Source organism: Nomascus leucogenys, chromosome 1a (genome assembly GCF_006542625.1).
Source record: "Nomascus leucogenys isolate Asia chromosome 1a, Asia_NLE_v1, whole genome shotgun sequence".
Taxonomy (NCBI): Eukaryota; Metazoa; Chordata; class Mammalia; order Primates; family Hylobatidae; genus Nomascus; species Nomascus leucogenys.
The window spans coordinates 103044163-103287955 of record NC_044381.1 but is presented as its reverse complement, the minus strand read 5'-3'; the positions used below and the strand labels follow the sequence as shown (position 1 = coordinate 103287955).

Here is a 243793-nt window from a genome sequence, read left to right as displayed (position 1 = left end):
CCAAAGCGCTGGGATTACAGGCGTGAGCCACTGTGCCCCGCCCTACAAATGCTTTCTTATACATAATCCCTTTTAAATTTTGGACTTCACAATAATCCCAGGATGTATGTAAGTTTTAGCAGGTAATTATAAAACTAGGTTCCCAAATTCATGCTTTCTGAATCAAAGTCTTATGCTCTTTATCTGAATAATACTTGCCTCCCTCGGTCATCTCCCTTTGAGTCACATCACTGTGTACCTCCCTTAGCACTTTTGTGATGTTCACTGCTCTCTTCATTGCTATATATTTTTTCCTCTCCAAATTACTTTTCAGATCCTCTTCAGATTCTCTTCACTTATTGGAATTTAAATTTTACTATAAGCAATATGTCTTGTTCATTTCTGAAAAAATAGAAATTACAGAAGGGTACATTGAAAAAAATTAAAATAACTTCACTGCTCACAGATTACCACCATTAAGATGTTGGTATATATATATACTACTACTTCTGTTTTCTATGTGCGCATACACTGATGGAGATACTGTACTTATTTTGTAGTCACATTTTTCCTTTAACATGTATTTGGCATCATTTTTAATGACTATATGATATGCATTCCATTGGGTAAATACATCATTTAACAGTTTTTGTTGTTGCATTGCTGGGTGATGTTAGACTTTTATAATTATCATTGCTAGTAAACAACATTCCTTTATTCCAAGTAAATGTGTTTGTTTATTCGGGACTTCAGCTTTTCTTTAGTTATTTCGATCAGTGATCAGTCTCTGTTTCTTTGTTGACTTCTGGGTTGATAACGGTTCTTGATAAGAGTGCTAGACTTCTGAGTGCTCAATTATCAAGAAGTTAATAAAATACAGAAACTCTTTAGGCTTGAGACTCTTTTGTTACATTAATGGCTATTTTCTTTATAATAAAAGGTAGCTCACATATTATGTAAAATAAAGCTGCCACATTATTAATGATTATATTTACTGTACTTTTTTTCTCCCTAGACTGATCAGAATATTGTGCTTTTTTTAATGCAAAATTCAAACTAAGGAATTACGCTTATATATGAAGTAATGGTCTTCTTTATCCTTTAAAATGTAAAATCTACCTTCAATATATCTAACAATCTATTGATGCAAATTTAGCTAGCACAAGTGCAATGATACAAAGGCAGAAGTCACAATTAATAAAACTTAAAATCTGTAACTTGTATCAATGATGCATATCAAGTAGGGTTGAAGCAAAATGTAATAATGATTTCAGAGTTTACAATTGAGATCAAACGAGTCTGACACAGGCCTGTTTTTCTATGACCTGAGCTAAGAATATTTTTTTACATTTTTTAGGTGTAAAAAATAGGCCGGGCACATTGGCTCAGGCCTGTAATCCCAGCACTTTGGGAGGCTGAGGCGGGCAGATCACCTGAGGTCAGGAGTTTGAGACCAGCCTGGACAACATGGCGAAACCTTGTCTCTACTAAAAGTACAAAAATTAGCTGGGCATGATGACGGGCGCCTGTAATCCCAGCTACTCAGGAGGCTGAGGCAGAATTGCCTGAACCTGGGAGGGGGAGGTTAAAGTGAGCCGAGATCGTGCTATTGCAGTCCAGCCTGGATGTCAAGAGCAAGACTCCATCTCAAAATAGATAAATAAATAAAATAAGGGCTTACAAATCCGAAAATATTTACTCTATGGCCCTATACATAAAGTACACCAAACTAGAGGACTGTAATAAAATACACTTAGAAGAAAATATAAGGTATTTTAAAAGTATATAATTGTATAGAAGTTTATATAAAAAGTAGCCAATTCTTTACTCTTATTTTAGCTTAGCTTGAAATAGAAGCAACCCCCTCACCCTTTTTTTTTTTTTTTTTGAGAAGGAGTCTCGCTGTCACCCAGGCTAGAGTGTGGTGGCGCAATCTCGGCTTACTGCAGGCTCCGCCTCCCGGGATTCACGCCATTCTCCTGCCTCAGCCTCCCAAGCAGCTGGGACTACAGGCGCCCGCCACCACGCCCGGCTAATTTTTTGTAATTTTAGTAGACACGGGGTTTCACCGTGTTAGCCAGGATGGTCTTGACCTCCTGACCTCATGATCCGGCCGCCTCGGCCTCCCAAAGTGCTGGGATTACAGGCGTGAGCCACTGCGCCTGGCCCACCCTTTTTTTTTTCTGAGAAGCTAAGGATAAATTTTTTTTTTTTTTTTTTTTTTTTTTTAGAGATGGAGTTTTGCTCTTGTCTCCCAGGCTGGAGTGCAATGGTGCAGTCTCAGCTCACCACAACCTCCGCCTCCCGGTTTCAAGCGATTCTCCTGCCTCAGCCTCCGAGTAGCTGGGCTACCCGCCTTGGCCTCCCAAAGTGCTGGGATTACATGCGCGAGCCACCACGCCTGGCTTTTTTTTTTTTGAGTCAGAGTCTCACTCTGTCGCCCAGGTTGGAGTGCAATGGTGCGATCTCTGGCTCAATGCAACCTCCGCCTCCTGGGTTCAAGCAATTCTCCTGCCTCAGCCTCCCAAGTAGCTGGGATTATAGGCGCCCACCACCATGCCTGGCTATTTTTGTGTTTTTAGCAGAGCAGGGTTTCACCATATTGGCCAGGCTGGTCTCAAACTCCTGACTTCGTGATCTGCCCACCTCGGCCTCCCAAAGTGCTGGGATTACAGGCTTGAGCCACCGCGCCTGGCCAGGATAAATTTTTTAAAATCACAATTTTAAAAACAGCCAAATACATTAGAAAACTGGTCAGTGACTCAGAAGTAAAATAGAATGAACATAGAATCATAGAATTTTAGAACAGGATAGGACCTTTAAAATCATCTAGTCTAGCTCTTACATTTTAGACATGAGGAAACTGAGGCCCAGACCTGGTCAGTGACTTGTCCGAGGTCAGACAGCTAACTTCCTGCAAAGTTAGAATGATAACCCAGGTCTATTTGTAGGTCAATAGTGATAGGTCAATATCATAATAAGTAGATCAAGTGAAAGTGATAGGTCCATACTACTATATATATATATATATTTTTTTTTTTTTCCATTTTAACATGTATGGAAGTTGGAAAAATAGAACACCTCTCACACATCTAAAGAAATAAATCCTTTTATTTTATAACATTCCTTTTCTTTTTAAAGATGCATACAGTACTTGTAAGCCCATCAATTCTGAAAAAAGCTATAGAAGACCTGGCACTATTTTTGAGAATTACACAACTGGGCACCTTTATAAAGGTCAAAACATAAAGAAATAAAATTTAGTGTTTGCACACAAAAATAGGGGGGTTACATTCAACACGTTTTTTAAACGTGCATTTAAAATGTTTAATGTTTTCTAAAACTTTGGTTGTCATGCTTTATTATAACTTGTTAAATTTCACAATTATGTAGATAATTAAACCCAAAAGGTAAGCAAATACATGACATTAACACAGCAGCAAAAGCAAGCTAATACTGCACAATCATATTAGCGGACTGATTCAGAAATACATGTTTTTCACAAATAATACACAAACTTAGTTTCTGATAACATAGTTCAATGACTTCCACGTTATAAAATAAGGCTGAGAAATGAGACATACCAGAACATGATTACATAATAAAAAGTATATTTTTAATTACAATTCTAATTGTACATATAGAGCAACAAATTGTAGTTTCTATAGAATAGTGCAAATGAGCAGGACTTTTCTCAAAAATATTAAAATTGAATTCATCCCATGTGACTCAGATTTCATGAATTATTCACGAATGATATATTTTAGGTTTTTGTGTGATGGATATAAGTGGTAAGGTTGATATAGGACAGATGTGTACTCATAGGCTGCAAATAAAAATAGCCATTGATTTAATTTGCTGGATGTGAAGTGCAGGCACTGATAACGTAACTTTTAGAAAGTTCCATTTGTCATCATGTAAACACTTTTGTTCATCATACAGTATTTTATCAAAGATTCATAATTCATTTAAAATTGTCATATCGAGTAATTCCTCCAAACTCTTTTTGATATGTGGTGGCTGAGATGCAGCCTGATTTAACAGATTCTGACCCATCTGTGCAAAGAGTGCTTTTGATAATTTAGCTGTGGCTGTTCGTATATTTCCTCCAGCTCCAGGCAGAGAGCCACTATTTGTCATATTTCCTAAGAGATGCCATAAAACAACCAACACTTTCTGCTCTGTGGCATGCGGCTTCCTTTGATAAAGTTCCATAACAATATCTGAAATACAAAAATATAAAAAACAGTGAGGGTTTTTTCTTAATAAATAAGCCCAAGCTCTGCTAAATAAAAAGCAACTAAAATATACTAAGCTTCTTCCTTATGTAATTTGTCCTAAAAAGTTAGGCTTCTTAAAAGAACTAATGTAAGAAACATTTCTCTCAAAGATTGGGATCTTCAAGTATGGTATTAGAATCCCATATACAACAATTAGTTCATGCAAAAGTGGTAAGGAGAGAAAATGAACCCAAATTCATCTCGATGTTTTCCAAATGTAGTGAAACAAAAATGTACACAGTTTTAACCCATGGACTTTTATCAAACATGATTTTGAAATAGCAGTTTTCTATAAGAACCAAAATTTGATTTTAATGTCTTTTTATTTTTTCCGTATTATTTCTACTAATGTAACCAAGTACCCTATTTTTAAGGGCTTTTTTTCTTCTCCTTTTGTGGCCCTTTGTATTCACGTTTTAGTAATGAAATAATAAATTTTGCTTTCCTTCTTTCTACTAGATACTCCTTTGCATTGCTAGCCTATCTAATTATGTTTGCTTAGAAGTTCCAGAGACTGGGCTGGGTGCAGGGGCTCACGCCTGAAATTCTAGCACTTTGAGAGGCCGAGGTGCGTGGATCACTTGAGGTCAGAAGTTCAAGACCAGCCTGGCCAACATGGTGAAGCCCCATCTCTACTAAAAATAAAAAAACTAGCCAGCCTTGGCGGCAGGCACCTGTAGTCCCAGCTACTCAGGAGGCTGAGGCAGGAGAATCACTTGAACCCAGGAGGCGGAGGTTGCAGTTAGCCAATATTGTGCCACTGCACTCCAGCCTAGGCAACAGAGCGAGACTGTCTCAAACATTAAAAAAAAAAAAAAAAAAAAAAAAGTTCCAGAGACTCTGTCTTGAGACAATTCAGGTATCTATGGAATTCTCTCTAACCAGGAGATTACTTCAAGGCTGTGGTGCTAATTTACAACCCAGTCCGGCCTGAGATAGCACTGGCCCATTCACCATATGGGGCAATAACTCAAGATAAGTCATAGGAACAAATCATGTAGAACTGTACTGCCTGACCCACTGCATGCCCTCTCTGCAAACCTATTCCTTCTTAAACCCTAGCATTTTGCCTGAGAATTTTGAAGCAGTTTTGCTAAGGCAGGAGCCTGAACCACCTGACAACTGCTAACTTTGGAAAATAAAGTCACTTTCCGTCCACTGCACCTCATCCTTGTTATTCAATTTCCCAAGTGGTGACTGGCTGAACCTGCATTTGGCTACACTAATAGGAAGACTGAACATGTACTGGAAAAAAAAGGATAAAATTCTTTTGACAAAAATGTATGGGGTAAAAGTCTTAAAAGGTTCTCTTGTGGATCATTACACAATTTGTTTCCACTTTGTGGGTAGTTATATTAAGTTGGTAGCTATCCTAAAATTAAATTGAAATAGTTTATCAGTTTATCCTCAGTTAATAAAATATTTCTTTAGAAATTACAAAGTATTTACCAGCAAGCTTTTCCGTTATATCCTGTTTTGCTTTTCCATTTAAAAACTGAGCTTTTGTGCAAAATGGCTGTAGAAGTAAGTAATTGTCTAAACAAAAAGAACACAGAGACATATGTTTAAAGAGTAATGAGCTCTTAGTTACTTTCCATTACACAGCATTGAAAAGAAAAAAAAATCACTTCTAGGATGCAAATGTGTAACACTTTAAAAATCTACATAATCACTACTTAAAGTTTCCTATAAAACCTTGCATGGTGGCTAGCACCTGTAATTCCAGCTACTTGGGAGGCTGAGGTAAGAGGATCACTTGAGCCCAGGAGTCTGGGGCTGCAGTGAGCTATGATTCTGCCACTGCACCCCAACCTAGGTGAGGGTGACACTCTGTCTCTAAAAACCAACAAACCAAACAAAATCTTAATAAAGTAATATTCTTGAAGCAAATGAGAACTAAAAATACCTCACACAGTTTTAAAGGAGCTATCGTGGTATTTTAAAAAAAAAACAATAAAAACTGCCTGAATCTCCTAGGCATCTTATTTCAAATGATAACATGGTTTTATCAAAAAACAGAAAAAGCAGCCAGGTGTGGTGGCTCATGCCTGTAATCCCGGCACTTTGGGAGGACGAGGTAGGCAGATCATGAGGTCAGGAGTTTGAAACCATCCTGGCCAACACAGTCAAATCCCGTCTCTACTAAAAATACAAAAATTAGCTGGGCATGGTGGTGCGTGCCTGTAATCCCAGCTACTTGGGAGGCTGAGGCAGGAGAATCGCTTGAACCAGGGAGTCGGAAGTTGCAGTGAGCCGAGATCGTGCCACTGCACTCCAGCCTGGTGACAGAGTGAGACTCCGTCTCAAAACAACAACAACAACAACAACAAGGAACAGAAAAAGGGAAGCAGTTTTTACATTTACTGAATTTTTTTCTTAAGTTTTAATTTTGAAAAAATAATAAAAACACAGAAATTTACAAAGATTATACAGAGGTCCTGTGTACCTTCCACCCAAAGGTTTCATCTTAAATAACTTACAATTAGGCCGGGCGCAGTGGCTCACGCTTGTAATCCCAGCACTTTGGGAGGCCGAGGCGGGTGGATCACAAGGTCAGGAGATCAAGACCACGGTGAAACCCCGTCTCTACTAGAAATACAAAAAATTAGCCGGGCGTGGTGGCGGGCGCCTGTAGTCCCAGCTACTCCGAGAGGCTGAGGCAGGAGAATGGCGTGAACCCGGGAGGCGGAGCTTGCAGTGAGCCGAGACTGCACCACTGCACTCCAGCCTGGGTGACAGAGCGAGACTCCGACTCAAAAAAAAAAAAAAAAAAAAAAAAACTTAAAATTGACCCTTGGACAACACAGGGGTTAGGGGAGCCAACCTCTGTACAATTGTAAATCCGTGTTTAACTTTTCACATTCCCCAAACTTAACTACTAATAAATTACTGTTGATCAGAAACCTTACCAATAACATAAACTGTCAATGAACACATATTTTGGATGTTATATGTATTATATACTGTATTCTTACAAAAAAGTAAGCTAGAGAAAATATTAGGAGAGAAGAAAAATACATTTACAGTATTTTGTCAATAATGCAAATTTATGTCATCTGTTTACAAGATTAGTCATCTGTCTGAAATGGTGGGCAACCACAGCTGCAGTCCTCAAGCTACTCAGATATCAAGCAATTCAAATTTATCATGTCATGACTTTCCCCTGCTTATTGGCAGCACTTCCAGCATCCCTAGTGGCACTTCATATAGGTCTGATGGTGTCACTCAAGGTTTATAGTATTATAGTAAACCTGGTGAAAAATACTTAAGAACTGGTCGGGCGCGGTGGCTCACGCCTGTAATCCCAGCACTTTGGGAGGCCGAGGCGGGCGGATCACGAGGTCAGGAGATCGAGACCATCCTGGTTAACACGGTGAAACCCCATCTCTACTAAAAATACAAAAAATTAGCCGGGCGCAGTGGCGGGCGCCTGTAGTCCCAGCTACTTGGGGGGCTGAGGCAGGAGAATGGCGTGAACCCGGGAGGCGGAGCTTGCAGTGAGCCGAGATTGCGCCACTACACTCCGGGCTGGGCGAAAGAGCGAGACTCCGTCTCAAAAAAAAAAAAAAAAAAAAAAAAGAAAAATACTTAAGAACCATCAATTTGCATATACTGAACCATCCTTGCATCCCTGGGATAAATTCCACATGGACATGACGAATAATCTTTTTTTCTTTTTTTTGAGATGGAGTCTCGCTCTGTCGCCCAGGCTGAAGTGCAGTGGCATGATCTCGGCTCACTACAAGCTCCACCTCCCGGGTTCACGCCATTCTCCTGCTTCAGCCTCCCGAGTAGCTGGGACTACAGGCACCTGCCACCATGCCCGGCTAATTTTTTGTATTTTTAGTAGAAATGGGGTTTCACCATGTTAGCCAGGATGGTCTCGATCTCCTGACCTCGGGATCTGCCCGCCTTGGCCTCCCAAAGTGCTGCGATTACAGGTGTGAGCCACCATGCCTGGCCAAATAATCTTTTTATACAAATTTGTTTCATGTTCCTAATATTTTCTTCTTTTTTATTAAGTAGTATTCCACGGTATATTCAGATTTTAAAGAAACTGCCAAACCTAGAGCGGCTGTACCATTTTATTTACATTCTCACCAGCTGTGTATGAGATGTAGTTTCTCTGTAATCTTGTCAGCATTTTCTATTGTCACTATTTTTTATTTTGGATGTTCTAATACTTGTGTGGTGATCATGGCCTTAACTTGCATATGCATTTCCCGGATGGCTAGTGATGCTGAACATCTTTTCACTTGCTTATTTGGCCAGTCACACATCCTCCCTTATTTACCATCCGTATAGCCTCATGGTTTCAATATTTCTTCAGGTCTTTTGTCTATTTTTTTGAGTTTTTTATTTTTTTTTATGTTGAGCTTTGAGATTTCTTTACATACTCTAGATATGACTTCTTTGTCAAATATGTGGTTTGAAAATATTTTTCCCAGTCTGTAGCTTGTCTCTTTATCTATTTAAAAAAAATTTTTTTTAATTTTTTTGATACAGAGTCTCACTCTGTTGCCCAGGCTGCAGTGCAGTGGTACAATCTTGGCTCACTGCAACCTCCACCTCCTGGGTTCAAGCGATTCTCCTGCCTCAGCTTCCAGAGTAGCTGGGATTACAGGTGCACACCACCACACCCAGCTAATTTTTGTATTTTTAGTAGAGATGGGGTTTCACTATATTAGCCAGGATGGTCTTGAACTCCCAACCTCAGGTGATCTGCCCACCTTGGCCTCCCAAAGGGCTGAGATTATAGGATCATGCTTTTAGTGCCATATGTACAACTTTTCACCAAATCCTAAGATTTTCTCATGTTATCTTCTAAAAGTTTTACATTTAAGTTGTACATTTAACTCTACGATCCATTTTGAGTTAGTTTATTATTATTTTCTTATTTTCATATTTTTTTCTTTATTTTATTTCTGGATCATCTCCTGCCGAAGCACTGGGACTACAATACTTAGTTTTGATAGCAGATGTGAGGTTGAGGCAGAAAAAGAAATAAAAGTCAAAGATAAGGGAAAAGAAAGTCAATTTAATGGAACAGAATTTAATCACCAAAAATAATTTTAAAACCATTGAGAAAATGAAAGTTTTATGATAATATTAAGTATAAAAAACTGAATAACTAGGATTTCAGCATTACAAAAAAAGTATGGATGGAATGAGAAAACATGAAAAGAAAGTCAAAATAATTTGAGTACCAAAGTAAGATTTCTTACCTACATGCTGACTCAGTGCCTGAACAACATTCGTAGCAGCCGCGTAGATGCCTGGATTCTTGGAATTCAGATTGTTATCCACTATTGCTGGAATTAGCATGTTGATTATAGGAGATAAGTGGTCTCTAAGTAGAGGAATCATTTTGTGCATTGTTTCCAGAGCCACCAGATTCACTTTACTATTAGAATCATGAAGTCGAGATTTAAAAGCATCAAAAATCTGAAAATAAATTGGTAAATTATTTAAAGTAAAATAATGTTTATAGCTATTGTATTTATAATTCTCTTGGCATGTCATAATATTTCTCCTACTTTACTCAGTTTAAATATATACACAACATCCTATTTTGCCTGAACTTCGATAACAGGAACTTTATAAAAATTTGGGTATTAAATCTAAGTGTCAAATCTTCTTGTAACAAAAAGAGAAGGCCTCAAAAATCACCCCAAAAGACATCCTAATAAAGGCTGAAAAATGTGACTCGGTAGGCAGATGACTGACTGACTGTAAATATGATAAACATCTTGTTTTCTGGAAGGTGTAGGTTAGCTTAGCTAACTAAGAACTTAGAAAAGTTTCTGTTTTTATCTCTTTTCACACTAGAAGTAGACTTGTAAGTTTTACTGTGGAGATTTAACCTAGTTTCAGTTTAGGTTTATTATGAAAATTTTAGACACAATTTCAGAGTTAAATTTGTATTATTATCTCTTTTTTTTTTTTTTTTGCCTTAAGTGGGATTTATTCCTCGAATGCATTGATGGGTCAACATTAAAAAAAATCAATCAATATAATACACCACATTAACAGCATGAAGAGGAAAACCACATGACCATCTCAAGTTACATAGAAAGAGCATTATACAAAATTCAACACCCTTTTGTGATTTTTTTTATAGAGATTTTTATTATTATTATTATTATTATTATACTTTAAGTTTTAGGGTACATGTGCACAATATGCAGGTTTGTTACATATGTATCCATGTGCCATGTTGGTGTGCTGCACCCATTAACTCATCATTTACCATTAGGTATATCTCCTAATGCTGTCCCTCCCCCCTCCCCCCACCCCACAACAGTCCCCGGAGTGTGATGTTCCCCTTCCTGTGTCCATGAGTTCTCATTGTTCAATTCCTACCTATGAGTGAGAACATGTGGTGTTTGGTTTTTTGTCCTTGCGATAGTTTACTGAGAATGATGTTTTCCAATTTCATCCATGTCCCTACAAAGGACATGAACTCATCATTTTTTATGGCTGCATAGTATTCCATGGTGTATATGTGCCATATTTTCTTAATCCAGTCTATCGTTGTTAGATATTTGGGTTGGTTCCAAGTCTTTACTATTGTGAATAGTGCCGCAATAAACATATGTGTGCATGTGTCTTTATAGCAGCATGATTTATAGTCCTTTGGGTATATACCTAGTAATGGGCTGGCTGGGTCTAATGGTATTTCTAGTTCTAGATCCCTGAGGAATCGCCACACTGACTTCCACAATGGTTGAACTAGTTTACAGTCCCACCAACAGTGTAAAAGTGTTCCTATTTCTCCACATCCTCTCCAGCACCTGCTGTTTCCTGACTTTTTAATGATGGCCATTCTAACTGGTGTGAGATGGTATCTCATTGTGGTTTTGATTTGCATTTCTCTGATGGCCAGTGATGATGAGCATTTTTTCATGTGTCTTTTGGCTGCATAAATGTCTTCTTTTGAGAAGTGTCTGTTCATGTCCTTTGCCCACTTTTTGATGGGGTTGTTTTTTTCTTGTAAATTTGTTTGAGTTCATTGTTGATTCTGGATATTAGCCCTTTGTCAGATGAGTAGGTTGCGAAAATTCTCTCCCATTTTGTAGGTGGCCTGTTCACTCTGATGGTAGTTTCTTTTGCTGTGCAGAAGCTCTTTAGTTTAATTAGATCCCATTTGTCAATTTTGGCTTTTGTTGCCATTGCTTTTGGTGTTTTAGACATGAAGTCCTTGCCCACGCCTATGTCCTGAATGGTATTGCCTAGGTTTTCTTCTAGGGTTTTTATGGTTTTAGGTCTAACATGTAAGTCTTTAATCCATCTTGAATTAATTTTTGTATAAGGTGTAAGGAAGGGATCCAGTTTCAGCTTTCTACATATGGCTAGCCAGTTTTCCCAGCACCATTTATTAAATAGGGAATCCTTTTCCCATTGCTTGTTTTTGTCAGGTTTGTCAAAGATCAGATAGTTGTAGATAAGCGGCATTATTTCTGAGGGCTCTGTTCTGATCCATTGATCTATGTCTCTGTTGTGGTACCAGTACCATGCTGTTTTGGTTACTGTAGCCTTGTAGTATAGTTTGAAGTCAGGTAGGGTGATGCCTCCAGCTTTGTTCTTTTGGCTTAGGATTGACTTGGTGATGCGGGCTCTTTTTTGGTTCCATATGAACTTTAAAGTAGTTTTTTCCAATTCTGTGAAGAAAGTCATTGGTAGCTTGATGGGGATGGCATTGAATCTATAAATTACCTTGGGCAGTATGGCCATTTTCACAATACTGATTCTTTCAACCCATGAGCATGGAATGTTCTTCCATTTGTTTGTATCCTCTTTTATTTCATTGAGCAGTGGTTTGTAGTTCTCCTTGAAGAGGTCCTTCCCATCCCTTGTAAGTTGGATTCCTAGGTATTTTATTCTCTTTGAAGCAATTGTGAATGGGAGTTCACTCATGATTTGGCTCTCTGTTTGTCTGTGTTTACTGTACAAGAATGCTTGTGATTTTTGTCATTGATTTTGTATCCTGGGACTTTGCTGAAGTTGCTTATCAGCTTAAGGAGATTTTGGGCTGAGACAATGGGGTTTTCTAGATATACAATCATGTCATCTGCAAACAGGGACAATTTGACTTCCTCTTTTCCTAATTGAATACCCTTTATTTCCTTCTCCTGCCTGATTGCCCTGGCCAGAACTTCCAGCACTATGTTGAATAGGAGTGGTGAGAGAGGGCATCCCTGTCTTGTGCCAGTTTTCAAAGGGAATGCTTCCAGTTTTTGCCCATTCAGTATGATATTGGCTGTGGGTTTGTCATAGATAGCTCTTATTATTTTGAGATACGTCCCATCAATACCTAATTTATTGAGAGTTTTTAGCATGAAGGGTTGTTGAATTTTGTCAAAGGCCTTTTCTGCATCTATTGAGATAATCATGTGGTTTTTGTCTTTGGTTCTGTTTATATGCTGGATTACATTTATTGATTTGTGTATGTTGAACCAGCCTTGCATCCCAGGGATGAAGCCCACTTGATCATGGTGGATAAGCTTTTTGATGTGCTGCTGGATTCGGTTTCCCAGTATTTTATTGAGGATTTTTGCATCAATGTTCATCAGGGATATTGGTCTGAAATTCTCTTTTTTGGTTGTGTCTCTGCCGGGCTTTGCTATCAGGATGAGGCTGGCCTCATAAAATGTGTTAGGGAGGATTCCCTCTTTTTCTATTGATTGGAATAGTTTCAGAAGGAATGGTACCAGTTCCTCCTTGTACCTCTGGTAGAATTCGGCTGTGAATCCATCAGGTCCTGGACTGTATTATGATCTCTTAACCTGAAAACTTTTAACAATAATTCCTTGCTCTTCAGAATCCTTAACATTCATAAACTCAAGATATAATAAAGTGAATGCTAAACAATCCTTTAATCATGTCAGGTGAGTGAAGAGCTACTCTATGAGCTGAGACTATTCACTAATAATTTCTAATACTTATTATTTTTCAGGTTAAGAATAATCTTCCCAAGAGATTTATTTTTATGCAATAGATATCAGAAAATATAACTTTCTGGCTGCCATGAGATGGTAATATGGTTCTGTTCTTCTGAAAACTGAGACAACACCATGAGAAGTAAAGAGTACTTATGGTATGTTTGCCAAGTATAATGCACATTACACAAATTTAAAATGAAATTTAATTAATAAATTACTAATAGAATTAACTGAACTAAATTCTGATAAAGCAAAGATAATCTATGCTCTGATATGATGAATATTTCTTTTGCTTATTGTCTTCCTAAAGATAGGTACGTAGAAGTCAGTATATAGAGATTTCTAACCCACATATGGAAAATTTTCATATCTGTTCTATAGCAGTATCAAGTCTCTTATCTGTCTTTGCTTTTTAAAAATTTGTATTGATTAATGCAACATATATTTACTAGATTCCAGGTTCTGAGAGCTCTGAGAATATAGCAGTTTCAAGGAGCTTATCATCTTGTGGCAGGATTCAGACTAATAAATAGCTATCTTCTTACTTTGTTTCAGTGACTTTGAGTTGTTCTAGTATGCTTTTAACCTAGCAAAACCTAGACAATCCATTCTTTTCACTAAGCTTATTTTAACACTTTAGAATTATATATACATATATGATATATATAATTTATTAGTTACATTCTATTTTAAATTTGTGTAATTTGTATATATATATACAGAGAGAGGGTATATAAAACAGTAAGATTTAAGGCAATGTTTTAAACTGATAAACTTCATTTGACATAGATTTCAAATGAAAATAAATTTTTATTTTCTTTTTTGTAGAGACAGGGTCTTGCTATGTTGCCCAGGCTGGGCTTGAACTTTGAACTCCTAGCCTCAAGAGATCCTTCTACCTTGGCTTCCCAAAGTGCTTGGATCACAGGCGTGGGCCACCATACCCACCTTAAAATTAATTTTGACAAGTCCTTACCTTCACAATGTTTCCAACAACAAGGTCTTGATTATTTTCAGTATCTGATAAAAGCTGCTTAATCCCATTAATACGATCACGAAAGTCTTTTGCATTTAATAAACCAGTTATGAGTTTAAGGTACTCAGCACTTTCTAAGGAATTACGAGGGACTGATTTTCTGGTGACTTCACGAACTTCAGTTACAGCTCTAAAGGGAAAGAAAGGTGAATGTAATTTCATTTGTACTTTCCTATAAAAACTATTATACAAACATAATTTAAAAATCTCATTATGCATTCATTTTCCAAAATGCATAAAATAGAAAAAACTGTGGCTAACCCATAGCCACAGCATCTGTCTTTGGGGTCCCCGGATCTCCCCTGGATTTGGATATTTGCTAGGAAGACTCGTAAGAGTTAGCCTATAGTTTTACTCATGGCTAAAATGTATTACAGCAGAAGGATACCAAACAAAATCAGCCGAGGGAACAGGTGCACAAGTCATAAGACCAGAGGAACCCAGATCTAAGCTTTTAAGAGTCCTTTCCCAGTAGAGTCACACAGAACACAATTCCTTCAGCAATGAGTTATGACAACATATGTGAAATGTTGTCTATCAAGTAAGCTTATTAGAGGCCTCATGTCCAGAGTTTTCACTGGGAGCTGGTAATGTAGGGACTGTCTGCCTAGGACATACCAAAATTCCAGATTCCCAGTACGAAACCAGGCCTCCAGCATAAACCACATTGTCTGCCCAAACAATTTAGGCACAGTAAACTATCTTATCAGTTAGGGCATAGTGGGAATCCTCTTGAAATCCTAGTTTCCCATGTCAGCGAAGAGCTAACCTTGAAAGCAGCCTTTTTTAGGGATAGCAGTCTCAAGACTGCAATGTTAACTTTTTTCTGAACAGCTTCCTTGCCCGTTGAGATCTAGATAAATTACCTTGAACCTCTTTCAAAAAACCCATCCTCCACAGAAGATTAAGTGAACCACTCTTATGAGGAATAGTTGAAATCTTTCCAAAACCTAAGTTCCCAGATGTCAACCAATGGCCAATCTCTCTAAGAAGGCCTTTCTAAGAATAGCAGTCTTGGGCCCTGTTATGTTAACTCTTTCCTGCAAAGTATCCGTGAGAACACGCATGGGACAATGAGAAACTAGAGACCAGCAGGAATTACTATGGCAATGACAGTATTCATAGCATAATATTTTTCATGGCTATAAAGGGGTAACTCAATGTGGTAGATCCAGCTTGTCCATCCCATGGTCTGCAGGTCGCATGTGGCCCAGGACACCTTTGAATGCAGCCTAACACAAATTCATAAATTTTCTTTAAACATGAGATTTTTGTGTATATGTGAATGGTTTTTCTTTTGTTGTTGTTGTTGTTGTTTTTAGCTCATCAGCTATCATTAGTGCTGGTGTATTTTATGTGTGGCCACGACAATTCTTTTTCTTCCAATGTGGTAAGGGAAGCAAAAGATTGCACACCCCTGTTAAGATGATCATCCTTTTGAAACTAAAGAGTCATGCAAAGTGACAGGTAGGTTCATTGGTCAATCTGTCTGTCTATCTATTTTAGATGCAGAGTCTCACTCTATCTTTCTATCTATCTATTTTATTTTTTTAATTTTTAATTTATTTTTGAGAAAGAGTCTCACTTTGTCACCCAGGCTGGAGTGCAGTGGCATGATCTTGGCAACTGCAAGTAAGCTCAGTGTAAGTATATTGTAAGGTTCTTACATTATACATAAAGTGGTCTAATACTATTTGAAAGTATACTGTGAGACAGTAAAGATGCACATTATAATATTATAAAGTCTAGATCAACCACTTTAAAAAAGGAACAAAAAGATACAGCTAATGAAGGAAATACATGAAATACCAAAATGCACGCACACACACTCACACCCCCTACCTCTCAATCAATCTTATACCAAGCACAAAAAGAAGAAAAAGAAACAGAAAATTTAAGACAAATAGAAAAACACTATCACAATGAGAGGCTTAAACTCAACCATGTGAATAACTACTTTAAAACTAAATGGTCAAATACCTTGATTAAAAAGCAGAGACTGGGGCCGGGCACAGTGGCTCACGCCTATAATCCCAGCACTTTGGGAGGCTGAGGCGGGCGGATCACCAGGTCAGGATATTGAGACCATCCTGGCTAACACGGTGAAACCCTGTCTCTACTAAAAATACAAAAAGTAGGCCGGGCGCGGTGGCTCACGCTTGTAATCCCAGCACTTTGGGAGGCCGAGGCGGGCGGATCATGAGGTCAGGAGATCGAGACCACGGTGATACCCCGTCTCTACTAAAAATACAAAAAATTAGCCGGGCGTGGTGGCGGGTGCCTGTAGTCCCAGCTACTCGGAGAGGCTGAGGCAGGAGAATGGCGTGAACCCAGGAGGCGGAGCTTGCAGTGAGCCGAGATTGCGCCACTGCACTCCAGCCTGGGCGACAGAGTGAGACTCCGTCTCAAAAAAAAAAAAAAAAACAAAAAAAAAAAAGTTAGCTGGGCGTGGTGGCGGGCGCCTGTAGTCCCAGCTACTTGGGAGGCTCAGGCAGGAGAATGGCATGAACCCGGGAGGCGGAGCTTGGAGTGAGCCGAGATCGCGCCCCTGCGTTCCAGCATGGGCAACAGAGCAAGACTCCGCCTCAAAAAAAAAAAAAAAACCAAACAAACAAACAAAAAAGCAGAGACTGTTACATTGGTAATAAGACAAGACTCCAACCTGGGCAACAAATTGAGACCTCATCTGAACAAAAAATACAAAAAACTAGCTGAGTGGCAGGGTAGGGGTGGCATGGGCTTGTAGTCCCAGGTACTCGGGAGGCTAAGGTGGGAGGACACTTGAGCCCTGGGAGGTCGAGGCTGTAGTGAGCCATGATCACGTCACTGCACTCCAGCCTGGATGACAGAGCAAGACCCTGCCTCAAAAAAGACAAGACTGAGTCACGTACTGCCTAGAAAAATGCTCTTTAAAAAGACATAAGCTGGGCATGGTGGCTTACACCTATAATCCCAGCACTTTGGAAGACTGCGGCTGGAGGATTACTTGAGCCCAGGAGTCGACACCAGCCTGGGCAACATAGCAAGACCCCATCTCTTTTTATTAAAAATTAATAAAATATATATTTTTTAATTAAGAAGACATACCAGGAAATACAAGCAAAAACCACAATGCATTAAAGAAAAATTATTTTCACACTTGTTAAAATTGTAAGAAAGACTTTATTCAAGAGGGATCATGACTACTACAATAAGGGAGAACAACTGTCCTCAACTCTGACCACAGGAAAGACAGATAGGGATTTATGGCCCACAACCAGAGTTGGGGGTGGGGGTCAGTGGATAGAAAATTACTAAGAGGAGACATTAAAAAATAGGAAGTTTCTTGCAAAACTGGCCTAATAAGATGCATGCTAAAGGAAGGCCAAAGACTTATACATCAAAGGTGGGGGGGTGAGGAACTTGATCAGATATCAAGGGTGATAACATATCAAAGGAAGGAGAGATGAGCTAGCAGGATACCTTGCTAAGACTGGGTTAGGCAGGCCAAGGACAGAGCCGAAGGTCAAGGCCGAATTGAAAATAGGGCTCAGAGAAGCATGTCTACAGTTTGGTCAAGAAGAATCTTTGTCGAGCCAGGAGCCAGTGGCTCACACCTGTAATCCCAGCACTTTGGGAGGCCAAGGCGGGCGGATCACAAGGTCAAGAGATGGAGACCATCCTGGCCAACATCGTGAAACCCTGTCTCTACTAAAAATACAAAAATTAGCTGGGCGTGGTGGCACATGCCTATAGTCCCAGCTACTCGGGAGGCTGAGGCAGGAGAACTGCTTGAACCTGGGAGGCAGAGGTTGCAGTGAGATCACGCCACCGTACTCCAGCTTGGGCGACAGTGCGAGACTCTGTCTCCAAAAAAAAAAAAAAAAACTTTGTCAAATGAGATACTAGTTTATAGCCACTGAAATAATCACAAGGTGAGAATGTGAAAAAATTGGAACCCTTTTACACTACTGGTGAGATGTAAAATGGTAGCACTTTGGAAAAACTTTCTGCTGGGTTCTTCAAAAGATTAAACATAGAGTTACCATATGATCCAGCAATTCCATTCCTACACATCCAAGAGAGCTGAAAACATATGTCCACAACAAAACCAAACTGATGAACGGATAAACAATGTGTGCTATATGCATATATGGATGAGTGGAATAGTATTTGCCCAGAAAAATGAAGTATTGATAAATGCTATAACATGGAAGAGCCCTTGACATTTTGATTAAAAAAAAAAAAGGATAAGCCTTAACATAAACGTTAAGTATAAGAAGCCAGTCACAAAAGACCACATATCATATGATTCCCTTTATATGAAATGTCCAGAATAAGCAAATCCATAGAAACAGAAGACAGACTGCCTAGGGCTGGGGAAGGGAAGATTGTTGAGAAATGGGGAATGACTGCTAATAAGTATGAGATTTCTTTTAAGGTGACAAAAATATTCTAAAATTATGATAACAGTTACACAACTCATTGAATATACTCATGCTCCTCGATTTGCAATGGAGTTACATCCTGATAAACCCACTGTATGTTGAAAATATCTTAAGTCAAAAATGCATTCAATACATCTAACCTACTGAACATCATAGCTTAGTGTAGCCTACCTTAAACGTGTTCAGAACACTTACGTTATCCTATACTGGGGCAAATAATCTACCACAAAGCCTATTTTATAATGAATAATTTATTAAATATTATACTGAAAGTGAAAAACAGAATGATTGTATGAATACTCAAAGTATAGTTTCTACTGTACTAAATGCATACTGCTTTTGCACCATTGTAAAGTTGAAAAATCGTAAGTTGAATCATCCTAGGTTGGACACCATGTGTAGTAAAAAACATTGAATTGCATGTCTTAAATAGATGAATTATATAGTAGGAGAATTACATCTCCGTAACACTGTAATTTAAAGAAAGACATACCATGCAAATCTTCTATCAAAATAAAACTAAAATAGTCTACTAACATAGACTTCGGGACAAAGAATATTACCAGCGATAAAGGTACTTCATAATGACAAAAGGACCAATTTGTCAGAAAGTCACAACTATCCTCAATGTATTTAAACGTAATCACAGTGTATCAAAATACATGAAGCAAAAAGTGATACAACAGAAAGTATAAATAAATCCACAAATACGTTGGGGATGTCAATACTCCTATCTCAGCAAGTGATAGAACAAGTAGAAAAAAATCAGTAAGATTATAGAACACTTGAATAACAACCGACTTAACATAACTGACATTTTATAGAATGCTACATTCAACAAGAGCAGAATGCACATTCTTTCAAGTAGATATAAAATAGTCAGTAATATAGAACACATGCTGGGCCATAAAACAAGTCTCAAGAAGTTTAAAAGAACTAGAATCCTATGGAGCATGTTCAATGACAGAGCAGAATGAAATTTAAAATCATTAACAAAACGATATTTAGAAAATCTCCGAATATTTGAAAATTAAACACACTTCTAAATAGCACCTGTACTGAAGAAGAAACCACAAGGGATTATTCAGCATTATCCCAATACCAAATCCAAAGACATTCTAAGACAAGGAAACTAAAGACCTCATGATTATAGACACAAAAATACTTAAATAATTTTAGTAAATAAAACCCAGTAATATATTAAAAAATATGACACATCATCATCACCAAGTGGGGCTAATCCAAGGAATACAAGTTATCATTTTTAACATTTAACACAAGTCACAATAGTAACAAAATAAACAAAAAATATAATTATCTTAATAGATGCTGGAAGGGCATTTGAGAAAAATTCAACGCCCATTCATGATTAAAACCTCACAAACTAGAAGGAAACTTCATTAATTTGATAAAGAGCTTGCTATGAAACCTACAGCTAATATCATACACAATGGTGAAATGCTGAACATTTTGTCCCAAAGATCAGGAATAAGGTAAAGATGTCTGTTATTACTTCTATTTAACATTATATTTGATATTCTAACCAGTATAGTATTAAGGTAGGAAAAATAAATTAGAAGCACACAGATTTGAAAGGAGGAAATGAAATACAAGAAGATCCTGGAGAATCATTTGCTGACAGAAAGTAAATGGATGGGGCATGTTGTAAAAGCACAGCAGCCAACCTGAGGGAGCTCCTAAAGCTAGACCCATTTGAAGAGGGAAATAATGCCAGTATTCGATTATACCCCACAGAATAAAACAGAAATCCATTGGTCTTCACGAATATAAATGAATATTTCCATAAATAAACATACGAAGGAAATGGAACAGTTTTTCTGTAAAGAAAAAAATAAACCAATGAATGTAGAAGAAATCAAGAAAATAGATCATTATTAGGCAAAAAACCATGTACTAACTGCTGTAGGCAAAATTTCTCAGAGGTGGATAAAATTAGTGGGCATATGTATGCTGAGAAATAGGATATTTACACAGTCTCAAAGTTTCCAAAGATATCTATTAACTAAAAAGGGAAAAATAGTACAGTGCCTAGCAGAAACCACCATAAGCTAATGATCAAAGTTATCAGTAGTAAGACATAACAACATCATGTACCTTGTGATGTAATACAGTGAGAAGGGTACAACATCACTTCTGTGGTGTTCTTGCATAACTTCTTCTAATTGTGAGAAAATATCAGATAAACCCAACTTGAGAAATATCTATGAAACAACTTCAGTGTTAGGAAAAGGCCCCCCACACAGTATGCTCTGAATGGATGTTAAGAAAGCGTTTTTTAATGGGTTCCAAAAAGCATTTTTTGACGAAGATATCTGATCCAGGATCTTATGAGATTATATAATATCAAGGTAGAAAAATTGCCAATTCTTATTTAGTAGGTCTGGAAGGAGAATAGCATTTTGCATTTCTGGCTGGGTGTGGTGGCTCATGTCTGTAATCGTAGCACTTCTGGAGGCCGAGGTGGGTGGATCACCTGAGGTCAGGGGTTCAAGACCAGTCTGGCCAACATGGTGAAATCCTGTCACTACAAAAAATACAAAAATTAGTGGGGTGTGGTGGCACACGCCTGTAGTCCCGGCTACTTAGGAGGCCGAGGCAGGAGAATCACTGGAACCCAACAGGCGGAGGTTGCAGTGAGCTGAGATCCTGCTACTGCACTCCAGCCTGGGTGACAGAGTAAGACTCCATCTCAAAAAAAAAAAAAAAAGGCCGGGCACGGTGTCTCACGCCTGCAATCCCAGCACTTTGGGAGGCCGAGATGGGCAGATCACGAGGTCAGGAGATCGAGACCATCCTGGCTAACACGGTGAAACCCTGTCTCTACTAAAAATACAAAAAAAAAAAAAAAAAAAAAAAAAAAAAAAAAAATTAGCCAGGCGTGGTGGAAGGTGCCTGTAGTCCCAGGTATTTGGGAGGCTGGGGCAGGAGAATGGCATGAACCCGAGAGGCGGGGATTGCAGTGAGCTGAGATCATGCCACTGCACTCCAGCCTGGGCGACAGAGCGAGACTCCATCTCAAAAAAAAAAAAAATTGCGTTTCTAAAAAGCTCCTAGGTGATGCCAATGTGGCTGTTTTGTGGGCTGTACTTAAAATATCAAGGTCCCAAAGCGTATATTTTCACATACATCTTTATTTTTTATGTCATTTTAGTTTATGAAATATTTCAAAGATATACAAATACAGAAAATATGAGAGATACCCATGTATACTATGAATATGATGTATTCGTATAATTTTTCAATAGTGTTTTTCTTTTTTTTGTTTTCTTGTTTTGTTTTGTTTTGTTTTTTTGAGACAGAGTCTCACTCTGTCACCCAGGCTGGAGTGCAATGGAGCAATCTCAGCTCACTGCAACCTCTGCCTCTCCGTCCTGGGTTCAAAGGATTCTCCTGCCTCAGCCTCCCGAGTAGCTGGGATTACAGGCATGCGCCATCACGCCCAGCTAATATTTTGTATTTTTAGTAGAAACAGGGTTTCTCCATGTTGCCTAGGCTGGTCTTGAACTTCTGAGCTCAGGCAATCCATCCACCTCAGCCTCCCAAAGTGCTACGATTACAGGTGCATATCACTGCACCCAGCCAATAGTGTTTAAAATATATTTAAAGGCAGATGTGGTGGCTCATGCCTGTAATCTCAGCAGTTTGGAAAGCTAATGTGGGAGGATCCGTGAAGCCCAGGAGTTTGAGACCATCCTGGGCAACATATTAGCCAGGCATGGTGGTATGCACCTGTGGTCCCAGCTACTCCAGTGGCTGAAACAGGATTGCTTGAACCCAGGAGGTCGAGGCTGTGGTGAGATGTGATCACACCACTGCACTCCAGACCTTGTCTCAAATAAAGTAAAATAAAATAAAATAAAATAAAAATAAAATAAAATATATTTAAAAACAGAACAAAGAGGTCATAGTAATAATTTTGAAATAAGCAAATGTTAATACACTTTGTCATCACTAGACTGGCCCTATAAGAAATACCCAAATGGGTCCTAAACATGGAAACAAAGGTCGATATTTGCTATCATAAGAACATAAGAAAGTATAAAACTCATAGGTCAAATAAAGCAATCATATAAAGGAGGAAGAGAAAGGAATCAAAAGGCAACATGACAGAATTCCACCAAACCACAAAAACAAACAGAGAAAAAGAAAAAAACAAATAATTTATAAAACAGGGAGATAACACTTAACAATATGACAGGAACAAATTCTCACATATCAATATTAACCTTGAATGCAAATGGATTAAATGCTCTACTTAAAAGTTACAGATTGGCAAACTGGATAAAAAACATGATCCAACCATATGCTGCTTATAAAAAACTCACTCTAGCTGAAAAGACACATAGACTAAAATTAAAAGGGTAGAAAAAGATATTCTAGGCTGGGCACGGTGGCTCACACCTGTAATCCAAGCACTTTGGGAGGCCAACGCGGATGGATCATGAGGTCAGGAGTTTAAGACCAGCCTGGCCAACATAGTGAAACCCCGTTTCTACTAAAACTACAAAAATTAGCCGGGCATGATGGTGCGTGCCTATAGTCCCAGCTACTAGGGACGGTGAGGCAGGAGAATCCCTTGAACCTGGGAGGTGGAGGCTGCAGTGAACTGAGATCGTGCCACTGCACTCCAGCTTGGGCAATTGTGTGAGACATCGTCTCAAAAAAAAAAAAAAAAAAAAAAAAAGATACTCTACATAAATGGAAGCCAAAAGTGATCAGGTGTAGCTATGCTTACATCAGATAACACAACCTTCAAATCAAAAACAGTTAAAAAAAAAAAAGACAAAGAAGGGATGATAATGATAAGGGATGAATTCAGCAAGAAGCTATAACAATCCCAAATATATATGCACCTAACACTGGATCACCTAGATTCATAAAACAAATATTTACTAGACTTAAAGAAAGAGACAGCAAAACAATCCTGTTTTGAGTGTGGACTTGAACATTCCACTCACAGTACTAGGCAGATTATTGAGACAGAAAATTAACAAAGAAACACTGAATTTAAATTGGACTTTAGACCAAATGTACTTAACAAACATTTACAGAACATTTGACCTCAAAACTGCAGAATATACATCTTTCTCATCAGCACATGGAACATTCTTCAACACAGACCATATGTTAGGTCTCATAATAAGTCCCAACAAATTTTTAAAAACTGAAATCAAATCAAGTATCTTCTTAGACCACAACGGAATAAAACTAGAAATCAATATCAAGAGGAAATTTAGAAACTATACAAATACATGGAAATTAAACAACATACTCCGGAACGACCATAGAGTCAATGACAAAAATTTAAAACATTTTTTGAAGTAAATTAAAAGGGAAACACAACATACCAAAACCTGTGGGGTACAGCAAAAGCAGTGTTAAGAGGGAAATTTATAGCATTAAATGCCTACATGAAAAAAGTAGAAAGCAGTTTGTGAGGCTGAGGCAGGAGGATTGCTTGAGCCTAAGAATTTGAGGCTGCAGTGGGCTATGATGATGCCACTACACTTCACCCTAGGCAACAGAGTGAGACCCTGTCTCCATAAAACAAAAAAAAAAGTAAAAAGATCACAACTTAACATCACACTTCAAGAAACTAGAAAAACCATAATAAAACAAACCCCCAAGGTTAGCCAAACAAAATAAGTAACAAAGATCAGACAAGAACTAAATGGAATAACCTCCATACACCCCAGAATTCATCAATGAATTGAAAAACTGGTTCTTCAAAAAGATAAAATTAATAAATCACTAGCTAGCTTAAGACAGAAGATCCAAATAAACAAAATCAGAAACGAGACATTACGACTGATACAACAGAATAAACAAGGGATCATCAGAGACTATTATGAGCAACTACATTTCAATTCCTGGAAACATACACCCCCCCAAGATTGAACCAGGAAGAAACAGAAATCCTGAACAGACCAGTGAGTAGTGAGAATGAATCAGTAAGCAAAAAAAGCCCACAGGACAAGATGGGTTCACAGTTCAATTCTACCAAATGTACAATAAACAAACAAATAAATAAATAAATAAAACAAAAACTTATACCAATCATCCTGAAACTTTCCAAAAATTGCAGAGGCGGAATCTGCCCTAAATTATTCTATGAGGCCAATATCACCCTGATATCAAAACAAGGCAAAGACACAACAAGAGACGAAAGCTACAGACTAACATCCCTTAAAAATATAGATGTAAAAATCCTCAACAAAATACTAGCAACAACAGCACGTCAAAAAGATAAAATATCAGGATCAATTGGGTTTTACGCCAGGGATGCAAGGATGGCTCAACACACGGAATTAAAAAAATATGATACATCACACAAACATAGCTAAGGACAAAAACCATATGATTATCTCAAAGGAAGCAGAAAAAGCATTTGATAAAATTCATCATCACTTCATGATAAAAATCCTCAACAAAATAGGCACAGAAGGAACATACCTCAACATAATAAAGGCCATATACAATAAATCCACAGCCAACATCATACTAAACAGGAAAAAGTTGAAAGCATTCCAAGAACTGGAACAAGTCAAAGATACCCACTTTCACCACTTCTATTCAACACAGTACTTTAAGTCCTAGATAAAGTAATCATGCAAGAGAAAAAAATAAAAGGCACCCAACTGCAAAAGTAAAATTATCCCTGTTTGCTGATGATATGATCTTATATCTAGAAAACCCCAAAGACTCCACCAAAAGACTCTTAGATTTGATAAGCGAATTCAGTAAAGTGTCAAGATACAAAATCAACTTAAAAAAATCAATAGCATTTCTATATACCAATAAGGAATAAGCTGAGAAACAAATCAAGAAGGCAATCCCACTTATAATAGCTAAAAAATAAATAAAATACCTAGGAGTATATTTTTAACCAAGGAGGTAAAAGATCTCTACAAGGAAAACTAAAAAACGCTGACAAAAGAAGTTGTAGATGACACAAACAAATGGAAAAACATCCCAGGTTCATGGATCAGAATAATTAAAATGACCATACTGCCAAAAGCAGTCTACAGTTTGAATGCAATCCCTATCAAAATACCAATATCATTTATCACAGACTTAGAAAAAACAATCCTAAAATTCATGGCTCACTGAACCTTTTTTTGGAACAAAAAAAGAGCCCAAGTAGCCAAAGCAATCTTTTTTTTTTTTTTTTTTTTGAGATGGAGTCTCACTCTGCCCAGGCTGGAATCCAATGGCGCAATCTCAGCTCACTGCAACCTCCGCCTCCCGGATTCAAGCAATTCTCCTCCTCAGCCTCCCAAGTAGCTGGGATTACAGGCACCCTCCACCAAGCCCGGCTAATTTTTTTGTAGTTTTACTAGAGATGGGGTTTCACTATGTTGGCCAGGCTGGTCTCGAACTCCTGACCTCATCATCCGCCCGCCTCAGCATCCCAAAGTGCTGGGATTACAGGTGTGAGCCACGGCACCCAGCCAGCCAAAGCAACCCTAAGCAAAACCAACAATGCTGAGGCATCACATTACCTGGCTTCAAATCACACTATAAGGCTATAAAACCCAAACAACATGGTACTGGTCTAAAAACAGATACATACATTAATGGAACAGAATAGAGAACCCAGAAATAAAGCCACATATCTACAACAATCTGATCTTTGACAAAGCTGACAAGAACATACACGGAGGAAAGAGCACTCTTTTTAATAAATGATGCTGAAAAAATTAGATTGCCATATGCAGAATGAAACAGTATCTCTCACCTTATATAAAGATCAACTAAATGGATTAAAGACTTAAATTTGGGACCTACATTTATAAAAATACAAGAAGAAAATCTAGGCAGTACTCTTCTGGACATTGGTCTAGGTAAATAATTGATGACTAAGACCTCAAAAGCACAGGTAACAAAAACCACCAGGCCGGGCTAATTTTTGTATTTTTTTGGTAGAGACAGGGTTTGCCATGTTGCCCAGGCTGATCTTGAACTCCTGAGCTCAAACAATTCTGCCTGCCTCAGCCTCCCAAAGTGCTTGGATTACAGGTGTAAGCCACCGTTTCTGGCCTTCCGAATCCTTGTAATGCTTTCATTTTGTAAAGGTTTTTTTTCCCCTTTAACCATAATTATGTATTATTTTACAATCGGGGGAAAAATAACGGCTATAAATGTTTTAAAAATTAATCAGGGTTGTCCAAAATAGGCCTAACATCGACAAGTTCAATAACACTAAAGCACTGCTAATGTCTAGTGCAAATAAAAGCAAGTTGCTGTAAATATATAATTTTCTTATTAAATCTAATTACCTCACACTTTCTGGATACTAACCAAACTTTTAAAACTCCATTAAATTGTGGCAAGTACCCCTGGGGTAGTTTATGAAAACATCCAAATGAGACTACTATCACAAGGGAGTAATTTCTCTGATGAGGACTATTACATCATCTTACCTTTCAGCTGAACTGAAAGCATCTCTAGAAACAGATGATGATCTTGTATTTCCAACACTGCCAGTATGAGATCGTCTTCCTTTTGCTGAAGGCGTATCTAATGGTATCTCCCCCAAACCCTGCAAGTAAATATAAAATTAGTGTAATACAAATTTTAAAACTAGTAGTGAAATAACTTACACAAAGTAATTTTCAAAGTAGGCATCACTGATTTTTTAAGATGGAAAGTATTTTAATAATCTGGTATGCTTTAAAGAGTGTGAGATACATAAAACACCTTGTAGTTAGCAGTAAATTAACAAAATACGTGACTAATGGGAAAATATATATTGACTTGTAAAAACGAGTTAAAAACTAAAAATTAGTATGCTGTATTTTGGGCTGGGTGCAGTGTCTCACACCTGCAATCCCAGCACTTTGGGAGGCTGAGGCAGGTGGATCATCTGAGGTCAGGAGTTCGATACCAGCTGGGCCAACATGGGGAAACCCTGTCTTGACTAAAAGCACAAAAAGTAGCTGGGCGTGGTGGTGTAATCCTAGCTATTCGGGAGGCTGAGGCAGGAGAATCCCTTGAACCCAGCGGCAGAGGTTGCAGTGAGCTAAGATCGTGCCACTGCACTCCAGCCTGAGCAATAGAGCATGACTCTGTTTAAAAAAACAATAATAATAATAATAATATGCTGTATTTTGTAACTACTCTTCTTAAAGCTTAAAATCTATGTAGAATATATGAACACAGTCCATAAACACTGAACACTGTTGTTCCTATGCAACATTATGAGTGTGAGAATAAACATTTTGATGAGAACTATTTAAAACCTTTCCTGTATTGGAAAGACTCACAGATGCAATCTGCTTCATTTTAGTCAGATTATGGTTTTTTTGCATGGTTATATTAATAAGTTCTAATATGAACTAAGCTGAAACCTTCAAGATCAATGGGCAGAAAAAAATGCTCTAAAAGGTCTATTGCTACATTATCTTTGTAATATTATTCCTTCATAAGTGAGTCCTTATCCCAAGGTCATCAGAGAGAAATGACATAAATTACAATAGAAAAATTTTACTTTATTAAATTAAACATATTTTTAAAATAATATAAAAATAGATTACTTCTCATATTTTATTTCACTTGGTATTCTCTCAGTCACTCATTTCACAGACATTACTGAATTCCCATTATCTACCAGGACAAATAAGACATGGCATGGCTGGGCGCACTGGATCACACCTGTAATCCCAGCACTTTGGGAGGCCGAGGCAGGCAGATCACCTGAGGTCAGGAGTTCAAGACAAGCCTGGCCAACATGGTGAAACCCCGTTTCTACTAAAAAATACAAAAAATTAGCTGAGCGTGGTGGCGGGTGCCTGTAATCCCAGCTACTCGAGAGGCTGAGGCAGGAAAATCGCTTGAACCTGAGAGGTGGAGGTTGCAGTGAGCCAAGATCATGCCACTGCACTCTAGCCTGGTGACAGAGCAAGATTCTGTCTCAAAAAAAAAAGACATTGCACTTACCCTCACGGAGCTCCCTATAAATGTTCTGCAGTGTGGTAATAGCTCTAATAGTGGAACATACAGGGTAAATAAAGCAGGGACTAAACATGGTAAACATTATTAACCTCATTTTATAAAGTGAGAATTCTAGTTAGAGAAAGGAAGAGGCATGTGTAAGTTACACAATTGCTAACTGTTAGAGCTGCAATTCAAACCCATGTCTTGTTAACTCCAATAAGCCCAACTATATTCTACCAAACATCAAGCTTCTGTGCGATAAACATTTACTTCCAAGACTCGACAATATGTATGTCTACTTAGTACTGTAACTGTTGAAATGCTATTGCAGATATAGTCCAAATGATTAAAAGAGAAATAATCAAATAAATAACTATTCCTATCCTTTACCTGGATGTAAAAACAAGCTTTGCTTATAAAGTTGTTTATAAAACAAACTTTTTCCACATACCTTTTGCTGTAAGTTTCTAACAGTGTCCTTAATATATGGCAAATCTTTAGATGGGACATACTTTTCAAGCATTTTTTCAAAGTTAGGATGACACATCATGAAGAACAGCATCTTTCGACCATAATACCTATGAGTATTTGAAAAATAGGTATATTACTTTTTAGACATTAATAAGGTCAGTTTCTGACCTTAGATGCATTGTTTCAATAGAAAAAAAACACCTATCAAACATCAAGATTACCATCCCTATTTTAAATAACCACCAAAATATAGATATCCTAACTGTATAGGATACCCTACAGGGTATAGATGGTCCCCGACTTACAACGTTTCGACTTACAATTTTTCAACTTTATAATAGTGTGAAAGAGATACAACTCTGTGGAAACCATACTTTGAATTTTGATTTTTTCCATGGCTAGTCATATGCAGTATGACACTCTTTTAAGATGCTGGGCAGGAGCAGCGAGCCACAGCTCCCAGTCAGCCATATGATCACCATACTCTACAACGTACTGTGTTGCCAGATGATTCTGTCCAAGGGTAGGCTAATGTAAGTGTTCTCAGCATGTTTAAGGTAAGGCTTGGCTATGTTATGATGTTTGGTAGGTTAGGTGTATTAAATGCACTTTTGGTTTATGATGAATTCCTATTCATGATGGGTTTATTGGGATATAACCTCATTGTAAGTTAAGAAGCATCTGTGGCCCGGTACAGTGGCTTACGCCTGTAATCCCAGCACTTTGGGAGGCCAAGGCAGGAGGATCACAAGGTCAGGAGTTAGAGATCAGCCTGGCCAACATGATGAAACCCCGTCTCTCCTAAAAAAATACAAAAATTAGCCGGATGTTTTGGCGCACTCAGGTAATCCCAGCTATTCAGGAGGCTGAGGCAGGAAAATCATTTGAATCCAGGAGGTGGAGGTTGCAGTGAACCGAGATCACGCCATTGCACTCCAGCCTGGGCAATAGAGTTAGACTGCGTCTCAAAAAAAAAAAGCATCTGTTGGGATGCTCCCATAATCCCCCTTTAAAGTCACTGTCTTCAAATCCTTCTGCCATGTGCCAGATGGAGAGACAAAAGCTTTGATTCTATTTTTCAGGTGCCCCAAGGTCCATATCAACGCCGGCATTTGGAAAAATTGTGAAGTTTTCCTCCGTCCTGGGCTCCTTGCCCATTGACCATTTGCTGTCCACCTACTGGCCGGATGTTCTGGCCTAAGTAAACCCTCCCTAGGTCCTGTATTTCTCACTCTCTGTTTTTCCCTAGCCAAAACTTACCAGGGTTCTGATTCTTCAAAATCCTATTCTTTACTAACTAAAATACACCCAAGGTTAGCTGATAAAATTGTGTCTGATATGTTAATAAAGGTAATAATCTCAAAAACTAGGTTTTTTTATTTATATGAATTTTATTTTTTTATTTTTATTTATTTATTTTTTTTTTGAGACGGAGTCTTGCTCTGTCGCCCAGGCTGGAGTGCAGTGGCACGATCTCGGCTCACTGCAAGCTCCACCTCCCGGGTTCACGCCATTCTCCTGCCTCAGCCTCTCCGAGTAGCTGGGACTACAGGCGCCCACCACCACGCCCAGCTAATTTTTTGTATTTTTAGTAGAGACGGGGTTTCACTGTGGTCTCGATCTCCTGACCTTGTGATCCGCCCGCCTCGGCCTCCCAAAGCGCTGGGATTACAAGCATGAGCCACCACGCCCGGCCTTATATGAATTTTAAAATAATCATCTTAGCATAATACTTTAAGCCCAGTGATTCTAAGGGTGGAAATTCAGATATCATGAAAGTGCATACTGGAGATATTTTAGCACACAGATGTCTTATACTACTTCAGAACAGTACCACACTATTCATCTTCAAGGAGGCCGGGCCCTAAAATAAATCACAGTTACACTTTTACTCACAACTTGGAATATATGGCACAGAAAGAACCAGAGAAGAGGCTGGGCGTGGTGGCTCACACCTGTAATCCCAGCACTTTGGGAGGCCAAGGCAGGCGGATCACTTGAGGCCAGGAGTTAGAGACCAGCCTGGCCAACATGGCGAAACCCCGTGTCTACTAAAAATACAAACATTAGCCAGGCATGGTGGCACATGCCTATAATCCCAGCTACTCAGGAGGCTGAGGCAGGAGAATCACTTGAACCTGGGAGGTGGAGGTTGCAGTGAACCGAGATCGCACCACTGCACTGTAGCCTGGGTGACAGAGTCTTGGGAAAAAAAAAAAAAAAGGAACGAGAAAAAGGCAGGCTTTTGTGTGGTTTTGTGGATGGGGTGGATACAGGATGATCTTAAGACCACCCATCTTGACCAGGCGCAGTGGCTTACACCTACAATCCCAGCACTTTGAGAGGACAAGGTAGGTGGACTGCTTGAGCCCAAGAGTTCAAGACCAGCTTCAGCAACATGGCAAAACCCCATCTCTACAAAAAATACAAAACTTAGCTAGGTGTGGTGACACACGCCTGTAGTCCCAGCTACTCGGGAGGCTGAGGTGGGAAGATCACTTGAGCTCAGGAGGCGGAGGTAGCAGTGAGCCGAGATTATACCACTGTACTCCAGCCTGGGCTAAAGAGCAAGACCCTGTCTCCAAAAAGAAAAAGATCACATATCTCAACCTGACCCCTTCAAATGTAATGAAATTGCAGAAAGAGAAGTGATGTCAGAGAATAAATATTACCTTTCTCCACAACCAGAATAAAGTCTATATCCAGATAAGTAGCTCCTAACCAGTTATATTTTCAAGGGCAATTCTAATGTTTAGCCTGGAATGTTAAGGACTCTAGGTCTATTATAGGGGGCCCAATGATATGAGAAAGGCTAAAACAAGTCAGCAGAGACCAGGGACACAAAATGTGAGAAATATAAAACTCCAAAATTAATTGTAACCATTTTATAATTTTATAATTTTAAATAAGAATCCAAGAAATGACAAAATGGGCTAGAAAGAATTACTATGCCATCAAGGAAAGGTTAAGTAAAGAAGCACATGAGATTGCCATTAAGAAATCTTTTTTTTTTTTTTTAACAAGGTGATAGGGAGAAAAGAACATCCTTTATTCCTAACTAGCCTATCGTGATCTAACTCTCTTGAATTTTTTTGAACATTAACATGATATGCAGAACTTTAAAATGGTTCCCCAAAGATGTCCTGCTCCAATCCCTAAAATGTGTGAATATAATAAGATATCACTCCCAAGATTATTTCATATAGTACAGTTAACCTTAAAGTAATGACATGATCTGGTGGAATTAATCTAATCAAACGAGCCTTTAAAAGCAGAGAGCTTTCTGGCGGGGTGCGGTGGCTCACGCCTATAATCCCAGCACTTTGGGAGGCCGAGGAAGGCAGATCACAAGGTCAGGAGGTCGAGGCCATCCTGGCTAACACAGTGAAACCTCATCTCTACCAAAAATATAAAAAATTAGCCAGGTGTGGTGGCAGGCGCCTGTAGTCCCAGCTACTTGGGAGGCTGAGGCAGAATCGCTTGAACCTGTAAGGCGGAGCTTGCAGTGAGCCGAGATCGCGCCACTGCACTCCAACCTGGGCGACAGAGCAAGACTCTGTCTCCAAAAAAAAAAAAAAAAAAAAAAAAAAAAAAAAAGGGAGAGCGTTTTCTGTGACTGGTACAAAAAGAGGAAGTCTGAAAAATCCTATGAAGGGGAGCTCAACATGTTATTGCTGGCTTAAAAACAGAGGAGGGTTGCATGCAAAGAAATGTGAGTTGAGTGGTGTTAAGGAGCTGAGCAAGGACCCTCACTGACAGCCAGCAAGGAAATGCAGACCTCAGTCTTTTTAATTTTTTATTTTTGAGAAGTTTGTCTCTGTCCTGGGCTCCTTGCCCATTGACCACTTGCTGTCCATCTACTGGCCGGATGTTCTGGCCTGAGTCAACCCTCTGTCTCACTCTGTCACCCAGGTTGGAATGCAATAGTGTGATCTCGACTCACTGCAACCTCCACTTCCTAGGTTCAAGCGATTCTCCTGCTTCAGCCTCCTGAGTAGCTGGGATTACAGGCACATGCCACCATGCCCAGCTAATTTTTGTATTTTTAATAGAGATGGGTTTCATCGTGTTGTTTAGGCTGGCCTTGAACTCCTGACCTCAGGTGATCCGCCTGTCTCCAACTCCCAAAGTGCTGGGATTATAGGTGTGAGCCACCACGCCCAGCTGACCTCAGTCTTATAACCATAAGGAATTGAATTTGGCAAAGCCCAGCACTGCTATCACCTTGATTTTGGCCTTCTGAAACCATAGGCAGTGAACTGAGGTGAGCCATGCCAGACTTCTGACCTAAAGAACTCTAAGCCAAAAACTGTGGTTGCCTTAAGCTCCTACATTTGTGTTAAAGTTTACACAGCAATGGAAAACTAATATATTTACTTTCTGTATTATCATTAGGTATAATGAGTTCCATAATATTAACTCCAGATACCTAAAGTAATGAGAATCTTTGTCTTAAAATGATGAACATTTTATATACTTCTTTAATCTTTATGACTCAGATTCTGTTAAAAAATTATCCTTTTTTTTTTTTTGAGATGGAATCTCGCTCTGTCTCTAGGCTGGAGTGCAGTGGCTGAAGAGATTCTCCTGCCTCAGCCTCCCAAGTAGCTGGAACTACAGGCGCATGACGCCATGCCCGGCTAATTTTTGTATTTTTAGTAGAGATGGGGTTTCACCGTGTTGGCCAGAATGGTCTCAATCTCTTGACCTCGTGAGCCGCCCGCCTCAGCCTCCCAGAGTGCTGGGATTACAGGTGTGAGCCACCACAACCAGCCTTTTTTTTTTTTTTTTTTTTTTTTTTTTTGAAATGGAGTCTCACTCTGTTTCTCAGGCTGGAGTGCAGTGGCACAATCTCAGCTCACTGCAACCTCCGCCTCCCAGGTTCATGTGATTCTCCTGCGTCAGCCTCCTAGGTAGCTGGGATTACAGGCATGTGCCACCATGCCTGGCTAATTTTTATATTTTGAGTAGATGCAGGGTTTTAACCATGTTTGCGGGCTGGTCTCAAACTCCTGACCTCAGGTGATCTACCTGCCTCCACCTCCCAAAGTGCTGGGATTACAGGCGTGAGCCACCACACCCAGCCATATATCATTACTATAAAAATTTTAGATTTTATATGGGACATTAGTGGTCACCTAGTCCACCCTTTCTAATTTTATAGACAAGGAAACAGAGACTAACAGAAATTAAGTAACTTGCTTAAGGACAAACAATGATGGGGACTAGAAATTTAACATAAGCATCTGACTACATCCAAAATTTCTGTCACCACCACAGCCATTATACCATCCACATCTTAATTATTGTGTTGTCTTTCTCTGACTGTTCTTAAACTTCATAAAATTGTTTTTCCAATACAACCATCAGAAATTTGTGTAGTTTTCAGACTGTAGATATCTCATGTTTTGTGGGATAATATATTGTTATGCATTATTCCTGTATTTTTCTTTTCTTTCTTTATTTATTTTCTTTGAGACAGCGTCTCGCTCTGTCACCCAGGCTGGAGTGCAATGGCACAATCTCTGCTCACTGCAGCCTCCGCCTCCCGGGTTCAAGCGATTCTCCTGCCTCAGCCTCCAGAGTAGCGAGATTACAGGCGCCTGCCACCACGCCTGACTAATTTTATTGTATTTTTAGTAGAGACAGGGTTTCACCATGTTGGCCAGGCTTGTTTTGAACTCCTGATCTCGTGATCCACCCGCCTCAGCCTCCCAAAGTGCTGGGATTACAGGGGTGAGCCACCACGACCAGCCTTATTCCTGTATTTTTCATGTGTACCTATTTCCGTATTTTACCTGATTGCTTGGAAAATATATCATTTTCCCCTAAATGCATTACCTTACATTTGCCCATAATGAAGTTCTTCTGCCACTTTTCTGCCCACTCATACAGTCTTGTGCTGTTTTCATGAAGTTCATCCCTGTGACTTGGCATCTCACTACCCAGAAGTATGTAATGTCATCTGTAAATTTGGAGAATTCACTGTGCACTCCCTCAAGAATATTTACAAACTGGTTAAATAAGACCATCCCCCAGCACCAATCCCTGGGACCCCACTTCTCCATTTAGAAAATGTTCATTCTTCTTTAAACTTTCTTTCTTTTCCTGCTTTTAAGCCCTTATTAATAATAGATTTAGCAAACATTAGCAGATATTCACCTGGTTTCTTGTGAACTGTCTTGAGCAAACTTAGCAGCAGCTGGTAGTATACGTTCAGCCATATCCTTTGTTGCAGATAAAATACGTTCTGGTTCCATAAATTCCAATACTTCTGATAAATGCTGGGCTGTACACCTTCTTACAGCAATGTGTAAATGGCTACAAGGAGACATGATCAATTAAAACAGAGTTGTTATATAAACTATTCTCCAAAGATCTATGGATCTATGGGTTGTTTTTGTTTGTTTGCATTTTCGTTTTGTTTTTCGGGACAGGGTCTTGCTCTGTCACTGAGGCTGGAATGCAGTGATGCAATCATGGCTTACTGCAGCTTTGACCTCCTGGGTTCAAGAGATCCTCCTGCCTCAGCCTCCCAAGTAGCTGAGGCCACAGGCATGTGCCACCACACCCAGGTAATTTGATTTTATTTTTAGTACAGATGAGGTCTCACTACGTTGCCCAGGCTGGTCTCGAACTCCTGGACTCAAGAGATCTTCTCACCTTGGCTCCCCAAAGTGCTGGGATTACAGGTGTGAGCCACCACGCGAGGCTAAAGATCTATCTTAAAGTTAAATGATTTAACAGCTCCTCAACAATCATCCTGTGAGTCTAAAATGTCAAATTAGTTGCATTACTTATCCCTTCCCCACAAGTTAAAAGCAAAACAAAAACATTTTGTTATAGATCTATGAATGTAAATAACATTATTGGAATAACAATAGGGTAACGTTATTACAATAACTTTTATTGAGCTAAAAGTAGATCTACCATTTGATCTAGCAATCCTACTACTTGGAATCTACCCAAATGAAAAGTCATTATGTGAAAAAGATACTTGCACATGTATGTTTATAGCAACAAAATTCAAAATTACAAAGATGTGGAACCAACCTAAGTGCCCATTGACTAATCAGTGGATAAAGAAAATGTTTTTCATATGTATGTGTGTATATATATATATATATATACACACACACACACACACCATGGAATACTACTCTGCCATTAAAAAGAATTAAATAGTGTCTTTTGCAGCAACTTGGATGAAGCTGGAGGCCATTATTCTAATAACGGAGTGAAACACCAAAAACCATATGTTCTCAACTGTAAGTGGCAGCTAAGTTATGAGTATGCAAAGTCATACAGGGTGATACATATAATGAACTTTATATAATGAACTTTAGAGAAAGCAGGAGAGCAGGAGGGGGGCGAGGGATAAAAACTACACATTAGGTACAACGTACACTACTCAAGTGATGGGTGCACAAAAATCTCAGAATTCACTATTATACAATTCACCCATTTAACAAAAAACCACTTATACCCCAAAAGCTATTGAAATAAAAATTAATAAAAAAATAATAATTGTAAGGCTCCTAAAGCCAAATTGCCTAGATGATTTTGTGTGGCAGACATTTTCCTAGGTGACCAAGGGACAAAAGAAGTATACATATTCTATGAGAAAAATAATAAAAACATTATTCTTTTCACATTCAGCATGTAGTATGTTTATCTCATAGGAAGTTTTTAATAAATGTTTTTTGACTGATATACTACTAAGATTTGCTTGTTTCTTTTCTACACTCCCGATTGCAACATTTCATTTTTAGTTTAAAGACATTTCAAGGTTATTTTGAACATTACCTTTGTCCACCATTGATAAGAGAAACGACTGCACGTGCAGGAGTTACATTATTAACCATAGCTCTCAATGCTTTGTCAACATCTTCTCTTATAAATGTATTTGATTCACCAGCCTTGTGCAACAAAACTTTTACTGTGGTATCTAGCTCTTGATCCATGCTCTTTTTCAAATAAGTGAAAAGATCACTTAAACAGACCACAGCAGCACGAGAAACTCCAGAACGTAAATTTTTCACCTAAAAAAAATTCAAAATGTACATTTCGCTGATATTCTGCAAGAAAATCAGTAATAATAACTTGGAAAGGAATTTTACAATTTTTTTTTTTTTTTTTTGAGTTAGGGTCTCCCTCTGTCGACCAGGCTGGAGTGCAGTAGCGTGATTTCGGCTCACTGCAAACTCTGCCTCCCAGGTCCAAGCAATTCTCGTGCCTCAGCCACCTGAGTAGCTGGGATTACAGGTGCACACCACCGTGCCTGGCTAATTTTTGTATTTTTAGTCAAAATGGGGTTTTGCCATGTTGGGCCGGCTGGTCTCAAACTCCTAGCTTCAAGTAACATATCTTAAACCGGGCGTGGTGGCTTACACCTATAATCCCAGCACTTTGGGAGGCCGAGGTGGGTGGATCACCTGAGCTCAGGAGTTTAAGACCAGCCTGGCCAATATGGGTCAAACCCTGTCTCTACTCAAAATACAAAAATTAGCCAGGCGTGGTGGTGTGTACCTGTAATCCCAGCTACTTCGGACACTGAGGCAGGAGAGTCTCTTGAACCTAGGAGGAGAAGGTTGCAGTGACCCGAGATCCCACCACTGCACTCCAGCCTGGGCAACAGAGCAAGACTCCGTTTCAAAAACAAACAAAACCCCACATCTTAATATATATTATCTTTTGTCCTAAGAATCAACATCTATTAAGTTTCTCTTAATGTTGCAAATTAAGACATGGACTACTTTAATTAAATACAAGCCTTTTATAGCATATGGTACAGAGTTGTTTAAAAATTTTAAAGGTCAAATAAATATAGCACATTTATCCTTTGTTATTCTAACAATCCTTAACTCATCTGAAAAATGTTTACCTCTTGAACAACTGCAAAATTTGTTTCATGCAACTTTGTGTTCAGTATCTCAGAATGAAAAGCAGCTAAGCATCTAATAAAATTCAGTCCCTCAATTTTCTTCTCCCTATGGGAAAAAGAAATGACAAGATCATTTGTTAAATGGGACTCAACTGGAACAGGATCACAAATGTCTTATTTTCTGTGTATGGAATATTGCCAAGGAAGAGGTTCAGAAAGGTGAGAAAGCTTCAGAAGAAAAGTTTGAGTTTAGCAGAGGTTGGTTCATGAAGTTGAGGGAAAGAAGCCATCTCCATAACATAAAAGTGCAATGTGGGCTGGGTGCGGTAGCTCATGCCTGTAATACCAGCACTTTGGGAGGCTGAGGCAGGCGGATCAAGAGGTCAGAAGTTCAATACCAGCCAGGCCAACATGGTGAAACGCTGTCTCTACTAAAAACACAAAAATTAGCTGGGTGTGGTGGTGGACACCTGTAATTCCGGCTACTCAGGAGGCTGAGGCAGGAGAATCACTTGAACCAGGGAGGTGGAGGTTGCAGTGAGCCAAGATCACACCACTGCACTCCAGCCTGGATGACAAAGCAACACTCCGTCTCAAAGAGAAAAAAAAATAAAAGTGCAATGTGAAGCAGTAGGTGCTAATGTAGAAGCTGCAGCAAGTTATCCAGAAGATCTAGGTAAGGTAATAGATACAAGTGGCTACACGAAACAGCAGATATTCAATGTAAATGAAACAGCCTCCTATTAGAAGATGCCATCTAGGACTTTCAAAACCAGTATGATTCTTAGGTGCTAAATTTTCAGAATTGAAGTTATGTTAGCATGCATGAAAACAACATTAATCTCCTTGTACATCTCCATCAGAGCTCATGAGTGACCAGGTACACTGTCAATGAGCAGTAATATTTGCTGTGATTGCTAAAATTACCACAGCCAGCCACTACCACCCTGATCAGTCAGCAGCCATCAACATCAAAGTAAGATCCTCCACTAGCAAAAAGATTACGACTCACTGAGGGTTCAGGTGATCAGTAGTATTTTTTAGCAATTAAGTATTTTTTAATTAAGGCACATTGATTTTTTAGACATAATACTACTGTGCACTTTTATTAGATTACATTATAAACAAAACTTTTATATCTTTTAGATTTAAAAGATTATAATTATATTAACTTGCACAATCTATAATTGTGTACCTTATACAATTATAATATAGATATAATTGTAGATTTGTGTATTTCTCCTTAAATTTCTATTAGTTGTTTTCTTCATGTATTCTGAAGCATTCATGCATGCTCTCTCTATATATATTTAAGTGTGTGTGTGTGTGTGTGTGTGTGTGTGTGTGTGTTAGGACTGATATGTCTTCTTGATGAATAGACCCTTTTATGATTTAACAATAGGCCTGGTTAGCTGATCCCTCATTATCTGTCCCTTGGTAATAAAGAGTTACAATTTTTGGTAAGAATTTAAAATTTTTTCCCTAGTGTGCTAGAGAGCTACCAAAGTGCTTTCTGTGAGGAAGTCCCACGGTCTGGTTTATATCTTAACAGTATCAACGGCTGTTATATGAGATGGAGTAATAATACAAGCATGGAAACCAGTGATGAAACTACGATAGCCATGTGGGAGATAATTACGGCATGAACTGGAGGGATGGCAGCAGAGATTGCAGTAGGTAATTGGTTTCAGGATATATTCTGAAAATATAAGAATTGATGGAATGTAAAGAAATGAGAGGCCAGGTGCAGTGGCTCACGCCTATAATCCTAACACTTTGGGAGGCTGAGGTGGGTGGATTGCTTTAGCCCAGTATTTCAAGACCAGCTTGGGTGAAACTCTGTCTCTACAAACAATACAAAAATTAGCCAAGCATGGTAGTGTGCACCTGTAGTCACAGCTACTTGTGTGGCTGAAGTGGGAGGATCACCTGAACCCACAGAGGTCGAGGTTGCAGTAAGCTGTGATCGTGCCACTGCACTTCAGCCTGGGTGACACAGCGAGACTCTGTCTCAAACAAAGACAAAAAGAAGTCAACCCTTACTTGGAATGAACAACCAAATGTGTAAGGCAGGGCTATTAACTAAGACAGTGAACATTGAGGGAGAAGTATATTTCAGATTACGAAGAGGGGAAATAAGAAGTTCTGTGTTAAGAATTTTTATGTCTTTGTTCTTTTGCTATATTAAGAATCAGTCTGTAGTTTTCCTGTCTTTGTATGGTTTTAGTATCAGAGTAATGGTGGCCTCAATCAATGAGATGAGAAGAACTCCATCTTATTCAATGTTGTAGAAGTATACGTAGAATTGGTATCTTCATAAAAATTTTGGGATAAACTATCAGAAACGGAAGGTTTCTTTGTGGAAACTTTTGTTTTGTTTTGAGAGGGAGTCTTGCTCTGTTGCCCAGGCTGGAGTGCAGTGGCACGATCTCAGCTCACTGCAACCACCGCCTCCTGGGTTCATGTGATTCTCCTGCCTCAGCCTCCAGAGTAGCTGGGATTACAGGTGTGTGCCACCATGGCCGGCTAATTTTTGTATTTTTAGTAGAGATGAGGTTTCACGTTGGCCAGGTGGTCTCGAACTCCTGACCTCAAGTGATCTGCCCGCCTTGGCCTCCCAAAGTGCAAAGATTACAGGCGTGAGCCACCACTCCTGGCCTCTTTGTGGGAAAATTTAAATAAAAATTCAATTTCATGAATAGATGCTGGGTTATACAAGTTATTATTATTATTATTACTTTTTTGAGACAGAGTCTCACTCTGTTGCCCAGGCTGGAGTGCAGTGGCACAATCTCAGCTCACTGCAACCTTCTCCTCCGGGTTCAAGCGATTCTTGTGCCTTAGCCTCCTGAATAACTGGGATTACAGGCATGGGCCGCCACATCTGGCCAATTTTTGTATTTTTACTAGAGATGGAGTTTCACCATGTTAGCCATGCTGGTCTTCACCTCCTGGCCTCAAGTGATCTGCCTGCCTTGGCCTCCCAAAGTGCTAGAATTACAGGCACGAGCCACCGTGCCCGGTCACAAGTTATCTATTTCTTTACGAATGAGTTTTGGTAGTTCGTGTCTTTCAAATAATTTGTCCATTTCATCTAAGTTGTTGAATTTTGGGGCATCATGCTGTTTATCATATTTCTATATTATCTGTTTAACAGCTGTATGATCAGTAGTGATATTTCTTCTCTCATTCTTGATGTTTGTAATTTTTCTCTTCTTTTTCTTGGTCAATCTGACTAGAGGCTTATCCATTTTATTGATCTTCTCCAAGAATCTGCTTTCGCTTTCATTGATTTTCTCTATTGTTTTCCACTGCAATGATTTCCACACAGATCTTTATTATTCCCTTTCTTTGCTTACTTTGGGCTTCATGTGCTCTTCTGTTTCTAGTTTCTTAAGGTGAGAGCTGATTTCCTTGATATAGAACTTTTCTTCTTTTCTAATATAGGTGTTATACTGTGACATATTCCTCTTTAATTTGGCTACATCCCACAAATTTTGATGTTTCATTCTAAATTTCATCAAATTCAAAATAGTTTGTAATTTTCCTTTTGATTTCTTATTTCTTCTTAGATCCATAGGTTACATGTATGTGTGTTACTTAGTTTCTAAATATTTGAGCATTTTCCAAATACCTGTCATTAATTTCCAATTTAATTCCAGAGAACAAAAGTTATAAAATCTGATTCCTTTTAAATTACTTGTTTTATAGCCCAGAATAAGGTCTTTCTTGGTAAATATATCTTGTAGACTTGAACAGAATGTGAATTCTGCTGCTGTAGGTGGAATGTGTTATAAATGTTAATTGGGTCACACTGATGGCAGTGGCAGCCCCTCTGGAGTGGCCGCTGTGAAGACACCAGCTGTGGCAGGGGAGGTGTGCTGGGACTGTGTGCTCCCTACAGCCAGCGGGAGCAAGGAACAGGTGGGAGCCATTCCCCTGTCTGAGTAGAAGGGGTAGGAGCCCTGACCTCCTGGGTGCAGCTGCAGCCACTCAGCCACAGCTGCAGACCTGGGCATTCCTGTGTTCTCAGGGGCCCTGGAAACCCCCCTGCCCCAACAGGCTCAGAAGTGCCTTCTCCCACTGCCTGCTTCTCCCCACTCCCAGCACAACCTCCAATTTTGGAGCAAAGTTGTGGCTGATCCTGGGTGCAGTCAGGACCTAGCCGGGTGTGCACACACTTGGGGTAGTGCTGACATGGTCCCCTCTGGACTTTGGGCACCAACAAGCATGGGAAGGAAGCCAGGAGGGTGCTGAGGGCAGCTTGGTGTGGGCCTGCAGGCACCCCTCAGCACAAACAGCCTGGGCACTATGGACATCAGGTTGATGGTGGCAGGGGGCAGACAGGCCCCTGGGCAGAAAGGGGCAGGTGAAGCTGCACCTTCAAGCCAGGGACAGACTGAAGCTTGTGGGACTGGGCTGCTAGTTCCACAGACTGGAGTGAGAACTTATGGTGCTTTTTCCAGGCCTGTCCACGGACCAATCAACATGCACTTCTTCCCCTCTGAAGCCCATAAAAATCCTGGACTCGGCCAGAGTCTGGAAGATGGGATGACCTGCCTGTGGAGAAAAGCTACACACTGTGGGTCTCCTCTCTGCTGAGAGCTGTACACTCATCAGCACAACCTGCCTGCAGATACAAGCTACTCACTCTGGGTCTCTTCTCTGCTGAGGGCTGCAGAGACACCAAAATGATCTGCCTGTGGATAGGAGCTACCCACTCCGGGTCTCCTCTCCACTTAGAGCTGCACAGACATCAGCATGACCTGCCTGTGGATAGGAGCTACCTACTCTGGGTCTCCCCTCCACTGAAGGTTGCACAGATGTCAGGACAACTTGCCTGCAGAAAGGAGCTACCCACTTCAGGTCTTCTGAGGTATACTGTTGCTCAATAAAGCATCTCTTCACCTTGCTCCACAACTGGAGGTATGCTCCAGTTGTCCACATACCTAATTCTTCTTGGATTCAGGACAAGAATTCGGGACTGAAACATCTGTAACACAAACATGGATGAAACCTCCCCCAACCCCAATCACATTGCCACTGCTCATGACATTGTGGGCAACGAGAAGGTGAGAAGAAAGAAGGAGAAAAGAGCTGTGGCCCTATGGGGAACCCAGATTTGGGAACCCAGATTTAGGAGCTTCCCAAGCAAGGGCTGTGATACTCTCTTTGGGGTTCTGCAGTTGCTGGCATCTCCAAGCTTCTAGGTGCCACTACATTCCCTGGTGCCCGCAGTGGAAGCTGCTTGTGGTACATCTGGTCCAGCTGTAGCAGGGAGCCAGCAGCTGTGCCAGTGCATGGAGTTGCCTATCCTGCCACAGCCAGCATATGCCTGGCTGTGTGCAGTGGCCAGACCCCATGCTCATGCACCCCTTGCTGCTCTGTGCCTGGCTCACCCTTTGTAGGCATGGGATCTAGGCTGGTAGCAAAAGCCAAGCACAGCCTGGGAGGCCAAGTGGGCGGAATGAGCCCAAGTGGGCCTGAGCAAAACTTGGCCAAAGGCGGCACTGGCCACAGAGGTTTCTGGCTGGCAAAGTAACACCTTAAGGATCCCATGACAAAATTACTCAATACTGTTGTTCAGGCCAGGTGCAGTGACCTAAGCCTATAATCCCAACACTTTGGAAGGCTGAGGTGGACGGATTGCTTGAGCTCAGATATTTGAGACCAGCCTAAGTAACATAGAAAAACCCCATCTCTAATAAAAATACACACAAAGAAGTGTTGTCCAAATCTTCTACATCTTTACTTTTTTCTTTTTTCTTTTTTTTTTGAGATGGAGTCTCACTCTGTCATCCAGGCTGGGGTGCAGTGGCCTGATCTCAGCTCACTATAACCTCTGACTCCCAGGTTCAAGCGATTCTCCCATCTCAGCCTCCCCAGTAGCTGGGACTACAGGCATGCCCGGCTCTTTTTTTTTTTTGTATTTTACAGGCATGAGCCACCGCACCTGGCCATCTGTACTGATTTTCCTTCAACTTGTTCTATTAATTAATGAGAGAGGATTATTGAAGTTCCAATTATAATTAGAGATTTATTTCTCCTTGCAGTTCTATTAGTTTTTGCTTAACGTATTTTCAAGCAATATTATATGGTAAATAAACATCAGGACTGCCATGTCCTCTGGATGAATTAACTCCTTTATAACTATAAAATGACCCTCTTTATTCTAGATGTGGTAGACAGAATCCTAAGATGGCATCCATAATTCCTACCCCTGATTTACACAGCCTGTATTACACTCTCTCCATGAATGTGTTGCGATATCACTTCCTGTGATTGATATGTGAATGTGTTGGGATATCACACCCTGTGATCATATTAAGTGTGATGGCCAAAGAGATTTTCAGATTTAATTATGGTCCCTAATCAGTTGACTTCAAGTTAATCAAAAGGGAGATTATCCTGGGGAGGCTTTACCTCCCCTAAAAGAGATAAGCAGCAGCAGCAGAGATTCTCCTCCTGGCTTTGAAGAAGTAAGCTACATGTTGAGAGGATCTATGTCTGTGTGTGTGGCACATCATAAGGACACAAGGTTGACCTCTAGAAGATGAGAGCGTCCCTGGCTGACAGCTAGCAAGATAATTGATAGGGTTTGGCTATGTCCCAGGATTCAGGAGGGAACCACAGGGAGGTAACTGAATCATAGGGCCGGTCTTTCCCGTGCTATTCTCATGATAGTGAATAAGTCTCACGAGATCTGATGGGTCTATAAGGGGTTTCTGCTTTTTTTCATTTTCTCTTGCTGCCATCATGTAAGAAGTGCCTTTTGCCTCCCGCCATGATTCTCAGGCCTCCCCAGTCATGTGAACTGTTAAATCCAATTAAACCTCTTTTTCTTTTCCTCTTGGATATGTCTTTATCAGCAGCATGAAAACGGACTAATACAAAAATGAAAACCACAGCTGCACATCTACAAAGAAGACAATTCTTCCAAACAATGAGCTTCTAAGAAAATTGAAAGATGAGATCACATCCCTGGCTGATACTTTGATTTCAGCCTAGTGGTATTTTGAGCAAAGAGTTGAGTTAACTTATATCTGATCTCTTGACCCAGAAAACTGAGAGTTAATCAATTTGAATCCATTGAGTTTGTGGCAATTTGTTACATAACAATATAAAATAAATACTCTCATTAATATTCTTTGCTTTGAAATATACTTTGATATTAATATAGCCATGTAATCTATCTTTTGATTAGTGTTAGCATGGTATACATCTTTTTGCATCTCTACTTTTAACTTATTTATACCTATATATTTAAACGGAATTTCTTATAGGTAGCATATAGTTGGGTCTTGCTTTTTAATCTAATCTCACTAGAGTGTTTAGTTCATCTAGATTTAATGTGATTAGATGATTAGGTTTAAGTCCATCATCTTGCTGTTTGTTTCCTATTTGTCCCATCTTTTGTTTATAATTATTTTTATAGTTACATTTTATCTCCTTTGCTGCCTTGGTAAAGCAATACTCCCATGTCTTCCCTTTGGGCCTTTGTATCAAAATGTCAGACATTTTGCTTCTTTCAAACCTTTTTTTTTTTTTAAGAGACAAGGTCTTGCTCTGTTGCTCAGGCTGGAGTGTAGTGGCACAATCACAGCTCACTGCAGCCTCGAACCCCTGGATTCAGGTGATCCTTCTGCCTCAGCCTCCTGAATGCCTGGGACTACAGAAACACATCACTGCATCCAGATTTTAAATTTTTTTCTTATTTATTTATTTTTTTTCTAGAGATGAGGTCTTGCTATATTGCAAAGCCTGGTCTTGAACTTCTGGGCTCAAGCAATCCTCCTGGCTCGGCCTCATAAAGTGCTGGGATTACAAGTGTGAGCCACCATGCCCGGCCCACTACTTTTATTTTTGAAAGATATTTTCATTGGATATAGAATTCTAGATTGACAGTTTGTTTTTCCTTTCAGTACTCTAAAGATCTCACTGAACTGTTTTTTTGGTTTGCAGTGTATTTGATGAGTAGTCTGATCTTTGTGTCTTGCCCCTAGCTATTTTTAAGATTTTCTCCATCCCTAATTTTAGGCCTTTTGATTATACCTCCTTTGAAATATTTCTTTTCATGTTTCTTGTGTTTGGTGTTTATTGAACTTCTTACATCTTTGGATTTATAGTTTTCATCCAATTTGAACAAATTTTGTCCATTTTTTTCTGCAAATATTCTTTTCTGTCTCCTTCTCTGTCTGGTAACTCCAATTACACATAACTTGAAGTTGTCCCACAAATGACAGATTTTTTGGACTTTTTTTTCAGTCTTGTTTCTCTCATTGTTTCATTTTGATTTTTTTTTTTTACTTGAGACAGAGTCTCACCCGGTTGCCCAGGCTGGGGTGCAGTGGTATGATCTCAGCTCACTGCAACCTCCGCCTTCTGGGTTTAAGCGATTCTCCTGCCCTAGTCGCCCCAGTAGCTGGGACTACAGGTGTGCATCACCAGACCCAGCTAATTTTTGCATTTTTGGTAGACACAGGATTTTGCCTTATTGGCCAGGCTTTATTGTTTCATTTTGAATAGTTACAATGGTTACGTCTTCAACTTCACTAATCTATTCTTCTGGAATGTCTAACCTATTAATCTCATCCAGTGTATTTCCTATCTTAGACATTATAGCTTTCATCTGTAGACATTAGTTTTGGGTTTCTTATATATATTATATCTCTTTACTTGCTCAACCTTTCCTCCAGCCTCTTTAATGCATGCAGTAGTTACAGTTGCAATGTCTTTGTCTACTAATTCTATCACCTGTGTCATTTTTGCATTGGTTTCACTTGTTGGTTTTTTCTCTTCTCACTATTGGTTATATTTTCCTGCTTCTCTGCATGCCTGGTAATTTCACCTTAGCTATTTTTGTATTCCTATAAATATTCTTCAGCTTTGTTCTGGGATATAGTTATTTGAAAATGTATTTCAAATAAGGATCAAATGTTTGATCCTCTTAGGCCTTGCTTTTAAACTTCATTAGTTGGGAACCAAACTAACATTCAGTCTATGGTTTATTTTACTACACTATGAAGCAAAACTCTGAGTATTCTACCCAATGCCCTGTGAATTATGAACTTTTCCAGTCTGCTGGTGGGAACAGGAAGTATTATTAACATTGTATATGCTCCTGACATTGTTCCTTGTAACTTTTTTGAGTGATTCTTGTTCTGGCCTCAGGAAATGTATTTACATGCATGCCCCGACCAGCTGTCTGCTAAACATTTGAGTAAAATCCTCTTACGATCTCTGGAGCTCTCTGTGGAGCTCTATCTGGCATTCTGTCCTGCAAAGTCTAGTCACCATGGCCTCCTCAAACTCAGTACCATGTCCATCTCTGATGCTATCTGCCTGTTTTCCCTTCCTTTAGCTGCAACCGGAAACTCTCTCCGGAAAGCAAGCTGGGTAACTGTAGGGCTCACCTGGTTTGTTTCCTGTCTCTCAGAGATCAACATATTTCCATAGGCTGGTGAACAGTATCTTGAAAACTATTGTTTTTTTTTTGTTGTTGTTTCTTTGTTTTTGAGATGGAGTCTCACTCCGTCACCCAGGTTGGAGTGCAGTGACATGATCTCGGTTCACTGCAACCTCTGCCTCCCAGGTTCAAGCGATTCTTGTGCCTCAGCCTCCCAAGTGGCTGGTACTACAGACGTGCGCCACCATGCACCAGCTGATTTTTTGCATTTTTTAGTACAGACAAGGTTTTACCACGTTGGCCAGGCTGGTCTCGAACTCATGACCTCAAGTCATCTGCCCTCCCAAAGTGCTGAGATTACAGGTGTGAGCCACTGTGCCCGGCCCTTGAAAACTATTGTTTCATATATTTTGTGTAATTTTCTTAGATCTTTCACGTTATGAGGGCAAATACAGTCCTCTTAATCCATGTTGGCAGGAAGAAGTTCAGGATTTCTTTTCTGGATATGTTAAATTTAAGATGTCTCCTGGCATCTAAGTAAAAGGGCCAAGTTGGGCTGTTGGATTACTTCTTTTTGAGTCTAGAGCTCAAAATGATACCAGGGATACAGATATACATTTTTGAAAAATCAGAGTTTAGATGGAATTTAAAGCTGTGAGACTGAATGAAATAATTTAAGAAGGGATTGGCAAACTATGGCTCATGGGCCAAATGTGGGTCCATCAGATTTTTTTAATGAGTAAAGTTTTCATATAATGTTTTATAAGTAAAGTTTTATAGAAACACAGCTATGCCCATTTGTTTAGATACTGTTTTAAGGCTGCTTTTGCACAACGAGTTCAGTATTTGCAACAGAGGCATATACCCTGCAAAGTCTAAAACACCTATTACCTGGATATTTACAGAAAAAGATTGCCAGAAAGACTGCCCTTGAGCTACAAAATGAATGTAGAAAGAGAATGCCACTGGATTAAATTCTGCAGAACTTCTATTTTTTTTTTTTTTTTTTTTTTGAGACAGAGTTTCACTCTGTTGCCCAGGCTGGAGTGCAGTTGCCCAATCTCGGCTCACTGCAACCTCCACCTCCCGGGTTCAAACAATTCTCCTGCCTCAGTCTCCCAAGTAGCTGGGACTGCAGGCGCCCGCCACCACGCCTGGCTAATTTTTTTTGTATTTTTAGTAGAGATGGGGTTTCACTATGTTGGCCAGGCTAGTCTTGAACTCCTGACCTTGTGATCTGCCCACCTCAGCCTCCCAAAGTGCTGGGATTACAGGTGTGAGCCACTGCGCCCAGCCTGGAGGTTTTTAAAAAATAAGAGACATTATGGCATATTTTAAAGTTGATGAATATGCTCTAGAACAGAGGCAAAACTGATGAAGAGGTATAAGATGGGTACAATGAGAGATAGTGAAGGAACAAGGGAGGAAATGGGACAAAGGCAGTAAGTGGACACTCCCACTGAAACACGTGAGATGCACATTGCCACTGTCTTTTGTCTCCCTTGAGTTATTGGCTGGGCTGGGTGGGTGGCTGCTATCACTAAAATAAGAGCAGGTAAGTATTTCCAGGACTATTAATAATTATATTTCACAGAGAAATACTTTGAGAAATGGTGAAATTTGCATCCCATTATCAAAGGGTTTACATAATCTATTATAAAGCTAAATTATATGTTTATGGCATGTAAGTTATAATACAACTGGTAATAAAGTACTATTAGGGCCAGAGTTCAGCTACATTAATAAGCTGAAAAGACTCTGATGCCTAAGAACTAAATAATCGTTTCTAAGATTATTTTAATAGAAAATGTGTTTCAAGATTTTTAATTAAATATTTACAGAAAGCTTTTGAACTCTGCTTAGTTTTAAGTTAAGGATGGTGAACTTACCAATCCTCATCAGCCAAAAGCCTCAGGGCTTCTGTCAGTGCTATTTCTGGTTTAGAGAATGGCCGTAGTTCTGATAGATCCATTATTTCTGGACTATGAGTGACAGAAGGCATCCTTTCTTTATACTGTGAAATGGCTCCAGTAGATGTTTCACCTAAAACAAAATATATTAAATAAACTATGAGAGAATCTTTTTTTAAACATTTTTATCTTTTTGAGACGGACTCTTGCTCTGTTTCCCAGGCTAGGGTGCAGTAGTACGATCTCAGCTCACTGCAACCTCCACTTCCTGGTTCAAGCAATTCTCCTGCCTCAACCTCGCAAGTAGCTGGGACTATAGGTGCGCGCCACAACGCCCGACTAATTTTTGTATTTATAGTAGAGACACGGTTTTACCATATTGGTCAAGCTGGTTTTGAACTCCTGACCTCAAGCAATCCATCCGCCTCAGCCTCCCAAAGTGCTGGGATTACAAGCGTGAGCCACCGTGCCTGGCCAAGAGTACTTCATACAAAGGATACAAACATTATTCTGACTACAGTTGTGAGGAATATTTATTATGGAAAGTTAGTACTATTAGTTTAGTCTTGAGGAAAATTACAGTACCCAGAAACCAAAACTATTGAAAACTTTACTTTTTATATGCAAAACTATTGAAAACTTTACTTTCTATATGCAAAATTATTAACAAGTTATATTTAATAAAAATACAAGGAATTTTTCAGTCATGAGTCGTAACAAAGTCTAGCTTTATTTTAACGGCTAAAAGCAAAAGAAGCAGTACGATCCCATTTTGTAAAAATGTGGATATATACCTGTCTTATAACTGAGAAGTGAAGATGAAGGCTCATGGCACCTGTATGTAGAATTCTAGTTGATTTTCTCTATTGATATAGAATTAGTGGCCTATTACAAATTCTAAGACCATGTGTAGTAATAAGAATGATGTTTCTTCTATAATAAGACATTGACCAAGCATTTTCCAGATGTAAGGCACTGTACTATAAGTTGAGAAAATAAATCATCCTCTTTGAGTGCTCAGGATAATATCCTTGAGAGCACTGTATAATGCGAGACATATGCAGTGGAGATATTAAAAAGAAAAGGGTCAAATAGAATGGGTTTTTATAAGTAGGTAAAGATTTACTTAATATTTTTTCATATTAAGAGATATTTTTAGAAAGGAAATATTAGTCACTAGAAACTATCATCAAAAATTATTTATTAACCATGTTATCTGTGAGAAAATGTTACCTGAAATCACAAATATAAGAAATTTCACTTGACGTTGCATACTAATTACATATTCAGAGTTGGTCATTTAAAATCCAAAGGCAACAAGGTGTTAATGATATTAGCTAGCATTTATTAAATACTATACACCAGACCTTGGGATAAATGCTTTGCAAACTTTACTGCATTTAATTATCTCAATAAAGCTGAGGTAGGCATTCTAACTATCTTTATTTTGCAGCTGCGAAAATAATTGTGTTTTACAGACACCAAGAAATTTAATTAAGGTTCCATTGCTAATGAGTGGGAGAGGCAGGACTTAGATCTACGGCCACCATTACCTATGATCTTATATAAAGAGACATAAGACAGAATCTCTGCTTCCAAAAAATTCATCACATATCTAACAAAAAATGTAAAAAGGTAAAATATGATGCCTTAAATTACTACAGTGATAAATCAGTACCAGTTTTTGTTATGTGAGGAAGATGATATACCAATTAAAGAATATAATAGACCCCTTTCACTTTTTTTTTTGATGGTTCAGATGGACCCTCATTAGGCTTCATATCTAAGACTAACATGTATACATAAAATCCTCCAGCTTTGGAATATCCCAATCCTGAAAGAACAGCAAATAAAAAAATAGCACTATTATCATTTATTATCTTCCCTGGTATTGTGCTAAGTCTGTCATTTATACTATCTAATTTAATTCATTCAACAACCCTATGTGGTAATTATTAGCAGTACATTACAGATGAAGAAACCGATGTGGAAGTTTTAAGTATTCCCTTAATATATCTAATCCATTCCCACGCTCATGAAACAGTAACTCATTAGAAAGAGATACAGAAAAGCACCAAATTTTCAACCTTGAGATTATAACAATATGAAGTACTATCACCTACCTTTATTTTGCTTTCACCTAAAGAATGTTATTTTGAAAAAGGAGGTATATAGAATATCAATTGAAAGTAGTAATGCTCAAATGATGTTTTTTTTTTTTTTTTAATTCCACTGTTGGCTGGGCATGGTGGCTCACACCTGTAATCCCAGCATTCTGGGAGGCCGAGGTGAGCAGATCACGAGGTCAGGAGTTCGAGACCAGCCTGTCCAACATGGTGAAACCCCGTCTCTACTAAAAATACAAAAATTAGCCTGGCATGGTGGTGCACACCTGTAGTCCCAGCTACTCGGGAAGCTGAGGCAGAAGAATCACTTGAACCCAAGAGGTGGAGGTTGCAGTGAGCCAAGATCACACTGCTGCACTCCAGCCTGGGCGACAGAGCAAGACTCCATCTCAAAAAAAAAAAACCCAACAAAAAACAACAACAAAAAACTGCCCCTATGTTGCAGACTGATATTTTTATAAAGTACAATAAAAGTGTTATGGCACTGTCAAATTGCTAAAACAGTTTCTAGAAGCTAAATATTGTCTGTATGTATGTTATCATAGATGAGTAATAAACAGTTCACACAGTCTATGAAACAGACTTTGAGTAGCAGTGATCTAACTGATAAAAAGTTTCTTAACTGGAGACATATCTAATTAGAATTTAGCTATTAAAAATTATTTCTGCTAGTATGTTCATAACCCTAAACAGAGCTAGACAACTATACTTTGAGCTGATCAACATAATAATTGTGTAAGCATATTCTTATTTTCAAATAATATAAGGGGGACTTCAAAGCCGTACTCTCCTTATACTTCTCAGAAACCTAATCTTTAAAGCCTACATTGTAGGCAAAAATCACAGTATTAGTTGATCCCTCAAGAATTAATGCCCACAAATGTATGATTTATTACTATTTGTAATATTTGTACTTCTATTTCTACTCTTCACAATGGCTAAGTTAGGCAGGAAATTTCGTGGGTTTTTCTCTCCCTGAATTTTATGACAATAACAAATAGTGAATTCTCTGAGAATGCTAAGAGGCTTAAATTTCACAAACATCTACATTTAATGGGTTTTAGGGACATCTTCATCCACAATTGTACAGGCTAACACCTCTCATCAGGCATACTCTCAACAGTGATTAGCTTTGAAAATACAGTTTTCTCCACTTGTTGCATTATAAGGGAAATAAAAGCTGGGAAAAACCTCAGACATTAATTTAGGTTAAATCTTTTTTATTTTTACCTTCAAGAGAAGTATATTATCTATTAAATTTAGAGTATTTTTTGTAACCTTCTTGAGTATTTTGTTGCTATCTAGACTTCAGATACAACATAAATTTAATAGTGTTTATTATATTTCAGTTTATTTCTTAATATTTAACAAAACAGTAATTAAGCAATAATACTTAATGTTTATTATAGTTCACATTATTTTTCATTTCAACCTCTGATTTTTCCTGGTTGCTACTATACCTAACATGTATTGAATATTTTATTTTATTTATTTATTTATTTTTTTTGAGACGGAGTCTTGCTCTGTGCCCCAGGCTGGAGTGCAGTGGCGCGATCTCGGCTCACTGCAAGCTCCGCCTCCCGGGTTCACGCCATTCTCCTGCCTCAGCCTCCCGAGTAGCTGGGACTACAGGCACCTGCCAACACACCCGGCTAATTTTTTGTATTTTTAGTAGAGACGGGGTTTCACTGTGTTAGCCAGGATGGTCTCGATCTCCTGACCTCGTGATCTGCCCGCCTCGGCCTCCCAAAGTGCTGGGATTACAGGCTTGAGCCACCGCACCTGGCTGTATTCAATATTTTAAAAAACAACACCAGGAAACATAGAGCCTACTCTTGACCAAGCACAAAACATAGTAGGTACTCAAGGATAGACTGAATAAATGACAAATGCAATGGCCTTTTTGGATCATGATGTAATATAAACCAGTTTCACCATCTCAGTTATCTGCTATAAAATGGGATATCACTCCTCAGCAAAACAGGAGTATTTCCAGGGAGTATAGAAGAGATCCTTGAGATAATCTGGACCTTTGAGATAATTAAGATATTCACAGGGGCAGAAAACTGAGGCCTGCTTCCAGCTCACAAAGCTAATTAAAGGCAGAACTTGCAAATTTCGGTGTTATATAAGATACTTCATTCTTCGTCGTATATTACCCTCAGTGAAACCTCATTTCACCAGCTTTAGGCTATTACTAGAAAAAAAAATACCAAAACTTAAATTCCACTTACTTTCAGATGCCATTTTCTCAGTTCCTGTATGTCTCATTCGTTCCCAGGAATTCTTTTCCTTCTTTTCACAATCTTTATTGTGAAACAGTTCTTTCTCTTCTTTTCTCTTTTGTCTCATCTTGTTATAAGTAGATTTAGAGATAGAAACTTTAGCCTGCATGAAAAAGTTGAAAATCTGAAAATATTCAGGGAGTTTGATATTTAAAATATCTTCGTCTCAGATAACTAATTTGTGTCTAAGGATATTAGTCTGTCACTACTTAAGTGTATCCTAGAAAACAGAATATATGTATACATATATATTTATATATAGTACATGTAAAATATGAAGTACACGGAAAATACAAAGTATATTACATACTTTATCCCCAGGATAAGAATGCCTTTATTAAGTGGGAAGGACGAATAATCTATTATTTAAATGATTAAGAATCAAAATTTCTTTTTTTTCTTTGAGACAGTTTCACTGTATTGCCCAGGCTGGAGTACAGTGGCGCAATCATGGCTTACTGCAGCTCAAGTCCGACCGTCCGAGCTCAAGTGATCCTCCTACCTCAGCCTCCCAAGTAGCTGGGCCCAAAGGCACGCATGGCTGTAGCTACATTTTTGTATTTTTCTTAGAGAAAATAGGCTCTCTACTTTCTCTGGCTAATTTTTGTATTTTTCCAGGCTAATTTTTCTATTTTTCCTAGAGACAGGACTTTGCCACATTGCCAAGGCTCAAAATTTCAACTGTACTAAGATTTTTTAAATTTTAATTGAAATACTTTCACCACCCCACATCTGATATACACAAAACAATGACATACTGTAAGCTTAAATTTATTCTAATAATTAGCAAATAACCTTACATCTTTTTCATTCTCAACATCAAGATATGATGAAATATTTTGCTGGACTGATCTTCCATAAATCCCTGATGGTGGTTCAATACTTTGTTTAATTGAAAATGTATCCCCATTTTCCACAGAAGATATCACTGATTGGCTGCAGGTTGCTGGTGCTGAACTTAAACTTCCAAATACGCCTGAAATCAACCAACCACCAAAATAGTCATTAACTAATTATGTGATGGTACTCTAAATAACAAAGTTTAAGGCAAGGCTCTTGCCTTCAGGAATCAAACAACACAGTTAGTAAGAAAAACATGCTTAATAATTATAAAACATAAAAACAAATACCCTAATAGGGCATTAATATAAGAGGTGGCAGAAGGCAGTTCATTATAATAAGTGAGAGCTGCATATTATAAGTCGTAAGCACACATAAAGAAAAGGTTGCTGTGAGCTGTTTTTTGTTTGTTTGTTTGCTTGTTTTGAGATAGTCTCTCTCTGTCACCCAGGCTGGAGTGCAATGGCACAATCTCGGCTCATTGCAACCTCCACCTCCCAAGCTGAAGCAATTTTCCCACCTCAGCCTCCTGAGTAGCTAGGACTACAAACGCACAGCAACAGGCCTGCCTAATTTTTTGTATTTTTTTTTTTTTTTTTGGTAGAGATGGGGTTTTGCCATGTTGTCCAGGCTGGTCTTGAACTCTTGAGTTCAAGTGATCTGTCCGCCTGGGCCTCCCAAAGTATGGGATTACAGGAGTGAGCCACTGCGCCTGGCAGAGCTGGGTGTTTAAGATGGTTTCAAGGAGCAAGGATTTGAGCTGGGATTTGAAGACAGGAAGGATCTGTATAAAGTAAAGAAGGAGAGGGGGAAATCTATGAGATGGGGATGTTTACATGCAGAGTTGAACGTTTCTAAAGCATTTATGTGGAGCGAATAAATGAGCTTGGATGGGCAAATAAAGGAATAACAGAAAATAAGTTTACAAGAGTAAGCTGTAGCCAATCTGAGGAGGGTTTTAAAATAACCTAATGAGACTATCAAGCAAAGAAGTTAGGACAAATTTTTCAAAACTTTTATTCTATTTCATTATATTGAACAAAAATAAGATGCATACCCTCAATGTATATTACCACATTCTAGTTTTCAATTAAAATAGAAAATAGCTTTAAAGGATACTTGCAATAATTTTGTTCAAGGTCCCTTAGCCCCCTTAAAATATATAACAGGAGTTTAATTTTCACTTGTCTAGATCTTGTATGGGAGATAATTAACTTATATTGATTATTAAGCTGATAAATAAGGGCTATTTGAATTTAAACTATGCTAAAACTAAGTAAGCTATCCTAAAACTGTCTTAGAAGTACCTAAACTGCAGCTGTCACATAATACATCTCTCTGAAAATTAATGAAATCAATTTACTATAGTTTCATTAGAAGATAGAAATGTGAAGGTAAGTATTCACTTCTAATTATTTTAATGAAGATAATGTAATACATTTTTAAAAAGAAGTTCCACTCAACACTTGAATCACATTCTTTACTATTCCTTATTGATAGGCTTTGCTTCTATATGATGAATACATATAATTAAGAAGCAAAATAACTTTGAAATACCTTTTCCAACAACTACTACTGAGTCTTCTGATAAAGTCTTTGTGGTTGTGAAGTCAAAACTGGAAATTTGCTGTGGATTTGATGATGACCCTGTAAATCCCCAAAAAAAAAACAAAACAAATACTTAAAAATATTTGCTTATTATGTAGTATCTTAGGATATTGTAACACGGTCTTGTAAAACTAAAAATTTATTTCATACAAAGAATTTACAATTTATTCACACATGTTAAGTCATTATAAATGTTTGTAACTGCAATACTAGAATGGACTAGGCACTTAAACCTTCCTTTCCTTTTTTTTTTTTTCTGAGATGGAGTCTGACTCTGTCGCCCAGGCTGGAGTTCAGTGGTGTGATCTTGGCTCACTGCTACCTCCACCTCCTGGGTTCAAGAGATTCTCCTGCTTCAGCCTCCTGAGTAGCTGGGATTACAGGTACGCACCACCACGCTCAGCTAATTTTTGTATTTTTAGTAGAGACGGGGTTTCACCATTTTGGTCAGGCTGGTCTTGAACTCCTGACCTCATGATCCGCCCACCTTGGCCTCCCAAAGTGCTGGTATTACAGGCGTGAGCCACCAAACCCGGCCCCTTCCTTTCCTTAAGGAGTTTACATGTCAGGGTGAAGCGTGAGAGGCATACAAGCGACTTATCACAGCATGTTAATCAGGCAACAAAAGGGTCATCAAAAAGGAAATCCTCTGACATCAGAAAACAGACCAGGTCAATGTCACAGTAATCTGTACTTTTCTAGGTTAACTTTTATCTTAGTTTCTGATTCTTTATTTACAATCCTACTAGACTGTAAGTTCCATGGGGATAGGATCTGTGTCTAGTTTTGATGATTATTCTTTCCCAGAGCCTAATATAGTGTTTGGCACATACCAGGCATTCCATAAATATATGTTAAATGAATGTATCAAGGCAAAAAATGAAAAGAGAAATATGTATTGCTTAAGGTTTTATGAAAGAAAAGCAGTTAAACAGTGGTAAAGTCAATCAATTAATTGATTTTTAAAAATTAAGCAGCAGATAGATTGTTTTGTCAACTGCTAATGCTAATAGTAACCTGGCTTTATGTGAAAATGGCAAAGATTAAAGAAAGAAATCCATGTAAGTGACCATTTTTCATGTATTTCTTCTTTAGTACGGAATCAAAATTAGTACACACATCAACTAACAGAAACACGGGTTAGCCCAAAAATGTGTTCCGTGACAAAGAGAAAAAATCTCAGTAAATGGAATAATTTGCTCAATAGTCCACATAAACATAAAATCTATACATAAACTATCAAGAGACGAATGATTAGACAAATCTCATCAGCAAAAAGTATAAAAGACATGTTATCTCCAATGAGTTTAACTTCATTTATAAGAGAAGCTGTCATTAATCATTTTTAATATATTTTTATGTTTTACACTATATAAATAGAAATGTTGAAAGAAATATTGTTCATTAAGTCTCAATTCTAAAATATATAGAAAATATGTTTAAAGGCTTCTTCACACACAAATATCATTATATATTTTTTCTTTGTTATAATACTTCCATCTAATTCAAATACAGAAAGAGTAAATAGTAAATCATGGAATCTAGTTTGCTAATACTTCAAGCACCCTCCACTTTCTCAAGTTATTAATTGAGACAGCAGACATGATATGGACCATTACATCTAGGAAAGGGCACCTAGGTCCTTCACATACAAACTAAGAAAACTAGTATTAAAAGTGAGAGAGCAGAGTGCATGAAGAGAAAAATAGTAAGAGGTAATATAAAAAGAAATTAAGCTGATGCAAGATTATTAAGCGTCTTAAAAGTTATGCTATGGGGCCAGGCATGGTGGCTCATGCCTGTAATCCCAGCACTTTGGGGAGCCGAGGTGGGCAGATCACCTGAGGTCAGGAGTTCAAGACCAGCCTGGCCAACATGGTGAAACCCCTTCTCTACTAAAAATACAAAAATTAGCCGGGCGTGGTGGCGCATGCCTGCATTCCCAGCTACTCATGAGGCTGAGGCAGGAGAATCACTTGAACCTGAAAGGCGGAGGTTGCAGTCAGCCGAGATTGTACCACTGCACTCCAGCCTGGACGACAAGAGTGAGACTCTGTCTTAAAAAAAAGTTATGCCACGGAATAGGAACTTTGTTCTGCAGAAAACAGAGAACCACTCGTGTTAAGCTTGCCAACGGGGCAAGACTCTTCTTTATGTGTCACAGAAAAAAGAGGAATAGCTCTAGGGGTCCTTACACAGGTCCGAGGGACGAGCTTGCAACCCCTAGCATACCTGAGTAAGGAAACTGATGTAGTGGCAAAGGGTTGGCCTCATTGTTTACGGCTAGTGGTGGCAGTAGCAGTCTTAGTATCCGAAACATTAATACAGGGAAGAGATCTTACTGTGTGGACATTTCATGATGTGAACAGCATTCTCACTGCTAAAGGAGACTTGTGGCTGTCGGACAACAATATCAGGTATCAATATCAATATCAGATATCAATATAAATATCAGGCTCTATTACTTGAAGGGCCAGTGCTGCAACTGCGTACTTGTGCAACTCTTAACCCAGCCACATTTCTCCCAGACAATGAAGAAAATATAGAACATAACTGTCAACAAGTAATTGCTCAAACCTATGCCGCTCGAGGGGACCTTCTAGAGGTTCCCTTGACTGATCCCAGCCTCAATTTGTATACTGATGGAAGTTCCTTTGTAGAAAAGGACTTCGAAAAGTGGGGTATGCAGTGGTCAGTGATAATGGAATACTTGAAAGCAATCCCTTCACTCCAGGAACTAGTGCTCAGCTGGCAGAACTAACAGCCCTCACTTGAGCACTAGAATTAGGAGAAGGAAAAGGGTAAATATATATATACAGACTCTAAGTATGCTTACCTAGTCCTCCATGCCCATGCAGCAATATGGAGAGAAAGGGAATTCCTAACTTCTGAGGGAACACCTATCAAACATCAGGAAGCCATTAGGAGATTATTACTGGTGGTACAGAAACCTAAAGAGGTGGCAGTCTTACACTGCTGGGGTCATCAGAAAGGAAAGGAAAGGGAAATAGAAGGGAATCACCAAGCGGATATTGAAGCAAAAAGAGCTGCAAGACAGGACCCTCCATTAGAAATGCTTACAGGAGGACCCTGAGTATGGGGTAATCCCCTCCAGGAAACCAGGCCCCAGTACTCAGAAGAAGAAATGAATGGGGAACCTCATGAGGACATAGTTTCCTTCCCTCAGGATGGCTAGCCACCGAAGAAGGAAAAATACATTTGCCTGCAGCTAACCAATGGAAATTACTTAAAACCCTTCACCAAACCTTTCACTCAGGCATTGATAGCACCCATCAGATGGCCAAATCATTATTTGCCGGACCAGGCCTTTTCAAAACTATCAAGCAGATAGTCAGGGCCTGTGAAGTGTGCCAAAGAAATAATCCCCTGCCTTATCGCCAAGCTCCTTCAGGAGAACAAAGAACAGGCCATTACCCAGGAGAAGACTGGCAACTAGATTTTACCCACATGCCCAAATCTCAGGGATTTCAGTATCTACTAGTTTGGGGAGATACTTTCACTGGTTGGGCAGAGGCCTTCCTCTGTAGGACAGAAAAGGCCCAAATGGTAATAAAGGCACTAGTTCATGAAATAATTCCCAGATTCAGACTTCCCCGAGGCTTACAGAGTGACAATGGCCCTGCTTTCAAGGCTACAGTAACCCAGGGAGTATCCCAGACGACAAGTATACAATATCACTTACACTGCGCCTGGAGGCCACAATCCCCAGGGAAGGTCGAGAAAATGAACGAAACACTCAAACGACATCTAAAAAAGCTAACCCAGGAAACCCACCTCGCATGGCCTGCTCTGTTACCTACGGCCTTACTAAGAATCCAAAACTCCCCCAAAAAGCAGGACTTAGCCCATACGAAATGCTGTATGGACAGCACTTCCTAACCAATGACCTTGGGCTTGACCGAGAGATGGCCAACTTAGTTGCAGACATCACCTCCTTAGCCAAATATCAACAAGTTCTTAAAACATGACAAGGAGCCTGTCCCTGAGAAGAGGGAAAGGAATTATTCCACCCTGGTGACACAGTATTAGTCAAGTCCCTTCCCTCTAATTCCCCATCCCTAGATACATCCTGGGAAGGACCCTACCCAGTCATTTTATCTACCCCAACCGCAGTTAAAGTGGCTGGAGTGGCGTCTTGGATACATCACACTCGAGTCAAACCCTGGATACTGCCAAAAGAACCCGAAAATCCAGGAGACAACACTAGCTACTCCTGTGAACCTCTAGAGGATCTGCGCCTGCCCTTCAAGCAACAACCGTGAGGAAAGTAACTAAAATCGTAAATCCCCATGGCCCTCCCTTATCATATTTTTCTCTTTACTGTTCTCTTACCCCCTTTCACTCTCACTGCACCCCCTCCATGCTGCTGCATGACCAGAAGCTCCCGTTACCAAGAGTTTCTATGGAGAATGCGGCTTCCCGGAAATATTGATGCCCCATCGTATAGGAGTTTATCTAAGGGAAACTCCAGCTTCACCACCCACACACATATGCCCCGCAACTGCTGTGACTCTGCCACTCTTTGCATGCATGCAAATACTCATTATTGGACAGGGAAAATGATTAATCCTAGCTGTCCTGGAGGACTTGGAGCCACTGTCTGTTGGACTTACTTCACCCATACCGGTATGTCTGATGGGCGTGGAGTTCAAGATCAGGCAAGAGAAAAACATGTAAAGGAAGTAATCTCCCAACTGACCCGGGTACATAGCACCCCTAACCCCTACAAAGGACTAGATCTCTCAAAACTACATGAAACCCTCCGTACCCATACTCACCAGGTAAACCTATTTTATACCACCCTCACTGGGCTCCATGAGGCCTCGGCCCAAAACCCTACTAACTGTTGAATGTGCCTCCCCCTGCATTTCAGGCCATACATTTCAATCCCTGTACCTGAACAATGGAACAACTTCAGCACAGAAATAAACACCGCTTCCGTTTTAGTAGGACCTCTTGTTTCCAATCTGGAAATAACCCATACCTCAAACCTCACCTGTGTAAAATTTAGCATTACTATAGACACAACCTACTCCCAGTGCATCAGGTGGGTAACTCCTCCCACACAAATAGTCTGCCTACCCTCAGGAATATTTTTTGTCTGTGGTACCTCAGCCTATCATTGTTTGAATGGCTCTTTGGAATCTATGTGCTTCCTCTCATTCTTACTGCACCCTATGACCATCTACACTGAACAAGATTTATACAATTATGTCGTACCTAAGCCCCACAACAAAAGAGTACCCATTCTTCCTTTTGTTATCCGAGCAGGAGTGCTAGGCAGATTAGGTACTGGCATGGGCGGTATCACAACCTCTACTCAATTCTACTACAAACTATCTCAAGAACTAAATGGTGACATGGAACGGGTCGCCGACTCCCTGGTCACCTTGCAAGATCAACTTAACTCCCTAGCAGCAGTAGTCCTTCAAAATTGAAGAGCTTTTGACTTGCTAACTGCAGAAAGAGAGGGAACCTCTTTATTTTTAGGGGAAGAATGCTGTTATTTGTTAATCAATCTGGAATCATCACTGAGAAAGTTAAAGAAATTCGAGATGGAATACAACGTAGAGCAGAGGAGCTTCAAAACACCAGACCCTGGGGCCTCCTCAGCCAATGGATGCCCTGGATTCTCCCCTTCTTAGGACCTCCAACAGCTATAATATTGTTACTCTTCTTTGGACCCTGTATCTTTAACCTCCTTGTTCAGTTTGTCTCTTCCAGAATCAAAGCTGTAAAGCCAAAAAGTGTTCTTCAAATGGAGCCCCAGATGCAGTCCATGACTAAGATCTACCGCGGACCCCTGGACCGGCCTGCTAGCCCATGCTCCGATGTTGATGACATTGAAGTCACCCCTCCCGAGGAAATCTCAACTGCATGACCCCTACTATGCCCCAATTCAGCAGGAAGCAGTTAGAGCGGTCATCAACCAACCACCCCAACAGCACTTGAGTTTTCCTGTTGAGAGGGGGGACTGAGAGAAAGGACTAGCTGGATTTCCTAGGCTGACTACGAGTCCCTAAGCCTAACTGGGAAGGTGACTGCATCCACCTTTAAACACGGGGCTTGCAACTTAGCTCACACTCGACCAATCAGGTAGTAAAGAGAGCTCACTAAAATGCTAATTAGGCAAAAACCGGAGGTAAAGAAATAGCCAATCATCTATTGCCTGAGAGCACAGCAGGAGGGGACATTGATCAGGATATAAACCCAGGCATTTGAGCCGGCAACGGCTACCCTACTTGGGTCCCCTCCCTTTGTATGGGAGCTCTATTTTCACTCTATTAAATCTTGCAACTGAAAAAAAAAAAAAAAAAAAAAGAGAACCACTCAAGGTTTTTTGTTTTTTGTTTTTTTCCAGGGGTTAGTTTTATGTGTCAATCAAGGTTCTGAATATGGAAGAGATAATGACTGTATTTTAGAAACATAATTCTGGAAGACTATGCAGCCTGGATTTAGGAGGAATGAAAACAAGAGGGAAGCCTTACCAGAAAGATTTGTAATTACCCAGGGAACTGGTAAAGACAGCCCAAATTACAACTATGGCAGCAGATACATTAAGTTAGACTGAGAGTAAATGATAGGATAAGCCACCTCCTAAACTTGGAAGGTAAAGAGACAAAAATGACTGTAAAGCTTTAAGCCTCCATAACTGGGAAAATGGTAATGCTACCAATAAAAATGGACAACAAAGGAAGAGAAATGGCTATGGGAAGAAAGCTAAATTTGGTTTTCAATGTGTTTGTTCTTGTTGCCAAGACAGATTTAGTAAATATCTGGTTCAGAGTTGGATGTGCGAATGATATAATTTTATGGAGTAGAATTAACTTCTGCCTAAAAGATGTAAATATGTTTATGAGTCTGCCGTCTAAAAAAGGAACCCACTAGCAGTGAATGAACATATCCAACAGTTATTTCAAAGCAATTAAAAAAAAAGAAATAAAAAATTATATGAGGGTATGAGTTACTTTTAAGAAGAAAAGCGTTTTTTGTCCTTGATTTTCTTTACACGGGAAATAACACAGGTAAATAAATATGGAAAACTCGTATTCTCTTTTGTAAAACAATAACAACTTATTACTGCCAAATAGAACAGTACTAAATTATATCATAGACTAAATTTTAAGAAATTTACCAAAAAAAGTTTCTAATCAAGTTCCATCTTACTCAATTTGAGTTACGTCCACAAAAAATATTCATGTCCTAAAATGCCTGATTGTGTGCGCAGAAATAATTTAAGATAATCAGAAATGGCAGGCTAGGTGTGGTGGCTCACACCTGTAGTCCCAGTACTTTGGGAGGCCAAGGCAGGTAGATCACTTGAGGCCAGGAGTTGGAGACCAGTGTGGCTAACATGGTGAAACCCTGTCTCTATTGAAAAATACAAAAGAAATTAGCCAGGTGTGGTGGCATGCACCTGTAATCCCAGTTGCCAGGGTGGCTGAGGCACGGGAATCACTTGAACCCATGAGGTGGAGGTTGCAGTGAGCCAAGACTGCACCACTGCATTCTAGCCTGAGCAATAGACAAGACTGTCTCAAAAAAGAAAAAAAAAATCAGAAATAACACAGTACAGAAGTTGACCTTATAATGACCATAGCTGCTAAGCACATAAAAATAACAGCTTTTTATTTACTTACATATTTTAGATTACAGGTGCATCTTCTAATTATTAGGTTGGTGCAAAAGGAGTATGCAATTAAAAATGGCAAAAGCCACAATTACTTTTGTACCAACCTAATATTTATTTAAATATTTATACCCTTCAAAACCACTTTTTTTTATTGTAAGGGTAATTTTTAAAATGCAGCTGTAATAGGATCTCTTAAGCAACGGACAGAGTAGTCACAGAGGTACTACTTGCTACTAAGTTTAAAAAAAAAATTCTTTTTTTCTTCTTTTATTATTATACTTTAGGTTTTAGGGTACATGTGCACAAGGTGCAGGTTTGTTACATATGTATCCTTAACAATGGTTCTGGCCGGGCGCGGTGGCTCACGCTTGTAATCCCAGCACTTTGGGAGGCCGAGGCAGGCGGATCACGAGGTCAGGAGATCGAGACTACGGTGAAACCCTGTCTCTACTAAAAATACAAAAAATTAGCCGGGCGTGGTGGCGGGCGCCTGTAGTCCCAGCTACTCGGGAGGCTGAGGCAGGAGAATGGCGTGAACCCGGGAGGCGGAGCTTGCAGTGAGCCGAGATTGTGCCACTGCACTCCAGCCTGGTCGACAGAGCAAGCCTCCGTCTCAAAAAAAAAAAAAAAAAAAAAAACCAATGGTTCTTTTTTTCCTTTTTTTTGAGACGGAGTTTCACTTTTGTCACCCAGGAGTGCAGTGGCGCCATCTCAGCTCACTGCAACCTCCGCATCCCTGGTTCAAGCAGTTCTCCTGCCTCAGCCTCCTCAGCAGCTGGGATTACAGGTGTCCACCACCATGCCCAGCTAAGTTTCTGTATTTTTAGTAGAGATGGCGTTTCGCCATGTTGGGCAGGCTGGTCTCGAACTCCTGACCTCAGGTGATCCACCCACCTCAGCTTCCCAAAGTGCTAGGATTACAGGCATGAGCCACCACGCCTGGCCAACTATGGTTAATTATAACAGCAAAGCTTTCTCAGGTTCTACCACAGGAAAATTATATTCCTGTTGCCCCAACTTTACTCTAGGGTTACAACCTAACTGGGCCTCTGGGAGTCATTAATCCACATGATCTTCTATTCCATTTTAGTGGCAAAATGTCTTCTAAGAACATGTGTGTGTGTGTGTGTTTTGTGTGCATGTATCTGGTGCATTTCCTGGGGGCAGAAGTCAGCAGAAATTCTCTAGTGTTTAACCTCATGAGCAGTTGCTTCCTTGCAGTGGATCCTCAGGGAAGCCCAAAAATCATATATGAAGCCTTGAGTTCTCCTATTTGGCAAAATTATTTGAGCAACAACAGATCAGCAGCAGAGTAAGATGAAAAACCTCAAAACTGAGAATTCTCACTAATTTTTCTTGATCGGTATGCTTAGGGAGGATTCTGATTTAGACATTCAATCTTAAAAATTAACTTGTCATGAAATTTACTAACCTTTTGTATGCTTACAATATCTTGGGTATTGTTTATTTTGTATTTCTAACACGCTAGATGAAATATCAAGTGACCTATCGTCTTCAAAATCACCACGTCCAAACCTATGGTTCATGTGTTGACCAATTATGCTTACACTGGATGTTGTAAACCCTATAAAATATCTGAATGATTCAAGTAATATTATACATAAGGTATATATCTCTCCTCTAAACCTATCTCAACTTCCAACCTTTTAAAAAGATAAGTAACATAGTATTAGGAACTATAACATTATAGTACTTTTTGAAGTTTTATCCTATTTTAAATTATGTAATACTTTTCCCTTTCCTTGTTCTTAGCAGCTAAGAACATTTACTATACGCTATACTACAACATTTCATAAAATAGGCTTTAAAATTACAATGAGGCCAGGTATGGTGAATCACATCTGTAATCCCAGCATTTCAGGAGGCCGAGGCAGGAGAATTCTTTGGGCCCAGGAGTTCAAGGTCAACCTGGGCAATAAAGCAAGCCCCCGCCTCCACCAAAAATCAAAATTAAAAAATTCACTGGGCGTGGGCTGGGTGCTCACTCCTGTAATCGAGCATGGTGTTTCACCATGTTGGTCAAGTTGGTCTCGAACTTCTGACCTCACGATCTGCCCGCCTTGGCCTCCCAAAGTGCCAGGATTACAGGCGTGAGCCACTGCACACGGCTTCTTTTTTCTTTTAAGACAGAGTCTCCCCAGGCTGGAGTGCAGTGGCACGATCCCAGATCACTGCAACCTCTGTCTCTCAGGCTCAAGCAATCCTCCCACTTCTGCCTCCCTAGTAGCTGGGACCAAAGGTGCACACCACCATCTCCAGCTTATTTTTGCATTTTTTGTAGACATACAGTCTTGCCATGTTGCTCAGGCTGCTCTCAAACCCCTGAGCTCAAGTGATCCGCCCACCTCAGCCTACTAAAGTCCTGGGATTACAGGTGTCAGCCACTGTGCCTGGCCTGACAAGTATTTTTTAAATTGACACCTTTAACTTTACACTAAAAAAAAATTTTTTTTAAATCCAGAATTTAAAAACTGTGACCTAAGAAATAGCTATTTCCCCATTTCTCTCTTTTCTCCTATTCCCATGAAAAATGAAAAAACTGAATACTGAGAATACTCAGTAATTTTTCTTTATTGGTATGCTTAGGGAAGATTCTGATTTTGAGATATTCAGTCGTAAAAATTAACTCACCATGAAATTTAACCTTCTGTACTGGCTTCACTGATGAGGCAGGAAACTACATAGGGATAAAGAGCTCAGTAACTGGAATCATGCTTCCTGTCTTTAAATTATAGCACTGCCACTCAAACTGCTGAGAAGACCTGGACAAGTCACTTAACCTTATTTGTAAAATAGAGATAATAGTACCTCTTCTACAACTGTTGTTAGGATTAAATGAAGAAAATACACATAAAGGGCTCTGCACAGTGCCTAACACATTTGAAGTACCCAAATGTTATTATATCCGTAATTAAAAAAAAAAAAAAAGCAAAACCCTAATGTAGATCTCCTTCTAATGAATAACAAAAATTTTAATTTACATTTGAATGTTTAAAGTCATCACTCTTTACGAATACTCTGCAGCTATTACAACCATAAAACATATACTAGATGCAAAATCTAGGCATTATATATTTTAGTAATTGTCCATTTTTATATATACCTCCAATGTAAACTATTAAGCAATAATGATGTGTGTATATATGTATAGATAAATATATTTATTTATTTATTTATTTTTTGAGACAGGCTCTTGCTCTGTCATCCAGGCTGGAGTACATTGGTGCAATCTTGGCTCTCTGCAGCCTCAAGCTCCTGGGCTCTCGTGATTCTCCTGCCTCAGCCTCCTGAATAGCTCAGACTACAGGTGCACGCCACCATTCCCAGCTATTTTTTAATTTTTTTGATAGAGATGAGGTTTTGCTACGTAGCTCAGGCTGGTCCCAAACTCTCAGGCTCAAGTGATTCACCTGCCTCAGTCTCCCAAAGTGCTGGGATTAGAGGTGTGAGCAACTGTGCCCAGTGAAATAGACTGTTAAAAAATAATGTTGTATTTGAATAAAAACAGGAAGGTAGGAAGAGGAGCTAGCTGGGGCAACAAGCTAGAAAGGACTGTAGAATAAAGGGCACTAAGTAAGTTCATAGGGAAAAGTTTCAAGAATATCCAATATTAAATCATAAAGAATTTGTAGAAGTAATACAGATATCTTTATAAATTCTTAGTCTTGATAGTTAATTCATAAAATAAGACTCATAAACAAACTGGCTTTGGGTGGAAACGTTTTCTATTAATAGGCAACACTAATCTAATACACTAGAAGAAGTTTACTATAATATCATTCAGAAAACTTAGCACAATTTGCTTTAATAGGTAGTGGCAGAATATAGGTGGAATTTTAAAATAATTGTTATTTTTGTGTTTACCATCCAACAGTCTTTATTCTGAGCATTATCATTTTTATGTTTTACCAATTAAACTACAATAAATTTGTAGGAATCACTTGTTTACTGAAAACAAAGCAAACCCAAATATAGAAAATCCAAAACATTAGCAACTTATTTTGAGAAAAGGTTAAATTTAATATAGTGAATTCAATAATAGTAGTATTTCTAAAACTTGATCCTAGAAATACCTAATTTACTTGTTAAAAATACAAATTTCTTTTTTTTATTTTTTATTTTTTATTTTTATTATTATACTTTAGGTTTTAGGGTACATGTGCACAATGTGCAGGGTTGTTACAATACGTATCCATGTGCCATGTTGATTTCCTGCACCCATTAATTCCTCATTTAGCATTAGGTATATCTCCTAATGCTGTCCCTCCCCCCTCCCCCAACCCCACAACAGTCCCCGGAGTCTGATGTTCCCCTTCCTGTGTCCATGAGTTCTCATTGTTCAATTCCCACCTATGAGTGAGAACATGCGGTGTTTGGTTTTTTGTCCTTGCGATAGTTTACTGAGAATGATGTTTTCCAATTTCATCCATGTCCCTACAAAGGACATGAACTCATCATTTTTTATGGCTGCATAGTATTCCATGGTGTATATGTGTAAAGAGACATGCACACGTATGTTTATTGCGGCACTATTGACGATAGCAAAGAGTTGGAACCAACCCAAATGTCCAACAATGATAGACTGGATTAAGAAAATGTGGCACAAAAATACAGATTTCTAACCAGAAAGATGAATTCATGAGGCATGAGATGAGTTCCCAGAATCAATAGATGTTACATGCACTCACGGGTGATTCCTAAGATTAGGCAACTTTGTTGGGAGGCCGAGGTGGGTGGATCATGACCATCCTGGCTAACATGGTGAAACCCTGTCTCTACTAAAAATACAAAAAATTAGCCGGGCGTGGTGGCAGGTGCCTGTAGTCCCAGCTACTTGGGAGGCTGAGGAAGGAAAATGGCATGAACCCAGGAGGCAGAGCTTGCAGTGAGCCGAGATCACACCACTGCACTCTAGCCTCGGCGACAGAGTGAGACTCTTGTCTCAAAAAAAAAGAAAAAAAAAAAGATTAGGCAACTTTGGAAAACACTAAATATTGCATATATAAGTATGTATTATACTATTATGAGATCACTCTGCTAAAACTTAAATGACTCCTAAGGTCACATTACTAGGGTCACAAGGGAACTCAAATCCAGGTTTTTAAAATCTATTATTTTCCATTTCCAAAGATATTCTTCCAAAAGTTGGTTCCATTTTTACAAACTAGACACAACCTAGTAATCAGATGTCTCTTGAATTTTATAGAAATACTTGAAAAATTATAGATTAGGATGATCAGCCTGAAAAAGGATTAAGGATAAGTTTATCTATTTCTTTGGGTCACTCTCTCCCCTTAGAGGACAAATACATATTGAATGCCTAGTATGCACCACCTGCTATATATATGTCATGAACTTAGATTTTCACTACCCTTCTCAAGGTTTATGTTGTCGGATGAGGGAACTAAGTTCCAAAGCAGTTAAGTAAGTTGTGTAGGGTATGAATACTATTATTAAACATCAAACTGGTGTCAGCTCATCTTTTGGACTCCAAAGCACTTATATACTGTCTTTGTATGCCTACGAGTGCAGCTATCTCTTTGTTAACACTAGTTTTATGCAAGCCAGTATACTAGACACACCTAGTTAAGTCACACATTCCTGATTATGATAATCCTTGGTAGGTAATCAGCGGGAAATAATCTTTGGGGATCAAGAATCTGAGAGTTAAAGAAAAGTAAAGCAATTGTAGTATCATTATAAAAGGTGTCAGTGCAAGATGTAATGGTATAACAAAAGAGGTAATAATCTTGTTTGTGAATTAGGGAAGGCTTCCCAGAGAAAGCAACTGAACTGTTTTCACAGCTAAATAGAGTGTGGTATGGATTCTAGATTTCATCCAGAAAAAACAGTATGTGCAACTGCAAAGAGATAGGAAATGGTACTGCCAGTGGTCTGATTTAACTGGATACAAACAGGGAAAATCTAAGATACAAAGAGGGCAGTGAAAAATGAGGCTGGAGAGGGAGGCAGGGACCAGATCATCAGAGGATGTGCAGAATAAATTCAGGCTGGCCAGTATAGTCAGACTTGCACTGTGGGGAACAGCTTCAAAGTGTGTGAGATTGAAGCAGGGAGAAAACTTAGGTGGCTAAGTAGGTAATAAACAAGGAAAAGTGTGAACCAAAGCCATGGTCATGGGGATTACAAAGAGGGGTTGAGATTAAGACACATTTAAGAGCAAGAAATTTAAAATCTTAGCAAATAATCAAATACATATACAGTTTTTTAGGAAGGTAATTATAATATAAAGCAGACTTAAAGTTGTTAGGACTTTTACATTAGATCATGTGAAACTAAACATCATATCCCAATTTGTTACAGTTTATTCACAATTCAGGGTAGTTTTACTAATCATAATGAAGAATCACATGCAGTTCTCATAGTGCAAATCTTTTTCTAATTGACTACTAATTACTAAATCTATTTTCTGAGAAGTGATGTTATAAAACTAAAGAGTTACAGGTTAGTTCACAAAAATTGTTAACACAAGATACACATGAATTTAACTACTATTAACATTTAAATATTGTTTTTAAAGAAAATTGTCTTTCGGGATGTCCAGTGGTTCCCAAACTGTGCTGCACATTAGAATCATCTGAGGAGTTTTCAAAACTCTTTTCACAGCCAACACCAACTAAATAACACTCCACACCAACTACATAAAAAATCTAGGTGTAGGAGCCAGCCATAGGTATGCCAATTGAGCTTTAAAAGAGATCGATGATTCAGGTAAATAAATATTTTTTTCTTGCAAAACAATGTCATATTCTTGTCAAAAGGACCTTTTAAAGAGCAAAAAAATGATTAGTCTTAACCAGTATCCACAACAACGTGAAATTTGAAATGCACTTGCTATCATTTTTTACATCATTTGAAAATCATAGTTTATAAATTATTTTTATAAACAGACATAGAATACCTGCACTGGGGCTTTGTTCAGCAATATGAGAAATTTTTTTCTTCACAGAAGAAAGTCTTGTTGGACAAGGTTTTGACCCAAATGTTGGAAATATGTCTGACCTACAATGAAACAAAGTAATTTCAATAAACATTAAGATTTAGTGCTGTTCAATACTCACATCACATATTGTCTATTCTCCTTATTAACTCACAGAACTTTTAGATAATAAGGAAGCATTAAGTACGACACTTGAAAAAATATGGCTAACAGTGTGTGTATATATATATATATATATATATATATATTATTTTTTTTTTTTTTGCCATTCTTAATTCACCTTTTGGACTGCCAACCTTTTTAACATATGGCCAATTCTTAATTACTCATGAGAGGATTGCCACAGAAAATGACTCTCTGACTTATACTGTATAATCCCTAAGAAAAAAAAAAAAAAAACTGATCCAAGAATCCATTCTAAAACCAAATCAAGGCCAAGTGTGGTGGCTCATGCCTGTAATCCTAGCATTTTGGGAGGCCAAGGCAGGAGGATCACTTGAGCCCAGGAAGTTCAAGGCTAGCCTGGGCACCATCGCAAAACTCCATCTCTACAAAAAAACTAAAAAATTAACCAGGCATGGTGATGCACACCTGTAGTCCCAGCTACTACAGAGGCCGCGGTGGGAGGATCACCTGAGCCCAGGAGGCAGGGGTTGCAGTGAGCTGAGATTGAACTACTACACTCCAGCCTGAGTGACACAGTGAGACCTTGTCTCAAAAAAATAAAAATAAATATAACAAATCAAATCATTCTTAATTATCTAACTACTACCTATCCTTATATATGATAACACAAAAATAGAGACTTGGCTATATTATAAGTAAGAGATCAGCAATGAGTAAGTTTGGCAAATGCCACTTTCTGCTTAGACTATTCTTTCCTGTACTTTCCTGACATTATAAAGACCGATAGCCCTTGTTTCATTAAGAAAGCCAACTGAAGAAGGTTAAATCTGAGTTTAAGGGAAATGTTTTAAATCAGTAAGCGTTACAATGTCAATAAGTTAGTAATGAATATTAAAAAGAATAGATTTTACAAAGTAGTACAATTCTCAGTAAATGGACAGAAATATATTTGTCAGTGGACCTAGTGAGAAATCATTGTTAAATATTTTGAAAAAGCAATTTCTCTATAATAGATTACTATGAATCTACATTTATACTAAGTGCAGTTGACTTGGATGAAAGAAGAAATTTCAGTCTCTAGGAGGGTGGTTTTCAACAATTTTTCCTCCCCAACCCACCTAAGGACAAAATCTTTAAATCAGGTAGTAGTGGCTTTCTTTGGCCATGAATCTTAAGGCAGTATGCAAGCTGGATAAGAATAATTGTTCTAAAGCCACTAATCTTAAATGTGGAAATCTTAAATTCATTAAAGGCATTTCAGCCCATAAATGAGGGTGTGCTGAACTACCTTCTGACAGAATTCAGTATCTGAAGAGAATAACTCAGTGAGAAAATATAGAACATCATGTATCCAAATCATATAAAATGAACTTTTCTTGTTAAGTAGGTTTCAAATTATTTATACAACCTTGCAACTGTAGGATCATAGAATATAAATTTTCATCTTCCCCGGGCGCAGTGGCTCACGCCTGTAATCCCAGCACTTTGGGAGGCCGAGGCGGGCGGATCACAAGGTCAGGAGATCAAGACCATCCTGGCTAACATGGTGAAACCCTGTCTCTACTAAAAATATAAGAAATTAGCCAGGCATGGTGGCGGGTGCCTGTAGTCCCAGCTACTCAGGAGGCTGAGGCAGGAGAATGGCGTGAAGCCGGGGGGCAGAGGTTGCAGTGGGCCGAGATTGTGCCACTGCACTCCAGCCTGGGGGACAGAACAAGACTCCGTCTCAAAATAAATAAATAAATAAATAAAATAAAAAATAAAAAAATAAAAAATAAATTTCCATCTTCATGGAAGATGATAAAAGGACTTTAGCTCTAAAAGCTAAAAATATATTTTGTGTCTTATAACATTATGTAAACACCAGACCATGCTGTCATTCCAAATTCATTTTGTCAATATACATATTATTCTACCGAGGTAATTACAACAAAGGAACTGTTAGAAGATAAAACTTTCAATCACAAAACAAGCTGCTAAAAATGTATAGGAAAAAATAATGGGCTGAAACAAACTTCTAAGAATGGAACACAAAAATTCAGTTTAATTCGATGAACTGCTGGAATAAAACATTATGACCTATTTAGAATACTATCTCTCCTTTGATTATGCAATCTCTATTTACCTATATTTCTTAGAAGTTCCAATTCACTAAAGTGAAATTAATTTTAATTTTAAATATTTACTTCTGGTTCAGGATGAAATCAAAGGAAAAAAAATTTAAGACTGACACCACCAAATGTTAGCAAGAATGTGAAACAAGTGTAACTCTCACACATAGCTGGCAGGAGTGTAAAGTTACATAATCATTTTGGAAAACTGTTTAGCAGTTACTCAAAAAGTTAAATATACAGCTATTCTATGTCCTATCAATTCCATTACTAGGTTTTTGTCCAAAATAAAAGAGGAAGGGATTCCCCAAAATCCTACAGTAGGGTCACAGAGCTGTCCAGAAAGCAGTTTGAGATCACTTGTCAGTTAAGTGAGGCTAAGGTTTAAGACTCAGAGGTTACAGAAGTAATCTGAAAAAGTTAGTCCAACTGCTATGCTGAAAAATAATTTTCTGTTGATGTGGGGTGGCCAGGATTTTAGGTCCAGCACTACTGCTGTAGGGAGACTCCTAACAAGGCTATAAGAGCTATGGCATGAAGTCCTGAGCTTCTGCAAGATAATGGAAATAAGATATAAGAAAATAACAGCTGAGTGAAACTTATTAATAAATTAGAGGAAACTGGAGCTGAGCTTAAAATGAAAGCAGTAATATTAGCTATGGATCAACTGTCAAAAGAGTCAATAATCCAGAAAAGAGCTAAAGGACTAAAAGCATTAGGACAAATCTTAGACAGAAAGAACAACTAGGGCTTTAGGACCAGGGTTTATACTAATTTAGGTGCTCTGGCTTACAGTTGGGGTTGTGTTCTCTTTCCACTCACGCCAGAAACCAAAGCCAAGCAAGGTAATATCTGTAAACATTTCCAATGTCTTTTAAATATATTTTAACATTTTAAAAGCTAAAATGTAAATGGTTTTAACTTTTTACAAATATATTAGGGTTCTAAATCGCTAATTACAGAGGACATTCATTTATCACATCAAAAAATAAAATACATTATTCTCTTCCCCTGGGGAGTCGTAGACAGTGAAGAAGTCAATGATTCTTGGCTGTAAACTCCACTTTCACTGTAAGAACTGATGTTTGGTGAGGAAGACGGAGACAGGGAGTCCATCGTCAACTCGAGCTTCATTGCAGAATCAGGGCTTTCAAGATCTGAAGTACTGCCACTCAGTTTTGCTCTTTTCTTAGCTGCACTATTACGAAGGGACCTAAGAGAGCTATGCATCTAAGAAAAAATGAAAACAATAAACTTTATAACATAAATTCCTTATATTGGTAAAAGTTATCCTTAAATTTTAAACTCCATTAGCTATACCTAGCTAACCATTTCCCAATCCTGTACTAAAACAAGATGAATGCTAATATATATGTAAGTATAAATACACAGATTTTATCACTTGGGTATTTATAAACAACCTACTGGGTTGAAAGCTTCTTGAGAGGAAGAATCTCAGCTATTGTTCATCATGGTATCTTCAGCACTGGGCACAATGACTAAATATAATGCATTAATTCAATTATTTAATAAATGAATCATTGAATCAGATGGTAGATATCAGATTTGACGTCACAGAGGTACACCTGCTGTGCTGATGTGGCTTAGAAGCTAGCTCTGGGAGGTGATTCATGAAAATCAGTTTTCAAAAGTTTGATGTTTACATCAAGCTTGCAAGTATTAAAATTATAGATCACTGTATGCAACTTCTGAGCCAAATATTTTTAGAAATGCAGCTGGGCGTGGTGGTGCAGCTATTTGTGAGGCTGAGGTACAAGAATCGCTTGAACCCGGGAGGCAGAGGTTGCAATGAGCCGACATTGCACCATTGCACTCCAGTCTAGGCAACAGAGCGAGACTCTGTCTCAAAAACAAAAAAAAAAAAAAAAAAAGGAAATCCAGAGTACAAATTGTTATGGCAAAATATATTAAGGCTAGCAACAAAACTATGAACAAATTAAGGAACATAGAAACATACATAAACTGTTTTGTTTACATTTGATTCATAAGATTAATCACTTAATGAAAGTATCTGTTTTCAATTAAAGCAAACATCCATAAATTTCTTAAGTCTTCATAGCGGGAAGGCAAATTAAAAAAAAAAAAAAACCCCTTTAATGGATTTAGGGCAGTGTAGTACAGTGAAAAACATAATGAACATAAAGTTAGGTGAACATTGCTTGAATCCTAGTCCTACTACATAATTTCTGACCCTGAGCAAGACACATAACATCACTGAGCCCCTTCTGTAAAAACAAACACACACACAAACAAAAAACATAATAGATGTTGACTTGCTTCTTAACTCAGGGAGTTACTGTAAAGATTAAATGAACTAATGAAAATGAAAGTGTTTGATACATTATTAAGCACATTAAGCACATGAAAACTTATGCCTTTGTTAAAAGTCAACTCACACCAAAGAATATAAACAGTGACCCATTCAAAATAATAAATAAGAAGTGTCATATTAGCAACTGTAAGGGAGGATAAGTAATTTTCAACAACTATACTAGTTGATTCAATAGTAGGGCCACTTCTCTATTAAAAGCGTGAAAAGTTGAATATCTAAAAGCAATGGTATCCTCCTGTATTTACTAATAATTATATAACAGAAACTCACCTTTCAATTACCCACTAAAAAAAGAACTATTTTTAAGTCATTATAAAAACAAAGCAAAATTATGTAGGATCAGGTGAAATTTATAAGTTACGTAGGAAAATGTCTTTTCTGCATGTTTCTTCCCTTCAAATGAATTCCCTTCCTAGCACTACTGAAATACAAATGAGTTGGGAAAAAAAAAAGGAAAGATTTCACAAGCAGAAGTTGGGGTGATTACTTTAAATCATTAACAACCAACTTTGGTACTTTATAGGTTAGTTTTACATGTGTTTAACATAAAGACATACTTTAAACATGAATATACAGTAACATTAACTCAATTTTATTGAGCAAATTATCATTACATGATTGATGCTTATACCTTAAAAACAGACTAAGACAAGACCATAAAATATCATCATTATTTGCATTTATATATTTAATATAAAATTTTTTTTTTAACCTGACATGAAGCAAACTGAAATGATAAAAAGGAGGCATCTACGGAAATAGTACTCTGAAACCAAAGTCATACAGCAACCACATTCCTTGTCTGACATAATTATTATGTACAGTTATCATATTGGTAACATTTTTATAGCACAAAGTGATCTAGGATTCAAAGATGAGTGTACAATATGATCTCAATTTCATAAAGATAAGTAAGCTTGCACAGAAGCACAAAGGACAGGTTCAAATATGTTCATTGCAGTTCACTGTTTGCAATTGCAAAAGACTGATCATAAGCCAAAATCAATGGTATAAATACACCGTAAGTAAAATAATACACAAAAATAATATTAATATAAAAAGTACAAAAATACATAAGACATAAATAAATGGTAATAGTGATTGCCTCTGGTGAAGAAGGAAGAGATGTTGAACTGGGGAGAGAACTATGCTATGTTTCATTTAAATATAGGAAACAAATATGACAAATTGTTCACTGGAAGGGTCAGTACATGAGTGTATTGCTATATGATTATTCATACTTTTAATTTAAAAAGGAATAATGTATGCATAGAAAAAACACTTGAAGAAAATACAGTAGAGTGTTAACAGTAAATTATTCTGGTAGTGGGAACTGGCGTGATAAATTCCCTTCCTACCAATTCGTAGTATTTTCCACATTTTCTATAATGAACATATTTTTAGAAATAAGATATTATAGGATAAAAAGGACTTGATTTTTACTTAAATAGCAACTATATTATAGAAAATTGCAAATATTTTTAAGTCATTAAAAATATTTAGTTCTAACCTCTTCTTGATCCAAATCTTTATCCTTGAAATTTAATTCTGAAAGATCAATTGGAAGACTATCTTTTTCACACTTCCAAATATCATCAGGCTCTTTCTTTTTGTGTCCCACTGTGCTTAAATCAGCTTTATCAGGCAAAAGGCTTATTCCCCTTGGTATGGGAGGAACAGGCTTTGTCCCATTTAGACCTCGTCGGGAAGATGGCGATCTCACCAAGGCAGGTGTAAGCTGAACTGGAGGTTTTTCTTGAGAATTTTCTCCTGCATGAAAAATAGATATTTTACTTTTTCTTTTTCTTTTTTTAATTTTAGAGAAGAGGGAGTTATAGTCACAAGTGTTTAAAATACAATGTTTTAAAATAAAAAAAGCACATTATAGCTGGCCACTGGGGAGAACAAGCTGAATAAAGCCTCGGCTTTCGATACAATATTTGATCTTGTACAATAAACAAATACAGAAAGGAATTAATAGAAGAGAATCAAAGTACAGTGCTAACAGAAAGTAATAAAATTGACCGAATATGCCATAAATTGAACACTGGACTTGCAGGGTAGTTTAAAGGTGAAACATCTTACATCAACGGCTGGGGAAAGAAAATCATGTGGGACGCAGGGGATTCCTTCAACATACTTTTCATTTTTATTTATTTATTTATTTTTTGAGATGGAGTCTCACTCTTGTAGCCCAGGCTGGAGTGCAGTGGCGCCATCTCAGCTCACTGCAACCTCCGCTTCCCGGGTTCAAGAGAGTCTCCCGCCTCAGCCTCCCAAGTAGCTGGGATTACAGGCACGTGCCACCAGCCCGGCTAATTTTTCTATTTTTGGTAGAGACGGTGTTTCACCATACTGGCCAGGCTGGTCTCAAACTCCTGACCTCAAGGGATCCGACCACCTCGGCCTCCCAAAGTGCTGGGATTACAGGCGTGATCCACTATGCTCAGTCGACTTTTTATTTTAAGACTGAATTTGTCCTGAATGAACTTATATATGCAAATTTCATGATTTTTGGAGTGGGTTATTAAGAATATTTTAGTTTATAACAAATAATAAAAAATGTTTCAGCCAGGCGCAGTAGCTCACACCTGTAATCCCAGCACTTTGGAGGCCAAGGCAGGTGGATCACCTGAGGTCGGTAGTTCGAGACCAGCCTCACCAACATGGAGAAACACCATCTCTACTAAAAATACAAAATTAGCCGGGCATGGTAGCTGGGCATGCCTGTAATCCCAGCTACTCAAGAGGCTGAGGCAGGAGAATCGCTTGGAGGTGGAGGATGCCGTGAGCCAAGATCGCACCACTGCACTCCAGTCTGGGCAACAAGAGCGAAACTCCGTCTCAAAAAAAAAAAAAGTTTCAAATTAATTTTAACACACAATAAAAATTCAATAAATATTGAATAAATGAATACTAGACATTAATTGCAATAAGCATATGAATGACATTTTATATTTGTAAAGCTAAAATTTGTTAGTAGGCTCTCAAACAACATATGCTGTTCATGTTCATTATAAAACATTATTATTTTCTGGCCCAGCACAGTAGCTCAAGCCTGTAATCCCAGCACTTTGGGAGGACGGGATGGGAGAATCACTTGAGACCAGGAGTTTGAGAACAGCCTGGTCAACAAAGTAGGACCCTACACAAACAAACAAACAAACAAAGAAAAGCATCATTATTTTCCTGGTTCCGAAAAGGATTTTGAAGTGGCAATGTAAGAAATGAGAATTTCAATTGAATTTTATACATTTGATCTATTTAACACACTATTAAATATTTTCCTAAATATTTACTAAATTCAGACATAAAATGTAGTTTACTAACTTTTAAAGATCTAACAGCCTTATGCATTAACTTCAAAGTACTAATTCAAACACAAATAAATTTGAACAAAGTATTGACTTTTACCATGATTTCTACCCGTAGGATCAGACGATTTTTGGCTGACAAGCTTCTTCTGTGGACTTGGCTTTGATAGTCCTTCGAAGCTTTTAAGAGGCCAGGAATTTGAGAAATTAACAGAATTATCCTGAGACTTCTTTGGAGATATAATAAGAGGAGTCGTATGCTTTGGACTAGTTCGAGGTGATGAGACAGGATAGGATGGAAGGATGTAAGCTCCCGGACTTAGATTTTGACCGTTTGAGGAAGTACACTCTGTTTGACTACCAAATGTTTGCTGTGTCTTACTGCCAAAATTGAGGCTAGCATACACTGTAATAAAACAAAAGATAATATATTATTTATGTATACACAGCTCTAAAAGTTAAAAGCTTTTTTGCTTTTTGCTTTTCCCATTCAGGTTTTCATCCGAATTGGCATGTATATTTTTGTATGGTATGAGGTAAAGGACTAATTTAATTTGTGTTATTAAAATATTCTGCATCTTCTAATTCAAAACTTCTTTATCCCATTAAAATATTGTACTAACAATTATAAATTAACTTTCTCCTTGTAATTTTATCAATTACATACATACATACATACGTATACATATACATACATGTCAGAGAAGTCTTGTTTCTTCAGTGAATTATTCTTTTTCTCATTACAATGATCCTCTTTAGAACTAAAAATGTTTTTAGTTTTGGTGTGCATATTTTCCCTATCATCAACATGTTTCTATTTGCTTTTCTCTGAACATTTGCCTAGTGTATCTTTTCCATGCTTTACTTTCTCTCAACCTATCTTGATGTATTTTAGGTAATGCTCTTAAAAAGATCACTTCAATGAAAAACTAAAAAAATAAGATCTGATCACCTCTGTCATTTAAGTTGTAAGTTCTGCCAATTTATACTTAGAGAAACTATTCATACATTTGATTTTAATTCTACCATCTTATTTTGCACTATTTATTATTTTTTTCTTTATTACTTCTTCCTTGCCTTTTATTGATCTTTTTAGTCTTCAACGAATATAAAAAGTCTATTTGTAATCTTTTAGGGGTTCCCTTCAATTTTCCTTTAATATTTTTAAAAAGGTTTTCCATGACAAAATACCTAGCTTATGTATATTAATAAAGCAAACATTCTTCTGAGGACTTAAACAACTGTATATATTATATATCCTTTATTTTTAATTCATATCTGACATGGTTAAAACCTCTACTTTTACCAAAATCTTATCTAGGTAGAGAGATATAGGAGTTTTAGTCACAGATTTACATACAGAATTAAAACTTTCAGTTTCCTCATTTCAACTACAGTGCTCTATTAACAGGTTCTGATGCTTTTATGACAATGTCTCACATATTCCTAGAGATTAAAAAATATTTCTTTTCTTTTTTTTTGAGATGGAGTCTTGCTCTGTCACCCAGGCTGGAGTGCAGTAGCACGATCTCGGCTCACTGCAAGCTCCGCCTCCTGGGTTCACACCATTCTCCTGCTTCAGCCTCCCAAGTAGCTGGGACAACAGGCGCCCACCACCATGTCTGGCTAGTTTTTTAATAATTTTTAGTAGAGACGGGGTTTCACCATGTTAGCCAGGATGGTCTCAATCTCCTGACCTCGTGATCCACCCGCCTTGGCCTCCCAAAGCACTAGGATAACAGGCGTGAGCCACTGCGCCCAGCCAAGATTTAAAAATATTTCTTGAAGAAATCAAACATCCTATCATATTATGCATATACATAAAAACAATGTAATGCAACATACACCAAAATTTCCAACACCTGGTGTGGATCACTACAGCATGTAAATTGGGATGCAAACATCTATATTGTTTGGCATCCATACCACAGGTCCTTCAAAGATCACAAGGGGAATATTAATTGAGATGGTAGTGGTTTTAATGTATAACCAAGTATTAGGTTAAATTCTATTAGGTTTAGAAAAACATGGTATCCCTTTATACCAGCTTCTCTAATAACTATTCCAATAGAAAACCAGAGCCACTATGCAGTATGATTAAACACCAAGAGTGGATAGTCCGCAAAGGCAATGTAATCATTCAGGGAACAGCTTAAGTGGCACAGCAAGCTCTCTCTGATTATATCAATTATGAGCCCCAAAGATATTCAGGAGTCAAAATTTAGGAAATACCCACATTATTAAGAAAGATGGATTATTTTGTGATGTAGATAATACCACAAAGGATAACTTTAAGGAGTTATGTGGGTCTTTGGGGTGAGTGCAGAAAAGGGTAGTTAAATTATTAGTGCTAAATATGTGAAATCTTCTCTACTAATTTCAAATCATTATTTTTTCATAACAAATAAGTATATCCCTATCACTCAAAAAAATTTTAGTAAAGGACATGCAATAAAATTTAAAATACCTAAAGAAATATTTAATTTGATCCTACCTCTATCTAATAATTGTTAAAGCTATTAATTAGCATGGACATTTAAGAATACCTTCAACCCCCAAATTCCTGACTGATAACCCACCTCCAATCTTTCCTCTTCTTCTGTATCTTATGTCTTATCTGAAAGCATAGCTTTTAGGAAGTTATGGTTCCTAACAAGAGACATAATACATTCTAAATTGTCTTAAAATTTAAAACTGTTATGGAAAATAATTGTCATCTGCTAACACAACACTCTTTAATGGATAATGTTATTTTCAATGACTTGGTATTAAAATGCTCATCTTTCTGATGATTAGTGATGTTGAGCATCTTTTTCATATACCTATTAGACATGTGTATGTCTTCTTTGAGAAATGCCTATTCAGATCTTTTGCCCATTTCCACATTGTATTTTTGGTTTTTTGCTATTGAATTGTTTGACTTCCTTATATATTCTGGTTATTGATTCCTCAACAGTGGAATCGTTTGCAAATATTTTCTCCCATTCTGCAAGCTGTATCTTCACTTTGTTGACTGTTTCCTTGGCCATGCAGAAGCTTTTTAGCTTAATGTGATCCCATTTGTTCATTTTTGCTTTGGTCGCCTGTGCTTCTGAGGTCTTACTCAAGAAATCTTTGCCCAGACCAATGTCCTGAAGTATTTCGCTAACGTTTTCTTCTAGTAGTTTTTAACTTCAGCTTACATTTAAGTCTTCAATACATTTTGATTCTATTTTTGCATACGGTGAAAGGTAGAGGTCTAGTGCAAATCAAAACCACGATAAGATATCATGTCACTCCAGTTAAACAGCTTTTATCAAAAAGACAAAAAATAACAAATGGTGGCAAGGATGGCAACAAAAAGGAATGCTTGTACACTGCTGGTGGGAAGCTAAATTAGTACAGGCACTATAGAAAATAGCAAAGAAATTCCTCAAAACACTAAAAATGTGCTGGGCATGGTGGCTCGCACCTGTAATCCTAGCACTCTGGGAGGCTGAGGCAGGATTGCTTGTGCCCAGGAGATTGAGACTAGTCTGGGCAACATAGTGGAACCCCATCTCTGCAAAAAATTTAAAAATTAACCAGACATAGTAGTGCATGCCTGTAGTCCCAGCTACTTGGGAGGCTGAGGTAGGAAGATCACTTGATCCCGGGAGGCTGCAGTGAGCCATTGCACTCCAGCCTGGGCCACAGAGTGAGACCCTGCCTCAAAAAACTAAAAATACAACTACCATATGATCCAGCAATCCCACTGCTGGGCATATATCGAAAGAAGGAAATCAGTATTTCAAAGAAGTATTGCACTTTCATGTTTATTGCAGCACTATTCACAATAGCTAAGATATGGAATCAACCTAAATGTCCATCGGCAGAAGAACAGATAAAGAAAATGTGGTACATATACAAAACGGAGTACTATTGTGCCACATAAAGAATGAAATCCTGTGATTTGCAACAACCTAGATAGAAATGGAGGACATTATCTTAAGTGAAATAAGTCAGGCACAGAAAGACAAATATTGCATGTTCTCACTCCTATGTGGGAGATAGAAAAGAAAAAAAATTAATCCCATGGAGGTAGAGAGCAGAATGATGGTTTCCAGAGGCTGGCAAGGGCAGTGAGAAGTGGGTAATAAAGAGAAGGTAGTTAATGCGTACAAAAATAAAATGAGAGGCCGGGCACAGTGGCTCATGCCTATAATCCCATGCTTTGGGAGGCAGAGGTGGGTGGATCACCTGAGGTCAGGAGTTTGAGACCACCCTGATCAATACGGTGAAACCCTATCTCTACTAAAAATACAAAAATTACCTGGGTGTGGTGGCGTGCACCTGTAGTCCCAGCTACTCAGGAGGCTGAGACAGGAGAACTGCTCAAAACCCGGGGGCGAGGGCGGAGGTTGCAGTGAGCCAAGATCCTGTCATTACACTCCAGCCTGGGCGACAGAGCAAGACTCTGTCTAAAAATAAATAAATAAATAAATAAAATAAAATAAGAAGGAATAAGCTCTAGTGCTCAGTATAGCACAATAAGGTGACTAGAGTTAACAACACTTTATTATGTATTTCAAAATAACCACAGGAGTAGATTTGTAATGTTCCCAACACAAAGAAATGACAAATGTTTCAGGTGATGCATATCCTAAATACCCTAATTTGATCATTACACATTGTATATCAAAATGTCACATGTACCCCACAAATATGTACCACTATTATGTGTATATCAAAGCAAATGCAATACTCATCTCCACCATGAGTATCTAAACTCTAATTTTAATCAGTTGTATTTATATAAAGATCATGAAAACTAATACTTTAGGGTAACTATTATGAAAAAAGTTATTAAAAAATATAATAAAATCCTTTTATTTTTTGTGATGAGTATGATTACACAAAATATCATATAAGTTAGTGTCGGAATCCCCACATAATATTTATAAGTCATTTTTTCCAAGTAAATTTGGAACTTATACCTTTATCTTGATGACCGCTAGTTGTCCCTAGGAATTGTAAGTCAGAACCCACACTGCCAGTTTTACCACATATTTGTGAAAATCCAAGTTGTGCACATTTCCCAGAAAGATTTGTTTGATGAGTCCCAGCAGTACCTTTTGAAGAAAGGAGGGGAGAAAAAATAAAAGCAAAAGTTAACTTTATTTGATGCATACATCTTATTTCATAAATGTTGGTGTAATTTAGGTGGAAATAAAGTGTGTTTAAGTACAGTGAGGTAGGCAGGCAAGAAAGTGATAAAGCTTTTGATACTAGAAAATCAGATTAGTGGCAGGGGTTAAAGGACAGAAGACAGACTAGTAAAGAACAGGGAAAAGACAGGTATGTTGAAGAATATCTGCAAAAGCAGTTTCTTCCTACACTCTTTCTCTCAGCATGGAACGTTTCTTCAGACCTGGCTTTCCTTCTTCCCAGTATTTGTAGTATATGCATTACCCAAAAAGCTCTATTACCAAACTCTTTTCTTTTCTACTTTACTTTCTTTGTGCAGTGGTGTGATCTTGGCTCACTGCAACCGCTGCAACCTCTTTTATTTTCTTTTCTAATATACTTCACAGTATTCACGTAGATTCTAAGCATATCCAGACATGTTTCCTGTTTCCCCTCCTGTGTCTGGTTAAGGTTATTCCTGGGAAGGTGAGTAAGTCTAAAGAAAAAAAGGTGGTAATGACTACTCTGGCGTTTAGTTTATCCATCTATTAAATGAGCCCATCCTTTGTAGTTCTGAAACTGTATAATTTAAAAAAAAAAATTCTCTCCCTATCATATCAAGCCTCTTTAACTTTCATGTCCTGGATGTCTTTTTCTTTTCTTTTCTTTTTTTAAGACAGGGTCTCACTCTTATTGCCCAGGCTGGAATGCAGTGGCACAAACTTGGCTCACTGCAGCCTCGACCTCCCTGAGCTCAGGTGATCTTCCTGCCTCAGCTATTTAACGCTGGTCTTGAACTCCTGATCTCAGGGGATCCGCCTGCCTCGGCCTCCCAAAGTGCTGGGATTACAGGCGTGACCACAGCGCCCAGCCTCTCCCTCCTTTAAAGTCAAGCTCAATCTCTTCCCTGCAGTTTTCTGAAACCACTTCAATACCTATGTTTTCCTTTCTTGAATCCTTACAGTATTTGTAACTCATTGCATCCAATCAAGCATTAGCTTACATATTGTCTTATTTTCCAGTTGTTTAAAATCTGTACAATTAGGAAATGAGCTTCTCAATGGTACAGAGAAATCAAAATCAAAATCAAAACTGCTACAAACATAACTGGACATATTCTTGCATTTCTCCTTCTCTATTAAACAATAAAATAAATTAAACTATGCAGTCATTATGCCACTTCATTTTTGTATGAAAATACTATAGAATTCACTGCATAAAGGTCTATAAATTCTCCTAGGGAACAATGTTTGCTGAATAATATATCTGAACTCAAACTCAGCAAATTTTGGAAACTGTTATCATTTAGATGTTAAATACATTTTTAAATCTATAACATAGTCAGATCTTTACCTTCTAAACCATTTTCCCTTCTAATACATATCACTTTGTCAACACACTACAGTTTTTCTAATTACCTGGGTGCTATATCTTGAAATCCTAAACCATCATTTAGAACTCAAGCTCAACCTACTCAACCTCTTTCTTCTTTTTTTTTTTTTTTTTTGAGATGGAGTCTCAGTCTTGTAGCCCAGCCTGGAGTGTACTGGTGTGATTTCGGCATGAGGCACAGCGCCCAGCCTCAACCTCTTTCTAAATGATATGGTCATTTATAAAGACGGGTATGTTGAAGAATATCCACAAAGGCAGTTTCTTCCTATGCTCTCCTTTTTCTTCTAAATGTTATGGTCAATGACAATGACCATTTCCTCTGAAGTACCGTAATATTTACTTTTGTAACACTTAGTCCATGTTCTCAGTTGCTCTGGCCAAAAATCCTTACAGCATTATTGACACTTCTTTCTCACATTCTATACCCAATCTACCAGCAAACTATATCAACTTTACCTCTGACATATAATCAGAATCCAATCACCTTTTTTTTTTTTTTTTGAGATGGAATCTTGCTCTGTTGCCAGGCTGGAATGCAGTGGTGCGACGTTGACTCTCTGCAACCTCTGCCTCCCCGGTTGAAGAGATTCTCCTGCCTCAGACTCTCGAGTAGCTGGGATTACAGGCATGCACCAACACGTCCAGCTAATTTTTGTATTTTTAGTAGAGACAGGGTTTCACCATGTTGGCAAGGATGGTCTCGCTCTCTTGACCGCGTGATCTGCCTGTGTTGGCCCCCCAAAGTGCTGGGATTACAGGCGTGAGCCACCTCGCCAGGCTAGAATCCAATCACTTTTTACCACATTTTTGCTATCCTGGTTAAAGCCTCTATCAACTCTAGCCAGGATTACTACAACAGATTCTTAATCACTCTTCCTGTTTTTGACCTTGCTCTCTGATACAGTTTCGCTTTGTGTCCCCACCCAAATCTCATGTTGAATTGGTAATCCCCAATGTTGGAGGTAGGTGGGGCCTGGTGGGAGGTGACTGGATCATGTGGCAGATTTCTCTTTTTGGAGCTGTTCTCATGATAGAGTTTTCACAAGATCTGGTCGTTAAAAGTGTGTAGTACTTCCCTCTTCACTCTCTTCCTCTTGCTCCCACCATGTAAGACATGCTTGCTTCCCCTTTGCCTTACACCAGGATTGTAAATTTCTTGAGGTTTCCCCAGAAGCAGAAGCCTGTACAGCCCATAGAACCATGGGCCAATTAAACCTCTTTTCTTCATAAATTACCCAGTCTCAGGTATGTCTTTATGGCAGTGTGAAAATAGACTAATACATTTTCCTTTCATCTATTTTAAAAATAAAATCCAAAACGAGCCTGGAAACAAGGTAAGTGATGTCAATTATTTCTTCAAAATGCTCCTCATTCAGAGTAAAACGTAAAGTTCACTTATAAGTCCACTAGGCCTTAAATAAGGACCCCTATTATGTCTTTAATTTTCTACTTACTTTGCCCTTTCTTATTTCATTCCAGACATACTGGTCTCTGTGGTATTTCTCAAACATGTTCCCCACACACTTCTCTCTTAGTTACTCTGTGCTGACTGTTCCCTCTTCCTGAAACTATTTATTCTCTTCTCCTGATATATAGTGGTTTGCTACAAATATTCTTTCCTGAATATGGCCTTCTTTCTGCTTTGTTTTCCTTCATAGCATTTATCACCAGCTAACTTACCATGTCTTGTATTTATTTAATGCCTGTTCTCGTTCCTAAGTAGAATGCAAGCTCTATTAGGCCGACCTCCAGGACTTAGAAAAGCACCTTAATAAATATGGGCGATGTATTACGCAAATATTGCCCTATATTAATTCTTAAACAATTTCAATGAGAAACCCTCCAGGGTTTTATGAGATAATAATGTCTAAGTGTCCATTCTTATCAGATCTTCAATAAATACCTTATTCAATCTGAACTGCCTACTAGATTAAAGTCCTATGAGTCACTGAATGCACTATGAAGTTCAGAGAAGTCTCTAACTTAGTTCAACATGACCATCATCAGCAACTTGTACTTACCAGCAGCACATAAAGGAAGAGAATCTGGGTTAAAATCCCGACTATTCTGAAATAAGTTTCTTGATACTCTTTTTCTGCTAAAACATAAATCATCATTGACTGGCATTCCTTGAGAAGGCTTTAATTTTGCAGATGGCATGAAATCATATGTTGAAAACTATAAGAACAGAATCATAAATTAGCAAATTAGGGTTAATTCTTCCTGGTAATAAATATGACAAAATAACTTAGATCCAATTATGAAATTCAGGTTAGAATTTTAATTTATCAAATATATAATGATACAGATAAACATCCATATTTAGTATGGTACAACAACAGTACTTTTCATTCCAGAACAGAAATGCTAATTTTTTTTTCTTACTACTTCACCCCAACCCTTAACTGTTCCTTACCATCCTACAGCAGACTCTGGCAACAAGGAAGGAGAGAATACAAATGACAAAAAGGATGATCTGACTGAGCAGCATAACCCATCAAACTATGCTACCTTTGTTTGAGTACTAGACGATAAGTGCCAGTTGAAGGTCACTGAACAAGCAAGCATTCTACTACACTGTTCTTACTGAGGCAAATCTATTATCCATATTCTGCAGCCTAAAAGTCAATGTAAATAACACGGCAACCTATGTCATAATTCCCTTAGGGTATTTTCTTACACTAGGTCTCTTAGTTAAAACCAGTAAATAATACTTTATATATGTCTAGTACTTCCTAGTTTCCAAGTCCTTTCTCATAAACCCCATATGATAGTTAACAAAGGTGCCAGGATACAATTTTGAAGTTACACATAATCAGTTAAAGAACTAAATGAGAGCATGATTCAAGTGTTCAAAATTCTTCACCAATGATGACCTCAATTGTCCGGGATCACTTCACATTCAACGTGACTATAAAACTTTAAAAAAACTGAATGAATTGACAGGAAATTATGCTTCCTATATATTTATTTGGAGCTCATCGACACAATCAAATCTAGATGTGGTGAACTATAAACCTTGTCAGTATGTTTCTTTGTAAACTTTGCCAAGTATCAAATGGCAAAATAAAATTAAAGATATGTCTATTATGCCTCAGGTACAAATGTTATTATCAAATTTTGTGAAAAACCTATTGCCTTCTTCAAAAACTAACCCAGAAATGATAAGTAACAAAATTAAGAATGCCCAGATGAGGCCACGTGCAGTAGCTCACACATGTAATCACAGCACTTTGGAAGGCAGAGGCAGGTGGATCACTTGGGCCCAGGAATTCAAGATCAGCCTTGGCAACATAGTGAAATCCCATCTCTACAAAAAATACAAAAATTAGCCAGGCATGGTGGCATGTGCCTGTGGTCCCAACTAATCAGGAGGCTAAGGTAGGAGGATTACTTGAACCTGAAAGGTAGAGGCTGCAGGGAGCTGATACTGTGCCACTGCACTCCAGCCTGAGTGACTGACTGAGACCCTGTCTCAAAAAAAAGAATGCCCTCGGCTGGGCATGATGGCTCATGCCTGTAATGCCAGCACTTTGAGAGGCCAAGGTGGGTGGGTCACTTGAGGTCAAGAGTTCAAGACCAGCCTGGCTAACATGGTGAAACCCCATCCATAGTAAAAATACAAAAATTAGCCAGGCATGGTAGCCCACACCTGTAGTCCTAGCTACTTGGGAGGCTGAGACAGAGGCTGAGGCAGGAGAACTGCTTAAACCTGGGAGACGGAGGTTGCGGTGAGCCGAGATCATGCCACTGCACCCTAGGCTGGGCAACAGAGTGAGACTCTGCCTCAAAAAAAACAGAAGAATGCCGGAATAAAAAAGCATTGACTTTACTGTCTCAAAACCCAGTTAACATCTATGATTGATTATACAGTAGTCAGTATTAAAAGGATATAATGGAATAAAAACAAAACCAATTATAGTCAACTTCTGATTAGATATATTAAAAGATGATGTATTAACACAGCTAACATAGTGAGGAATCCAGAAATAATTCTACAGTATGGAATACATTTTATGTTAGATTTACTTTGTAATTACTTTCTGTTTAGCAAACAGATATTAGTATATAGGCCAGATACATACAACAACTGGTGAAGGTGGTAATGTTGATGAGGGTGGTGGTGTGTGCGTATGTGAATGCGGCATTTTCAGAAATCTTGAGAAGTCAGGCAGAGATTAAGTTTTGCTATAGAAGATTGTGCATCAAAAAGCAGACTATAGGACATACCAATTAACATGAAAGTTCCGTTTAGGTCTCTCTTAAAAGTAAATGATTTTCATTAGGGTAAGTTTTGATGGGACGAAACAATTAATGCAGAAAAAGTGGTTTAGAGTAAAAGAAAATAGAATTCATAAATTTTGAAAGAGTTGTGAGTTAACGTTACAAAATATGAAGCAGTCTATTTAAAGCACCTGATTGATGACTCTCAGGAACACGGAACTGAATTTTCAATCTTTCAGTTAATACCTAAAAATTTATTTAATTCCTTAGAGTTATAGTAAATTAAAACATTATAAAAAAGCAAGTTTCACATTTAATATTAATAATGGTTGGAAATTTACATAGTGTTTTTACTGTTTCAATCTTTTTTGTTTGTTTGTTTTTTGAGACAGGGTCTCACTCTGTTGCTCAGGCTGGAATGCAGTGGCATGATCATGGCTCACTGCAGCCGACGTTCCCCATCTCAGGTGATCTTCCCACCTTAGCCTCCCAAGTAGCTGGGACTACAGGCGCGTGTCACCACACCCAGCTAATTTTATTTTTATTTTATTTATCTTTATTTTATTTTACTTTATATTTTTATTTTTTGCCATGTTGCCCAGGCTGATCTCGAACTGTCAAGCTCAAGTGATCTGCCCACCTTGGCCTCTCAAAGTGCTGAGATTACAGGCTGAGCCACTACACACAGCCTATTAACTCTTAGCCTTTCCATTTGAATCCCTGCCTATTTTTCTTTTTCTTTTTTTTTTTTTTTTTTTGACACGGAGTCTTGCTCTGTAGCCCAGGCTGGAGTGCAGTGGCGCGACCTCGGTTCACTGCAAGCTCCGCCTCCCGGGTTCATGCCATTCTCCTGCCTCAGCCTCCCGAGTAGCTGGGACTACAGGCACCTGCCACCGCGCCCGGCTAATTTTTTGTATTTTTAGTAGAGACGGAGGTTCACCATGTTAGCCAGGATGGTCTCGATCTCCTGACCTCGTGATCCGCCCATCTCGGCCTCCCAAAGTGCTGGGATTACAGGCGTGAGCCACCGCACCCGGTCATCCCTGCCTATTTTTCATAAAAAGATTGCAAAAATTAGGCCAGGCACAGTGGCTCACGCCTGTAATCCCAGCACTTTGGGAGGCCCAGGTGGGCGGATCACGAGGTCAGGAGATTGAGACCATCCTGACTAACATGGTGAAAACCCATCTCTACTAAAAATACAAAAATTAGGCGGGCGTGGTGGCAGGCGCCTGTAGTCCCAGCTACTTGGGAGGTTGAGGCAGGAGAATGGCGTGAACCCCGGAGGCGGAGCGTGCAGTGAACCAGGATCATGCCACTGCACTCCAGCCTGGGAGACAGAAGCAGACTCCATCTCAAAAAAAGAAAAAGATTACAAAAATTTACTCTTGTTTAATCCTCTGACCTAATGCATCTTATTTCAGCTTTTGGCAGGGAGTATTAAAGCATCTCAAAAATAGTTTTAATTCTATTTTGGTAGCAAAAAATTACCAGAAAAAGACCTTTTAATATCTAATTCTCTCAGAAATCACCTATACTCCTGGCTTTACTGAACTTGTACTAAACTTTATCTTGACCTCCAGTTTTTGAACCTTTCACCTTTTACCAGTTCTTTCTGGTTTCACCCAGACTCCACCCTTGCCCCTTAATGGTGGGCATTAAACAAGTTTATTCCCATTAACTACAGTTCCCTTCTGTAAACATCACTGTATTTGTCTTTCAAATTATTTTCCTATGTACGCTTTAGAAAAAATAGCTGTGATACTATATGTAAACTTCATATCCTGATTTTTACACTTCACATGATAATAAAAGTACTTCCCATGCTGTTAAAACCCCTTATAAGTGCTACACTTTTTAGGTTTTTTTTTTTTTTTTTTAAGAGACAGGGTCTCACTATGTTCTGTTGGCTGGCCTAGAACTCATGGGTTCAAGTGTTTTGCCACTTCAGCTACCGAAGTATCTGGGACTATAGGATCACACCACCATGCCGGGCTATAAACTTCAATTACAAAAATAATAATTGCTTATTGTAAAAAATATAAAAAATACCAAAGTTATCAAAAGAAAAATTAAATTAAAAAATGCAAACTATAGAAATAAGATATAAACTTAAATTATTCTTTGGGACCGCTCTCACTGGAATCCTACTGATAAATCCTGTTAACAGGTCTTTTTCTATATGTAAACATTCTTTAATAAGCTATTGTTTAAAAAAAACAAAAATAGATCACATGATACTCTGGCACACAGTAAATATGTAGACATCCTTCCATGTAAGACCATACATATCTGTTTATTTTAGACTCATAGTTCCTTACTGATGGACATTTTCTTTGCCACAACTTTTCACTATTACAGTCTTGCAGTGAACATTGTTACACACATATCTTTGTGTATTATATTCCTATAGTATAAAAGTCCTAAAAATGGAACTATTGAGTCCAAGGACATAAATTATCTTTAATGGCTGCCTAATATTCCATTGACTAGATGTGCCACTCTCCTTTGATGGAACATTCAGATTGCTCCCCAGGCTTTTCTCAGATTGATAAGGAAAAAATTCCAATGAGGGAAATCGTACCTACATGGCTTAAGGTAGCAGTGCTGACAGAAGGAGACTGGGAGACTTTAGAAAGACTGTCACATACGCTACATAGCTAAAATTTTAAAAAAAACAAAAAACCTAAGGCTAAGTGCAGTGGCTCATGCTTTTAATCTCAGCACTTTGAGAGGTGGAGGTGGGAGGATTATTTGAGCTCAGGAGTTTGAGACCAGCCTGGGCAACATGGCAAGACCCCATCTCTACAAAAAATAAAAAATTAACCAGGCCTGGTGTTGCATTCCGGTAGTCCCAGTAACTTAGGAAGCTGAGGTGGGAGGATCGCTTGAGCCTGGGAGGTCGAGGCTGCAGTGACCCATAAATGTGCCACAGCACTCTAGCTTGGAAGACAGAGTGAGAACTTGTCTCAAAAAAAAAAAGCCTCAGCTGGGTGTAGTGGCTCACACCTGTAATCCCAGCATTTTGGGAGGCTGAGGTGGCAGGGTCACTTGAGCCTGAGTTCAAGACCAACCTCGGCAACATAGCAAGACCCCATCTCAAAAACAAAAGAAAAAACCCAAAGTGTTTTTTTTTAAGTATCTGTAAACTGCCTAAACAAAGGTAGAATACCCACACTGAACTCTCTGTAGCTGTCAGCTAACCACACCCATAAAATGTGCAAACAAGATATAGACTATTTAGTTATTTTGTGTGCAGTTTGTTTTCATACATGTTAGAAGTAAGGTAATCAGCTGAATCAAGGAAGAACCAGGACTGATCAAAGAGAGGAAAAAATATTGCAAACTGCACGCAAAATAACTAGTGTGTGAAATAACCAACTAAATGTCTCTGATTCTTTGTTAGACATCTATTTCTGTAGGTTTCACTAAAATATTGTCCCTCGGAGTCCAAACAGGAGAGTTAAACACGTGGCCTGAAAGTGCATCCTTTCTGAGATGTAGAGTCTTGAGTTCTCAGTTAAACTTTCCTCATAGAAGTGACTCAGCAATGTGGCTCATGTGCCACAATATAATACACAAAGATATGTGTGCAACTGTACTCTTGGCAAAGGCTGATTCTGATTGAGCACATGGACAACTGTGTTCACACAGATGGCAGCAGTGGGTGAAACTGGGTTTTGATTTTACAGTCTATTTGGTGATTTCTGCTGGATGATAGTATAGTCAGGTGGCACCTGGCAGGGAATCTAGAATCTGCTTTCCTTACTGTCTTTTATGTTTATGATATGGTTAAACTTTGTGTCCCCACCCAAATCTCATCTTGAATTGTAATCCTCATAATCCTCATGTCACGGGACAGACTTGGTGGGAGGTGACTGGATCATGGGCACCGTGTCCCCCATGCTGTTCTCATGATAGTGAATTCTCAGGAGGCCTGATGGTCTTACAAGTGTCTGACAATTCCTCCTTCACATATTCGCTCTCTCTCACCTGCTGCCATGTAAGATGTGCCTCTTCTCCTTCCACTATGATTGTAAGTTTCCTGAGGCCTCCCCAGCCATGCAAAACTGTGAGTCAATTAAACCTCTTTTCTTTATAAACTACCCAGTCTTGGGCAGTTCTTTATAGCAGTGTAAGAACGGACTATTAGAGTTTGTTGGTACTGAGGTAGTGAGGTACCTGCTGTAAAGACACTTGAAAATGTGGAAGTGACTTTGGAACTGGGTAACAGGCAGAGGCTAGAACAGTCTGGAGGGCTCAGAAGAAAACAGGAAGATGTGGAAAAGCTTGGAACTTCCTAGAGACTTGTTGGTTTTGAACAAAATGCTGATTCTTTATAGCAGTATGAGAATGGACTAATACAGTTTTTTTTTTTTTTTTTAATGTACTGATACAGACTGCTCCTTTACTCTTCTCCATCCAAAACTCAAGGCTTTTTCATGTTTGCTTATTATGGACCCTACCTGTCACTATCTACAAAAATGGAATTCTATACCACAGAAGAAAGGAAACAAAATTTATAACATTCAATGATCAGTTTTCTTTGATTTCTACAAATAATTGAATAACTGCAAATTAACATTACTTCGGAACTCTAAAGCTAAAGAACGGACGGTGAAAACATTTATTTAATTATAAATTCAATGAAGTGAGTCAGAAAAATGTCTTCCAAAAGCCAAATAAAATGATATTTAACAGTTTTCCAAATCTTAGGCAAGTTTAGCATTTAAAAAAAAAAAAGAAAATTCAATGTCATTGTATAAGATACGGATATTGAAAAAAAAGTGTCTTATCAAATTTTTGGGAATTACAATTATCATTATGTATTGCTGTTTAATGTGTTACCCCTAAACAGTAGATTAAAACAACGAACGCTTGTTATCTCTTTCTCAGTGGAACAGGAATTTGGAAGCAGCTTAGCTGGATGATTCTGGCTAAGTGGCTTAGCTGGACAGTTCAGGTTACTCTAAGGCTGCAATCAAAATGTTAGCTAGCCTGTTGTCAACTGAAGGACTCACTGATACTTGAAAATCACTGAAGTTCACTCACGTGCTTACTGTCAGGAAGCCTCTGTTCCTTGCCATTTGGGCCTCCCAAGGGACTACTCAAGACATAGCAGCTGGCTTCCTTCAGAGCAAGTCAAGTGAGCGAGAGCAACTGACATGGAAGCTGCAGTGCCTTTTTATGACCTAGTTTCTGAAATCACACACTATTACTTCTACTTTATTTGTTAGAAATGAGCTATATTAAATCCAAACACACTCAGAGGGGAATTAGACTCCAACTCTTCAAAGGAAGAATCTCAAAGAATTTGTGAAAACATATTTGAAACTACCACTCAACAATAATACTTCTGCTACAAGGAATATATGTTTTTGTTTTTTAACTGATCAACATTCTTAATAGTTTGGTACCTGCTTCCATCTTAAATTCTGCTGGTTAATCAAAATTAGATTATCTATGTTATAAAAAAGAGAAAAATTTGTCATTTCATGAGTATGAAATATTTTTTGAGCACACAAATTGATATATACTGCCTACCCTATGGGCAGTATTAATAAATCAGGATAAAACAGCTGGAACAAGCTGTTTCAATTGGCTCATAAACATCATATTAATATGTTAAGTGCTTATATCATATTGGACTAAATAATACTCAAAAGTTTTTAAGGTTTTTTTTTATACTTTAAGTTCTAGGGTACATGTACACAACGTGCAGGTTTGTTACATATGTGTACATGTGCCATGTTGGTGTGCTGCACCCATTAACTCATCATTTATATTAGGTGTATCTCCTAATGCTATCCCTCCCCCCTCCCCCCACCCCACCATAGGCCCCGGTGTGTGATGTCCCCCTTCCTGTGTCCAAGTGTTCTCATTGTTCCATTCCCGCCTATGAGTGAGAACATGCGATGTTTGGTTGTTTGTCCTTGCGATAGTTTGCTAAGAATGATGGTTTCCAGCTTCATCCATGTCCCTACAAAGGACAAGAACTCATGCTTTTTTATGGCTGCATAGTATTCCATGGTGCATATCTGCCACATTTTCTTAATCCAGTCTATCATTGTTGGACATTTGGGTTTGTTCCAGGTCTTTGCTATTGTGAATAGTGCCGCAATAAACATATGTGTGCATGTGTCTTTATAGCAGCATGATTTATAATCCTTTGGGTATATACCCAGTAATGGGATTGCTGGGTCAAATGGTATTTCTAGTTCTAGATCCCTGAGGAATCACCACACTGTCTTCCACAGTGGTTAAACCAGTTTACAGTCCCACCAACAGTGTAAAAGTGTTCCTATTTCTCCACATCCTCTCCAGCATCTGTTGTTTCCTGACTTTTTAATGATTGCCATTCTAACTGGTGTGAGACGGTATCTCATTGTGGTTTTGATTTGCATTTCTCTGATGGCCAGTGATGACAGCATTTTTTCATGTGTCTGTGGGCTGCATAAATGTCTTCTTTTGAGAAGTGTCTGTTCATATCCTTCGCCCACTTTTTGATGGAGTTGTTTTTTTCTTGTAAATTTGTTTAAGTTCTTTGTAGATTCTGGATATTAGCCCTTTGTCAGATGAGTAGATTGCAAAAATTTTCTCCCATTCTGTAGGTTGTCTGTTCACTCTGATGGTAGTTTCTTTTACTTTTTATGTATTTTAAATATATTGTCTCTTTAAGAAAAAAAAAATGTTATGGCCGGGCGTGGTGGCTCACGCTTGTAATCCCAGCACTTTGGGAGGCCGAGGCGGGCAGGTCATGAGGTCAGGAGATCGAGACCATCCTGGCCAACATGGTGAAACCCCATCTCTACTAAAAATACAAAAAATTAGCCGGGAGTGGTGGCGGGCTAAAACTAAACTGTGTTTTCACCTCAATTTACATTTTGGCAACAACTTTTTTTTTTTTTTTTTTTTTTTGAGACGGAGTCTTGCTCTGTCGCCCAGGCTGGAGTGCAGTGGCGCAATCTCAGCTCACTGCAAGCTCCGCCTCCCGTGTTCACGCCATTCTCCTGCCTCAGCCTCCCGAGTAGCTGGGACTACAGGCGCCCGCCACCGCGCCCAGCTAATTTTTTGTATTTTTAGTAGAGATGGGGTTTCACCATGGTCTCAATCTCCTGACCTCGTGATCCACCCGCCTCGGCCTCCCAAAGTGCTGGGATTACAGGCGTGAGCCACTGCGCCCGGCTTACAACTTTTTTTTTTCTTTTTTCTTTCTTTTTTTTTTTTTGAGACGGAGTCTTGCTCTGTTGCCCAGGCTGGAGTGCAGCCGCGTGATTTTGGTTCACTGCAAGCTCACCTCCTGGCTTCATGCCATTCTTCTGCCTCAGCCTCCCGAGGAGCTGGGACTACAGGCACCTGCCACCACGCCTGGCTAATTTTTTGTATTTTTAATAGAGATGGGGTTTCACTGTGTTAGCCAGGATGGTCTCGATCTCCTGACCTCGTGATCTGCCAGCCTGGGCCTCCCAAAGTGCTGAGATTAAAGGCATGATCCACCGCGCCCGGCCAACACAGGTTAGTTTTGAGTTTAAATACCTCAGTCACTTGGTTAAAGAACAAGAAAAAAAAAATTCTTAATCAACTTGAAAGTTTTAGTATCTGTAGTATCTGGTATATAACTGCTTAGAAAAGTTGGGCCAGGAGTGGTGGCTCATGCCTGTAATCCCAGCACTTTGGAAGGCCAAGGAAGAAGGATCACTTGAGGCCAGCAGTTCAACACTAGCCTAGGCAACAGGCAACAGAGCAAGATCTTGTCTCTACGAAAAATTAAAAAATTAGCTGGGTGTGTTGGCCCCAGCCTGTAGTCCTAGCTACTCGGGAGACTGAGGTAGGAGGATCGCTCAAACTCAGGAGTTTGAGGTTGTAGTGAGCTATGATTATGCCACTACACTCCAGCCTGGGCAACAGAACAAGGCTCTGTCTCTAACAACAACAAAAAAGTTCACATAATAAGTCTAATTAAGATAGCTCTTTGGACAAATTATACTTGCTTAAAAACAGTTATTTGTCTAGATTTTACCACCATGTAAGAATAATAATACTATGATACAGTTGTGCAAGCTGTGTCATAGGTTTTTCTCAGAAAAACCTGATTAACTTAAATTTCTTAAATTTCCTCTAATGGTTTCACAGATTCTATACATTAACATCACTACTTTCAAAATATAAAATTGTAAAATCATGTGTTCAACTAAGTTTTATAAGACAATACCTTTATAAGAAGAGGTCAATTCTTATAATGCCATAAATCTTGTAATGCTCAATATATCAGCTGCTATTGTAATTTTCAGACCCTTAGCTAACTTTAAGATTTTAGACTAAAATTGAATTAATGAAAACTCTTTAGATCCTGAACAATTTCTAATTAAGATAAAAATGCAAACCACTGATCATCAAACTTGTTTTTATAATTTACCCCGTGTCTTATATTTATAAATCATAGAATAACCAATGAATAGGTTAAAGCAGAGCTTCCCAACTCCTGGGCCATGGACTGCTACTGGTCCTGGCCTGTTAGGAACCCAGCCACACAGCAGGAGGTGAGCAGTGGGCAAGGGTGCAAAGCTTCAAATGTATTTACAGCAGCTCCCCATCATTGGGATTACTGCCTGAGCTCTGCCTCCTGTCAGATCAGCGGTGGTATTAGATTCTCATAGGAGCACAAACCCTATTGTGAACTGCATATGCAAGGAATCTAGGATGCACACTCCTTCTAAGAATCTAATGTCTGATGATTTGAGGTGGAACAGGTTCATCCTGAAACCATCCCCCACCCCCCATCTATGGAAAAATTATCTTCCATGAAACTGGTCCCTGGTTCCAAAAGGATTGGGGACTGCTGGGTTAAAGGATATATATATGCTTTGGGATGATGTTAACACACATGCTTATTTTTGCCACTTAAAAAGGATCTGAAAGCCAGGCGCAGTGGCTCACGCCTGTTAATCACAGGACTTTGGGAGGCCGAGACGGGCGGATCACAAAGTCAGGAGTTCGAGACCAACTTGACCCACGTTGTGAAATCTCGTCTCTACTAAAAATACAAAAATTACTTGGGCGTGGTGGTGCACCCCTGTAATCCCAGCTACTCAGGAGGCTGAGGCAGGACAATCACTTGAACCTGGGAGGCGGAGGTTGCAGTGAGCCAAGATTGCGCCACTGCACTCCAGCCTGGGTGACAGAGAGAGACTCCATCTCAAAAAAAAAAAAAAAAAAGATAGTTTTGGTTACATGACTTTTGGTTTTCTCTGTGCCTGAGAGGAAATAAAAGTTGGTTTATTTGGGTAAGGTTGTATTTAATATATAAAGCTGACATTGTCCTAGGTACAAAAGTTACAGAGAAATAGAAATATGTATACAAGGTAATCGATATGCTTTGCCCATTATTAAGGGAACTGGTATAGCTTTTTTTTCAATTTTCTTTTTCTTTTTTTAATTATCATTTTTAATTATTTTTATTTTTTTTAGAGATGAAGTCTCACTTTGTCACCCAGGCTGGAGTGCAGTGGCACGATCATAGCTCACTGCACACCTGAACTCCTGGGCTCTATCGATCCTTCTACCTCAGCTTCCCAAGCAGCTGGGACTGCAGGCACTCACTACCACGCCCAGCTAATTTATTTGTATTTTTTTTTTTTTTTTAGAGACAGGGTCTCGTATATTGCCCAGACCTCAAGTGATCCTCCAGCCTCAGCCTCACAGATTGCTGGGATTCCAGGCACAAGCCACTGCATCCAGCTGTTACAGCTTTTTTAAGATGATAAGAATAAATATATACATTGTCTTATGTAATATACTTTTAAGGTTAATTATGTTTAAATTTATTTAAAATTGTTGAAATTTTAAATGTTATCTAATTCCATGTTTGTATGTGTCTAAAGACATATTAACAATCACAGAAATGATGAGTTCACAAAAATGGATATATTTTTAGTATTATTATTATGTACCATTAAAATATTTTCCATGTCTTTAGCCTGTTTTAAATCATTTTAACTGCTTTATTTCTTCTAAAACATATGGATATTCTCACTTTCTTACTTTGCTTTAAATACTGTTACTCTTAATAAACATTGTAACATTTATCTGTAGACACATATCTCATCATCATATGTTAAGGTAATAACAAGTTTTGTCCTATAAACTCTTTCTTAAATTCAATCTCCACATGAAAAATAAAATAGCAATTAATATTCTTATTGCTCTCCAAATTTTAGTTTACCCAACTATTCATGCAAGGTAACTAAAACAAATGCCTCAAAAGACTTACATAGCGGTAGTAGCTTCTACATTTTCTGCTGTAAAACATCCTGTTACCAACAGTTCATTCTACATAGCTCTGACATAAGCAACATTTACACTAAGAGTAGATATGCTTTTGTGTTGTTTATGATTTTCACAAGCATAAAAAATAAAAGTTTCTAAAATTCTTCATGCATCACAATATAATTTTAAAAAGAAAATTAAATCTTTTCAGAAACAATCCAACATCCAAGGAAAATCTCAAGTTTTAGGATTAACCCATACCAAACACATTAGTACAATTTAATAATTTTAGTTTGTCTAATTTCTTATCAAATTTGTTATATTAACTGTTCTAAATCCCACATTCTTAAAATCTCTAACGTTCTATTTTTCATTTTTAATTGCCCCTTAATTTAACAGAATCTGGAAGCCTTGTTCTCACAAAGTGGTTCACAGACCACCAGCATCAGCAATACGTAGGAGCTTATTCGACATGTAAGCTCAGGCCCCAGTTTAGAAAAACTAAATCAGAATCTATATTTTAACAAGATCCTAAGGCAATTCATTTGCATATTAAAATTTGATAAACACTGCACTAAACTCATATCTTCCTTTCTTTTGACTTAAAACACACACCCTTTCCTGCTACCTCAAAAGTTTTTAATAGTTTAAGTCATCTTCTCTTTGTTTTCCTTTAATTTCAGAGAAAAAGACTTCCTCCTCTATCCCAAAGCTAACCTCTCTCTACACTTGTGTTCTTGACCCATTTAATCTTTACTTAGGAACATATCTCCTTTCCTTTCCCTCTCCAGTATGACTGCAGGGACTGAATCTCCTGCATTTTGCCTGTCTAACACCTACCATAATAAAGACACAGAGTAGGCATGTTTAATTCACATATGGCTCCTTTCCCTGACTCTTCCAAATCAGGTGTTCCTTACTTAAAAATAAAGCACAGTAATAATTTATCCTGTTATATCCTTGTGCTGTTATCTTGCTTGGTCTTTTCTCTCACTGTCAAACCCTTAAATGTTTTCTTATTTAACAGGTATTTGTTGATACTTGTGGGAAGAGCATTGTAGCTAGTGCTGTTACAAAAACAAAAACTAATTAAACAAAAAAATAAAACAGCCCCTACCATCATACTGTTTACCATCATTGAGGAGAAGGAATAAATGACTCACATGTGCTAAATACTAAATGAGGCAAAAAACCTAGGGCAGTGCTATAAAGAGTAGTTTATAAACTCCCACTCGGTTTTGCACAAATTAGATGATTAAAAAGACAGATGCTGAATAACTTCTTACTGCCTGTTTCCTCATCAATTCACCTCATAAACTTTTAAATTTGGTCTCCGCCTGTAACAGTCTCCTAAAACTGCCCTTTTATATGTCCCAGTGACCTTCCAATAATCAATTCCTCTACCTTGAAAAAACTACAGACCTACTGCCCACATATACATGAAGCAAGTATACTCCTTGCTTTTTAGTCTAGGTTACTGACTACTATGATTCCTACCACATTGTAGTGAAATCTGTTAGGAAAAATAAAGCTAAATGGTAGCCAGCTAATGATGTCTGATTTACTTGACTCCACTAACCCATTAAAATACTCCTAAATACATAGAAAGAGATGCAAACTTGAAATATCACAGTAATCTGGTTATCAATCTGTAATATGTCAGAGCAGAAAAAGAATCCACTAAATAGCAGAAATGAAAACAGAATTAAAAGTCTAAATATTCCAAAGTAAGAGATAAGTTAAACACACACGATATTATATAATATTAAATAGCTATCAAAAATCCCATTACAGATTATTTGATGGAAAATGCAAAAATTAGCTAGGCATGGTGGCGTGCCTCTGTAATTCCAGCTATTCAGGAGGCTGAGGTAGGAGAATCACTTGAACCCGAGGGGTGGAGTTTGCAGTGAGCCAAGATGAGGCCGCTGCACTCCAGCCTGGGCAACAGAGGCGGACTCCATCTCAAAAAAAAAAGTAAGTGAAAAAGGGGAAACTTTCACTGATGGATAGAAGAATCTATACCTGTATTCATAAACTGAAATTATACTGAAAGCATAGGCAACAAATTATTAATTGTAGACCTCCAGGAGTGAGATTAATTTTTTGAAATACAAAAAAGCACAAACTTTTCCTCTGTGCTTTCCCATATTTTTACAAATTTTCTATAATAAGCATGTATAACTTTTTTACAATCAGAAAACTTTTTTTTTTTTTTTTTGTATTTTTAGTAGACATGGGGTTTCACCGTGGTCTCGAACTCCGGACCTCGTGATCCGCCCGCCTCGGCCTCCCAAAGTGCTGGGATTACAAGCGTGAGCCACCGCGCCCGGCTACAATCAGAAAACTTAAGAGGACATTAAGAAAGATAAAATTAAGAGAAAAGTACCTTCAAAAATCACTTTACAAGTAGTAGGCTGTAATATATAAGAACAAACGGTGCTTTCCAATTTTCATTCTCCCCAAGCTCTGTGCCGCACTTAACACTGATGACTCCTTGAAACTCCCTCACCACTTTGATTATAAAACCTATTTTTTTCTTGGCTCTCTTCCAACTCGTGGGCACACTTCTCTTTGCTTTATTTGGTTATATCTCCTACTGCTATTCTCTAAACGGGTTTGTATAACAAGATTTTATCTTACTCTCTCTCTCTCGTTCTGTATGTCATTCACTAGAGAGCCCATCCATTCTCACAGTTTCAGCAATTACTTTAGCACATGACTTCCAGAATCTACATCTGCAGCTATATTCATGTCTCTTAAATAACAGTCTTCTAATTCAAGTGAATATTCTATCTTCCTTTACCAAAAATTCACATTTCCCCCCAAATTAATTTCCTATTTCTAGGCTTTCTTATCTCTTCATGGACCTATGATGAATTTAGTTACTTTGTTCAAATTTTAGTTATTCCTCCCTCTCCTCTCCTCCAACACTTAGTCACTAAATCCTTTGAAATATCTCTTGCATCTATCCCTTTTTTCGTAATCCTGATACCCTGCTAATCCTCATAAAACTGAACAACTCCCATCTAAATCAGTATAATAAGTATCTAATTGGTTTAAACTACACATTGCTGCTTCTGTGATTAATTTTTCTAAACATTGTTTTAGAAAGAAAAGACCTCCTCCCCCAAAAGAGAAACAAAAACCCTCCAGCAATCTCAAATTACTGTCAAAATAACAGGTTAAATTCCTTAGCATGGTATTCAAGAGTCTCCAATCTAGCCCCTGCCTCTCTCTTGTAATCATATTTCCCACCACTACTTTTGGCAGGGTGGGGACCGACTCTCGCTCAGTTGCCGTGGCTGGAGTGCAGTGGCACCATCTGGGTTCACTCCAACCTCTGCCTCCTGGGTTCAAGTGATTCTCTTGCCTCAGCCTCCTGGGTAGCGGGATTACAGGTGTGTGCCACCAAGCCCAACTAATTTTTGTATTGTTACTAGAGACAAGGTTTCACCATGTTGGCCAGGCTGGTCTCAAACTCCTGACCTCAAGTGATCTGCTCCGCTCCCCGCCCACGCCAGCCACACTGACCTCTCAAAGTGGTGCAATTACAAGTGTAAAGCCACCCACCCGGCCTGACACCACTACATTTAAAAAATCATCCTTCCAAACAAACTGGTCTATTTGCCTGCAAAATGAGCTACAGGAGTATGTAATTGAAATATTCATGATTTTTTTTTTCTGGAAATTTTGTATTTAATGTCACTAACCAATCCTACATGTGGACAAGACAGAAATAACAGATTAACAGTGGACTGTAAATGTTAAAGCAGAGAGCCTGGCCAAGAGCCAGTACAAATCAGGCCAGGAGCCAGACCTGTAACTGAGGATGGAGGACACGTGAATATGTGACATACGTAAAAGGAAGTACTAAGACCTGCTATGGGGAGTCTTAAGACTACAGAGGAGGCCAGCTTCAGCTACTAAATAAGGTTGTCCATAGTCTAGATTTCTTTTCAATATTATAACACTAACATATTTTGCTCTGAGGCTCAGTGGTTCATTAGGAGCTGAGGATTCCAAAGGAATCCCATACTATGCACATTCTTGATTCACGCCTTATGCCATCTCTTCAAGTCATCTCCCTTGCCAGGAATGCATTTTACCTTCCTGACCATTTGAAGCCTTAGCTCCTGTCAAGGAGCAGGTGACATTCACCTTTTTCAGGAACTCTCTGCTAATTTCCCAAGGTGCTCAAATGAAAAAATCTGTACAGAGAAAAGAGGTTAGGTATAGACCATTTGATAGTGAAATGGCTAAGGCACCAACTCTGGAGTCATTTTGCCTACGTTCAAATCAGCTCTGCTACTCACTAGCTAAGAGACCTTAAGGAAGTTATTTAACCTTTGTGTCTAGAATAATTCCTGGCATAGAGTAAGCACTATTTAAGAGTTAGCTGCTGCAACAGTCTGAGTAAGTGTCCTCTTAAAAATCACATTGAAATCTAATCCCCAACGTGATGGTAGTAAGAGGTAGGGCCTTTGGGAGGTGATTAGGTCATGACAGCTCCACCCTCAAGTATGGGATTAGTGCCCTTATAAAACAGGCCTGTGGGGGCTTGTTTGTCCCTTCCACCCCATAAGGACACAGCAAGAAGGTGCCATCTATGAAGCAGACAGCCCTCACTGGATGCTGAATTTGCCAATGCCTTGATCTTGGATTTTCCAGTCCCCAGAAATGGGAGCAATAAATTTCTATTGTTTATAAATTACCCAGTCTAAGACATCTTGTTACAGCAGCAGGAAGAAGAATAGCTGCCTTTGAAAATATTATTATTATTATTATTAATGGTGACTTATAGGTAAGCAAATTAGGGATACAAAATTTATGTCAAGTCCACAATCACAAAGCTAAACTGGTACTAGAACCCAGTATTTTGACTCCTAATCGTTATATCAAAATTCATCTTACTCTAACCATTTTTTTAATCTGTTATTTCTTTCTTGTCCACATGTAGGACTGGTTAGTGACATTAAAAAAAAAAAAAGAGAGAGAGAGAGAGAGAGAGAGATGGGATCTTGCAATGTTGACTAGTCTGGCCTTGAACTCCTGAACTCAAATGATCCTCCTGTCTCAGCCTCCTGAGGAGTTGAGACTACAGGCCTATAGGTATATGCCACCATGCCTGGCTCTTGATCATCTTCTTTTTTTTTTTCTTTTTTTTTATTTTTGAGACAAGGTCTCACTTTGTCTCCCAGGCTAGTGTGCAGTGACACTATGATCTCAGCTCACTACAGCTTCGACCTCCCAGGCTCAAGTGATCCTCCACCTGAGTCTCCCAAGTAGCTGGGACTACAGACATGTGCCACCATGCCTGGCTAATTTTTGTATTTTTTTAGAGTCTTACTATATTGTCCAGGCTGCTCTCAAACTCCTGGGCTCAAGCAATCCTCCTGCCTTGGCCTCCCAAAGTCCTGGGATTACAGGAGTGAACCACTGCTCCTGGCTTTGATCTTCTTTTAGTAACTACTGCTTCTATCAATAATTTGATGTTTAAATCTCCAATTTGCTATATTATCTTTAAATCTTCACATTTTTGTCTAAGTAAATTGGAAACATTTAGGCACAAAAATCTCATTTTTATATCTACGTCATACATATACGGTTAGGATTCACTGAGAAAGGCTAAATGATAATATCAGCTAAACATTTTTTTTTTTCTTTTTCCAAACAGCCAACTGTCCTTTGTAATCTGCTCCACCTTTTTTGGAGGGCACAGTGGAATTTGGGAGGAGAGGAGAAAACTAACTTTACCTTGTATTTTGCTCCAATGAGGTAAGTTAACTCTTCATGATTCTCAAACTACTTTTATCAGTGCCCTCTTTTCCAGAAAGCACATGCCCATACACACATCTTTAAAAACTTATAACAATTTTGTGAATGTTGCCATTACAGTTTTCAAGCACACAAATCACAAATTATCCTCAAATTCTCATGTTACTAATTATAAAAACAGAAACCATTTATATTTCCCTTAAATCAGCTCATGTGGTGCTGCCCATTTCTTTTCAAAAAGAAGGCTAGGCCGGGCACAGTGGCTTACGCCTGTAATCCCAGCACTTTCAGAGGCAGTGGAGGGAGGATTGCTTGAGCTCAGGAGTTCGAGACCAGCCTGGCCAACATGGTGAAACCCTGTCTCTACCAAAAAAATACAAAAAAAATTAGCCAGGCATGGTGGCGCATGCCTGTAGTCCCAGCTACTTGGGAGGCTGAGGCAGGAGAATCGCTTGAGCCTGGGAGGTGAATGTTGCAGTGAGCTGAGATCGTGCCACTGAACTCCAGCCTGGGTGACAGAGTGAGACTCTGTTTCAAAAAAAGAAGGCTAAAGCATGTCATATATTTAACACTTTTTAACACTTCTAAGAAGGCCAACATATTTAAAATTTCTCTGTGTGGGGTCTCATAGGAAGAACTATGAATTGCAATTCTCTGCAATTACTTTCAGAATCCAGAAGCAGGGAGAATACTTTCTGACTCATTCTACAAGGCCAGCACTACCCTAATACCAAACCCAGCAAAGACCTTATAAGAAAAAATACAAAAAGAAAACAAAACAAAAACCCCACAGACCAATATCACCCATGAACAAACATGTGAAAATCCTCAACAAAGTATTAGTAAATTGAATCCTACAATATACAAAACGAATAATACACCACAATCAAGTGGGATTTATCCCAGGTATGCAAGGCTGGCTCAACATTTGAAAATCAATATAAGCCATCACATCATCAGGTTTAAGAAGAAAAATAACATAATTATATCAATAGATGCAAAAAAGCATTAGACAAAATCTAATATCCATATATGATGAAAACTCTCAGCAAACTAGGAATACAGGGGGAACTTTCTCAACTTTATAACGAACACTACAAAAAAGCATACAGATAACATATTTATGAGAAACTCACAACTTTCCCGCTAAGATTAGAAACAAGGCAAGGATGTCCTCTCTCATCACTGCTTTTCAATATCATACTGGAAGTCCAAACTAATGCAATAAGACAAGAAAAGGAATAAAAAGTATACAGATTGGGAAGAAATAAAATTGTCTTTGTTCACAGATGACATGATTGTCTGCATAGAAACTCTCAAAGAATTAACAAAAAAAAAGCCTCCTGCAAATAATACATGATTATATTATAGCAAGCTTGCAGGACACAAAGTTAATGTGCAAAAGTCAAGCATTTTCCTGTACACCAGCAATGAACAAGTGGAATTTGAAATTTTAAAAAAATTACCATTTACATTAACATACAAAAGTAGGATACTTCAATATAAATTTAGCAAAATATGTACAATATCTATATGAGGAAAGTATAGAACTCGGATGTAAGATATCAAAGAAGAGCTAAATAAATGAAGAGATAATCCATGTTTGTGGATAGGAAGACTCAATATTGTCAAGCTGTTAGTTTTTCTCAACTTGATCTATAGATTCAACGCAATCCCAACTAAACTCTAAGCAAGTTATTTTTTGGACGTCAACAAACTGATCCTAAAGTTTATACAGAGAGGCAAAAAACCCAGAAGGGTGAACTCAACATGGAAGGAAAACAACAAAGTCGGAAGAGTGACACTACGGAACTTCAAGATTTACCATAAAGCTACAGTAATCAAGACAATGTGTTATGGGCAAAAACAGACACACTAATGGAGCAGAGTAAAGAGCCCAGAAAAAGACCCACATGAATACAGTCAGCTGATCTTTGACAAAGAAGTAAAGGCAATGGGGTAAAGACAGTGTTTTCAACAAATGGTGCTGCAACAACTGAACATGCACATGTAAAAAAAATGAATCTAGAAACAGACCTTACACCCTTCATAAAAATTAACTCCAAATGGATCATAGACTTAAATGTAAATTGTAAAACTATAAAATGCCTAGAAGATAACATAGGAGAAAACCTAGATGACCTTGGGTACGGTGATGACTTTTTAGATATGATACCAAAGGCATGATCCATGAAAGAAAAAACTGATTAACTGGACTTTATTAAAACTTTAAAACTTCTGCTCTGAGAAAGTTAATGTCAAGAGAATGAGAAGACAAGACACAAACTGGGAGAAAATATTTTCAAAAGATACATCTGATAGGCCAGGCGCGGTAGCTTGCGCCTGTAATCCCAGCACTTGAGGAGGCCAGGGTGGGCAATCGCTTGATTCCAGGACTTGAAGATCAGCCTGGCCAACATGGTGAAATCCCGTCTCTACTAAAAATACAAAAAATTAGCCAGGCATGATGGTGCGGGCCTGTAGTCTCAGCTACTTGGGAGCCTGAGGCAGGAGAATTACTTGATCCTGGGAGGCAGAGGTTGCAGTGAGCCGAGATCGCACTGCACTCCAGCCTGAGCAACAGAGGCAGACTCTGTCTCACAAAAAAAAAAAAAAAAAGAAAGAAAGAAATGAGGTATCAAACCATGAAAAGACATAAAGGAAACTTAAATGCGTATTACTAAGTGAAAGAAACCAATCTGAAAATGCAAGATACTGTATAGTTCCAAGTATGTGACATTCTGGAAATGACAAAACTATGGAGACAGAAAAAAAGACCACTGGTTGCTAAGGGTTGGGAATGGGGTGAGAGAGGGAAGAAAGTACATGTTGAGAACAGAGAATTTAGGGCACTGAAACTATTGTTATGGTACTACAATGGTGGATACAAGACATGGATACATTTGTCAAAACCCCATAGAATGTACAACACAAGAGTGAACCTTAAGGTAAACTATGGGCTTTGGGTGATAATTATATGTTAATATGGGTTCACTGATTATAACAAATGTACCTCTAAAGTACAGGATGAGGTGGGTCAGGTTGTTCTTGTGTGGACAGGGGTATATGGGAACTATCTGTACTCTCTGCTCAAATTTGCTGAGAACCTAAAACTGCTTTAAAAATTAAAGTCCAGGCCGGACGCGGTGGCTCACGCCTATAATCCCAGCACTTGGGGAGGCCCAGGCTGGCAGATCACGAGATCAGGAGATCGAGACCATCCTGGCTAACACGGTGAAACCTCGTCTCTATTAAAAATACCGGGCATGGTGGTGGGTGCCTGTAGTCCCAGCTACTCTGAGGGCCGAGGCAGGAGAATGGCGTGAACCCGGAAGGCGCAGCTTGCAGTGAGCCAAGATCGCGCCACTGCACTCCAGCCTGGGCGACAGAGTGAAACTCCATCTCAAAATAAACAAATAAATAAATAAATAATACAGTCCAATAATTTAAAATATGTATGTACATACACTTTTTTAAAAACTGCACATAGGCCGGGCGCGGTGGCTCACGCCTGTAATCCCAGCACTTTGGGAGGCCGAGGCGGGCGGATCACGAGGTCAGGAGATCGAGACCATCCTGACTAACACAGCGAAACCCCCATCTCTACTAAAAATACAAAAAAATTAGCCGGGCGTGATGGCGGGCGCCTGTAGTCCCAGCTACTCGGGAGGCTGAGGCAGGAGAATGGCGTGAACCCGGGAGGCGAAGCTTGCAGTGAGCCGAGATGGCGCCACTGCACTCCAGCCTGGGTGACAGAGTGAGACTCCGTCTCAAAAAAAAAAAGCAAACAAAAAAAACTGCACACATAAAACTGTTTAGATATTTATTCCCTGTCCTCTATTGAAATAGTTCCTCTAAGACCTTTTTTGAACAAGTAATTACAACTTGATTTCTGGGTTAAGTTTTAATTTCACCACAGCATCTTTGAAAAGCAAAATATGTCTATGCTGGCATTTCAGAAATGCACTTATCTTCAGATTCTTTTTGCTTTGGCTGGCACTAGAATCTTTTTAATAATATATACACTGACATCTCAGACTTGACACATGACAAGGAGTCTTAAGAGTAATGCTTAAAAAAAATCATCACTGCCAGATAATGCTTATAGTACAAGGAAATAACAGATAACCAGATTATATAAATCTGAAAATTATTTCCAAAAAATCTACGAGTTTTGGGATTGAAAGGAACCACAGAGAACACTCAATTCACCTCCTCCCATCTGAGGTCTACTGCAGAAGGTTCAAACTCATTATTTGCAAGATATTATCTCCATACTTAACCCCATCTACATCTCCAGTATCATCTGCTACTTCCCACTAGGCCCCTTGTGTTTGCTGTGCAAAAATTCCCCATTCTCTTATTAATTTGCTAAGTTCTTTCATATAATCAGTGTCTCTAAACACGCTATTCCTTTAGTCTGAAATTCACTGGGACCTATCCACACTTAGCAAGCTCCTATTCATCTTTCATCACGCTGTTTGAATAATAATTACGTAGACAAAAAACTTAAGAAAAGTTGACCACAAAATTCTGACTGTGGAATAATTCTAAATACAAAAAGAACTGTAACGAAATCTTAAACTTTATTTAGTAGGTAGTTGGTTGCTGTTGCTGGTCTAGCAATTTTTGTGGAGGGTGGGAGGTTACTGCAGGATACAGCATATGAATAAATATTACTGATGTTGGGAAGCAGGGATTTTACTGTGAACGAAGGGAGATTTAAACACGGAATAAAGGAAGATGAGAAAGAACCCTGCAGTACTAGTTTTGAACTGGAGGTATTAATATAAATGCATTAAAAAACAAACAAACAAAAAACAGGTACTCCTTGGTTCTGTCCACTGAAAGGGTCAAACCACAATGGCAAGAAATAGCAATGAGCAAATCTATACTCAGACTTTTGTTTTCAAATACCACTGCCCAATAAAAAGGCAGTACTAGGACTTCTGAAAAAATGGCTGATTCCAGGTCTGAAGCAAGAGAAAAAAACCAAAGTAAGGCTAGGCATCATGTTACTGTTGTTTTGTTTCATTTTGTTTTTGAGTCTGGGTCTCCCTCTGTTGAGCAGGCTGGAGCGCAGTGGCACAATCATGGCTCACTGCTGCAGCCTGGAACTCCTGGGCTCAAGCAATCCTCCCACTTCAGCCTCCAAAGTAGCTGGGACTATAGGCATGCAACACCATGCCTGGCTAAGTTTTTTTATTTTTGTAGAGATGGGGATCTCACTATGTTGCCCAGGCTGGTCTCGAACTCCGGGCCTCAAGCAATCGTCCAAATGTTATGTTAAGGAAATGCTCAAAGACTAAAGAACAGTCATGTTAAAAGGACGCAGGAGTCAGCCACTAGTCAAATTTGGGACAATTTTATCATGAAAAAGTTTAAAAAAATTTAGTAAGAAAAAAAACATGTAATTATTACACATACAAGAAAAAAAGAACTAATTACTAATTACTAAAAAAAGAATTAATTACAAAAAGTAATTTTAAAGAATTGAGAAGAAATGTTACAATTCTTTAAAATTAGTTTTTGTAATTAATTATTTTATTATTGTTATTATTTTTGAGACGGAATCTCACTCCGTTGCCTAGGCTGAGGTACAGTGGTGCGATCTCAGCTCACTGCAACCTCTGCTTCCTGGGTTCAAGTGATTCTTTTGCCTCAGCCTCCCGAGTAGCTGAGATTACAGGTGTGTGCCACCACATCCAGCTAATTTTTCTATTTTTAGTAGAGACGGGGGTTTCACCATGTTGGCCAGGCTGGTCTCGAACTCCTGACCTCAGGTGATCTGCCTGCCTCAGCCTCCCAAAGTGCTGGCATTAGAGGTGTGAGCCACCCTGCCCGGCCTTTGTAATTTAAAAATTACAATTTGGGCTGGGTGTGGTGGCTCCTGCCTGTAATCCAAGCACTTTGGGAGGCTGACGCGGGTGGATCACGAGGTCAGGAGTTTGAGACAGGCCTGGCCAACATGGTGAAACCCTGTCTCTACTAAAAACACAAAAATTAGCTGGGCGTGGTGGTGGGCGCCTGTAATCTCAGCTACTCAGGACGCTGAGGTGGGAGAATCATTTGACCCTGGGAGACAGAGGTTGCAGTGAGCTGACATTGCGCCGTTGCACTCCAGCCTGGGCAACAGGGCGAGACTCCATCTCAAAAAAAAAAATTACTATTTGTAAGCCCCCAGTATAACAAATGATACAGGTAAAGAGCATTGGTGGATGCTAAACACAGTGGGTGAAAAGTTGTTGGGGTACTCTTAGGGTCTCAAAGTATCATTTACTGATTATATGCTAATTCTAAAGAGGAAAATATACCTTTACAATGGAGAGATGTGGCTATTACCACCTTATCCAAACAGTAAAATTAAGCATCACCAGTGACATGACAGCCTTATATCATTTGCCTCATAATGTAATGTACTGTGAAGTTCACACTACTTATCATCTACTTAATATATACGTATCTCCTATGTAACATTTTCCTAAAAATATTTATTTTGAACCTAATCAAGTAAACATATAAATTTAAAACTTGGGACATTCTACAAAACTACCCCAAACCCTTTTTATAAAAGGCCAGTGCCATGAAAAAACAAAGAAACAAACAAGTAGGATATTATTCTAGATAAAATTACAAGGGACGTTAACCACGTGAACCCTGACTAGATCCTGGATGATAAAAGTAAAACAAGAAATATAAAACTTTTGGAGACAATTGGGGAAATTTAAATACAGCCTGTCTGTTACATATTATTGAATTACCACTAATAGTCTGAGGTGCAATAATGATTTATGGTTATAAAGAAGAATGTCATTCTTAGGAGACATATGACGAGATATTTTGGAGTGAAATCTCAAGATATCCACAATTTACTTTCAAATGGTTCAGCAAATATGGAGGAAATATGTCAAGATGTTACAAATGGTAAATATAGATGAAGTATATGGGTATTCATTGTACTCTTACCTATATATTTGGAATTTTTTAAATAAAATCTTTGGGGGGAAAATCTCAGTTCAAATGTCGTATCTTCTGTAGAGGTCTTTTTTTTTTTTTTTACTTTTCTAGTGGAATTATTTTTTCTATCTTCAGTATTCCTGCAGGACTCTTTATATTTCTACTTTAGCACTTAACGAATTTATTAATCGCTAATTCCTAGGTCTGACCTTTTTCCTATACTGTGTGAAACTGGCCTCACCTTCATTCCCAGAATTTAGCTCTTTATCTGGCACCTACTAGGTATTCAATGTTTGTTGTATGAATGAGATAAACTGACACGCTACAGTAACAAACTAAAACTGAATCTAGGTATTGTCTATATCACATGTGTCTCAAATTTAATTAAATCTATCAAGCAGGAAGCCTATTAGATGGTCCTTTGTGATCTGTACCATTATCATGAGTACCAACATTCAAATGGATTTAAAATCGATTTAAAACAAAGCATAACATGTTTCCCTCAAGCAGGCTGACCCTTAAGTCATCACAGGCATATTTTCATTTAAAGTCTTCACACTTTCAACTCAAGAAAATTAGAGAAGCATACCTGCTCTATATCCTTGGAAGTGGAGGTCTGGTTTTCTCCCATGATTCCAGGCTGCTCATTTTCCCATGGCAATTTATTTTTTCCTTTTCCTGCACTTAATACCCTTCGGGTACAGATAGTTGGGCTGTAAGATCCATAAATTTGCATGCTGTCCCTCACATGGTCACCACAGTGACAGTGTGAACTCTGAGTTCTGTTACCAGCCAAAAGCCAGTCCGTATCTGCTCCATGTGCCAAATGGTTTGACCTACCCCCGGCAGAAGATGGCATCAGTACTGCATATTCCACAAATCCCTGCTCTGTCAGCCTCGGTAAGGTTTTCCTAGCCAATCTGGCCTGCACAGCATTCATCACTCCGTCTCCATTATCTTGCAGTTCAACAGTATCCACAGCTTTAAAAAGGATGCTGGTTTTACCTGAGCCCATTGATGATGCCAATACGGCAAAAGCTTCTAAAGCTGCTTGGCGTACCCTGCGTTTGCTATCTACAAGAGCTGGGGCAAGATCAAAGGACAGTTTGGGCAAGTCAAAATCCTCACTAGGATAGGTCAGCAGGCAGCAGATGCAAATGTTCACCACCTCCTCTCTCACTCTGGAATGCTTATGTTTGAGATGTTCTAAGAGTAAATAAAGCACCTGCTGAGGTCCTACTTCCTTCGTTAGCTTGAGGAAGATTTTCATGTATTCTTGTTTGATCACCAACTTGTTGTCTGCCAGCACTTTGACAGAAGTTGCTATAACTGGTCCCAAGAACTGCTGTACCTGCTCTCCAAGGCGAATAACCAGTAAATGCAGGACTTGAAGTGTGCCATGGACCACTTTGAAGTTAGAATCGTCTAACAAGTTATATAGCAAACTAATGAAGCCAACAAGACTAGAATGAGGAGTAGAACTAGGGTTAAATTTTCCCAGCACCTGCTTTAGTTCTTCGACGGCCTGGGTCCGGTTCTTATAGTCTTCCTGATCCAATAATCGTGAATGCAGCTCCTGAGGAATAATCCCAAATTTAAGATTGCTGTTGGAAAGAGTCACTGCACAGGGAAGGGGATCTTGAGGAAATCTAGAGGCTTCGAGTTCCAAATAATAAGGAACCTGACTTCCGAACTGGGACTCCAGGCGGCGATTGTAGTGTCTCCTCAGGGCAGAGGGCAGACGAGAAATATAAGATTGAAACCTGTCTTGGCCAAGTCGCTCCCCAATTTGTTGAAGTGCGGAGAAAGCTGTCTCAGATTCTTCTTCTTTCTCCTGATCACCAAGCTTTCGAGCTAGGGATATTATCACCTCGGTGAGATCCAGACCAAGCAACAAGTCCTCAGTAGTAAGCAAGATAGGAAGCAGTAGTGCTGTGGAAGCTCTAAGTCGGGCATCGGTACTTTCCAGTCCTTGTTGTATAAGCGTTCTCAGCACCTCTCCAGAACCACGTTTCAGACATATATGAAGGATCTGCAGCGCATCTTTCCGCAGGGCTGGATTCTCTTCCCGTAACGACACAACTAGTTGAGGCAAAAGTGCTAAGCTAAAGGCCTCTTCAAGCTGGCCTGCCTCCCCCTGACCCCGGAGAACGTCCGAGAGAAGTTGCAAGCAGAGCCGCTTCTCATCACTACCTCCTTCCACAAGCACTCGGCCCAGTGCCCAATACAAAGCTTCCTTGCGTCGGGGGAAGCCAAGTCGACCGCCCCGCCGCGGCAAAACAGCTTGCAAAGCCTGAAAGGCCTCAGAAGGATCCGGGGCAGTGCGGAGAAGTTGAAGGAGCCGAGTCTCCTCTTCATCTCCCCCTGACAAACCGCCTCCAGACTCAGACCAGCTGCTTGAGACTGCCTCCGAGGGCATCAAGAGGGCCGAGGCCAGAGGCGAAGTTGTAGTGGGGCAGGAACCGTGGTCCCCCGCAGCTCCACGGCAGTAGTAGTTTTTCTCTCCTCTCATAATGCCCCCAACTCGACTATCAGCAGTCTCTGGGGCGGAAGGACGACTGCGGCTCTGGAGCCGATAGGTAGAGAGGACTGGAAAGGGCGGCAGCAGAAGCCGCGCGGAGGGGGCAGCCGCCATGCAGGGTTGTCAGCTGGCGATGGTTGGAAGAAACCATTGCCGTCTCCGAAGGGCTTGGTGGAGCCCACACTTCCAGATCCTCTCCAAGCCCCAAGCTGCAGAAGAGAAAAAAGAACAGCTTCAGCCTGCCGCCCGGCCGCCCCCAACTCCGGGAGGCAGCCTCTGGCAAAATGGCCCCCGTCTGAGCCCTAGACCCTACAGCTGCCACCGGGCGTAACCAAGGGCACCACGTGACCAAACCGATTGCTTCCATGGTGATGCACCCAGCGCGCACCTCTTGACCCGGAAATCCACTTGCCGTCATGAATGCTGGGTTATGTAGTCCACGTCAGGTGTTGAGACTAGGCCAAAGTCTCCTGAAGAGGAAGTCAGAACGTTGTAAACGTAGCTACAGCGGAGAAGGGAGGAGGGGTGAAGACATTTGACGGATGTGACGCTTTCCTTGCTCTGGGCGGAAGTTGCCCGCCCCACCCGTAAGAGTTAGGGTTTGACCGGAGCTAGTGAGGGTCCATCCCAGGCTTCAATTGTCCGCGGCTCCTCCTCCTGTCGCTGCCCGTGTGATTACTGGGACTCAGGTATTTTCCTTTTGCTGTCCTCCAGCAGTGCAGGCTTTGGCAGTGTTTTGCCCGAATGCCGCTGGTGCTAGAGTAAGAGGCAAAGGACTGAGCGGAGCAGGTGGAAAGAGAGGCGACATCTTCTTGTGCAGGGCTCGTTACCCTTGTAAACGCGTTACCGTCTACCACCCTGAGGAACTGCGATCCTTTCCTCTTGCCATCTGCTTATCAGGACAGAAGATCTGGACCACGGCCAAGCTCACAAATCGGGTATTTTTTTTTCAATTCCTGGTCTTTGGGGCCTTTATTCGCCTCCCCCTTCTCCGTTGTCGATTTCTCTTAACCCTCCGGCCGTAGAGGATTAATTTTTTTGTTTGTTTGCTTGTTTGTTTTGGGCCACGTTTCCTTGCCCTCATCACTTTGCGTTTTCTTTACAACGTACATAATCTGGAAATAGGTCTGGTTTTTTTTCCCCTGTAGCTAACCGCCTCTCCCTTAGACGTTATCAAAATCTTTCCTTCTAATGCAGTTCCTCTGTGGGACTCTCCCCTAACCTCCGCCCCCTCCGTCTGCCGCCCTAGCCTCCCTGCTGGATCCTCAAGCGTCTCTGCAGCCTTTCAGTCTCCTAGAGACCGAGATTGCGAAGACAATTTCACTTGCGGTGGAAGTTCTTGGCATCATGGTTCTAAGAGAATTCTGCCTTGTGGATTTAGGAATTATAGTAGACATTATTTTAGGCGAACTGAGAATTTTGTGTGCATTTTCTCCTTCTCATAAATGATACTTAAACGGACACAGTGAAAGAGCTGGAGTGTCTAGTGTGAGCCTGAATGCTTTGGAGTGGGGAAGAGAGATTTTTTTTTTTTTTTGTGAAGGAATAATACAATTACTTTTGAATGACTCGTGCGAAAAGTCTAAGTTATCATTTGAAGACCCAAATTTATGCACTTCAAATGCAAGTATTCCTACCCTGCTCTGTACCAGGTGGGATTTCTCTCAAATACTTTTTAAAGTCTTGGAATAATTGAGTCCGTATGCCAAACAGCTTTATAAATAATGCTCCCAGCTGATGCAAGTGCAAAAATAATTTCTGGATTTTTGCCTTAAAGTACGATTTGAATATCAGTTTTGTTTTGTTTTGTTTTATGGGGGTGGGGTGGGGAATAGATTATTAATGTAAATGAGGCTGTGTAAATATACATCCTATGTTTTGGTTTAAATTCTAGGCTGTTACTTTGGTTTTAGTGAGCCATCTTCGTGTTTAAATGAATCCGCCTAAATTAGGTTTAGCTAGCATGTTTCATTTTAGGGACAGGTTAAAGACAGGGAGATGAAAAACACGAAATGATTGTAGCAGTTGTCAATGAGAAAGTGTCTGGTTCTCATAGTTCCGACCTAAGAAGCTCAAATGTGTAGACTTCTACGCATGTATTGCCCAGACTTGAGGAACCCAGTTCAAACTAACCTAGAGAATGATGTACACATTACAGTGTCCGTTTATGTTGGATCAGAATTTTCAAGTTGAAAATCCAGTGCACTCTTTCTTGTATCCAAGAACTTGGGAAGCCAAGTTAATAACTAGAGGTTGTGTGGTAATCATGGAATCACAGAAAAGGAACTTCGAAAGTCTTAAATGAGAGACGTGGATACTTAAGCAGTTATCATGCCCTGTTCCTGGGAACAAAGCAAGATGAATCTTCCTTTTGACTCTTGTTTTTTTAGGTCCCTGTGGGTCACTCTACATTACAGATTGCAATTTATTTTTTATCTGTTACATTTTGTCTCTTTGATTGAAGACTTAGAAGATGCATTAGTGTCCATAGTGGATATTTAGGAAGTGGGACTTCATCAGCATCATGTCTTACTGATGATCTTTTAGAGTTATTTTGTGGAACATAAATCTCATTCATTGAGTGTGTATTCTGTTTGTTCCGAAGCAGATTTTTTTTTAATCTTTGGAAATCTAGGAATTCCTCGTATATTGACTTAAAAAGCCTTTTGTATTTAATCATATATAGAGAGAGTACAAATTTATAATCGATTTTTAGAATAGTAGAATGCACTCTTAGGTGTTTTATTAATAGTACACCTCAGAAAGTTAAAAGGAAGTGGTTAAGGATACATTGAAAATTGCAAATTCAGCTAAAACAAGTTTAAAATTTCAATAATTTCAAGAATGTAGTTAAATTAGTGAATTATAGGAATGTGTGTGCTACATATGTTAATTTTTTTTAGCTGAACTTAAGGGTAAACACAATTGCCCTAAAAACTTACTTTATTTCCAGAATCAGAGATAATACATTAGTTCCCTGGGCGAATCACTATGATTTTTCTGTGTTCTTACTCAAATTTTACAGACATCCAGGAATATTGAACGTCAGTGTGAATTCTGTAAACTATTAAGAATTTTGTATAGTTTGAGAAGTTATTGTGAAGAAATGCTACGCAAATGAAAGTTGCTATTAATATTAACAAACAATTATAATAATACCATGTTTTGAGTATTTGCTATGTGCCATGCACCATGCTAGGTACTTAGTAAATATTAACTCATTTAATCCTTACAATAATTTTTTGAGGTTACATCTTCTACATTTGAACTATGGAACATTTTATGGGTGTTTCTACAAAAGAGTAATTGGACCGAGGAAGAAAGTAAAACTCACATTTGCTTAGAGCTTGGAGAAGGTTTTGGTGGAGGTCAGTGTAGAAACTTTAGGATAAAATTAGATTTTTTCCATTATTATTCATATATTTTATTATATATCTTTTGATTATATATTTTTTAATTTATTATTTTTTCTTTCAATCCTTGGTTGAACATTATATATATTTTAATCTATCCTTTTTGGATTTCTATTCAAAATCTTTTTAGCTTCTTGTTTGAGGTAACACTTCAATAAGTTAAGAAATTATGAGCTTATTTTATACAGGATTGAATCGGTTTTCTTGATGTATATGAGTGATATACTTTCATCTACTTAGGTTTATCTTCCAAAGCCATTACGTATTTCTGTCTTCAGTCAAAACTATAATTTTAAACAAAAATCCAACTTGTATTACACATTAATTACTGTGTATAAGTTAACAGAATTTCACATCTGTTGCAGTTTTTCAGTGGACAGGGATTAATTATGTAACTTAGACGCCTGTCATAACATGGATTCAGAAATAACACAGAAGAAAGCAAGTTCAAAGTCATTACCACATCCAGTAAGAGCTCTTGACAGGCTTCTAATTTTACTTTTGTTTGTCAAGGAATAATAAAAGTCAAATCTCAGATAAAAGGAAAATATCCTAACTTGTTCCATAGGCTCACTGATAAAATTATATACCATTATTAGTTGAATTATCCTATGAGGAAAGTTGAACTGTGGGAAAGAAATTTAAGAAAAGAGCAGATGTGATAAAATATTCTCCTAGTTTCATAAATCATTTCTTATTTTCTCCTTTTAAAGAAAACTGTCTGTTTGAATTTTTTTTTAAGAGTAATCTTGATTTCTCTTCACCATTTATTTACTCTGGGTGTGATCTATATTTATATAGTGGCAGATAATTGCCTCCCAACTGATTTCAGCACCACTGTTTTGTGGCTTAGGTGTCAATTAAGTAGATAGGTACAAAACTCGCAACTTGACCTTCATTAACTTGGTTTCACAACCTAAAGTTAAGTTACTGTAGACTATGGAAAGTTTGATTTTAATTTTAATTTCAAATAGATACTTTTTATTCGATATTGACTAATGCAGTTACCAAGATTCAGAATACTATTGTTTGTTTTATCATTAAAAAAAAAAAAACTACGGCAGAGATATGGAGGAACCTGATATACCAAATCTGCTTTTAGACAAATACTGAAAGGCAATGATTGTTCCATGGATCCTTCTTTATTTCATTTTAAAGCCCTGTGTATTTTTGTATCTAATGTGTGTTTATAAAGATTTTATATGAATGATCTATCCTCTTTGGATTTCTATTCTGCACATTTTTAATTTGTTGTTTGAGTTAAAATTTTAATAAGATTAAGAAATTATGAGCTTTTTTAATAAATGAGGCAGTGTAATAGAATATTTAAGAATTACATAGACAGAGTGCTAAGGTTTAAATCTTGCCTTGGACTTAATTTCTCTGTGCCTCAAATTTCTTTATCTGTAAAACGGTAGTAATAATAACAGTTCCGATTATATTGTTGCTCTGAGGATGAAAGGAATTAATATATGTTAAAAGCTTAGACGGTTAACTGGTACATTATGACAGTCAAAGGTATTCTAGATGCTCTTTTGTAGAATAATTTCATTTTATGAGAAGTAATAACAATTATAAATTGATTCAGTAAATATTTTAAGCAGCTCAACATTGTTTGGCATTTAATTTTTTGTATGTAATGTGTAGAGAGCATTGTTCTAAGATTAAGAAAACATTCTAGTCCCAGTAATGTTTTTTACTAATTATGTGATTTTGCTAATTCATTTAAACTCCCTGAACTTAGGATTCTAAATCTGTCTTATTCAAAATTTAGTGCCTTATATTTTCTGTTTTTTAAGAAAAAACTCTCTTACTGTGCAAAATTTCAAAAACATTTAAAAGCAGAACTATATGATGAACATCTATTTACCTGTCACGCATCTTCAATAGTTATCAACTCATGACGGCATCTATATCCCCTTCCACTCCCTCATCCCCTATTATTTTGCAGTAAATCCTAACAACATATTATTTCATCTACAAATATTTCAATACAGCTGGTCATGGGGGCTGACACTTGTAATCGCAGCTGTTTGGGAGGCCAATGCAGGAGGATTGCTTGAGGCCAAAAGTTCAAGACCAGCCTGGACAAATAGTGAGATCCCATCTCTACAAAAAATAAAAACAAAAAATATTAGCCAGGCATGGTAGCATGCGCCTGTAGTTCTAGCTACTCAGGAGGCTGAGGATGGAGAATCCCTTGAGCCCAGGAATTCAAGGTTACAGTAAGCTATAATTGCACCATTGCACACCAATTTCAGTATATATTTGTAAAAGAAAAAAGCTCTTAAAAACACAACCACAATACCACTATTTAGCAACAAAAAATAGCAGTGATTAATTAATATATTAATAATCCAGTCAGTGTGTAAATTTCCAACTGTTTTCTAAATATGTGGGTGCACACACAAGTCTATGGTTCACAGGTTGTATTTGATTGATATGGCTTTTAGATTTATAGATTCGTTCTCTTTATTTCTTGCAGTTTATTTGTTGAAGAATTTAGTTTATTTTACAAGACTTTTCACAGTTGGTGTGTTTTTGCTAATTGCATCTTTCTGGTGTTGTTTAACATGATTTTTCTATTTTCTATATTTTATGTAAATTAATAGTTGGAGCTAGAGAATTGACTGTAGTTTAATTTGCTTGACTTTGGTGTGTGTTGGGGGTGGGATGTAAGAATACTCATGGGTGTTATGTTTTTCCATCAGAAGGTCCAATTATCTAGCTATCTCTCTTTTTGTGGTATAAACAGCCCTTCACAATCAATGCCCATTATTTATTAAGGATGCAAAATGGTAATATTCCATTATTCCTTCTTTATTTATTAACAGGGATACTTTTAAAAAGAGAAATTTGGCCAGGTGTAGGGGCTCATGCCTGTAACCCCAGTACTTTGGGAGGCCAAGGTGGGAGGATCGCTTAAGACCAGCAGATGAAGACTAGTTCCGGCAAGGTAGTAAGACCCTATCTCTTAAAAAACAAAAAACTCATCTATTTGGAAACCCAGTAGTACTGTTAGTGTAGGAAAGACATAATAAATGTTTGATTATTTCTTTTTGTTTACTAGGTTTCAAATAATGAGTTGCTACATTAGCATCCTCCAGTGGTGATCGTTAGGACTTTTTTGAAGTATCATTATTAACTCATGCATTTAAAATATCTGATATCATTTAATCAATTGCAGTTATTATTATTGATGATCAGTTTGTCCTGTCTTTGACTAGTGAAAGCCTATTCAGTTTGGCCCCTGAATATTTATTATATGACTCTTGTAGTATTTGATACCTTTCTTGCTACCTAGGATTTATTTATTTATTATTATTATTATTATTTTTTTTTTTTTGAGACGGAGTCTCGCTCTGTCGCCCAGGCTGGAGTGCAGTGGCGCAATCTCGGCTCACTGCAAGCTCCGCCTCCCGGGTTCACGCCATTCTCCTGCCTCAGCCTCTCCGATTAGCTGGGACTACAGGCGCCCGCCACCACGCCCGGGTAATTTTTTGTATTTTTAGTAGAGACGGGGTTGCACCGTGGTGTTGATCTCCTGACCTCGTGATCCGCCTGCTTCGGCCTCCCAAAGTGCTGGGATTACAAGCGTGAGCCACCGCGCCCGGCCGGATTTATTTATTTTGAGACAGGGCCTCACTGTGTCTCCCAGGCTGGAGTGCAGTTGTGCAATCACTGCACACTGCAGCCTCGACCTCCTGGGCACAAACAGTTCTCCTAGCTCAGCCCCCCAAGTAGCTGAGACTACAGGCATGTGCCACCACATCCAGCTAATTTTTTTGTTTGTTTTTTTTCTTTGTAGAGACGGAGTTTCACCGTGTTGCCCAGGCTGATCTCAAAACTCCTGGGCTCAAGCTATCCTCCCACCTTAGCCTCCCAAAGTGCTGGGATTACACTACCTAGGATTTAGATTCCAAATTTGTCTTGACATCTTCTGCCCCAGACATGGTATCAGCTGTTTGCCCAAGGAGTTCTGTTCTCTTTGAGGGAAACGGTATTTAGAGAGTACATCTGAATGCTAGAAATGTTCTTTGCTACTGTGATGGTCAGTTTCTAGACCTTTTCAGTAGACAGAGCTAGGAAATATAATTTATTTTTTTCCTTAAAATAATATTACATATATTTAATATGTATGTATAGCTCACATGTATTTTATGTATTATATATAAATTATGTATTAGTATATATGAATATTTATTGTTATTTATATACATATATTTATTCTTACACTTTTTATTCAAATACAGACTATGAGGTTTGTAATTAACATCTTAGTGTTATATCTTTATCTTCTTTTTCCCATACCCAGAATCCTAGATCACAGTGACCCTAAGGTTGATAGAATATCATATCATTACTCATTTGCTTTATAGCACAATGCACACATTAACAGTGTCACAATACAAATAAACAGTGTCTTCATCAACAATGCGATTACTGAAAACAGCATAAGATATGTTTTTTAGGGCATATCACAATAGAGACTGTCAGATTACTGTTTTAAAGTTATTTGTCATGGTATGGTAAGGCCACTAACTAGATATTTTCTTCCTTTGTGTTTTCAATTTTCAAATTTCTTATGGATCATGTTTTTAAGATTTAATTGTGCTTTATAATTACGTAAAATACTTTTCTGATTCCACAGTCAAATCTATGAAACAGAGTATATTCAAAGATATCTCCTTCTATTTCTATCATGTAGTCTTTAGTTCCATACCTCCTCTTGTAGGTAACCTTTAAAAGTATATATTGTGTAAAATTTCCTTTTTTTAATAGAAATGATTATGTATATTTGTGATCTTTCCTATTATAGATAAATGGTGACACACTAAACACACTTTGTTTAGATCAGGGAGATCACTGCAGAGTATTCTATACAGAGATTCCCCATTCCTTTTCATCACTGTGTAGTACTCCATTGTGTGGATGCTCTGTAGTTTTCACAACCATTCTTTTGTTGCTGGACATGAGAGTTGTTTTAAAAATCTTGGTCAGTTGCCTTTTGGTCTCTCAAATATGAGGAATAAGAAACATGAGTATATTATTTTGTTTTTATAAATCTGCAGTTATTATTAGCCTTATGGATTTGTCTTTATACATTTTTGCCAGTGTAATTTTTGGAGAGATTCTTAGAAGCAGGGTTGTTGGGTCAAAGGATAAATCCAAATGTAATTTTGCTAGATTTTGACAGATTTACCTCTGGAGGTTTTGTATCATTTTCTATTGCCACAGCAACGAGTGAGATTTCCTGTTTCTCATATCCTCGCCAACAGACTATACTGTCAAGAGAGAATTGTTGGCCGGGCGCGGTGGCTCACGCTTGTAATCCCAGCACTTTGGGAGGCCGAGGCAGGCGGATCACGAGGTCAGGAGATCGAGACCACGGTGAAACCCTGTCTCTACTAAAAACACAAAAAATTAGCCGGGCGTGGTGGCGGGCGCCTGTAGTCCCAGCTACTCGGAGAGGCTGAGGCAGGAGAATGGCGTGAACCCGGGAGGCGGAGCTTGCAGTGAGCCAAGATCGCGCCATGGCACTCCAGCCTGGGTGACAGAGCGAGACTCCGTCTCAAAAAAAAAAAAAAAGAGAGAATTGTTAACTCCATGTATTAATTTATTTGATTTTAAGTGAAGTTGAGCAATTTTTGTATGGTTGAAATCAGTTATGTTTTTAACAAACATCTGTTTGTTTCTTTAACCAATTTTTCCTATAGGGCTAGAGAATTTTAGAAATATTTTATATATTGCTGATATATATTTTATATATGCTACAAATATTTTTCTCAGTCTCATTTATATTTTTACTTACGATTTCTTTATTCCACGTTTTTAAAATGTAATCAGTTTTACCTGTTTTTTCACTGATGTCTTCTGGATTTTGTTTCAAAGTTAGGCAACTGTTCCCTAGTCTCAGGTTGTCTGTTTGTTTTCCATTACTTATAAGAAAATATCTGAAACTGGATAATTTATAAATAAAAGGAATTTATTTCTTACAGTTATGGAGGCTGAGAACTCTAAGGTCAAGGGGGCCACATCTGGTGTGAGCTTTCTTGGGGCTGCATCTGGTGGGAGCCTTCTTGCTGGTAGGACCTCTGCAGAGTCCTAAGGCAGCACAAGGCCTCACATGGTGAGGGGGCTGTGAGTATGCTAGCTCAGCTCTCTCTTCCTCTTCTTATAAAGCCACTGGTCCCACTCCTGTGATAACCCTTTAAGTTGCTAACACGTTAATTCATTAATGCATAAGTGGATCAATCCATTCATAAGGATTCTGCCAATCACCTCTTGAAAGCCCTACCTCTCAATACTACTGCACTGGGGACTAAATTTCAACATAAGTTTTTACCCCTATTTTATTCTAATATTTATATAATTACATTTTTCATATATATATACCTCTGATTCATTTGGAATTTATCCTGTTGCTGTAGGTATGTAGCAGAAATCTAGTTTTACCTGTTTCCAAATGGCTATTCCGTTATCTCAACACATTTATTTAAATGTTTCTCTTTTCCCTCGCTGAGATGCGACCTTTATCATATACTGAACCTGCATATCTAAATGATCTACTTTTATATTTTCCGTTCTCCATTGATCTATTTTTCCTTACATACTTCTCATTTAATCCTAATCCACAACAAATTTTACAAATGAGAATGTTTAAGCTTAGAATAAGTAATTTGCCCAAGTATCAAATAGCCCAGCTATTAAGTCGCAAAATGTAGACTTAAATCCAAATCTCTCCGACTCTAAAATCAATGCTTTTACTCACTGTTCTTTCCTGTTTTTTTACGGTACTTACCCTCCTTTTACGCAAAGTGGTTACTCAGGTAAATGAAACTGCCAGTGTAAAACTGTTTGACAAATGTGGGGCTTTGAGGATTGGAAAGTATTACTTCTTTGAATTACTTTTTTTAGCCATTTGTGGGTAGATAGCTGAGAACCAAATATAGTCACAGTTGTCATGTATAATTTTGAAGGCATTATAGTTTTTGAGCCAAACGGAGTGGTGGACACCTGTAGTCCCAGCTACTGATGAGGCTGAGGCAAGTAGATCGCTTGAACCTAGGAGTCTGAGGTTGCATTGCGCCATGATCATGCCTTTGAATAGCCACTGCACCCCAGCCTGGGCAAGACAGTGAGATCCTGTCTCTAAAAGACTTTCATTTTAAATATTTCTTAAAAATGATTTTCAGTAATTTTTAAGCTGTTAAACTTGAGCTATAGATATTTTAACTGGTTCTGGAACTTTTGGCTAAGAATAACCTGGAGGACTTAAAACAGTTTGTCCATTTCCTGCAACCCCACTGCCCTATGTAGTTTCTGATTGCTTACAACTGTGATGGGGCTCAAGAATTTACATTTCTAGCAGGTTCCCAAATGTTGCTAATGCTGTTGGTACAGGGATCATATTTGAAAACCACTGTTTTAAAAACTGTATATTTGAGGCTGGGCGCGGTGGCTCACGCTTGTAATCCCAGCACATTGGGAGGCCGAGGCGGGCGGATCACGAGGTCAGGAGATCGAGACCATGGTGAAACCCCGTCTCTACTAAAAAAAATCCAAAAAATCAGCCGGGCGTGGTGGCGGGCGCCTGTAGTCCCAGCTACTGGGAGAGGCTGAGGCAGAAGAATGGCGTGAACCCGGGAGGCGGAGCTTGCAGTGAGCCGAGATTGCGCCACTGCACTCCAGCCTGGGCGACAGAGCGAGACTCCGTCTCAAAAAAAAAAAAAAAAAAAAAAAAACTCTGTATTTGAAAATGTTAGTAATCTGTGCATTTTTCTAAAGTCATATTTTTTGAGAGAGGAAAGGGGCCAAATTAAAAATTTTAAGATTTAATTTGGTCACGCTCAGTGGCTCACACCTGTAATCCCAGCACTTTAGAAGGCCAGGGTGGGTGATTGTTTGAGTCCAGGAGTTCGAGACTAGCCTAGGCAACGTGGTGCAACTCCTTCTCTACAAAAACAATACAAAAACTAGCTGGGTGTGGTGGTGTGTGCCTGTAGCCCCAGCTACTTGGGAGGCTGCAGTGGGAGAATCACCTGAGCCCAGGAGGTCAAGGCTGCAGTGAGTAAGCTAAGATCTCGCCACCGCACCCCAGCCAGGGCAACAGGAATGAGACCCTGTCTGAAAAACAAAAACAAAAACAAAAACAAAACAAAACAAACAAAAAAAAATTATGTTATGGAAAACTGCTAGTGTAATTCATTTTAAGTTCCCTATTTTTACCTTGCCTTGTTGAAGTTGCTTGTTTTGATTAAGCATTAAACTGTAATTTTTAAAATTAAACTTTATTCTCAGTAGTTCTTACAAGGAATGAAAGTATATCATTTGCATCTAATACAATTATAAAAATATGCATAGGCTTTCTTTTATGAAGTTACTTTTACCAGTGCCTTTTCTTTGGCCCATTTTAAACACTTTGATAATTTCTATTATTATAGAATAAAATGAACCATGCTGGTTCAAATGAATAGAATGTTTTACTCACTAGTTGGAATGGCCGGAAAATATTTAAAAGGTTTTAACAACATAGATCTAGGAAAGTGAGATAAAGCAGTGTTATAGGGGCATAAGTGTAGGGGAACAACTTTGTCGTGGTACTCTGGTCACCTTGCGTGTATCCATGTAGGCAAAGACTTGGACCTCAGGACTGCAGCTTATCCGTGGCTTGACACACCTTGTGATTCTCCTGGAATATGAGAGGGTGAGAGGCCTCTAAGGAACTGCTATGAGGTCATCTCCCAATTTCCCACTCACCCCTCTATTTCCTCTACAAGTGTGTCATGAGACAGTTTCTCTTCACTTCCCTGGTTGTGATTAGGTATTAGACTTTTGACCGCACCCCACACCCTTAGAATAGAGCTACAGAATAGAAAACTGCTTAGCCATAGTTTTTACTGGGCCAGCTCCTTTTTTGTGTTACCATTTTTGATGTGCGGGACAAGCATCCAGGCAGTTTACTCTTTGGCTAATCTTCTTTTCACTTTGTAAGTAATAAACTATGTAAATCTAATAAGCCATCTAAATTTTAAAATGGCGCATATGTCTCTTTACTGATAGAATTAGTGAGGCTTTGGCCTGGCTTTGGTAGGTATTTGTTCCCTGGACAGTAAGCAAACTTCCTTCCTTTTTTGGTATGCATGGAAAGGCATTTCATGGATATAGTTGGTAATAACCAAGCTTTTTTAAGGTTGATGAACAATAAAAATAAATAACGTCTACCAATTATTGAGTGCTTACGTACCAGCACATAGAAAGGCATATTTACAACTGCTTTTTATACAATTTTGTCTGTTTTTTTACAAATGAGAAAACTGAAACTTTTGGCTGAATTTCCCAAGGTCACATAATACAGACCATTGTACTGTAACCTGGGAAGCCTGATACCAAAGCCCAGTCACTTAAAGCTATACTGCATATCATACAAATATATGCATGTGTGTATATTTATGTGTTGTGTGTGTACATACATGTATGTTTGTATTTACAGACCTATATTGTGTCATGAATGCATGCATGTCATATGTTGATGGTAATTTACCAGTTTTGAATTGGGTACACAAAAATTAGGTTAACAATATAGGATCTATCACTATGTGATTCCTAATTATATTAAAAATGAATCTAGTCAATAATTCATAACCTTGATTTGAGAATCAACAATTCTGTGATACTTGTGTTGCCCAGGGTATCAGAGAAGACAGTGTGGATTTCTTATCTAATAGTGAGAGGTAGTGCAACATAGAAAGTTGACTACCTCTTAAGGGACAACTCGAAGAATTTACTAGTAATAACTCAAGTTTATTAAGAGCCTACTAAGTGATAGGCCCTATTCTGAGCCCTTTTTATGTATAAACTCATTTAATCCTCAAAACAACCCTATATTATAATTGTTATTCCTGCTGTTGTTGAGTAACTTTCATTCCTTGGTTTTTCATGTGATAATTCAGACCTCCTGTTTTCCCAGACTCAGTACCTCGGTTCCATTACCTGTAAGACATGATTTGAATTTCTGCTCTTCATCAGGTGTTACAGTCTGTTTAGATCCCTTTCAAAGGATGATACCCAAAATCTGTAGTACAGATATGAACTGACATTTGCAGAGCAAAGCAAAAATTTCTCCTCTGTTGTTCTGTGTATTATAGTTCTGTTACTGCAGCTTAAACCCATATAAGTTTATGGTGTTAAAATAGTACTGCAATTAAAATCCCTAAACCTGTTAAACACGTTCTACAGATGCGTCTTTTCTCTCTTATTCTATACTTGGGTAGTTGGTTTGGAATCTGCTATAGAATTTTTACATTTATCCCTTTTAAATTTCTTCTTGTTAGATATCAAGTCTTTCGGGATCCTTATTGTGTTAGTCAATGCTTTTGCTGTCCTTTGCAGCTTCATGTCATCTTCAAAGTTCAGGACATAAAATACCTTCATCTTGGCCTTACAGAATACCACTAGAAACATCCCTCTAGGCCTCATTCCATTAAGTGGTATACTCTGGGGGGTATTTGTTCCACTAATTTAGCTAACTGAACTGGCTTATATTTTTTTTAGTTTTGTTCTTTGAAAAATCATGAAGGGCATCATAAAATTATTTACTAGTATCTCGTTAAGTATCAAGTCTACTTTTCTGATCTACAAGTCTTCTAAATACATTTTTAAAAAGAAACAAACCTAGTCTATAACATGTCTTATTATTTTTAGCTCATATATCCTAATCCTAAAGATCTCTACATCTCCTTGTTGGTATTCACAAGTCAAATCTTTAATAATTTGTTTTAGAATGTTATCTGAAATTAACAGAAATCTTACCATATTGTAGAATTTACTGTCTTATTTTTGAAAATAGTCTTCAGTCCTGTGGCACTGGTAATGATTCAAGAATCTCATTTGCAGGCTGTTTTAAATATCTTGAAACGTAATTGTTTAGTCTGAGAGAGAGATGAATTTACGAAGTGACTAGGTCTCCTTTTTCAATCCCTTCTCTTATTTTTCGCATACATTTTCCTTTTCTGTTGTTCATCCTTCACTTTTTAGTCTACCATTCTCCTTGTTAAATCAGAAAATGAGAGTTGAAGGGGGTATGTTTTACAGAGCAACACATATAATTGAATTAATTGCATGTAAAGGAATATGGTAAATAAATGCTTATAGACGTCCAGGTAAAGTTAATTTTTGATCTTGAGTTTTGACAATTTGAATTGGAGGAAAGGAAGATCAGAGAAGAAAGGTTATAGACAAAATCTAACGTGTGGTAAGAAAATATTTGGGAGATAGCAAGTTTTATATAGAGCTATAGTCATTACATGAGCATCATAAGAGTAAAAGGTCATTGTGGGAAAGAATGGGAATTAGTGAAAGTGGGGATATTGGGAAGCGGCAATTTAGTACAGTGAGACGTAAGTACTATATTCTTAACACCTCAAGCTGTATATTGTGTAGAACTTTATACTTTGGAGAATCACTTTCAGGTAAACTTCTGAGATAAGTGGGGTATTCTTATTTTATGAATGAAACAATTAATATTTAGATTAAGAAAGGCTGGTACCTATTATTCCACCTAGTAATATAATTTAAGATCCAGATGGGACTAAAACTCATTACCTTATATTTCCAAAGTCTGTTCTTCACTGATATGTTTTATCTCTATCGCCTCACTACTACCATAGTACTACTGTAGTACAGTATCACTTATAGTTTATCGTGTTTTTATGTACATTGTCTGATTTGATTCTCAAAAACCTCAGCTACAATAATACCTGAATAATAAAGTACAGGTATTATTATGATCTCATTCTGCAAATAAGGAAAACAAAGGTTGAGAAGGTAAAGTTAACGAGGACTGCTTTCTTAACCCCGTTACCTATTTTTTCTATCTACTTGCCTTTCCTGTTATTCATTCTTCACTTTTAAGTCTGGATTTTAACTTTTTCATAAAACTGAGGCTAAAAGAAGTTACATAGGTTAAAAAGGTCAACAGTGGAATAACTAACAGAATGTGTACAGATCTAAACTTATGCCTTCTGATTGCCATCTACTTACTAGTATGTATTATGTTCTGGAAAAAAAGTACCTACTGGAAGACCCAGAAGCTTCTTGGGCCTTGGTTATTCCATGACTGCAATAACATTTGAGAATTCTTCTAGTAGATAGGTGTGAGATTATTTGCAGAGATCAGCAATGGAGGCTGTTATCAGCTGGAAAGTGGCCATATTAACATAATTTATTAACTGACTTAAAATTCATTGTGAAATAAGTATGAAACAATTATGTACGTGACAAAGATAAAAATTTCAAGAGTTGGACTTTTTCCACTTAAAATGTGTAAGAATGAAGTGCTATACTCTCTCAATAGCATTCAAAATGTTTGAATTGATGGAATTGATGGTTTTAAGATGGAAACCAAATGTATTTTTTCATTATTGCTATAATTTGTGATTGAAATATGAGTGAGACAGGAAGGAAATAGCTTATATTGTATACATGTCCTGTATTCCTTTTGTCTAGTCTAAGCAGCTGCTACAGTCCATTCTGAAATATCCATGTATTAATTCTTAAGGTTACTGTAACGAATTACACAAACTCAGTTGCTTCAAACAAAACAAATGTATTCTCTGACAGTTTTGAAGGCCAGAAGTCTGAAATTTGTGTCAGTGGGCTAAAATTAAGGTGGCAGGACCATGCTCCTTCCAGAAGCTCTACGGGAGAATCTCTTCTTGGCTCTTCTAGCTTCTGGTGACTGCCAGCATTCCTTGGTTTGTGGCTGGAGCACTCTAGTCTCTGACTCTTTAGTCACGTGACCTCCTGTCTGTGTCACGTCTCCTGCCTTCTTATAAGGTACATGTTGATTGCATTTTGGGCCCACTTGGATAATCCAGGATCATGTCCCCATCTCAAAATTTTTAATCCTTTCCAAACTCTCTTTTGCCATTTAAAGTAATATTCACAGATTCCAGGGATAGGGATGTGAATGTCATTTGGGGAGTCATTATTCTGCCTACCATAGTCTTTATTGTCTCTCCGCTTTCTTTTCTTTTTCATCCCTTTTCTTCCCTGCTATTTTTATTCTTTTTCATCTTCGAGAAGCACAAAGTGGCAAGTAGATTGAGTGGGCATGATCTGAATCAGTGATCAAGAGTTGAGGCTGGGTGCGGTGGCTCATGCCTGTAATCCCAGCACTTTGAGAAGCGAAGCGAGTGGATCACTTGAGGTTGGGAGTTTGAGACCAGCCTGGCCAACATGGTGAAACCTTGTCTCTACTAAAAATATAAAAATTAGCCAGGCGTGTTAACAGGTGCCTGTAATCCCAGCCACTTGGGAGGCTAAGGCAGGAGAATCACTTGAACCTGGGAGGCAGAGGTTGCAGTGAGCCAAGATCATGCCCCTGGATTCCAGCCTGGGCAACAGAGTGAGATTCCATCTAAAAAAAAAAAAAAAGAGTTGAGTGGTTATGGTATATATAGATCAGTAAGTGAGCCTTATTGCCTTCATTATGGAACTTTGGATTCTGTTCATAATTAATTAATTAATTGGTGGTAGTGGTACCTTCATTAAGTGCAGCACTCTCTATCAAAGCAGTTATTGAAATTTTGGGTAAAGTGTGTTAACATGAAATTTCTGCCCAATTAAAACATCTGTTGGTTGGCAAATAGTGTTGTTTGTTCTACGTATAATTTTACTTTAAGCAAGTTTTTCCCCTCATATTTTCATTTTATTTCAGTGATAGCTCAGACTTGAATTTAATGCAAGGGAAACAAAATGAAAAAGTTGGTAGAGTTTTGATCCAAAAGTCCGTTATCAGAGATTTTTTTGGTTCGGGGCATCTCATGTAACCTTTTGGGCTTCCATTTCCTAATATCTATAATAAACAAGTTGAATGATGTGATTGTTAAATCCCTTCTAACTTTGAAAGCCTCTAGTTCTAGTATTTACTATGAAGTATTTAAAAACCAATGAACAGGCAAATAAATTACAAATCTGATTATTCTGTACTATTTGAAAAGCAGTGTTATTGACAAGATTACTTTGAAATAACTATCTATGCTTTTTTATTTTTCTGTAGATGGACCACACATCCCCGACCTACATGCTTGCTAACTTAACCCACTTGCATTCTGAACAACTTCTGCAGGGCTTGAATCTTCTTCGCCAACATCACGAACTCTGTGACATCATTCTTCGAGTAGGTGATGTTAAAATTCATGCTCACAAAGTGGTACTTGCCAGTGTCAGCCCATATTTCAAAGCTATGTTCACTGGAAACCTTTCTGAAAAAGAGAACAGTGAGGTTGAGTTTCAATGCATTGATGAAACTGCTCTCCAGGCCATTGTGGAGTATGCCTATACAGGGACTGTTTTTATTTCTCAGGACACAGTTGAATCTCTCCTGCCAGCAGCAAACCTACTCCAGATAAAACTTGTCCTGAAAGAATGTTGTGCATTTCTTGAAAGCCAACTAGATCCTGGTAATTGTATTGGAATTTCTCGTTTTGCAGAAACATATGGTTGCCGTGACCTTTATTTGGCAGCCACTAAATACATATGCCAGAATTTTGAAGCTGTTTGCCAGACTGAAGAGTTTTTTGAGCTTACACATGCTGACTTAGATGAAATTGTTTCCAATGACTGTTTGAATGTAGCTACCGAAGAGACTGTTTTTTATGCATTAGAGTCTTGGATCAAGTATGATGTACAAGAACGCCAGAAATACTTAGCACAGTTACTAAACAGTGTACGATTACCATTGTTGAGTGTGAAGTTTCTCACTAGACTATATGAAGCAAATCATCTTATTCGTGATGATCGCACTTGTAAACATCTTCTGAATGAAGCCCTAAAGTACCACTTTATGCCTGAACATAGACTCTCTCATCAGACAGTCTTGATGACACGACCTCGCTGTGCTCCCAAAGTACTTTGTGCAGTAGGAGGGAAATCTGGACTCTTTGCCTGTTTGGATAGGTAAATAGAAGGCTTTCCTAAATGAATGATGCTAATTGATTTTATGCTTTTTAAATGTGCAGATTTTCTATATTTTAAAAATAGTTTGATTTCCCTTTTTACTTTTCTTTTCTTCTTTTTAGTTTTTCTTCTTCCTAAAATACTTACATGATTGTTTTTATTATATTGTCATTCATTCTGTACAATACTCTCAATTATTAACCACCTCCCCGAGTGCACACTTTATCCACCTGGTTACTCACAAACTTTTATTCCATTTTATGTCTTTTTTTTTTTCTTTCTGGAACCATTTACATGTTTATTTGAGTCAGACCACATCAGAAGAGATTTATTATTGTCAATTATATCAGAAGATACCAAAGAAGAGAACTAGGAACCTGTGGTGAGGGAAATGGGGACAGGAATGGGTTTGAATGAAAACAGTTCATTAGAAGTGCTACCAAAGAAATGAGAAAAAATAGGATACTGATATAAATTGTGTACTTTGAGTGTAATTTGTTTTCTTCAGTGTAAGTATTTTTAAAAGATAGCATTAAGAAGTATGTTTTTTTCCCCCTAATAACTTAGATTAGGAATTGTCAGACTTTTTCTATAAAAGACCAAACAGTAAATATTTTAGACTTTGTGAGCCATGTAATGTTTGTGGCATCTGCTTAACTCTGCCATTGTAGTGTGAGAGCAGCCATAGATAACACATAAGTGAACGAACATGGATGTGTTCCAATAAAACTTTATTTATAAAAATAGCTAGTGGGCTAAAATTGACCCATGGTGATAGCTTGCCAACCCTTAATTTGGTGCATTATACTAGTAACGTTTATACCTTGAAAATATAGCTTGAAGTTATTTTTGCTTTTTCTTAGATAAGATTGCTTCATGAAAACTTTTGTGTTTAATAATATTTTTTACTACTGTGGATTTCTGACCATTTCCAAAAATTTGGTAGATTGCTTTTCCCTTTCCAATGTTAGGAAACTTGATGTTTCATCAATGGCAACTGATAAATTCTGCATCTTTAAAAAAGTCTCAAAATACCTGTAATCTCAGCACTTTGGGAGGCCAACACAGGAGGATCACTTGAGGCAGAAGTTTGAGACAAGCCTGGGCAATATAACGAGATCCTGTCCCTACAAAAAATTTAAAATATTATCTGGGCATGGTGTTGCATTCCTGTAGTCCCAGCTACTCAGGAGGCTGAGGCAGGAGGATTGCTTAGGCCCAGGAGTTTGAAGTTGCAGTGAGCTATGAATGCACCATTGCACACTAACCTGGGTGACAGAATGAGACCCTGTCCTGAAAAAAAAAAAAGTCTGATAATACATTTTTTTATTTATTTATTTTATTTATTTTTTATTTTTTAATTTTGAGACAGAGTTTGGCTTTTGTTGCCTAGACTGGAGTGCAGTGGTGCAATCTCAGCTCACTGCAACCTCTGCCTCAAGTGATTTTCCTGCCTCAGCCTCCCAAGTAGCTGGGATTACAGGCATGTGCCACCATGCCCAGCTAATTTTGTATTTTTAGTAGAAACAGGGTTTCACCATGTTGGTCAGGCCAGTCTCGAACTCCTGACCTCAGGTGATCCACCCGCCTTGGCCTCCCAAAGTGCTGGGATTACAGGCAAGAGCCACTGTGCCCAGCCTCATAATACATTTTAACTGTAACCTAAAACTAGTATTGTTGAGACTGGGCTACACATAGAACATTAGTTATGTTAGCTACACAAATTGATTGTTTAACTCTTATTCTGAAACGCACTGGTTACTGGCATAAAGTAAATTATATTAGTAAATATTATGACAAAAATTTTCAAATATGTATTTATAGTGTAAAAATTTTTGAGCAGTTGCCTTATTTTCTCAACTATTAAAAATAACAAATTACTGAAGAATAATAAGACTTGTTCATATCTTTAGACACAGTAATCTTTTGTCATAGAATCTATCATAATAAAATTTTAAAAATTAAAAGTATTATTTGCATAGAGCTGTTTATTGCAGCATTATTATAACTCTGGAAAAATTAAAACCAACCTGAGTGCTCATTCAGTTTAACTCTACAAAAGATATTAAACACCTGTGCATCAGATATATTGCTAGATAATTGACCTTCAGCAAGTTCACAATTTAGTAAAGGAGACATATAGAAAATAATACATAATGTTTATGCAACGATCAAGATAATTTCATAGAAACATTAAAGAGAGCCATTTATCCCATCTGGGGGATTTAGGGAAGAGAAATTGTAGAGAACTTCATGTACAAGTTGAGTGTTGAATGCTAAGCAAGAATCAAGCAGAGAAAGAAGAAAGGTCACGAGGAATGTACAAAGACACAATGGCATGATACATTATGGGATATTCAGGAAACTAAAAGCTGATTGGTATTCAGAAGTAAAGGGTTCTAACCAAGAAGTGTCAAGCAGTGGTCTTTGAACCAAGTCAAAGAAGTTATTGTATGCCGTGATTTAAAAAAAAAAAAAAAAAAAAGACTTTTATGTGGGTTGCAAAACCATTCTAAGGAGGTTCGTGAAATTATCAGATTTGTATATTAGAGCATTATGGCTGTATTATGGGAAAAATTGAGAGGCCAGGATTAATATCAGATTGATTAAATAAGATGTTATTGTAGAACCTCTTATCTAATATAGGCAAGAGATGATGAGATCCTAAATTAGGGTACAAGTAGTAAAGATAGAGAATGGGGCATTCGTTTTAAAAAATGTTTTAAGAGAGTAAATTGACAGGATTTGATGTTTGAATGGATATGAGGGAGGGATGATGAGGAAGAGGGAGGAATCCAAGATGAATGAGTTCTTTTGATTAGATGATTACATGGGTGGTTCATATATGCAGAGAGAGAGAGAGAATATGGGAGGAGAAGCCACTTTCAGGGGAAAAGTTTTGGACACATTGAGTTTGAAGTGCCCATGAAATATCCAGGTAAAGAATATTCTATGGTAGCTGGATATGAGTGCACAGCTCAAAGAAGAGCTCAGGGCTGGAAATTTGAAAGTCATCAGCATATAGTATAGTTTAGAGGTATGAATTAAAACTATGAAGTCTTTGATGGAGTTATTGACAGTTTAAATGTTCCTCCTTTTGCCTGGTGAGAAAATATAGAGAGGAAAAAGGATTGATTGTGAATGAAAATCTGGGGAACATTAATGTTTAAGATGAGGGCAGCAGGAACAATTTTTGGGGTAGGAGAACCAGGTGAATAGTGTCATAAAAGCCAAGGAATTTGTGTGTCAAGAAGGAAGGAATGTGATCAGCTATGTAAAATGCCCTGGAAAGATCCAGAAAGATAAAAATGGAAAGGTGGCTCTTAAACTTGGCATTATGGAGAACATAATGACTTTTGGTGGGTAATTTCTTTTTTTTTTTTTTTTTTTTTTGAGACAGTTTTGCTCTTGTTGCCCAGGCTGGAGTGCAGTGGTGCAATCTCGGCTCACCGCAACCTCCGCCTCCCAGATTCAAGCAATTCTCTTGCCTCAGCCTCCCGAGTAGCTGGGATTACAGGCATGCACCACCATGCCCAGCTAATTTTGTATTTTTAGTGGCGACAGGGTTTCTCCATGCTGAGGCTGGTCTCGAACTGCTGACCTCAGGTGATCCGCCCTCCTCGGCCTTCCAAAGTGCTGGGATTACAGGTGTGAGCGACCATGCCCAGCCTTGGTGGGTAATTTCAAGCAGAGTTGTAGAAATGCTGTAGATACATTATAGTGGGCTGAGAAGTGAATACAAAGTAAGGAAATAAACTGAATGAAGACTTTTCTTTTAAGAATCTTGCTAGAGATAGGAAGGAGAGAGTTAAGGCAGTAACTGATAACCTCAGGGGAAGTTTTATTTGGTTTTATTTTGTTCTTGAAGAGAGAGACATGAGTTTTTTTTGTTTGTTTGTTTGTTTGGAGACGGCGTCTTGCTCTGTCGCCCAGGTGTCTCACTCTTGCCGAGGCTGGAGTGTAGTGGCATGATCTCAACTCACTGCAACCTCTGCCTCCTGAGTTCAAGCAATTCTCCTGCCTCAGCCTCCTGGGTACCTGGGATTACAGGCATATGCCACCACACCCAGCTAATTTTTGTATTTTTAGTAGAAACAGGGTTTCACCATTTTGGTCAGGCTGGTCTTGAACTCCAGACCTTGTGATCCACCCGCCTCAGCCTCCCAAGTATTTTTATAATTAGATGAATAAAGAGATAAGTAAAGAGGGATAGGGTAAAGATATAAGATAGATGAATGCTCATTGATGAAGCAAGATCTTAGAGGAAATAGAAGAGATTGATATCAAAAGCAATCATAGAAAGTTGTGAATAGGAGAAAGAGAGACTCTTTATGCCTCAAGAAAAATGAGGTTTACTGGCTGGGGGAGGGGTGAAAGCAAGGGTTTAAAACAGCACTTGTGCAATGGCTTTAGTTTTTTTCTTTAATTAAGAGAGGAGGCCTGCTAGAGAAGAAAGTGGGGATTGTGTAGGTAACTTAAGAAAATTGGGGAAGCTCTGAGAACTGTATTGTTTCTACTTGTACATAAGGAGTCATAAGGATGGCAATACATTGAAAGCGTTTTTTGAATAGTTGTGCAAATATGTTAAATGTTGAACGGACATTCAGCCACGTCACTCCTCTCAACACTATAAACCACAGGTCTAATTCAAGAATGAAACTCTTATTAGAACTGATTATTATTGCCCTCTGCTATAGTTTAAATGTGTCCTTCCAAAATTCATATGTTGGAAACTTAATTGCTGTTGGAAAAAAAAAAAAAAAATACTTTGGAACAATGTATATATTACAAAAACGAAAAAATATAGCTGAAAAAATTAAGATCAAAGAATTTCAATAATAAGGATTAAAAAAAAAAAAAAAAAAAAAAAAAAAAAAAAAAAAAAAAAAAAAAAAAAAAATATTAGCAAAGACGCTTGCTGAATTGCATCAGTTTCCTAGGACTTTATGGAATGCAGAACTTCAGAGCGATGAACATCCAGGCTGCTTTGTGGCTGCTTTTAACTGCATATAGTAAGGTGCGAGAGGGAAGGAATGACTTAAAAATGGAATGTATAATTAAATGGTAAGCGGAACAGAAAGACTTGGAAAATTAGCAGCTTGACCATGTAAAAAGTGAAAAGGTATCTTTTAGGAAAGTAAACCAAGGATGTGTGCTAAAGAGATGAGTGTGGTTACAAGGGGGCCAAGTGCTAGTCAGGACAATGAGAGAAAGGCCCTGAAGGCATTTTAAGATCTTCGAGGCTGTGCCTCCCGTTGTAGTCTCAGAACACTAGGAAGGCAGAACGGTTTGGGGGGATCAGCCTGGGACACCCTCCACATGCTCACTGCCCATGGCCACCTTGGGAATCTGCTCTGCACATTCTACTGTAGCTTCCCCAGCTGTGGCTCAAATAGGCCCAGACATGGCTCAGGCTGCTAATCTAGATGGCACAAGTAGTAAGCTCTGGTGTTGGCCATGTGATGTTAACGCAGGCTTGCAGACTACAAGAGTTATGGGGGCATGGCTACCTTCTTCTCCTACTGTAAGAGTGTTGCAGATAGCACAGGGGGCAAGCAGAAACCTGTCCTGAGGCAGAAGCACTACAGAGCACCCTCACTAGGGCAATGGCTAGGGGAGTCATGGGAATGGGGCCACCCCCAAAAACCACAGAACTGTGGTGCAAGTAGTGTGCAAAGTCAGCCTGTCAGAACTGTAGGCACAAGATTCCAACCAGTGAGAGCTGCATGGGCTAAGCCCAGCAAAGTCATGGGGGCAGGGCTGCCAGAGGTCTTGGGGGCCCAACTCCTGCCCCAGTGTATCCAGGAAGTAGGACATGGGGTTGAAGGAGATTATTCACCAGCTTTAAGACTTAATGTTTTCAGCTGGGTGCGGTGGCTCACGCCTGTAATCCCAGCACTTTGGGAGGCCAAGGCGGGCGGATCACGAGGTCAGGAGATCAAGACCATCCTGGCTAACGCAGTGAAACCCCGTCTCTACTAAAACAAAAAATTAGCCAGGCGTGGTGGCGGGCGCCTGTAGTCCCAGCTACTCGGGAGGCTGAGGCAGGAGAATGGTGTGAACCCAGGAGGCGGAGCTTGCAGTGAGCCGAGATCGCACCACTGCACTCCAGCCTGGGCGATAGAGCGAGACTCCGTCTCAAAAAAAAAAAAAAAAAAAAAAAAAAAAGAGACTTAATGTTTTCCTTGTTGGGTTTTGGACTTACTTGGGGCCTCTTACTCTTTGCATTTCCTGTTTCTCTGGGTTTGGGACTTACTTGGGGCCTCTTACTCTTTGTATTTCCTATTTCTCCCTTTTGGAAGGAGAATATCTATTCTCTGCCTTTCTCAACACTGTGTTTTGTAAGTAAATAACTTGTTTTGATTTCATAGGCTCACAGCAGGAAGGGAATTTGCCTGAGGATGTATCATGCCTTGACTCTCGTTCATATATGATTCAGATAGACTCTGGACTTTGGACTTTTGAGTTGATGCTGGAATGAGTTAAGACTTTTGGGGCTATTGGGATGGAATGAATATATTTTGCATGTGAGAAGGACACGAATTTTGAGGGCCATGGGCAAAATTCTATGGTTTGAAAGTGTTCCCCAAAAGTTCATATGTTGGAAACGTAATTGCCATTGAACAGTATTAGGAAGTGGGGCCTTTAATAGGTAACTAGACCCTGAAGGATCCGCCCTCTTGAAGGGGTTAATACCATTACTGTGGGAGTGAGTGAGTTATTTCGAGAGCGGGCTCTTGATAAAAGGATAAGTCCGGCTGCCATTTTCTCTGTCGTGTGCGCACGCTTACTAGCTATCCATGTGGTGTCTTCCACCATGAGATGACTCTTCCCAGATGCTAGCACCATATTCTTGGACTTCCCAGACTCCAGTACCTTGAGCCAAATAAACTCCTGTTCTTTATAAATTACCCGGTCTGTAGTATTCTGTTTTATCAGCAGAAAATGAACTAAGACACCATCAAAAGACCATAAGGACTAATGACATTATATGTTGTATGTATTTAGCTAAATCATCTCTAGAAATCCATAACTTCTAGATAATCCATCATCATAACCTTTAGTCTTACTACCACTGAGAAGTCTTACTATCATACCAACCAATTTTCCAATTCTCTGACATCAACTAGGTATTTAACAATTCAATTCTGTGCCGGGCGCAGTGGATCATGCCTGTAATCCCAGCACTTTGGGAGGCCTAGGCAGGCGGATCACAAGTTCAGGAGTTCGAGACCAGCCTGGCCAATATAGTGAAACCCTGTCTCTACTAAAAATACAAAAAAAAGTTAGCTGAGTGTGGTGGTGCATGCCTGTAATCCCAGCTACTCAGGAGGCTGAGGCAGGAGAATTACTTGAACCTGGGAGGCAGAGGTTGTGGTGAGCCAAGATCGTGCCATTGCACTCCAGCCTGGGCGACAGAGTGAGACTCCGTCTCAGAAAAAACAAACAAACAAACAAAAAAAACCAATTCAATTCTGACACTAAGTCTTAAGAGTTAACCATATCCTACAGGTTAAGGGCTCAGTCCTAGACTGTTCCTACTTCAGATGCCAGCCTTTGTTATTACTGGTGACTTCAACACATTCAAAAATCTTGGTTCACACATTCCACTCTCTGACAGTGGTTTTTTCTTGCAAGCTTATTTCTTTCAGTGCACACCCTCCAATGAGTCTTTGTCCCTTTCAGGATTCTTCATCCACTGGCCCCATAACCAGTTAGGAGAACTGATTGCTCTTGAACCACCACATGTTCTTATCTTCCCAGCTTACCTAGCTTAGATTGGAGAAACATCACAGTCATCATTCCTTTAAATACTCCATGGCCCCTTTGCCTTTCTGTTCCTCCATCATACTCATCTAGTTAAATTCAATTCTCCACTTATGCCATGGCTACATCTGAGCAGCAGAATATAACTAGAGAAATCTACATACCCATTTTAACTTGTCTCACATGGGGCCTTCAGCACTCCCCAGTAACTGCTCTACATTTCCTTAATCAGTTTATTTTTTGACTCCCTCATGTCTCAACCCTTCTGCTCTCTTAAAAACATCCACAACCGCTTCTCCTTACCTCTTATTCTACTGAAAAGATGGAAGCAACCAGAAGAGAAGTACCTCATCTTCCCAACACCAAATCTGCCAAGTTATTTCTAAGACCAACCCTTCCACCTCTCTACTTATTCACTAGATTTCATTCACTCTCCATTACACAAAGACTTTGCTTTTCCGTTTGTCCTATCTCTCTCCTACATCATCATCTTCTCCCTCTGTACTATATGTATCATTACCATCAGCATGCAAACACATTTTCGTTTAAGCTTCCAGGTTAAATTAATCCCCTCTGGTCCCATGGTCTTTCTCTGCCCCACTTCATAGCTGTCTGCTCATATTTATTTTACTCATTATAGTAAAAATCATTGGAAAATTATACCCCCTGTTTTCACTTCCTTATCTCCCATTCTCTTTTAAACCTTGTTAGGGTCAAACTACTCCATAATATATCATTGCATCAAATTCATATTTTTAAAACAAGTATTATGACAAAAACTGACTTTAAATAGGAATTCCTTAACTATTGAGTGAATGAATATAGCTTGATTATACTGGATGGAGGACTTTTTTTATGCTGTTACGTTATTGAGTTTGGGGACATTAGCTACCTTTTCCCAACTTTTGGGGGGGGTAAAATTATATATATATTTATATACAAACCAGTTCAAGAAATATATATTTATATACAAACCAGTTCAAGAAACAGAGTATGACCAACACTCAAAAGCCACCCTTGAGCTCACTTCTTGTCCTCCCCAAAGGTGACCAGTATCCTCATTCCTAATCCAGAGATTCGTTTTACCTGTTTTTGGACTTAATTGATATCCTTTTGAATTTGACTTTTTTATCTCAACATTATGTGTGTGAGATTCCCCCAGCGACATGTAGCTATAGTTTGTTCCTTTCATTGCCATATAGTATTCTCTTTTATGATATGGCACAATTTATCCATTTTATAGTGGATGAACATTTGGATTGTTTCCACTTTGGAGTTGTTGCATATAATACTGTAGTAAACACTCTTGGACATATATGTATGCATGCATTTCTCATCAACAGAGCTGCTCAGGCAGGGCACATAAAGTACACTTTAACCATTCTCCTTTTGGTGGATGATTGTGTTGTGCTTCTGTGAACATTTGTGTATATTTGTCTAGATGCAAAATTATAACAGACATTCAGAAGAGTAGATACATGGGAATGTAATTACTGAGTCAGGACACATGTATCTTCAACTTTTTTAGATAAAGTAAAATTGTTTTCCAGAGTAATTTATACAAGTTTACACTCTCACCAACAGAGTATGCATTTCTTGCTACACATTCTTGCCAACAATTATTATCTGACTTTACATTGTTTGCCACTTTGGAAGGTGTGTCATGGTTTATTGTGGTTTTAATTTTTGTGTCCCTGATTACTAATAAGATTAAACATATTTGTCTTTATGGGCCACTTTGGTTTTTAAATTTTATATTTTTTCTGCTTATTCTTTAGTGTGGAGATGTACTTTCCTCAGAATGACTCTTGGATTGGTTTGGCACCCCTAAACATTCCTCGCTATGAATTTGGAATATGCGTTTTAGACCAAAAAGTATATGTTATAGGTGGTATTGAAACCAATGTGCGTCCTGGCCTCACTATCAGAAAACATGAAAATTCAGTAGAATGCTGGAATCCTGATACAAATACTTGGACTTCTCTAGAGAGAATGAATGAAAGCCGAAGTACTCTTGGAGTAGTAGTACTTGCAGGAGAACTTTATGCCTTAGGTGGTTATGATGGACAATCTTATTTACAATCTGTAGAGAAGTACATGCCCAAAATAAGAAAATGGCAACCTGTGGCACCAATGACGACAACAAGAAGTTGTTTTGCTGCAGCGGTATTGGATGGAATGATATATGCCATTGGTGGGTATGGTCCTGCCCACATGAACAGGTATTTAACTTAATAATTAAACTGCATATGTTTGTGGATTTTTAAAAGTCTCATTAGCAATGATTTCTGAGTTTTAAACAATTTGTGTGTGTGAATGAACTTCCAGCATTTGGGAAACTTAATCTGATCCATGGATATAATTGTAATTGTTTTACATGGGAATTTAATACAAACCTAACAATCAGATCCTCTCATTAAATTTTATGCTCATTCACTATAAATGGACTAGATTTTAAAACTCAGAAACCTAAAAATAAGATGAAGTTAGACAACTTTAGATTTTGTGTGATGTGTACATCTATGTGTACAGTATGTAAATTGTCTTTTATTGTATTGCTTAAAATAAAGAAGTAGAAATTTAATTCCTGTATATCTGTACAGTGTTATAGCACATCATAAACTTAAAACCTTATTTAAATATTCCTTTCTGAATTCTTTCCTGTAATCATACATGTATCATCAGGTATTTGACTTGCGCTGGAGTTTGAATTTGTGATATCTGTATTCTGTAGTGTTATCTGAATAAAGGAGAAATATATATGAGAAAATAAAAGTATAAAGTAACTAGTTATATGAGAAATTAATCATAATTCTGAACCTTTATTGAAAATTGATGTTCCAGAGGTTTTATCTTTGGCCAGGTGTGGTGGTTCACGCCTGCAATCCCAATACTTTGGGAGGCTGACGTGGGAGGATTGCTTGAGCCCAGGAGGTTGAGGATGCAGTGAGCCTTGAATGCACTACTACCCTCCAGCCTGAGCAACAGAGTGAGACCCTGTCTCAAAAAAAAAAAAAAAGAAAGAAAGAAAAGATTGTATCTTTAGTAGTAATTAGAGTGGTTTGTGTTATTTTGATTGTGAGTATTTTAATGAGAGGGCATACAGTCAGCCCTCCATATCCACGGGTTCTACATCCACAGATCCAACCAACTGTGGATCAAAAATATTTGAAAAAATTTACAATAATAAAAAGCAAAATAATACAGTATAACAGCTATTTGCATAGTATTATAAGTAACCTAGAGATGATTTAAAGTGTAAAAGAGGGTATGTGTAGCTTATATGCAAATATTATACTGTTTTATGTAAAGACCTTGAGCATCTGCAAATTTTGGTATCCTTGGGATGGGGTGGATCCTGGAACCAGTCCTCTACAAATACCAAGGTTTGTTGACTGAGAAAGTGATGGCACAACAGCATTTCATCTGTAAATTTTCACTTCTGTTGAAGCCAAAGTATTCCTCCTTTTATTTATTTATTTTTTTTACCCTTAGTTGTAGGAAAAATATTTGGGACATAGACATGCATTTCTATTCTTTGAAAAGCTTCTGGCCAAAATTTGTAAGATAAAAGGTTAAGTATTTTAAATTTGATTATCTTGAAAATCTTGCTGCAGTGCATCAACTCTTCTTCAATGATTTTGGTCTAATGGATTCTATCTTGGAGTTCTTTCAGAAACATTATTACCCAGTCTCTATTATGAACTCCAGAATGGTGTCACAGCCTGTTAAATGCTTATGGTTTTTTCAGGAAATTAGGTTAGGGCCAGAACAAGCCCAACAATCTTACCTCTGTGCCTTTGTGCCCCTTCAGAGGAAACCATAGTCTTAAACAGCTGCTAGAATTTTCTAGGGAAGGCTTTTTGAAAATTCTGATTTAATTTGGATTCCATAATGCACCTAGAAATGCCACAGGTTCTCCGAAACACAGTCTTGACTCAAATTCCTGAGTACTCCTAAATCACCTTGAGATAATTATGATTAGCCAGTTTGTACTACGCAATCTACGATGATTACTTTGCAGTAAGCCACATGAATTCTCCTGTGAGGAAAAAAAATAAAGGTTTTTCTTTTCCCCCCGTTCTCTTCCTCTTCTCTTTCCCTTAACTGTGTAGAAGATCCTAAAAACCTCTGTATTCAAGCCAGGCATGGGGGCATGTACCTTTAGTCCTAGCTACTCAGGAGGGTGAGGCAGAAAGATCACCTTAGCCCCGGAATTTGAGGCTGCAGTGAGCTATGATTGTGCCACTGCACTCCAGCCTAGGTGACAGAGTGGGACCTGCCTCAAAAATAAATAAGTAAAATTTAGGAACAAAAAAAATCTGTATTCAATTAGTGGTTTTCAAAGTCACGTGCATACTCATTTGAGTTTATTCTTACATGAATCCCTTGAGGTTGCACTATCCTCATTTTTGCAAGTGAGAGGAAATGGCTTATTCAGGATTACACAAATCCACAGCAGTAGGGCTAAGGTTCATTCACCCTAGGTATACAGAATTAGCACTTGAACCCAGGTCTTCTGACTCCAAGTTCTATGCTCTTAATGTACTTTGCTGCTTGTACAATATAATGGAATAGCATATGGAATTGCACCTTGTTTACAAGGTAAGCTTTTATCCTTGCAATCTTATCAGCAAAACCTAAGCATTTGTGGCAGACTACTCTTGTTTAATATATCTCTATTATGTGAACGTTTAAAGCTGTAGTGGGTTTCAGTTTTGCTTTGACAGGAAGAATGACACAAAAGATCTGTAAATTAAATTTTTTTTAAATATTTGCAGTGTGGAGCGTTATGATCCAAGTAAGGACTCCTGGGAGATGGTTGCATCCATGGCAGATAAGAGGATTCACTTTGGCGTGGGTGTCATGCTAGGCTTTATTTTTGTGGTGGGTGGACATAATGGAGTCTCACATTTGTCCAGCATTGAAAGATACGATCCTCATCAAAATCAGTGGACTGTGTGTAGACCAATGAAAGAACCTAGAACAGGTAATAAGAATTTATTAATTTCTAAACATATAAGGCAATGTTTTCTATAATGATGTGATTGCAATAATAGTTCCTTGGAATATAGCAGTAGGAATATTACTTGTCCAGAAAAAAAAAAAAGACTTGTATGTGGTAAACTTGAAAGACAGTTAGCTAGACAAAAGTATATAGATTTCTTTATTGTGACTTTTATATGCCAACATGTATATTATTGTTTCTCAAACTTGCTGAATACATTTTGGGAAATGCTTATACTAGAGTGTATATTTATAGAAGCTCTTTTTGTCCATTTAACAAATGTCATCTTTTCATATGTTACATACGTGCAATCCTCGGATTGTTTTGTTTTGTTTTCTATTGTACATCAGTAATCTGTATGTTCACTTTCAAATGTTCTTTCTTCCCCAAGGGGTATAGTTGATCAAAAAGGGCTGTATTTCAGAGTTCGTAGAAAAAAAACAAATCCACTTTTGTGGTTTAGGATAAATTGTTATCTTTGAACTCAAACTCATCACATCATTTTAAGGGAAAGGTTTTAAGATACTGATGGAAATGCTTTAGGGAGCACTCCTCATACAGGTTGAATATTTCCTATCCAAAATGCTTAGGACCAGGAAGTGTTTCAGGTTTTGGATTTGGGATTCTGGAATATTTGCATTATGCGTACCAGGTTGAGCATGCCAAGTTCAAAAATCTAAAGTGTGAAATGCTTAAGTGAACACTTTCTTTGAGCATCATATGGTGCTCAAAAAGTTTCAGATGTTGGGCCAGGCACGGTGTGGCTCACGCCTGTAATCCTAGCACTTTGGGAAGCCGAAGTGGGAGGATCACTTGAGGTCAGGAGTTCAAGACCAGCCTGGGCAACATGGTGAAACCCCATCTCTACTAAAAATGCAAAATTAACCTGGCGCAGTGGCACATGCCTGTAGTGTCAGCTACTCGGGAGGCTGAGGCACGAGAATCGCTAGAACCAAGATCGCGCCACTGCACTGTAGCCTGGGAGACAGAACAAGACTCCATCTCAAAAATAAAGTTTCAGATGTTGGAGCACTTTGGATTTCATATTTTTGGGTATTGGATGTTCAACCTATATTTATGATTAGAGAACCTTTTGAAACAAACATGCAAGAGAAACTGAAAAGACAAGCTGAAATGAACTGTTTTAGTGTTTACTATAATTTGTTTCTTTTGTATCCTTGAGAGGGAAAGCCACAGAAACAATGAGAACTTAAAAAATTGGAGTAAACTGTTTCTTTTTAGAACTATATAAGATAATATCTAAAGTAGAATTTTTAGAAGCATAAATTACGTCACTTTATATTTTAAATATTTCAGTGTATTTGAAAACCTCATAAAATGATTCTTCTAGAATGAAATGAAATTAAAAAGCCTGTGGAAAGATATATATTCCATTTTCCTGTAGTGAAGGGAAAGGAAGAGTAGGATTAGAGAGGAGAGGTAAAGGAAGACTTCAACTCTTGCTTTTATTTATTTTCTTTTAGTGTTTAGACAGGGTCCTACTCTGTCGAGCCAGGCAGGAGTGCAGTGGAACAGTCATAGCTCACCGCTGCCTCAAACTTTTGGCCTCCAGCCATCCTGTCACCTCAGTAACTCTTACTTTTATTTTAAAGATTTTGTTTTTCCATCAAGCACATATTGCTCCAGTAGGCCCCCATACCCACAGGAGATATACATTCCAAGACCCCCAGTGGACCGAAACTGCAGATAGTACCAAACCCTATATATGTAATGTTTTTTCCTATACATATATATCTATGATAAGGTTTAGTTTGTAAATTAGGCGCAGTAAGAGATTAGCAACAACAATAATAGAAGAGAACAATTGTAACAATATATTGTAATAAAAGTTATGTGGATGTGGTCTCCCTCAAAATATCTTACTGTACAGTACTCCCTGTTTTCTAGTGGTGGTTGACTTCAGGTAACTGAAAGCATGGAAAGCAAAAACTCAGATAAAAGGAGGACGACTGTATATTGCTTGTATAATTAATAATAGATTGTTAAAATGTATTTTAATAAAACATTAACATAAAAATTTATTTTTAGTGAGAAAAAGTATACTTCATGGTTAACATGTTTCTTTCTTCTTTTTGCCAACCTTTCCTAGGAGTTGGTGCTGCTGTAATCGATAACTACCTTTATGTCGTCGGTGGTCACTCAGGGTCTTCCTATCTGAATACAGTGCAGAAATATGATCCTATCTCAGATACGTGGCTGGATTCAGCTGGCATGATATACTGTCGCTGCAACTTTGGGTTAACTGCCCTTTGACAAATGTGAACTCTCGGAAATAGGATGGTGGTGAAACTTGTAGTGCATGAACGGATGGCCCAGTTTTCTGAAACCCGCAAGCTGCATTGCTTTCTTTTTAACTTGAAGTAGTAGCATGAAGACTCAAAAGTTTTGTTGGGTACTTTTAACTGACAAGTAGTTTTGGTTGCTCTTGATTACACAGTAAATCAATAATCAAAAACAAAAAAGAGAAAAAAAAAAGTAAAGACCTTACCAATTGAATTGTGCACTTTCTCCCCCAAGACTGAGATATACTAGTTTTATGTTCATAAGTGTACATGTAGACGAAACGTTGCTTTTTTTTTTTTTTTTTTTTTTAATTTTAGCTCTCCTTCCCTGATAACCGTGATTTACTAGGATGAGCGATGCTTTAGGTGCTGGAGTGTATTGAATGAATAGACAGAGTGCTGATACTGCTTCTTGGATGTAAATGCTTCACATTTTTCATTTGTTTTAAAACAAACAAAGGGCTGCTTTTTATTTTGGTACTTTTAAGGGTTGTAAATAACATGCCAATAGGTAGTCATCTGAATACTTTCCTGCTAAATGGTTTTAGGGCTAGGGATGTAATAAATTTTTAAAACAATTGCTTTTATTATCATGATATTTGGGGCCCTATTTTAGGAAATCAGATATTTACTGTTTATGCCTTTTGTATATGGGCAGGTTAATATTGGATGAATTTAATTACCTATCTATGCTATGGTTAGCATGGATAGGAGTTTAAGCATATCAGGTGTTTCAGTTTTTCTTCAGTAGTACAGCAGGCCTCCCAGTGCTGATGTAAATATTTGAGCAGTGTTCAGTACCATTCTTAGTGCATATTAATTTTTTTCATATATCCTTATAATTTTAGTTTTTTAAGATCTTTGCTTTTTCAAAGTGTTCAGATATAAAATGGTGCTAACTGTAGGATTTATAACAAGGCTATAACTGATGGCCTTTTGGATGTTCAGTATGAGATATGCATGACATGTTTTGATAGTCTTTTGCATTTTTAATGGCTTGATTCATTTGTGCTTATTAAAAATGTTAGTGATTACGCTAATGTTAACATCCAAAAATCATCAGAATGGCCTGTGTTATGCTTTTCATGGTTCCTGAATAGTGATTTAAAGAAAGTTACACTTTCGATATTCTTTCTTCTTGTGCTAGATATTACATGTCTTTCTTAAAAACAGAAATATATGCATTAAATATAAAGCACTAGGCAGTTATGCATTACTTTGTACATTTCTTAGTTAACTGAATATTTTAAGGTTATTGAGGAAAACTGGAACTCGATGTTTACTTGAGTAATGGTTCTAAGTTGAGTTCTACTTTGATTAAAGAAATGATCTTTTAAAGCAAAATTGTTTGCTGTAGCCAGTGACAGCTTATTTAAAGAAAGTGGTTAACTTCTTTGATTTCAGCATGTTTTAGTAAATGTCTGTTAGTCTCAAACACATTCACTTGCATTTTATTATGACGTTGGTACTTGTATTTTGGGACTGTAGTCATTTGATTTTCTTTTCAAACCTGTCTGCGATCTCCTTATAAAGTCTCCGCAAGATAATTTTTCCTAAGAAAAAAATTCATATTATATTCTTAAGTGCCATAATGTTCTACACTATTGTTAAGAAGCCATTTGTAATTATAAAACATAGGTTCATTTGTAGTATATATGTTTATTTCTTGAATACTATAGCCGGGCAATTTACAGTTCTTTGTTCTTCCATAAACTGCCAGTTGTAGATTTGAATATATACTACAAAATTATGTAAAATCATTTTTAATCATAAATGTAGTATCATGCTTTATGAATCTTTGCACAGATTATAAAACCTTGCAAGTGATTTTTAGTCTCTTCTAATTTAGAACTCAACAGGAGCAACTAATAACAATTGATAGTCTGAGTATTTTCTATGTTGCTTGTCTGAATAACATAATAATATATAGCAATAACTTTTTCATTGATTTGAATAAATCTATTGCATAGAAATAGGTGCACTATTGTAGTTGGCCCAGACTTTATTTAAAGAAAAGCAGTTTAAAATAGATTCATCATATATTTAGTTTTAAATCCCCAATTCAGTTTTCTTTGTTTATAGCAATCAAACTATTAAATATATCTTATTATACTATTTTTAATCCCGTATTCCCAAAAGATAAGGGAATTTGAAAGACTGTGGAAAATGATTTTAGGGCACAGTGGCTCACGCCTGTAATCCCAGCACTTGGAGAGGCCAAGGCGGGTATATCACCTGAGGTCGGGAGTTTGAGACCAGCCTGGCCAACATGGTGAAACCTCGTCTCTACTAAAAATACAAAAAATTAGCTGGGCGTTGTGGTGGGTACCTGTAATCCCAGCTACTTGGGAGGCTGAGGCGGGAGAATTGCTTGAACCCAGGAGGCAGAGGTTGCAGTGAGCCAAGCTTGCACCATTGCACTCCAGCCTGGGCAACAAGAGTGAAATTCCGCCTCAAAAAAAAAAGAAAATGATTTTAATTATAAACACATCTATTCTATACATTGTGTTTTAACAATATTTTACTCATGTATCATCTCCACTATCAAATTAGTATATAATCATTTGGTAAATTAGCTCAAAAACATATACTGGTCATTGCTTTTGAAAAATCTAAATTTCATCTTGATGAAGACTAAATGTGAAATACCTTGGGCAGTAGTAGTAGGAGCCATACACCAGTGAACAAATTATGAAAATCTGTGAAAGGAAGAGGAAAAATGTTCAAAATTTAGAAGTATATTTATTTTAGGATTGCTTAACCTACTGTACTATTCGTAACAACCAGAGCTACTAATCTGACCTGACAAGTAATATGTTTACATTAGCGCCTTCTTTTACAAATTTATGAGAAGTTTCATTATGAACACTCTGCTGACAAATTGTGAATTTAAAGCCACGTGTTTGTAATGTTAAAAAGGATCAAAATGTTTGGTTATAAATCCTCAGGATTAAAAGTATTAGAAATAATTATACATATTCAGGCAAGAAGAGAAAAGCTATTTAAGATTTCCCAGAAATATTTTGGAAAAGAGCAGCATTGGGAAATAGAAATTAATGTAATCAGTTGCAAGATACTTGCCTTCTATAATTATAACAACTTAATCTGCTAGGCACCTTTGGCTGTTCAATAATCATTGGATGTTTTAATAGAATGTAAGTGGCTTTTAAGGTAGCTCCAAGGATATTTATAAATTCTGTGTTATTGCTGTTATTGTTTTAAATGTGAGTGAATATTAAATTATAGGAAGTGGTATCCAGTGATAGGAAAATGGCATTAGGTTTTGAAATTTTATTTTGATAATTTAACACATATGGACGGTTTGCTATATGTATGAGATACTCTGTTAGATGCTGTGGGAGCTAGAGAGATATACTCTTTTTCACTCAAAGAGAGTAAAATATAGTGTGAGAGACCCTAATAACTATTTTGGTGAAGGATGAATCTAATTCCTTATCTCTGACGTCATAAGAAGTGATTAGAGACCTAGTTTATGCATAAGCAATTCCTTAGTGTCCAATTAGGTGTTATTGGCATGAAAAAGAAATATTAAAAAACCTAATATTTATAGAACTCCAAATCTCCTAGAATTGGATAATGTATTTTCTAGTAAGAAAACTATAGAAATTTTAAATATATATATTTCCTGTAGTATCAAGGCTCTGGCTGACATTGAGAGAAATATATGCACATGTTGTGTTTATTTTCAGTTTTGGTGTTGGATTCCTGGTATTGTCACCTAAGTGCTCATTTTCAGGAAAATCAGATTCTACAATAAACACTTACTGCTTAAAGTTCAGTAAAGTTGTGATAACCTCATAACCTCTGTAGTCTAAAAGTTAAGGAATTATAAGATGTCACATGTCAAGTTAATATCCAGTTCTACTTCTTAACCTTTCTTCCCTTTTTAAACAGCACTTTAATTACACATGATTTAATTAGATAACAATTATTCCATGGCTGGATATGTACTGGATTTTCACTTACAATACATTGATTTGGTGTTGATACACATTTGAAAAGAGTGAGGAATACAATACATTTTTAATACTATAGGTTTACAAATTTTCCTACTGGTGTGAATATGGAGTCAAATAAAAATCCAGTTTACATCTCTGCAGAGAGAAAAATTGTTATCCGTATGTCTTTTATATTATACATCTTTAACTAGAGATAATTTATTGTTAATTTTGTTAAGTTATGTGTAAGTCCCATTTATTTTTAAATACTAAGCAAAAAGTTCCAAGTTTGCCTTAAAATACAAGTGAAGTTAAAGAACTGGAGGATAATGCCTATATTTTTGCCTTATGAATTGTGCTGTGTATTATAAACCAGCAACGGTTTTGATTTTAACAGGATTCTGAAATTTTGTAGCTGCAGAGTACTAATATTTGTACTCTCTTGCAAAGAATGTGATCTAGTTGTGGATTATGTTAGTTTAAATGTTTTTGTATATGTATTTTACCTCTGAACATGTACCTTTTTAGCATCAGGGTTTTATTTATGTTTACATACTAAAGTGTCATTTAACTAGTTGAGAATTGTATTCTTTTTTATTTTAAAGGTTGTGTATATTATTGTGGTAATGTTCTGTAATTATTATGGTTAAATTTCATTTAATGTAAAATGTTTAAAATAAAAATGAAAAATCTACTTTGTACATGTCATATGATAACTGTGAACTGAACCAAGCTAACTTTGTCGTGCTCAGCTCTTAGGGTTTTATGCATAGATAGGTAGTAGCCATAGAGTAGCCACTCCTTTTCATCCTCATTAGCAGGTTACAGTGAAAACATGTCTTAGGTCAGGCCTGGCTCAGTGGCTCACACCTGTAACCCCAGCACTTTGGGAGGCTGAGGCGGGCGGATCACCTGAGGTCAGTAGTTTGAGACCAGCCTGGCCAACATGGTGAAACCCTGTCTCTACTAAAAATACAAAAATTAGCTGGGCGTGCTGGCGTGTGCCTGTAATCCCAGCTACTTAGGAGGCTGAGGCAGGGGAATCGCTTGAACCTGGAAGGCGGAGGTTGCAGTGAGCCAAGATGGCACCATTGCGTTCCAGCCTGGACAACAGAGGAAGACTCCATCTCCAAAAAAAAGAAAACATGTTGTAGGCCAAATTCTGCCACACATTCAGACGTTTACTAAAGAAACATTCATAAGTGTAACAGGAGTAAAAGTGTTCAGTAAGCCCATTGCAGTCCCAGCTTCCTGTCCTTTTAGATTCTCTGACCAGCCTTTTAAGAAAGGTTTACTTGAGGCAGACACAGTAATATCCAAGAGGATTTCATTACTTTTGTGGTCAGCATCGGGTAACCAGCAATCAAAGAAACAAGCGGTTGAGACTTGGGTGCCTTTTCTTAGGAAGTGGTAAATTGCAGGCCTGAATGGATTCAGTCTTTATTAGTAGAAGTAACTTTCTTTTTTTCTTTTTTTTGAGATAGTCTCACTTTGTTGCACAGGCTAGAGTGCAGTGGCAGTGGCACAGTCTTGGCTCACTGCAGCCTCCATTTCTTGGGCTCAAATGATCCTACTGCCTCAGCCTCCTGAGTAGCTGGAAGTACAGGTGTGGGCCACTGCCTGGCTGATTTTTTAAATTTTTATTTCGTAGAGGTGAGGTCTCGCTATGTTGGCCAGGGTGTTCTCGAACTCCTTGCCTCGAGTCATCCTCCCACCTCGGCCTCTGAAAGTGCTGGATTTCTGGATTTACAGGCATGAGCCACCATGCCAGGTCAAGAGCAACTTTTTGATATTGTAGTCAATGAGCCACTTCCCCAAGAAATGCTCCCGACATTTAATATGCTAATTAGCAAAGCGCTGGCTACTGATTAGATTATGGATAGATAACAGGAGTACTTGAAGTTGCTTTCAGCATGAATTTCCTAGATAGAATGCTAGCTAGCCACCTGTTAACTCCAGTCTTTTAAAAAATTATAAAAATAATTTGCTATGATATGTAATAGTTGTACATACTTATGGGGTATAGATGGTATTTTGATACAAAATATGCAGTGATCAAATGGGTAATTGGGGTATCCATCACCCCAAATGTTTATCACTTGTGTTAGGAACATTCCAATTCTACTCTTAGTTATTTTGAAATATGCAGTAAATTAATGTTAACTATAGTTCCCTATTGTGCTACCGAACACTAGATCTGTTTTTTAAAAAAAAATTATTATAAGTTCCAGGATACATGTGGAGGACCTCAGGTTTGTTACATTTGTAAACGTGTACCATGGTGGTTTACTGCACCTATTAACACATCACCTAGGTATTAAGCTCCACATGTGTTAGTTACTTATCCTGATGCCCTCCCTTCCTTTGTCCCCCTTACAGGCCCCGTGTGTGTTGCCAAACACTAGGTCTTATTCCATTTAACTGTATTTTTGTACCCATTAATCATCCCCTCTTTTCCCCTTTCCCCACTACCCTTCCCAGTGTCTGGTAATCATCATTCTATTCTCTTCCTCCATGAGTTCAAGTTTTTATTGCTCCTATATGAGTGAGGGCGTGCAATATTTGTCTGGCTTATTTCACTTAACATAATGTCCTTCATTTCTACCCATGTTGTTTCAGATGACAGGATTTTATTCTTTTTATGGCTGAATAGTCCATTGTATATATGTACCATATTTTATCCATTCAACCACTGATGCACACTTAGATTGATTCTGTATCTTGGCTATTGTGACTAGTGCTGCAGTCAACATGGGAGTGCAGACATCTTTTTGATACACTGATTGCCTTTCTTTTGATATTAAGGACCTCAACTGCATTCTTGATGAGGGCAACTCCTAGAGTTGAAATTGGAACTTAACAGACATATCCTGAAGTGTTTAAAATGTATTATACATGACACAGAAAATGTAAATAATGCATTTTGAATGGAGTACACATTAAAATATTGAAATTGAGATTTCTTGGCCACATAGATGCTTTTTTAGTTCTGCCTTTTTATTCTAATGCATGCAGGAATAGCTTTCACATTACCCAGAAGTCATTGTAAAATTGGTCAGCTGACAGTATTGAGAGTTTAGTAAGCACTTCCTCATCCATCACTTATCTGGTTATTCTGAGATACATTATATACAAGAATGGCAGGGGAAAATGTTTCATTCATTCCTTTCTCAATCTTCAGAGTAATGAACTGGTGACCTTGCAACCTGCAACGATGATTAAGTATCATGAAACCAAAAATTTTTACATATCTGTTTGAATACATGCATTTCAATTAATTGTCCATCTTAGTCCTGTGGATATCTGCTAAGTTCCATTGAAAGTTTCCTTTCTTTTTTTAAAAAAAGTACCAACAAATTATTAAATTTTTTGAAATAATTTAAAATATTGTCACATTTACAGAAAAGTTGTTAAAACTCTTGTATACTTTTTCCAAGATTAACCAATTTTTAGCATTTGGCTTCATTTGTTTTTATAATGTTTTCTCATTTTTTTCAAGCCATTTGAAAGTCAGTTGAATACATTATTTCCTTTTGTGCTTTAATACTTCAGTGTATGTGTCTTAAGAATAAGGATATTCTCTCCTGTAACCACAATTCAGGTATCAAATTCAGGCATCCTTTTGTTTTAGTTCTTTTACATTTTCTTCCCCAAATCCAGAATCACCTATTCCTTTAAGGGCCCATGATACCTTCTGCTAGGAAAAGGTATTTAGAGATCCCAGCATGGGTGCTAGTGGTGCTTTCTCATTTGTCCTTGCTTATAGGCTATTCAGTAGGCAGAGTCAGGAAATACTTCATTTTTTATTTTTTTAATTTTTAAGAGAGAGGAAAAGGGCTTTTACTTATATGCCTTGATTTTAATATATCTTTTTTTTTTTTTTTTTTTTTGAAACGGAGTCTCGCTGTCTCCCAGGCTGCAAGGCTGGAGTGCAGTGGTGTAATCTTGGCTCACTCCAAGCTCCGTCTCCTGGGTTCACACCATTCCCCTGCCTCAGCCTCCTGAGTAGCTGGGACTACAGGTGCCCACCATCACACCCGGCTAATTTTTTGTATTTTTAGTACAGATAGGGTTTCACCCTGTTAGCCAGGATGGTTTTTATCTCCTGACCTCATGATCCACCTGCCTTGGCCTCCCAAAGTGCTGGGATTACAGGCGTGAGCCACTGCGCCCGGCCATATATCTTTTTTTAGTCTGAAAATATTGGTCTAGCAACATTGACATAATTACCTATTTGATTTATCTTACAACATACATATAATAGTTTCAAATTAGCAATACTGATATAACTATAAATAATAGCAATAAATAATAAGACCAAAAGTTAAGACTGTTATTATTCCATCATTAAATTATATTTTACAAGGATGTATGATATGAACACTGGCTTTAGAATCAAATGAAGTAATACTTTTCTTTGGTTAATAACCTAGTGAATGTATACTTAGGTTATTTTGATTCAGCTTTTAATTTTTAGGGATATACTTTTTGGTTTAATTTTTAATTATATATAATATTTAGTTGACTCTAGAGTAGAAACTATATGACAAGATGTATTCACAGAAATTTTGTCTGCATTTTCATCTTTTCCACCGTGTTCAGTTTATTTGTCTATAGGTAATAACTTTTATTAGATGTTGGTTTCATTGTTTCATTTTTAAAATAAAATACCATTTTCTCCATTTCCTTACAAAAAAGATAGCATACTACAAAAACACTTTTTTTCACTTAATATTTTTCCATATCAACATATTGAGATAATTCTTACTCTTTTTTACAGTTGCGCGGCACTTTGCTGTGTGGATATACCATAGATTTTTTAACGAGTCTACTGATGGACATTTGAGTTGTTTTCAGACCGTTGCCTTTACGAATAATGAATGTGATGAACTGCCTTGTGCATTTGTCAGTTTGTATTTAGGAAATGGCTTTTTAGAAGTGGAATTGCTGGGCCAGGGTGGATTACATCACCATTGCTAGATCTTGTCCAGTTCTTCTAAAAGGTTGTTCCATTGTGCATACCTGTCGGCAATAGACAGAAGTGCCTTACAAGCTGTTTTGTTGTTGTTTTGAGACAGAGTCTCGTTCTATTGCCCAGGCTGGAGTGCAGTGGTGCGATCTTGGCTCACTGCAACCTCTGCCTCCTGGGTTCAAGCGATTCTCGTGCCTCAGCCTACCAAGTAGCTGGGACCACAGGCAAGCACTGTCATACCTGGCTAATTTTTGAATTTTTAGAGACAGGGTTTCACCATGTTGCCCGGGCTGGTCTTGAACTCCTGACCTCAGGTGACCTGCCCACCTTGGCTTCCCAAAGTGCTGAGATTACAGATGTGAGCCACTGCACCTGGCCTTACAGGCTGTTTTTATTAGCCTCACTACTTGGGCTTGTTAAAAGGTGTCAGCTGGCCTCAGGTTCATTTTGGCTTAAACTATGTCTAACACTAAAATACAGTTAAAGAATTGAAAAGCTTCTTATGCTTTAATGCACATCAAAAGCTGGTTTAACTCTCTTACTGAGTAAGGCAGGATGTAAATAAGGATGGACCAATCACTTTTGTCTCCGATCAGGAAAGAAGCCTTAGAAAGGATATTCTTGTGTGTACCCTGAGAAGAGTTAAGAATTTAAATAGGCAAGGGTCCTAGAATTTAATAGAGTAGGTGGTTCCCACTGAATAGAGGAGTATGTCTGAAAAAGTTTTATAGCCAGATTTTAAAAGACTGATATCATATATGTCTATATATACGTATATGTGTATGTCTATATATAGATATATGTGTATGTCTATATATGTCTAAGACATAGAAATATATATGAAAGTCATATATATATACACACTATATATGTGTATATATACATATGTATACACACTATATATGTATATATGACTATATAGTGCATATATGTGTATATATACATATATAGTGTATATATAGTGTATATAGTGTGTATATACGTGTATGCATACACACATGTAGTGTGTATATACGTGCATGTATACGCATGTAGAGTGTATATACGTGCATGTATACGCATGTAGAGTGTGTGTATATACATGCATGTATACGCATGTAGAGTGTGTATATACGTGCATGTATACGCATGTAGAGTGTGTGTATACGTGCATGTATACGCATGTAGTGTGTGTGTATACATGCATGTATACGCATGTAGAGTGTATACGTGCATGTATACGCATGTAGAGTGTGTGTATGTGTACGTATACGCATGTAGAGTGTATCTGTGTATATATGCATGTAGAGTGTATCTGTGTATATATACAGATGTAGAGTGTGTGTATGTGTATATATACACATGTAGAGTGTGTGTATCTGTGTATATACACACATGTAGAGTGTGTGTATGTGTATATACACACATGTAGAGTGTGTGTATATGTGTATATATACACATGTAGTGTGTGTATATGTGTATATATACACGTAGAGTGTGTGTATATGTGTATATATACACGTAGAGTGTGTGTGTATGTGTATCTATACACATGTAGAGTGTGTGTGTATATGTGTATCTATACACATGTAGAGTGTGGGTGTATATGTGTATCTATACACACATGTAGAGTGTGTGTATATGTGTATATATACACATGTAGTGTGTGTATATGTGTATCTATACACGTAGAGTATGTGTATATGTGTATCTATACACATGTAGAGTGTGTGTGTATATGTGTATCTATACACATGTAGAGTGTGTGTGTATATATACACATGTAGAGTGTGCGTGTATATGTGTATATATATATATGGTGGTATCTTAGTTCATTTGGACTGCTGTAACAAAATACCATAAACTGAGTAGCTTATAAGCAACAGAAATTATTTCTCACAGTTCTAGAGGCTGAGAAGTCCAAGATAAAGGCAGATTTGGTTTCTGGTAAGAACACATTTTTCTGTTTCATAGGTGTAATCTTGCTATGCCTTCACATGGTAGTAGGAGTGTGGCATCTTTCTTGGGTCTGTTTTTAAGGGCACTAAACCCGTCCAGGAGGGCTCCACTCTCATGACCTAATTGCCTTGCCCCACCTCCTAATGCCATCATTTTGTGGATGAGAGTTTCAACATATGAATTTTGGGCAGACATAAACACTCAAGACTAAAGTAGGGGGATAAACAATTTTGGATAGTATCCGGTGGTTAAGTGGTTAAAGATTTTGAACGGGAACAATATGGGATACTTTATCACTTGATGTCTAGGAAACTTTATTCACTTTCTCTTCACATTTTTGCTTTGCTTTGTTCTTGCATTTTAAACTAATTCATGTATTTAACTTTTTAAAACTATTTTTACATTGTAATTTGTTCTGTGATCTTCATTTCCACTGAAATACCAGCAATGGTTTTCGGCCAACAAACTTGAAATATTTGCATAGAATTTAGTTTATTTTCTGCAACAACACTACACACTAATTTGCTGTAATTTCTTAATAAAATATTGAAAGAGGAATCCATAATGGTAATGTTACTGGGTTGGAAGGCCTTAACTGTGAATTGTCCAGGTTCTTGGCGTGTTGAACAAAGAATTGAACAAAATACACAAAGTAACAAAAGAAAGAAACAACAAAAGACAAAGCAACAAAAGAATAGAGTAATGAAAACACAGATTCATTGTAGTGAAAGTACATTCCACAGAGCGGGAATGGGCTTCAAGAAGCGGCTCAAAAGTCCCGCTACTGAAATGCTCCCCAGGGTTTTTATAAAGCCAAAAGAACTTGGGCAACACCCCTACATAACATTTGGAGGCCTCCAGTTGGTTACACCCTATGAAGGATTGGCCTACGACCAATCAGAGGCTGAAGTGGAGGCTTGCCCCGCAGTCAATCAGAGATTGAAGAGGAAACTTCTGTTTTGTTATCACAGGAGCCAAGATGTAGCCTGTATGCTGCCCAATCTTGCCTAGAACTATCTGCACCTGCTATTCTTTTGCTTCTGCGTTAACCCTTGGTTACCCTAATTCCCTATTCTCCTGCCTCTCAGCAGCTAGCACTTTCATAGTGCTTACTGTGTGTCAGGCAGTCAGTGCTATATATAGTAATTCATTTAATCCTCACTACAACCTTAAGAGATATATTCTAGTATTATCTCCACTTTACAGTGAGGAAACAAAGTCACAGGCCCAAAGCCACACAGCCCATGACTGACCCTGGATTTGAATCCAGGCAATCTAACTTCAAAATCCGGATTTAACTGCCATATTCTTGCGTTTCCTCGACAGCCTGAAAACCACAATCAATCAAGAACTAATGATAAGAGAGATAATTCTTTGATCATACAGCATGATTCACTTAGTCTGCAAATCCAGTCTTTTTCCTGGGTGAAAAAGGACAATCCTAAATTAGGTCTTCTGGCATTTTATAAACTTGCTGAGGATAAAATTCCTAAGCCTTCTCAAAAGGAGAGGTGAAGGAAGAGGGGGAAATTTCAGAAGCCATGAGGGTTGGGAGGAAATAGGTGAAGAAACCCCAGGGGTCAGTTTACAAATAATATTTTAGCGGGAGTGTTGGCAGAGAGCACAGCCAACTTTATCAAACGCATCTTGGTTCAATACTTCCGCCGACTTATGAGTAGGTAGTATCACAGAACAGAAGGAAAATTTGCTCGCATCACCCAAATTATAAAGTAAGTTAATAGCTGGTCATGGTGGCTCACGCCTGTAATCCCAGCACTTTGGGAGGCCAAGGCGGGTGGATCACTTGAGGTCAGGAGTTTGAAACCAGCCTGGCCAACAGTACAATTTTTGTACTAAAAATACAAAAATTAGCCAGGCGTGGTGGCACATGCCTGTAGTCCCAGCTACTCAGGAGGCTGAGGCAGGAGAATGGCTTGAACCCGGGAGGCGGAGGTTGCAGCGAGCCGAGATGGCGCCATTGCACTCCAGCCTGGGCAACAGAGCGAGACTGTCACACACACACAAAGTAGGTGAATACTTTTAAGGCCAAAAAAGTTCAGGTACTGTTTTCTCTCCAGGTTCTTTACATTCTATGCCATGGAGCTCCTACCACCTAGTGTTTTTGAAGAATACTGCAGGAGTTGGGAATCAGTCCTTTTCCTACAGAAGTCCCGCGGACATTTACCAAGTGTTAAAAGAAAGCCCGGTGGGGCGCAAGGGCTCCCGCCTGTATAATCACAGCCCTTTTTAACGCCGAGGCGGGTGGATCAACTAGAAGCTAGGATTTTGAGACCAACCTGGCCAACATGGTGAAACCCCATCTCTACTATAACACAAAAAAATTAGCCAGGCATGGTGGCGAGCCCCTGCACTCCCAGCTACTCGGAAGGCTTGAGCCCGATAATTGTTTGAGCCCGGGAGGCGGAGGTTGCAGTGAGCAGTCAACCGAGATTGCACCATTGCACTCCAGCCGGGGCCATAGAGCCAAAGACTCTGTCTCAACTACTACTACTACCACCACCACCAGTAAAGAAGGCTTATCCGAAGTGACCCTCTCACTTTCCTCTCACATATTCCCTATTATCAGAAAGAGAAAAAATTTGAGATTAATTTGTGTGGATTTCTTTAGCTATGATACATCTTTTAAAAATTTGAAGGGGTTTGAAAATTTTTTATCTTTAAACGTAAGGCTTATAGCATTCTAGTATAAATAATGTCAGTTAGGCTTTGGGGGTAGCGGAAATAGTACTGTGTCCAGAGTTGGTGGGTTCGTAATGTTGCTGGCTTCAGCAGTGAAGCTGCAGACCTTCGTGGTGAGTGTTAGAGCTCATAAAAGCAGCACAGACCCAAACACCGAGCAGCAGGAGGATTACTGCAAACAGCAAAAGAACAAAGCTTCCATAACTGGGAAAAAAACCAGCACCAGCTGCCTGCTTTTATTCCCTTATCTGACCCCACCCACATCCTGCTGATTGGTCTATTTTACAGAGAGCTGATTGGCCCATTTTTGTCAGGGTGCTGATTGGTGCATTTACAAACCTTGAGCTAGACCCAGAGTGCTGATTGGTGCATTTATAATCCTTTAGCTAGACACAAAAGTTCTCCAAGTCCCCACTAGATTAGCTAGACGCAGAGCACTAATTTGTGCGTTTACAAACCTTGAGCTAGACACAGAGTGCTGATTGGTGCATTTTTAATCCTTTAGCTAGACACAGAAATTCTCCAAGTCCTCATTAGATTAGCTAGATACAGAGCACTGATTGGTGCGTTTACAAACTTTGAGCTTACACAGGGTGCTGATTGGTGCGTTTACAAACCTAGAGACAGACACGAAGTGCTGATTGGTGCAGTTGCAAACTTTTAGCTAGACATAAAACTTCTCCAAGTGCCCACCCCACTCAGGAGCCCAGCTGGCTTCCCTAATAGATGCGGTGTTGGGCCGCTGGCGGAGCTGCCCGCCAGTCCCGCGCCCCATGCCCGCACTCCTCAGCCCTTCCGCGGTCCGTGGGACCGGCCATCGTGGAGCAGGCGGCGGCGCCCGTCGGGGAGGCTCCGGCTGCGCGGGAGCCAACGGTGAGGGGGCTCGGGCATGGTGGGCTGCAGGTCCCGAGCCCTGCCCGGCGGGGAGGCGGCTGAGGCCCCGCGAGAATTCGATTGCGGCGCGGGCGGGCGGCAGTGCTGGGAGATACAGTGCACTCTCCGCAACAGCCGGTCCGGGTACTAAGCCCCTTACTGCTCGTGGCCAGCGGCGCGGCCGGCAGCTCCGAGTGCGGACCCGCCGAGCCCAGCGCCCACCCGGAACCGGCGCCGGCCGGTGAGCACCGCGCGCAGCACCGGCTCCCGCCCGCGCCTTTCCCTCCACACCTCCCTGCGAGCAGAGGGAGCCGGCTGCGGTCTCGGCCGGCCCCAGAGAGGGGCCCCTCCAGCGCAGCGGCGGCCTGAAGGGCTCCTTGAGCGCCGCCAGAGTGGACGCCGAGGCTGAGGAGGCGCCGAGAGCGAGCGAGGACTGCTAGCACGTTGTCACCTCTCAGTACGATATAATTGCCTTTGAAATAGTACTCTATAATTGTAGAGGTAGAGGAAGTAGTACTATATAATTGCCTTTGAAATCACAAGCTGAAGAATCTGTAGTCTTTTTCCTTTACAGACCTCCTCCGGGAGTGGTGGGCAGCAACTGTGAAAGGCCTGGTTCAAAAACCTCACAGCGGTTGTTTGCAGAGTTGTCCCTCCTGTGTACTCTCAAAGCCCCAGGTACCTACCCTGCCATAGTATTTCGTTTTATACTGTCATCATTGCTTTGCTCATTTTTCTCCCGCTATAGGCATGTATACTCTTCCAGGGCTGAAAGCATTATCTAATTCAAGTAGCAAATGGTAGATACTCAATAAGTATACATTAAATGAATGCTGCAGAGAAAATATGTGTGGTATAACCTTATTCTAGTTTGCAGCCCCCAAATCAAACCTAGCCTGCTTGGGAAAGGATTTTCCTAGCTGGCGGGCCATTTTCTCCAAGCCTTAACCTGGTCTCTTCTTAACTTGAGCTCAGGTCAGCTCTCCTGTGTTTTTTCTCCTTCCCAATCCCTTTCCACTGCCCTAAAATTCTCATATGTTGGGTATGCGGAGATACTTACTGTATCTGCTTCCCTCCTCTTCAAAAACTCCCTCAGATTTTGTCCACCCTGCCCTTAAAGCTAATTATGTTGAGTGCATTTTAATCTTTCTTTGTTACAACTCTGTGTTAGGTTAACAGGAAAACAGAAAGTCTATTTGGTTCTATCTATTTGGGGACAATTTATTCCATCCTGGTCTTGCTTCCAAACTTCAGCACCCGGGATACTATAATTATGTAGGTAGAGGATTGTAAAGGAATGATATCCTTTGTAAAATGAAAGAATGAGTTATTGAAGGTTTAAGAAGACAAATGTTTTTGAAAGCAAGTGTCCAGGTGAAAAGAAATGCCTGAAGAGGTGGCCACAGCTGTTTTCCTGAGTCTTACTTTTCTCTTGGAGTTTTGTCATGTTAATTATCTCCATCACCACTATGCTGGCCCCTAGGAGTATACATTTCTTCCTTCCAAGCCCTGACTCCTTGGTTCTTGGTTCTCTTCAGTACTGTAGAGCCATGCTAGACTTTCCAAAAAGTCTTTACCAGTGTGAGCCAATCATTGGATTATCTAATCATAATTGTGTAAATTATGGATGGAAGAAATGATGGTGGAGAAGTTATGGATGACCTTTATTTTCTTCTTCAAACTTCTTTTGTATTACTGATTTACATATTATTTTATATTCATATTATGAAATGAGTGTTAATAAAATTCAAAGATAGGCCGGGCACGCTGGCTTACATGCCTCATCCCAGCACTTTGGGAGGCCGAGGCAGGTGGATCACCTGAGGTCAGGAGTTGGAGACCAGCCTGGCCAGCATGGTGAAACCCCGACTCTACTAAAAATACAAAAATTAGCCGGGCGTGGTGGCACATGCCTGTAATCCCAGCTACCCCGGAGACTGAGGCAGGAGCATCATTTGAACCTGGGAGTCAGAGGTTGCAGTGAACCAAGATGGTGCCATTGCACACCAACCTGGGCAACAAGGGCGAAACTCTATCTCAAAAACAAACAAAACTAAATTTTTCATATGCTCAACATGTACAGCTTTTCTTTTCTTTGTTTTTTTTTTTTTTTTTTGAGACAGGTCTTGCTCTGTTATGCAGGCTGCTCCAGTGATCTCTGCTCACTGCAACCTCCAACTGTTAGGCTCAAGCCATCCTCCCACCTCAGCCTCCTGAGTAACTGGCACTACAGGTGACAAGTGAACACCATCACAGCCGACTAATTTTTGTATTTTTAGTAGAGATGGGGTCTCCCTATGTTGCCCAGGGAATTCCTGAGTTCAAGTGATCCTCTCACTTCAGCCTCCCAAAGTGCTGGGATTACAGGCACGAGCCACGTGACCTGCCATGTATAGCTTTTTATGTGTGATAGTAGTCATCTGATTATATAGTTGCCCATACTTTAGGAAAGAAATAGAACATGGGACTCAGTCCAGTAGGCATGGCTGTGGTGGTGAGTTATCCTTTCTCTTCCTCTTTCATTGGATTAGATCTAGCGACGGTTTAAACAAACTCTAATAATTTATAGATTATTATAAACTACTTTGAAGGAATAAGTAAGATTATTTGCAGAAGTTAAAGAAGAAACGGTTTCTTTTGCTGAAGCTAGTTGAGGACTCCTTCTTAAATTTGCTGATTTGTTCTTTATGAGATTGTATAAAAGGTTTTAAAATTATTTTTGCTCTCCCTGTAGGTGTAGGAGTTGTTTGTGGTATTTTGATTAAAAATATATTCTGGGGCTGGGCGCAGTGGCTCATGCCTGTAATCCTAGCACTTTTGGGAGGCCGAGGCGGGTGGATCACCTGAGGTCAGGAGTTTGAGACCAGCCTGGTCAACATAGTGGAACCTCGTCTCTACTCAAAATACAAAAATTAGCCAGGTGTGGTGGCTGTGTGCCTGTAATCTGAGCTACTTGGGAGGCTGAGGTGGGAGAATCACTTGAATCAGGGAGGTGGAGGCTGCAGTGAGCCAAGATGGAACCATTGCACTCCAGCCTGGGTGACAGTAAGACTCCATCTAAACAAAAACAAAAACAAAAAACAAACAAACAAAAAATACAAAAACAAAACAAAAAAATATATATTCTGATTATTACCTCATATCTTTAGCCCCCCACCAGTAGATTATTCTGATTTATCTAAGGATGTTTATAGAACTACAAAGAATTTTCCATACCCTCACCTTCACATTCCGTAGATAATCTATTTTAGTTAATTCTTTTTTATCCTTTTTCTATTCACTGTTTGGTCAGCAGGGGATAATTTCTTATTTCTATCAACTAACTGCTACCATAAAAATAAACTCTCTGTTCTCCTCCTTAAGCCCCACCCTGAGGTCAAGAAAGCATACTGAATTTCCATTACACACTAAATGTATTAGTGATATGAGCTACAGCCTAAGTAATTTTTTAAAATCTGCAAAGTTCATTAGTAAGAGAAAGTCTGGGAGCCTTGCCTGCGAATAAAAGAGGTAGAAAAATTTTTTTTTTATTAGCATGTTCAAGGTAGTCAAGATTTTAACAAACATCTTAATCCTCACAACAACCCTGTGAGGTAGGTAAGTCATTGTTTCATGATAAACTAGTATTCCAAATAAAGTGCATTTCCTGAAAGAATAAATCTGCATTAGGAATAATTTTGTTAATGACACCATTTATGTTTACTGTAATATTTGTGTTATTGTATATTTCAATTCATGCAATCAGGTGTCCCCAGAAAAGCTTACTCTAAATTAAATCCTATTCAGATACACTTGGGAAACTATTTAAATAAATCTTGGGGTGAATTTTTTTTTGTAAAATAAATCAGTTTGATATATAAACAAGAATTTTCATAGTATTTGCTAATGTGAGGCATTCTCAGTAATGTTTCACCCATATTTATCCATTCTTGGGTAAGTTTTCTCAACATGGCACCAAGCACTTTATCAGTTCAGCAGATGGCAGTGATCTGTGCTGTCATGTAGAAGTTTCTAAATATATTGCAACTAATCTCAATCCCAAACCTGAAGTGAACTATTTATTGAAATGTAAACACTAAAATCGTGATAAATTTCAAAAAGTATTTTCCCTTGAGAATATTTTTTTCCCTTAAGTTGCAAAAAGAAGAGTGACCTTAGGGTCTTTATAAAGAAACATAATGTTCTGATAACTATAAAATCCTAATGATTTGTATTGCAAGTCAAAGCCGCATGCTATCAATCACTACTTATAAGGAAGCCAGTAGACATCACTCAAAAATTTAAGTATTCTTTTCTCTGTGTCAATATAAAACTTCACTAGGAAAAGAAGTATTTCCAGGCACGCATTTCCCCTTAAATATATATTTAAAGTGCATTTCTATTGCTAGTCTGACACTAGTAAACATCCAGTTGCCTAATATTGTTTATAGTTGTTTTATCTGCAAAATACATTAGAGCATTTCAAATTACATTTAATTATAAGATAAACATTTAAGATAGTTATATAATTTATTTGTAATAACCTGAATTAAGCTTGGAAGCTTAGCTATACTTAAAATCCACTGGCAGGTTTATAATACTTTAGGAAGTAGTTAAAAGTAATTTGCCATTATAAAGAAATAGTTTAAGCTCTGAAAAATTTCTCAGACATTTTTAAAAATTGCTACAGGGATACTGGGCAAATCGAACTAATAAACTAAGCCATCGATAAATTGTACATTCAAATCCATACTAGATCAAATAGTGCACTTCGGATTATAGTGAGGTAGGGCAAAGAAATACAGTCAGATATATTTTGAATTGTTAAAATTATATAAACTAAAATACTTTTACCTAGGGTTTACTCAAATATCCAAAAAGAAAAATTTAGAATTCAGATGACAAAGTATTTCTTGAATTCAAAGACAGAATTGTAAAAATCTTTGAGGTACATATAAATAAAAAATACAAAGGCTACAAGATATGTTTTATTCCAACATAAAATATGCTCATATAAAAATAACTCAGGAAATATAAAAAAAATTACAAACATTTTTGCATAGATCCTCTATATAAAACATTTACCTGGGGTTAAACACTGAAAATACACTTCTGAAACTAGTATAGTTGAACTATTTTCTTGGATACCAAGTATACACAAAATAAAAGCCCTTCATCTGGGGGAGCATGGGCAGGAGGGAAAACAACTTTTAGCATCAGTCTATATTTATTTCTCTGTTGCTCGAATATAAACCAATGATGACAAGAGGAGAAACTCTGGGGGTTTATTTAACAAAATTAAATTCACATTTCTGAGCCCATCATAGTGCATCCACTGTCCACCAATCTGGAAAGCTGCAGAATAATGATGTTCCTCTTTGTTAAATAATGTGGCACCTTCCAACAAATACCTGCAAATTAAATAATATAGTATGGGAGAAAATTATAATGCTTTGTTTTTAAGATAAACACTCCTTAAATTTATAACGAAGGAATAAAAACATTGACATTGTTTGTATTCTGTTCCCTGAAAAAGATATCTATCTCTATAGATCATGTAATAAAATTGGAAATGTAGAAATTAAGAATTTCTTAAAAACATATTTTAACAGATGAACTTATAATCTGTATGTTTCTTTTAAAAAAGAGTAAACATGTAAGAAAACTTTTACAGGGAAAATGTTAAAAGAACACTTTATTTCCTGATTTGTATGCAGATATTTTTATTTATAGTGACAAGTAACATTTTATGTTTAAATTATGACCACCTGCATACTACTACACACTTCTTTGACTTGAAATACAAATATTAGCCAGTATGTGTCAGGCACAAAATACTGTGCTATTATACTATCCAGTATTATGTGTCAGGCATGATCTGAAACACTTAGTATGTGCTTATTAAATCTTCACAATAATTGCACTAGGTTGATACCATCATCTCTGTTTTATAGATGAGAAAACTGACATGTAAACTGGTTAAGTTGTTGGCCAAGGTTAACTTATAAAAGATGGGGCTAGGATTTGAACCCCATTCTGTCTACTCTGTAGTCCACATACCGACCCACTGTGTGCACTGCTAGTAACTGACTCTCTAATAAATTCTCATTCTATTCAGAATACATAAATTTAGAGACAGATATGATTGTTTTCAACAATATCTCTTAAGGGCTAGTCAAAATCATAATACAACTGGATAAATTTTTTTTATTAGTTTTATAAAGAAACAACAACAAAAACACCTACTTGTGATCAGACAAATCCAAGTAATAGGGTACATATGCCAGATCTTCAGATTTCCAATGTTGCATATTTAAGACAACAAAAGGGGGTGCCCCATGGCAGAAAACTCGTTGGGAAAATTCTCTTAAGCCACCACACCTAAAATAGAAAACAGGCATGAACATTATTACACTTGGGACAAAGCTGGCTTTCAACACTTCACAGTTGTCTTTATGACTTTAATTTTCTTATAATTATCTATTATAGGTGTAGGTAATGGTTAATACCTATAGGTATAGGGTAATTACTACCTTATATCACCTAATACTTCCAGAAGTTTATAAGCTGTGTTCCTTACACTAGAAATGATATGTTTAAAACTCCAGGAAATGCTAGCTATTTCTATATAAGCCTATGAAAGCACAACTCTGCGGAACTGATACAAACGATTTTGTATTTCACTCTATATGCTGGTTTCAAATAATGGCAGAGAGGGGAAAAATATGACTCTAATTGCTTCCTTTTGCCATTAGACTCGACTATAAGCATGAACAAATTCTGTTTCTTCATATTATGAGGTATTAAGTATATGGATCAGAATATAACAAATTGAATTATACAGTAAAATCTTGATTAACCGGAATGCTCAGGGTACAGTATTCTGGTTGACAAACATTATTAACTAAACCAAATTAACCAGAAAACCATCTGTTTCAGTATTTGTTGCTACAATATATTCATTCACTTTCTGGACTTAATAGGTACAATTAACAGAACATATTTTTACCTTTCCTTTTGTAATTAATCAGCAATAAAATCATCCTTCCAAATATTAATTCTCATTACACAATAATGTAGTCACAGAAAATTTTAAGAGATTGGGATGAATATGTTCTGCTTCTCTCAACTTTTACTAGGTTAAGTTTTTTAGTTGTCATTTACCTCTTTCTCCTAAATGGAGAGTGCAGAAAAAAATCCAGATAATTGAGGGTCCCGATTGGCTGGATTCCGGTTAACCAAGGTTTTATTGTACCTACTCAGCAGTGGGGGACAAAAAAGAAAAGGTATTTGCTTTGTATTCATCAATCAGCTGTAGTACCATATTCTATGTAGTGATACACTGCATAACAAAAACACTGTAAAATGTCATAGTAAACTAGGTTTGTTAATAAGATTCATAAAGTACTTCAAGGAGCACATCTGCCCAGGTTTCCTTATAAACACATACGTAGTCATTTTAAATGTCTATCGTATACTCACCCATACTCTTCACACAGTTCAATCTTGGAACAGAATAACTCATTCACAGCCAGTCTCAGCAAGTTTCCATGTGGAATTTCTTGGGGAGGACTACAATAATTATTAAATGCATGTAAGAACTGCTTCAACATTTTATATCTTAATATATTATAACAAGTTTTACAGCTCAGTCCTTTATTAGCAAAACCAATTATACCAAATATAACCTCTATTACACATTTGGAATTTCTTGCAGATAGTGTAGAAACCAGTTGAACTCGAACACTAATTATGAAATTTTCAAAGAAATATATTTTTGTATAAACAATCCTGATATATCCAGTTGCTGCTACGTTAATCTAAAACATTTGTGAGAAGATTCAAAAGAGGCAATGTGGTCTCGTGGGAAGGAACTAGGACCCAGAATCAGAGGAGCAGCTGATTAGTTACCTGATTAAATGTAAGTAATAATCATTCTTGGCCTCAAGTACCTGATCTGTTAAAAAAAATTTTTTTCTACATTACTTCAGAGGTTGCTTTAAATATAGGATTTTTTAAAAAGTACGCAAAAACTTAAAAGCTATAGAGTATGATGAAAAATATTTTATTAAATAGTATAAAATATATAGAATTATAAATATTTCATTATAGTTTCAAAATATTTACAGATGAAAAGAAACTAGTTTTTAAAAAGCAAGATATTAGGCTGGGTGTGGTGGCTCACGCCTTTAATCCCAGCATTTTGGGAAGCTGAGGTGGGTGAATCAGGAGTTTTGAGACCAACTTGGGCAACACAGCAAGATCCCATCTCTACAAAAAAAATACAAAAATTAGCCGGGTATGGTGGTACATGCCCCTGGTGCCAGCTACTTGGGGGTGCGGAGACGGGGGGGTCTCTTTAACCCAGGAAGTCAATGTTGCAGTGAGCTGTGATCACACCATTATACTTCAGACTGGGAGATGGAGTGAGACCCTGTCTCAAAAAATTTAAAAAAAAAAACATTAGCTGGGCATGGTGGCATATACCTGTAGTCCCAGCTACTGGAGTGGCTGAAGTGGTAAGGCATGAGGCAGGAGGACCACTTGAGCCCGGGAGTTGAAGGCTGCAGTGAGCTATGATCACTGTAACACTTCTGAGTTGTCTTTATGACTTGAAAATTATTTCCATTGATATTTCAAATTAGCAATGCAGGAAAATAGACAAAATGTATTTCAGAGAAATGTAAGTTTAACAAATTAGGGTATGTGATGTACATTTCCAAATGGGAACAATCTATCAGGCTGTTCTTCTGGACCATAGGGCCAAATACCTTTCTGCCAACAATGCATTCGGGTCTGTTTTTCTTCCACTTGCAATTATCCCCTTTCCAGCTCATGTCCCTTGGAGGCTTTCATGTTTCCCAGCACTCCACTAGGGCTTGCCAGTTTGGAGTCTGACCCTATCATTTACCAGGTGGGAGATCTGCCTTTTCTCTGAAAGCCAAAAACACTCATCTGGCTCCTCCCACCTTTCCTAGTCAAAATAAAAGCTGCTTACATCCACATCCACATGTGAGACGCCAAGTTCTGGGTTTCTGTCTATAATTATGTCTTGGCCATAATATGAAAGAATACTTTTAATTTTCTTGTTCATGTGGAACTAGCCCTCCTGACAGAGACCTATTCAAAGGGTGAAACATTCCAAAACAGTATTAAGCGCTCGTAAAGAGGTTACATTTGTGACACTAAGAATCATCTATAGTCATATTAGTAAATTTAAGTAAGAGTAATACATTTTTCATACTGAGTAATTCATTACTTTGCTACTGACAAGGTTATCAGCTGGTTTTGTAAAGTAATTATAAGATGTTTGGATGTAATAGGCTGTAACACTGTTTTCAGGTCCCCACCTGCAGAAGAATCTTGCGTTTGTGTGACTGCTTCATGCCTAAGTAATTATAAAGGCTCTGTACTTTAACAAGTACTTTGGCAATACTGTCATTTGTCACCCAATGGGGACACATTCTGAGAAATGTATCCTTAGATGATTTCATAGTGTGTAAACATCCTAGAATGTGCTTACACAAAACTAGATGGTATAACCTTTTATACACCTAGGCTATACAGTAAAGCCTATTGCTCCTAGGCTACAAATCCATACAGCATGTTACTGTACTTAATACTGTAGGCAATTTTAACAAAATGGTAAGTCTTTGTGTACCTAAACATAGGAAGGCATACTAAATATACAGTATCCTACAAACCAGCATGGCATATGTGGTCCTTTGTTGACCCAAATGTCATTATGGGGTACACGACGACATATTTAAAGCAACGTTCATTAAAAAAAGTAAAAGTGACAAACTTACTTTAGACCGACTTACTTTATATTAATTGTGCGCTGCTGATCCTCCTGCACTCGAGTTGGGCATCGCCAGTTGGAACAGTAACTCTCTTGAATGGTAGACATGAGATTTTCAAGATTTTTTGTAAAATTATCATGCTCATTCCCAAACAAATCAATTATTAATGAAGCTTTATGGACTTCAGATTTGTATTGCTGTTTTTCCATCTTGTCCCAAATCCAAAGTAGCTTCACAGTTGTAAAACTGTAGGTGTCCATTAAATAAAGAAAACAGTCTACAAACTCTCTACCAAAATGAAGAGAGAGTTCCCTAGGGAAATTTTCATTTTCATTAAGAATGACATATAATAACATCAAGAATCCATCTATGGTGCAGGTATTTTTCAGTCTTATTTCAACATAGAGTGGTGTACAGGATACTGCTTTGCGGCCAGCTTTGATAGTAAAAACACCCCCCCAAGGAAGAACAGGCCTCCAAAATGATCGATCTTGGTTATAGTTATTTTTAATTGATGCTTTGATCTCCTCAAACAGTGTCTTCATCCTACATTTTAAAAGTTTAAAACAGAACACATAAACTTGTAACTTTGTATATTAAATGCATAATATATTTAGACGAAAATAAATCCATCTAAACACTCAAATCAAATGTGGTTATTAGGCCTGCCAACATAGCAAAAACATTTAAATAAGCCACTTTTTGGGCACTATGCATGCTCTCTGGAAAGACCATTTAAGAAGCTGCAGTCTTTTTTTGAGGTACAGATGGCCCTTTGATAGGCTTTATATTAATTACATTGCAGATTTTATCTGTGACAGAGGGAAACCCTGTAATAAAAAAAATCCTGAGGCTGGGCACGGTGGCTCACACCTGTAATCCCAGCACTTTGGGAGGCTGAGGTGGGTGGATCACTTGAGGTCGGGTGTTTGAGACCAGCTTGACCAACATGGAGAAACCCTCTCTCTATTAAAAATACAAAATTAGCTGGGCATGGTGGGGCATGCCTGTAATCGCAGCTACTCGGGAGGCTGAGGCAGGAGAATTGCTTGAACCTGGGAGGTGGAGGTTGCAGTGAGCCAAGATCGTGCCATCTCATTCCAGCCTGGGCAAGAAGAGTGAAACTCCATCTCAAAAAAAAAAAAAAATCCTAAATGAAAATAAAGCTATTAAAAACATAAACTAACTTTGGTTAGGCATATTCCTAATGTAAACCATCTCCTCTTTCCAAAATACAGGCTGTGCTTGCTTCATTTTCTGTTAATATGGGTGGTTCCACTTAAGAAACTAATATAATGGGATCCTTAATTGGGGGTACAGAATAATAGCCATTACATAATCTTTATATTAACTATATTACATATTTTATCTGTTGTATAGAAAAACTATGTAAAAAAAAAAACTCCTGTTGCTAATATAGACAGACTAATTCTGACATTTAGCTTTGAAAGACAGCATGAGGAGTAATCATGAAATCAATCTTAAGTGAATAGTAGCATAGCTAATACTGCTAATCACTTTGGGACTTTATTTGCAACTCAGAATTGTGCTATTGTGCAATTTAGATATACTATAATTTTTACAGAGGCTATACTATGAAGATCTGATTCAGAACTTGATAAATATCCTGATTATTCCCTATGCATGTTTTCAGAATGAAGCAAAGCATCCTCCCTTTTCAAACTGGCACTCTTCCCCAATCTTGAGGACCACTAGGCACTTTGTTTTTAAAGCCACAGTAAGTATTTTAATAAATATGTTGTGTTATATGTATGTTATATAGCGCACATATTTTTGAAAGAATGAGTTCTTTTTACAATCGTATTGAAAAAACTTCACTTTACTTGGGACAAGCAAATAAACTAACATCATATTGTTTTCCAAAGTTACTTTTATGGAGAAGTATTGTTATGAAAAAAGGGAGGCATCTGAGGAGTGGAAACAGAGAAATGAGTGACCGAGATCAGTGTCTTATTTTGACCATCTTTTCCAAGTGCTGCATCCTCCCAAACACAACATGAACTCAACACTTAATAAAGCTGCAGTCCTACGTGTTTTATTTGTGTAAGAAACTAAGTCCAAAACATTGTGCAAAAGGAGTAAAAATTCACTCCTGCAATATATTAAACACACATGAACACAGTGTTTTCAGTTTGAAGCAAGATACTGTGGACTCTAAAATATCCAGTAACTATATTTAGTATGAAGAGTGGATGTTTACATCTAGTTGGCCAACACATTGATTCTCGTCATCCACTTAGGAAGAAGAGGGTGTGGCAAATCTGTAGCCTAAGAAAACACTAACTCAGTTTCTTCTTAATAGAAACTGACACGTTTTGTTTACAAAGATTTTAAAAAACAGGCATTGAAATACTTTAAAAACGAAAATAACTTCATGGTTTGATTTATTTCCGTTGAATTTTAAAGAACTTTGTAGCAAGGTTTAAGATTGCTTAAAGAGCCTGAGTTCAGATTCCTAAAATAGTGCATTGGAAAGTGAAGCATAAATCTCTAGGATATTTTCTTCAAATTATCTTGAGACATGACCAAATGAAGTGTAACTACCTCTGTAAAGCAGTAGTTTAAACTCTAAGAGAATTAAACTATAATGACATATATGGCATGAAACTTTAGTCTTTCTCTGGGAAAAACGGGAGGGGGGAAGGTTTGGAAGAACTAGAGGATACTAGTTTCATCATGAATTTGGTGATTTGTTCCAAAGTAAATTGCAATAAAAATGGGGGGTGGGGAGAAATGATGGAAAGATAGCTGTGAAGAGCTTTACTTAAAATTGTCTTAGCTGTTTAGCTAGGAACTGTAATTGGAAGGACTGGAGGATGTATTCCGCTGGCTTTATTCTCCAGGCTCAACAGGCCCTCCAATTTGAATAAACCTGGAAAACTCTCCTGATCTCTATTTCTTTGACAAAACATCTTTCTTTCGTGGTGACTTCCAAGAGAGGAAATTGGTACCCCAAGCTAGCCGTGAGGACCCCACCACCTGCCCAAGGCATTGAACGCCAGACTCCCTAAGGACTCAGGAGTTCTAAAAGTCCCCTCTCAAATCAGCGCCTGAAATACGCCTAACAGCCACGCGCTACCGCTCCCAGCAGCGCAGGGCTTCGGGACAGGGACAAGGCGGACGCGAGGCTTGCGCCCCCGGGGAGCCCCCACGCTCCGGCCACGCCCACCCTGGCCCGGAGCAGCCGCGCCCGGGAGGCCTGGCACCGAGGCGGGCGGGTCCCCGAGAAACGGGCCCGCGAGTTGGCTGGGCGCCCCCGCCTCTGTCCGGGCAGTGCCCCACCGAGTGTCCGGGACTGCGGGCAAATAGGCTGGAGGTCCGGGCCGTGGAAGGCGTTCCCACACCGGCCAGTCTCCGTCCACCAGGAAGCAAACTCCTCGTACCTCCCCGGGGACCGAAAACCGCCGGTGCCGCCGCACCCGTCGCCGCCGCCGCCTGCTCATGGAGAGCCCGGGCTGCCGCCGCCGCCGCCGCCGCCGCCTCATCTATGAGTACCGCCGGCTGTCTCGGCCTCCCCCGGCGTGAGTTCTGGGCTCTGGCACGGCCTCCATGGCACCCGCCGCGGCGGGAGCCACAGCAGCTCCAGCGCCCAGGCCCGATCTCACTGGACCCACGGAGCCAGGACAGCGGGACACGTCGCTTCTTATTACGGAGGAAGATTCGGCACGACCTCCGCCCCCCTCCCCCCAACCCCCCCCCCCCCGTTTTCAGCCGCCTGACAGCGCAGCTGCGCAGGCGCGAAGACGCCCCAGCCTAAAGTGCGTATGTCGGACGTGTATACAGCATCCAGATTCGCCCAATGGGAAGCAGGATCAGGTGTGGGGGGCGGGACCTCGCAGAGAGGGGCGGGGTTCCAGTGTTAGAAGGTGGGCGGTGAAGCCGGAAGTGGGCAGGGTTTGCACGGAGGCGGAGCTTTATTGGCAAACCTGATTGGCTTTTTGAGGTTTGTACCGTTTTAGGACTTGATTTTAGTTTCCTTCTGGGTGTTGTTTTCTCAAATTCTTAACCTAGAACGAAAGCTTTGTTTTCTCAGTGAATTACAGTTTTTTAAACTTTTAAGTATTAGCAAACAGTTGAATTGATCTGTTAAATGCCAGCTTTAGTGTTCAAGTTAATTATTGGCCAATATACTATGATTTACAGTGGAAGTAAACCTCATTTTGAAAAATTAGATTGTTTTAATTCCATTGTAAAGTTGAAAAAATTGGGTTTTGGAGATAAGAAGTTCCCACACAGCAAGTGACAGAGCTGGAAATTAAAGTTACGACAACTTAATGCTATTTTGTGGGCTCAACTACTATTTCTGTTTATTAGGGCTGAGTTTTTGTATCTCCCATAAAGAAGCAAGGCGCTATATGGCTCTGCATCTGGAGAACACAGGCTACCCTGCAAAAACTACCTCCACTTGCAAGTAGGCATGGAGATCTGGTTGAGATTTTCCCCATCCAGCCTTTCAAGAAATAATGAGGGTCTGGAAAGTTAGCTCTAACATTCAGAACACGTGAGGGCTAATGAGAGCGCTCAAGGCCATCCTAGTAAATCAGTGTGGTTCTCAGTCACAGGCTGAGCCTGGGAGAGGCTGGATGCCTTCTTGACCGGTGTGATGGTCGGCCAAAGCTATGGAGGGGAAATTCCTCATGGATCTCTCTAAAAAAGTCTAGAAATGGAAGAGAGACTTCCATTTCTTGAATTTTGGCTCTGCCCGAAAAAGAATAATTAATAGCTCTGGCAAAGCCTGCTCTTTTTAGTTTCCTGTTTTTTCTTATTTCTTATGGTATTTTGTAGGTGAGGAAACTGAGGCTTTTAGAGATTAAACAAACTAGTGTGTTGGAAAACTTGCAAACAGTTCACTCTCAATGTTAATCCCATTCTACAGGTAGAAAAGCCCTTTAAAAATGTTTGTAAATGTGGATTATGTGTTTAATTATAAATCCGTCACAAGACATGGAGTTCATTTTATACTGATTAGGTCATTCTCTTCCTGAAAACAGCCATAATATGGTGGATGACACCATTTCTGGAGAATAGTATTGAGATTGCTCATTAAACTCTGCCGAGTCTCAGCTAGCTGGAGGAAGCCTGGATTCCTTGAATACTTGGATAACTCACAGACATCACTGAGGCCTCTGCCTGAAATTTCCATTCTGCATCTTTTCCACTGTCTTCAAAATCTGACATCTGAATTGTAGGGTTTTTTTTTAGATATCTTCACTGAAGAATAATTGGCAGAGAATATATAGAGCATAATTAAAGTGTATAATTTTATCAGTTTTGACATATGTATACCCCCTTAAACCATCACTGTGATCAAATGAGTATGCCCATCACCCTTAAGTTTCTGCTTACCTACCGCCCCCCAACTCTGCCTTTTTTTTTGGCAGAATCCTGATCTGTTACCCAGGCTGGAGTGCAGTGATATGATCTCGGCTCATTGCAACCTCCGCCTCCCGGGATCAAGAGATTCTGGTATCTCAGCCTTCCGAGTAGCTAGGATTATAGACGTGCACCACCATGCCTGGCTGATTTTTGTATTTTTAGTAGAGGCAGAGTTTCACCATGTTGGCCAGGCTGGTCTCAAACTCCAGGCCTCAGGTGATCTGCCCACCTCGGCCTCCCAAAGTGCTGAGATTACAGGTGTGAGCCACCGCACCTGGCCCTCATTCTCTTAACAGTGTATTTTGAAGAGAAGTTTTAACTTTTAATAAAGTTTAATTTATTATTTTATGGATTATATTTTTAGTGTTGTTTCTAAGAAATTTTTGCCTACCCCAAGCTCACAAAGAAATTTTCCTATGTTTTCTTATAAAAGTTTTACATGTTCAAGCTCTACATTTAGATCTATGATGCACTGTAGTTAACTTTCTTATATAGTTTGAGGCATGTATCCAAGTTCATATTTGATGTATAGATACCCAATCATCGCAGCAATTTTTTTTTGAAAAGCCTGTACTTTTTCCACTGGGTTGCTTTTGTGCTTTTGTCAAAAATTAGTTGCACAGCCCGGGCATGGTGGCTCACGCCTGTAATCCCAGCAGTTTGGGAGGCCGAGGCAGGTGGATCACAAGGTCAGGAAATCGAGACCATCCTGGCTAACATGGTGAAACCCCGTCTCTACTAAAAATATAAAAAATTAGCCAGGCATTGGTGGCGGGCGCCTGTAGTCCCAGCTGCTTGGGAGGCTGAGGCAGGAGAGTGCGTGAACCCGAGAGGCGGAGCTTGCAGTGAGCCGAGATCGCACCACTGCACTCCAGCCTGGGCGACAGAGTGAGTCTCCATCTAAACAAAAAAACAAAAACAAAAAAATTAGTTGCCCAATACCATTTTATAAACACTTTATTATCAATCATCAACGATATGTCACACCGTATGCTAGCACTGGAGATATGTATCAGTAAGTGTTCTTTGGTTGCAAAGACTGGGGATCAATATTGTTAACTTAAATAGGAAATTTTGGGGTTTCTTTTTGTTTTTTGCGTTTTTTTGAGATGGAGTCTCGCTCTTTCGCCCAGGCCGGACTGCAGTGGTGCTGTCTCGGCTCACTGCAAGTTCTGCCTCCCGGGTTCACGCCATTCTCCTGCCTCAGCCTCCCGAGTTGCTGGGATTACAGGCACCTGCCACTGTATCCAGCTAATTTTTGTATTTTTAGTAGAGATGGGGTTTCATCATGTTGGCCAGGCTAGTCTTGAACTCCTGAGCTCAGGTGATTCACCTGCCTCAGCCTCCCAAAGTGCTGAGATTACAGGTGTGAGCCACTGCTCCCGGCCTTCTACTAGTCTCAATAAGTCCTCTTTAGAATTCAAATTATAATGCTAAATTACATTATTAGTAAATTATTTTTAATCTCATTTTTCCAAAAGCTGAATTTTTGCTTTGAATCTATAAACTTTGTTGGTAGATGTTTAAAAAGGTCCAGAGTCCACCACAACAGATAATCCAGTGATTATCCTGCGATGTGAAAATATCTGAAAAGATGAGAGGAAGACACTGATATCTGAACTTAAAGTTACAGAGCCTGTTTGGAGAGGCTATGTTGCAGACACAACCAGCCCATAATTACCCCTCAATGAGAGGCCTCAAGAAAGAAATATCCTGATATCACTTTTCTCCTCCCTCTGACATAGTGATGTGTTGTCATTATTTCTATTATTGTATACTGTTTGAAAGTGACACATTTTCTATCGCCCTTGCTTCATTGATTGACAGTTCTGACAGTTTCCATGCTGGTTGACAAAACAAGTGATTCTGCAGTTGCATGAAGTTACATCTATTTTACTCCTGTCATTTGTGCTGTGCTTGCTGTACATTTTTACTGCCATATGGGAATTTAAGAAATAATTTTAAAGTGTTGATTACTATTATTAATTTATTTTTTGAAACAGAGTCTCACTCTGTTGCCTACCACAGTGCAGCCTCATCCTCCCAGGCGCAAGGGCTCCTCCCATCTCAGCCTTCCAAGTAGCTGAGACTACAGGTGTATGCTACCATGCCCGGCTAATTTTTTTTGGATATTTTTTGTAGAGAAGGGGATTCACTCCATTGCCCGGGCTGGTGTTGAACTCCTGGACTCAAGCGATCTGCCCAGCTCGGCCTCCCAAAGTGTTGGGACTACAGGGATGAGCCACTGCGCCAGGCCAAATGAAAAAATAATTCATACTATCTTTGTTACCAGTCTTAAAATTTAACATATACCCCATTTAATTTTATTTTTTGAAACCTGTCCTTTAAAAAATTGGTTTAAAGTCTTATTTTTCTGTTGGGTCTCCTGTTCTTGGTAAAGTGGTCGTTAGATCAAGTTTGATGTACACAAATACCATTTATCTGTCTATGCCAGTATATTTGCTGAGCTCCCATCATGAACTTTGAGTCCCTGAGGATCTTGAAGTTAAGAAGGTTCCTGCTCTAGAAAATATGTAAGCTGTATAAACAACAATAACAACGAGGAAGGGCATGAAAATCTAATTTCTGTGACTCAATTCAACTCAGTAGATCTCATAGCCTTATTATCTGGGGGAGAATCAGAACACATAGGCCCTAAATTTAGTCATAAACTGTAGTCTAGATATATTTTCCAGAAGAAAGTGGTAGTCGTGCGGACTCAGCCCCAGAAGCAGCTGTCACTTGCCATTATATCAGACTCTGTTGCATTAAGCTTTCCAAAAATAGAATTCACATCTTCAAATTCCCGTATTCCTTCGGGTATCCCCAACAGACTTTTTCCCCAGTGGACAAACATTATGTTCTTACTTTCGACAATCATTTCAACTATGATACAGGAATTTGATTCTAAAAATTCAGGGACAGGATCAGCTCTTTCCAGCCCCTTCTAGCTCTAAATCTTAGGAAACAGTGTGTGCCACTTTCTCCGAATGTGAAGCCATATGGGCTGGGTCCTTTTTCTCCCTCAGATCACAGAAAGTAAAGTGAGCAAATAAGGGAAAAATCAGATTTTAGTTCACTAAAAGTGTTCTTTTTATTTGCCTACATGTTTAGTATTTCTGGTGCTCTTTATTCTTTTGCATATATCTAAGTTTCCCTCTGCTATCACTTCACTTCAGTTTGAAGAAACTTGCTTTAACATTTTCTGTAGTGCAGCCTGCTAGGATGGTTTTAAAAAATGGCTACACACTCTTTTACATTGTTTCCATTGAGACATTGGGTCTTTGTTCTTTCTTCTTGAATCTGGATAGACTAGTAGACTTTGACCTACAGAGTACAGCAAAAATGAAACTCTGTGGCTTCTGAGGCTAGGTCGTAAAAGAACATGCAATTTCTGCCTTATTCACTTGAATACTTGCTCTTAGAGCCCTGAGCCATGATGTGAGAGGACCCCTATCCTGGAGAGGCTATATTCTGGTCAGTGGAGCCAGCTGAGCCCAGCCTTCCAGTCATTCCTGCCACAATGCCAGATATATGAGTGAAGGTCTCCAGATCCTCCAGACTTCCCATTCACCAGATAAATACCACTGATGACCTCCCTTGATACTAAAAGGAGTAAAAAGATCACCCAGCTGAAACCTGCCCAAATCTCTCATTCTCTTAATCAGGAGCTATAATAAAATCATTATTGTTCTAAGCAACTATTTTTTAAGCCCATTTATACATCATTAGATAAGTAGAACAGAATTTGGGGTGCCATTGTAATAAAAACGTAAAACGTGGGCATTGCCTTTCGGACAAGATGTAAGGAAGAACTTGAAAGAGCTTTGAGGAGACTGTTAGAATCCTGACAGGCATTGAGGAGGATGTCAATGAGGGATTCAAGGAAAGTAAGGACAATGTTATCGGCAGCTAGAGGAAAGGAGCCCCTTGTCATGTTATGGTAGATGGTTTAGCAAATGTGATAACGTAGCAAATAGAAAATGTATTTAATGAACTGCTGTATCTGGCTTAGAGTCCCAGAAAGAACTTTGAAAGTATCAACTGTTTTTTGTTTGTTTTTGAACTAGGTATCGTAACATCTGGCTAGACAAATCTACACTAAATAAATTATTCAATTTTCAAACAGAATTTAGAAGAATTATGTAGGAACTAGATCTGAAAATGAAACTATTTCTTGTTGTTATTTTCTCCCAGCAGAAGATGCTCAAAGTAAGATAGAGCTGCAGGGCAAAGATCAAATCCTAAGGTCTTATTAGAAAAACATGAGTTCAAGGTAGACCTAAGTCCAAGGATGTGATTGTAAGCCTTTTGTTAAGAGTTCAGAAACAGATAAAAGACCTTGTAAGATTCTGTTAACTTAAATTCGTGAGATGTACAAAGTTAGAAAAGAGAGTTTTATTTCTTTATTTCTTATAAAGGGTTGCAGTTTGCAGGCTGGCCATCCTGACAGGCCAGGAAGCACAGCCTCCAGCAGAGACAGAAAGCAAGCACTTAGAGGGAGGGAAGGGTGGAACAGGGATTCATGCCAAATGGGTAAACTAAGTATACATAATCAACACATTATAGGAGGAGCTATGGATATTCACAAAGCGAGGCATGCAAGCATAGTAAGCAAACATGCATGTTACATGCGTCCCATGTTCACTTTAGGGTGGAGACTTAACATTTAAATGCATTATAGAGTTGGGCCTCATATGTCAAAGGTGAAGGCACTCAGTACAGCCTTTGTAAACCAGCCAGAACCAGTCTATGGTCAGCGGTCTCTTATCAGGAGAAAGTTACTAAAGTCAGCCTCTTGTCCAATCAAAGCTACAGTTGTGGCTTGAAGAACAGAGATGTCAGTCAGAGTCTGGTGGTTGATGAGCTGCAGTTGTTTTAGTATTGCTTACCTCAAGGCCAGTGCTTAATTGGCTGCTAGAGAAAAAGAAAAATCTCTGGCAGTTAAAACATACTTTAGTCTTTAAGTGTAGGGGTGCATGACTTAACCCTCGTCTGGCGTGGCCTTAGGTCTTGTTTATAATTTGGTATCTTATTGCCACAAAGTTCAAAGTCCATTCCATTAGTCTTATGATCTCTTATTTTATCAATTCTTAAGGGGTTAAAATACAGACTCTTAAACATCAATGTTTCTAAGAATCTTAAGGGCATTGCCCCACAGCAGCCTTACAGGAAGCCTGAGGTAGAAAAGGGCTTATCTAAAAGATATTTATGGATGTGGCTTTTATCTAACAAAATCGCTTATAAGTTGATATACAAAAAAAATCCACAAAATTTTACAAGTAATTACATCAGTTCACATAATAAAAAAAAAAACCACCAGAGACTATACAAAGTGAAAAAAGACTTCAGGACTATCAAACTTCTATGAGCAGGCAGCAGGCTGAGGAGTCTACTTATCTGCAACAACGGAACAGTTCTTGCACAAAAGAATGTCTGAGAGGGCAAAACCAAGATCCCAAAGGGAAGAGCCAAAAATCATAGAAAATCATTCTCAGAAAGCAGGATAAGGCCTAACTGCACAGTAGTAACATATGCCCAGCTAGGTTTTAGAATTTCAGTGGATCGGTGATTTCCTATTTTCCTCCTTTATTGAATGGAAATATTTATTGCAGTTATTCTATTCCTGTCCCACCATTGTATGTTGGCCATGTATGGGATAGTAACTTCTCTCACTAGTTCACAGGTTTTCAGATCAAGAGTATCTGAACAGTATGGACGGAGCCTCATCCATACCTGGACTTGATTTGTTTGTCTCACCCACTAGAGTGTGCTTATTTGCAAACATCCACCTGGGACAAAAAGCACTACAAAGCCTAGTCCAGTACTGCTTATCAGCTGATTCCCAATGTTCAGCAACTGAAGATGAACAAAGGAATTTTGCCCAAATTCTTGAAGTCGATGAAGTTCTACTGTTTGAAAGAGCTACATTCTTGGTTGTTTCCCATTACCAGTGCAAAGAGCATCATGAGGGCCACAGATTTGAGAAGATCAGCAACATCATTAAGCAGTTCAGCTGAGCTGCAATAAATTGGTCCCTTCTTTCTGGAGTATGGAAGTTATGAATTCTAACTTCACCGCATTCATTGACATCTTCACATCAAACATCTAGGTGACAGTTGTTATGTCAGATCCATAGATGCCTTCTGTAGCTACTCTGATCAACAGTCGAAAAACCAGGAAACACTGAAAATCTGGAGGGTAGATGGCCCCAAGCACAGTCTCTTTATGCGTTGAATATTGCCAAATGCTCTTTCTGAAAATGCTGAATTGCCTTTTCTGGGGAGCATATGTGCTTTTAAATATTCATAATATTGTGTGCTTAAAAGTGGACTTTGAGGGCAGGCGCAGTGGCTCACGACTGTAATCCCAGCACTTTGGGAGGCCGAGGCGGGCAGATCACAAGGTCAGGAGATCGAGACTATTCTGGCTAACACGGTGAAACCCCGTCTCTACTAAAAAGACAAAAAAATTAGCCGGGCGCGGTGGTGGGCGCCTGTAGTCCCAGCTACTCGGGAGGCTGAGGCAGGAGAATGGCGTGAACCCGGGAGGCGGAGCTTGCAGTGAGCCGAGATCGAGCCACTGCACTCCAGCCTGGGCAAGACAGCGAGACTCCGTCTCAAAAAAAAAAAAAAATCAACAAATGTTATAAAAGTATTTTTTAAAACATATAACTGATTTTTCTATTGGGGGGAAACAGCTTAATGGTGGAATGTACAAAAACCTACCTGTTGCCTTTGTAAGACTCTAGACAGAGAGATCCAGGCCTGCAATTCAGGTAAGAGAAAGCCATTTTAGAATTTGGAGTTTGTCTTCTTGTAGATAGAATAGTGTTATGAACTGAATTTTTGTGTCCCCTCCACCTCCATTCATATGTTGAAATCCTCAATATGATGGTACTAGGAGGTGGAGTCTTCTTCGGGAGGCTATTAGTTCGTGAGGGTGAAGCCCTCACAGATGGGATTAGTGTCCTTATAAAAGGGGTCCCAGGGCTGTGGTGGCGGCGGTGGAGGCTGAGGCGGCGGCTGAGGCGGCGACGGAGGAAACAGAAGATGGCAGATTTTTTGAAAGAACTGCCTGTCTACAACAAAAGCAATTTTAGTCTATTTCACAGGGACTCCGTGTGCAAAGCCTCGAACCAACGGCCCTCAGTCTACCTGCCCACCCGAGGGTACCCGTCTGAACAGATCATCGTGACCGAAAAGACAAACATCCTCCCGCGCTAACTGCATCAGCAATGGACAAGAAGAGCGCTGCCAAGAAGAGACCCGGAGCAAGTGGAGCTGGAAGGCGCGACCTCGGCGCCCCTCCGCAAGGTGGCGCTGACCCACAGCCCAGAGAGGCACGAGGACACTTAAGACTCTCGACCCCACAGGCGCCTGCTGTCGGGTCTGCTCCTCGGTCGCCCACCCGCCCGCCTCCTGGCCTACCCATCCACACCCTGCGTCCACACCATTTCCAACCTCATAGGAGCTGAGGTATTTATTTTTCTTGAGTTTTTATTTATGCTGTAACCTGTATCAAGCGTTGGTTAAAGGGGACATCAGACCCAGTAGTGTGATGTTGGTAGATGCTTTTTTAAAAAAAACAACATTGTCCCTCTGACCCCTGCCTTCCACCTGGCCAGTTTCCCCACTCCCGCACCCAGTTCTCCTCCAGAGAACCAGAGCGTGCCTGTGAGGGTCTCTAGCGAGGCTTTACTGCGGCCGGGTGGCAGGGGCCGGCCCAGGGCGGCCGCCCCACCAGGACAGCCAAGCGGCCTTATCCGACACTGGTCCAGGCCCTTCAGACTCGGTCTTGTCCCACGTTCGCCCGGAACTCTCTCATGCCCCGACCTCACTCTGAGCTTGCGCGCATGTTGGGGAGAAGTCGGCCCTTGGGATCTTTCTCTTGAGTCACTTTTTCATAGACTCGTTCGTGCTCCGTGTCCACCCAAATAAAAGGGTCTTTCCTACTTGGAAAAAAATAAAAATAAAAAAAATTTTAAAAAGGCGGGAGGCAGAGAGGTCTCCTGCCCCTTTCCCACCATGTGAGGGAGGATACAAGGAGAAGTTGTCAGTCTGCACCCTGGAAGAGGGCTCACACCAAAACTTGACCATGCTGGCACTCTGATCTTGGACTCCTAGTTTCCAAAACATTAGTGAGTATCCATAATGACTGGGCTTCAGAATCATTTGTGAAATTTTAAATAATACAGATGTGAGGATCCTATTCCTAAAGATTCTGAAACAGTAGATTTTAGTGGGGTCTAGAAATCTGTATTAAAAATTTTTTTCAGATAACTGTGTTGTGTTTCCCTGCTTAAAAACCACAGAGAGATGGAATGTGTGTATTGATTAGTGAGAAGAAATAAGCCTATATTATCCAGGACTCTTTTGGTTACAAATGTCAGAAACTCAAACAAACTTGAGAAAAATGAGATTTATTGGTTCACATAAGTGGGAAGTTCAGAGTGGAGCTGGCTAGAGTACTCCATTGGTGCCTTACAGGGGCTCACATGGTGTCATTAGCTTCCTCTCTCTTTCTTTGCTCTTTCTTTCAGCTCTACCAACAGGTCTTTCTGTGCAGTGGGGAAGGTGGCTCCCACAGCTGTAAGCTTTCATTTTTATTGTTCATGATTCAAAAGGAAGGAAGAAGAGAACTTTCCTCTTCCAGTATTCTCATATCAATCTGCATGAATGGGCTCTGGCCATCACCCCTTTGACCAATCACCATGAAAAGGAGGATAGCTGTATGATTAACCAGGAGTCAAGGGGGCTTAGTGATCATCAGTTTTACCAGAACCATATATAATTGGAGAAGCGGCAGTTTTCCATTGGAAACAGTTATGCTGAGGAAATTAAAACACAGATGTCCTCTACTGAGATTCACCTACCTGGATATGTAATGCGAAGACTTGTGTTGATGCTGTAATTTATCATGGATCTTCTTTAGCATTAACTATTTTATCAAATGATGCAAAGTTATTGAGGTCATGTAATTTCAAGTAGGGAAACTTCAGTTTGAGTTATTGTGTAAGGGGTATAGAATGTACTTGTTACAATTTGAAAAATGTGTCTTCTATCTCTCAACTCCGATCTTGATAGGTATGCTAGGTGGCCTTCTAAGATGGCTTGCAATGATCCCCACCTCTTTGTATTCACACCATTATGTAATCCCTTCTCTTTGGGTATGGGCTGAACTTAATGACTTACTTCCAATGAATAGAATACAGCCGAAGTGATGGAATGTCACTTCCAAGATTGGGTTCTAAAATACTACGACTTCCGTCTTGTTGACACTTTTTCTCTTGCCTTTTTGGCTTGCTTGCTTTGATGAAGGAAGTTGCATGTTGGAGAGGCCCGAGTGACAAGCAACTTCAGGCAGCCTCTGGCCAGCAGCTATCATGAAGCTTGCCAACAACCATGTTGGTGAGCTTAGAAGCCCTTTCTCTGGCATTTTAAAATAAATTTTTTAATTTAAATTTTTAGTTAAAAATATTTGTTGTATGTTTAACTTTTGTGGGTACAAAGTTGTTGCATGTATTATGGGTTACATGAGATATTTTGATACAGGCATGCAATGCATAATAAGCACATTAGGGTAAATGGGATATCCATCACCTCAAGTACTTATCCTTTGTGTTGCAAACAATCCAATTACACTCTTTTAATTATTTCAAAATGTGCAATTAAGTTATTTTTGACTATAGTCACCCTGTTGTACTAGCAAATACTAGGTCTCATTCATTTTTTTAAACTATATTTTTGTACCCATTAACCACCCCCACTTCCCTCCACCACCCCCCATTGAAGCAACCATTCTCAGCTTCTGGTAACCATCCTTCTACACCATATTTTCAATTATTTCAATTATTCAATTTTTTCTTAGCTTCCATAAGTAATTGAGAACATATGAAGTTTGTCTTTCCGTGCCTGGCTTATTCTGCTTAACATAATGATCTCTAGTTCCGTCCATGTTGTTGCAAATGATAGGATCTCATTTTTTTATGGCTGAATATACTCCATTGAGTATATGTACCACGTTTTCTTTACGTAGTCATCTCTGGATGGACATTTAGGTTGCTTCTAAATCTTGCAAAAGATGTGTTGTGAATAGTACTGCAACAAACATGGGAGTGCAGATATCTCTTCAGTATACTGATTTCCTTTCTTTGGGGTATATACCTAGCTGTGGGATTGTTGGATCATATGGTAGCTCTATTTTTAGCGTTTCTTTTATTTTCTTTCTTTTCTTTTTTGAGACAGGGTCCCACTCTGTCATTCAGGTTGGAGTGCAGTGGTGCCATTTTGGCTTACTGCAACCTCCACCCCCTGAGGTCTATCGATCCTCCAGCTGTACCTTCCCTAGTAACTGGGACTACAGGTGTGCACCACCATGTTCAACTAATTTTTGTATTTTTTTTTTGTAAAGATGGGGTTTCACCGTGTTTACCAGGCTCATCTCAGACTCCTGGACTCAAGTGATACACCTGCCTCGGCCTCCCTTCTCCCCATGCCTGGCCTATTTTTAGTTTTGTAATGAACCTCCAAACTGTTGTCCATAGTGATTGTACTAATTTACATTCTCACCAACAATGTAAGCGGGTTCCCTTTTCTTCACATTCTTACCAGCATTTGTTATTGCCTGGCTTTGCATAAAAGCCTTTTTAACTGGGGTGAGATGACATCTTACTGTAGTTTAGATTTGCATTTCTCTAATGATCAAAGATATAGAGCACCTTTTTATATACCTGATTGCCATTTGTAAGTATTTTTTGAGAAATATCTAGTCAGGTCTTTTGCCCAGTTTTAAATCCGATTGTTAGATTTTTTTCCTGTAGAGTTGATTGAGTTCCATATACTGGTTATTAATCCATTGTTAGATGAGTAGTTTGCATATGTTTTCTCACACTCTGTGGGTTGTCTCTTCACTTTTTTTATTGTTTCTTTTGCTGTACAGAAGCTTTTAAACTTGATGTGATCCCATTTGTCCATGTTTGGTTTGGCTGCCTGTGCTTGTGCTTACTCAAGAAATATGCCCAGTCTGATGTCCTGGAGAGTTTCCCTAGTGTTTTCTTGTAGTAATTTCATAGTTTGAGGTCTCAGATTTAAGTCTTCAATCATTTTGATTTTTGTAGATGGTGGGAGATAGGGATCTAGTTTTATTCTTTTGCATATGGATATCAAGTTTTCCCAGAACCATTTATTAAAGAGATTGTACTTTCCTCAATGTACATTCTTGGCACCTTTGTCAAGAAAGAGTTTATTGTAGATGTATGGATTTGTCTCTGGGATCTTTATTCTGTTCCACTGATCTATGTGTGTATTTTTATGACAGTACCATGTTGTTTTGGTTACTATACCTCTGTAGGATTATTTAAAGGCAGGTGATGTGATTCCTCCACTTTTTTTTTTTTTGCTTGCAAGAGCTTTGTCTATTCTGAGTCTTTTGTGGTTCCATGTAAATTTTAGGATTGTTTATTCTATTTCTGTGAGGATGGTCATTGGTATTTTGATAGAGATTACACTGAATCTGTAGATTGTTTTGAGTAGTATGGACATTTTAATGATTTTGATTCTTCCAATACATGAACCTGACATATCTTTCCATTTTTTTGGTTTATTCTTCAATTTCTTGCATTAATGTCTTATAGTTTTCATGGTATAAGCCTTTCACTTTTTTGGTTAATTCCTAGGTATTTATTTGTAGCTATTGTAAATGGGACAGCTTTCTTGATTTCTTTTTCAGATTGTTCAATGTTGGCATATAGAAATGCTTCTGCTGATTTTGTATGTTGATTTTTTTTTTTTTTTTTTTTTGAGTTGGAGTCTTTCTCTGTCCCCCAGGCTGGAGTGCAGTGGTGCGATCTCGGCTCACCACAACCTCCACCTCCTGGGTTCACGCCATTCTCCTGCCTCAGCCTCCCAAGTAGTTGGGACTACAGTTGCCCACCACCATGCTCGGCTAATTTTTTGTATTTTTAATAGAGATGGGGTTTCACCGTGTTAGCCAGGATGGTCTTGATCTCCTGACCTCGTGATCTGCCCGCCTCGGCCTCCCAAAGTGCTGGGATTACAGGCTTGAGCCACCGTGCCCGGCCTGTATGTTGATTTTATAACCTCCAACTACTGAATTTGTTTATCAGTTTTAATAGTTTTTTTGTAAAGTCTTTGGTTTTTCTAAATATAAGATCATAGCATCTGCATGCAAGGATCATTCATACTCTTGATTTGCAATTTGGATCCCCTTCATTTCTTTCTTATCTGATTGCTGTCGATAGGACTTCCAGTATTATGTTGAAAAAAAGTTGTGAAAGTGGGCATCCTTGTCATGTTCTTGATCTTAGAGGAAACACTTTCAGTTTTTCCCCATTGAGTATGATTCTAGCTATGGGTTTGTTACATATGGCTTTTATTTTGTTGAGGTATATTCCTTCTATTTCCAATTTTTTTGAGGGTTTTTTTTTTTTTATCTTGAAGGGATGTTGAATTTTATCAAATGCTTTTTCAACATCAGTTGAAATGATCATGTGGTTTTTGCCCTTCATTCTGTTGATATAATGTATCACATTAATTGATCTACATATGTTGAACTATCCTTGCATTCCTTGGCAAACTCTACTTGGCCATAATGAATGACCTTTTTAATGTTTTGTGAATTTTGCTTTCCTAGTATTTTGTTGAGGATTTTTGCATCAATATTTATCAGTGATATTGACCTATAGTTTTCTTTTTTTTTGATGTGGTGTTGTCTGGTTTTGGTAACAGTAATAGTGGCCTCATAGAATGAGTTTGGAAGTAGTCTTTCCTCTTCTATTTTTCCGAATAGTTTGAGTAGGATTAGTATTAGTTCTTTAAATGTTAGGTAGAATTTAGCAGTGAAACTATAAAATCCAGGGCTTTTATTCAGTGGGAGTCTTTTTATTATGGCTTTGATCTCATTACTTGTTAACGGTCTGTTCAGGTTTTAGATTTCTTCATAGTTAAGTCTTTGTAGGTTGTATGTGTCTAGGAATTTATCCATTTCTTCTAGGTTTTTCAGTTTATTGGCATATAATTGCTCATAGTAGCCACTTACGATCCTTTAAATTTTTGTGGTATTGGTTGTAATGTCCCTTTTTCATCTCTGATTTTATTTATTTGGGTCTTATCTCTTTTTTTTATTGGTTAGTTTGTGTAAGGCTTTCTTGATTTTGTTTATTTTTTCAAAAAAAAAAATAGGCCGGTGGTGGTGGCTCATGCCTGTAATCTCAGCACTTTGGGCGGCCGAGGTGGGTGGATCACCTGAGGTCAGGAATTTGAGATCAGCCTGGCCAACATGGTGAAACCCCATCTCCACTAAACATACAAAAATTAGCTGGGTGTGGTGGTGCACACCTGTAGTCCCAGCTACTTGGGAGGCCAAGGCAAGAGAATTGCTTGAACCTGGGAGGTGGGGGTTGCAGTGAGCCGAGATCCTGCCACTGCACCCCAGTCTGGGCAACAGACCAAGTCTCCATCTAAAAAAAAAAAAAAAAAAAATGACTTTTCATTGATTTTTGTACTGTTTTCTTCACTTTAAATTCATTAATTTCTGCTCATATCTTTATTATTTCTTTTCTACTAATTTGTGTTTGCTTTCACTTTTCTAGTTTTTTAAGGTGCATCATTAGGTTGTTTATTGAAAAATTTTCTTCTTTTTTGGCATAAGCACTTATAGCTATAAACTTCCCTGTCAGTACTACTTTCTTTATGTCCCACAGGTTTTGGCATGTTGTGTTTCCCTTATTTGTTTCAATAAATTTTTCAGTTTCCTTCTTAATTTTTTCATTGACCCACTGGTAATTCAGAAACATATTGCTTAATTTCTGTATGTTTGTATAGTTTCCAAAATTCCTCTGGTTATTGATTTCTAGTTTTCTTCTATCATAGTCAGAGAAGATGCTTGCTGTTATTCCAATTTTTTGATGTGTTTTGTGTTGTAATGTATGGTCTATCTTTGAGAATTATCCATGTGCTGAGAAAAAGAATGTGTATTCTGTAGTCATTGGATGAAATGTTCTTTAAATATCTATTGGGTGCATTTGTTCTAGAGTGCAAATTAAGTCCAATGTTTTCGTCTTGATTTTCTGTCTGGAATATCTGTCCAGTGCTGAAAGTGGGGTGTTGAAGTCTCCAGCTAATACTGAATTTGAGTCTCTCTCTCTTCAGCTCTAATAATATTTGTTTTACATATCTTGGTGCTCCAGTGTTGGGTGCATACATATTTAAAATTGTTATACCCTCTTGCTGAATTGACCCCTTTATTATTATATAGTGATCTTCTTTGTCTCTTCTTATAGTTTTATCTTGAAATCTATTTTGTTTGATATAAGTATAGTAACTCCTGCTCTTTTTTGTTTTCCATTGGCATGGAATATGGTCTTATTTTTATATACTGTTAACCAGTCTATGTCTTTTTTTTTTTTTTGAGATGGAGTCTCGCTCTGTCACCCAAGCTAAAGTGCAATGGCATGACTTTGGCTCACTGTAACCTCCACTTCCCAGGTTCAAGCAATCCTCCCGCCTCAGCCTCCTGAGTAGCTGAGACTGTAGACGTATGCCACCACACCTGGCTAATTATTATGTTTTTAGTAGAGATGGGGTTTCACCATGTTGGCCAGGCTGGTCTGGAACTCCTGACTTCAAGTGATCTGCCCACCTCGGCCTCCCAAAATGCTGGGATTACAGGCAGGAGCCACCCAGCCCAGCTTCAGGCTATGTCTTTTGATTGGAGAGTTTAGTTCATTTACATTCAATGTTATTATTAAAAAGTAAGATCTTACTCCTGCCATTTCATTATTTGTTTTCTGGTCTTTGCTTTCTTTTTTTTCTTTCTTTTCTTTTTCTTTCCTTTTTTCTTGTCTTCCTTTTAGTGAAGGTGATTTTCTGTGGTGGTATGATTTAATATCTTGCTTTTTATTTTTTGTGTATCTGTTGCATGATTTTTGATTTGAGGTTACCATGAGGCTTTAAAATACTATCTTATAAACCATTATTTTAAGTTGATAACAACTTAACAGTGTTTACATAAACACACAAGTGAAAAGAAAACTAATAAAAACTTGACACCTTAACTTCCTCCCCCCCGCTGGGTTTTTTTTTTAAATGGAGTTTCCCTCTTGTTGCCCAGGCTGGAGTGCAGTGGCGCAGTCTCGGCTCGCTGCAATGTCCACCTCCCGGGTTCAAGTGTTTCTCCTGCCTCAGCCTCCTGAGTAGCTGGGATTACAGGTATGCAACAACACACCCTGCTAATTTTTTTTTTTGTATTTTTGTAGAGACGGGGTTTCACCATGTTGGCCAGGCTGGTCTCCAACTCCTGACCTCAGGTGATCAGCTCACCTCAGCCTCCCAAAGTGCTTGGATTACAGGCATGAGCCACTGCAACCAGCCCCTCACCCTGCTTTTTAACTTTTTGTTGTTTCTATTTGTAGCTTACCATACTGTCTGTGACTTAAAAAGTTGTAGTTTTTTTTTTATTGTTTCGTTGTTTAGTCTTTTAACTTAGGATAAGAGTAGTTTACACACCACAGTCATATTGTTATAATATTCTGTGTTTTTCTATGCACTTACTATTACCTATGAGTTTTTTTATTTTCAGATAATTTCTTATTGCTCATTAACATCCTTTTCTTTCTGATTTAAGTACTCCCTTTACCATTTCTTGTAGTACAGGTCGGGAGTTGATGAAATCCCTCAGCTTTTGTTTGTCTGGGAAAGTCTTTATTCCAGCTTCGTGTCTGAAGGATATTTTCGCTGAATATACTATCCTAGGAGGAAAGTTTTTTCCTTTGGCACTTTAAATATGTCATACCATTCTCTATTGGCCTATAAAGTTTCTACTGAAAAGTCTGCTGCCAGACATATTAGAGCTCCATTTCATGTTGTTTATTTTCTCTTGCTGCTTTTAGCGTGCTTTCCTTTACATTCACCTTTGGGAATTTGATTATTAATTGCTTGGAGGCAGTCTTCTTTGGGTTAAATCTGCTTCATGTCTTATAACCTTGTTGTACTTGGATACTGATTTATTTTGCGAGGTTTGGAAAATTCTGTGTTATTGTCCCTTTTAATAAACTTTCTAACCCCCCCTCTTTCTCTACCTCCTCTTTAAGACCAACAACTCTTAGATTTGCCCTTTCGACGCTATTTTCTTTTGAGACGGAGTTTCACTCTTATTGCCCAGGCTGGAGTGCAATGGCATGATCTTGGCTCACCACAACCTCCGCCTCCTGGGTTCAAGCCGTTTTCCTGCCTCAGCCTCTCCAGTAGCTGGGATTACAGGCATGTGCCACCATGCCCAGCTAATTTTGAATTTTTAGTAGAGACGGGGTTTCTCCATGTTGGTCAGGCTGGTCTTGAACTCCTGACCTTAGGTGATCCACCCTGCTTGGCCTCCCAAAGTGCTGGGATTACAGTCGTGAGCCACCGTGTCTGGCCGATGCTGTTTTCTAGATCTTGTAGGCATGCTTTTTTTTTTTTTAAATTTCATTTGTCTCCTTTTACTGTCTATTTTAAAATAGCCTGTCTTTAAGCTCACCCATTCTTTCTTCTGCTTTTTCAGTACGTCAATTGCATTTTTCAACTCCAGAATTTCTTTTTGATTCTTTTTATTTAAATATCTTTCTTCAGTTTATCTGATAGAATTCTGATTTTTTTTGCTCTGCTTGAATTTCTTTGATTTTCCTCAGCACAGTTATTTTGAATTCTTTGCCTGAAATGTTTCATGTCTCTGTTTCTTCAGAATTGGTTCCTGGTGCCCCGTTTAGTTCATCTGGTGAGGCCATGTTTTCCTGGATGGTCTTGATGCTTGTGGATGTTTGTCTGTGTGTGGGCATTAAACAGTTGGGCAATTATTGTAGTTTACAGAGTCTGGGTTTGTTTGTATCCATCCTTCTTGAGAAGGTCTCCCAGCTATTCAAAATCACTTGGGTGTCATGGTCTAAGCTGTATTGGCATTAGGAGGCACCCCAAGCCCAATAATGCTATGGTTCTTGCAGACTCATAGAGGTAGCACTTTGATAGTCTTGGATAAAATCTGGAAGAATTCTCTGGATTACCAAGTGGAGACTCTTGATCTTGTCCCTTACGTTCTCTCAAGGAAATGGAGTTTCTCTCTCTGTGCTGAGCCGCCTGGAGCTGGGGGTGGGGTAACATAAGTAGCCCTATGGCCACCACCATTGGAATTATGCTAGGTGAGACCTGAAGCCCACACAGTACGGAGTCTTGCCCAAGGCCCACTGTAATCACTATCTGGCTACCACCTATATCTTCTCATGGCCTGGGGGGCTCTACGATGCACAGGTGGTGAAGCCAGCCAGGCATATGTCCTTCCCTTTAGGGCGATGAGTTCCCCCAGGCCCTGCGGGGGTCCAGAGATGCCATTTGGGAGCCAGGGACTAGAGTCAAAAACCTTAGGTGTCTACCTGATGTTTATTGTACTGTGGTTGATGTGGTGCTCAAACCATAAGACGTGGTCCTTCTCACTCTTCCCTCCCCTTTCCACAGGCAGAGGAAGCTCATCTATGGCTACTGCCACTACAAGTCCACAGGGAGTAATGCCCTGCTAACACTGATGTTCATTAAGACCGAAGGGTTCTTAAGTCAGCTTGTGGTAGATGCTGCCTGGCCTGGGTCTCACCCTTCAGGACAGTGGGCTCGCCTCTGGCCCAAGGTAGGTCCAGAATTACTGTCCAGGAGCCAAGGCTTTGAATCAGGGACCTCAAGAGCCCGCTTGATTGATGCTCTACCCCACTATGGCTGAGTGTGTACCTAAGATGCAAAAGTCCCCTTTACTTTTCTCTCTACTTTTCTCAAGCATAAGGAGTCTTTCCCCATAGCCACCATTACTGGAAATGTGCTGAGTCTCATTTGAAGCCAGCTAGTCTCAGAGTCTCACAGAAGGCCCACTGCATACCCAGGTATTACTGGTATCGCTGGTTATTTGGAGCTTAAGAGCTCTTCAATCCTCTGACATCTTGATTGCAGCCTTTGAGAGACCCTGGGCCAGAGGATCCAGCTATTGCCATGCTTAAATTTCCAACCCAAATGTAACTGTGAGATAAATGTTGTTTTAAGCCACTAATTTTTTAAATTATTGTATTAATTTTAACAGATAATACAATAAGGGGTTATAAAATAAAAATTTTGATATTATAATAATATACTTCATGGATTATTGTGACATGGTGGAATGCACTTACCCTCTTAGACCTGAGTTCTTTTTATCCAGTGATGACTCTTGAGTTGCATCTTCCTCGTGAGTCTCCTTTGTTAGTCAGAGCTGGATTTCTGTGCTTCCTTTGCACAGAAAAGTGCTTTTCTGTCTTCTGAGTTATATTGCTTCTTACCCCATATATGTTAATTCGGTCTCAGGCCAGAACTAGGGTGAGGCAAGAGAGAAGCTTAGGGCACAAAATATAAGGAGGCCCTCGGTGTCTCATTTAGCTCACCCTAGTCCTGTCCCTGATCCAGTCAAAATAGAGCTGATTTTGTGACTTGGCTCATACTCTTATGAAGTTATCTCTATTTGTGATGGTGTCCTAATGCTCCTCTAGAAATTCAACTTTGTCCTGTACACAAGCATAGGTAGATATCTAGTGTGTATATGTCTGTGTGTGGCAGGTGTGTGTTTGTGTACATTTATTTTCCTATACTTTCTGCCCTCTGCTCATCCTTTTCTAAGTGTCCCCTACCCATGTGAACAAAAGTGGATATTCTGGTTGGCTAGGGCCCAAGGCATTCACTGGCACCTGCATTACTTTTAGGAAGGTATTATGGATTGGATATTTGTCACTACCCCCACCCCCAAATTCCTATGTTGAAATCATAATCCCCAAAGTGATGATATTAGGAGGTGGGTCCTTTTCAAAGGTGATTAGGTCATGAGGGAGGAAACCTCATGAATGAGATCAATGACGTTAGAAAATAGGACCAAGGGAACTTGTTTGCCCCTTCCACCATGTGAGAATGGCACAAGAAGTCAGAAGTCTGTAATCTGAAAGAGGGCCCTCACCAGAACCTGACCATGCTGCCTCCCTACTCTTGAGCTGCCAGCCTCCAGAACAGTGAGAAATAAATTTCTGTTGTTTATAAGTCCCCCAGTCTGTCGTGCTATGTTAAAGAAGCCCAAACTAAGATGGCAGGGTATTGTGCTTTAAATATCAGTACTTATGCATGGTATTCTATTTTGTTCTGCCTACCTTCCCATGGTAAGCACACCCAAGCAGGCCCTGCCCTTTTAGAACAAGGCAGACATCTTTCTCTTCTTTTGTATTTTTAATTGCTGTGTTGAACTGTCTAGACAAGATCTGTGTTTTTCCTTTTCCCCATTCCAGGTCTACAACTGGGTCATGGCATAATGCCAGAGTCTGTTTTCTCTGCAGGCCTTGCCATTTTAGATTTAGGGGAGAATACAGGAAGCCCCATTTAAGCCTCCAGGACTAAGCCACGTTCCTCAATCCAGTTTCTGTCAACTCTCAACACTGGGAGTTATTGGAGTCCAGTTTGGCTGTTAATAAAGCCGTAATTTTCCCACTGGTTACTGTTTCCTAAATATAGCTCTCCTGGTTGGAAAACATATAGGCAGGAGAGGTGAGTGGTAGGGCATGTTTTGAACCTAACAGCAGACTAATGCCATCCAAACCCCACTTTGCATTCCTAAATATTGCTGTTCATTGTGGGGCTGAGTGAGCATAAACAGGGGGCCTGGAATTTGGAGTCAAAGTGCTATGTGGGAAGACTTTGGCTTTTGTGTGGTGTGCAGCAGCTGGCCTAAATTGTGGCAGCCCAGCTGCAGCAGATGCTATTGCTGGAATGGGGCCCAGGCTGGATTTGGCAAGAAAAAGGGTTCATTCTGGGGTCAAGGTAGGCTTGACTGAGACCGCAGCCTGAGCATGCAGCGATCTGGTCTTGAGAGGGGAAAGAAGTACTTCCTTGAGGCAAGAAGAACCTCTTAAGTGGCTGTAGACTTAAAGAGGCAGCTTCAAATATTGTGAGCAGAGTATATAGGGAAAGGATGAACTCTTACTAGGGCCAGAGACAACTAACTTCAAAATGGCACAGCTTTGGTGCTCAGGGTTTTTAGAGATGCATCTTGCTATTATGCAGCACCAGCCCCCTTTGTTCTCTGCTTTCCTTTCTGGTCTTTCAGCAAGGGCCAACAGATTGTTTTGTTCTTCAGGGAAGATCAGCTAATTTGCAGTGGGAAACCAGATAGTAACAAGGAATTTTTATTTGCTTGGATTTTTATTTTTGGATGCTGCCCTTGGCATGGTGAAGATTAACCAAGCAATCACGAATTAAACAGCAGAGGAAAACAATGTTTTGGTGAGAAGCAATTGGCAGAAATCGTTGCTTCTCCTTGGGTCCTTGAGGATAAAAGTAGACTACAGCTTCTCAGGTTACCAATTCCTTGAGTTTCTGTAAGCCTTGAGTTTAATTGAATTCAGTTATGTTTAATTTCATAAACTGTAGCCTCAAATGTTTAGCATGGTGTGACTGGCATACTGGCAAGATAGAACCACAAAGAATTTCTCATTTTTTTCTTTTGCTTTTTCTGTCTATCTGCCTTCTCTCAGATAACACCAAATCTCTGCTATAGTACATGGCTGGCAACAGCAATGTAGGAACTTTGCTTTGTCTTGGGAAATGCCACTGGGGCAGCTGTCACATTTGTTCTAAATTTTGGGGGGTTTGGGAGTAGCATTGATACTCATGTGTCTTACTGATATTTTCAAGCTGAAAAATTAGACATGTAAGAAATGAGGGTGGTATCAATTTAACTTTGGTGGTGCTGAAGGAATGACATTCATTTTAGGGGACGACCATTGGGCAGAAAAGAGATTGAAAGGGAAGAACTATAGGCTCTAATTTCATTGGAACTTTAATTTATCCATGGGAATTTATCAATGAGGGGTGGGAGTTAGGGATATAGACATTTATAATTGTTTTAACTTCTTGGTAAATTGAGCCATCAAAGGTGATAAAGTGATCTTCTATATTTCTAGTGATAACTTCTGCTTTATGGTTATTTGATATTAATATAATTACCAGCTTTCTGTTAGTGTTTGATGGTATACCTTTTTGTGTTGTGTTTTACTTTCGATCTTTCTGTATTTTGTATTTTAGATGTGTTTCTTGTAAACAGCACATAGTTGGATTTTGTTTCTTTAATCTGGTCTAGCCATTTTTGTCTTTTAATAGAAATATTTAGTTACTTTACATTTCAAATAATTATTGATTTATCTTTAAGTTTATTATTTTCTACATCTTTCTTTTTGTCCTATCCAGTTTATGTCTCTTTTCTCCAGTTTCATGTTTTGAATTTTTAATGTTTATTGTTCCATATTTTCCTCTGATTGTTAGAAGGGATACATTCTTTTACTATTCTTTTAGCAGTTAGCCTAGAAATTACAACATGCATTTTTGACTCATCAAAGTCTAATGTTAATTTATTCTTTTACTTTTCATCTAAATGATGGAAGGATCTTGGAACATTTTAACTCCCCTTGTCTTCTATGTTATTGTTATTGGTTTGTTATTCCAATTTTAATTTTATATATATTTGAAACTCCATAAGATATTAGTATAATTGTTTGTATGATCACTAGTAACTTGTATTCACCCGCATATTTAGCATTTTCATTGCTTTTCATTCCTTCCAACTCTCTGCCTTTCCATCTAGAATCATTTTTCTCATGGCTGAGGAGTACTGTAAATTGTAGAAACCTCCATCATTGTTCACTGACTTGATCGTCTGGAGTTCTCCAGATTACTGAGGGGTCCGGGAGAGATTTGGGCTCCTCTAGCACTATAGTATCTTGTAAAAAATTGAGGACAGAGGAGGGTACAATTTTTGCAGATGAAATATGTCAGAAGATTCAGGCTTAGTTTCATTCTGTAGCAAGGAGGTCTCTGTAGCTCTGCTGAGCTTGCAGGGTGCTGCTTCCATGACCCAAGGCATAATGGGCAGGTGGCTATGAAGGTTCATGGGCTCAGGCACTGCGACAGCCTCTATTTCTAGGAGAGCCTAGTATGTGGCCAGAATTTGCTGCTCTAATGGTATACAGCACAGGGCTGAGGAGTGCAGTTTGTTGCATAAGAAACCCATGGGTGGTCCAGAGACTCCAGGAGATGAGAGGAGATTGCTAAAGCTTCTACAGTGAAGGAGTCTGGGGCATCAATAAGAATACCTGTTGTATTGCAATTTGGACAGATTCTAGAGCCCTTTGTTGGAGGGGGACCATTTAAAGTAGGCTAATTTTCAAGCAATAGCATAAATAGGCTTATGTAAAATTTGTAAATAAGGAATATATTGTCTTTAGAACCCATAAAGAACTAAAAGACGTGGGTGCTGCAAGGGTCAAGAGATGTTTTTTGACAGTGTTCGAGATGGAGTGGCCCTTGGTTTATCAAATACATTTTAGGAATTTCACTCAAGTCTTGAGGCTTTACATTATGTGCAGGACAATGTCTCACCCCACTTTTTGAGCTCCCTTTATGCATACATATCTCGAGTGCTTCTAATAAATCTCCTTGGAGGAGAATGGCATCAATGTAATTTCATACTGTGACCCTAGAGAAAATTGGATACAGTTAAGATTTGCCTACCAAGATGGTGTGTGATGTTAAGGCCACTGAGGTACCCCATGAGTAAAAGTGTACTGTGTCTCTTCTGCAGTGAAAAGAAACTGCAGCTCAGAGACTCTCAAAGTGTCACTAAACAGAACAGATTGGTCAAATCTATAATAACAATATATTTATCAACTGGTGCTTGGATAGAGTCAATAATTTTAATACTATTGGGTATAGGAGATTTGATGGGGGGGACCCATCAAATGTTGTTTAATGTTGTGGTAATCTACCATGAGATGCCAATAGCATTCATTCTTTCCAAGTTCAAATACAGGCCAAATTAGGCAGTTAAATGGAGAAGTAGTGAGGACAATCACCCCTTCTCTATATATCTTATAAAATAGATTTCAGTCATTAAATATTTCAATTTACATTGGGTCATAGCAATTATTTTAACTAGAGGAGAAGATCCATAAGTCACATTTTGTCAAGTAAAAAAAAAAAAAAAGAAAACCACAGTGAGATAGCTCTTTACACCTATCAGAGTCACTGAAGTAAAAAATAATGACAACAACAACAACAACAAAATCTCTTCCTAATGATTGTTCTTTTATGAGCAACCACTGATGGAGTCATATCTTGCATAGAGTGTAGTCTTTCCTAAAAGCATTTTATAGACCAGGGGACAGTGCCAGGTTGAGATACAACCAACTGGTTACAGGGTAAGATTCTTTTCCCAGAGCCCAGTACCTGGTACAGCTGGATTCTAAGATACACAGATAGGTCCAGCCTGAGACACATGAGCCAAGACCACTTTATGGAGGGCCCCAATACTGTACTTTTAACCCCAAATGCAAATGTAGAAACTTCCGACCTATTTCAGCTAATTTTTTTTTTGAGGCAGAGTCTCAAAATGCTTCTGTACAGCAAGGAAAACAATCAACAGAGTGAAGAAACATCCTGCAGAATGAAAGAAAATATTTGCAAACCACACAACTGATAAAGCGTTAATATCCAAAATATATAAGGAACTCAAATAACTCAATAGCTAAAAAAAAAGACCTGACTAAAATGTGGGCAAAGCATTTCTGGACATTTATCCAAAGGAAAGGAACTCAGGTATATCAAAGAGTCATCTGCACACAAATGTTTATTGCACCACTCTTCACAATGGCCACAATATGAAGTCAACCTGGGTGTCCAACAACAGATGAATGGATGAAGAAAATATGCTACATACAAACGATAGACTACTATTCAGCCACAAAAAAAAAGAATGAAATTCTGTCATTCACAGCAACATGGATAGAACTGGAAGACATTGTGTTAAGTGAAATGAGACAATATCAGAAAGTTAAACACTACATGTTCTCACTTATATATGGAAGCTAAAAAGAAGTAGATCTCATAAAATTAAAAAGTGGGACATAAATGCCCCCACTTAAAAGGCACAGAGTGAAAGTTGGATTAAAAAAAAAAAAGACCCATCTGTCTGCTGTCAGTGACACCCATCAGCTCAAAGTAAAGGGTTGGAGAAAGATCTACCACACAAACAAAAAACAACAAAGATTGAGGTTGCTATTCTTATATCAGATAAAGCAGGCTTTAAACTGCTAACAGTAAAAAAGACAAAGAAGGGCATTACATAATGATAAAAGGTTCGATTTAACAAGAAGACTTAACTATCCGAAATGTATTTGCACCCAATATTGGGGCACCCAGATTCAAATAACAAGTGCTTCTAGGCCTACAGAAAAACTTAACTAGCCACACAGTAATAATAAGGGACTTCTACACCCCAATGATAGTGTTAGACAGATTATCAAGGCAGAAAACTAACAGAAATTCTGGACTGAAATTCTACACTTGACCAATTGGAACTAATAGACATCTACAGAATATTCTACCCATCAACCACAGAATATACATTATTCTCTTCTGCATAGGGGGCATACTCTAAGATTGACCACATGCTTGACCATAAAGCAAGTCTCAATAAATTTTTTAAAAATTGAAATCATACCAAGCATACTCTTGGACTACAGTGGAATAAAAATAGAAATCAATGCCAAGAGAATCTCTCAAAACTGCACAATGACATGGAAATTAAACAACTTACTCCTGAATGACTTTTGGGTATATGACAAAATTAAGGCAGAAATCAAGAAATGCTTTGAAGTAAGTAAAAAGTGACACAACATACCAAAATGTCTGAGATACAGCAAGGCAATGTTAACAGGAAAGTTTATAGTGCAAAACACCTAGCTCAAAAAGTTAGAAAATTAATCTAACATTACACCTACAGAAACTAGAAAAACAAGAACAAAGTAACCCCAAAACTAGCAGAAGAAAAGATACAACTAAAATCAAAGCAGAACGGAAAAAAATTGAGATCCAAATATACATATTCTACAAAAAGTTAATGAAACCAAAAGGTGAAAGGATAAACAAGATCAATAGACCACTAGCTAGATTAACAAGGAAAAAAAGAGAAGATTCAAATAAGTGCAATCAGAAATGACAAAGGTGACATTACAATTGATCCTACAGAAATACAAAAGAGCCTCAGAGACTATTATGAACACCTCTATGCACACACATTAGAAAATCTAGAGGAAATGAATAAATTACTGGAAACTTATAGTCTCCCAAGATTGAATCAAGAAGAAATTGAAACTCTGAACAGATCAGTGCTGAGTTCCAAAATGGAAGCAGTAATAAAAGAAAAACCTAACAATAAAAAAAAAAAGCCCCAGATCACGTGGACTCACAGCTGAATTCTACCAGACACACAAAGAAGAGCTAATACCAATTCTGTTGAAACTATTCCAAAAAATTGAGGAGGAGGGACTCCTCCTGGACTCCTTTTATGAAGCCAGCATCATCCTGATACCTGGCAAACAAACAAAAAAGAAAATCAGAGATAGGCTCAGGGAATGTGACCCAGATTCCAGAGGCATTTGCTACAGGAAAGAACTCTTGGTATTATTCAAAAGGACAGGAAAGGTGTGAAGCCTGCCTTAAGTTTTGACTGGAGAAGGAAGTTGATCTAGCTTCACAGATTATATTTCCAGGACTAGTGGTTAAAAAGTAAAGTTACTTTCTGATTATACTCTAAGAGTCCTTTTTGTTCAGTGTGACAGTTACAAAATCAAAGTCATTACTCACAATGAATGCTTCAAAATCTTTGTCTCAAAGTCAGCATGTTTGTGAGAATGTGAGCTATAGGAGATGGCCTGAGGTGAGCAAAGGTGATGCTGCTGTCCAGGACACGAAAAACAACAAAGCTAGTATCTCTTGGAAGCCTTCACTGTCTGATGATCTAAAAGGTGAACTTCCTTGAGTAAAGAGAAAAACACAAGGTAGCCACGGGTCCTGAAGGTAAGATGTTAATTAGAGGTCATGACGACTCTGCATGTGGGTTCTGTGAAGACAAATCCAGGCATGGAGCTTCCTGGAATTCTAAAGGCCTTGTCCTGCCTCCCATCTAAAGAATATTTTTGTGTGGTAAAAATAGATATTGTGAGATAAAGCCATAAGCTGAAACTAAGTAATATACATACCAGGTAAGTTGTACTTATCCAAAAAAGGGAGGAAGAAAGAGGAATAATAAAAAAAGACCCCATTTGAACCTGACACTATAACAAACAGCGGAATCCCCCATGCAACCTTGTTTGTTTGTTTTTTGACACAGGGTTTTGCTCTGTCACCCAGGCTGGAGTACAGCTCATTGCATCCTCAATCTCCTGGACTGAAATGATCCCCCTGCCTTGGCCTCTCGAGTAGCACGTGCCACAATATCAGGCTAATTTTTTATTTTTTGTAGAGGTGGGTCTATAGAGCCCAGGCTGGTCTTGACCTCCTGGGCTCAAGTTATCCTTCTGCCTCAGACTCCCAAAGTGCTGACATTATCGGCATGAACCACATCGCCCAGCCTAATATCCATAAAACTCTTCATGTTGGGATTTGCCAGAGGTACACAGCTCTGAACAGAAAATCTGATCACATGTATGACATCTAAAGGAGCCTACGAGATTTTTTTTAATTCACTCCATATCTGTTACAGTAAAATAAATCAACTTTCTCAATCTTAGCGAATTCATGCCTAACATGTCATCTTTTACTGTGGAAACTTTTTTCTCACGCTTGTTGTGCTCCCTAATCTGCAGTTTGGTGGTGGCTGAGAGGTTATGTAAGCAGAAAGACAGCAATGTCAAGGTTAAGTAGAGTATAAGAAGGTAGAAAATGCCCAGAAGAAGCTGACTCTGGGATGTGTTTGGTATTGCATGACTAACTACCATGGTATCTTGCATGCCTTTTAACAGTTTGGGAGTTTCTGACTAACTGTGTGTGTATGTGTGTGTGTGTGTGTGTGTGTGTGTGTGTGTTTTAATCACTTCATTGGACTACAATAGCACATTGAAAAAAATATGGCACTATACAAATATAACATTTTTCCAATATACCATATAAAGGAATTGGAAGACATAGGTGAAGGTGGTTGTTAACATGCCCTTGGGCCAAAAAGGAATGAGTTAATTGACTCTTAATCAGAAGTAAAATAGTTTAATTAAAACTACAGCTGACCGACTGACTGGATCTGCTTCTGCCCTGTGGTAGCGGCACGCATTTTCCCGTGTTAGACTTTAAAGAACAGGGTTATCTACTATCAACGTTAGTTTATTAGCTCTGTGGTTCTTTGTCTCCCAGATCTTTGATTAAGTATGACTTTCACTCATCCTTGTGCTGGTGGTATTTTGAAAAAAGTAAAAAAAGGGGTAGTTTCATATCAGATAGTGACTTGGGAGCTAAGAATTGAGTGAGTTAGGAAATCGAGTGCAAGGCAATTATGAGATGATGAGCCCCCAGGAGTTCTCGGGAATCCTAGGAGGCAGTAGCTTTTCCCGTGGACCTGGGATAAGAGTTGAAAACAGTTCTCATTTATTTTTTTTATTAATTTTTTTTGCACACAAAAACAATAAACATTTTCTAAAAATACATACGAACAAAAAGATGCGTATCAAACATATTAGGAAGGTTGCACATGGGAAGTCGGGGAATAGAAATAGGGGGTGGGAATTAAAATAAATGAGAGAGGGACTTTATATGGATCAGTGATAATATCTCAATCCTCTATTTGACAAAGAAGAAGAAGGAAGAGGAAGAAAAAGAAAGTGGGATAAAGGATCAGAAAGGGAGGAAAATAGAAAAAATTAGAGTATGACTCCAGGGTAGACCTGTTTTGTTGTCACTGAGTTGGTTGGTTGGTTTGTCTGTTGTATTTTTCATATGTTTCGCCATGTTGGCCAGACTGGTCTCGAACGCCTAGCCTGAAGTGATCAACCCGCCTCGGCCCCCCAGAGTGCCGGGATCACAGGCGTGAGCCACCACGTCCAGCCCCCACATTGCTTCTGGCCTCCGTGGTAGACCTCCCAGACGGGGCGGTCGGGCAGAGGCGCTCCCCACATCCCAGACGGGGCAGCCGGGCAGAGGCGCTCCTCACTTCCCAGACGGGGCGGCCAGGCAGAATCGCTCCTCACTTCTTCCCAGACAGGGTGGCTGGGCAGAGGTGCTCCTCACTTCTTCCCAGACGGGGCGGCCGGGCAGAGGTGCTCCTCATTTCTTCCCAGATGGGGCGGCCGTGCAGAGGCGCTCCTCACCTCCCAGACGGGGTGGCTGGGCAGAGGCGCTCCTCACCTCCCAGACGGGGCGGCCGGGCAGAGGCGCTCCTCACTTCCCAGACGATGGGTGGCCGGGCAGAGGCGCTCCTCACTTCCCAGACGATGGGTGGCCGGGCAGAGGCGCTCCTCGCTTCCCAGACGGGGCGGCCGGGCAGAGGCGCTCCTCACTTCCCAGACGATGGGTGGCCGGGCAGAGGTGCTCCTCACCTCCCAGACGATGGGTGGCCGGGCAGAGGCGCTCCTCACCTCCCAGACAGGGGCTGCGGCCAGACGGGGGCTGCAATCCCAGCACCCTGGTAGGCCAAGGCAGGCGGCTGGGAGGCGGAGGCTGCCGCGAGCCAAGACCACGCCACCGCACTGCAGCCCGGGCAACACCGAGCACCGAGTGAGCGAGACTCCGTCTGCAGTCCCAGCACTTCGGGAGGCCGAGGCGGGCAGAGCACTGGGGGTCAGGAGCTGGATAGCAGCGTGGCCAAGATGGCGAAACCGCGCCTGCAGCCAAAGGAGAAAAAGCAGGCAGCGGTGGTGGCGCGCGCCGGCAATCCCACGCAGTCCGCGGTGCGGGGCAGCAGCGAGCCGAGTAGATTGCAGCCTGGGCCATAGAGGGAAAAGAAAGGAAGGAAGGAAGGAAGGAAAACAGTTTTTATACATTTCAGAGATCAGAGTTACCTCAAATGACATCCAGTTGACACTCTCTTTCCTTCTGTGTCCCTAAACCTTCTGTCACTTCTGACACAAGAGTTAGTACAGGTGAGTGGAGCCCAAAGCTCAGACCATAGGGAGGGTCAGGGGCTTTCAGTCTCTGGCAATTAATACCAGTATTTAGATGAGTCTTTTCTGGGGGGCTGATCAGGAGGTCTGGTTGTAGTGTTATATATAACATTGTTTCAGGTTAAAATGAAGTGGTATTAATGGTCATTTTTACAAACAGTGTTTTAAAGTGCAAATGATTCACAATTTGACTAATCTAGCTACTTGTTATTGAGTAAACTTCATTGTCTCTGTAAAACTTCTGGACCATCTTTTGCTATTCGAGTCATTAATGGTGGCTCTTGCTTTCCTAGTAAACTTTTCTTTTTATTGTCCCCATTCCCAATTTCTTTTTATCCATTTATAGCTTTTTATTATTATTATTACTATTATTATTTTTTATTTAGATGGAGTCTCACTCTGTTGCCCAGGCAGGCTAGAGCAATGGCACGATCTTGGCTCACTGTAACCTCCACCTTCGGGGTTCAAGTGATTATCTTGACTCAGCCTCCCAAGTAGCTAGGATTACAGGCACCTGTCACCATGTCCGGCTAATTTTTGTATTTATTTATTTATTTTTTTGAAACGGAGTCTCGCTGTCGCCCAGGCTAGAGTGCAGTGGCGCTATCTCCGCTCACTGCAGGCTCCGCCCCCCAGGGTTCACGCCATTCTCCTGCCTCAGCTTCCCAAGTAGCTGGGACTACAGGCATCCGCCATTGCACCCGGCTAATTTTTTTTTTTGTATTTTTAGTAGAGACGGGGTTTCACCGTGTCAGCCAGGATGGTCTCGATCTCCTGACCTCGTGATCCGCCCGCCTCGGCCTACCAAAGTGCTGGGATTACAGGCGTGAGCCACCGCGCCCGGCCTAATTTTTGTATTTTTAGAAGAAACGGGGGTTTCACCATGTTGGCCAGGCTGGTCTCGAACTCCTGAACTCGGGTGATCCACCTGCCTCTGCCTCCTAAAGTGCTGGGATTACAGGCGTGAGCCACCGCACCCGGCCTATAGCTTCATCTTTAAACTGCTGCAAGTTCCATAGTTAATTCATTTACTCTCGTATTTCGGATTTCTGGGAAAATGCATATATTTTACTTCAAAACATCCTTACCTTAATATTTGACTTAGAAGCTATTTTTATTGCCTGTTGAGGTAGGAGTTCTTTGAAAATATTAATCTAGAATTTCATGTTTTCTGTTTTGCCTGAATTGTGCTTGGGTTTATTTTAGATTTTCAGTTTGGTTTTAGCTAGAGCTGCATGTCATAGGCTTGTCTCTAGAGGGCAGTACAGTACCATCAAAGAAACACATGGCTTTTTCTGCTAGTAACGCACAATTGGTGTTTCTGTTTCTATAAAGATGACCTTCATTGCCAATGATAATGTCTTCTCTTTTCATTATTTCCCCTTTTGACCCACTCTTGAGACATTTGATCACTAATTATATCTGGCATCAAAGTGAAGTTTGTAAAACATCAAAGTAGCTGCACGGTGCTGGATCAGGTCCTGGATACTACAAAATCTTAGCAGCCGTTACATTTTGTGTTTTTATGATAACAATGAAGGCAGCCTAGAATATTAAGAACTCCTGGTCTTGGACCGACACATTATTGGGGCACCTAGTATAGAAACTGAGTTCTGAATAGCACTTTAAATTAACACCATACGTCTAAATATTAACAATCCCCAGGTAGCATTTAATGTTACTTCTCAATTAATACGCATCATTTTACCCTAAGCATTATGATGTTTTGCCATTATTGGCAGGTTCAAGAAGATGCTAGGAACTTGCCATTCCTTTCCTCTGTCAAGCCGTTTAAACCTTCTGAAACGCACCTGTGACCCTTTGCTTCTGCTAGTGAGTTGGATTCCGTTATGAGATAGTTAATTTTGCTCCTTTCTATGACTTCAGCCTGCACCCTTAACACTAGACAGGCTCTTTGAAAATGTATTACCTGGGCCTTGAGGGGGATAAGAAGTGGGAATTTGTATTCTCAGTGCAAATCCTTCATCACCAGCGAGCAGTCAACCCAAAGTCTCTCCAGCAAGGCTTTACTGGTGTTACCGGGGTGATTGATGGACTGAATGCTCAAAAGGCTTTGGATTGTCATCTGAATTGGTGCATTCCTTTGCTTTTCCACTGCCACCGTCCTAGTTTAGGCAGCGATGATTGCGCATGCCTCCTAGATACTTTCCTTCTTGCCTTTGGCTCTTGCACAGCCTGGTGTTTCTTTATAATTTGTAATTCTTCAGTGCTTCATCACTGCCAAATTAACAGTTCAAATTCTCTAGATACCACTCAGGACATAGTCCTAAAAAATTTTCATAGTGCCCTAATCACGTATCAATGCATGACAAGGAGTCTAGGCTGCCTTAATTGCTATTATTGTAAAAATGGCAAGTTCTTTGAGCAATATTGTATTCCTAAAAAAATTGGGCTATTCAGTATTCTCTGAAAAAATGTTATGTTTTTTAGTCTCTATACTTTTATTCATTGTTTCTTGTCTCTGGTATATGTATTCCCCCACCTCCTTTTTTTTTTTTATTATGCTTTAGGTTTTAGGGTACATGTGCACAATGTGCAGGTTTGTTACATATGTATACATGTGCCATGTTGATTTCCTGCACCCATTAACTTGTCATTTAGCATTAGGTATATCTCCTAATGCTGTCCCTCCCCCCTCCCCCCACCCCACAACAGTCCCCAGAGTGTGATGTTCCCCTTCCTGTGTCCATGAGTTCTCATTGTTCAATTCCCACCTATGAGTGAGAACATGCGGTGTTTGGTTTTTTGTCCTTGCGATAGTTTACTGAGAATGATGTTTTCCAATTTCATCCATGTCCCTACAAAGGACATGAACTCATCATTTTTTATGGCTGCATAGTATTCCATGGTGTATATGTGCCACATTTTCTTAATCCAGTCTATCGTTGTTGGACGTTTGGGTTGGTTCCAAGTCTTTGCTATTGTGAATAGTGCCGCAATAAACATACATGTGCATGTGTCTTTATAGCAGCATGATTTATAGTCCTTTGGGTATATACCCAGTAATGGGATGGCTGGGTCAAATGGTATTTCTAGTTCTAGATCCCTGAGGAATGCCACACTGATTCCACAATGGCTGAACTAGTTTACAGTCCCACCAACAGTGTAAAAGTGTTCCTATTTCTCCACATCCTCTCCAGCACCTGTTGTTTCCTGATTTTTTAATGATGGCCATTCTAACTGGTGTGAGATGGTATCTCACTGTGGTTTTGATTTGCATTTCTCTGATGGCCAGTGATGATGAGCATTTCTTCATGTGTTTTCTGGCTGCATAAATGTCTTCTTTTGAGAAGTGTCTGTTCATGTCCTTTGCCCACTTTTTGATGGGGTTGTTTGTTTATTTCTTGTAAATTTGTTTGAGTTCATCGTAGATTCTGGATATTAGCCCTTTGTCAGATGAGTAGGTTGCAAAAATTTTCTCCCATTCTGTAGGTTGCCTGTTCACTCTGATGGTAGTTTCTTTTGCTGTGCAGAAGCTCTTTAGTTTAATTAGATCCCATTTGTCAATTTTGGCTTTTGTTGCCATTGCTTTTGGTGTTTTAGACATGAAGTCCTTGCCCAGGCCTATGTTCTGAATGGTAATGCCTGGGTTTTCTTCTAGGGTTTTTATGGTTTTAGGTCTAACATGTAAGTCTTTAATCCATCTTGAATTAATTTTTGTATAAGGTGTAAGGAAGGGATCCAGTTTCAGCTTTCTACATATGGCTAGCCAGTTTTCCCAGCACCATTGATTAAATAGGGAATCCTTTCCCCATTTCTTGTTTTTGTCTGGTTTGTCAAAGATCAGATAGTTGTAGATATGCGGCATCATTTCTTTTTTTTTTTTTTTTTTTTTTTTGAGACGGAGTCTTTCTCTGTCCCCCAGGCTGGAGTGCAGTGGCGCAATCTCGGCTCACTGCAAGCTCTGCCTCCCGTGTTCACGCCATTCTCCTGCCTCAGCCTCCTGAGTAGCTGGGACTACAGGCGCCCGCCAACACGCCCGGCTAATTTTTTGTATTTTTAGTAGAGACGGGGTTTCACCGTGTTAGCCAGGATGGTCTCAATCTCCTGACCTCGTGATCCGCCCGCCTCGGCCTCCCAAAGTGCTGGGATTACAGGCTTGAGCCACCACCGCCGGCCAGTAGATATGTGGCATCATTTCTGAGGGCTCTGTTCTGTTCCATTGATATATGCCTCTGTTGTGGTACCAGTACCATGCTGTGTTGGTTACTGTAGCCTTGTAGTATAGTTTGAAGTCAGGTAGCGTGATGCCTCCAGCTTTGTTCTTTTGGCTTAGGATTGACTTGGCGATGCGGGCTCTTTTTTGGTTCCATATGAACTTTAAAGTAGTTTTTTCCAATTCTGTGAAGAAAGTCATTGGTAGCTTGATGGGGATGGCATTGAATCTATAAATTACCTTGGGCAGTATGGCCATTTTCCCGATATTGATTCTTCCAACCCATGAGCATGGAATGTTCTTCCATTTGTTTGTACCCTCTTTTATTTCATTGAGCAGTGGTTTGTAGTTCTCCTTGAAGAGGTCCTTCACATCCCTTGTAAGTTGGATTCCTAGGTATTTTATTCTCTTTGAAGCAATTGTGAATGGGAGTTCACTCACGATTTGGCTCTCTGTTTGTCTGTGATTGGTGTACAAGAATGCTTGTGATTTTTGTACATTGATTTTGTATCCTGAGACTTTGCTGAAGTTGCTAATCAGCTTAAGGAGATTTTGGGCTGAGACAATGGGGTTTTCTAGATATACAATCATGTCATCTGCAAACAGGGACAATTTGACTTCCTCTTTTCCTAATTGAATACCCTTTATTTCCTTCTCCTGCCTGATTGCTCTGGTCAGAACTTCCAACAGTATGTTGAATAGGAGCGGTGAGAGAGGGCATCCCTGTCTTGTGCCAGATTTCAGAGGGAATGCTTCCAGTTTTTGCCCATTCAGTATGATATTGGCTGTGGGTTTGTCATAGATAGCTCTTATTATTTTGAGATACGTCCCATCAATACCTAATTTATTGAGAGTTTTTAGCATGAAGGGTTGTTGAATTTTGTCAAAGGCCTTTTCTGCATCTATTGAGATAATCATGTGGTTTTTGTCTTTGGTTCTGTTTATATGCTGGATTACATTTATTGATTTGCGTATGTTGAACCAGCCTTGCATCCCAGGGATGAAGCCCACTAGATTATGGCCCCCACCTCCATTTTATACTATTGAGATCTTACCAATTTTTCAGAATTTGGCTGAAAATTTAACTCTTCCTAATAAATAATCACTCCACACTGGAGGTAACCTTCCCTTTCTTTTTTTCTTTTTTGAGATGGAATCTCAAATCTTGCCCATCACCCAGGCTGGAGTGCAGTGGCGTGATCTCAGCTCACTGCAACCTCCACCTCCCGGGTTCAAGCAATTCTCCTATCTCAGCCTCCAGAGTAGCTGGGACTACAGGCGCCTGCCACCACGCCCGGCTAATTTTTGTATTTTTAGTGGAGACGGGGTTTTACCTTGTAGGTCAGCTGGTCTCAAACTCCTGACCTGAGGTGATCCACTGGCCTTGGCCTCCCAAAGTGCTGGGATTACAGGCGTGAGCCACCGTGCCTGGCCCAACCTTCCCTTTCTTTATCATTGAAAATGCTTTTTTTTTTTTCACATTTATGGCATTTTTATTACAGTTATTTGTTCACATGTCTTATCTTCCCTGCTGGATTGTAGGCTTTTTAAAAGATAAGGATTTTTATCATTTTTTTTATTTCTCTCAATACCAGGGGCATAATAGACCAGCAGTACATTTTGAGACATAATGCTTATTAATATATACATATAGTCCCATTTTTGTAAAAGTATAATATATTACACAACAGATGTTAAATAAGACTTTTTCTGTTGTCTTGGAATTCTGACTAAGTCATCAAAGCTGAGGACAATGGATAATAAGTACACACTAATTTTCAAAAGAGGTGTAAGCACATCCCAGAGGACTTGCTATGATATAGTAGGCCAAAGTAGCCCGGTATCTACCATCATCAGCTGCTTATGTCAAGCCTGGACATTCATTACAGAGGATGCATAGGTGCATAGGTGCAGCGCATGAGAATTTTACAAGAGTATTGGATCCCTGTGCCCAGAACTTCAGGTCAAATGTAAGGAAGATCAAAACTTTTGACTGCCTCTTGCTTGGAAAATCTTGGCTTTGGGAGGCTGTTTGTGAGAGGGCAGCAGTCAGGATGGGTGGGAGAAAAGATTTGTCAATTCCATGAGCCACATAGGCACTGAGGAGGGTGTTAAGGGTCTTGAAAATGTCTTACCCAAGAGGGCTACTTGCCCTAGGGAGGGCCTACAGCAAAAAGAGGTTGTGAGGGAACTGTCAGGCGGCAGATACTAGTGGGGAGTGCTTGTATCCTAGAAAGTATTTTTAGTATCAGGGTACAGGTGGAGTTGCCCATAGAGGTGGGGAAGTGTTTCCAAAACAGGCTGAAAATAATGCTCTTCACCCCAAGAGAGAACTGGTATTTGATCATCTCCCATGACAGTGGGTGCTTGACACAAGGGCATCAACTACGAAAAAAGGCCATTTCTTCTTATCCCTCCTGCTTGTTGGATCCAATCCCCTTGTCAGAGCCAGAAGAAGTAGGAGGAGGTGGAACAAGGCACATGAAAGAAGAGCCACATTCTCCTCCCTCCAGTTCCACACTGTCACAGGACTTTAATCCTTGCATAAGTTCTGAGATAGGGGAAAGGATAAAATGTTCTTATAGCCAAAAAGTGACTGGCAGAACATGGGATACACTCAGGGCATACCAAAGGAGGTGAAAAGAGAGCTACCAGAACCATTTTGAAGGAGGTGGCATGGAAAAAAAAAAAAAAGCTCTTCCCTGATTGTATGCTACCATGTTTATCCCTTTAAATAAAATCTTATATACGTTTATCTATCTATTGATCAATCAATCAATCACTATTTATTGATCATGGGATACATGTAATTTAAAATTTTATGCTTGTTTATGTAAGTTTTCTAAAATGGATGTGTACTGTATAAAAATACTTATAATTTGGTTTTTAATAGAAAATTTTAAAAATTGAAGAGTTCTAGAAGAAAATAAAAATTGCTCACAAATTCCCATCCATATGCAACTACTATTGGTATTTTAGTATTTTTACTTATATTTTGTGTTCATATGGCTATTTTTAAAACACAATTGCAATAATATTATCGATACAATTTTGTGTCCTGCTTGTTTAAAGTGGCAGTCTTCCATGACTTTAAATATCTTGAAAAATATGGAATAGAAATTATGGATAAAATAAAATGCGTTTCACCAATCGCTATTGCTGAACATTTAAATTAGTTCCAACTTGTGATATGGATAGTCCCATGTAATAAATTTTTGTATGTTTTATGTACTTTTCTAATGATTTCCTTTGTCTAATCCCTTTTATATTTTCTTCCTTTGTTGGATTTGTATTATGTGCCAATTACTAAGTAAGAGGCTGGAATATAACTGTTAAGAAGTAGCCCTGGCTCTCGAGATCTCACAGTGTAATGGGGAGAGAAATACCTAAAAGAAAATTTGATAGCATTTTGTATATATGATCATATGATATATAAGATTATATGTATCCTGTTCATAGCAATATGAACAGGATATTATAGGCAAACAGGAAGCATTTCTAACCCAACTTGGGAGGGCATGGGGGATCTGTGGGCAAGTGGTAAGGCAAAGAGTATACATGGTGAATAGAAGAGGAGGAGAGAGAGGGTGAGTACTGGCAGGGAGGTAAGAAACAACATTGTCTGGGATGTGGAGATGGGAAAGAGGAGGATAATAAAAACCTCACAGTTAAATAGGAATTATAATGGGCCCACTTTGTGGGGCTATTATGAGGATGTGAGGATTAGATGAGATTATATGAATTGTCCAGCAAAATACCTAGCACTTGGTACTGAAATTTAGCTATTAGTTTCACTGTCATCCACATTGCAATTTTCCCCACTCTTTGTTTATATGCTAATAGAACTAGGCCTAGCTCTCTCTCAGACCATTGTATTAGTCAGGGTTCTCCAAAGAAACAGAACCAATAGGATATATATATGTTATACAGGATATATATATTGGTTATACAGGATATACATATTGGTTATACAGGATATATATATACTATTGATTCTGTTTCTTTGGAGAACTTTAAAATTTTACTACATTTAATTAATTAATTAATTAACTGAAACAGAGTCATGCTCTGTTGCCCAGGCTGGAGTGCAGTGGTGCTATCTCAGCTCACTTCAACCGTCACCTCCCAGGTTCAAGTGATTCTCCTGCCTCAGTCTCCCGAGTAGCTGGGACTACAGGTGCCTGCCACCATACCCGGCTAATTTTTTGTACTATTAGTAGAGATGGGGTTTTATCATGTTGGCCAGGCTGGTCTTAAACTCCTGACCTCAGGTGATCTGCCCACCTCGGCCTCCGAAAGTGCTGGGATTACAGGCGTGAACCACTGCGCCCGGCTTGAATTTTATTTTTTATTACGGGGTTGGCTGATGCTCAGGAAATTATGAAGGCCAAGTAGTCCCATGATATGCTGTCTGAAAATTCCCAGTTAGAGTCTGAAGGCCTGAGAATGGGGGTGGGAGGCTAGAGATGGAGGGAATGGGAGGCTGTACTGGTGTAAGATATGGAGTCCAAAGGCCTGAGAACCAGGAGATCTTTTGCTTGAGGGCAAGAAAAGATGGATGTTCCTGGTCAGGAGTAGAGAGAGAGAGAGAGAGAGAGAGAGAGAGAGAGATAGAATTTGCCCTTCCTCTGCGTTTTTGTTCTATTTAGGCCCTCAGTGGATTAGATGATGCCCACCCACATTTTTGAGGGGGGATCTTTACTCCATCTACTGATTCAAATGCTAATATCTTCTGGAAACAGCCTCATAGACATACCCAGAAATATTGTTTTGCCAGCTACCTGGGCATCCCTAAGCCCAGTCAAGTTGACATATTAAAATTAACCATCATAACCATTTCTTGGATGGCCACATGGAAACCCCCACTATTACAGAAAAGCCAACACTCTCATAGCTTGTCCTACATGCTAGGCACTCTTCTAAATGCTTTACAGGAACTGAGAGTTTAGTCAGGCAGCCTGGCTTCATGCCCCAAACAGGATGTTTTAGGTCCTTGCCACACATTCTTGCTGTCTCTTTTCAATCCTGGAGATAAAACTGTCTACTTGTCTTCTTCTAGATTCCTCAATATTTTAAGCATTTTCTAATGGGATGGCTGCAATCCATGATATTAGAACTTCTTGTAATCTTATTATTGTTAAACAGTTTATAAGAGGAGATACACCAGGTAACTGGTTTTGTTAATCCAAAATTTGGACCCTTCCTCCCATCCTCTCAGTTTATTTTAGGGATCAATAATTTGTACTACTAAAAATAAGTTCCAAAGATATTCTGAGATTTAGGACAGGTTTATTGGAATTGGAATTATGAGCAAAACCTGTGCCACCAGTATTTAACTCAGGGGTAAACTCCAGTAGTAGTTATATATCTTGAGTAGTGTTTCTTTTTTTCCTTTTCCTTTTTCTTTTTCTTTCTTTTCTTTTTTTTTTGTGAGACACACTTTTGCTCCTGTTGCCCAGGCTGGAGCGCAATAGCATGATCTCAGCTCACTGCAACCTCCGCCTCCTGGGTTCAAGCGATTCTCCTGCCTCAGCCTCCCAAGTAGCTGGGATTTTAGGCGTCCGCCACCATGCCCAGCTAATTTTTGTATTTTTAGTAGAGACGGGGTTTCACCATGTTGGCCAGGCTGGTCTCAAACTCTTGACCTCAGGTGATCCACCTCCCTTGGTCTCTCATAGTGCTGGGATTACAGGTGTTAGCCACCGTGCTTGGCCGAGAATAGTGTTTCAAATATGAATAGCCTATTTATATATTTATAGTATATGTACCCTAAGTTTTCCCATTGAAATGCTATTTGCAACGCTAAGTTTGAAACATGATTTAAAGAATGGAATGATTCATCTTTTAAAAGGGCACTGAAACAACTCACTCTTTTTATAAGGATCCATTTTAAAAAATTCGTTCATTACCACTTAATATATTTGCATGTGAAAGATAAAATGTAAGTGCAAGACTTCTTGATAAGCTACTCGTTATCTTCTGAGGATTACTTCTCTAATACTGGCTATCTTCATTCTCCTAGCTTTAATGTTCAAACTAGTATAAAACTGAACTTAGAAAGATATCTTTACGTTAAAGCCTTATATTGATACTTTATGCCAAGAGTTTCCCAAACTGCCCAGTTATTAGAAATACTTGGAGCACTGGTCCAAAATAGAGCCCATCCCTCCTCATTCGTATTAGCCAGAAAATGACGTCTCGGAAACTATATTTTCCACCCAGTATCCAGGTGACTTATATCATTAGGCAATTTTGAGAAACTTCTCAATACCAATGATTCTTATATCCAGTATACCTGGGGAACTTATTAAACATATGTGCTTCTGGGTTCCATCCCCAAATACTCAGATTTTAGGATATAAGTGGTCCCTCAACCACCTCAGGAAAAGCGGTGACTCAGGAGAGTCATCATCAAGGCGCTCAGGCAGCAGAATGGGTCAGTGAGTGAGGTCTGTGACCTCAGAAGATAGCGTACTGAGCTTGGAAATCCTGGTGGGAAGGCAATACTGAAAGGACGGAATGGGAAAAATCCTCACATCAGGAATCATGGCATATAGATCAATTATGCCACTAGAATAAGTCTTGGGACTTGAGAACAAAAATCTGACCTTCAAATGAAAGCCATCTTAAACAAGATGCAATTTATATGCCTCTTGAAAAGGTGGACTTTTGTGTGTCTGAATTTGCAGGGTGAACAACAGGATTGTGCAACTCTTTAGCAAATGAAAACCTGTAATTGCAAGTTTAGTTGTAAGAAACAGGTTGAAGATAGAAGTAGGGAACAATAGTCACCAGTAGTTTCTGATAACCTAGACTCCCTTAGTTTTAAATTGTCTTCCTTTATAGCATTTCCTTAGCAAGCGGTGTTTGGATTGTTTCTGTAAGTAACATGGGGAATGGGGGTGGGGGGTTGTTATAAATGCAGGTTTCTGGGCCCTACCTTAGATTTATGGATTAAAGATGTATAGGAGTGAGAGCAGGGAATAGCATTTTAAATAAGCTCTCTCTCTCTCTCTCTTTTATTTTTGAGTTGGAATCTCACTCTGTTGCCCAGGCTGGAATGCAGTGGTACCATCTCAGCTCAGTGTAACCTCTGTCCCCTGTGTTCAAGTGATTCTCCTGTCTCAGCCTCCTGAGTACCGGGGATTACAGGCATGCAGCACCACACCCAGCTAATTTTTGTATTCTTAGCAGAGATGGGGTTTCACCATTTTGGCCAGGCTGGTCTCAAACTCCTGACCTCAAATGATCTCAAATGACCTCCCAAAGTGCTGGGATTACAGGTATGAGCCACCATTCCCAGCCTTTAAATAAGCTCTTAATGATCCTTATATATATTGAAGTTTAAAACTCATCACCTTATTAGAGGCTCCTTAATCCTGAAATATGTCTAGACAGGTTAACACATTAAACAGACTATCAGACAGTAAATGAATTAGCTGTCTTGAGGATAAAGCAGCTGAGATAAGAATTTGATTGGGGGAGGAGGAGTAGGAGTAGGAAAAAAGTAAAAAGCAAAGGCATAGAAACTTTCCTGACGGGGAATACCCAAGTGTCATTTTACATTTATATGGAAGAGAAGCATCCAGAGGGATAGAAAAATTGAGGGCTTTGTTCCAGCAGCACTTTCAACATAGAAACATACTGGAATGATTGGGACAGATCTGCAGGCTGTTTCTGAAGTAAAGTGAAGAAACGTGGTAGGAAGTGTATCTATCAATGCTCTCTCTGAAAACTTAGGGATGTATTTCAGTGTGTCTTATAACTGTTATAGCTCTATTTTGATTAATTTAAAGACCTCTGGAAACCACTATGCTTGCAGGCTTCACCAATGTGGACACACCTTCAGAAGTAGTCATGATATGGTTTGGCTGTGTCCCCACCCAAATCTCATCTTGAATTGTAACTCCACACCAGCAGGGGGAAATGTTTTTCTAAAGCCAGAATAGTACGTGCCTTTTGCCTTCCAGAAAGGGAAGTCATCAACCATATATACAAATACAGACACACACACACACACACACACATCTATATATATATAGAGAGAGATGGGTATATCTCATGTACTTTTTAATATATATGTGTGCTCTTATTTGTTTCCTCCCCAAGAATTATGGAGTTACTGTCAAAGCTAGAAATGTGAAACATTTGTGTCAAAAATCTTATCACAGCAACTCTTCCTTTAAGATTTTCAGAGAATTGAATATATTTTATAGATATTTCCAGACATAGAACAGAAATACTGCTGTCAAGAAAATTTCCTCTAAGAATGATGCAGAAAAGATGTTACTGTCAGAAAAACAATGAATTTTTCAATGATAATAGTTTCTGTAATACATTCCTGAGAGCATAGGAATAACACTACATAAATATTCTTATTCAAACAAGTTGAGAAGACATGCATAAACATAAACTGTATTTATACGTTTAAAAATTACACTACACGAAGTCCTAAAAATATTCCTTTTGATTTTTTAAATCCATGGACTCTCACTGCTGCAAAGAAAGAATAAAATGACAAATGGAAGATGTAAAGACACACAACCAGGGACTTTTAGAAGAAACTTAAATGTAATATATCATCACAAAATGTTTTTAAATATGAGAGAAATTATGATTCTCCTTATACCAAAAACTTGTTTATCTGGTCTCAATAGTGCAAGAGCCAGAAAAGAAATTCCCACAGGGGAAAAAAATTGTAAGCCACTGTATCAGAAGACACTAAAAACAAATGATGTTCGTATTTAGAAGATGGAGCCTGAGAAATGATTATTCCAATTTAGAGTAAAACATACCTATTAAATACATAGAATATAATAAGTATAGTTACGCAAAAAACTGATTGTGATAACCAGCCTTCCAAGATTACCCCCATAATCATTGTCTCCTGGTCCTTCTCATTTCCATGACCTTAGGTAGTCTTCCATGTTGAATCATGGCTAGCTTGTGTGATAAAAAGAATAGTGCAGAAATAAAAGATAGTGCCATTTCTGCCTTGTTCTGTCTCAGATTACTAGCTATGGGGGATGTCATTTTCCATGTCACGAGGATATTGTTGAAAGTCCCAAGTGAGAAGGAATTAAGGCCCACCATGTGTTGTCAAGACCAACTTGCCAGCACATGAGCAAGCTACTTTGGAAGCATATCCTCCAGCCTCCATCAAGCTTTTCGATGACTGTAGCCCTGGCTTACATTTTGATTGCAACCTCATGAGAGACCCAAAGATAGAATCACCTAGCCAAACTGCTTTGGAATTTCTGACCTACAGAAACTGTAAGATAGTAAATGTTTATTGTTTAAACTGACAAATTTTTGGAGTCATTTATTACACAGCAATAGATAACTAATGCAATGACCTCCTCAACCTGATAGGTAGATGTCCTGACATAAGACATTTATATCTTGTTGAGATTGGAAGGCATATATCCTTTGCTTTCCAGTTAATAAACTCAATTTTATCAAGTCACCCAGAAGTGATGAGTCTCTAGGAGGTCAGTCATTCCCACTAGATGTCAAACTCACAACAGCATTGCTCTTAACCCAAAAAGTCAATTTATTAATTTACAATGAGAAGTAGACCTGCCATTGCTCACAATATTAAGACTTCCAAGAGACTAAGTTAAAATCCAACCATAGTTTCATGAGAGTAGAATTAGATGGCATATCACTGGATATTCTTTTTTCTTAATCAAGCTTTTAATGAAAGATCATAAAATAACAGTTTCTCATGGCTGTACATTAAGACTGCACATTTCTGAATGGAGAGATCAGTCGGTGGTGAATTGCTTTTCTGTGACACTGGGCAGCTGTGTAGCTGCAGCTCTGACCTGAATTTATACAAACTCTCAAGGGACATGAACTCAATGTGACGAGTGACAGCGGCAGTGGCCAGTACAGGAGTGTGATCCCGGTGTCCCTCCCCTCTTCTGGGAAGGGCCTAAAACAAAACATGATCCCTCTTCCAGTTCCAATTAAACAAAACAGCTATAACCCCATCCCTCCCCACTCCCCTTCGAGGTATTTGCTAGAAATGAGCCAGTGCCCAACCCGGGCCCCCCTCGGCGTGGGGCAGGGCAGAGGGAAACTAGTGATGGGTGGGGTAGAGAGGCTCCCCTCAGCACCTGGCCCCACGGGGCCCGCCAAGTGGAGGGTGGGAGCCCTGGGGATCCTCCCTGCCCCAGTGAGGTCTGTTATGCAGCATTTTTGAGGTCAATAAATTACAGCAATAAATAGCAAGGTGGTGGGGGACGGGGTCCTGGTAGAAAGTTAAAGAGGGGTGACTGAAGCCGAGGCATCCTAGGAAGGGGGTCCTGGGCAGCGTCAGTTCCCACCGCTCATGCCCACCCCCACCCAGGCATGGGATGTCAGACTGAGGCTCCAGGTAGGTTCCTCTCCAGCCCCTCACTCCTGGCGTCTGATTCACAGGTTCGGTAACAACTGCCCCAATGGGGTTCTGGGAAATAGGAGTGCGATCACTGGATATTCTTACAGAATATGTCCACAAAACAATGGGAGCTGAATTTAAAATTCTTTCCCCTTTCTAGGAATATTTCTGCCAAAAGAACTAGTCACTAGAATAAGAGCACCTTCTTCTTAGGCCATGCTACGTAGACTGAAAAATTCTTTGACATTCAAATCCTCTGTTGCAATATTTATGGTATCGACAAAAGTTTCAGTCATTAAAATTTTATCTCAAGCCAAATGTTGCAGTTACTCAGAGTGCAATTTAATTTACAAATTCTTCCCTGTGAGATATTAGGTCAAATCCTTGTATGTCACCTATTTGCCAAATCTTATGGTAATAACCTCACAAATAATTGATTCTACCTGTTTATATTAATTTCACCTTTAAAGAGGAACATTTCTACTGACACAAAATTCTGTAACTATAAGCTCTCAGGATATTTCAAACTTCTGCAGACTCCCTGGTAATCACTGACTTCATCAAATTGTAACAAGAGTATCTAGAGGCCCCACTTTTAAGAGAGACACAAGGAAGTGATGCTTTCTGTGGCTAATGACTTGTACGAGTCCATTTTCACACTGCTGATAGACATACCTGAGATTGGGCAATTTACAAAAGACAGAGGTTTAATGGACTTAAGTTCCACATGGTATAATTGTTAATTATACACAAAAATTAAAATGTCAAATTATTGGCATGAATTTCACCATTCTCTATATTGTATAGTACCAACATATATTTATAATATATAATCATAAATGCAAATATAATGGCGTTTAACTCATATGGAATCAACAACATTTTATAGGTCATACCTGCAGATATATTTCATTCTTAACAGAACAGTAGGAAAAAATGGCATAAAACTCACTTTTATTTCACTTCTTTATATGCACGTATTCTACCAATACTCTCTACTTCAGCTTACTGATGTGTAAGGAAAGATTGAAATGAAAAGGAACTGTGGGTTGCTTTATCTTTCTCTTTTTTTCTAAGTCATCATTTTCAGTGGTAGTGGTACTGGGAAGTGACACGAATAAAAAAGGATGCAATAGGGGTCCTTGGTCATTTGTGTTTCTTAGAACACCATTACCCTTTTCCGCATTCCAAGCAAGTTTTGGTTCAAAGGAAAAGCATAAACTCTTGATCTGTCAGTGAATCACTTACTCAGTTTTAGATGTGAAGTATGGAACATGAACACAGAATTGTGGTGGATCCACTATGCATTGTATTTTAGTAAGACTCAAAGTGAAAGAAGCATGTTATGGAAGCTATGAGGACTATATGCCAATGAGCTGGCAAGTTACGTCTGGCATGTGCAGAGTATATAGCAAATACTCGGCGATATGCATGCTCTATTGTCTTATGGGAATTCACTTCTAAACAGACACTCAAATTCAAGATTCTTAACAGCAGAGCTTTTAACCAAGTTCAGAATCCTTTTGAGTGCAGGGCTTTATGTGATTGCACTTGTCACCTGCCCATGAAGCTGGCCCTGTGCCTACTTTATAACATTGTAAATCTCCCAGCAGAGGACTTAATAGGTGACTTAAAATATCCTTCCATTTTCTTACAGAAAACATTAGATTCCTTCAGAGTAGACATACATGAGGATAGAACTCTGAATCTTGAGGCCCAAGGAGTGATGAAAACTATTCACATTGACCTGTTACTTTTACTAAGAGAAAAATTACAACTTTTCAGTTCTTCAGAAACCACTTTAAATCTCTTTCTACTTTGTTCTCATGTAGTCACCATGACTGTTTTCGTGAGCAGATGAAACAAGAGGATAGATGTTTGGTGTGGTTTTCAGGGCCTTATAAAGCTTCCTCTCCCCCTCAGATGTCTCTCCATTATTCACTTGCCACAGTGCTTCCAAGTTCACCGTTAGAAATTTATTTATTTGGGTGAAAGTGCTGTCCTATTTTAAAACACTGCAAATAAAACTGCTGTGTAACTGAGCATGAAGTGGTTTGGGTCCAGTCACTTAAAGTGTTTAGAGTAAGAAAAGGGCAAGGTTCCTTTCAGAATCATTTTGGCTTTGACAGTCATATTTACTGAGCATTTAGTCAAAGAAATAGATTCCTTTAGGAAATGATCTGGAGGAATCAGTGATAATTCTGACTGAGTCCCTCTGTCTTCCTAGGAGATAGTAATGCTTCCTTCAAATGTCAGCTTTGAAGAGTTGTGAGTCAGAGGCTTGTTGGAGGCAAATGATTAATGCCAGGAAGAACTTATTAAGGCTTGCTTTGGTTGTGTAAGTCAAGGGAGGTTAGAAAGGAGCCTACCAGTTATAAGATATTGGCCAATCAACTTACCTTCTTCTGAATTCTCAGTGTAAATCCTCATGTGTTTCCTCTCCTTTCAGTTATTCATCCCTAAATTTTTCTACTTTTTGAGACTTCTCAAACAGGCACCACAGCATAGCAATTTATTATTGGACAGAGAGTACGTAAGAGGTCTCAACTAGAAGCTGTACTTATAAATTCAATCATGCTATTTAGGGAAAACATCTGAAAGTACAAATAAACTTGGAAAGACAATAGGTTAAATAATGATCACTGGCCATCCACATGCAAAAAATTAATATAGACAAATCTTATACCTTCACAAAAATTAATCAAGACAGATCACAAATCTAAATGTAAAGCATAAAACTATAAAACTAGAAGTTAACATAGGAAAAAATTTAAGTGAACTTGGGTTTGGCAATGACTTTTTAGATATGACACCAAACGTATTATCCATAAAAAGAAGAACTGACAAGCTAGACTTCATTAAAATAAAAAATTTCTACTCTGTGAAAGCTACTGTCAAGAGAATGAAGAGACAAGCCACAGACTGGGAGAAAATATTTGCAAAAAATTTATCAAGGACGGTTATCAAAAATACACAAATCTTAAAACTGAATAATAAGAAAACAAATATGATTAGAAAATGGGTCAAAGGCCTTAACAGACACCTCATCAAGGAAGATTTATAGATGGAAAATATGCATATAAAAACAGGCTCCATATCATATATCATTAGGGAAATGCAAATTAAAACAGCAATGAGTTATCACCACATACCTGTTAGAGTGACTACAATCCAGAACACTGACAACACCAAATGCTGCTGGGAACGTGGAGCAACAGAAACTTCACTGCTGGTGAGAATGCAAGATGGTACAGCCAGTTTGGAGATGGTTGGGTAGTTTCCTATGAAACGAAACATACTCTTACCATATGATCGAGCAATCATACTCCTTGGTATTTATCCAAAGGAGCTGAAAACTTATGTTCACACAAAATCCTGCACATGAGTGTTTATAGCAACTTTATTAATAATTGCCAAAACTTGGATGTAATCAAGATCTTTTTCAGTAGGTGAACAAATAAACCGAGGTACCTCCAGACAATAGAATTTTATTCTGCACTAAAAATAGGTGAGCTATCAAGTTATGGAAAGACATAGAGGAAAAGAAACACATATTATTAAATGAAAGAAACCAGTCTGAGAAGGCTACATACTGTAATCTCAGCTACATGACATTCTCAAAAATAAAAAACTATGGAGCCAGTAAGATCAGTCGTTACCAGGGGTTGGGGGAAGGAGAGACACATAGGTGGATCAGAGCATTTTTAGAACATACAAAATACTCTATATAATACTCTAATGGTGGATACATTCTGTATTTGTTCCAAACCTGTAGACTGTAAGAGTGAACCCTAATGCAAACTATGGACTCTGGGCAATAATAATGTGTCAAGGTAGGTTCATCAACTGCAGCTAATGTCCCTCTGGTGAGGGATATTGATAATAAAATAGGAAGTGTTTGAGGCAGAGGGTATATTGGGTATCTCTCTAGCTTCCTCTCAACTTTGCTGTGAACTAAAACTACTCCAAAAATAAAGTCTTTACAAAATAATGACCACAATCTCAAAATAACTATATTGTGTTTTTCTGTGTGCCAACTCCTAATAGCTTTGCAATTGTTAACTTACTTATTCCTTGCTACAATTATTTGAGTTAGGTTTTTCTTATTTTCATTTCACAGATAAAAAACTGGCATGTATCAGATGAGCAGGCATGAGAAAGAATAAAAAATGCCCCAAAACCTGGCATAGAGAGGGTAGTATTTATTATTTTCTTCTTACAAATTAATTTATTAAGTGTTCAATTCAGTTATTGTACAATAATTCTGTGTAATAAGCCATCTTGAAAACTCAGTGTCTTCCAAAGCCAAGCGTTTGTATGTTTTTGGTCATGGAACTGTGGGCAGGCTGTGGCTCTGGTGTGCTTGGCTGGGATTAGTTGTGTTTATGTCTGCTATCCTCCGTTTTCTCATATTTCCTTGGACCAGCAGCTACCTAGGGGTGTTATTTTTCTCATGGCAAATCGCAGCAGCACAAAAGCACAAGTCAAACTACAAAAGCCCATTTAAGGCATCTGCTCATTTCACATCTGCTGACATTCATTGGCCAAAACATGGCCAATATCAAAGCGGCAGGAAAGTATTTTTCACCCACAGTGGGAGGGCACTAGCAAGTGACATAGCAAAGGGCATGGATGTATAATCCTATTATGGGGAGCATTTGGGAGTAATGTCCAATCAACTTCTAGATGGGAGTGGGACATTGAGAGAATGTGAATCATATTGGGTGGAGAAGAGGGTACTTTAAGAGCGAACATTAACTATTATGCAGAGTGCACAGTGTGAAAGTCCGGGACAGCAGCATGAGGGGTTCAGGTCAGAGGGTGGGCAGGCTACAAAGGAAAGTAACTTTCTCTCACTCCTTTTTTCTAAGCCCAAGGAAGACTGTCTATTTTGCAACTTTATTTATGGCTACCCCAGCAATTAAGGGGGACACTCAGAGAGAACAATGGCAGTACAAGACCCTGGGGTCCATTTTGAACCATTGCATTGTCACAACGCAGACTAGTAGCAGGTTAGGGTTTTGGGTCGCTGCTTATTCTCAGCAGATTTTATGATGTTCATTAAAATCCTGGCTTGAATCTCCTTCACTGCAGCACAAATAATATTCTAAGTAGCTTTCCTAAAAATCCCACTGCTCATAGCAGTGAGAATGCTTCTTAATTTAAGGACTATATTTTGGATCACTGTCCAGCCATTGGTTCCACTGGGGTTTTGACAAGACTATTTCTGGGAAAAGGCTACCATATTATTGTCTCAGCTGCTACAGACATTATGAAGTTATAACAATATTAGTAGCATTTTACAGACTTCTTGTTTGTAGACTAGGGGAGATATGTTAGCCTTTGCAGAGGAGGAGAGGAAATTGAAAAGATGAGTCAGAGCCAGATGAGAAAAGGGTTGGGATGCTATGACAAGAAATTTGGACTTTATGTAGGATTATTCAGAGAAGAAAAGAGGAGGAAGTGAAATGCTAAGACTGATTTTTTTTTAAAAGATAGATTTGATAGCATGAGAAGAATGGATTTGAAAGGTGATAATGGAAAGGATGCAGAGGCACCAATTTGGAATTTACTGTGATATTTTAGGCAAGAGACGGTAAGAGCAATCACATTCTCATTCCTGGGGCACCCATTTTCTGATATCCTTTTGAGACCATCTGTTCCTAACATTCCCTAGCACTTCCAATTCGAAAACAACAAAATTCTGGAAGGCTTTAGCTGGAAGTAGCATCTGATTTTTAGATTTATGCTATTTTTTAAGATGTTTCCTAAAATGCCTGGCAAAAATAGGTGCTCAGTGTTTGCTAAATTAAAAAAAATTGACTTCTATAAACAAAGTGCTTACTTTCTCTCTCTTTCTCTTTGGTTGTTGTTTATGGAAAGACAAAAATGTACCTTGTAGTATACTCAAGAAGAAAGAAAGCTTGTCAAGGCTCCAGTCTATAAGGGGTAAGAAATATGCCCTTGTTTTTGCTTGCTGTAGGTTTTAGCATCTTGTTTATAATGGCCATGTACCACCTTCAGGTCCAGGGAAGGGAAGAGTAGTGTGCTGTGCAAGAGGCAGATTTGCTGAGAGCTGTTCAGGCACACCTGGAATCGTATTCAATTCAGGCTAAAGCAGTATATTTCACACCATTCACAGGTCAGTGTGTGGCAAAAAGAGCATAGCTTCTCTCTTTTATTTTATTTTTTGTCTTAAGTTCCAGGGTACATGTGCAAGATGTGCAGGTTTGTCACATAGGTAAATGGTGATTTGTTGCACCTATTGACCCATCACCTGGGTATTAAGCCCAGCATGCATTAGCTGTTTTTCCTGAGAATATAGCTTCTCTGTTTTATGTAACTTGTTTGAGGGCCTGAGGCCAACCCTGAAATTTGGCAGAAATGTCTTCTTCAGGACCCTCTCATTTTAAAAGGTATTCTTCTTCGTACTGGGCAGTGCTTATTGCAGGCTTAGTGTTCCAGTTTTTCCCTGGTGCTCTTGGCTGGGTCTGTGTGCAAATGCCACTACTGCGCTGGATTAAGGTCTGCTGAAGGGTGCCTACTGTCTCTTTCTAAAGAGATTGTAGATGCCTATGAAGATCTGGTCTCCCATTTCAAAGGGTCTATTGTTCTTTTACATCTTTCCTTCTTACTTTCCATCCCTGAATGTGAGCTTGAATGTGTCTCCTTTGGTCATCCTTAGATTTTGGCTGTCTTAGTCCATCTGGGTTGCTGTAACAGAATATCATAGATTGGATGGTTTAACAACAACAAACACTTATTTCTCACAGTTCTGGAGACTGGGAAATCCAAGATCAAGGCACTGGATGATTCTGTGTCTGGTGAGGGCACCCTTGCTGGTTTAGAGATGCCTGCCTTATCACTGTATTCTCACATGACAGAAAGGGCAAGGGAGCTCTCTGGGGTCTCTTTTATAAAGGCATTAATCCTATTCATGAGTTCTCTGCTCTCATGACTCAATCACCTCCCAAAGGCCTTGCTTCCAAATACCATCATATTAGGGATTAGCTTTCAACATACAAATTTTAGAGGGACACAGACATTCAGTTTCTAGCAGAGTAATTAATCCTGTATTGGGTATTGTGTGAAAGAAGGACCTGTGCCCCAATTTTGAACTTCGGTGGGCCTTGGAAAGTTGTAGTTTTGTTTCTCTGCATCACCACCTTGATTCAGCTTAGTTTTTTGTGTCTGTTGCCATGTAAACTAAGAACCCAATTTTATGGAGTAAAATCATTTAAATCTGCTCCACAAAGGTTAGAAGAGTATTGCAAAGCATAACTTTGACAGCCTTGCCCACATTTTTGGCTGTACTTTGGAAACTGGAAGGGATTCCAACTGAACAGCCTCCAAATGTCAGTTCCTCACTCAATATACTAATCCATTTTATCTAATCCTGTGGCAAGACCCAGTTTCTAGTCTGTATCTCTTGGTCCTGCTCCTAGGTGCCATTTTTTTCCCTCTCATATTTCTATTGAAGTGCTCCAATAGCTGTCTTATAAGCTGCTTGCATGAGATTGCACTGCTCTGGCTCTTTAATGCATTCCCTGAAACAGAGGTCATTGAGTATAACATCAGGAAATAGAAAGTGAAGTCAGTGGCTTCATTCTTAGCGGCAGCATATGTGTGAAGGGAAAGCATTTCAAGGTATTAATCTATGCACCCCAGGGATCATCCATCAAATTATTTCACTTGTGACCTCAAGATCTTTTTCCTCCCCTGGTCCTCTCAGACAGACATGGGTCACCCAGAAACACAGGCTGTAAACACGTCATTACTGGGCTAAAGAAAAGTTGATGGCTTAAGCAGGAATGATTTGAAAGCACACTTTCAGAGTTTTTCTACTTTTGGTTAAATGATGCCTTGGGTGGAAAAGAGTAGGAGAAGAAGGGCAGGATCTATGCAGATATGAGTGTACACTGGGGTGGTGTTTCTGAGGCAGGACCAAATGGTTTACAGTCCATTCATTAGCATGTATTCAAAATACTCAATGACTTATTCCATTCGTTGATGATATTTGCTCCATTCACATATGAAGCAAGTTTGACTTTTTGGTTTTACGTAGTTCATGGCTGCTAAGAACAAAGCTTATGTGGGTAGTGGCTCAGGCTGTCAGTCATACTGCCTTACCTTGGGTGCCCAAGATTGGAAACATTCCAACTTGTTTCCCCTTGCGCATTCTAAGTTGTTTCCCCTTTGTCGCTGAGTATAGCATAAATTGCCAAGGGTAGAGCTGGCACAGAGATTATTTACATTTCTGTTGTTACATCTATTTGATAAATTCTTTCATACTATTTCTTCTTTGCTGGTTTAAGTTTATACATTTCTAATGTAATTTATTATAATTCTCTTATAATAATAATAATGTGTAGGAAGGTAGGGGTGATTATTACCATAACTCTGTAATTCAGCTCTCCTAAGCTATTGCTAGTGAAGCCGATTTAAAGAATGATAGATGTGTTACATTAACTTTACCTATAATTATCCTCTTTTTTTTTTTTTTTTTTTTTTTTTTTTGACGGAGTCTCACTCTGTCACCCAGGCTGGAGTGCAGTGGTGCAATCTCGGCTCACTGCAAACTCTGCCTCCCAGGTTCACGTCCATCTCCTGCCTCAGCCTCCTAGTAGCTGGGATTACAAGTCCCTGCCACCACGTCCACCTAATTTTTTTTATTTTTAGTAGAGATTGGGTTTCACCATATTGGCCAGGCTGGTCTCAACTCCTGACCTCAGGTGAGGTCTCCCAAAGTGCTGGGATTACAGGCATGAGCCACCGTGCCCAGCCTCTTTCTAAAAATATTTAAAGAGATAAGATCTTTACTTGGAGTAGTAACTGTGGAAGAGTCATTCGGGGAATACTAATTTCATTCCTAGGACTTAAATAACCCAGATAATCTCACAAATTTTTCTCCAAATTTGTAAATAATGTAGTAGAATAAACATTTAAATTAGCCCAAATTACTACAAGTGAAAGAATAGCTTTACGTTTTCTTTGGGTCAACTAGTGGGGAATCTTTACCATTGCTAACACTTTGTTTTGTACCTGGATTAATACCAGGGGTGGTGGTGGAGGTGAAACAATCTATTTATTTCTAAGCAAAACCAAAAAGCAATATGACCATGTAAGGTAGAATTTAAGGACTTGTTGAGGCTTGTTTTATTGATCCAGTCTGAAGAATCTTAGGCCACGGTTCTGGAGTGCCTTTTTAAGTTCTGGGATTCATGTGCAGGATGTGCAGATTTGTTACATGGGTAAACATGTGCCATGATGGTTTGCTGCATCTATCAACCTATCACCTAGTTATTAAGCCCCACATGCATTAGCTATTTATCCTGATACTCTCCCTCCCCCTGTACCTCCGACAGGCCCCAGTTTGTGTTGTTTCCCTCCCTGTGTCCATGTGTTCTCATTGTACAGCTACCATGAGAACATGTGGTGTTTGGTTTTCTGTTCCTGTGCTAGCTTGCTGAGAATAATGGCTTTCAGCTGCATCCATGTCCTTGCAAAGGACATAATCTTGTTCCTTTTTACGGCTGCATGGTATTCCATGGTGTATATGTACCACATTTTCTTTATCCAGTCTAACATTGATGGGCATTTGGGTTGATTCCATGTCTTTGCTATTGTGAATAGCTCTGCAATGAAGATACACATCCATGTATCTTTATAATAGAATGATTTATATTCCTTTGGGTATATGCCCAGTAATGAGATTGCTGGGTCAAATGGTATTTCTGGTTCTAGGTCTTCAAGGAATCGCCACATTGTCTTCCACACTTGTTTAACTAATTTACGTTCCCACCAACAGTGTAAAAGACTGTTCCTATTTCTCCACAGCCTCACCAGCATCTATTGTTTATTGACTTTTTAATAATCGCCATTCTGACTGGCATGAGATAGTATTTCATTGTGATTTTGATTTTGATTTCTCTAATGATCAGCGATGTTGAGCTTTTTTCCATGTGTTTGTTGGCCACATATATGTCTTCTTTTTGGAAGGGTCTGTTCATGTCCTTTGCCCACTTTTTGATGGGTTTTTTTCTTGTAAATTTATTTAAGTTCCTTGTAGATGCTAGATGTTTGACCTTTGTCAGATAGAAAGTTGCAAAAATTTTCTCCCTTTCTGTAGGTTGTCGGTTCCCTCTGATGATAGTTTTTGTTACTGTGCAGAAGCTCTTTAGTGTAATTAGATTCCATTTGCCAAATTTTGCTTTTGTTGCAATTGCTTTTGATGTTTTTATCATGAAATCTTTGCCCGTGCCTATTTCCTGAATGATATTGCCTAGATTTTCTTCTAGTTTTTTTTTCTAGTTTTGGGTTTTACATTTAAGTCTTTAATCTATCTTGAGTTAATTTTTCTATAAGGTGTGAGAAAGGGGTCCAGTTTCAATTTTCTGCGTATGGCTAGCCAGTTTTCCCAGCACCATTTATTAAATAGGAAATCCTTTCCCCATTGCTTGTTTTTGTCAGGTTTGTCAAAGATCAGATGGTTGTAGACGTGCAGTCTTATTTCTGAGATTTCTATTCTGTTCCATTGGTCTATGTGTCTGTTTTTGTACCAGTTCCATGCTGTTTTGGTTACTGTAGACTTGTAGTATAGTTTTAAGTTGGGTAGCATGATGTCTCCAGCTTTTTTTTGTTTGTTTGTTTAAGATTGTCTTGGCTATTTGGGCTCTTTTTTGGTTCCATATGAATTTTAAAGTAGTTTTTTTTTCTAATTCTGTAAAGAATGTCAATGGTTGTTTCATGGGAATAGCATTTTATCTATAAATAACTTTGGGCAGTATGGCCGTTTTCACATTATTGAATCTTCCTGTCCATGAGCATGGAAGGATTTTCCATTTGTCTTTGTCCTGTCTTATTTCCTTAAGCAATGGTTTGTAGTTCTCCTTGAAGAGGTCCTTCACTTCCCTTGTTAGCTATATTCCTAGGTATTTTATTCTCTTTGTAGCAATTGTGAATGTGAGTTCATTCATAGTTTGGCTCTCTGCTTGTCTATTGTTGGTGTATAGGAATGCTTGTGATTTTTGCACATTGATTTTGAGATTTTCCTGAGACTTTGCTGAAGTTGCTTATCAGCTTAAGAAGCTTTTGAGCTGAGACTATGGGGTTTTCTAGATATAGGATCCTGTTGTTTGCGAACAGAGATAGCTTGACTGCCTCTCTTCCTGTTTGAAGACTCTTTATTTCTTTCTCTTGCCTGATTGTCCTGGCCAGAACTTCTAACATTAGGTTGAATAGGAGTGGTGAGAAAGGGGATCCTTGTCTTGTGCCAGTTTTCAAAGGGAATGCTTCCAGCTTTTGCCCATTCAGTATGATATTGGCAGCAGATTTGTCATAAATCTGTCTTATTATTTTGAAGTATGTTCCATGAGTACCTAGTTTATCGAGAGTTTTTAACCTGAAGAGATGTTGAATTTTATCAAGGGCCTTTTCTGTGTATATTGAGGTAATCATGTGGTTTTTGTCTTTAGTTCTGTTTGCATGATGAATTGCATTTATTCATTTGTGTACGTTGAACGAGCCTTCATCCCGGGGTTGAAGCCAACTTGATCGTCATGGATAAGCTTTTTGATGTGCTGCTGGATTTGGTTTGCCAGTATTTTATTGAGGATTTTTGCATCAATGTTTATCAGGGATATTGGCCTGAAGGTTTTCTTTCTTTTTTTTTTTTTAATCTCTGCCAGGTTTTGATATCAGGATGATGCTGGCCTCATAAAATGAGTTAGAGAGGATTCCCTCCTTTTCAATTGTTTGGAATAGTTTCAGAAGAAATGGTACTAGCTTCTCTTTGTACCTCTGGCAGAATTCAGCTGTAAACTCATCTGGTCCTTAGCTTTTTGTGGTTGGAAAAGGCTATCTATTACTGTTTCAAATTCAGAACTTGTTATTGGTCTATTCAGGAATTTAACTTCTTCCTGGCTCAGTCTTGGCAGGGTGTATGTGTCCAGGAATTTACCTATTTCTTCTAAATTTTGTAGTTTATTTGCATAGCGGTGTTTATAGTATTCTCCGATGATTGTTTACATTTCTGTGGGATCATTATCATTTTTTAATTGTGCCTATTTGATTCTTCTCTGTTTTATTTTTTATTAGTCTAGCTAGCGGTCTATTTTATTAATTTTTTCAAAAAGCCAGCTCCTGGATTCATTGTTTTTTTGAAGGATTTTTTTGTGTCTCTCTCTCCTTCAGTTCTGCTCCGATCTTGGTTATCTCTTGTCTTCTGCTAGCTTTGGAGTTGGTTTGCTCTTGCTTCTCTAGTTCTTTTAGTTTTGATGTTAGGGTGTCAACTTGAGGTCTTTCTAGCTTTTTGATGTGGGCATTTAGTGCTATAAATTTCCCTCTTAACACTGTTTTACTGCATCCCAGAGATTCTGGTACATTGTCTCTTCGTTCTTATTGGCTTCGAAGAACTTCTTGATTTCTGCCTTAATTTCATTATTTATCCAGGAGTCATTCAAGAGCAGGTTGTTCAATTTTTATGTAGTTTTGTGGTTTTAAGTGAGTTTCTTAATCCTGAGTTCTAATTTCATTGCTTTGTCTTTGTTATGACTGACAAGATACTGTTTGTTATGGCTTCGGTTCTTTTGCATTTGCTGAGGAGTGTTTTACTTCCAATTATGTGATTGATTTTAGAGTAAGTGCCATTTGGTGCCGAGAAGAATGTATATTCGGTTGTTTTTGGGTGCAGAGTTTTGTAGATTATCTATTAGGTTCACTTGATCCAGAGCTGAGTTCAAGTCCTGAATATCCTTGTTAATTTTCTGTCTCAAAGATCGGTCTAATATTGACAGTGGGGTGTTAAAGTCTCCCACTATTATTGTGTGGGAGTCTAAGTCTCTTTGTAGGTCTCTAAGAACTTGTTTTATGAATCTGGGTGCTCCCGAGTTGAGCGCATGTATATATTTAGGATAGTTAGCTCTTCTTGTTGAATTGATGATCCCTTTACTTTTACATAATGCTTTTTTGTCTTTTTTGATCCTTGTTGATTTAAAGTCTGTTTTGTCAGAAACTAGGATTGCAACACTGCTTTTTTTCTGCTTTCCATTTACTTGGTAAATTTTTCTCCGCTCCTTTATTTTGAGTCTATGTGTGTCTTTGCATGTGAGATAGGTCTCTTGAATATAGCACACCAATGGGTCTTGACTCTATCCAGCTTGCCATTCTGTGTCTTTTAATTGAGGCATCTAGCCAATATACATTTAAGTTTAATATTATTATATGTGAATTTGATCCTGTCATCATGATGCTAGCTGGTTATTTTTGCAGACTTCTTGATGTAGTTGCTTCATAGTGTCATTGGTCTTTGTACTTCAGTGTGTTTTTGCAGTAGCTGGTAATGGTTTTTCCTTTCCATATTTAGTGCTTCCTTCAGGAATTCTTGCAAGGCAGGCTTGGTGGTGACAAATTCCCTCAGCATTTGGTTGTCTGAAAAGGATTTTATTTCTCTTTCACTTATGAAGCTTAGTTTGGCTGGATATAAAATTCTGGGTTGAAAATTCTTCTGTGTTTTTTTTTTTCACCTGGGCTGGAGTGCAGTGGCGCGATGTCGGCTTGCTGCAACCCCTGCCTCCTGGGTTCAAGCAATTCTCCTGCCTCAGCCTCCCAAGTAGCTGGTACTATAGGCGCCCACGACCATGCCTAGCTAATTTTTTTGTATTTTTAGTACAGATGGAGTTTTGCCATATTGGCCAGGCTGGTCTCGAACTCCTGACCTTGTGATCTGCCCACCTCGGCCTCCCAAGGTGCTGGGATTATAGGCATGAGCCACCGCTCCCGGCCAAACTAAAAAATTATTATTATTATTTTTTTAACAATGTTGAATATTGGTCCCCAATCTCTTCTGGCTGGCAGGGTTTCTGCCTAGAGGTCCACTGTTAGTCTGATGGGCTTTCCGTTGTAGGTGACCTGTTCTTTCTCTCTGGCTGCCCTTCACATTTTTTCCTGTATTTTGTCCTTGGAGAAACTGATGATTATGTGTCTTGGGGCTGATCTTCTCATGGAGTATCTTACTGGGGTTCTCTGGAGTCCCTGAATTTGAATGTTGGCCTGTCTTGCTAGGTTGGGGACATTCTCCTGGATGACATCCTGAAGTATGTTTTCCAACTTGGTCCCATTCTCCTCATATCTTTCAGGTACCTGAATCAGTCATAGGTTCGGTCTTTCTACATAATCCCCTAGTTCTAGGAGATTTTGTTTATTCCTTTTCATTCCTTTTTCTCTCATCTTGTCTGCCTGTCTTATTTCAGCAAGATAGTCTTCAAACTCTGAAGTTATTTCCTCTGCTTGGTCTGTTTTGTTATTGATACTTGTAGTTGCGTTGTGAAGTTCCTGGGTTGTGCTTTTCTGCTCCATCAGGTGATTTGTGTTCCTCTCTAAACTGGCTATTCTGGTTAACAGATCCTGTAATGATTTATCATGGTTCTTTGCTTCTTTGAATTGGGTTAGAATGTGCTCCTTTAGCTCAGGGAAGTTTGTTATTACCCACATTCTGCAGCCTATTTCTGTCAGTTCATCCATCTTAGCCTCCATCCATTTCTGTGCCCTTGCAGCAGAGGTGTTGTGATCATTCAGAGGAGAAGAGGCACTCTGGCTTTTGGAATTTTCATCATTTTTTCATTGATTCTTTCTCATCTTTGTGAGTTTATCTAGCTTTGATCTTTGAGGCTGCTGACGTTTGGGTGGGGTTTTTGTGGGGACATTTTTAGTTGATGCTGTTGTTGTTGTTTTCTGTTTGTTTATCTTTTAACAGTCAGGCCCCCCTTCCTAAGGGCTGCTGTGGTTTTCTGGGGGTCCACTCCAGACAGTATTTGCCTGGGTTCCTCCTGCAGCCGGAGGTGTCACCAGTGGAGGCTGCAGAACAGTAAAGATGGCTGCCTGCTCTTTCCTCTGGGATCTCTGTGGCAGACAGGGTGTGCTGTGCTGGGGGAAATCCCACTTGTTCTCACTGCCTGGATTCCTCAGAGCCAGCAGGGGGAAAGACTAAGTCTGCTGACCTACAGAGACTGTGGCTGCCCCTCCCCACAGCAGCTCAATTCCAGGGAGATCAGAGTTCTGTCCCTAAACCCCTAGCTGGAGTTGCTGACATTCTTGCAGAGAGGCCCTGCCCAGTGAGGAGGGATGGGTCGGGGTCTGGCCTAAAGAGGCAGTCTGGCCACAATCTGCCGTAGCTGCTGTGCTGCGCTGTGGGGAATTTCTTCTGGATCCAAACCATCCAATCTCCCTGGCACTGGCAGGAGAAAAGCGGCAAACTGGAGCTGCAGTGTTGGCTGCCTCCCCTTCCCTGAGGAGCTCAGTTGTCTTAGGCAGCAGGCAGTCCTGATAATAGTGGCTGTCCCTCCCCCCGGGAACTCAGCCGTCTTATGCAGTCTCCAGCTGAGAATCTGCACGGCTCTGTGTTTGGGACCCAAGACACAGTGGTGTGGGCTCACGAAGGGGATCTCCTGATCTGCAGGTTGCACAGATTCATATCAAAAGTGTAGTTTCCTAAGCAGCATAGCGCCATCACTCACTCTTCCTTCCCTGAAGGTGGGAGCTCCCCTTGCCCCGTGTGGCTGTCAGGTGCGCTGTTGAACCACCCTACTTTTCTTCGCTCTCCATGGGTAACACCAACTGCCTAGTCAGTCCCAATGGGAGAACCTGGATACCTCAGTTGCCAGTGCAGGATTCACTTGCCATTTTCATTCTTCTCAGTGGGAGCCTCTGACAATAGCTGTTTCTAGTTGCCCATCTTGGCCCCTCCCCTGCAGTGCCTTTTTTAGTACCTTAGTTGTTCCTGTTTTCTTCAGTCATATCATGTTTATTATCAACTGTCTTAAATGCTTCTACATACCACTCTCCTAACAGATGATCCAAAATAAGAGAGGTAAAATTATGCTGAGTAGCACTCAGGGTTGAAATTAGGCCTCTGCAAATGAGCTTCCAAGAGAATCAGTGAGCTTCCAATAGAATTAGTGGCGACGATCTGGACAATAGTGATGATCTTTCCCGCAGCTTTGGCTGAGAGAAAAATAAAAAACAGGATTGAGGGTAAAGAATAATAGTCTTCAGACTCCTAGAAATAGATTGACAATTGCACAGCCATGGTTAGTGTTAGGGTTAGAACTGATTTTAAACTTGTCCAATTGTCTAATTCGTGATAATGGTCAATAATGAGTAGTGGTCCCACTCCAATGAACACACTTCTCAGGCTGACGTTAAATGTCTGCCTGTGTAATCAATACAAAATGTGCTCTTCAAGCTGATCTCAACCCTTTCTCACCTCTGTAATCAATAAACATTTCCCAAGAATGCTCTATTAGATCAGAAGTTTGCTCTCCCCGACTATCATAGCTCTTTATTACTTAAGTATCAGATTCTTTGTGTTTTTGGTTTCAGATTTGAAGTGTGGTCTCAATCTTTGAGAGGGGACATGAGACAAGTGCACTCACAGGATCACTGAAAGATTGTAGGATGAGGAAGGCGTGAAGTATTTACTCAAGACAGTAACTTTAGACATTAAAATAAGAGCTTGTTCTTCTTTCTTTAGAGTCATTTTCCGCTTAGCATGCCCGAGGACAAAGGCAGTAGATTAGCAATGTCTAGGTGGCATATAGACCTTGCCAGGTGTGCGAAAGTATGGCAGAGTAAATAAAAAGGGGATATATAAGGCAAGCTGGATGGAAGAGGGAAATTTCTGTGGGGCAGAAGAGTTTATGGAATATAGTTTTAGGTGCTTTGTGCCTTCCCACCACCTCATGTAGGGAGAGTGGAATGTTCTATGTGCCTCATCCTATCCTCAAGTTAGGGTCGCAAAGAAATTCTCTTTTGGAATTGGAGGTATTTAATATAGGCCCTCATGCTAGTTTCTTGTTTGGAGCTCTCTGAAAGGCAGAACTTAGAGGCATAATCAATCCCAGGAACTGGTAGGAGGGCAGCAGGAAATGGGCAGAGTGCATAACCTGTCAGAAGAAGGCAAAGATATACCCTAGTGTCCTGTGGAGCAGAGCCTGTTGTACTTGATATTATGTTTCCTTAAGGTATAGAGCAGGCTTTAGAAACTGTCTGCGCTTATAGACTGGTTTGCTACCCCCAAGGCTTTGAGACCCCACACAGACGCTGTGGAATAGACCACTACCTGGGAGTTGTGACAAACCCGTTTTTCTCCTGGCACAAAGACGTTATGGAAAGACTGACCAACAGGATGCTCGAAGACTACCAAACTTTCCATAAAATGGAACCAGCAGCTGGATGCACCAGCACCAGAAGCCAGGTCAGTGGGGATGCCAGCAGCCAGGGCCAGAAAAAAGGGACTGTGAACCAGTTGTGCAACCTCTGCCTCACTTAATGAAAGGGGCAAACTCAGTCCCTCAAGCCCTTTTATAATGCTCAAATCCAGAGGGCAGAACCCTCATGGTGTAATCACCTTCCAAAGGCCTCACCTCTTAATACTGTTGCATTGGAGAGTAAGTTTCCGCATAAATTTGGAGGGGACACAACCATTCAAACCAAGCAGTAACTCGCTAAGGTATAGTCTGTTATGGTTTAATGACATAATCACATCAAAAATTTTAGAACTTTTATTCTACATGGGACATTATTTTTATAAATGACTGACTTTATATTGTTTAATTACTAATTCTTGTGAATTCATTATTAAGTAATTACAATAGCATCCAAGGGTATTCCAAAGAGGTTCCTAGAATCAGCGAGTTTTAAATGGTGGAAATTTCCAACTCTCATGGCAAGAGGAGTAATTTTGAAAGGCTGAGCTGTTTAGCATACATCTAAATTTGTACCAGGTGGTGATCGTGGATTTTTACTCACATGTAAAATCAGCCTCTTTATAGACTCAATCTGATAGCAACAATGTAAACATATGCCTGAAAGGCTGGGCTGTCACAACTATACATTATAAGTCAGCATCTGTATTGTATACTAATGTGTTTCTGCAAGTATTTTTGTTTGATTAAATGAAAAAAAAAGCCTGAACTATATTTTGAAATGCATTTGGTGATGAAAGAGGATTGGGTTAGAGGCAATTTACCTATCAGTTCCTTTTGGAGGTACAGTTTAGAGATCTTAGAGCTATAAAGTAGAAATTGCCTGGCAGTCCTGCCTCATTGCTAAGGTGACAATGAGAGTGTCAGATGGGCACCCTCCCTGGATGAACTGAAGCATTAGTGGGTCTTAGTCACTTCATATTAAATAGAACATGTAACAAACACCCACTTCAAATGAAAGGGAAGCCAGTGCACTGGAGATCTAATTCTTCCCTCTATTTAATGGACTCTTAAATTCCTGAATCATTTGCTTCTAAATTCTTTGGTTACTGCTACTGTGGAAGAGTAATGGTAGAAATGTATTCTTTTGTGCATGTGTGGTTTTTCAGATTACAAACGAAGCTTCTTTTCTCTTTTCTCTTTATTGCCAACTAAGCTTAAATAGTAGCATTGAAAGCTCTCTTCTTCACTTTAGATGCTAGTGACACTTGTGAATTTATAATTGCTAGCACTTAAACTCTGAGCAAAATACAAACCCACCTCTAGCTGTTGATAATTGATTACTTAGACAGCTGGATTCAGTCTTCATTTTCATTCTATAGAGTTTGAATATTGACCAAACTGCTTCCTGCAATACACAAGCTCTCTTTTGATAGCATCTTTCTTAATTCACAGTCAAATCTTAAAATGTCTAAAATGCATACATACATGTATATTTGAATTTTCATTACTTATGTGTTTATAAAGGTAGATAGGAATAAATTATTCCAACTGCATTCAAATTAGTCTTTCCGTTAGCTTGCTTTGTAATGAGAAGAATGGTTTTGTAAGAGATGGAAATGGGAGGAGTGATATGTGAACTGATATCTGATCTTGTAGGCATGGCTTTGTGTGCTTCAGACAGGAAGAAAAAGAAATAAACTCAAAAGACAGAAAGCAGCAGTTTAGAAATTATGTTATTATCACTAATTTGGAAACTTCTTGACTTTGTGAAGTGGGAAATTTGTACAAATAGAGTATGTGCTGGTAATTCAATTCCCTAATCTGCAGTCAAAAATTTACTGCAGAACTGAGCAGGCGAGCAGAGTTGTCACCTGTCTAGGTGCATGGCTGGATTAGGCAGTGAATGGACTATTGGCAAGCTTAGGAGACCAGTAAAGAACCACCTGCCTCCATTACTGAAGAGAGAATTCTAAACCTGAACTTTGAAAGTAGAACACTTAGACAGAGGCTATTTTAATTTTAGTAGGTGTGTGATTTTTTGGTGTCACTTTGAAAAATTCCATGTGAAGGGTTTAACCTTTTCAGTGTTTAGGCCTCTAAAGAGCCTAATCTGGCTCTTCATTCATTGATGTAGTCCCACATAATGAAATTTGAAGGGATCTCAATGGTATCCTATCTAAAAATATCTCATAAAGACTTTCAGACTCAGATATTGTCTTCCAAAATTCTCTGTGACATGTAAGTAAGAAGTGGATCGCTTATATATCATGATTCTGGTGTGTGTGTGGAGGAGGGGATGAGAGATTGGGAGGGGAGTTTCTGATTCTTATGAGAAAAATGAACAGATGATATGATTTGGCTCTATGTCCCCACCCAAATCTCATCTTGAATTGTAATCTCCATAATCCCCACATGTTAAGAGAGGAAACTGGTGGGAGGTCATTGGATCATGGGGGCAATTTTCCCATAGTATTCTCGTGATAGTGAGTAAGTCTTATGAGATCTGATGGTTTTACAAAGGGCCGTTTTCCTGCACTGGTGCTTTTCTCTCTCCTGCAGCGTTATGAAGAAGGTGCCTTGCTTCTCCTTTGCCTTCCGCCATGATTGTAAGTTTCCTGAGGCTTCACCAGCCATGCAGAGCTGTGGGTCAATCAAACCTCTTTCTTTTATAAATTAACCAATCTTGGGTAGTATCTTTATAGCAGTGTGAAAACAGACTACTACAATAGAGTAGGGGATAGATTATATTTCCCAAGAAGCTATGATAGGGTTATATTGTTCATGTCCCTGATTCAATATTTATTCAATATACAGAGAGCATCCTTTGGTACTTAAAATATAAGTATATTGGAGTAAGTAGGTATCATTTAGGGAGTCAAGATGACTTCAAATATGCATGTGTGATTACCAAGGTAGTTCAGTATTTGATTACCAAGGTAATATACAGTTAGCTATTATTAAAATGTTTCAAATATCTAAGTAAGAAAAAAATTATTAATCCACCACCAAGAGATAGCTGCTATTAATGCGTGTATGTGTATGGTGGTGTGGGGTGGTGCGTGGTGCGTGTGTGTGTCTATATATATAATTGAAATCATATTTGTAGCTATGTGTGTGTCTAGAAGACGCTGTGGAGTACTGCCTAGATTCTCTTCTTTATTTTACTTTTTAAAAAATAATAAAATGATTTTTTAAAAGTTTCTTGCCATTTTGCTTTATTTTTACATTTGTGCTATAATGATATTTTAAACTGAGATTAAAAGTTTTGTATTACCATAGTGCCTAATGTAGTGCTAAGCTTGGTTAGGAGTTCAATACATTGTGATGTATTTATGGGTGACATTTTTCCAGTATAATCCTATTTTAGTAAGTTTTTTTTTTTTTAAGATGGTATCTCACTCTGTTATCTGGGCTGGAGTACAGTGGCATGATCTTAGCTCACTGCACTGTCTGCCTCCTGGGCTCAATTGATCCTCTCACCTCAGCCTCCCAAGTAGCTGGGAATACAGGTGTGTGCCACCATGCCTGGCTAATTTTTTATTTTTTGTCAAGGTGGGGTCTCCTTGTATTGTCCAGCCTGGTCTCCAACCCCTGGGCTTGAGCAATCCTCCTACCTCAGCTTCCTAAAGGATTATAGGTGTGAACCACCATGCCTGGCCTCTATTTTAGTTTTTAATGCCAAAAAATTTTTATATTGGTATACAGATTTTCTTTGTAGTAAGTTTTGTTGAGTACCTTGTTTGTTACCCAAGGGCTATCTCTTGTTAGAGAACTTACAGCTGGAAATTTGGCATGACAAAATAAAGTCTTCTGTCATTTTCTGGTTTGATTTCTTGATAACTGGACTAGTTCCAGGCACATGACTTAAAAATTATCCATTTGTAGAATGAAATTGCATTGCTCCTTCAGGATTTTGATCACTTGCAAATATAAATGACTCACTCATTGCCTTCCTTATTAAGCTCCTACTTATCTTATCAATGTAATTATAGATGAAAGATGTCAAATGGTCCCATAGCTGCAGTTCACTTGAATTTTGGGTTAGAAGGGAAAACAGGGTCATTTTAGGCCACTGTAACTAAAAATTAAAATGAGCAAAATTCTGAAGGAAGAGAACAAAGAACAATAATAGAAGCATTTATGGTCTTTATGAAATTGAAAAGGAAAGGCTGCCTCAGAAAACAATCCAATTAAACTGTGAGACGTGAGATAAGCTCTTTAGAGGCTGACAGTTATTGCAATTCACAGACAATTCAATTTTAGTTAGAAATAAATGGTGAACCTGTTGGTTTTCTCATGTAAAATACAAATGGGCAGAATATTCTACTATACTCTTCCAGGATGGATTTCAAACCACACTAAAACTTCTCAAGAAATGTAATATAAAATTGGATTTAAAAATTCATGTTCTCTTTGAGTGCATATCTGTGTTTCAACAATTTAGCTAATCTATATTAGAATGTAATAACTTGAGTCAATAGGTCCTACGAATGCATTATAAGTGCAATTGCACAGTGATAAAGAGATGTGACACCTGGCTTTTTTTTTGTGAAATTGATTTTTGCTTTTTTCTTCTGTAGTTAGATAACACTAAACTGACGAGGCTGTATTTTTAACAGACATCTTCCTCGCAGCAATTTCTTGCTCATTAGCCGGTTACAATGTTTTATTTAATTCCTACACATTTTCTTCCTTTAGGTGACTAGTTTTCATTGTTCTGAATAAAAAGCTTTTCATGCAATTTCCTAGAACCCCATGATATAATGTAATGATTGAAATGTAACAGAAGCAGAGCACAAACAGTAAGATCAGGAGTCCTTTCTGCCCTCCTCTTTCTTCCTCTCAGGTTTCACAGGTTTCTCTCATTGCACTGCGTGGGGAGAAAACTGTAGGTCATCAGTCCTAGCACAAATTAGCTTCAGGACAACATGGGTGCTTCATGGAGACCCAAGGCAGCA

At 38.9% G+C, this 243793-nt stretch overlaps 3 protein-coding genes and 2 pseudogenes across 9 annotated transcripts; 3 read left to right on the top strand and 2 right to left on the bottom strand.

Moving 5' to 3' along the window:
* Positions 1-3072: 3072 nt before the first annotated feature.
* On the bottom strand, positions 3073-115320 carry TOGARAM1 (TOG array regulator of axonemal microtubules 1). Of its 3 annotated transcripts, XM_012504421.2 has the most exons (20): positions 113043-115320; positions 87250-87406; positions 83647-83781; positions 78792-79097; positions 76888-77147; positions 74022-74254; positions 70749-70849; positions 56101-56190; positions 54504-54679; positions 53653-53806; positions 49272-49425; positions 37977-38082; positions 36899-37134; positions 35255-35413; positions 29073-29199; positions 27109-27227; positions 14178-14367; positions 9485-9704; positions 5709-5795; positions 3073-4202 (listed from the first exon to the last, which is right to left on the bottom strand). In XM_012504421.2, exons 1-20 carry the CDS (start codon positions 115086-115088, stop codon positions 3937-3939), a joined length of 5322 nt encoding a protein of 1773 aa, XP_012359875.2. In that variant the 5' UTR covers positions 115089-115320; the 3' UTR covers positions 3073-3936. The 3 variants fall into 3 exon arrangements, with proteins under 3 accessions (XP_012359875.2, XP_030669710.1, XP_030669711.1); XM_030813850.1 differs by lacking the exon at positions 56101-56190 and having other exon boundaries at positions 113043-115296; XM_030813851.1 differs by lacking the exons at positions 3073-4202; positions 5709-5795; positions 9485-9704; ... (1 more) ...; positions 27109-27227; positions 29073-29199 and adding an exon at positions 34860-35057.
* Positions 115321-115541: 221 nt separating this feature from the next.
* KLHL28 (kelch like family member 28) lies at positions 115542-153079 on the top strand. Of its 2 annotated transcripts, none has more exons than XM_030813844.1 (5): positions 115542-115912; positions 132450-133348; positions 142894-143337; positions 145897-146105; positions 148234-148607. In XM_030813844.1, the coding sequence occupies exons 2-5, from the start codon at positions 132450-132452 to the stop codon at positions 148395-148397; spliced, it is 1716 nt and encodes a 571-aa protein (XP_030669704.1). In that variant the 5' UTR covers positions 115542-115912; the 3' UTR covers positions 148398-148607. The 2 variants fall into 2 exon arrangements, with proteins under 2 accessions (XP_030669704.1, XP_030669701.1); XM_030813841.1 differs by having other exon boundaries at positions 115544-115663; positions 148234-153079.
* A 13285-nt stretch (positions 153080-166364) lies between these two features.
* C1AH14orf28 (chromosome 1a C14orf28 homolog) lies at positions 166365-176345 on the bottom strand. 3 transcript variants are annotated; one of them, XM_030813832.1, is made up of 6 exons: positions 176055-176070; positions 174518-174578; positions 172672-173196; positions 170330-170419; positions 169094-169228; positions 166365-168258 (listed from the first exon to the last, which is right to left on the bottom strand). In XM_030813832.1, exons 2-6 carry the CDS (start codon positions 174520-174522, stop codon positions 168075-168077), a joined length of 939 nt encoding a protein of 312 aa, XP_030669692.1. In that variant the 5' UTR covers positions 174523-174578; positions 176055-176070; the 3' UTR covers positions 166365-168074. The 3 variants fall into 3 exon arrangements, with proteins under 3 accessions (XP_030669692.1, XP_030669696.1, XP_003263790.1); XM_030813836.1 differs by lacking the exon at positions 170330-170419; XM_003263742.3 differs by lacking the exon at positions 174518-174578 and having other exon boundaries at positions 166380-168258; positions 176055-176345.
* Positions 176221-184284, top strand: LOC100584374 (annotated as a pseudogene).
* A 759-nt stretch (positions 184285-185043) lies between these two features.
* Positions 185044-185405, top strand: LOC100581586 (annotated as a pseudogene). Its single transcript, XR_177822.2, has one exon. The product of XR_177822.2 is annotated as a DET1- and DDB1-associated protein 1 pseudogene (transcript).
* The last annotated feature ends 58388 nt before the right edge of the window (positions 185406-243793 follow it).

What these genes read in the sequence shown, in the direction of transcription:
- TOGARAM1 (XM_012504421.2), bottom strand. Translation starts at nt 115,088, where the DNA reads ATGGCGGCTGCCCCCTCCGCGCGGCTTCTGCTGCCGCCCTTTCCAGTC. An exon ending in TCCTACGGGTAGAAATCATG is followed by an intron (nt 77,148 to 78,791) that starts GTAAAAGTCAAT and finishes TTTTTCATGCAG; the next exon opens with GAGAAAATTCTCAAGAAAAA. An exon ending in CTTATCAATGGTGGACAAAG is followed by an intron (nt 35,414 to 36,898) that starts GTAATGTTCAAA and finishes GTCTCCTTGTAG; the next exon opens with CCATTTACACATTGCTGTAA.
- KLHL28 (XM_030813841.1), top strand. Translation starts at nt 132,450, where the DNA reads ATGGACCACACATCCCCGACCTACATGCTTGCTAACTTAACCCACTTG. An exon ending in CTCTTTGCCTGTTTGGATAG is followed by an intron (nt 133,349 to 142,893) that starts GTAAATAGAAGG and finishes CTTATTCTTTAG; the next exon opens with TGTGGAGATGTACTTTCCTC. An exon ending in AATGAAAGAACCTAGAACAG is followed by an intron (nt 146,106 to 148,233) that starts GTAATAAGAATT and finishes AACCTTTCCTAG; the next exon opens with GAGTTGGTGCTGCTGTAATC.
- C1AH14orf28 (XM_030813832.1), bottom strand. An exon ending in GAACTGTGTGAAGAGTATGG is followed by an intron (nt 169,229 to 170,329) that starts GTGAGTATACGA and finishes TTTCTATTTTAG; the next exon opens with GTGTGGTGGCTTAAGAGAAT. An exon ending in TTGGATTTGTCTGATCACAA is followed by an intron (nt 168,259 to 169,093) that starts GTAGGTGTTTTT and finishes TTTAATTTGCAG; the next exon opens with GTATTTGTTGGAAGGTGCCA.